Source organism: Mus caroli, unplaced genomic scaffold (assembly GCF_978045245.1).
Source record: "Mus caroli unplaced genomic scaffold, Mus_caroli_1 scaffold_17, whole genome shotgun sequence".
Taxonomy (NCBI): domain Eukaryota; kingdom Metazoa; phylum Chordata; class Mammalia; order Rodentia; family Muridae; genus Mus; species Mus caroli.
The window spans coordinates 26,170,845-26,399,799 of record NW_028227272.1 but is presented as its reverse complement, the minus strand read 5'-3'; the positions used below and the strand labels follow the sequence as shown (position 1 = coordinate 26,399,799).

Genomic DNA, 228,955 nt, shown 5'->3' with positions numbered 1-228,955 from the left:
CCCTGTTACAATAAACGGGAAAACCTAATGGACTAATGTGAGTAGGGGTGAATATCCTGGCCCAGAAGGTCTTCACTGCTTACCAACAGCAGCTAAAAGCATTCCTCCTTCACAGCTCTTGTGAGACTTTGAGATGCTATGACTGCAGCTGTTTTGCATACCTCCTAGCCAGAGGACACCTTGTCGTGTCTACTTTTTGAACAGGACAAGTAGAAAAGTCCCTGTTCCTGGGATGTGGTCTTATTATGCTCCTTAATACAGGAGGAAGTATGTTCTTTTGCTTCTCCACTGGTATGGCAGCTCTGACAGTCTTTCTAAAGTTGAAAGTTTTTCCTCATGTTCCACAAAGAGAAGGTTTTGGGTGAGTGCCTCTGGAGGAGGTCTACATTGAAATCATGAAGAAGAACACAGACAACTCAGGCTCGGATGATTTCACTGCCAAGGGCTTTCCCTCCCACTAACTGACTAAGTTTGTAGAGTTCTGGGACTCCACAAGGAAGGGCTTACCATCCCCACCACACAGGTGATAAGAGAAGACCCAGGTCTCAAACAGATCTCCTGTTAAGCCATACACTGTCACTACGTGACTCCCAATTGCAAGTAGGCAGGGTGTTCAGCATGACCTCACGGACAGGCAGAAAATGGGTTTCTTATTTGCTGGTTGAAGTCATAACAGACCTCAGTTCAAATGAATGCCAGGCATCCTGCCAGACTCAAGCTAGATGTCTATGTAAACTAAAAGCAAAGAACAAGCATCTGCTTATCTTTCTGGACTTTGAGTTGCCCACTCTTGCCTTGGTCCTCAAACGTTCCATTGAAAGGAATTTACAAATGGCCAGTATGGAGCTGTGTGAGAGGCTGGTTATGTTCCAGCTATTAAAAACTGTTGTCAAGGGGACTCAATTTGAAGACTATTTTGGGGCATCTTAGAAGCACTGAATAAAAGAAGAAGGAAAGGTCATCTCGGAGAGAGTAGAGCAGCAAAAGGAGGAGAGCTGAACTCAAGTGTTTTGAAGAGTTATCATTCAGGGGAAGAACACGGAGGCCCTGAGCAGGCAGATGAAAAGGAGAGGGATGAAGGACACAGGGGGACAACTTCAGGCTAATAACAACCACTGTCCTCAGGGCCAGCACACAGCCTTTCCTCCATGACATCAAAGATGTGAGGGTCTTTTTCCAAAAGTGAAAAGAGAAGGAAGTGTAGTACCAGCTAGCTACAAAAACTCTCAGGCTTAGCACCCTTGTTGCCTCTTCTTTATGCTGTGATGTGCATCTAGCAGGCACAATAAGATCTGTGTTGGGGGTGGGGCGGTAAAAATGCCGGTAAGTGGCCTGACTATGAATGTTGTTCTTCCTGCCACTGATACACTTGGTCAGGACCAAGACTTTGAGGAAAAGAGGATTTGGTCACATGATACAAATTCTTTGTTTTCCTTGACTCTCAGAGGAGCGTGTAGACTGAGTTCTCCTGCCTACACACACAAGTCTAAGATGACCTTGGACCCTACATTGTCCTTGTGTACACATAGAAGTGTTCATGCACATGCTTGTTCATGTGGTGATGGGAAAGTGGTAATTAGCTCAGCGCTTTGCATTTAGTGTGTGCTGTCATAAGTTGTCTGTAAGGAAGATGCAAGTTAAACCTATAATGTATTGCTAAAATCTGTCTCTCTGTCTCTTGTCTTTCACTCTTCCTAACAAATAGATATGGTCCATTCCAATAGTGTCAAATCAAACACCCTTCACAAAACTCTAGGTAGTCCTCTAAAGCCACAGATGTGATTGCTTCCTGCTTTATATAGAGGATGTGATATTTACAATATTTATTCTTTTGTTTAAACCTCATAACCATCTTTGGAGAAAAGCCGGGGAGTGAAGTCTTCTATCTTCCTCCTTTCAGGGAGGTGTCAGATACTCTCATAGTCTCAGGAATATGGTCAAGGACACACAGCCAGGGGTAGAGGGCTGGACTCAGACCCAATTCCTCTATCAGTAGGTTCCCCTACTGTGCGTTTCTTTAATGTTGTTTTCTTCAAGATGAAGAGTTTGCAGTACTGAAAAGCACCATGGCAACTATCCAATAAAGTTGCTGCCACAAGTATAATTTCCTCTTGGAAGAGTTTTTAGTTTCTCACAGAAGTTCTCCTGAACTTTACCATCAATCAGAGAAAAGGTCAACTCCCACAGTGGAGAGTAAAGTCAACCACTGCCCTGTGAGCACGTTTCATGTGGTCAGATGAAGTTGTGGTTGCTGACTTTAGCCTCCACCAGAGAAACTGACATTTCTACTAGCGTTTGTTCAACCTCTCCTTTGCAGAGCTTTTCAGGGTCGTATAGATTCTCTTCTGGCTTTGAACCACGTTCACTCTGTGTGCATTAAAAAATGCCCGAAAGTTGCTGCCGTACCACAGTCTCTCTACCCCTTGGTTTCCAGTACACTGTACAAATGACTTTCTAAATGTGATCAATAGAAATATTTTCTTTAAAATTAAACAAATGTGCAAAGAACAAGAAGAGAACACAACTCTGCTAGAGCTGCAGTCATAGCCTTTGATGTGAGCCTCCTGACCTTCCCCATCACACCCATCCTGGTGCTCACTGTGGTGTTCTAAATGATACATGTCCCTCAGAGGATCAGGAATTTAAGTACATGGTTCCTAGTTGATGGTGCTCTTTGGGTAGGTTTAGGATAGGTGACCTTTCTGGGTTTTAAGAATATAAAGGCTTGTATCATTTCTAGTTTGTTTTCTGGGCTTCCTCAGGCTGTGAGCTCAGCATCCAGTTCTAGCTGTTGATCCTGCTGTGTGCTGCCACACTCTCCTCACCCCTGCCATGATGGACCTACCCCTCTGAACCTCAAGCCCAAATAAATCCTTTCTTCTATAAGTTGCCTTAGTCATGGTGTTTTTACCACAGCAACAGCAAAGTAACAAATGCTTTGCCCCAGGAAGAATGTGCTTGCTCTTCTCTCTGTCTCAAATGCTCTTGTCCAACATCCCCAGGCCCCAAGTTGTTCCTATTGGATGTTTCAGTCACATACCACGTCTTCCGAGAAGCCTTACTTGGACATTTGATATGATGTCCCACACCTTTGGATTGTTTTCTGCACCATACTTGTACAGCCCTTAGGTGACTAAGATTGACAGAGATCCTTGTTTCAGGAACAATTCATTAGGAAATCAATGAGCTGAGTCTAAAATCCAGGTCTTATGGCTTCTAAATCAAGATTATTTACAGTATTCAGCACAAGTTATATTCTTCTGATCAAATTAGCTGATCCACTGGCAAAAAGAATGCAAATCATTGCTGGTCTTTGTCCATACTTGAATACAAAGCTCTCCCGAAGCCATCTACATTTTCAGCTCTGTTTCTGTACTGTGTCTCCCTCCCTCCCTGTCCCCCTTCTCTTCTTCCATCCGTCCCTCCCTCCCTCCCTCCCTCCCTCCCTCCCTCCCTCCCTCCCTCCCTCCCTCCCTCCCTCCCTCCCTCCCTTCCTTCCTCTTCCCCTTCTTCCTACCTCCCTCCTTCTCTTTTTTCCTCCCTCCCTCCCTTTCTCCCTCTCTCCTTCTCTCTGCTTGTAGTGTTGGCTCCATTGAATGTCTGATGACTGCTCTGTGATAAAGGATACACACATACTGATTAGAGACAGTGTTCTGCTTGAAGTTGTGGGTAAGGGTGGCCATATGGCAGAGAGCCTTACTCCTGTGGTGTGTTGGATGCACTAAATAACTGTGAAGACACCATTCATACTGTACTGCAACCCCAAACTGGCATCAAGGAGTTGTTTGGATGCACACAGAAATGGGTGAGTTCTGAAGAGTGCCACCTGTCCCTTCTCCACTGAGTCCCTATGTTAGAGGGCCCCTCTTGACAGTGCCCTTTGTGTAGAACTTCTTTTCTACCAGGGCTAGACTACAAGAGGACCTTAACTGATTTTTCTGACTGAGAGTGCTCTTCTATCTCTTTCAGATTTGTCTGAATTCTACTGTCTAAATCTGATGGTGTCATGTCCATGGTAAGAAAAAGTGCTCTACATTATTTACCATATAAAGTGCACATTGCTCATTACAGAATTCAAGGTCCTTTACTGTACTCAGCTATGGTCTCATCTCAGATCCCCCTGATGAACTTTCTGTTTCAGAAAATCTAACCTCTTTTCAGAAGCAGTATTCATGGCTCATCCTTAACATCCTGGCTCATACTCTATCCAGGGCATCAACAAATCTTACTTTCATCCAGATCTTCATATCTGATTAAAATGATGCCTGGTTTGCTAAGCCTGGAGTAGGGTACCATTCTGTCTTTACAGTCTGGAGTGGGGTGCCCTTGTGCTTGCACACCCATCACATTTTACACCCACAGCCTTCCCATCTTGTACAGCTTTACATTTCAACCTAGTATGTGTGATCTTATGGTGTCTCAACTTCTGACCCTCCCACCCAAACCCAACTTTGAGTATAGAGTGAATTCTTTGAGGATAGGGACCACACCTGTGTGATGTCTTCTTCTTTCCCTGACCCTAGCACAGGGTCACGTTCAGCAAGCAGCTGTGACATGATTGAATGAAAACTACAATCTGGGACATTCTGACAACTTACTTTTCCTCCATTGTCTGTGGACATCTGTTTTCCATTCAGTACAAAGAAGCTTAAATCAGACAATAGCACCATGAATAAAATCAACCATAAAGGCAATGTACAGAGATTATACTGTTGTGCCTAATACCCTTGGCTTTCCATTTTTGTAATGAGGGTATGGATGTGTGGCACAGAACTGGAAAAGTTAGGCAACTACTACAGAGATTATCTCAATATGTGTAAGACAGGTGGCTTTTAATAAGGATACAAGGACTTTCAGAGGAAAAGATTCAACCCAAAGAAATAGTTGCAGCAAACAAGCTTATTTACAAGCCAGGTATTGCCTATAAAGGGGTGGGGGCAAAGTTCAAGGGCAGAGGAGCAGCCATTTTCATCTGATTTCACCTCACTTTGAGGAAATTCCAGATGTCTAAGGGAGAGAGAGAGAGCCATAATTAAACACACCACCACCCCCCACACGCACACAGGAGATATATACAGAGAGAGGATGATTGTAGAATTTCTTCTACGATCTGTGGTCTGTATATCAGAATGTATTATAAAAGCAGAGCAGAGGAAACCTACTGCCCTCTGTCACCTGTTGCAGAAAGGTGAAAAGAGGACAATATAATCAGACATATCACAGAGTCTCAGGATCCCTGTCAATCAATTCCAGGGTCAGGCAAAAACTCACAAATACCTGACTGTAGGAGTGGGAGGTGATCGCCTCAGAGTGATAGCAATGACCTACCACCTTCAATAGAAGTTGGGGCAGGGAAAAGCATCTCTCCAAGAGCACTGCATTCTGCAACCATTTCAGGGCCTTCTGTGACCTTCTCAATGACTCAGAAAGAGCTACAGAGCAGAGGTTTCTGTGGTCTTTTATTTTGGATCAACATGCCAGGTTCTTGGGGCCACAGGATTGTAAAATACAATGCTAAGAAGGAAACGTCCACACAGGGCGCATGTCAACAAAGAGATCGTGTGCAGAGGAGGACACAGGGAGTAAACTCTTTGAGTAAGGGCCACTGAGTAGCAAGGCCACACTCAGCCTGGAGTTCAGGGAGGGACAATGCAAGCAGAGGTGCTTCTGCAGCTGACTGAAACTTAAAGCTGAGCCAGCTTCCTCGTGACCTAGCCAAGCCTAGCCCTGAGAATTGCTTAAAAATAAACAGCACAAAGAATGCAGGCAAATGGCATGACTAATTAGAAACCAGTTTGATCTGAAGGCAGTTTTGCAGGCTTGAGTCTCCCACAGTATCCTAAGTATCCCAAGAGGCATACTTAGGAACATCAGATCTTGGTGTTGACCCCTGCAACCTCATCTACTCACATGAGCTGGGAAATTCACGAGTTGTTGGGTTACAGTGGATGGACTAGGGCAGCAGGATTCTAGGGGTGTGGCTGGGGCGCTGGCACCTAATATATCATGGATAGTCAACCTCAAAAATATCCCTTTGGAACAATGACATACTTTAAAGCATATCAAAAATTTCAGATAGACCTGATGTTAAATTTAGTTTGTTTGTTTTTCTGATTTGTAATTTTGATCAAATTGGTCATTGTCTGTTGTAGTTTTCTTGGCTATTGGCCATGGAGCATTCAGTGTCACCTCATGTATAATTACAAAAACAAAACAAAACAAAACAACAACAACAAACAAACAAACAAACACCCCAAATGTAGCACAATTTATTTTCTTTCATCTTTCCGGCTAGAAGGAGCCTTCTCAAGTCTTGCTCTGGTCTGTGGAATAGCCATTTAATCTGCTGTGTGAATCAATAGAAGAGTAAATGCCAGGCTTTGTAAGTGAGGAATGAATGAATTGATTAACACATTACAAATGTATATGGCTGAATGCACAGAACTCTCCATCACTGAAAATGTAATCCTCCAAGTTTTTCTAGCTGTTTAAAGTTATTAGCTTTAAACATTAGTCTGATCATTCTTATTTAAAATACAATATAATGTCTTGCCAGACTTTGTTTCCAGAATCAACTTACATTTCAAAGTAGTTGTTTTATTTCCTAGACTTCATTTTCAGCCTCTGTCCTCCTCACGCCTCAAGAACTATTTCTAAACAGGTCCTTCCTGGATCTCCCTGAGGGCACAGATGCTCTGGGAAGTGTAGAGACCTAGGCAAGGCATCCAGATGTACTTGGCATATTTTTAGGTACAATTACATTGCCTCTTTGCTCGTAGACCATGGGCCAGCTCCTTGACTCCAGGGAAGCATTTACAGCAACTTGTAAGCATCTTTTTGGAGCATGGTTCTCAAACATGAAAATCCCCAAGGAGTTTGCTAGAAATAAATTCCTGGCTCAGCCTCAAACACAGTTGCATCCTCTGCACCGGATCCTGCAGAGCTGTGTCTTCATCAGGCTCACCATATGAATCTGAAAACTCAAATTCAGGGACCTACCTAAAAGGTTTCTTTAAATGTGAATTAGTCCCCATAAAGACTCTTGATTTTTTTTCCTGCCAATTTATCTTGATTTGAGAGAACATTGTGGGTATATTTCCTTAGGAAATGCTATTTGTCATTATTCACTCTGTATATTTTAAGGCAGCCCCAAGTGAGGAACCCCACTGACAAATCTCTCTCCCGTAGGTAAGTCTGTTTATCCCTACCCTTTGGTAGAGCTCAGAGAATTGCCTATTTCCTAGGATACTCACTAGTATCTCCTAGTGAGTTCTGTGGGGAAAGCATTGATTGCCACGGGTCAACAGCAGAAGCATGGAGAGGTCCAGAACTTGACACCTGCTCTTCAGGAGAGGAGAGAAATACTGCCCAAACTCTGTTCCTGAGGCTATGCAAACTAGAGCGCCCTTCAGGGAAGGGAGAGAGAATATTTCTTCCTAGACCATAGTTAGGCATGACTATGTAAAAGAAGTATTCATCACTCCAAGCATATTAGGCTGTTCCCAACTGATTAGCAAGAAATCAGTTTGTGTTGGGACAGCAACATTGAGATTTCTAGTTTCAGGACCGGTCTGAATCCTCATAATGTCCATTTAGCCTTTGTAGGCACATATTTCAAACCCAGCTGTTTTCTTCCTTGGGGTTTTGGCACTGAAAAGTGCACTTGAACCCTTGCTGTTTCTGTAGGGGCAACATCAACTTCACCTTTTTGTTCTTTGACCTTCGCTCATCTCTAACTGGTGTTTTGGGCAGCAACAGCATAAGCAGAGAGATGAGTTTAGAGCTTAATAAGGTGAAGGGCTGACAGCAACCAGGCAGCTTTTCGGGCCACATCAGACTCAGGTTGGTGACTTACATGACAAGCACAGTTAACACTTATCAGTTATACTTATGGGCACTTGTCATTCTCGTTAAACAAGTCACAGACACACAATTAACAGTTGGAGTAGATGTGTTCTTGTGGCTAGTCATAATGAAAGCCCTTCAGGATAAGTTAGAAAGAAAGACACACTGTTCCTGTGCAGCTGAATACACAGAGCAGGAGTGAATGTGGCAGTGCTTCCTGCAGTGTTGCTAGCACTCAATACATTTCTAGCAGCCTAAGAAGATATTGGATTCCTGTATAACTATTCCAACTCCTTCATCAGAAGGTATGGTGAAGTTTTATCCGTTGGGGATGCATAGGACATAGGAATGTTTAACCTAAGGAGAGAAGAAACTGGAGACTTTATAGTGAAGAGACTAAGTCAAGGAAGAGTGTAGAGAGATGGAAACTGCCTGTTTGATAGGTAGCTTTCTTCTCCCCAAGAGAGAGGAGATTAGTGATGTCTACCTAGACTTTGAAGTAGAAACATTAGACACATTCCATCCTTTTCTGGAGTCCGAAGAAGCATGTCAATTATCTATTAATTTATTATTTATTATTAATCTATTATTTATCAATGTCAATTTATTGTTCTTAGGAAAACCGGGTGAGACAGTGGGAGCTAATATAAGCAAGAAAGGCATTGTAAGTTTTGACTCTGTGTGATACTACAAGGGAGGTTTAAGATACAGGTCCCATTTCACTCCGTTCCAGCTCTCAGCGAAGGAGAGGCCTTGCGACATCTGCCACCACCCATCACTGGCATGAGGCTGCCTGGGAAGAATAAAGATAGAAAGTAAATTCCTGATACTTGTTGGCACAAAGGCGGGGGGCAAGGCAAAGGGTTCTAAGTCAATTATTTAATGATTATCTTAGAGATATGACACCTGAAGAAGATGTGTTAGTGTTAGACCACTAAGGCTTCTAAGGGAATCCAAGAAGGCAACAGACAGTATGTACCAGTTGGTTTTTCATTTTGCTTCTGACCAACCCAAAGGCCAGCAGATTACAGGTTGGAAAATGAGATCATCCATCCATATGGTATGAACTGAGTTCCCACCACATCCACCTTCCCCCTGTTAAGTTCTTAGGGTGATAAATGGATTGCTTATTGGATGTGATGGGTTGTTACTAACTTGTGTCAGGTGTCATTAGAATAATTCCCAAAGCAAAGCTGGGAGCCTGCTGGATAGTGAAAGTTTCCTAATTCCAAACGTATAAAGAACTTGGAAAGAAGAGCTGGCTCCATGAGAAGACAAATCAATTAATACTTATTTGGTGACTAAAGAGTCCAAGACTTTAAAATTCTAGACAGAAGAAATAAGATGAGAAGAGCCACGTCAATGATGCACAACAGATTAACAGTATCTGCAGAGCACACAGTCTCATTTTATATTGAAAACCAAGCATAACATCAAATTTAATCCAACTTCTGGGACTCGACTCTCTGGAGAGCCAGAAAGAGGTAAGTCAGCTACCCAAGCCATGTGTTAGCCCCTGTGGAAGAAGCAGGAAGAATAGCCATGCCTAGAATAGGTACAAAAATGAGAGTCCCAGAGAAAACATGGACAGAAGAGGGATGGAGCCTTCCCTCCTGGATCAGAAGTCAGTAATGAACAGGTAAGTGGAGTAGTGCTTCCCCTTCGTTCCTTCCTCTGTAATCAGCAGACCTTGGGCTTTCTTACTTTCTTTTAGAGGCTATAACTATTGCAATCATCTGCCACCTTCAAACACAAAACCTTTGGAAAGAAATTCCAAATCAGATTTTACAGAAGGAAGGAAGATAACTCAAAGGATATGCTAAGCAATGTATAGTGCACATACCAGCGTTTTGTACATATAATGTATTGTGTGTGTATGTGTTTGTGTGTGCGGTGTGTTTGTGTGTGTGCGTGTGTGCGTGTGTGTGAATTCAAGCCTGGCAATGGGAGATGATCTTATCAAAGCTCGTTTGCTAAAAGGTCACATGTGAGTTCAGTGGCACACGAAGAACACATAAGATTTGGAGTAAGGGTAGCATAGCACTAGTTTATAGTGTTGCCACTCCAAAGGAACTGAAGTCAGAATGTGGAAGAGGCTTTGAACTCCCATGTCCATTGGAGCTTTATTCACAGTAGTCAAGACATGGAATCAACCTGGGTGCTCAACAGGTGAGTTAATAAAAATGTATATTGCACAACAGAACATTATTCAGCCACATAAAGGAGGAGATTCTATCATTAGCTGCAGCATGGATAGATGGGATGTGGTTAGGTTAAGCAAAATAAGGCAAGCACGGAGAGGCCAACAGTCTCTGACATATGAAAGCTGATTTCAGAGATCTAGAATAGAAAATTATCAGAGAATGAGAAGGATGTAAGGGGGGAGGGGAGATGGGGACAGATGGACAGTTAGATGGAGGAATAACTTTTAAAGTTCTCTAGCACAACAGGAAAATGGGGGTTGACAAAAGCGAATTATGTATTTCAAAACATCTTGTAGAGATGATTATGTTCTTACCAGAGATAAATGATGGATAGATGCCTGAAGCAAAAGATAATGTCAATTACCCTGTCTGATTTCACACCTGTATTGAGATGCCTCCCTCTACTCCATAAATATGGATGATGCCGCATTAAGAACAAAAACACATTTCAAAACTGGTTTGGGTTCAGGAGGGCATCTCCAGGAAATTGAGTTCAAGGGCAAGTCTGTGCCTCGTTCTCTCTGGACCTCATTTTGAGATGGGGACAGGGCTTCACATGTGACAATTGTTCACATGTCGGTGAAACCAAGGGCAGTGGAAGAGTTTGTTACCTGCTGTCCTAGTGTTTCTATTGCTGCAAAGAGACACCATAACCATAGCAACTCTTACAAAGGAAAACATTTAATTGGGACTGGCTTAGAGTTTCAGAGGCTTACTCCATTACACTCATCGGAAGACCTGGCGGCATGCAGGAAGACATGATGCTGTAGAAGGAGCTGAGAATTCTACACCTGGATCTGCAGGCAGCAGAAAAATATCAAGACACAAGACCTAGCTTGAACTTCTGAGACTTCAAAGAGCATCACTAATAACCCACTTCCTTCAACAAGGCCACACCTACTCCAACAAGGCCACACCTACTCCATCAAAGCCACACCTATTCCAACAAGGCCACACCTACTCCAACAAAGCCACACCTCCTAATATTTCCCTTCCTTATGGGCTAGACAAGTGTTCAAACTCATGAGTCTATGATGTCCATACCTATTCAAACCACCACACCTGCTAAGGCCCCTCGAGCAGATGTTTTTGGTGCCCATACAAGAGTGAATTCTTAGTAAGACAATGCAGATGTCCATCCTCTGGATTCAATTTACTTGCCTAGATTTTTCCTCTTCAACAATAATAAAGAGACAAAGGGAGGCCACAGCACCACTTATGATACTTTTGTATGATTAGTGAAAATTTCAGTTCATAATTGAAATACATTACTAATCTTAAATATACCTTTGAAATTAAAGTTTTAAGTATGTGTTATTTTTTTTTAAATTCTGTCTCTCTGTCTCTCTGTCTCTGTCTCTGTCTCTGTCTCTGTCTCTCTCTCTCTCATGTGTGTGTGTGTGTGTGTGTACATGTGCATGCACATGTAAAGGTCAGAGAACAATGGTGGGAGTCTTCTCTCTCTTTTCACTATGTAGTACCCAGGCATTGAGCTCAGGTTGTCAAGCTTGGCAGCAAGTGCCTTTACAACCCAAACCATCCTGTTAGCCCACTTTTATTTTCTAAAACTAGACAACAGGTTATGAAAAAAAATGTTCCATCAATGTAATGATTTAATAACTGCCCAGGTTTTACCTTTGGTAGGAATTATATTTTCATTAAAATGTAGTTATCGGTTGCTTCAGTGTTATTGTTGATTACAACAGACTTTCTTCTCCTTTTGTAAAAACACCTTTAGCATAGTCAAAAAGAATCAATTACTTCTTGCATGCTGATGTTTATTTAAGAATTTCTATCAACTGTCATAATCATACATACAAAATCCAATGAAAGACAGCATTTATTTGTTTATTTTTTTCCTAGCCAATGATGTTACTCATTTTGTAACTTGGTTGACATATCTGTCATATAAAAGAGGGCAGTGGAAAGAATTACCTTCTCTTGGTGTCAGATAAGCTGTCTCCACACTGGGATCCCAGGATTTGTCCTGTGAACACAGCCTCAGCACACTATCTCCTTTTCCAGGTCCCAGCTTCCCCATGTTGATGATTGACAGGCATTTGACTTACAACCTTTTGCACATGGGCAGCAAGTAGGCACGTCATTAGGTCTCTGCAAATCACATGTACACATACACACACACACACACACACAATTTAAAAATCCCTTACATGTTTTTACACATGTATGGTTATGGTTACTTTGGCTGTATGTATATCTGCATATCACCTGTGTGCCTGATACCAGTTGAGGACAGAAGAGACATGGAATTATGGTTAGAAAACATTGTGACCTGCCATGTGGATGTTGGAAATTAGACCTGAGTCCTCTAGAAGAGTAGCCAGTGTTGTTAACTGCTGAACCATCTCCCCAGCCATTTAAAGACCACCTTTAGGAGTTATGGGTCTCTTTCCCATTTGTTCCTTGATAATACGATTTTGTTTCTCCTTGTGTATGGTTTTGGGCACAAAATTCCTAATGTATTGATTCCCCAATTTGATATTTAAGATACAGAATGGGAAAGATCACTCCCATGCTTGCAATGTGAGCAGCCACGTTTGTGTTTATTAAAGCCACCTCCATCCTATTGTATCTGGAGAGAATATGTGGATTGTTTTGGTTCAGTAGGATTGTTGGATTGGAAAATAAAGGGATGGTTGGCTCTACCTATGTACAGAGGGACTGGGCATTTACATGTTTTGGCCATGTACCGACATTCACATGCCTTCTTTACCCATGTAATTGTTGCAAGGTGATCGTAGGCCATTCAGTGAGATACTATAACCTCTCCACTTCCTGTTACATGCTTTATAGACTCTTGAATTCTCCTCCCCTCACTTTTGTAAGCCTTTGAGCCTTCCTCAGTACTACCTTGCACGTGAGTCCTTCGAGTGTGCTGTCATTTTGTACTTTTTTGTGCTGTGGGTCCCTAGAGATCTGGGCTGTCCTATCCCTTTGCTGTTCTCTGAGACTGACTGCCAGGTGGCCCCCAAATCCATATTATCTTCTTTCTGGCATTCAGATGGCTTATAATTGTAGTCTGCTTTTCAGGGAAGTGTGGTCTGAGATACAACCCATCTTTTGGCATAAGTACAGAATACTTCTTCCAAGACTGGTCTCTAGAAACCTTAACATACTGTCCTGCATGTACCCATCCCTCATAAGGGTGTAGCTCCAAGATTTTACAAATTGAAGATTGTGGTATCAAAGTAGGAAAGCCCTGAAATGCTAAAAACCATTTTCCCCATGTAGGTAACTCAATAGTATTGATGAAGTAGAATGTTCTAGTAAGGAATAATGATGAGTAGAGACAATAACAAAAGAGGATTGAGATCTAGATCAGGCATCCAAATCTGATTTCCCTTTAGACCCAGAAGTGGGTGATGCGAAACTTGTCTCTGCTAAGGAGAACATGAGGTGTGGTTCTAACCTGTTCCACCTTCCCCACCCTCTTCACTGAGTAAGACTCTTGCATGAGAGCTGGAGACACTCTCTTTCCTCCTGGTCATAAAATCTCTGTGCTTAGAGCACAGCATCCTCACATTCATTTTCAAAGGGGGGAGAACAAAAGTAAGAAGAAAGAGGGAGAGAGAGAGAGAGAGAGAGAGAGAGAGAGAGAGAGAGAGAGAGAGAGAGAGAGAGAGAGAGAGAGAGAGAGAAAAGAAGAAGAAGAAGAAGAAAAAAAAGAAAGAAAGAAAGAAAGAAAGAAAGAAAGAAAGAAAGAGAGAGAGAGAGAGAGAGAGAGAAAGAGAGAAAGGGAGAAAGGGAGAAAGGGAGAAAGGGAGAAAGGGAGAAAGGGAGAAAGGGAGAAAGGGAGAAAGGGAGAAAGGGAGAAAGGAAGGAAGGAAGGAGAATTCCAAGATAACCTTCCTGGATTAACCTGTCTCCTCAGTGGCCCTTATTATATTGTCATTGTTTAGAGTAGGGTCCTGGGTCCACATTAGACAAGCCGTGACTCATTGGTGCATTTAATTTAGTCATGTTGCTCAGACACAAAGTTGATACTACTTTAATGGGTTTGTAGGTAATAGGTAAAGAGTGGCCATGTATGCTTCTCATACTCAAGTCTGAGTTCAACTTGACACTGGACTGCAGCTCCTGGCACCCCATTAGTTTTCTGGTTAAAGAGCTCCTCAGCCACTTGACTAGACTGAAAAGCTGTACTCTGTATGTGTTCTCTGCAGTGAGTGACATCTTCCAGGGCTGGGAGTTACATTGATTTGTCCTGAATGTCAAGGGGGACACAATAGGCCACTCAAGAAACAGGAGATAATTTTAATGAATGGAAAGAACAGTGAAGTCTTTTAATGCTTTTTACCATAGTTAACTTCCTCCCATAGAGAGGGGGACAAGGTTTCCCTTCAGTAGACTAAATGCAAGAAACCACAAAGAAAATGGCAAAACGTTTGTGTGTGTGTGTGTGTGTGTGTCTGTCTGTCTGTACGTGTGTGCATGTACATCTCTGTGTGTCTGTGTATTTGTGTCTGTCTGTCTGTGTGTGTCTGTGTGTATCTCTCTCTCTCTCTCTCTCTCTCTGTGTATGAGTATGAGTATGTATGTGTGTGTGTGTAACTACTAATTAACCAATTAACCCAAGAATGGATCCATTTCCTCACCCCTTTCAAGAAAAATATCAAATTCAGAGGTGATTATTCAGAGGTGGGAAATTCAGGCTATATCCCTAATACTCATCTTTCTTGCTCCCCCTCCTTTCCAGTTTTGTAAACTGTAGAGTCAGGTTCTTCGGCAGTTCATTTTCCAAAGCATTTCGCCTTGATTAGTGCTGTGATTGCAATGAAGGTGATTACCTGCCTCTCACTGGAGGTGGCAGAAGTTGCACTTGGCCTTTGGCAAACATCATCACAAACCCTCGTCTCAGCCCTACAATTATCACTGACATTTTACATATCAGAAACCAGAAGTTCAAACTATAAGGGATTTATCCAGGGTCCTCAGTAGAGTGGGGATTAGAGCTCCATTCAACCCCCCTCCCCCCACTCCAGAAGGTGTCCTACAAATCTCTTCTTCCAGTTTCCATCAACACTCTCACCAAGCTAACAGCCCCTCCAAATTCCACAGGCTTCCACAGCACTCATAAGACAAACAGGACTTTATTGTCTTGTGATTTTAGTGCGCTGGCCATTTCCACTCCTTGGCAGGGACTACCATGGGCAGCATGTGAAATTACTTTCTAGTGCAACAGCTCCTCCCACCCCCCATCATTCCTTTGGTCTGGAGGCACTTCACATGTAGCTCAGTAAATAAACATTAGGAAGAAAAACACACATCAAGCAGATAAATGAACAGACCAATACTGTGGCCAAGGCGAGGCTCTCCTCAGTCTCCTTTATTGTTCTAACGGGCAAGGTGCCAGCAGGTTTTGTAAGCACCTGAGAACAGCGATGACAAGTAGTGCCTGAATCACAGAGGCACAGGTGGCTTTGACATTCCCTCTCACAGTGGTCAGAAAGAACCTACACACGCTGCTCTTAATGGAGAAGAGCAAGAAGGATGGCCACCAGGCTGTGCTCAATGAAGGGGAGGAGAACGAGCTGGTGAGTACCCCCTCTTTTCCTGTTTTCTCAAAGTGGGCAAGGGTTGTTTGCAGGTACAGGAAAGCCGAGACTGTGGCAGCAGCAGGGTTGGTTCTGGACCTGGAACAGTTTGGTTCTGGTGACATCAGCGGTGGTGGAGGTGGTGGTGGTGGTGGTGTGTGTGTGTGTGTGTGCAGAGACTGAGCAGGTTGTTTCTCTGGATGGCTGAGTGAGTCCTTGAGAAGTAACCATGTGCCCTTTCCTGGACACTTTGCAGAGTCCTAGGGATATGTCCTCCAATGATGTTCATTGAGCTTTCTCCCCTTGACCACCCCCTGACCACCTGAGCCACTATGGCATTGGACAAACTGGTGAAACTGGAAACTTTCTTCTTCTCTTTCATATTCTTCTTCTGCTTATTTGCGAGCATAGCACAGGCTATGGTGCTCTGGGATGAAGTCACCTATTTATTGAGATCAAGGGAGGCTTGACGCCTAGAGTGCTGAAGAAACCACACTAAGTCTCAGACTTTAGCACGTTAAAAATTTCTCCGTCTTTTCTGCCTCCTTTTTTTTTTCTATTACCCTTGCTTCTAAACTTATTTAAATCTTAAAGAAACAGCCACTAAATTTTTGAAAGCTCTGTAGTGTCCATTTGATGCTGAGCAGTTTATATTTGTGATTTCACTTAATCCTTACAACCCAGTACTGAAGGAACTAATCCTATTTCATAGGAAAGATATCTGAGACGAAGGAGGTTAGGTAACTCAACCAAGGTCATTATACAGGCTGGAAATCCAGCTCACTCCTTGACTCTTTATATCCCAGCTTGCCCACACTCAAGCAGTGACTCTGCTATAAAGAAGGACGAGAGTAGGAGATGAGAAAAGGAGAGACAACAGGGAAAGGAACAGCAGGGTGAGAAGGCCTAAATGGACCCGGAATCTTGGTTCATATATCAGACAGCATCAGGTTCCCATCTGCTCTCTTCACTCCTTAGGAAAGCCTTACCTGTAGCCCTGCTATCCTCATTCAGTAATCTAATGTCAGTAACTGACTACAGCTACAGCTACGGTGTGCACTAAGACAGCTACTTCGTGTATTTTTGAGTGCTAGGAAAGTAGCTGGTCCTAACTGAAAGGCCCCCTATGTGTAAGATACATGGTAAACTTAGAATTTAGCTAAAAATATCCCGTTAATACTTTCTGTATTGGATTGAAATGATATTTTAGGTAGGTTGAGTTGGATAGAATCTATTATACAAATTCATTCTAGGGTAGATTAAGTTTGATAGAATCTATTATATACATTAATTCTATGGGCTCCTTTTTACTTCTTATTTGGACTTCTGAGAAATTAAAAACTGCAAACGTAGCAGACTTGCATGCTTCGTCGTACCTCACTGGACTTAGTGATGTCATAGAGCTCTAGGATCTGCTCAGCCCTGTTCACTCTTCTTCATCTGCCTTTTTAGATTGAATGTTCATTCATTCATTCATTCATCCATTCATTCATTTATTCATTTTTTTGGCATGGAGATGGGCAGTCCTGAAAGCACCACATTGCTCTTATTGTTTCTAAGCTATGTGTTGCACTTGGTATTTTAGTTGTCGCATTTCCAAGGGCTATGAGAAGACTGAGTAATGGGCCTGTTGCCAGGGGTTTTCTTCATTTTCATGGTTGATCAAATATTTGTAGAGCTGTCACTGGAAACGTCTGTTTCGAATACTATTGGGAACGACAGTGTCCTGATAACCTTAAGTTGTTAGGATATTCTGGGAGGGAGGTTGGCAGTGGAGTCTTCTTCCCACATCTTATTCTGGGACAGATGGCACAGAGGCAAACCTTACTCCAGCTCATGGAGTAGCTGGGTAAAGTAACCGTGAATTTGTGACTCAGCTCCAGGCAATGGCTGCCCTGTAGTCAACCGCTCAGTGTTCTCAAACCTTCGGAATTCAGAGGAAAGACAAAAAAGTTAGAGCTTTTAGCCAAACAATTGACAAGCCTGATTATACACCGTGGAGATGAATTTTCTGAAAAACAAAAACAAGCAAAACTAAAAAACAAACAAACAACCCCCCACCCCAAACAAAAGACAAAAACCAATTATTAGATCAGAGTAAACCTGGGTCTGGCTTAGGGTTCCTATTGGGGCTACAAAACAGTGGCACCCACAGTGTCTCCCACCCGCAGTGTCTCCCCACGCGCTCTCCCTTTCCTGAAGGTTCTCCAGGGCCTAGCGTGACATCTGCTTACATTCATCACTGTAAGTAAGCAATCTGTGGTGATGCTGTGAGAGAACTTAAGGTGAAAAGTAGACACCGTTAGATCAAATAATAAATTCCTTCTGTCACACGGCCAGGACAACTCTTAAGCAGGTGGAGAAGGCGTGTGAGTTATTCAAGGGCACTCTGGCGTTGCTCTGCTGAGCTCAGCACAGGTAGAAGGCATGGTATAAGCTTGGAGAGTTCAGCTCTGCCCTCATTCTTTTTTTTTTTTTTTTTTTCCGAAACAGAGTTTCTCTGTATAGCCCTGGCTGTCCTGGAACTCACTTTGTAGACCATGCTGGCCTCGAACTCAGAAATCCGCCTGCCTCTGCCTCCCGAGTGCTGGGATTAAAGGCCTGCGCCACCACACACAGCTCTGCCCTCATTCTTGACTCCTGCTCTCAAGCCAGAATCCACCAAGACAGAGCCACTGAATGCTCACTGTCCAGTCCCAGTTCCGAGTAATTTGGATGCTCATGTTACTTGCACGGTGACTGAGAAGATAGACCCCAACTTTACAGGTTGTCATTGGCCTTCCCAACCTAGTGCCACCACTTATGGTCTTCCTCACTATAACCCCTGCTCTAAACACGTCTTTTCCCTTCCATTTCTTCTTCCTAAATCTGTGCCTTGCCCAGGTGCTTCTCTCAGACCCATCATTCACAGACAACTTTTTTTTTCTCTTGTCAGTTTCGTGGAAGCACCCCCAGCTTTGTTGACAGTCCTAAAATATCCCCATAACACAGACCCTCAGACTGGGTATCTGGGTATCAGACTGCCCAGGGAGACGAGTTTGCCCTTGGACTGACTTGGGTTTAAATTCTTGTCCTTAGATGGATTATCTAACCTGAGTGGCTTGTCACTACCACTTTAGATTGAGAGATACTAGATGGAAAAGGTAGGCAAGTGGCAGGCGACAGTGCCTTAGAGTCAGGATATAGTTCTCTCTGAACCTCTAGGAAGGCATCATTGTGTTTCTGTTCCTACACATAGGGATCCATGGAATCCTTCATGTGTGTACATGTATGTGTACATGTATGTGAATGTGTGCACAGATTGCCTCCCGAGCTTTCTTCTATTGAACCTCAATAAGCAAAGGGAGGATGGTCTCAATGAAATACACATAGTGTTTCATTTTTTAGGTATAAGAATATTAATTTATTAAATCTCTGTACACAAAGGTGAATATATTTGTAAGTGTATCTTAAGAACTAAGTGTTACTAAAATCGATGCAGGTAAATCTTGCAAAAACTACCCCCAATAGGATAAAGCCTCCCATCTCTGATTTCCTTTTCATGTGGCTGTTGAAGCTGAGCTGTGAATTTAAAATGGCTAGAATTTTCTTTTTAAAAGTGACATATTAAGCCTATATATAGAAAGATATAGGAAGGGAAAAGAATGTACAAAAGACATTAAAATCTCTCTCCTTTTTTTTAATGACACTCATAATCCCAAAATAATATAAGCCTTCACAACCCATCGCTAAACCAACTCCTACATCCACCTCCACCACTTCATCCCTGGGCTGTTGTCAGCGAGAGTGGCATACAGCAAACTGGCGGGCCCAGTCGTCTCAAAACAGGACTGAGTTGAAACCGCAGTTAATCTTGGGTTGATGTTGCACATGGGCAAGACAAATTGGAAAGAGGTTTCATCTATCGTCTTAGCCCAATTAACAGAAAAGGCCCAGCGCTGAGACACACATCCCTCAGAATCCTTTATATTTTTCTACTGGTTAGAAAGTGAGTTCTTCAACAATTTTTTTTTTTATCCCTGGGGACATGCCATTCAATTCTGTCATGTTCTAAAATTTGTAGTGTGTTATTCCAGTCACAAACTCCCTCATGACAGGCTTTGGACTACAGATTTCAGTGACTTTTCAGGACTGGGTGTTTGGATGACAGAGCTGCTGACTGCTTCCATTCCTCATGTCACAGTTGGACAAAATGCCATTACTGAGAAAATCACCCCCAGGGCCACCTCTGAAGTGAAGTGACATAGGCTCCATGACCAGGCCAGAGAGTTGTATGGTTTAGCTGTCCCTGCAGAAGTGTCTGGCACTTCAGGCTTAGCCAGCACTGGCCTTTTAGGCACCTTTCCCCCTGAGACAAGAAGGTCAAGGCGTTTGACTGTCAGGAGGAGGCAATAGAATTCCTAGCTAACGGTGTCTCTGTAGCAACATCATTATTCAGGGGATGCTCCAGACCTGCTCTTCTACTTCCACAGAAGCAGTGTATTCTCACTCAGCACTCAGTGACCACGGTGGTGGCTGTGATCAAGTCTGGGTGAGTCATTGGGAATCACTGGTGGCTGTCATAAAGGAATGGAGTGAAGAGGGCTGGATGTGTTGCTTGTGCTAGCAGAGGTGTACCAGGAGGCGATGGCAGTTGAAGTGAAGAGATTTGTAGATGCTGTTTTGTCATTGTTATCTTTCTGAGAAGAAAACTCACTTCATCTCTTGTGGTCCAGGCAGATATGGAGGCACACTATATGCACATTACCCTCTGCTTCAGGTCCTCTGTTTACAAAAATTCTCCATGAGGGTCACCAGGGCCACTTTTACTGCAGTGAATGACAAATGGGTCCCTGGTGCTCTCTGTTCATTGCTGGTACTGAGTGCTTGGGTGTCAAGACCCCAAATGGGACCAACTCAAAAGGAAAATGGCTGTTTGGTGTGGAAAACATAGAAGGGCAAGAACAGAATTTCCCATGGTGGTAATGATTGTCCCATAACCAGAAACTACTTTAAGGCAGGAGGTCCGGGCTGCAGTCAAGGAGCTGTAGTTAACCGAATGGTGTAGACATCTCTCTAGACTTTGCTGGTTGCCTGCAGCCCTTTCAACTCATAAGTTTTGTGAGGGTCACATCTAAAATATGAAAAATGCTATGGCAAGAAAGTGGCCCAATTGTGTTGTGTTTAGCATACGCACATGGAGGGATGCAGACAGATAGGTGAAACTGTGCTAAGAGTATTTCCCTTCCTTGGATGAAAACTTGGGGAATGGTGAGTGCTTGAGTGCCAAGATCATAAAAAGAAATAGTACATGAAGAGCTTGCTATTAAAAAGTCAGTTGTGAGTGGAGCAATCATTGTGCACGGCGTCATATGTATCTTACACCCCATTAAAGGACATCAATGCATTCTCTCAAAAGACTCTCAAAGGACCAACATTGAAAAGCCCATATTCAAATGCAAAAGGGTTCCTATTGGTCCCTGCCAGTATCTTTAAAAACTTTCATGTAAAGAAGTTTACCAACCTTAAAGTGACATCTGGCTTTGAGGAATAAATAATATCAGAGATAGAATCAAGATTTAAATGTTTCTTGAGGCTGGGTTGTGGACAAGATAGTGTAGATGCATGCTAACAGGTATCATTAGATTTAAATGTCTAGTAACGCCTCAGGTGAGGCATGGCAAAGATATGGGTTTGGTAGCTATGTGTGAAATAGTACTCAAAGTGTTTGACTTTATTATGTGGGAATTTTAGTTGCTAGTGTATATAGCCATAAAAAATTAATCATGGGAGGTCTTAAGAGCAGTCAGTTTGACAATAAAAAAATGGTCCTGGTTAATTTGTGTTTCTAAGGAAAAATTCCAGAAAGTTATTTTAGTGGTAAAACTATTTTTTTCCAGAAAAATTAAGAACTTCTAATTCTATACCTTGTCATATTTCAAGTGGTTAATTTCAGTATGTGGTACCAAAAATCTAAGTTATTCTCTTAGTTGGCATACAAGGGCATGCACAGCCTATGAAAGACTACCTGTAAAGCACACAGTAGACTCTGAGTTGTCAAACTTGAGTAGAATCATTGTCTTTCCTTAGCAGGGAATTGGAACCAAACAATATCCGTGGCTCCTCTCAGTCCCCAATTGGCTTGTCAGAGAGCCTCTCATGTTGTCCCCTGACCTTAATATAGGACAAACACTAATTCTCAAAATTGTCCACAATAGTTAGTTAGGCATCTCATTATCCTGTGGTCCACATTTGCTGCTCTCCTCTACTTGCTTCACCAACAAGGGTTCCTAGTTGTACCCTCCTTTGCATGAAAAGCACTCAAATACATTGTATTACTGGTTGGTTTGGGTGATATCCATAATGGAGTGACAGTATATTCATTTTTTTAGTACTTAGTTTTTACTGGTATTGCTATTGACCAAAGGGTCTCTCTTACTCTAGAAACAAACCACAAGGCAGAGTATAGTAGGATGAACAACTTAATAGCTGTTTAACACCACCCAAATTCAGTTTGATCTACAGATAGAATAATTTACAAATGTAAATAATATTTATTTTAAAGAACCAGAAAAAACAACTTCACAGATTATTATGAAAATTAAATAACAGCTTAAGTAAATAATGAAAAAACATTTGACACAAGGAAAGGTGATCCCAGAGCTCTTCTTCTAGGTATGGTGGCTCATGCCTGCATTTGCAGAACTCAGGAAGAGAAGCCAGAGGGTCACTGAAAGCTCAGAGCCCATATAGTAAGTGCCAGGCCAGATGGGGCGAAGCTCTGTCTCAAAACTGCAAAAATAAATAAATATCCAAACCTAAGTAAAACAAAGACTCGCTCTTCCTACACACAGTGCTGTCCACTGAATAGGTGTGATGTATGAGAAATGACTAGGCTGCTATTTAGTGACAATTAGTATAAATTACTACATGTAGCCAAATTGAGACAGAGGGTGTGTGAATAAAGACCATACCAATACAATATATTGAATAGGCATAATATTACCTTAATATTTAAGAGAACTTCGGTGTCCTGGCAAAGGAGAAGAGCAGATTTTTTGGAATGTCCCCCTTTGAACATGTAAAGGAATATGACGTGGCATGTCCAGACAGATGCAACAAATGTGCAATTGTTAATAAATAGAAAGGTGGTACTGGGTTGTTGCTTGGAAATAAAAGACAAAGTATAATGGATTCTGTCCTCATTGAAGAAAAACAGATATCTGCTCTCCTTGGCCTTAATTCAAGTGACAAAAGTTTACACAGAAAAAGGAGACAAGAACACTTTCGCCCATGAAGTAGCTAAACACGTCACAGTAAAGAAAGCCACAAACAACAAATCACAAATAGCAAGAAAAGCAAACTCAGCTGCCATTGCTCTTTTCAGAAGGTTACTATCACAGGGAGGATGCTTTTGCTGTCTTGGATGAGTAAGTAAGTTTCTACCATTATGTAAGACAGAGGTATGTGCTATAAACTATAAAAAGAAACATTCATTCCACCGCTGTGCCTATAGCTGTGGATACTCAAGGAAATATTTCAGATCGCCATATCCACGAACAGGAGTTAAAGGAGATGTGAAAACTAGCCAGTTAGTTTTCTAGACACAATGAAAATTCAGCAACTGGAATGTCCCAAGGCCTGGAGCCACAGGAGTGGAAGGATTCCAAGAGGTGATGCTCCGGTATTCATTTCCTCAGGCATTTCACCCATTATCAGTCTGCCTCTGTTGGCAAGTGCAGGAGCTACCTGGGTGAGAACAAAGAAGTGTTTCTGAGATGCTTTCCATGAGTCAGGACCTCATCAGACACCCATTTTATAACTGTGGAAAATGAGCATCAGTTAAGTAACATGGGATATATATCAGAGGCAGGACACTTTGTTATGCCACTCTGTGTCTCTGTCTCTTTCTCTTTGTCTCTATCTCTGTCTGTCTCTCTCTGTCTCTGTTTCTCTCTGTGTCTCTGTTTCTCTCTGTGTCTCTGTTTCTCTCTCTCTCTCTCTCTCTCTCTCTCTCTCTCTCTCTCTCTCTCTCTCTGTGTGTGTGTGTGTGTGTGTGTGTGTGCAGTTACTACATTCAGCTAATCTTTGAATTAATTTGGTCTTTCCTCAAGCCCTTTTCTTCAGCTTCATAGACTATAAAGGCGAGTGGTGTTATTTTGGGACCTCTATTTGACTTTAACTTTGACAACTTGTTCTCTTTGGGAAAAGTAAAAGATCTACTTAAGCCAGTAGATCAATCACCTTTAGAAATAACATTTTGTTCTGCATGTTGCCTGTGGCCAAATTATTCTACAGTGAGTTCAAAAGAACTAAGTCACTAATCTGCTGAAAATTTTGTTGAATTGTGGAAATAGCACCCATGACAATATTAACTCAACATGCACTGCGTGCTCAAAACACGGCAGGGAACATGGTGCTTGCTTCCTGGGCTGTCTTATTCCTAGCTCACAGCACCTGCAGAAGACAGTCATTGATTCTTCTCATTAGTGGAGGGGGAAAGGGGGACATCAGAACATGCACAGTGGGTTTAGCAAAGCCATACATCGGGTTAAGTGATGGAGCTGATTTGAGTTTGACTGTCTTGTGACATGGTCTCAGCCTTTAGCTGATATCAAACTCTTTCTGATGTGTTTTATAATCAGCTACACATTTCACATGAGAAGTCCAAGTTTCAGTAAATATAAGTCCTAGTTAGAAAGTGATGGAGGAGAGATGAATGGCAGTAAGAGCTTCCAGAGGCACTAGGGAATGTGTAAAGGACAGGGGCTATCATGACAGACCTGTGTAGACACTTGCCTCTGAACTGTATAGACACTATGCAGCAGCCTCTGTAGAAGCAGCATGTGTCTACCTCACTGTCCTTCTCAATGCTGGATCCTGTGTCCTGGATTTAGAGAATACAGTAAGGGCTGAGGTCTACTTCCTGGCATTTACAGTTCAGAATTCAAGAGAGAATCAAAGAAATGTAGGAAAAGCAGTGTTTATTGAGAAAACAAACGGACATCCAGTGGCAGATCTGGTTTCTGGCCTCTTGGAACATAGGTTGTTCCCCCCGCCAGTCCTGAAACTGAGCCACCTCTCTTATGCTGGAAACTCCTATCAAACTACCTGCTCACAGTGAGTATCTTTTGTATTCCACACACATGTACCCTCCTCCCAACCGCTCCTCCAGGTATGCACTACTGGCATCACCCAGAGTCGGGAGATGGAAAGAGGCTTGAGGAAGTCAGATCCTGAGATCCCATTGGTAAACAAAGCTCAGTTTCCGCAAGAATGGTGTCTTGGACATTCGCATCTTCCCATCCATTCCTGTATCTTCTCATTTTTGTCACACCTGGTTATTTTCCTCCTTCCCTTTTCTAAACCCCATCTCTTAGTGGATGTTACTGGTGCTGTATGATACAAATATTTAGGGGGGACAGTGTGACTCTGTCTGGAGAAATACTCTTTAAAATGAAATCTTACTCAAGATTATTTAGCATAGAGGAAATGCATTGTGATAAATTGTAATCTAAAAGCACTGGCGGGCCAAGTGTGAGTATTTGAACAAAGGACAGCCAGATAAATCAACAAGGCTTCCACGAAGAGCTCCGATCTCCCACCAGACCTCATTCCCTTGGGAAAGCTGAGAAGCAATTTACAAAGGAATCTTACTAAAGTTTACGAAGCTGATTGGTCAAGGAAGCAAAAGCATGGCCTCTCTAGAGTCCTCTTGGCTAGGGAAAGCACACATTTCAGAATATTCCTCTCTACGCTCCTTCCTTCCCTTTCTTTCTCTTTGTACTTTATCTCTTCCTCCCTCTACCTCTGTTTGCTTCTCTCTCTCCCAGCTCTGTACTAGTGATTGAGCTCAGGGCTTTACTCATGCTAGACAGGTATTCTGCTATTGAGTTCACTCTCTAGATTTTTTTGTGATTTTTATTTTGAAACCAGGGTCTCATTGAGTTCCCCAGGTAAGATTTGACTTTATCTTGTATCCCAGGCAGGCCTTGAGTTAGCAATCCTCCTGCCTCAGCCTCTCAAGTAGTGAGATGTCATTTTGCTAATATAATGTTTCCAGCTTTCTAAAAAAAAAAAAAATTCCTGTAAGTGTCATTTTTAGTTAGGGACTATGTCAACTCTTATAAAGCATTTAACTGAATCTGGCTTACAGTTCAGAGGTTTAAGCATTAGCATCGTGGCAGGCAGCATGGTGGCACGTAGGCATACTTGGAGAGGTAGCTTAGTGTTCTACATGTAGGCAGAGAGCAGGAAGAGACAGTGGATCTGGATTGAGCATTTGAAACATCAAAGTCCATCCCCTGTGATACATCTCCTCCAACAAGGCCACACCTACTCCAACCAGGCAATGCCACCTAATGCTGCTATTCCCCATGAGCCTAAGGATTTGATTTCCTTCAAATCACCACAATATCTTTACTTAACTTGGGAGTTTTTTTTTTTTAATTTTTACAAGGGATGTGCTTTTACCTCTATTTTCATAGATATCAGCTCCTTACCATCATATCAGGGAGCAGCTACAGATGGACCAGGTCACCAAACTTCCTACTTCCCATTTTATTTATTTACTTATCTATTTATTATTTTGGAGACAGGGCCTCAGTATGTAGCCCTTCTTGGCATGGACCCTGCTATATAGTCCAGTCTATCCTAAACCTCACAGACACCTGTCTACTTCTGCCTCCGAAGAGCTAGGATTAACTGCATGCACCACCAAGTCTAATCTTTCATTTATTATAGCTTTAAATTTGAGGTCAATTTTCCCTTTCTCAAATATTCTCACTAAAACCATTAAAGTTCCTTCCATTTGCTTGGAACACAGTATCTTGTAAACAGAGTCCACCATACTCTACTTCTCTTTCTTTCACACTTTTTATTGGCATGCACTAATAGTATGGTATCCATGCATACAGTCCAGCAGCTGCTGTCAATCACTCCTGCTTGTTCTTGAACTTTGTAGCAGAGTTGTATACTGCTTTCTCAGTATTCAATTTACTCACTCTGTTGTCTGAAATGTATCCACATTGATATAAGTAGTAGAAGTTATTTCTTAAAAGTTTTAAAAGTTCCACCTATAGGGTTGCAGATCCCCTCAGCTCCTTGCATACTTTCTCTAGCTCCTCCATTGGGGGCCCTGTGATCCATCCAATAGCTGACTGTGAGCATCCACTTCTGTGTTTGCTAGGCCCCGGCATAGTCTCACAAGAGACTGGGTCCTTTCAGCAAAATCTTGCTAGTGTATGCAATGGTGTCAGCGTTTGGAGGCTGATTATGGGATGGATCCCTGGATATGGCAGTCTCTAGATGGTCTATCCTTTCATCTCAGCTCCAAACTTTGTCTCTGTCACTCCTTCCATGAGTGTTTTGTTCCCAATTCTAAGAAGGGGCAAAGTATCCACACTTTGGTCTTCGTTCTTCTTGAGTTTTACGTATTTTGCAAATTGTATCTTATATCTTGGGTATTCTAAGTTTCTGGGCTAATATCCACTCATCACTGAGTTCATATCATGTGAGTTCTTTTGTGATTGGGTTACCTCACTCAGGATGATGCCCTCTCCAGGTCCATCCATTTGCCTAGGAATTTCATAAATTCATTCTTTTTAATAGCTGAGTAGTACTCCATTGTGTCCCCCGGAGCTCGTGTCTCTAGCTGCATATGTATCAGAAGATGGCCTAGTTGGCCATCACTGGAAAGAGAGGCCCATGGGTCGTGCAAACTTTATATGCCTCAGTACAGGGGAACACCAGGGCCAAGAAGTGGGAGTGGGTGGATGGGGGAGTGGATGGGGGAGGGTGTGGGGGACTTTTGGGATAGCATTGGAAATGAAAATGAAATAAATACCTAATAAAAATAATCTTAAAAGTGAAAAAAAGTTTTAAAAGTTGTGGTATACTATTGGATGACAGTAGAAAATTTATTATTTTTCTTCTGTTGATAGGGCCTTCCTTGGCTTTCATGAACACATCTGGTCTGAAAACTTCTGTTTAAAAAACCCTTCCCACCACCCCAATTTCTTTTTTCTTTTTTCTTGTTGTTGTTCTTTTGTTTGGTGGTTGGCTGGTTGTCTTGTGTTTTGTTTTGTTTTGTTTTGTTTTGTTTTGTTTTGTTTTGTTTTGTTTTGTATTTTGAGACAGTCTCACTGTGTAGCTCCGGCTGTCCTGGAACTTACTATGTAGATCAGGCTAGCCTTGAACTCACAGAGATCCTCTTGTCTCTCCTTCCCGAATGCTGAGATCAAAGGCATGCACCATCACACTTGTCTCAAAACATTTTATAAAGCTGAATATGCTTTCATCTCTCTTGTACAAAACTCCAAGAGTTGAGTAGAATATTCATGACTGTCGCAACACTGCTTTTAAAAGTGTTTATACCAATTCACACTTCTAGCGGCTTTTAGCTGAATGCTGGTTCGATTCTATCAGCTGTTCCCAGTCTTTACCACCTTGCTATAGTCAGTACTTTTAATTTTAGTTGATCTGTGATCTGCAGCATCAGTGCGACGTTGGAGTAAGTCCTCCACCATGGTTGTGTCAGTCCTCTGAACTGTTTCTCTTTAGGATGGTCATGGCTATATTGACCTGTGACATACATAATATTGTGGCTTTAGTTCACATTTCTTTAACAAAGCCCCAAGCTTCCTCTCAAAGGCTGTGGATCATTTTTAGACTTCTTGGAATCATCTATTTAAGTCCCCCTGGCCCTATTTTCTAGCTTAATTCTTTATTGTTTTGTAGTGATTTTTGGAATTCCAAATATAAATCCCTCTTTATATATAGGTTATATATAAATAGGCCTTATAAATGGCTAACCTATGCCAGAGACCCTTTGATAAAGAATTATTTGTCTACTGAAGTTCTCTTATTTGCTCTTTCAAGGGACTGGTTTGCTTTCACATTTAAATAAAAATGAACCTTTGCATAGGACACATAGATGAAGGGGAACCCTACTTCCCCCAGCATCCTTCCCTTACTCCAGCCCTGCTTAAGTACCTTAAGCCTCTGATGGTAGTGATCCCTTCTCTGGAAGAATGGTGATGGTATCTTAGGCCCTTTTCCATTCTGCTTTGTCCTTTGTCATTCTTTCCCCACCCCCTGTATCATGCATCTTGAGTTGTCTTAGGGTTTCCATTGCTGTGAAGAGACACCATGACCAAAGCAACTCTTATAAAGGACAACATTTAATTGGGGATAGTTTACACGTTCAGAAGTTCAGTCCATTATCATCATTGCAGGAAGCATGACAGCATGCAAGTAGATATGGTGCTGGAGGAGCTGAGGGTTCTACATATTCATCAAAAGGAAGCCAGGAGCAGACTGACTCCCAGGCAGCTAGGAGGAGGGTCTCAAAACCCCCAAATGACTCGCTACCTCCATCAAGAACACATGTACTTCAACAAGGCCACACCTCCTAATAGTGTCACTTCTTGGGTCAAATATATTCAAAGCACAGCCACGAGTCTTCCTAATTACTGTGGCTTTGTAGGAAGTCCCCATTTCTGCTGGTGCAAGTCCTCCGTGCTTCTGTTTGGTTTTGAATTATTTTCTTGACTACCCTAGGTTCTTGGTATTTCTCCAGAAATTTTAGAGTCATCCAATCAGTGAACGAAAAGCACTTGGTGAGCCGTTAGATGGGAGCAATGTGTTGATGTCCCAAATTTCTTGTATCTTCCCATTCATATAGCTCTCACTCTCTCAGCAGTGACACAGAATTCTCAGTTTCAAGGATTTGCATACCTTTTGTAGATTTAGTGCAAGGCAATTAAATTTTTCTTAGTTCTATTATTTGTACTTAATTGACTTTCAACTTTCTACTAATACATACTCTTGTAGAAAGTATTTAATCCCAACTTAGGATTTCTACCCCACCTTAGTTCCTGGATGAAACACACACACAACCTTTATATTTACAATAAGCCTTAAGCAGCACAGGAGCTGGGCAGCTGCCTACCCTCTATGCTATTAGAACCTACTTTCCTATCGATACCTTGAGTTATTACTTACTATGTTTCATCTGAACTGCTTTTAACTCCAATTGTCCAGTCCACAGGGCCATGTTCTCTTGTCTCCTAACTCATGGTGCTTTCTCCTCTTCTCTTGCACTGTCTTCTCCTTCATTGTTACTCTCCCACTCCAAGCCTGCGATTCCTAAACCCCACCTATTTCTCTTCTGTCCAGCTATTAGCTGTTGGCATCTTTTCTTACCAATCAGAAAGAACCTGGGGGTAGAGTCACTTAGTGTCTTACATGTGGACTTTCATCTCTGTAGAAACCAGGCTTGGGGACCAATATTAGCATTAAACACAAGTAGCATTAGCCCAACCCACTACAACATATAAATACAATTGAGTTTTCTATATTTACCTACTATCCTACAACTTTAATAGATTCACTTATTAAGTTTATTAATAGTTACAATCTGTCTAAAGTTAAACAAGTAGCTTGTTTGCAACCATATGCATCTGTCTTTCTTTCTCTCTGTCTATTGTACAGACCTATTCATAACCCCCGAACATTAACACTGAAAAACTCATTGGCTTTGTATTCCTTAGACAAATAGCATTGGGTAATAATATGTTACCTTTTCATTATGCCACTGCATTGGTTACATGACATATTTTATGATTTATTTTATATATAGTGACATAAATCATAACCTATAACTTTTCTTTCAACATGCTTATTCAAGCATCAGGCAATTCTGACCTTGTTATGACAAGTTAGGAACATTCTTCCATCCTCCATTTATGAAGAAGTTTATACAAAAGCAGTTTCACTTCAACCTTAAATATTTGAAAGGACTCATAAGTCATTTGGGCGCAAAGAATGTTATAACTACAATTTATAGTTATAAATTTGTTTTTTGTTTTAATTATAAATTAAATTTATACTTGTTTTGTTCCTGTTGAATTTATCATGAAGTGCCCTACTCCTCTCTCATAATGTTTCCTTTCTTAAATATCCATAAAGAAATATATTTTGTTTGACATTAATATAGTCACTCAACTTTTCTCCACTAACATTTGCATGGCATGTTTTTTTTTCTGTTCCTCTTTAAACTTTCTGGCTTATTTATATTTAAAGCATGTCTCTTAGAACTAGCATGAAGCATACCTTTTATTATCTAGCTTAACAGCTTGTCTTCATTCGTGGTATTATGGCCGTTTACATTTAATGTAATTTCTGATATAGTTGGGCTAAATTTTGTGCTGCTGCTATTTGGTTCCATTCATTCTGCCTGTCTTTTCTCCATTTAACCTTGCATTACAGATGGCCCCAGGTTTCTGCACTGACACTATACACTGTATTTTTAATGGCTTCATTATAGACCATTGTTCTGATATTTCAAAGCTCACTGAGCTACTGGCTAACATTTCAGGTCCCCAATAGTTTTGCTATTACAGACAATGCTGCTCTGAGCATCTTGCATCCATTATTTTTTCTTTTATGTGTTACTTCATTAGGGCATCCTTCCAACTGAAGAATTATTGATCACAGGTAGAAACATCTTTATAATTCTTGATAGAATTTGTAACTTTGCCTTCCCCAAAGAGTTGTCCGATTTAAGAGGTTGTCAGCAGTCTATGGCTTTAATAGCTTCTTTGAATTCTCCCTAGGCTTGTATTTCCCCTGTTTAATAAAAGGAAGTTATACAGAAAAAAATCTAAGGCAACAGAATTGTGATTATCAGTGTCAAAGCTGTGTGAAAATAAACACAGCAAAAATGTGTTTATGAGTGAATTCTCTGCAGCTATGAACTAAAATTCCAACCTGTTCTGCTTCTGGTTTTCATGCCCTTGGGCCTTGACACTGACTGTTTATAAGTAAATCGCTGTATATTCATCATATAATATGTAAGCTAGCATACTTATGTTATTTGGGTCTAATAAAACTATAATACACAGAGAGGACCAAGAGTTACAGAAGCAGAGGGAGCACAGGAAGAGGAAGAGACTTGGAATGTTCATACAATGATGGACATTCATGCTTCTGAATTAAATTAGAGCATCTTCACTAATATCAAACTAGGACTGCATTATCTAGCAATGGGCACCTTTTAGACATCTTCTAGAGCTTACTCTCACTGTACAGATCGTGCAAGCAGATACTGCCTTGGCTGATCGCAGCAGTCCTATACTGTGAGTCTTCCTCTTTGTTTCATAGAGGAATTTTTTGGCTGGGATTTCCCTATGGTGAATGAGTTACTTGTGGTCACACAACCCAAAATTATTAGAGTAGCGACTCAAATGTACATCTTATTTTTAAAAACGTGGGCCATTTCTACTCTGTTTAAGGATTGCTTTCAACAACTTGTAATCCACTACTACCTTATTAAGGAAAAACTAATAATTTTTAAAAAGGTCATACTGATGGTGAAGACTTTCCAAATAATTAAACAAAGGGATTGGTTATGTAATGCATGATCTAAGTTGGCCTCAAATTCGCATGGCTCTGTCATTAAAAACCACTACCAAATCAGAGTTTTGTCTATCATCTATCTATCTATCTATCTATCTATCTATCTATCTATCTATCTATCTAGTCCTAGTATCACAGCTCTGTGATCTGGATGTCAGAATTTAGAGTCACTGGAAAATAAAAACCAAGAAAAATTTCCAATTCAACTTGAAGCCATTGGATAGTACACTCGCCATACATTTGTCAGGGTTTTAGTTCCAATTTCTGTGACAAGGTGTCTGAGGGCTGCAGGAAGAAAGACAGACTCTGACTCCTGGTTTCAGATGTCTCATCCATGGTTGGATGGTTCCCTCACTTTGAAGCCTGTGACAAGGCAGGAACACAGTGCAAGGTCAGAGCCAAGCTTCTCACCTCGTGGTGTTCAGGAAAATCAGAGAATGACTGCTTCCTTTTTCTCCCTCCCTTCCTTCCCTCTTCCCTCCCCTCTCCCTCCACCTACCCCCATCTCTTAAAAGATACCCCGCTCATTAGCACAATCTCTACTGACCCACTTCATCCAACTGGGCTCCACTTCCTAATAGCCCATTCAGCTAAGAACCCACCAATGGATTAATCAGTTGATGAAGTTAATACACTCACGACCCAATCACCTCTCAATAGTGGTACTGAGAGCAAAGCCATCAATACATGAACTCTCCCTGTAGGGAGATACTTCATATCCTGAAGTAATAATCAGCATCCTTAAACATCCATAAACAGTTTAAAGTACTCTAAAAATTGTCTTGGTTTTGTTTTGTTTTGTTTTTGAATGTATGAAACAATGCTGTGGGCCCTCACTGAAGAGGGAGGAAACTCAAATTTGGTTTTACACAACCGAAGCTATTTCCCCTTAAAACAAATCTCAAATTCATTTGATTTATGAATCAAAACATTAGCTAATCTATTATTAAAAGTACAAATATCTCAGCATGTTGTTCTTTTTTCTGTTTTTAATTTATTCTTCTCTCGTGTGTTACATTTTGACCACAGTTTCCCCTTTTCCTCTCCTTCCCATCCCTCCCCCCATCTCCTCTCTCTCCCAGAACCACTGTTCCCAATTTTCCCTTTAGAAAAGTGCAGACCTCCAAGTATATCAACAAAATAATCACATATCCAGTTGCAATAAGACAAGGCACCTCCCCTCGTGATAAAGCTGGATAAGAGAACCCAGTAGGAGGAAAGGGTCCCAAAAGCAGGCAAAAGAGTCAGAGACAGCCCTTGCTTCCACTGTTAGGAGACCCACCAGAAGACCAAGTTACCTAACCATAACATCATAACATGTATGCAAAGGGCCTAGAACAAACCCATACAGGCTCCCTAATTGGCAATTCAGTCTCTGTGAGCTCCTATGAGCCCAGGTTAGTTGATTCTGTGGGTTTTCTTATGCTATCCTTGCCTGTGGCTCCTAAAATCCTCCCTCCCCATCTTCTGCAGGATTCCCAGAGCTCTGCTTAATGTTTGACTGTGAGTCTCTGCATCTGCTTCTATAGGATACTGGATGAGGTTTCTGTGATGACTCATACTAGGCTCTGGGCTGTGAGTTACAGCAGAGTATCATTAGGAATCATTTGATTGGCTTCTTCTTTTGTTTGTTTTTGGCTAGTTGTACTTAGTTCTATCCTAAATCTCTGGGCTATCCCATCTCTGCTTCTTGATCTTCGAGACCAGTGTCAGGGGTGGAATCCCTCTCGTGGCAGGGTATCAGGCTGAACTGGTCACTGAATGGCCACTCCCACAATTTCTGCTTCACATTGACCTCAGCATGTCTTACAGGCAGGACAAATTATAGGTAGAACTTTTGTGGCTGGTTTGGTGTTCCAATCCCTCCATTGGAAACCTTGGCTGGTTACAGAGTTGGCCAGTTCAGGCTCCATTTCCCCCCTTACTAGGAATCTTGGCTTACTAGGGTCACTTTTGTAGATTCCTGGGAGTTTCCATTGTACCCGTTTTTTTAGCTCACCCCCAAAATGTCCCCCAGTACAAGCTGTCTCTCCCAGGACACTCTCCCTCTGTCCTTCCCACACCTGATCCACCATGTTCTTTCCCCACCTGCCCCCAGTTCACCCACAGTATCTTTTCTAATAAGTAAGCGCTCAAGCATAGCTCGTAGATTTGTACAACAGTGGTGATAAAGGTTTGTGGTTGACTCGGTGTCTATGTTTCTCTTTTGAGAGCATGTGTTGTATTTTCCTGAACCAAAGATGCTGGGACATAAGCGTTATGGCTCTGTGTAGGCAACTGCTCCACACCTTCATTTTCAAAGCATTGTGTGGGTGTTGTCTTCAGTAACGGGGAGCTGCTGTGGGTTTGTGGAGAGCAACCTGTAGCCTTGGCAACAGCTTGTGTTGTTTAGGGATTCATGTGAGGCCCCTTTGGCCAGCAACTCGATTAGATGTTAACACAATTTCAGTATTGAAAGCTTCATTTGGTGCCAGGAGATGGCCAGTTGAGACTCTGTTTCCCCCATTATTTGGCTGTTTCATTTAGATTGTCTTCATATAAGTATACATTTTATGAAGTTTGTACTGCATTAGGTTTCCATACCACCCCTCAATATTCTACTTCCTTTTTCTAATGTGATCTATCTGTTCCTCCGAGGACAGTGGCTCTTAAGCCTTGTAATGCTGATACCCTGTAATATAGTTCTTCATGTTGTGATCCCCCCCAGCCATAAAATTATTTGTTGCTACTTCATAACTGCAATTTTGCTGTAAATGTAAATATCTGGTATGTAGCCCATGTGAAACTTGCTTTACCTTCAAAGGGGTTCAACCTACAGGTTGAGAACTGCTGCTCTATACCAATCTTCTACGGTCTCTGGATTGTAACTGGATCATCACTGACTTCATAGCTAACATCCATATATAAGCAAATATATACAATATTCATAAGTATTCTGAATCTGGGATGCCTCACTTAGGATGATTTTCTCTCCCCTAGTTTCATATATTTGCATGCAAATTTCATGATGTCATTTTTCCTTAATGGACAAACGTATCATTGTGCAAATTTTCTTTATCCATTCTTCTATTTAGGGACATTTAAGCTGTTTCTAATTTCTGGCAATTATGAATAGAGCAGTAATGACCATGATTGAGCAAATGCCTCTGTAATTAATAGGATGAAACATCCTTTGGGTACTGCCTAGGAGTGGTATAGCTGGATCTTAAGGCAGTATCATCTTCCTGAGGAAACACCACACTGATTTGCATAGTGGCCGTACAAGTTTGCATTCCCACCAGCCCTGGAGGGGTGTTGCTCTTACTCCACATTCCCTCCAAAAAGAGCTGTCACTTGTTTTGTTGATCTTAATGATTCCAACAGTTATAACATGAAATCTCTAAGTAGTTCTGATTTGCATATCCCCGTCGGCAAAGGATATTGAACATTTCTGTACGTCGTGTTTCTCAGTCATTTGAGTTTTCCCTACGGATAACTTTCTGTTTAAATCTTCACTCCATTTTTAACTGGGTTATTTGTTTCCTTGATATCTAGTTTCTTGAGTTCTTTATATATTTTGAATAGTATCCAACGGCCTTCTATTGGATGTATAGTTGGTAAAAATCTTTTCCCATTTTGTAGGTTGCTGCTTTGTCTGAGTGACAGTGCCATGTGTCATACAGAAGTGCTTTAGATTCATGAGTAACCAACCCATAACTGATTTGACTTAAGGCCTATTCCACAAGATTGAACCCAAACCCAAATTGCTTGAGCAACCAAGAACCGGGACTATGTAGCACATGGGCCTGGGGTAAAAACCCAAACGATACCGGTCAAAAAAGAAAAAAAAATCTAGTGATAAAATGTCTCCTAATGATATTACACTATACTCATAGATCAGAGCCTTGCTTGCCATCATTAGAGAAGCTTCCTCCTTGAAGCAGACAGGAACAAATATAGAGACCCCCAGATGGACATTAAGTAGAGAATGAGAGATCTTGGAACACTCAGCCCTAAATGGGATGTCTCCATCAAATCTTTCCCTTAGAGTTCAGGGAAGCAGAAAGCACATGAGAGCCAGAGTGGGTGAGGGACACCAAGGAAACAGGAGCCTCTAAACCAACCTTCCTAACACTGGAACACTTTAATACAGTTCCTCAGGCTGTGGTGACCCCCCTCTCCCAACCACAAATTATTTTCATTGATACTTCATAACTGTAATTTTACTACTGTTATAAAGTGTAATGTAAACTTCAGTGTTTTCTGATGATCATAGGTGACCCCTATGAAAGGGTCATTCGATTCCCAAAGGGGTCATGACCCACAGGGTAAGAACTGCTGTGCTAAGTCAACACGAATCAACATGAGCAGAGCTCATATGAACTCACAGAGACAAGAGGAGCATGCACAGGGCCTGCACAGGTCCGCATCCGGTCTTCTGAATGTGTATTATGGCTTTCAGTTTAGTGCTTTTATGGGATATGCATACAAGTTTGTGTCTGATTCTTGTGCCTTCTCTTGGGCTCTTTTCCTTCGTTGGTTTGTCTTGTTCAACTTTGATGTGATAGTTTTTGTTTTATTTTATTATATTTTGATATATATTAGAAAAATGAATGAATGAATGAATGGAAAACTAGCCACTAGGGTAAAAGTTAGCAACTGAACTATCACTTATAACTGCTGTGAGAGAGAAATCAATATTCTCTAGTAGAATGACAATGGGTACATCAACCACTCCAGAATAGGCCTCACGTTCAGGAGTAGTTGACAAATATATACGTATTTGTCACTACCTTAAGATTCAGCCAAAGTATATTTAAATTTAAAAATGTTTAAATAATAAAAAACTGCATTTTAAAACAAGTAAGCCAAATTGATCTTTTTGCGGGCCTTTCATGACTGTCGATTTTCCACTAAATTTATATGTGCTGGCTTAGAAAACAATATATCCGTTCATATGTTCAATCATATTCAGTTATTACTATAACCAAATATGAATACAGATGAAACTGGATGTCTGAATCATGACTGTCACAAGCCTATCACTGTCTTTAATAGAATATTTAAGCTTTGCTTCATTAATTTATTTATCCACTTTACATCCCAATTGAACCCCCTCGGAGAAGTTCACTACCACTCCCTGCCAACATATTAACCTGTCCTGGAACATTAAGTTGAATGAGGGTTGGGCTTCATTTTTATTCTCTTCTACTGAGGATAGATATGGCAGCCCAGGTAGGGCAAATACATCCAAAGGCAGGCAACCGAATCCTAGTCAGAGACAGCCCCTGATCCAGTTGTTAGGGGACCCCCATAAAGACCAAACTGCACATCTGCTTGACCCTCCAGTTACCTCAATCCTTCCCCAATCTCTTCCACAAGACTCCCTGAGCTCTGCCTAATATTTCACTGTGAGTCTCTGTTTCCGTAAGGTGCTGGATGAAGGTGACAGTTATGCCAAGCTCCTGTCTGTAAGCATACCAGTTTCATTAATAGCTCTCTCCCATGGGGTGGTCTCATGTGGGGCCAATCATTAGTTGGCCATTCACTCAATTTTTGCTTCATCTTTATCTCTGCACATCTTCTAGGCAGGGCAAATTTTGGGTCAAAGGTTTGTGGGTCGGTAGGTGTCCCCCTTCCTTCTCTGGAAGTCCTACAGGAGGTGGCCTCTTCAAACTCCATATCCTCTGCTGTTGGGAGATCAGCTAGGGTTACCCCATACCCTCCCAGGGACCCAGAATTCCAGATGTCCAGCTTCTCCCAGAGATGTCTGCCAACCGATTCCCCTTATCTTTTCCAGCCCTCTCAACCCCACCTCTGCTCTCCTTATTCATGATCCCTAGCCCCTCTCCCAGTCAGTTCCCTCTCTCCATCCACTTTGGTGTCTAATTTATTTCCCCTTCTGAGAGTGATTCAAGTATCTTCCCTGGAGCCCTCCTTCTTTCTTAGTTTTTGTGAGGTCTGTGGATTGTAGCATGGTCATCCTGTACTTTATGGCTAATATCCACTTATAAGTAAGTGCATACCATGAGTGTCTTTCTGGGTCTGGGTTACCTCACTCAGGGTGATATTTTCTAGTTCCATCCATTTTCCTGCAAATGTTATGAATCCTTGTTTTTAGTAGCTAAGGAGTATTCCATTGTGTAAATGTACCATATTTTCTTTATCTATTCTTTGGTTAAGGGACATCTGGTTTGTTTCCAGTTTCTGGCTATTAAGAGTCTTCTATAAACATAATTGAGCAATTTTCCTTGTAGTGTGGTGGATCATCTTTTTGTGTATAAGCCCAGGAAACATATAGCTTGATGTAGAACTATTCCAAGTTTTCTGAGAAACTGCCAGATTGATTTGCAGTGTGGTTGTAAAGGTTTGCACTCTTCTAGCAATGGAGTAGTGTTCCACTTGCTCCACGTCTGCATCAGCATGTGCTGTCAAGTTTCTTGATCTTAGTTATTCTGATTGGTGTAAGGTGGAATCTCAGAGTTGTTTTGATTTGTATTTCTATGATGACTAAAGATGTTGAACATTTCTTTAAGTGCTTCTTGACCATTAGAGATTTCTTTGCTGAGAATTCTGTTCAGCTCTGTGATCCATTGTTTAATTGGGTTATTTGGTTTGGTAGTGTTTAATTTCTTGAGTTCTTTATATATTTTGCATATTAGCCTTCTGTCAAATGTAAGGCTGGTAAAGATCCCTCCCAGTCTGTAGATTGCTGCTTTTTCCTACTGACAGTGCCCTCTGCCTTACAGAAACTTTTCAGTTTTTGAGGTTCTATTCATTAATTGTTGGTATTAGTGCCTGAGCTATTGGTGTTCTGTTAAGCAAGTTAGCTCCTGTACCAATGCATTCAAGGCTATTCCCCACTTTATCTTCCATTAAATTTAATGTATCAGGTTTTGTGTGAGGTCTTTGATCCACTTGGACTTGAGTTTTGTGTGGGGTAATAGATATGGATGTATTTGCAGTGTTCTATATGCAGATATCTAGTTACACCAGCACCATTTGTTAAGGATGCTTTCTTTTTTCCACTGCATGGTTTTGGCATCTTTGTCAAAAAAAAAAAAAAAAAAAAAAGAAAGAAAAGAAAAGAAAAGAAATCAAGTGTCTGTAGGTATATGAGCTTATTTCTGGGTCTTCTACTTCATTCCATTGATCAACCTGTCTGTTTTTATGCCAACACCATGGCATTTAAAGAATTGTGGTGCCATTTTGATGGGAATTGTATTGAATCTGTAGATTGCTTTTGGTAAAATGGCCAGTTTTACTATGTTGATCCTACCAAGCCATGAGCATGGGAAATCTTTCCATCTTTTGATAGCTTCTTCAATTTCTTTCTTCAGAGACTTGAAGTTCTTGTTATACAGATCTTTCACTTACCTGGATACTTACAGCAAAAAATATTTTATATTATTTGTGGCTATTGTGAAGGGTGGTGTTTCTCTTATTTCTTTCACTGTCAGTTTGTCATTTGTATATAGGAGGGCCACTGAAATGTGCTTTGTTTGTTTGTTTAGTTATTTTTTACCTAGCCACTTTGCTGAAGGTGTTTATCAGTTGTAGGAGCTCCCTGGTAGAGTTTTTGGGGTGATTTATGTATACTAACATATCATCTGAAAATATTGATAGTTTGACTTCTTCCTTTCTAGTTTGTATCCCCTGATCTCCTTTAGGTCTAAAAGCTCTAGTTAAAAACTTCTAGTACTATTTTGAATAGATATAGAGTGGGCATCCTTGTCCCTGATTTTAGTGGAATTGTTTTAATTTTATGTTGGCTATCAGCTTGCTCTATAGTGCCTTTACTATGATTAGGTATGTGCCTTGTATCCCAGATCTATCCAAGAGTTTTATCATGAATGGGCATTGAGTTTTGTTAAAAGATTTTCCAGTGTCTAATGAGATGATGCTGTGCTTTTGTTTCTTTTAGTTTGTTTGTATGGTGGATTACATTGATGTATTGTCATGTGTTGAAACATCCTCTCATCCCTGGGATGAAGCCTACTTGATCATAGTGGATGATGTTTTTGATGTATTTTTGGATTCAATTTGTGAGTATTTTGCTGAGTGTTTTTACATCCATGTTCATGAGGAAAATTGGTCTGAAATTCTCTTTCCTTGTTGAGTCGTTGTGTGGTTTAGGTATCTGAGTGACTATGGCCTCATAGGATGAATTTGGCAATATTTCTTCTATTTCTATTTGTCATTTGTATATAGGAGGGCCACTGAAATGTGCTTTGTTTGTTTGTTTAGTTATTTTTTACCTAGCCACTTTGCTGAAAGTGTTTATCAGTTGTAGGAGTTCCCTGGTAGAGTTTTTGGGGTGATTTATGTATAATAACATATCATCTGCAAATATTTGTTTAAGGAGTATTGGTATTAGCTCTTCTTTGAAAGTCTGGTAGAATTTTACATTCAAATTATTTGGTCCTGGATATTTTTGGTTGGGAGACTTTTGATGACTACTTCTACTTTCATAAGGAATATGGGACTATTTAGATTATTTATCTGATCGTGACTTAACTTTGGTCAGTGAAATTTGTCAAGTTAACCATCTATTTTATTTATATTTTCCAATTTTATGGAGTACAGACTTTCAAAGTAAGACCTAATGATTCTTTGAATTTCCCTCAGTGTCTGTTGTTGTTATATCTCCCTTTTCATTTCTGATGTTGTTAATTTGGATATGGTCTCTCTGTCTTTTAGTTAGTTTGGCTAAAGGTTTTTCTATCTGGCCAATTTTCTCAAAGAACCATCACTTGGTTTTGTTGATTCTTTGTATTGCTGTCTTTGTTTCTAATTGATTGATTTCAGCCCTGATTTTGATTATTTCTTGCCTTCTACTCTTCTTTGGTGTGCTTGCTTCTTTTTGTTCTAGAGCTTTCAGTTGTGCTTTTAAATTAATAATATGTAATCTAGCCAACATCATTATAAAGTCACTTAGTGCTATGAACTTTCCTTCTTAGCACTGCTTTCATGTGTCCCATAAGTTTGGGTATGTGTGACTTCAGTTTCATTGAATTCTTGAAAGTCTTTCATTTCTTTCTTTATTTCTTTCCTGATCCAGAGATCATTGATTGGAGAGTTGCTCAAGTTCCATGAGTATGTAGGCTTCCTGGTGTTTCTATTGTTGTTGAAGGTACAGCTTTAATCCTTGGTGGTTTGATAAGATACAAGGCATTATTTCAATTTTCTGACATCTGCTGAGGCTTGCTTTGTGACCAAGTATATGGTCAATTTTGGAGAAGGATCCATGAAGTGCTGAGAAAAATGTATATTGTTTTGTGTCTGGGTGATATCTATTAGGTCTATTTAATTCATAACATGTTAGTTTCATTATTTCTCTGTTTAGTTTCTGTTTTAGTGATCTGCCTGTTGGTGAGGGTGGGGTGTTGTAGTTTCCTACTTATCAATGTGTAGGTTTTGATCTGTGATTTAGGCCTTATTAATGTTTCTTTTACGAATATGGTTGCCCTTGCCTTTGGAGCATAGATATTTAGAACTAAGATGTTATTTTGGTAGATTTTTCCTTTGATGAGTTAAAGTGTCCTTTCCCATCTCTTTTGATTAATTTTGGTTGAAAGTCTACTTTATTAGATATTAGCATGGCTACACCAACTTGCTTCCTGGATTTTCTTTTTCTTTTTTGGCTTGGAAAATCTTTTTCCAGCCCTTTACTTTAAGGTTATGTCTATCTTTGTTCCTGAGGTATGTTTCTTGTATGCAGCAGAATGATGGATTCTGTTTTCCTATCCATTCTGTTAGCTTGTGTCTTTTTTGTTGGAGAATTGAGTACATTGATGTTGAGATATATTAGTGACTATGTTAATGTTATATTATTTTGATATTGGTGGTGGTTGTGCGTGTGTGTTCCTTTCTTTTGGTTTTGATGGTGAGGATTTTTTTTTTTCGTGTGTGTGTGTGTGTGTGTATTTGAATGTAGTTAACCTCCTCAGGTTGAAGTTTTTCTTCTAAAATTTTTTGTGTGGCTGGATTTGTGGATAGATATTGATTAGACTTAGTTTGTATTGGAAGATCTTGTTTTCTCCATCTATGGTGATTGAAAGTTTTGCTGGGAGAAATCCAGCCTGAGTAGGGCCACAAGCCTCTTCCGGTCAGACGAGCACCAGAGTAGCTAGGGCGCAGGGTCGGCTGACACTCGCCAGCTACCCACAACACCCGCCACAGGATCTTAAGACTTCTGGTGAGTGGAACACAGCTTCTGCTCCAATCCAATTGCTTGCGGGACCTGAGACTGCATTAGTTAGGGAAGCAGAAAACCGGCCTGAGTAGGGCCACAAGCCTCTTCGGGTCTGACCAGCACCTGGGTAGCTAGAGCGCAGGGTCTGCTGACACCTGCCAGGTACCCAGGACACCCACCACAGGATTTTGAGACTTCTGGTGAGAGGAACATAGCTTCTGCTCCAGTCCAATCTCGCGGGACCTGAGACTGCTTTGGTTGGGGAGGCAGAAATCCAGCCTGAGTAGGGCCACAAGCCTCTTCCGGTCTGAACAGCACCGGGGTAGCTAGAGCGCAGGGTCTGCTGACACCCGCCAGCTACCCACGACACCCGCCACAGGATTTTGAGACTTCTGGTGAGTGGAACACAGAGTCTGCTCCAATCTTTAAACAGTGACAACAATAACAACTAATCCCAGAGATTACCAGATGGCGAAAGGTAAACGTAAGAATCTTACTAACAGAAACCAAGACCACTCACCATCATCAGAACCCAGCACTCCAACTTCGCCCAGTCCAGGGCACCCCAACACACCGGAAAAGCAGGACCCGGTTCTAAAAGCATATCTCATGATGATGGTAGAGGACATCAAGAAGGACTTTAATAACACACTTAAAGAAATACAAAAGAACACTGGTAAACAGGTAGAAGACATTAAAGAGGAAGCACAAAAATCCCTTAAAGAATTGCAGGAGAACACTGCTAAACAGGTAGAAGACATTAAAGAGGAAGTACAAAAATCCCTTAAAGAATTGCAGGAGAACACTGCTAAACAGGTAGAAGACATTAAAGAGGAAGCACAAAAATCCCTTAAAGAATTGCAGGAGAACACTGCTAAACAGGTAGAAAACATTAAAGAGGAAGCACAAAAATCCCTTAAAGAATTGCAGGAGAACACTGCTAAACAGGTAGAAGACATTAAAGAGGAAGCACAAAAATCCATTAAAGAATTGCAGGAAAACCAGACCAAACAGGTGATGGAATTGAATCAAACCATCCAAGACCTAAAAAGGGAAGTAGAAACAATGAAGAAAACCCAAATTGAGGCAACACTGGAGATAGAAACACTAGGAAAGAAATATGGAACCATAGATACGAGCATCAGCAACAGAATACAAGAGATGGAAGAGAGAATCTCAGGTGCAGAAGACTCCATAGAGAACATCGGCACGACAATCAAAGAAAATACAAAATCCAAAAAGATCCTAACTCAAAATATCCAGGAAATCCAGGACAAAATGAGAAGACCAAACCTACTGATAATAGGAGTAGATGAGAATGAAGATTTTCAACTCAAAGGACCAGCAAATATATTCAACAAAATTATAGAAGAAAACTTCCCAAACCTAAAGAAAGAGATGCCCATGAACATACAAGAAGCTTACAGAACTCCAAATAGACTGGACCAGAAAAGAAATTCCTTCCGACACATAATAATCAGAACAACAAATGCACTAAATAAAGACAGAATACTAAAAGCAGTAAGGGAAAAAGGTCAAGTAACATATAAAGGCAAGCCTATCAGAATTGCACCGGATTTTTCACCAGAGACTATGAAAGCCAGAAGGGCCTGGAGAGATGTTATACAGAAACTAAGAGAACACAATTTCCAGCCCAGGCTACTATACCCAGCCAAACTCTCGATTACCATAGATGGAGAAACCAAAGTATTCCACGACAAAACCAAATTCACACATTATCTTTCCACGAATCCAGCACTTCAAAGGATAATAACAGAAAAAAACCAATACAAGGACGGAAACCACGTCATAGAAAAAGCAAGAAGGTAATCCCTCAACAAACCTAAAAGAAGACAGCCACAAAAACAGAACACCAACTCTAACAACAAAAATAAAAGGAAGCAACAATTACTTCTCCCTAATATCTCTTAATATCAATGGACTCAACTCCCCAATAAAAAGACATAGACTAACAGGCTGGCTACAGAAACAGGACCCAACATTTTGCTGCTTACAGGAAACTCATCTCAGAGAAAAAGATAGACACTACCTCAGAATGAAAGGCTGGAAAACAATTTTCCAAGCAAATGGTAGGAAGAAACAAGCTGGAGTAGCCATTATAATATCTGATAAGATTGACTTCCAACCCAAAGTCATCAAAAAAGACAAGGAAGGGCACTTCATTCTCATCAAATGTAAAATCCTCCAAGAGGAACTATCAATTCTGAATATCGATGCTCCAAATACAAGGGCAGCCACATTCATTAAAGATACTTTAGTAAAGCTCAAAGCACACATTGCACCTCATGCAATAATAGTGGGAGACTTCAACACACCACTTTCACCAATGGACAGATCATGGAAACAGAAACTAAACAGGGACACAGTGAAACTAACAGAGGTTATGAAACAAATGGATCTGACAGATATCTACAGAACATTTTATCCTAAAATGAAAGGATATACCTTCTTCTCAGCACCTCACGGTACCTTCTCCAAAATTGACCACATAATTGGTCACAAAACAAGCCTCAATATATACAAAAATATTGAAATTGTCCCATGCACCCTATCAGATCACCATGGACTAAGATTGATCTTCAATAACAAAATAAATAATAGAAAGCCAACACACACGTGGAAACTAAACAACACTCTTCTCAATGATACCTTGGTCAAGGAAGGAATAAAGAAAGAAATTAAGGACTTTCTGGAGTTTAATGAAAATGAAGCCACAACATACCCAAACTTATGGGACACACTGAAAGCATTTCTAAGAGGAAAACTCATAGCTCTGAGTGCCTCCAAAAAGAAACTAGAGAGAGCACACATTAGCAGCTTGACAACACACCTAAAAGCTCTAGAACGAAAGGAAGCAAATTCACCCAAGAGGAGTAGACGGCAAGAAATAATCAAACTCAGGGGTGAATTCAACCAAGTGGAAACAAGAAGAACAATTCAAAGAATCAACCAATCGAGGAGCTGGTTCTTTGAGAAAATCAACAAGATAGATAAACCCTTAGCCAGACTCACTAGAGGGCATAGGGAAAATACTCTAATTAACAAAATCAGAAATGAAAAGGGAGACATAACAACAGATCCTGAAGAAATCCAAAACACCATCAGATCATTCTACAAAAGGCTATACTCAACAAAACTGGAGATCCTGGATGAAATGGTCAAGTTTCTAGACAGATACCAGGTACCAAAGTTAAATCAAGATCAGGTTAATGATCTAAACAGTTCCATATCCCCTAAAGAAATAGAAGCAGTCATTAATAGTCTCCCAACCAAGAAAAGCCCAGGACCAGATGGGTTTAGTGCAGAGTTCTATCAAACCTTCAAAGAAGAACTAATCCCAGTTCTTCACAAATTATTCCACAAAATAGAATCAGAAGGTACTCTACCCAACTCATTCTATGAAGCCACAATTACTCTGATACCTAAACCACATAAAGACCCAAAAAAATAGAGAACTTCAGACCAATTTCCCTTATGAATATTGATGCAAAAATCCTCAATAAAGTTCTCACTAACCGAATTCAAGAACACATCAAAACAATCATCCATCCTGACCAAGTAGGTTTCATCCCAGTGATGCAGGGATGGTTCAATATACAGAAATCCATCAATGTAATCCATTATATAAACAAACTCAAAGACAAAAACCACATGATCATCTTGTTAGATGCTGAAAAAGCATTTGACAAAATCCAACACCCATTCATGATAAAAGTCTTGGAAAAAATCAGGAATTCAAGGCCCATACCTAACCATAATAAAAGCAATATACAGCAAACCAGTAGCCAACATCAAAGTAAATGGTGAGAAGCTGGAAGCAATCCCACTAAAATCAGGGACTACACAAGGCTGCCCACTCTCTCCCTACCTATTCAACATTGTACTTGAAGTCCTAGCCAGAACAATTAGACAACAAAAGGAGATCAAGGGGATGCAAATCGGAAAAGAAGAAGTCAAGATATCGCTTTTTGCAGATGATATGATACTATACATAAGTGACCCTAAAAATTCCACCAGAGAACTCCTAAGCCTGATAAATAGCTTCGGTGAAGTAGCTGGATATAAAATTAACTCAAGAAGTCAATGGCCTTTCTGTACACAAAGGATAAACAAGCAGAGAAGGAAATTAGAGAAACAACACCCTTCTCAATAGTCACAAACAATATAAAATACCTTGGTGTGACTCTAACTAAGGAAGTGAATCTGTATGACAAGAACTTCAAGTCCCTGAAGAAAGAAATTAAAGAAGATCTCAGAAGATGGAAAAACCTCCCATGCTCATGGATTGGCAGGATCAACATTATAAAAATGGCTATCTTGCCAAAAGCAATCTACAGATTCAATGCAATCCCCATCAAAATTCCAACTCAATTCTTCAACGAATTGGAAAGGGCAATCTGCAAATTCATCTGGAACAACAAAAAACCTAGGATAGCAAAAACTCTTCTCAAGGATAAAAGAACCTCTGGTGGAATCACCATGCCTGACCTAAAACTGTACTACAGAGCAATTGTGATAAAAACTGCATGGTACTGGTATAACGACAGACAAGTAGACCAATGGAACAGAATTGAAGACCCTGAGATCAACCCACATACCTATGGTCACTTGATCTTTGACAAGGGAGCAAAAACCATCCAGTGGAAAAAAGACAGCATTTTCAACAAATGGTGCTGGCACAACTGGCGGTTATCATGTAGAAGAATGCGAATTGATCCATTCCTATCTCCTTGTACCATGGTCAAATCTAAGTGGATTAAGGAACTCCACATAAAACCAGAGACACTGAAACTTATAGAGGAGAAAGTAGGGAAAGCCTCGAAGATATGGGTACAGGGGAAAAATTCCTAAATAGAACAGCAAAGGCTTGCGCTGTAAGATCGAGAATTGATAAATGGGACCTCATAAAGTTGCAAAGCTTCTGCAAGGCAAAAGTCACTGTCAATAAGACAAAAAGACCATCAACAGATTGGGAAAGGATCTTTACCTATCCTAAATCAGATAGGGGACTAATATCCAATCTATATATAAGGAACTCAAGAAGGTGGACTCCAGAAAATCAAATAACCCCGTTAAAAAATGGGGCTCAGAACTGAACAAAGAATTCTCACCTGAGGAATACCGAATGGCAGAGAAGCACCTGAAAAATGTTCAACATCCTTAATCATCAGGGAAATGCAAATCAAAACAACCCTGAGATTCCACCTCACACCAGTCAGAATGGCTAAGATCAAAAATTCAGGTGACAGCAGATGCTGGCGAGGATGTGGAGAAAGAGGAACACTCCTCCATTGTTGGTGGGATTGCAAGCTGGTTCAACCACTCTGGAAATCAGTTTGGCGGTTCCTCAGAAAATTGGACATAAGACTACCAGAGGATCCAGCAATACCTCTCCTGGGCATATATCCTGAAGATGTTCCAACCGGTAAGAAGGACATATGCTCCACTATGTTCATAGCAGCCTTATTTATAATAGCCAGAAGCTGGAAAGAACCCAGATGCCCCTCAACAGAGGAATGGATACAGAAAATGTGGTACATTTACACAATGGAGTACTACTCAGCTATTAAAAGGAATGAATTTATGAAATTCCTAGGCAAATGGATGGATCTGGAGGGCATCATTCTGAGTGAGGTAACATATTCACAAAGGAACTCACACAATATGTACTCTCTGATAAGTGGATATTAGCCCAAAAACTTAGGATACCCAAGATATAAGATACAATTTGTTAACCGCATGAAACTCAAGAAGAACGAAGACCAAAGTGTGGATACTGTGCCCCTTCTTGGAATTGGGAACAAAACACCCATGGAAAGAGTTACAGAGATAAAGTTTGGAGCTGTGAAGAAAGGATGGACCATCTAAAGACTGCCATATCCAGGGATCCATCCCATAATCAGCTTCCAAATGCTGACACCATTGCATACACTAGCAAGATTTTGCTGAAAGGACCCAGATATAGCTGTCTCTTGTGAGACAATGCCGGGGCCTAGCAAACACAGAAGTGGATGCTCACAGTCAGCTATTGGATGGTTCACAGGGCCCCTGATGGAGGAGCTAGAGAAAGTACCCAAGGAGCTAAAGGGAACTGCAACCCCATAGGTGGATCATTATTATGAACTAACCAGTACCCCAGAGCTCTTGTCTCTAGCTGCATTTGTATCAAAAGATGGCCTAGTAGGCCATCACTGGAAAGAGAGGCCATTGGACTTGCCAACTTTATATGCCCCAGTACAGGGGAATGCCAGGGCCAAGGGGTGGGGGTGGGTGGGTGGGGGACTGGGGGGGAGTGTATTGGGGACTTTTTGGATAGCATTGGAAATGTAATTGAGGAAATTACCTAAAAAAAAAAAAAAGAAAGTTTTGCTGGGTATAGTAATCTGGGATGGCATTGGTGTTCACTTAAAGACTGCAAGACATCTGCCCAATCTCTTCTGGTTTTTAGAGTCTCTGTTGAGAAGTTAGGTGCAATTTTACTTGACCTCTTTCATTTGCAGCTTTTAATACTTTTTCTTTGTTCTGTATATTTAGTATTTTGCTTATTATACAGCAGCAGGTTTTTTATTCAGTCTATTTGGTGGGACATATCACTTTCTTCTATTCCAATTATTCTTAGTTCAGGTCTTTTCAGAGTGTACAGGTTTCCTGGGTGTTATGTGTCAGGACCTTTTTAGATTTACCATTTGCCTGAGCTTCTCTCTTCCATCTCTTGCATTCTGTTGGTAATGCTTGTGTCTGTTCTTCCCTAGGTTTTCCATCTCCAGTATTTCCTCAGTTTATGGTTTTTTTCTTTATTACTTCTATTTTCATTTTTAGGTCTTGAGCAGTTTTATTCATTTCCTTAACCTGTTAATGTTTTCCTGTATTTCTTTAAGGTATTTATTAATTTCTTCTTTAAAGACCTCTATCATCTTTTTTAGATTGTATTTAATGTAATTTTCTTGTGCTTTGGTTGTGTTAGAATATCCAGATCTTGCAATAGTAGGATAGCTTTTCTCTGGAAGTGTCATATTGCCCTGCTGCTTGTTGATTCTGTTCTTACGCTGAGAAAGTCATATGGTTGTTCCTGTATTTTCCTGGTGTAAGGTCTTGGGAAGGCAACACAAGCCTGAATGTTCCTGTTGCAACTGGCCTTGGGTAGGCAGCCTCAAGCTGGACAGTGGAACTCAGGGTAGGCAGTGCACATTGCTGGAGATATGGGCATGCCCCAGGGCACTGGATCAGGGCAGGAAGGTGTCTAACCTAATGTTACTGGTGCTGCCTGCCGGGTGAAGTTGGATGGAGTCATGATCAGACAATGGCACTTAGGGAACAGCTTGCAGCTCAGAGTATCTAGGTATGCCTCCAATATTTTTTTAATACCTTAAGAAAATAAAGCTGCTTTAAAACATGAGGCATGCTACACACACTTGGGGTACCTCTTGGGATGGCATAGAAGCAGGTAGAACTTCCTTTTTCATCTCATCTAATGTGTGAATTTACATGACAGAGAGGTAGGAAGTGCTGTGCTTCTCTGTTCTTTTATATATTAGATGTCAGCTGCAGTCAACTCAATTCTATCAACTGATGTTCTCAACCAATAGCCCTGAATCTAAAGCATATATTCTGTGAAGCAAAATGATACTTTTTAAAATACTGAAACATAAAATGTTCTATTTATTATGCAGGAGGTGTTTGGCTACCATACCCAGAATTTACGGAGAGCACTATGCCTTGTCACAGCCATCCTGACTCTTGGGGCAGTTCAGCTGATGTTCTACTGGAGGCCTGAGTGGTGGGTGTGGACCAGTTGCATCCCATGCCCCTTGCAAGAAGCAGACACAATTTTGCTGAGGACAACGGTGCGTAACTTTCTCATGTCCATTTTAAATGCCATGGTCATTATCGAAAGCCAGATACTGTATATTCTCACTTACACAAGGAAGATATGGAGTTGACATATAGAATAGTGATTACTAATCCTCAAAGCCTGAGAAGGGGAAGGAGAGATAGAGGGAAAACGATTAGTAGATACAAGGCTGCAGTTGAATAGGGGAGTACCTGTCAATATTCTATTGCATGATAGGATAGCATGGCTGACAGAAAAATTTAAAAATAGCTAGTGGACAGGGTTTTGAGTGTTTCCAACACAAATGTTAAATTTCTAAAGTGGTTAAGAGACCTATTACATTGACCTGATTATTCAGAACATACCCTATTGCTGTGTGAATGTTTGTGGAAAGACATGAACAATTGTCTATCCACTGACAACAGGCCAAAGAAATAATTTCACCCATCTCTAGAACGTATATGCGTATAGAAACATATATTATAGTATATGCATAAGATATATACATACATATATATTGCTCTCAAGATTGTGGGTGAATCACAGGCAGTTGCAGCACTGAAGAGCACACCCCATTCCTAGAACTCCTTGCTTTATCAGCAAGTGATTAAAAAGGTTAGAGAACCTTTTCTTTCAGGAACTTGTTACTGCCTGTAGAGCCAGTGGGAGAGCTCTTAGGATTCTTCTTTTAGGAACTTGTTCAGACTTGTGAGTTTTGTTTATTTTCTGAGCCTTCAAGGAGGGAATATTTCAGTTCAGAGGAAATAATTACACAAGACTCATAAATATATGCAAGTACTATATCTCAAATAAAAAAATGAAATATAACTTTTAAAGAAAACAAACATTTTTTATTCTGCATTTGTGACCCAGCAATGACTGATTAGTATTCTAGAGGGAAGATCTCATCCATTCAAGTAGTTTACCTAGACCAGAAGGAGAGGAGGAAAAACCATCTCTTCAAGCCACACATGATCTCTGGGCTAGCCCCGGAATGCTGACACTTCCTTCACTTCAGCCTGCAGAAATGTCTGGTATTTCAAGATGAGGGACATTGCTTTCTGCCATTACATGGGGCAGTAGCTATCATTGTTACAAGTCTCAGAGACCATATGATGTGAGAAGACTCAGTTTTCAAAACTGTCAGCCTAGGAATATTCTAGAGAATTTAAGCTTGTAGAGATTATTTAAAAATAGCTAGAGCCCATCCTGATGATGCACACTTATGATCCCAAGCCTTGGGAAGAAAAGGCAGGCTAACCAAGAGGGTGAGGTCAGTACAGAACACACAAAGAGTCCCTGTCTCAAACATTTAAATAATAAAAAGGAAATAGAGTCATCTAAGAAAGTTTCTAGACATAATGTTTAACTTTAAAATATGCCCAATGTTTCTCAAATATTTGAACATATCAGAAGCCTCTGGAAGGCTCACTGAAACACAGACTGCTGACTCCAGTTCCTAAGTTTCTGACACTGTAGAGTCTAGAATGAGGCTAAGAATTTGCATTCTGAGTGAGGTCTGAGATTTTCCTCTTGTTTGTTGACATCTCAAGGATGAATTTCGAAGATATATGAGGAAAAAGGTCTTCTGCCTCCACTTATCCACACTGAAGTTTCCTATAAGCAAGAACCCAGAGGAACCTCTGGTAGCTGACCGCCATTCAGTTATAAACCAAGCTGTGATGAAGCCAGAACTAAAAGTAAGAGGTCTTATGTGTGGGATGTTTTGGCATCATTTGTGGAGACAAAGTTGAGTGTGTGTTTATTGGTTCAAGTTTTGAATGCAACATTTTCAGGCTGGAATGATACCGGGGTGTAATACCCACATGGGAACCTACACTGAAGAATTTCCCTTTGCTTAGCTTTCCTCTGTGTATGATCCCTGTTCCTTCTTATTTGTGGTTGCAGCTACGATGCATCCAAGTGCAGAAAATAAGGTACGTGTGGGATTTCTTGAAGAAGCGATTTCAGAAAGTTGGGTAAGTATAACTTTTTCTCACTGCTACCTCAGGACTCAGACGAAGAACCCTGACTCATTGGGAGCTGTAAATTGAAGTATCTTTCCTATCCCAACTACATCCTAGGTTGCTGGAAGACAGTAACTCCTGCTTTGACATCCACCATACGTTTGGATTGGGTCTGACCAATGAAGAGCAAGAGGTCAGGTAGGCTTAATAACGCTTACTATGCCTAACCCTGCTGCCCTAAGTAACAAATGGCCCCTCATTGGTGTGTTGCTGGCAAAATGTTTCGCCAACTTGATTCCTTTTGCTGGCATCAGAAAGATATTCTAAATTCTCTTCTTAGGCAGACTTACTAAAAAGACACCCAAAGAGCAAAGCAATAGAATAAAATGTGACCTTTTGCCTAAGTTTGAAGAATAGGCATTATGATAAGCTAGAGTCAATTTATAAATACTGGATTCTTAATCCTCCCAAATTGATTGAGAACCAAAAAGACAATATTCATATCCTGCTTTATTGTGAATAAATAGCTATGGAGATGAACATTTTCTGTTTACTTGTCTGTGTCATTCAATGTTGCATGTGCAGGACCCAGAATGGCCTCAGACTCATGACAGGAGTTCAATAGAGATTTGCAGAAGAAACACATAAATGACAGTATCCATTCATTTATTATATGGGTGTCTCAGATATGCCTGGAACTCTTCAAGGGACTAGTGATTTAAAGAGAAAGTCGTAGTCATTCACATGGGGGAAGGGAAGGAGGGAGGAACAAAGGAAAAAACGGAAGGGGAGGAGTGGAAACCACAGGGCTGGTGTCTGTAACCAGTAACCCTCCACCCCCCACCCCCACCCCCCCAGCTCGTGTCTCTAGCTGCATATGTATCAGAAGATAGCCTAGTTGGCCATCAGTGGAAAGAGAGGCCCATTGGTCTTGCAAACTTTATATGCCTCAGTACAGGGGAATGCCAGGGCCAAGAAGTCGGAGTGGGTAGGTAGGGGAGTGGTGGGGGAGCGTGTGGGGGACTTTTGGGATAGCATTGGAAATGTAAATGAAGAAAATACCTAATAAAAATAATAATAAAAAAAGAAGTTGCTCGTTCAGTTTACTAACTAGAGGGGAAATATCTCTGCTTCCTCCAGCTCTTGTTTGGAATGGGTCATTATGGTGAGCCCCAAAGGAAACAGCTGAGTCCTTCTCATAATCTTAACAATCCCTTTAGTTTCTCAGACACATGTAGGGACATTATTTACCTGACATCAGCCAGAAATGTCAATTGTCAAACCAATAAGAATTGTGATGAATTTCTGTTCTAGGACTCTGCCCCCCATAGCTCAGAGAGTTCTGTAGGAATAAGACAGCCCATATGAGACAAAGAACTATGGAATTCTAGCAAGTTCCTCACACTATTTTCTTCATTGCATTTTAAATGTTCACTTGTTTTACATGCATTAAGTGCTACAAAGCATGTGTAGAGTTCAGATGACAACTTACAAGAGGTAGTTCTGTCCTTCCACCACATAGCTGGGCTCAGGTGAGCAGCCGGTGTCTTCATTTACTGGACCATCTTGCTGGTTTGCCTCCCACCATAATTCATATATAGAGTCTAAGAAGCCTGAAGTGTTGGTTTAGTTCTTCCCCAGTGGAAATACTTTGAGAAATGAAGCAGACATCTATTCCAGAACAGTACTGCAAAAAAGTCTTAGAAATGGTATCATTACATGAGATTTCAGCTGAATGTTTGATACATTAAGATACAGAAACTTTTCAAAGTCATTAAAATAAACTCATTTAATAATACTTAATGCAAGATGTTTGGAGGATTGATCTAGAATGTTTAAGAGCTCTCAGTGATAGATGTAGAGATATTCTGCACAAGAAACCATTTCCACAGCAAAGATTACCATCGGTGTAGCTAGCACACATTTGTCCTTATTTATCAAGTGCCAAGCTTTAATAAACATCATCCATAATTAAATTTAAATCTGGTCTACACAATAAAGCACTTGACAATCTAATAAGCAAGACAGAGTACAGTATCCCAAATATGAAGAATAGAGAAATAATCTCATAAGCAGAGGCATATTTTATGTTGTAGGCATTCCAGAGTGAAGGACAGAAAGAGCTGGTGGATGTCACACAGTTCCCCTTCATTTCTTAAAGTGAGTTGGGGGCCTTTGCAGGGCAATCAGAAATGACTGATTGACTGGAGGGTGTGCGAATTCAGTAACTGGTGCTGAGCTTTCCTTCATTAAAAAAACAAGAGCTCGCTATTATAAATAGGGCTGCTATGAACATAGTGGAGCATGTGTCCTTCTTACCGGTTGGGACATCTTCTAGATATATGCCCAGGAGAGGTATTGCTGGATCCTCCGGTAGTACTATGTCCAATTTTCTGAGGAACCGCCAGACTGATTTCCAGAGTGGTTGTACAAGCTTGCAATCCCACCAACAATGGAGGAGTGTTCCTCTTTCTCCACATCCTCGCCAGCATCTGCTGTCACCTGAATTTTTGATCTTAGCCATTCTGACTGGTGTGAGGTGGAATCTCAGGGTTGTTTTGATTTGCATTTCCCTGATGATTAAGGATGTTGAACATTTTTTCAGGTGCTTCTCTGCCATTCGGTATTCCTCAGGTGAGAATTCTTTGTTCAGTTCTGAGCCCCAGTTTTTAATGGGGTTATTTGACTTTCTGGAGGCCACCTTCTTGAGTTCTTTATATATATTGGATATTAGTCCCTTATCTGATTTAGGATAGGTGAAGATCCTTTCCCAATCTGTTGGTGGTTTTTTTGTCTTATTGATGGTGTCTTTAGCCTTGCAGAAGCTTTGCAGTTTCATGAGGTTCCACTTGTCAAATCTCGATCTTACAGCACAAGCCATTACTGTTCTATTCAAGAATTTTTCCCCTGTGCCCATATCTTCAAGGCTTTTCCCCACTTTCTCCTCTATAAGTTTCAGTGTCTCTGGTTTTATGTGAAGTTCCTTGATCCACTTAGACTTGACCTTAGTACAAGGAGATAGGAATGGATCGATTCGCATTCTTCTACATGTTAACAACCAGTTGTGCCAGCACCATTTGTTGAAAATGCTGTCTTTCTTCCACTGGATGTTTTTAGCTCCCTTGTCGAAGATCAAGTGACCATAGGTGTGTGGGTTCATTTCTGGGTCTTCAATTCTATTCCATTGGTCTATTTGTCTGTCACTATACCAGTACCATGCAGTTTATTTATAATAGCCAGAAGCTGGAAAGAACCCAGATGTCCCTTAACAGAGGAATTGATACAGAAATTATGGTACATTTACACAATGGAGTACTACTCAGCTATTAAAAAGAATGAATTTATGAAATTCCTAGACAAATGGATGGACCTGGAGGGCATCATCTTGAGTGAAGTAACACAATCACAAAAGAACTCACACAATATGTACTCACTGATAAGTGGATATTAGCCCAAAACTTAGGATACCCAAGATATAAGATACAATTTACTAAACGCATGAAACTCAAGAAAAATGAAGACCAAAATGTGGACACTGTGCCCCTTCTTAGAATTGGGAACAAAACACCCAGGGAAGGAGTTACAGAGACAAAGTTCGTAGCTGTGATGAAAGGATGGACCATATAGAGACTGCCGTATCCAGGGATCCATCCCATAAGCAGCTTCTAAACGCTGACACCATTGCATACACTAGCAAGATTTTGCTGAAAGGACCCAAATATAGCTGTCTCTTGTGAGACGATGCCGGGGCCTAGCAAACACAGGAGTAGATGTTCACAGTCAGCTATTGGATGTATCACAGGGCTCCCAATGGAGAAGCTAGAGAAAGTACCCAAGGAGCTAAAGGGATCTGCAACCCTATTGTCGGAACAACATGATGTACTAACCAGAACCCCGGAGCTCTTGTCTCTAGCTGCATATGTATCGAAAGATGGCCTAGTTGGACATCACTGGAAAGAGAGGCCCATTGGACTTGCAAACTTTATATGCCCCAATATAGGGGAATGCCAGGGCCAAAAGAATGGGAATGGGTGGGTAGGGAAGTGGGGGGCGCTATGGGGGACTTTTGGGATAGCATTGGAAATGTAACTGAGGAAAATATGTAATAAAAATATTAAAAATTAAAAAAAAAAACCAAGAGCTCACTGCAAGAGAAGGGAGGAGGACTTGCGAAAGTCTGACAAGATGTCATGATATAGGACCTAAATGCACACTTCTCCATGGGATTCCTGGCAGTCAGGCAGAGAGAAGACCTAGGATGTCCATAGGTCTCACTTGTCAGCAGCAAAAGCTTATCAGGCCACCAGGAGGGTAATTCATTGATGCTAGAAAGGCATCATAAAATGAATAGGTAAACTGTCTTAGGAGCTGGCTTGCTTTGATCTTAACCTCTCTGGGGTAAACTCAGATTTGCATCATCACAGTCATTCTGGACAGGTTCCCTGACAGCTCTTGTCACAAGAATGGGGTCCTGTAAAAACAGCACACCTAGCCGACAGCCACTAGTCTTTCTAGTGGACAGGATTAGGACACCCATTTACCTTTTTCATTCAGCCTGTCCTGTTCCTGGCCCTTTGTTTAGGCTCCCCCAAACAGAAAAGAAACTGCCTGGTGGTATGCCTGAAATAATTCTAGACATTCACCTAACTGGTGACTGCAGAGGGACCAAAACTTTGACAGCCAGAGTTTTCCAGTCTCTATGGTGGAAATATTCATTCCACAGCATATCGTCAATATGGCGACACCAAAGGAGAAGCTGGGAAGTGCCTCTCACTGTTGGTTCTGTGTCTCTTCCGGGCCAAGTTCAATTCTCAATTTTGTCCTTTCTTTTGAGGAGAAGCAGGCATGCTTGTTAGGGATCCAGAAAAGGAATGTGGGTGTTGGGCAGTCAAAAATCCAGTGAACGCTACACTGATAGAAAGTTGTTTTATGAAAAGATCAGCCATAAACTGGAAGGGAAGATGGAAGTCAGATGGAGGAAGGAAGGAAAGAGAAGTTGGTACTACCATAGGACTTTGCTGTGGTACAGCTCTGGTCTTTCTGTGAGCAAAACCTGAAAGAGAAATAATGGTTACCCTTACTCCTTTTGAAATTCACACACTGAGAAAATGATCCAAATGCACACACACATGCATGCACACACTCAGCCTCTCATATCATCTTCCTAGAAAGGAGTAAGTGATGGCCGATCAGAGAATAGGAGAAAAGCCTTATCCACCCCCTTGAAGCTGAAAATATGCTCTCAACACCTAACACTCAACTAGGAATTAGTTATCTTAAGATACTGCCTATATTTCATTTAAAACATAATTTGATAAAACCAAACAATTAGAGATTAATGTTGTCTTTTTAATAAATTGGAATTTCCAAGCCCACAGCTTTGTGGGTCTGGGTCTGATGGAAGTATAAAGTCATCTAACTCCAGTGTGTGTCTCAGAGCCAAGCCCTGTGGAGACAGCAGTGAGTATAAGCAGTGAGTCTTGCAGGCAAAATGGAGGAGAGGATGCCAAGATCGTTCTGTGCCTTTCCCGCAATTCCTCATGCCCTTTCTTTTATTTCTTCCTCCCCTGGTCTTTCATTTATGGAATGCCTGGCATTCTTCATCAGCAGAGACTCCTGAGAGCACCTCACCAGCTCATATTGAGAACTGAAGTTCTGTAAGAGCTATCCCGGCTAGCTGGAAGTTTGTGGTTTCAGCAATGAAGCAAACCGACAGAGTACAGATGAGGACCAGGGTGAAAAGCTAAATGACTGTTGATCCATGCCATTTAGAGACATGGAGTTTGGGTACATCACCGTTTCAATTACATACATGTAGATTTCTTCTGGGAAAGAACCTCTGGAAGTACTCCCAAAGTGTTTTGTAATGGGGGATTTCTAAGACCAACACATTTACTGGACTGAGTAATTATATCCAAATTACCAGCACTGGGTGAGCCTGTGCATTCTAGACCTCCTTCCTTTTGTAAAGCAGGAATTTCAAGGGAGTGAGTGACTGGCCAGCAACATCACTCAGGAGGTTTCTCAATTTGCTTTCCTACAGAAGTGACTCATTCTGGAATCTCCTGCTTGGCCTTCTAAGTTTCTGGAAAACTGTAGGAATCTCTCCTGCCAGAGATGCTCTCTCGGAGTGGAAAGAATAGGCAAAAGTAGAGTGCAGGGCTGAAGTTGGAGTAGTGCAGTAGTGATTGTAGCATCCTCCTGCTTCCTCATTAAGGATCCTGACTCTAGTCTAAGAGGGCTCCAGAGCCCCACACCAAGCTCTCTGGCAATTCTTTGAGGAATATATTGATGTATTCATTTGAGTCCATAAAGGAAAATGAAAGCAAACTGAAAAGATGAGTGAATAATCCCTCAAAGGAAAATACTAACAACCATTCATGTTTGGTATTTCAGAATTCATACATTCCATGTGATCTGAATATTTCAGAATTGGAGGAAACCCCTTGTGAACCTAAAAGTGCCAGCTGCATCCAGTATGAAATTCCTTTCCTGAGGTCTCAGTTGTGGACTTGGTCAAGATCCATCCTCTGAGATGGGGCTGTCTGCCATCTTAGCAGTCTATCCCCTAAAGGATAGTGACAGATGTTAGGCAATCCTACTTAACTGTGTTTGGCCTACACTGTCTGGTGAGGCCACACAGAATGACCTCTGCCTCGCTCCTCTGCCACCTCATCAGACCTTTTGTGGTGGAATATAATCCTTGACCTTTCCTTATGTGTCTTGGCTTCAAGCCTAATACTTCTGGTTGCCTCACCACTGCCAACATTCATGAGAATTTTCTGAGGCTGGCTCTGAGATTGAAATGGGTACACAATCTCTAAACAAACCAGAATTTTTCTTGGTGAAGGTCAGTAGGAATGACAAGGCAGAAATGAGTAGGCTGGCTGTGACTTCCTCCTGGCCCAGATGAACCCAAGACCTCATTCACTGGCAATGCATGACACACACTATCCCATGCTTCACTTCTCCAGGCCCTGAGCTCTTTCCCCAATGGCAATTTCAGGCACCATCTCACCAGACAAGGCTATGCACCAGGGCTTTCAACTTTGACAGAGGAGAATGTCCTCTAGATGTGGGCCTCCATGACTGCCATTAATCCCAGCATTTTGGGGGGTTATTTTTGACACCATACTCTACGTCTAGCCCCAGGTCCTAGAAAAGCAATTCTGGGAACACTCTCCTCTTGCCTTCAAAACAGTTCATGGGGCTTAAGGAGAAAACCATGTAAATATATATGTTTTAATTCAATGAGGTAAGTGGTGTTACCAAAATATAAAGTGTTGCTGAAGGAGAGAAAAATATTTAATTGTGTCTGACAGAGTCACACTTCAAAGACAGCTCCCACTTACCTGGGATTTGTCATGTTCTTGGCACACTCCTGACAACAGCTTTGCATATTTATCTCACTAAGACACTGATCACAATTTTATTAGGTATATTTTATCAAATTCATTTTTTTAGATGAGGGAACCCAGGTTCTTTCCCACCTCCTATTTGGATATCCATTAATTTAAACAAATAATTTTTGATTATGAAGTATGTGTTTGGTTCTATCTGAGCTCTTGGGGAATCTATTAATGTCCCGTAAAAGGTTATGTTATTATAATGGCAGAAACATTAATTAAAACATTGGAAAAATGAGGTATGGGCTTAGTTGATAAAGTGCTTGCCTGGTAGGCGTGAAGATGTGGGTGTGATCTCTAGAAGCCATGTAAAAAGAGCTAACCATGGTGGTGCTTCTTTGTAATCTCTGTACTTGGAGATTCTAGAGACATGAACTGAGTTTTACTAACCAGTCAGCTTAGCCTACATGGCATGTTTCATGAGAGACCTTGTCTAAAAATAAAGGTGAGCAGCCTCTAAGGAAAGGCTTCTGCATACACATGGGAATGTGCACCTGTACTTGCCCACACATGTACACACACATACCTAGGAAGAAGTTATATGTTCAGGTAGTCATATATGCTATAGAGAAAAATAAGGTAGATTAAAGAAGTTAAGGAAAGTGAAGATAATCCCCTCTGGCCATCATAAGGAGCACACCCAGGGTGTTGTGAATACTAGGTAAATGTTCTACCATGTGCTACACAAATGCTCTACCATGGCCCAGGAGAGAGGCCATTTTGAATAGGATTGCTAGGGAGGGTCTCCAGAAGAAGGTCCTTTTTTTGAGGCTCAAGTGGAGCAAGGCATGCCAAGTCATGCAAAGATGCAAGGAAACTGGCCTAGAAGAGCAAGGGCAGAGGCTTGGTTCTGCTCACTCTCACAGTTCTAAGCTGTTCAGACTTCAGTTTCCTTTATAAGTAGTGATAATATGAAGTATTTGTTAACATGACACTTAAAAGTCCCTTGCTTATAATTAGTATTAGCTGTTAATTAATATTAATATTAGCTAAAGACCCACAGTCAACAACTTTCCCTATTGGCAAGATAAACCCTTTAGAACTCTGTAGAATATTGTAAGGATCAAATGCATGTTTTGCAAGAACTTAAAAATTGTAAGACACATCCAAACACAAGGGGCCATTCTTTGCAGTGTCCTGACAGTTACATGTGAGCACCATACAGCACCTTCCTGGGTACTTGTTCTTTCTCTGGTGGATTGAATAGGTTCATCCTACAAGGACCTCTTGTGAGAAATCCCAGGGTAAGACAGACACCATCACTGATATCTAGGATGAACTGAATGCCTGATAAGTCTAGAAATATCTTCAGAATTTTTTCTTTTCAACTGCTGTTAGGATGTAGTAAAGTTATTTTTCTAAAAGCCCTTTCTAATTTCATTTTGACGACCTCAGTTGTATCAAAGACATTTTAAAGCAGAAAAATAAATCAAACTTCTTAATCATGCATCGACTTCACCTTAAAATGATACTCATGGTTCAGTATGATGTAAGCCTATAGTGGTTACCAAGGCACCAGATGCCTAAAGAACAGAGAGGTGGGTAGCTTGTGGTCAGCTTGCCTGTGCTCCCTTGTCCCTGGGCTCATGGGCTGAGACTAACAGATGGTCAATCTCTCACAGAAGGTTAGTGTGTGGGCCCAATGCTATCGAGGTGGAGATCCAGCCCATATGGAAGCTGCTTGTTAAACAGGTAACTAGAGAATTCTCTTCTTTTTGAAAAAGAGGGTCTGTTTCTTAATGTCTTGGCCTCGGTGGGATTGTAAATAACACTTGTACCCTCAGTGGGAATGCTGTGTGTGCTTCATGTGACTGCTTCTTGATACTAACCCATAATTTTTCTGTTTATTAATCCTTTCTGTTTTATTTTATATCAGCAAATACACATGATATCAACATGTTACTTATCCTTTTCAATTGCCTCTTTATTTATTACATCTATCTATCTATCTATCTATCTATCTATCTATCTATCTATCTATCTATGTGTTTGAGAACAGTTTTGTGTGTGTGTCTGTATATGTACATGTGCTTGTACATTGTTGTTGGCATGTACACTTGTGAGTGTGTGTGTATACATGTGTGTTTGTGCATGTGTGTGTATATGCACGTGTGTGTGTGTGTGCGCGTGTGCATGTGCGTGCGCGTGTGTGCTTGTGTGTGTGTGTGTGTGTGTGTGTGTGTGTGTTTAGGTCAGAGGACAACTGACAGGAGCCTGTTCTCCCTTTCCACCAAGTTGGTCTCAGGGATCAAGCCCTAGTTCTTAGAGGTGATAGCAAGAGCCTTTACCTACTCAACTGTCTTACCAATAATCCCTTATTTAATGTTTAAATACACTTCTCAGTGAAAGTCAGATTTCTGTTTTGTAATATCCTGTTTCTTTGGTCATCTTAAGTTTTCATAACGGGGTAGTATGTTATCTTAATCTGCTCAGGATACTACAACACAATCCCATAGACTGGGTAGAAGTCCACAGTCAAGGGGCTGAATACTCAGACCATGCTGAGAGGTCTTGCCATTCCTGTGGACCACCATCTCCGTGTCTCTTTTCATGAAAGAGGTCAAGTCCTTGCTTCTCAGGACACAGGCAACCCTAGTTATCTCTCAAAGCCTCTCTTCCAACCATCACCACACTGGGGGTCAGAGCTTCAACAAGTGAGTTTTTCTGGAGAGGCGAAAAGTATTCAGTCTAACCACAAAGCCACATCATTTCATTTATGATCCCTAAGATTTTGAGATGTATTGTTTTGGTCCTTTACAAGTTATTTTTACTATTTCTCTCTCTTTGAGTGAGACATCTTGTTAGTTTTTAAAAAAGATATCATGTGTTTTGAAATTTTTACTCGTTCTTTTGTGTAACTCAACTAAGTGAGTTACACATTTCCACTTCTACTTTCTGTTCTTGCAGTTCCTCTCTGATGGTTTTGTGCCTGTCTCATCCTGGTCCCCAGTGTATTACTGGGTCAAAGCCAAGCCTATATAGGAGGCAACAATGTTCTCCCCTTAGTGACTAGTCTCCAGGTCCTCTGCTCTGTGTGGGGCTTGGAATAGGTCATGGTTATACCGTAGACTCTATTCTCCCCCACTCTACCCTCCCTGTTTTCAGCCTTTACACTGGGGCCGCAAGCATAATGCTTCCTCTGCTTCTTACTGTAGCCCTAGTTTCAGCTTCCTGCCCAAGATTTTTTTGTCCTCAGTCCCCTTAGCACTGAGATACTACCTGGTTCTGTTTATCTCTGATCCAGGCTGCTGCTTTTGGGGTATGCACAATGCTCTGTAATTCCTATTTATAAAAACATCATTATATGTATCTGCATTTAGGCATGGTATATGAGATAGAAAAATGCAGATGGCACACATGGGTTCATGTATCAAGGCTGGTGTGTGTGTAGGTCAGAGGACAACTTTGACTTCCTTCTGTCCTTCCACCTTTACGTGCATTTCAGGAATTGAATCAGGCTCCCCAGGCTTGCATTGACAAGTGCCTTTACCCACTGAGCCATCCTACCAGCTGAGCATATTTTTAGCCCCTTTCTAACTCATAAAATGGTCTTTCTTTTTCTTTTTTTTCTTTTTAGAATGGCTGCATCTGTCTAATATGAAATATTATCCACCATTGTTCTATTTCTGGAGCACACACCAGGCTATTCTCATTTCAGCATTAGTTCTTAGAGTAATGTTATATTCCCAGAGCTTTCCCTCACACTTATTCTGCCACCCCACCCCTACGTGTGCACAACCTCCCCAGCTAGGGGAAGGCAGGCTGCTTCCCGAACCTCTCACCAAAATGCATTGGAAAACTGCGAATGATTTTCCAAAGTATCAGTGATCCTTTTTGAAAGGAGTCTGGTATGTTTTAGCACACAGGAGCCAGAACCTTAGTAAAATTAAAAAAAAAAAAAAAAACAGGGGGAGGGAGTAAATTACTTCACATTTAGTTGGAATGGATATTGAATAAGGGGGTTAAATTAATTATGCTGCTGCTGTTTCTTCTGAAGAAATATTTAAGCAATTTTCCACTGTATTTCTACAAACTCAGAATCATGTTATCATTAGTACATAATCTATAATTAGAGCATTTTATGCCAAGTGAACTCAAGAGCTATAATTTGTAAGTAAAGCAGTCGAGATGGGAATAATAAAAACACCAAGAAACAAAAGCTTTTTAAATTTATAAATAATATCCAAAGACTTGAGGAACCCTTAGTATGTAGCCTTATTAACTTATTAAGTAGCTATCAGTTCATTGTTAGGAGCAAAGTAGAATTTTATTCAGTGTGTGAGAGGATTACAGGAAGCAGTGTTTGGAAAGGGTTCCCCTGTTTTAGCAAGTATTTCATCTAATTTATTAACAGGATAAAAAGGGTGCTTCCTCGAGAACAGGATTCATGCTTTATCCTAGTGTGCTCTTTCGTTATTGTTGTCTCTGTGTTGTGGAAACTTCTGTCAGTTCCTGGGATTTGTTCTTTCTGTTGTGATTGTTCTTTTTTTTTTTTTTTAATTAATTGATTGACCTCCAAACTTCTTTTTCCCCTGCCTCCTCTCCTCACAGTCATTTCTCCTCCCCCCATCTACTCGTCTTCCATTTTAGTTCAGAAAAGGCAAAGTGTCCCATGAATTCCAACCAGCCTTGGCATATGGAGTTGCATTAAGACTACAACATCAGCTGCATGGGGCACCCCAGTAGGGGGAAAAGTCTTGAAGGCAGGCAACAGAGTCAGAGACATTCCTGCTTAGTTAGTTAGTTGGCACTAAAGTTGGACCAGGGTCTGAACAGGTACTGCACAGCTGAGCTTCACTCCAGCCCTCTGCTGTAATCATTCAAAGGAACCAGGAAGATCAGAGTGGGAATTAGGGTGACTAAAATTGCTGACAGTGTTATGGAGACATCTGAGTATGCTGTGGTCGATCAGCTTCAGAGTTACTGACATCATCACCCAATGATGTTCCATAAATCCTTGCAAAATGCACTGCTGCCCAGGGTCCTTCTGGGCTCAAGGGAAGGAACCACATTGCTTTTGTTGCCTCTAAAAATATCTTACTATGACCTGTGGCAGAAATAGTATTATTTTAAAATAGCCCGGATAAAAGAATGATAAAAGAAAGAAAATGACTCTTCATTTTCATAGCAGAGTCAGCCTAAATCTGCAGCATGTGAGAACATGAAAGATGTGCCCATGATTTTTGAATAAGGCTGAATTATGTTTTTCCTCTGCTATGGTGTTTCATGGCCCCATTGCTGGGTAGACATGAGTCAAAAATCTACTCACCTCAGATAGGAAACTGACCAAACCACTCATACCACCAAAGTCTAATTTGGTGAACCAATGAGTTTTATTGGAGTTATTGACAGTAATATGTGTGAGCAGTTACTTATAAGTGCATAAATGGTTCAAAGGAAGCTGTAGCTCCCTCCCCCAGCATGTGAGACAGCTCAGAAAATCTAGAAACCTGGAATGCACTGCAGGGGGTTAAAATTGCCTTTTCCTAGTAGCTCAGGAGGTTTGAACCTTTTCCAGGTTCCACAGTTGACTGGTCTTGTTTCATCTAAGCAGTTTGGCTAATCTCAGTTTCTTCCAGGATCCTTAGTCAGAGTATCTTCTAAGAAACTCAATTTACTCTTAGCAGTCTTCCTTGCTTATAAATTCCTAGGGAGAGGTCTGGTGAGTCCAGTCAGTTTCAGGAACTTCCTGAAGCTATCCTAGTTGTTTACTTCTGGTCTTAATGACACTTCCTTGTCATTAAGGATGACTGTTTCACCTCCTCCTGAAACATCCTGTTGTTTCACTTCCTTGTTAAGCATCCTGTCCTAAAATATGCTGCGTTTCTACTTTCCCTTTATATTCTGTCTCAGGAAGTTTTCCCCTAAGATGGAGGGTTTTAACCTGGAAACTGCCTCACAGCATATGACTAAATGGCATATTGCTAGATTTTGTAAATGGCAAAGTATTTTGGGGGGCGGGGCATAAGAATAGGGAATTTTTCAGTATGGCTCTGAGCACTTAGAGAAACTTTATTCCTAACATATTACATTCTAAGCTCTTGGCATTTCTCAAGTTAACTGAGTTCTAAGTGAATTCATAAAAAGCAGAGGTCATCTTATGTTGTTAAAAATGGAAAGACATTCTATAATGTAATGATATAATTCTTATTGCCACCACATAAATGCTATTTTTTGTACCTGCAGGTTTTAAATCCATTCTATGTGTTCCAAGCCTTTACCCTCACTCTGTGGCTGTCTCAGGGTTACATAGAATACTCTGTGGCTATCATCATCTTGACTGTTATCTCCATTGTTTTGAGTGTGTATGATTTGAGACAGGTAAGAATTGAAATTGTGGTTAGATTCCATTTATATTTTACTTCTGGGTGAACAAGCAAAGCCCATAGAATTTCTACCTGGGGCATGGAGTAACTGTGTCACATACAATTCATAAGGCAGCAGCAGGCAATCTTATTATAGGGACACTTTTGGGATAGGGTTTTAGGAATACCAAATAGATTTAAACATCTTTTCAAAGTTTGATCATCAACTGGAGGCTTCACTGGATGTGTTTTGGACTCTGATGTGTGTGAGTTAGATGTGAGGAATGCTACGTGGATTGATAATAGTCTTATTCTTAAGACTGGGGAGGGGCAGTGGCTCAAGTCACATATTAACCAAGACACAAGGACACTACTTTTAATTTCTTTCTTTTTTAGCATAGCAACCAAAAGCTAGGCTGCTAGATCCAAGCATGGGTAATATTTGAATGTTAATAGATGCTGCTATGTAATTTTCTCCAACTGAAATAATTCTTTTAATCAGAAACACACGAGATCATCGATTTTTCCAAATCCACACCCAGACAGGGATCCCACAACAATCCAAATTATGGGTACCACCAAAGGCCAACTGGGTGAACTAGTGTGTTTTCAGATCACTTACAGGAATATGGGTGAAGGGTTACTTATAGGAACAGATGTTATTCAAAGACAGCTGCATCACCAAGTATCACCCAAGCATGGGTGACAGCTCACAAAGTTGGGAACTTGGAACACACTGTACAACCTGCAGGCACCTCAAGAGGATGGAGAAATGTCCTTTCCAAGGGACTCAGTTGTTCTAAACCTCTTTCAGGCAGATCAGCTGGCTTCTGCTTCTCCAGACAGCCCAGAGTCTCCTTTGTAGCTTAGCTTCTCTCTGCTTGAAGAGAAACTCTCAGATTTTGTTGCTTATTGTAACAGGGAGGGGCCTAGTGAATCTGGGGTCAGTTTCAGGGACTTCCTAAAGCTATTTTGAGATATTTACCTTCCTGCTAAGGAGCTTCATTGCAAATTAGAATTTTAAAATCTTGGATGGAAGTATTGCATAGCAATATTTAAAGTTAGATAATTTTAAACTCATTATCCAAATTAAACGTTTGTGGCTGGGCAGATGGCTTAGTAGTTGAGAGTGTTGGCTGATCTTGTAGAGGACCTAGGACCAACAGTTCTCAGCACTTACGTAATGGGTTACACCCAACTATGACCCCAGTTCTAAGAAATCTGGTGCCCTCTTCTGACCCCCAGGAGCACCAGACACCCACGTGTATACACGTGGGCAAAACAGCTGTACATGTACAATTTAATAAATCTAAAAAAATGTAATTAAAATGTCTCTTCTTCTTTACAGATTCCCTAAATTACTTTGCCCAAAATAGGGGGTAACATGAGAGCAGGAGCTTAAATAGCAGTACTACAGAGGAGCCAAGAAGAATAGGAATTAGAAAACAGACACTAATCTCATTAGCAGCTGATATTAGTTTACAAAGCCTAACTGACCTATCTAGTAAGGCATCCTGCAAAGCCACACCAAGTGAGCATACTTCCTTTAATAACTTCTGTCCCCGCACCCTCAACCATTAACATTGCTTATGATTTTATAGGTCACAATAGGTTCCCATAGCCATACTATACAGGCATTGGGCACAACCTATGTAGAATGGGACACATGCAATGGTATAACCTCCCTCCAGCTGACACATCCACATAAGAAATGGTGAGCAGGATTTCCTGACCCCCAGTCAAGTATGCTCACTAGTGCATTGAGCACACTCCTCAAAACTGACCTGTGGACTTTGACGAAATAGTAAGATATGATGGTGGGGGGAGACTAGCAGGAATAAAGGAAGGAACAGTTAAATCTTTATGATGAGTTCATTGTTTCTTTAAATGAAAGCTAAGAGTGTAATCTACCTGCCTGATTGCCCTATCCCAAGCTATGCTGCTTGGTAAAAGCTTACCTTAGTGAGGCTAAGAAACACTTGAGCTGTAGTCCCTTGCTAAGAAGTTAGGAGAGTGCAAGCCAGGTAGAAGTGCAAACCTTTGAAGTGTATTTGTGTGCAGTCTAGCTAGGCTCCACCAGTGAGTGCATCTGCTACCATGATACTGAGAGCACCCCTCGACACCCTCACCTCTGGCTTTGTCTTCAGTCAGGATCTAGCAAGGCTTTGGGGCATATGAGTTAATGCCCTACTTCCACTTTCTCTGGAGAAAATCCAGCCACAGCTAAAACAGATATCCAGCAGCAGATGTGGAATAACAACAGCATGCAAATGAGCTGTGAAAACTGATCCTGGTCCCACTGAAGAGGGACTGTAGAAACCAGAGGGGGCCTGATGAAATTCAGGCAATGAGCTTTGCAGCCATGGCAAGCATCACAGCACTTGCCTACTCCTGGCTGGCTGGTTGTCATAGAAACCCATGCTTATAGTTTCTGAGTACATTAGCTCAAAGAGAATGCTTACATTAGCCTATCCCTGAGTTATTAGGAGATGTAGAATAGTCTAGGTCTATGAGATACACTTTTGCTGAGGGCTTACTGTGTGACAGAGTCTGGGGACAAAGAGGAATGCATGGCCCCTTTTCTACCCTGGGAATTGCCTGCCTCACAGGGAAGAATGGACAAGAAGCTGTCATGGAAGTTATCAGTGCTCCAGCACAGGTGTGAAGCCAGGAGCAGAGCACTGGATTCCTCCTGGATCTGGTCCTTGTTGAAGGAGGTCATATTTACACAGCATTTCATGTGAATGATTAGAAAGAGCCTGCTAGGAGCAAACTGGGCTGAACATTCTAGGGAGTAGCCCGAGCAAAGGCATGGAAGCATGGCAGCCTCCCCAGAATGCTAAGTCTGATAAACAAATTTGGCTTCCTAGCATAATGAGGTTTGAGAATTACAGTCAAGCGCTGTTAACTCAGGCTCCCCCACTTCCAAATGTGTTGATTAGTGTCCCCGTCAGCTGAAGTTATCATGCCATTGACTCAATGAGTTTGCTGAACAGAAAGTGAAAGACGTTGAGAAGGAAAAACAGCGCTGAAAGGGAAGTGGGGCTATTTTAAGCATGAAGAGAACGATAGCACTGAATGTGTGTGGAGTCAGGTGGATGTGGGGTTGATCGACACCCTCAATGCCTAATAAGTGCATGATTGTGGCAAAGTATTCCAGCATTTTCTACCCCAGTCTTTTTGCCTTCTGTGTTTCTATGTATGTTAGAGATAGGATTTTTGTGGTATCTATCTATCTATCTATCTATCTATCTATCTATCTATCTATCTATCTATCTATCTATCTATCTATCTATCTTTTCCTTAGTGTGTACCACAGTGGTTAGTCTGTAGTAGCTGTTTGATATTATGAGTGGTTATAAATGTAATCATTTGAGTCTTTTATAATATCTTATGAAATATCTCAGTGAAACCTTGCAGGCTTGGGATAAGTCCCTAGCAAGTTAAACAAATCAGCAGAATGACACTTTAAATCTTGAGGGTAACTTCAGATGCATCTAGATTCTTAACTAGTTATCAAGAATTAGTTATTATTCTATTTACCAAAGGAGCTATAGCTTCTGTGGTAGCATTTCACACACACTGTCCATGGCTGGCTACTGGAGCAAGTCAGACCTCCTTGATTGAAATCAGGGTCCTTTACACAGAACCTTGGCCGACTCACTCAGTTGCCGGTGGTATAAATGCCTGCTCCAATGGTCAGGACCCAAAGAGTCATCTTACAGTGATGAATATGTAGCTAACAGTCCCTTCATTTCTTCCACATTATTGACTCAAACTGGGAAGTTTAGTTTTGCACATAGAACTAAAGCGAATTCCATTCTTTTCTTTGCATAAATATTAATATTGAACTCATCATGCACTCTCTGGGTAAAGTCACACAGTTGTGCACAATGTCTATCAGTCTGGCAAAATTTGTACCATTCAAAGTTACTCAAAGAATAGATCAAAGTAATTTAACCTGGAAAAGGAAAAAAAAAAGTGTTCTATGTGGCTTAGTTTAACACTGAATTTGAAGAGCAACAGCAGGGTTTTGACTTGCATCTACTTAGAGACATCCAGTTCTCTGATACCCACTAGAAAGGAGCAGGTACCTCTCCCAGCTGACCACCTGGTCCACAGTTGCTGATGTGGCTCGGTCCTTACATCTCCCTCCTCACCATGTCGATATGGGGAGTGTGTGGACCGAATCCCTTCTTATCTCTGCCTTCCTGGCCCCGTGTTGTCCTAGGAGTGACTGCTTCCTCTCCAGAGTCTTTCCCACCTCCTCCACCTTTCACAGATGTACCTCAGTAAGTCCCACCTCAGTGAGGCTTTCTGGTTGCTGTGTCACCCTACTTTCCCCGGCAGCTTCTCCCTGAGTGATTGCTAACATGCATGTGCTCTCAGGACCTCGCTCTTGCATAGAGGGCTTTGTAAGACTTAGCTGAAAACTTACAATAGCTCCTCCAAAGCCATATACTACCATCTCCTCTTTTGGATGAGCAAAAGGGGCATAGACTGACTGTCTCATTTATACTCGCACTGGGATTCCAAATCTAGAGCATGACTCCAGCCTGATTACAGGGGTTGCTCTTCCCAGGGGACAGTCATTACAGAACAAACTCAGACAGGTCATAACCTGTCTGGTTTGCTTTTCTACCTTGGTTCCTCTACCTGTGTCCTGGACTCTGTAGTTATGTCTTGTGTGTGTGTGTTTGTGTGTGTGTGTGTGTATAGTAAAGCTATATCAAATAAACAGGGAAAGTTACTCCAAAAACCATGTCAGGAGGATAGGGGTATTAGCAGGAGAGTTGGTATGTCAAAAGCCAAAGTAGAAGCTGAATGTAGTGGAACACATCTTGTAATCCCATCAGTTGGAGGCTGAGGAAGACAGATTGTTTGAGTTCGAAACCAGCCCGGGTTACGTAGTGAGTACTAGGCCAGCCTGGGCTACATAACAAGACTCTGTCTCAAAGACCAAAGACAGAAGATCAACTGGCAGCTGAGTCATCTATTTGCCCAGGATGCCTGAGTATGGCAGCAGGCACAAGGTTTACTGTGCTCCAGTCGGGTGATTGGTAGGATATGGGCTAGCTGTCGGTAAAGCCTTGCCTTTCTCTTGGCAGCAATCAGTTAAGCTACACAAGCTTGTGGAGGAGCACAACAAAGTCCAGGTCACGATCACCGTAAGAGACAAAGGTAGGTGGCTCGTTCCAGTGTCTCCCTACCCACTGTTTCCTAGCAGACTACTATTATCACAGACAAAGCTACTCTCTGACAGAACCCAGGACTAGCCAGAGAATGAGACCAATTGAGGCCATGTAACTCATAAAACTGAAGAAAGCTAAGACTCCAGATACCTTCCCCACCCCACGTCTGGCTGGCCTCACCCTCTTCCAATCTTTGGTTACATTATCATCTTAGAGTTCAGCTTCAAATTCTCTCGGTTCCTACATATTTCATGTAGTTGGATGTTAATGTGCAAACTGATGACTCCTTTATCTTTTTTTTTTCAATTGGTTATATCTCAAAGACCTTGCACCAAACATTCTAAGCTACCATCTGGAACTGAGGCTTGAATGGAGATTTTTAATGCTGACTGGACTCTTGGGATTTGCTCTGAGTTTGTTCAGGGTCGGGTGGCCACAGTTCTGTGTAAGGAACCAAGAGCTGCCACGAGAGCAGCAGACGATCTCCAGACAGTTTCCATGTAGTCTTAAAGTGCTCACAGGGTTTCAGTGCCCAGAGAGAACACATAGAAGCCAGAGGGAGCCTCCCTCTTGACTAATGCTATAAAATTTTACTTTGCACAGAGCCTGTCTGGGTATCAGATTCCAAGCAGGAACTTGTTGATCCTCATCCTTTGCTAGGCCCCAGGAAACCATTCCCTAATTCTAATTCCCTTGTAATTTTTCAGTTGAGTGGAAAGGGGCCCTGGGTTTAGGAACAGGTAGGGTAGGTCTTACCCAACTGGAAAACAAGCAGATAAGAATTCTTAGTTGTTTTCATTCTTAAGGGAAAGCAAGGAAAGGCCAAGATAGTCACAGAACTTCTTGCTGTCACATAGGTCTACAGGAGCTGGAGTCCCGTCTCCTGGTTCCAGGAGATATTCTCATTCTTCCAGGGAAAATTTCACTGCCCTGTGATGCTATCTTGATTGATGGGAATTGTGTGGTGAATGAAGGAATGCTCACAGGTAGGCCGTTTTAACCCAGCCTCCTCTTCCTTACCCAGCAGGCCAAGCAAATCAGATCAACTATCCCTATCTGGCTAGGACCACACCCTTCACTAGGAAAAGAAGAAGATAAGGGAGAGCCACTCTGCCTTTTAGTCAAACAAAGACACAGGACACACAAGCAGACAGCACTGGTTAACAATAGGTTTAAGACACAAAAATAGAAGCCAGAAGAAACATGTCCTATTCCATGGGGTTTCTGGCTGACTGGTGGTGGCAGGAAGGAGCGAGCGGAAGACAGCTTGGGCAGGTGAACAGGTGGAAATCCAGTGTCCCCATGAATCTCAGATGGATTCCATCTGGATGCAAAGATAGCACAACCTAAAAAACCATCAGGTATCCAACAGAAGTGAGGAGAATTCAACCTAGCTGTGTGGTCCATAGGTGGGGAAACTACACACTGGAAAATTCCAGAGAGCCTTAGCACAGATGACAGCGTGCTGCTCTGTTCTTCGGAGTTCCACCCTCTGTTGATCTCACATCGCAGTTCAGGTGGCTCCCGCATTCACCTATAGCTTTTAAAGTCTTCTTGTAATTGTATAACCAGGAAGGTGTTATTTATACAATTGCCCTTTAGTTAAGGGAGAAACTGTGTAGAGCAGTACATTTGAATGGGAGAGGCTAATCAGAAGCATGAGCCTGAAAGGTGTTTGTCCTTTGTGCTGACCAATTATTAAACTTGCCTCTTTCCATATGGTACAAAAGACATGAAGAAAGAAGTGCACACAAACCTTGAACATGAGCTGAGTGAAGCAGAAATCCATTGACTGCTCCTAAATTCTTCAACCCAAGTCCATCTTACATTTACAATGCAACATTGAGACAAAATGTACTGCTGGGCGGTGGTGGTGCAAGTCTTTAATCCAGCACTTGGGAGGCAGAGACAGGCAGATTTCTGAGTTCAAGGCCAGACTGGTCTACAAAGTGAGTTCCAGGACAGCCAGGGCTATACAGAGAGACCCTGTCTCAAAAAAAAATGTACTAAGCCTAAATATGTTTGGTATAATTACAAACTGTCTCCTTTAATGTGTTGACGACTACCTGCCTAGTGATGGTGGTGATGAGGGTTTGCACACGGAGTGTTGCTGTAGGACCCAATGTGTAAACCTCAATCTATAAAAGCCATTGGCTGGCCTCTGCCCCATGTGTCCCCACAGCTTGAGTGTGCTGCTTCTCTCACTGGGCAACAGAGAGCATGACACAGGGACATCAGAGGCAGGGAAGGCAGGGAGGCTTGGGCCTCCCATCTGTCTCTTCCCTTTCATGATATACAAGATTTGCCTTGAGTCTCAGGCCAAGCTAGAATGTTCCAGAGAATTAAAAGTAATGTTAATTGTCCCTGGATGTCAGTGGACCTTTCTTATTTACTAGCAGCAACATCCACATATCCTGAGTGCAAAACATAAAGTAAATGATCCATTTTAGAGTCAGACCCAGTGAAACAGAAATATATATATGAAAATAACTTTTTGTTTCTTATTAGTTTCTTCAAAAGCACATAAATCCCAACATGCACTAAAACATTTTATTTCATAATAGAAATGAACCCCACTAGCACACATACTGTGAAAAGGACCCAGACAGAACCACTATAATATTAGAGTCTGATTCCTGGCTGAAATAGGTCAGTGTTAGGGTATAAGTTAACAGATGTAACTCAGATGCGTCTACTATCCATTTGCAAACTAACTCTTTGCAAATATAACCATTTTGTTTATGTAAAATCAGTATGTAAACACTCCCAGTATCTCTACAGTAACATATTTCATAAACAGCATTCATATCTCACTTCATCATCAAGCATCAAACAACATAGGCAAGGAGCTGTTAAAACGCTGACTTAGAAACGAAGAGCTGAACATAGACCAGGGAGGCTCAGTGATCAGCAATATGAGAGGTGGCTTTGCTCCCAAACACAAAGTGTCACTTGAGTGAAGAAGATGAATCTAATGAAAGCTGCTGTCACCATTTTGTCCCTATCACCTTTCACTCTGTGCAGCTGTCCCTTCCCTCAGTACCCGCTCGCTGGCACAACTGTTTCTTCCACTGTCACTGCTATGTGAAAAGCTGACTTATTTTCTAATTCCTTTTGGTGTTTGTTTGGATTCAACTCAGTGAAGTCATCAGTTATTCTTGACTCCATTCAGGTTTCAAGCCCTACAGGACATCAGGATGGGGTAGGGTAGACCCAAGTCTTCTTGTGGTTGTAGTCTCCCCTTGTTTCCGAGGCTGTCTGGGGCCTGTCACCTAGTTTCCGTGGCATTGAGTATTTTCATAGCCCTTTAAGGTGCAGGTCCCTTTTCTTAGGGACATGTGGTATATAAGTCTCCTTTGGGTCCTCCTTCCCCCTTTTCAGGACTGATAACTTGGATGGAAATGCAAGACAGAGATGGCATGGAGAAGAGAAGGGTTTTGTTTTGTTTTGTTTAAACTGTCCAGAAGTGTGTAGAATCATGATTACAAATGATTATTCAGAGGTCATTTTCCAACTTCCCTGTCTTTTGTGCCTCCTTTTCTGAGGCAATGGCCTCCTTTAAGGACCTTGCTTCCCCCTAGAGGGAGAAGGTGAAACACAAAGGGCCACATGATAGAGGGGAGAGGGGCGGAATCCATGAATGCTTACCATTTTCTTGGTTCTAGTGTGTGCTGTTTTATCGTGACATTTTGCTCACACTGCTCTATTTACTCTGCAGTCCTTTTGAGGTGGGTGAATGTGAGGCCAAGAGAGGAGAAATAATTTGGCAAGAATCAGAGTAGTGACCCTGAGATCTGGATGCATTTGTTCGGCTGTTCATGCCCTGATTTCACCAGTTTATTAGCAGAAAAATCTACTAAGGACACAGCAGTGAGAGAGGCCAAGAAGGTTTCTGGAGCTAATGGAATACACCAAAGTTATAAATGACACAGATTGGGAACCTCTGCTTCATAAGGAAAGCACCCAAGCCCAGGCATCGCTTCCCTGGGATCTATGCTACTAGCCAGGGCCTTTTCCTTCTCCTAGGGATGCTCATGGGAGAGATGACGGTGTTCTTCCTCCTCCCTCTGCTCATGAGAGAACTGATTGATTAGAACTCCAGGGAGGATGCAGAAATATGAGATGGGTGCACAGGCTTTTTCCTCCACAGTCTTTCCGAACTGATATTCGGCCACCCAACCTTGTAAGCGATGGGTAGACCAGAACTCTGTCTCCCCTCTCTTTATTTTTCCCTCTCCTCAGCCCCTTTCTCTTCCTTGTTTAGCTGTTTACTTGGTACACGTTCTGAAATGCCTGTTGTGTGCCAGGCACTGTGTTGGGATCAGACAGACAGAGGAAAACTGTGCTTCTCTGGCAGATCTGGCAGATCTGTCAATTGGTCCCAGCGATGCAATAAACAAGAACATGGCATTTCAAGCACTGTCAGCCTGAAGTGGCATCCAGCTCCGTGGGGACATGGGAGAATCTCTATTTGACAGATGCCAAGGTCTTGAGGTCCCTGGCACCCACTCTGTAGTAGAGAGTGCACAATCAAGCTACTTCCTCCTGACACATACTCCCACCTCCTCCCTCACTTAGTTTTTTCAGGTGAATCCATCTCTTTTTGGACTCTCCAGAAAGGCCCATGCTGTGATTTTTAAGAATATATGAATAGTATTAATTCTGTGTAAATTTATCTGCCTGAACAGTATCTTGACGTGACTTTATCTGATCAGCACTTCTCTGACTCCAATGTCACTGGAGTATATAAAAGGAATCTAGGTACAATTGTCATATTAACCAAAGCCATATTCTGGATTAATTTGTTTTGTCAAGAAGTAATTTGTAAGTTTCTACCTATTATAGGGGCTGGCCTCGAAGATAATGTGGCAGAATTATTTGGAGACTTGCCAAAACGTCCTATCTCTTCTAGAGAGTCATTTAGGATGCAATTGGTAAATCTACACAGTAAATGGACATCATGACTATTTTAAATGGAAAATGGAGTAAGGACAGTTCCCATCTTAAGGGATTTAGTGAAGAATATTTAGGGCTGCAATAAACAATGTTATAGAGCTTCTTAAACCTTTCTTTGTAAATGTAATCCATGCTAGGAAACTGGCTTTGAAAGAACTGTAATAGAATAAACTAAGTATTTGCTTTTATTTAGCTCAGACATACATTTAGCAGAGAACACATATTTGGACTGATTATGTGTCATAGAGTAAAGTGAGGAGTATAAAAATTTCTATATTGCAACATTCTTGCCCTCAGTTACTACCTAGAGACATAATAAAGAAATGTAACTATAATCAATATAATGCTATTTCTAAATTAGAAAGATGGCATATTATTTTGCTAATTAGACACAACAAAAGACTGGTGGGATTTTAACTTTGTTCTAGGATTTTTAAATCTGGGAACTAGGAAGCATTATGGACCATATTAATTAATTAATTAATTAATTAATTAATTAAGGTCTGTGAAATATTTCCTTTTGAACTTCTATCTTGTTTTCTTTGGGCCTTCAATATTCTGTCTTGGAGAATATCAACCTCCCTTGAGAAGGGGACAGAGATTGCAGCAGCCAAGACCATAAGGCACTGAGGGGTTGAGTGAGGGGTTGGTAAGGGGTTTGCTCAGCTGAAGTTTATATAGGGATTAGCCTGGGAAGCCATTGGAACTCTTGTGGGTTTGGGGAATCTAGCAACATAGGCTGGGGTTTGTTTTATAATGTCAAGGGGAAGAAATATTTTTTATAGAACATGGGATAATGGTGTGCTTTATAGTTTTACATCAACTTGACACATGCTAAAGTCAATAGAGAGGAGGGACCTCCTATTAAGAAAATGTTTCCATAATTTTGGCTTAAAGGCAAGCCTATAGGTCATTTTCTTAATTTGTGATTGATGTGGGAAGGTCCAGCCCATTTAGGGTGGGTCCATCCCTGGACTGGTGGTCCTGTGTTCTATAAGAAATCAGGTTGAGGGCTTGAGAGATGACTCAGTGGTTAAGAGCACTGATTGCTCTTCCAGAGGTCCTGAGTCCCAACAACCACATGTTGTTTCACAATCATCTGTAATGGGACCTGATGTCCTCTTCTGGTGTGTCTGCAGAGAGCTACAGTATACTCTTATATATAAAATAATAAATAAATATTTAAGAGAGCAGGTTGAGCAAGGTATAAAGACCAAGCCAGTAAGTAACACCCCTCCGTAGCCTCTGTATCAGCTCCTGCCTCTATTTTCCCACTCTGCTTGAGTTCCTGTCCTGACTTCCGTCACTGATGAACTATGACATGAAAGTATAAGCCAAATAAACACTGTCCTTCCCAACTTGCTTTTTGGTCATGGTATTTTGTCATAGCAAGTGAAACGCTAATTAGGACACATGGAATAGTGGCTTAGTTAAGAGTCACCAGGAAAATGTGTACAAGAGCTGTGATTGAGGACAGAGCTTTGTCTCTGAATTATCATTATATTTCCAGCACCTAGCACTTTCTGATTCAGAATAAGCACTTTAAGGTATTTTTGTAATGAACAGGAATATGTGTGCATTCATAGATAAAGGATCAAATAAATGGGAAATCAAAATAAGCAAGTACATGTTTACAGTCTCTGAAACAGAGCTAGGTGATAGAACATGGTTAGGTGATAATCTAACAAAGCACACATTGTGCATATAGGAGTGATAAGTAGAGTTTAAGCCAATACTTAAGCTAGAATCATTCTCTGAGCCACAGGCATCCCTGTCCAGTCATTCGACTCATGGGATGGGTGCTGGGTTCTATAGTTTCTTGAAACTGGCCCCTCAGCCATTCTGAATAACTACCTGAGTTTACACAGAATCAATAAAATGCAACCTTCTTTAGGAGAAAGTATACCTGTTACAAAGACACCATTGCCCCAAACGGAGAACACCATGCCCTGGAAATCGCACAGTTTGGAGGACTACCGGAAACACGTGCTCTTCTGTGGAACAGAAGTTATTCAGGTCAAGCCATCTGGTCAGGGGCTTGTGAGAGCTGTTGTTCTGCAGACAGGTGAGTGGATCCAACTTTTGTAAACTTAAGCTGTTCTGGAGATGGGCAGAATTGGAGGTGGGCAATTTTGGTTAGGATTTTGCCATGCTCTGGAAATAGCAGCCATACTTTTTCCTAACGTAAGTGATTCTAAGTTGCCATCTCTTAAAACTGAACACTCATTGTTATGTGATGAGTGACATGTAGAGATGCTAGGGATTCCCCTAAGGACTCGTGGCTGTAGGCTTCTCTTTTCCTCTCAATGTTTCCTTGCAACATCAGCTGCAACTACCAGGGCACCAACCAGGAAAGATCTCTTTTTTTTTTTCATCTCCAAAGGTTGCTTGCTGAATGCCGCCGCTGGCCGCTCTGCAGACACTTTAGGGCCAAAGGTCTAGACATGAACTCATTGTGTGGCACTGCCTCTCTGTGAACAGCACCTCCATCTAGCCCAGCTGTTAGTATCCTCTTTAACACTTCTCTTTCTCTTAGAACAGACATTGACAGTCAAGGACTCTGCTATCACCTGCTGGGTCATGCTCCCTTGCCTTCACTGTCATGGTTGTCATTTATGCAGGCTTCTTCATTTCCCATCTACACTATCATACCAGAAACATGCTTTTGACTTTTTCCTTTCAGTTTTTGCTTTAATCTCTCTCTAAACTGTTACTCAGTCTGTCACCACAGACACATTTTCTTAGCCCAGTTTGCAGTAGTACATTCATACCATGCTCAGAATGTTTTCATAACTACACTCATTTTCATTTTTCATGACATCGCATGGTCTAGACTGTGTGTGTTCGTGCTGCTACACAAATCCATAGACAAAAAAAAAAAAAAAACCACACATTGCTTTCTGAAACTAAATGGTTCAGTTTTTTTAGTTTAGTGATTTCAGTTATGAAAGCCAAATACTGTTTTAATTTTTTAAAGTAAAATGGTTTCTATGTTGAAACAAGTCAGTGGACTTGAGAGTCTAATGTTTAAAGTCCTATAAAGCAATTGTGGTGGTTAGAATAGTTTTGGCCTCCATATATTCATATGTTTGAATGCTTTGCCCAGGAGAAGTGGCACTATTAGGAGGTGTGGCCTTCTTAGAGGAAGTGTGTCACTCTGAGGGTAGGGCTTTGAGGTCTCCTAGTGCTCAAGTTCTGTGCAACATAGAACAGTCTCCTCCTGGCTGCCTTCAGATCAAGATGTAGAACTCTCAGCTACTCTAGCACTGTGTCTGCCTGCATGTTGCCTTGCTAACCACCTTGATAATAATGGGCTAAATACCAGAAACTGTAAGCCAGCCCCAATTAAATGTTTGCATTTATAAAAGTTGCCTAGGTCATGGTATATCTTCACAGCAATGAAAACCTAAGACAGAAGTTGGTTACCAGGGACTGTAGTATTGTTGTAATAGGCATAACCATGTTTTTGCTTAGAGGAGTGGGAGTTTGGGGACTTTGGATTTGAAAAGCAGTAGAATGCTTTAAGTGGGGCTTATTATCCTAGTAGGAATATGGAAGACTTTTGGGGGGGCTGTTTCAAGAGCTTTTAGAGGAGAAGAGTTTTAGTATGGGGCCTAGAGTTAATTCTTGTGATATTTGGGTAGAGAATGTGGCTGCTTTTTACCCTTGTCTGAAGTGTTTGCCTGAGGCTAAGGAGAAGAGATTTAGATTAATTACATTAACAACGGAAATCTAAAAGCTGCCTAGCATAGACTCTATGGTGTGGGTCACTCTTATGAAGAGTGTCTTGTTCAAGCTTGCTAGCTTAGAAAGGAATAATACAAAAATGTATGGTTTGGGGATTAAAAGGGCACCAGGAAGTGGAATGGAGTTAAATCCTGTGTTTAAGGATATTAAGTAGAATTAAGGGAGTGGTGACCTGGGGCAAGATCCCACCCAGCTAAGCTTATTGTCTATATGTTTGCAGTTGAACAAGGAATAGTTATGTTAGGCATTATTATGACATGGTTATTATTTTACTCAGAAATAAAGAGATATCATTATGTGTTAAATTGACAAGAGATGGATTGTGATGGCCCTTCTTAGTTAACAACTTGACTGTATCGAGAATGAATTACAATCCAGAACTTATAAAGATCCTGTGAAAAGAAATTAAAGAAAAGCTTAGGTACAGGCATGGTGGTACATGCTTTTAACCACAGGAGACAGAGGAAAGCAGATCTCTGAGTTTGAGCCCAACCTGGTATAGAGCAAGTTCTGAGTAAAGGCAAGTGTAAATCCAGACTTGGTGGTACATGCCTTTGATCCTAGCACTCAGGAGACAGAGACATGCAGATCTTTGAGTTTTAGGTGAGTCTTTAGAGTCAGTTCTATAACAGCTAAGTTTAGGTAGTGAAGGAAACCATTTAAGGCAGAAATCTGGTGAGGATGTAATTGGACAAGAGGACATGTTCCAGCCCCAGAAAGCACCAGAACTTGGCAGCTTTGGCCACTTGGTTCTGGCTTTAGAATCAAGGATGGAATTTCCCTCTGAGGCTAAGGAAAACTGCTGAGGCCAGGTGTCTAGCAGAAGTGTCCCTACATGGAGGTCCAGAAAGGCCATTGTGTAAAACAACCAAAGTTGTACCTTGTGATAGCAGTCGGATTTGGTAATGAGAGTCATTCAGGTGGTACTGGTTTTGAAGGTATGAAGGGATCATGGGACACAGCTGAAACTTGGCACTGTGAGAAGCCAGGAGATGTCATTGGGGAAGGTACAAACTCACTGTCAGTTGAAGGCCCCGGGAATGAAAGGGGTCATATAACAAATTTGAAGCTGGGCACCATGAAGAGAGCTTATGAGAGGCTGTTGGTGAAAGTACAGCCCAGGTGCCACAAAAGACCCCATCATTTTGGAGGTGCCAGTATCATACAATGATCACCAAGAATAGCAGCAACAGAAGCTGTGTTCCAGAAGCAGTGAAAGTGAAGCCTGGATTGCACTGGAGACCTCAAGAGGTTAGAGATGCCAGAGCTGTGGGATACCTGCTGAAGAAAGCAGTTAACAGGGAATGGAAACAGCCCAAGAGAAAAAAAAAACATGTTTGTAGTCAATAAAGCTGAGAGGAGTTGGAAATCAGACATGGAGATACAAAGTTTGGAGTTTGCACAGCTGGTGTTTGGTCTTGCTTTAGGCCAGTATTTCCTCACCATGATGTTTCAGAATGGTAATGTATTTCCTGTGATGTTGGAAGTATGTCATCTGCTTTTTTATTTTGATTTTTTATAGGTGATTACAGTTAAGAGATAGCATGAATCTTTGAGCTGTGTATTTTTAAACATTGTTTAGACTGTTATAGATTATGGGGAGCTTTGAAGTTGGACTAAATGTGTTGTGTATTATGTTATGACTATAAGCCTATGTGGGGCAGGGAGTGGGATGTGGTGGTTTGAATATGCTTAGCCCAAGGGAAGAGTGACACTATCAGGAGGTGTGGCCTTGCTGAAGTACATGTGGTCTTGTTGGAGGAAGTGTGTCACTGTTGGGGTGGGCTTTGAGGTCTCCTAGCACTCAAGTTCTGCCTTGTGTGGAACAGTCTCATCCTGGCTGCCTTCAGACCAAGATGTAGAACTCTTGGCTCCTCCAGTACTATGTCTATCTGCATGCTGCCTTACTTCCAGCAATGATGATAATGGAGTAAACCTCTGAAACTGTAAGCCAGCAGCAATGAAATATTTTCTTTTATAAAAGCTGCCTTAGTCTTTTCACAGCAATAAAACCCTAACTAAGACAGTATTTTTACTTTATCAAGAAGCTGAATTAAGAGATCTTGCCTTCCAATGAGTACTTCCAAGGTGCTTACATGGCAACTTAGAGAAAAGTATGTTCCTAATTCTCTAAAGGCCAGAAAATTATGTTTTGGAAAACCATGTATCCAGCAAGAAATAGGGCTAAGGCACACTTTATACTTAAAAACAAAACAAAACAAAACAAAAAAAGTGACTCATATTCAAAGTGTAGAACTGCCAATCATTTTAGTCAGTAAGTCAAACAGAAATGAGAATATGCTAAATGTGAAGTAAGTTAATGAATTAATGTTTTTTTCTTAAGAAAAGTTATGATATGATATAAGAGACACATGTATGTACTTACAGTAATGTATAGTTGACTAAATAAAAAGGTGATAAAGGATAAATGACCAAGAATCGCAGGGTATAAATCACTTTTGGTTCCAATGTGGATGTGCAATTGAGAAAACACTTTTTGATGAGGTGGAAATTGAAAGCAAGGCTGATAGAGTGGGGGGGAGTTTATCCAAGCATATGAGAGCTAGAGAGATAATCACAAAATATAAAGTGCAAGGGTCTTCTGGCACCAGTGAATAGTGAAGACAGTCTGTCAAGATAGAAGCACATGATGTTGAAAGGGACTTTCAATATTATGCCTAGAATTTTCACCTGGAAGGCCTTGGAGTTTGAGGAAGGCATGAAAAGCCTGTGCACATATATTTGAAATAAATCATTTGCCTATTGCCTTCTGTTTCTTTAAATTTTCAGTTCTTTTATAACTTGTACCTGTTTTCAACACATACTTGCTTTCCCAGAGGTTTCTCTTGGCATCTCATTTTCTCTGGTCACAGTTTGCAGCAGGCAAGTCCACTTTTTAAACTCTGTAGATGAATGAATGGTTGTACAGTGGGGATCACTGAAGCATTGTCTCCAAGGACACGAGGAATTAAATGGTGTTGAGTGAATGCCACTGATTGCTCTCCCTGAGTTTTGAGAAGGAAGGCAAGTAGACTATTGGGTCAGAGTAACGCTATTTCCATCTCAGACACTAGTGGCACAGCCACTGTAGCATTCCAGTGGCTCTGGAAAGAAGCTGAGACTCTCTCCTTCTGTACTTATCTTCTTAGGTTATAATACAGCCAAAGGAGACTTAGTGAGATCCATCCTCTACCCTCGACCTCTGAACTTCAAACTGTATAATGATGCCTTCAAGTTCATGGTGTTCCTGGCCTGCGTCGGTGTTGTGGGATTTTTCTATGCCCTAGGTGTCTATATGTACCATGAAGTAAGTACTATGAGTAAGTCTTGCCAATCGTAGTTTTTCAAGAGCTTGACCTAACTCCAGAAGGTTAGATAACACTGACTCTATATTTAATAATTCTGTGAATCAATGCTGTCCAAAAGAATTTTCTTAGATTGGAGAAATGTTTCCAGCCTGAAAAGACTTGGCTAGAAATAGAGCTATATTGCCAGTACAGTGGTTGCCTAGCATGTACAAGGCTCTGGATTTCATTCCCATAAATATACACTCACAAACACACACAAAGCATATATATATATTCATATATTCACACATATAACTATAGCACCTAGACAGATGTGACAAATGAACTTTCAATTTACATTCATGTTAAATAGCAGAGCTATGAAAGTTTTCCAGGGTGCTGGGGAGATGGGTTAATAGTTAAGAGTTTTTGTTGTTCTTGCAGGGGATCCCTGCTCCCACACTGAGTGACTTACAACTACTGTAGGTTCAGCTCCAGGATATCTGGTGCCCTCTATAGGGAATTTGCTCTCTGTTTGCTGTCTGAAGCAGAATCAACCATTTACCAAGTTGATATGGTAGCAAGGGAGGGAGAGGCTGCCATTTGTAACCTCTGAGGGTCTTTCTGGCCTTGAGAGTCTGTTCTGCTGTGTATTTCTGTGTCCTCCAAGACCTGCTGGGATCCTACCTATGGACTGGTCAAGAAGAAGAGGAGGTTATAAGTAAAGCATGAATATGAACCCAGGCATTGTTCAGACTGGTAGTACCATGTGAATGTGCAAGGGACCAGGATATTGGTGGATGATGGCATAATTCCAAGAATTTCTAGTCAATGCTCATGATAGAATCTAATCTCTGAACAATCATTTCAAACTGGCCTGAGGCTGCAGGGAGGTAGCCCTAAGGAGTTCAGTGCATTTGTCACTAGTAGAATGGAATTAGGAAAAAACTAGGCAGAATGTCAAGGCTATTGGGTCCAGAATGTTATGCAGTATGACAGTCTGACCTGGAGAGCAGAAGTACCTATCAGATAAGCCAAGTAAGCTTTAGCACAGCCTGGGTGTGAAGGTTTCCTGGACCGAGCTCAACCTGCCATCCACACCACAGCTGAAAGTTGGATCTCAGACCTTGTGGGTCAGAAACTTTGACCCTGTGGCAGCAACTGTCTGCACTGATCCAGGATTAGACAAGCTTGAGTCTGCAGGATCAAAACTCAGCCGTGTGAGTAGCTGGAGAAAGTAGAGAAAGCAGAGGTTGTAGGAAGCAGGTATTTACTCTCCTGCACCTGGTGGAGACATATGTCTGCCACAGGAAAAGAATGCAATCTCAGTACTGGCTTCCCCAGAGCTAAGAACACACTGGGATGCTGTGATCTTGGAAACCTTGCTTCCAGTGTTTGTCAGATCATTATTCCATCCATCTATGTACTAAGTATGGCTCTGCCCCAGACAGTGAGTTGGACTTTGGACTTTGAGACAAACAGGATTCAAAACTCTTACAGAGCTCATGTGCCCTAGGCATTTGCTGGTTTGTGAGGCAGAGAGATTTAAAAACTAATGTCAAGTTTTGGAGTGAACTATTATGACCTGAGACCTGCCTATGTGAGACCCTAGGAGGTCACACAATGTGTGGAGACAGGATGAACAGAGGAGAGATGGGTATTCACAAGGTAAATTGAGGTAGAGAAGGTCAGGGAGACTTGGAACAGGGTTGAAAAGGTCTCCTTTGATGTACAATAGGGACATTGTATGTATGCTTTAGGGTTAGCCCAGGGACCACCTGACCCCACCAAGAAAGTCAACTCACCAGGAATACTATAAGTCAAGGTCTAGGGTTGCCAAGTGTTATAGGAGGCAGCTGGGAGGAAGCAGGCAGCCGGAGGAAGGACATCTTGCTCCGCTGGGCTAACCGGTGTGCATCCTTTCCCCTCTCCAGGTACCTCCGAGAGAAACTGCAACCATGGCCCTGATCCTTCTCAGTGCCACCGTCCCTCCTGTGCTCCCGGCTGCACTGACCATAGGCAATGTGTATGCCCAGAAGAGGTTGAAGAAGAAGAAGATTTTCTGTATCTCCCCACAGAGAATCAACATGTGTGGTCAGATCAACCTCGTGTGCTTCGACAAAGTGGGTTCCAAACTTACCAGGTTGGGGGTTGATGGCTTTGATGCGTGGCACAGCTAGGAAGGACCTCAGAGAACAGCTTTCCTAACATTCCCACTATACAGCTGAGAAACTGAGGCCAGAGGCAGTTACAGAGGAAGGTGGTTTGAGGTCACGGTCAAGAAAACAAACTTGTTGGCTCAGAGGATGTCAGGGTGGTAATCTTATCATGATTTCCTTTGCCTGCTACAATTTAATACTTTCTGTGCCCGTGTAGTCTCTTGCACCAATAATCTCCTTTGCAGGCAAAAATGTGTGGGAAGTTCCATGTCTTAGAAGTGCCTTATGTGGGAACTTACATGAGCAATCTCATTCACATCCACCTACTGCTTCTTGAAATGACAAAGGCGGGGTGGACAATGGCCAGTGGTGACATTGCTGCCACTACTATTTCTCCTCTTCTTCCAGGGGTCAAGAGTCCAGGCTATGGAAGTATTATACCTGTACTCAGGATTCTGGAGAGGTGGCAGAGGGGAGTATGTACTGGAGGGGGATGGCTGCCGTTGTCAGAGAGTCCAAGATTCCCACCACTCTCCTATAGGAACCAGGAATGAATCCTGCATCAAGCCCTCCTCCCATACCTAGATTCTGGCCTCAGTTTGGACAGGCTGTAGATCAGTGGGCTTAGCTGATTTTTCCCTGTTTCAGTTCATTTTGTTTGAATAATTAATCAACACTTTGGTCATTTTTTTCCCCAGCAAACTCCCTCCGAGTGCCAGTGTTGTACATAGTGCTTGTAGAGCATCAGGAGTGGCTATCCCTAGCTCTAGAGAGCTTTAGCATCTAGCCAAAGATGTAAGGAATATGGGAGTAAGACAGCTGTGCTACTGGGAGATGTGTGCTTGGTGGGGATGTGAGCACGCATCAGCAGGTGCACACCTGTCACAGGTTGGAGGCCACCTCTGAGCTTAGAGATGGCCAGGTCAAAGCACAAGAGTGAAAAAGGCACCCTAACATGTCACAGACAGAAGACAGCATAGGAAGGCTAGAAGCTGGAACATCCAGTGAAATGAAGCTGGAGGGATGTTGTGGCAAGCTAAGCAAGAGGCTATGTCTTGAAGAAGAGCATGAGGTCTTAAAACACATACTATGAGTAAAATTTTTGTAGCATTCTTCTGTTGTTCTTTTTATGGGAACTTTATGATGAGGCTGTGGGTTTCTTGTCATTATGGCCAAACACTTAAAAGCAGCAAGTGAAGGGAGAAGAGGTTGGCTTTACCTCAAGGACGTGGCAAGGAGTCCAGGGGCTGTTCCCACACAGCTGGAGCACAACAGGAAGCAGGAAGCTAGACTGAGAGTGGAGGCAGACTGTAACCTTCAAGATCTGTGCCCAAAGGTTCAACAACCTTCTGAAACAGTGCCCCCCAAGCCATTCAAACATGCAGCCCTTTAGGGAGGGTTAACATTCAAACAATAACAGAAAGGGTTAGGAAGAGATATAGAGGGACCGGGAGAGCTGAGCGGAAGCTGCACGAGACCCAGTCCTGCTGCCCCAGGGGAAGGCAGGCAGCCTGTCTCTTAGATTCATTTAGATTCATTCTCTCTCTCTCTCTCTCTCTCTCTCTCTCTCTCTCTCTCTCTCTCTCTCTCTCTCTCTCTCTCTCTCTCTCTATCTATCTATCTTGGCAAAAAAAAAAAGGTGCCCATTTTCCATTAGAAAGGAACTGGAGTGTTAGCTGAGCAACATTCTGACTTTAGCCTCACGGTCAGATTTTAGCACCTTGCCCATTTTCTGATAGAATCTTTTCTTATACACCCAACAGCCTCAAAAGCATCTCTACTACAGGAGGGTGATTTACAAACCGTGTCCGGTCCACCCCCCCTCCCCCAGAGGCTGTTATTTTACTCCCAATGTAACTGTTTTCTCTGCATCCTCACGCCATCCTCTGCTAGATAGCCAGAGGGGCTGCCAGTCCACCCACTCAGCCGAATCCCATAAAGTGTGGCAGCATGTAGCTAGAACACCTGATGAGGCATGGCAAAATGGGGTCACTAACCCTGAGTTCAGAACTAAGTGTCCATCACTATTTCAGTAAAAAGCTTGGACTACAATTATCTTTAAGTTCCTTTTCTAGCTTTACATTATAGAACTCTTATAAACACGATGTCACTCTAGAACACCCCACAGTTAATTTCAAACCAGTGTTATATCACCGGGCTTCTGAGTGTATGCACACTTCGCCCCCTCCTCCCTTCTCATCTGTAAAACAGATTCTCTATTCAATTCAGCCTGAGCTTGGGCTTGAACATTATGATAAAGGTTTTCCCTTTGCTATTCTATTCTCTTTAGATTAGAACTTTAATTAAAATTTCATTTTCTTTCTATCTGAGGTTATTTTTGTCATGAGAGGTAATTTTTAAATAGAGAGGTAACACACGGTCTCCTTGCTTTTACCCTGTTGCCAATTCTCTCTATGTTCATGCTCAAAACATGGATGCTTAAAAGCGCAACCTCCCAACAAAAACATTTCAGCTGGAATTAAGCTGCTAATTCTTTCTGAAATGGAACAACCCAAGGGGATTTGGGCAGTTGAACATGCAGGCAGGTTGGTACTTTAGAGAAAGCAAGATAGAAAATGTAACAAGTTGCTCCTTTACAAAAGTCACCCTTGAGGAATGGGTCCTCTGAGCCTGCTGCCTCTCTTTGGGAACTGAGTGAACTCAAGAAAGAAGGATTCTTTAGTTCTTCTTATTTGGAGAGCCAGAGTGGGCTTTTTCTTCCCACATGCCTAGCAGAACTCACCAACATGATGGCTGGTGGATGAAGGTTGTCTGGACTTTGATTCAGTCTTCCAGCCTGTGGACCACTGTCTCCTGATAGGATATAATTGTCTGATTCTCTACCGTTTGCTCAGTTGTCAGGAGGAGAGTCTTGGAAGCCTGTAAACAGCCATGCTGATATGCTGGGATAACAGATGATGCCGTCCAATAGGAAGCTAGGAAACCCAGTGTTTTATATGTTAGTGGCTTTAAATAGTGCATGCGAGAGCTGCTGCTAGTATCTGTACTTAGGAGTGTCCTGTCTGCCTGACGTGTTCTGGAACAGCAGCAGCCGCTATACTCACTCTGGGCAGGTGCAGAGTGGTTAGCCTAAGGCTGTCAGACCACACAAACATGCAGCTAATGAATAACCGGGACATGAACATAGTATACCAGACTTGGTTCTTTGCTTTCTGGTTACATTAACTGACAAATGTTTTCCTATAATACAGAGGATCAAATGACCAATTTCCTCTTGATCTGACAATAAAACTTACTCACAGGCATTCACTAATATTTATTATTAGCATTTCATTTCTGTCTGTGGGCTGAAAATTCTTTACATTATGACCTGAATTGTTATTATAGTGGCCATATTTTAGGAAATTATGATGAGCCAAAAGGAAAAGGGTAGACTAGCTGGTCTTGGAAAGAGGGGGAAAAAAACAACAAATTCTATTTTGAAAAGAGAGAAGGAATCCACTGTAGAGTCAGCTGTGAGGTGGCTCGTGCTGAATTTCCACTTATGGGGCCTCTCAGTGATAACAACAGCAGACAGGACAACAAGCGAGCAGATTCAAACAAAGCCCATGCACAGTGTCATGTAGAAGCTGGAACCTCCTGGGGATGCTGCACTAACTGCAGATGCTCAGAAACAAGGTTTTGGATGACTGGATATGCTGTAGTTTCTTGGAAGCTTAAATTTTGTTTAAATCATGACAGCAAAGCTTTAACTATTCTGCTTAAAAAATCAATTACAACTTTTTATTCAGACAGGAACTCTGACAGAAGATGGGCTGGACCTCTGGGGGACTGTCCCCACTGCTGGCAACTGGTAGGACCCTAAGATGGGAGGTGTGGTGGTAGGTTCCTGTGGTGACATTCAAATCCACCCTTGCCAAGCTTGGGGAATAAGATTCACACTGGCTCCCAATTATTTTAATTCACTTAATTAGATGTGCCCCCAAGTCAGACAAAGAAAGTCGATCTGCAAATTCAATGTGAAAATAAATGGGAGAGAATGAAGGAGATGGGTAAGAGTCAAATGAATAAGATAGAGGATCAAGGAATGGAATCAGGACCATGCTTGATTACAGATCACAAGGCTTCCCGGGTGCCTGGGCAGACAGTTGTGTTCAGAGACCCAGAAAAGGGCTCCGTTGACTCCATTAGTTCCCAGGCTAATGGGATGAAGATGTTTGAGTGCACCCACCTTCAATGGCTAACACAGGCCAGGGAAATTATGACTGTAAAGACAGGAAAATCCGAATGGAGACAGAACAATAAAATTGCTTGATGTAACATACAGCTCTGATTTTTTATGACACATGATGATTGAAGATAGAAAGTCATTTTGAATTTTAATGCATCAAGGATGACTTTCTGAAAATGATGGCATATGAGGGAGATTTTAAAGCACACCTGGTTGCAAATTTTACAGACCTGGGCTAAAGGCTGTCATGGTAAAACAAAGAAGCTAACCATATAGATAGATACCTCAGAGCAGAGCAGGAGAGGGGAGGGAGAATGGTCTTAGCTTTTTCCTGCAGGGCTGAGGTGTGCCTTAATGCCTGCTAAATGGTGATGGTCTCCAGTCTTCAGCTGTGATTGCCCTACTTTGGCTCCAAAGAGTGGCTGAGGCAGCTGAAGATTAGAACAAATAGTCAGGCAGGGTTCACCAAGCTAGTGATAGGGTTAGCTACACCCTGAGCACAGGGCACTGTCACAGAAGATGGCCCAGGCTGAGCACAGGGAACAGCTTGATTTCTAGCTCTATTCATGGTCCTGGCTGTTCAGATGTACTGATTAGGCCTTTGTCTCAAGGATCAGGGTGCCTATGACCCAGGGCAATGAAGGAAGAAGACAGTCCTCACACTTCCCACTCCCATCTTCCTCCCTTGCCCCTAGTATGCTGATGCTTTCAAGGAGTAGAATAAACTAAACATAATCACTGTTCAGCTCAAAACTAGGAGGGGATGAAGGTTAATAATTCCAGGGTATATTGCTAATGAGGAGAAGCTTCAGCCGCAGGATGTGTAGATTAGAAAGAAGTTTCTAGAAACAGTGATAGACTCCAAGGAACCGAGTAATGAAAATCAGTTCAAAGCCTCTGCTTGCTTTTTTGGATCACCAAGCAAGCTTCTTCCTTCTCCAGTTCCCTCAGGAATCCAGAGATTTCTTATTTAGGATATGTGACTGTTCAGAGAGCTCTGTGAGTTTACATACAACATCACAAAAGCCCATGTGATTAGATTCAAGCCTCCTGAAATTTGGTTTTTGATTGACCAGTGGTCGTCTATATCAAAGGGAAGATCCATATCCAACTCAAAGAAGGGTTATGCAAACATCACTATGCAGGTAGAATGCTGTAGCTGAAAATTAAAAATCCCAAGTGAGCAGAGGACCATGAGTAGAAAAATCCCTGAACAAGTAGAGTCAAAGCAAGAACCTTAGTCTGCCTCTGGAATCAGGACACAAGGGATACTGGTAAGATCAGCAGCTATAAGGTGAGATAGCGCTAGGTTAGGTGTGATGCCTTTCACCCAAGAAATCTGTATGCAGCTCCAGGTACATAGGTACAGAAAATAAGTATACAGACCAAACACTTATTGATAATGAATGATCAATTTATTTTAAACCCATGTTTTATATGACAGTAGGAACATAGTAAAAGTCTTTGTTTTCCATGACCAAACCATCATGCTCTGTAGCTGAAAGCTTTCTGTGTATAGTACAAGCCCTGCAGTTTATAACGTGACAGTAGTCTATGTTCTGAGCCAGGGTTTTCTGGGCATTATTCTTTGATTCTGCCAGCTGTACTGGTGTGCACTGAACAGGCTGAGCATGTTTGTATTCAGAACCAAGGCTAGAGTGAAGACATGGGAGGCAGCATGGGTTAGCACTGTGTAAAACATTTTAGATTCATCACACATTTGATTTTGAATTATTCTGTGGTGGTTGACATCCAGAAACGTTTACTGTAGCTATAATTTTTGCAGCCCCCATTTTCATTCATTCAGTCCCATATGGGCTGTGCCCTGAGTTTAAGAAACAGTGGTATAGGCTAAAGAAAAGTCACTGAAGAGGTTAAAGGCTAGAGGTTAGAGATTAGTGGTTAGAAGTTAGAGGTTAGAGTCAGTCAGCCAGGGTGCTGCCTTGGCGAAATTTAAGAGGCAGGGCATGAAAATGACTTTATTGAAAATTTTAACATTATCTTTTTAACCAGTTTCCAGGCAGTCCACAGCTTTGCCTCAGGTGAGGCTGTGCCCTGGAGCCCACTGTGTGCAGCCATGACTAGCTGCCATTCTCTGATCCTTCTTGATGGGACCATCCAAGGAGACCCTTTGGACCTCAAAATGTTTGAAGGCACTGGTTGGGTAAGGTGATGGTTATATTCATTAATCAAGTGAAGAAACCTTTATTGGCCGAACTAGATTCCTTTTAATTCAGTTACAAATCTAGAAAATGGTTACACTTTATCATTAATCATTGTTATAAATGAATAATCATTATAAAGATATATGTTTTTCCAAATTCTATCAGCATATATTCATCATACAACATGATGCGATTTATAATGACATTTTTTTCAACACAATGTACTTTGATGAACTGACCTTTATTATCCTTCTGCTTCATAAATAGTCTTTTTAGTATGTATAAATCATATATATGATGTATATATGTGTATGCAATCTAAGTCCCACGTATGGTAGAAAACATGCGATACTTAGCTTTCTGAGCTTGACTTATTTCATTTAACGTGGTCTCCTGTTTCATTCAATTTTCATTCCAAATGACATAATTTTATTTTTATGAATGAATAAAGCCCCACTGTGTAAGTATGCCACAGTTTCCATATCCACTTATTTACTAGTGGACAGTTGGGCTGAGTTTCTCTCTTTGCTGTTGTAGGCTGTGCCATGGTAAACAGGTCATGATTTTCATAGTAGCGATGGTTTGCATTGCTACCGACACTATGTAAAGGCTCCTTTTGCTCTGAGTGCATGTCAGCATTTGGTGAGCTTGCTATCCCAATTGCAGGCTCTGTTCACTCTCTTAGCTCCCGTGGGTGTGCAGAAGCTTGGGAATGTCCTATAGTTCCATTTGTCAGTTCGTGCTATTTCCTGAGCCGTGGGAATCCCTTTTTCGAAAATCCACACCTGAGTCTTTGTCTCAATGTGTTTTTCCCTAGTAATTCTAAAATTTCACATCTTTCATTAAAGTCTTTGATGCATTTTGAATGAATATTTTCACCAGATAGGCGATAAGAATCTAGTTTATTTGACGTGCAAATCCAGGTTTCCAGCACTATTAGTTGGAAAGGCTGTTTTTTCTGGTGTGTGTATATATATATATATATATATACATATATATACACAAATATATATGCAAATATATGTAAACACACATACATGTGTATCATATATGAATACACACACATACATATATGCATATACTCAAAATTCAGTTGGATGTGACTGGTTTATCACTATATCTTATCTATTTCCTTGGTCTACATTCTGTGTTTGTGTTAGTTTTGTTAATTCATGTGGGTTTGGTTGCCATGTCTGTATTATAATTTGAAATCAGCTACGGTAACACCTCTAACATTACTTTTCTTGCTTTGGATTGTTTTGGTTCTCTGGTCTTATGTGCTTTCATATGAATTTTAATATTGTACTTTTTCTAGTTATGTGAAGGACATCTTTGGAATTTTTATGGGAATCAAATTAAATCTTCAGTCTTCTCTTTTGGTAACATGGCAATTTCTATAATATGGATTCTGCCAATCAATGAATGTAGGAGACCTATCCATCTTCTAGTGTCATTTTCAATTGTGTTCAATGATGCTACAAGTTTTTATTATAAAGGGTTTTCACATCCTTGGTTAAACTTATTCCTAGCTATTTTTATTATTTTGAGCAATACATCAGTTTATCTAAGTGTATTTTATTTAGCGAGGAAAAAATAATCTTTCACATTTGCAAGTGATATAGACTATTTAAAAAACAAGTCTAGATTCAGAAGACAGCTATACTTACCCTCATCAACTCTAATTTTCAGCTATTAGTGGAAAGTGATTCTTAAAGAACAAAGCATTATTCTTTAATATTTTCATTAACCCGCAGTATCTTGAGTCATATTTATTACAAACATACAACATTTGAAATTATGTAGTTTGCTTGTTAACATATAAAGTTAATTCATAACTCTATAGAGTCAGAGTATAATTTTTTAAAGATCTATACTAATTATTCTGCACAATAAAATTTGTAGACTGTTATCTACTAAATAACACTGAACTGGACAGCAGGGTTAGCCTCTATACATAGCAATAAAGTGCCAAGAAGATCTGAGATAATTTTGGAGAGGCACCTCCACTGTTTTCTATATGCTAGAGAGCTCTGAGGTAGGGAGGACAGCCTGGCAGCACCCTAAGACTCCAGACACAGAGTGCGGAAGAGCGAGCTTATGGTCGCTCATCACCAGCAGTTACACTTCTGGGTAGAAAAGTCAGAAAAAGCTTCACTGTGTCGTCGTGACAAGTTGTTACAAAGTTTAATACTCTTTTCATAAAGCTTATTTTTAACTATGATATTTATTTTCTATGGATATTGCCATTAGTACTTCAGAATTTTGTACTAAGTATCCTTGGTATGCTTTGAAGCTGTTATGGTTGAGACCACTTTCCGATTTCCTTCTTGCTGTTGACATACAGATGAGCCGCTGCAATTTGTTTGTTGATTTTATGTCCTGCTGCTTTGCTGAAATCCTTCCTTACATTCAAGAGTCTTATTTATGGCAGAGGCATTTAGATACTTTTAAGTTTAGGGACATGTCATCTGCAAACAGGGGTAATTGGGCTTCTTTCTATTTGATATCCTTTCATTTTTCATTTTCATTACTATTCTGGCTCAGACTTCAAGCACTGCGTTGAGAAGAGTTGAAAGAACAGACACTGCTTTCTCCGTTTTACTTTGCTAGGAAATTCAGTTTCCCCCATTTGGTCTCTTGCTAGCTGTATGTTTGACTTTGTGGGGGTCTCTGCAAATCTACAGCCAGCAGAGTGTTGAGCCAGGGGAAGTAAGAAGGCAATTCACTTCAACATGATCCAGTAGCCAGTGAAGTAACAAACTTCAACATTCTGACGCCAGGTCGATTATTTTAGGGATATTTAAGCATAGCATAATTTGATAAAAAGCTTCTTGGTGATAATTAACTCAATCTGTAGTGCACAACAGAGCTTGAGGCATGATTACATCAAAATTCTTGTAAATTACAAGTAACCTCTTCCATAAGGATGGGCTTTATACATTAAGTAAGAAAGCAGGCTCAAGGTAAACCTGGTCATGATAAAGGTCTGGGGGAGGAGAGCGCTATAGATTGATTGAGATAAACAGTCACTAGTCTCCAGGAGAGCTATGGGAGGTGGGGAAGCTAGTGGAGCACGCAGGGGACGTCAGGCTATTAACCTCACTCATTTCCAGGTTTCCCTAGTGCTTATCTGTGAGCACAAGGGCCCACACAGCTCCTACAGTCATAATAGCCATTATTTTGCTTAAGTGTATTTGCTCTGTTCCTAGTTGCTTCAGAGATATCATCACATGCTAACCTCTGTCAAAGGTCTTTTCTGCATCTATTGAAATGATAAGTGATTTCTGCCTCCAGGCCCTCTATGTCTTTGACGTTTAATGATCTGTATATGCCTAACTGCCCTTGCATCTCGGAATGAAACAGCTTCATTATGGTTATATAATCTTTCCAATGTCTCAATTGGTTTGGTTTACAAATATTTTATTGATAATTTTTGAAAGCATATTATCAGAGAAATGGGCCTGTAGCTGGGTAAATGCTTTATTGGCTCCTCATACACTGTCAGGCTAATTCTGCCTTCATAGACTTAGTTTGCTTGGGTTCCCTTTCTTTCTCTTGTATGGGATAATTGGAGGCATACAGGAGTCAGAGCTTTAAAGGTCTGGGGAAATGTGCCAGTGAATTAGTCTGCTCTCAGCTTCCCTTTGCTGGGAGGCTTCTTTGTCACTGTTAAATTGTATTGATTGTCATGGGTAGGCTTGTATGTTTGCATTCTCTTGATTTAACATTGCTAGGTCATATGTGTCTAAACATTGACCTACGTCTTCTAGATTTTCCAGACTTTTGGAATGTATGGTTTGAAAATATTTACTAGTGATCAAATTTCAGTAGAATCTGTTGTAATCTCTCCCTTTGCATTTCTGCTTTTCTTCATTTCTATCTTCTCTTTCTGTCAGTGGATTTGACTAAGATTTTATTCAACTTGGTTTTTTTTTTCTTCAAAAAACCAATACTTTGATTTATTTTAACTGTCCTTTGATCTTCATTTTATTGACTTCAGCCCTAACTTTATAATTTATTTCTATCTACTGCTTTTGATTTTGACTTATTCTTGCCTTTCCTTCTTTCTTCCTTCCTTCTTTTCTTTCTTTCTTCCTTCCTTTCCTTCATTTTCTCTTTCTTTCTTTCTTTCTTTCTTTCTTTCTTTCTTTCTTTCTTTCTTTCTTTCTTTCTCCCTTTCTTTCTTTCTCCCTTTCTTTCTTTCTTTCTTTCTTTCTTTCTTTCTTTCTTTCTTTCTTTCTTTCTTTCTTTCTTTCTCTTTCTCCTTTTCATTCTTGTTTTTCTAATAGGTAAACTACTCAATTATGTATTTGAGTGTTCCCTGATTTTTTAATTGATTATATTATTTATTCACTTTACATCCTGATTACAGCCCCATAGTTCCTCCTTTCCTCCTAATCCCACTCTTATAAATACCTCCTGCCATTACCCCTCTCTCCTCAGAGAAGGGGGAGACCCCCTTGGGTATCACCCCTGGGAAATTCAGTTGCTGTAGGCTGAAGCACATTCTCTCCAGCTGAGGCCCAACTAGGTAGTCTAGGTATGGGAAGGGAAGCCACTGGCAGGCAACTGAGTCAGAGGCAGCCTCCACCTGCACTTGTTGGGGGCTCCACATGACCATGCTGCACATCTGCCACAAATGTGTAGGGGGTCTAGGTCCAGCCCCTGAATGCTCTTCAGTTGGTGATTTAGTCTCTGTGAGACCACATGGGTCCAGGCTAGTTAACTCTGTAGGTCTTCATGTAGTGTTTTTGACCCATCCAGCTTGTTCAATCCTATCCCTGACTCTTCCAAAGACTCCCAGATGTTTGGGACATCCTCCTGATGTTTGGCTGTGGGTCTCTGCATCTGGTTCCATCCACTGCTGGATGAAGCCTCTCAGGTGACAGTTTTGCTAGGCTCCTAGCTACAAGCACAGCAGAGTGTTTTCCCTGATTTTTTAAGTGTTGAACCTACACTAACTCATGTCTCGAAGAACTAATTCTGCAATGTTCTAAAAGTTTCAATAAATCATGTTTTAATTTTTATTGACTCTAGGAAGTTTTGGTTTCTCCCTAACTTTTTCAGTGACACATTGGTCCTTCAAAATAGTCTTATTTATTCCCCATGCATATGTGTAGCATTTCTTGCTATTGATTTTTGGTTTTATCCTACTGTAAGCTGATAAGATTTAAGAAAATGTATTTTTCAAGACTTGGTTTATGGCACAAAATATAATCTGTTTTTTGAGAAAGTTCTATGGGCTGCTGACAGCAACGTATATTCACATCTGAGAGGTAGAGATTTATGGTGCTGTTGAACAGTGAGCTTTCTTTGTAGATTTTTCTGACCATGGTGTTTTATTTATTGATGAGAGTAGGAAGTTGAATCGACACAGTTTATAATATATGGAACTGTCTTTTTAAGTGTGTTTTATGAAATTAGGTACTCCAACATTGAACCTTTGTTTTTAAAAATTTCACCTTATTAATTGGTATCTTTTAGTAACATCCTCTATCTCTTCTTATTAATTTTGGTTTGAAATCTACTTTGTCAGATATGGCTAATCCTGCTTCTCTTCTGCATCTACTTGATGTAGGATGTATACTTTCCCATTCCTTGATTTTTTTTCCAGTTTTCCTGTGAGGTTACCAATGAAATATGTTTCTTGCAACCAGAAAATAGTTGGATCTTATGTTCTGATTCAATCAGCTGGTCTGTGTCTTTTAGTTATAAAGTTGTGACCATTAATATTCAGGATTATTATGGAGATATATTTGCTATTTCCTGTAGTTTTGTTTATTCTTCTTCTGGATTCAAGTCTTGGCAACAAGTTCTCTACCTGTTGAGCTATCTCCACAGCCTCTAAATTAATCTCTTGCTCCATTCATCTGCTTGTTTAATTCTTCATGAAGTCACTGAACATTTTTAAAAGTAGGGCTTTGATGCATTTGTTTGGCATTTCAGTGACTTGTTAGGGTTTTTATTTTTTGTTCTTGTTTTTTTGTTGCTTTTGTTTTGTTTTCAATATTTAGGAATGGTAAGCCTTTAGAGGTGCCTTTGCTTTGTTTTGCCTGTGATCTGCCTGGCTATTTGGGTAGATGTGTCTTTCATGCTTCTCCCATCTTTTGTGCATGTTGTTTCCTGTGGGTCTTCCTCCTGAATAGTTTTCTCTTGAGCTTATGATCTCTACTATTTATACAAAAGAAACAAAGGACAGCAAATGATTTGTCAACAGGAAGATACTAGAGAGAAAAGAATTAGGTACATCATTTACACTCGCGATCAAGTTAGAAATAACAGAGCTATTGAGAGCACAAGGTCATTGTTTAAATGTTATTAAGAGTAGAGATAGTGACAAATAAGAAATAAAAATGCGAAGATATTAAGTAAGAGCAGGAGGCAAAGCACAGAGGGTTAAGCTTTGAGAAATAAGAAAGAACGGGAAGGAATAGTTGCAGACAAAGAATAATCACAAAGCCCAATCACGTGACATCAAAACTGAAGAGAAAAATAGCAAAGCAAAAAAATAAAAACAGGAAAATAGCAGTCAGATATTTCTCATTGCTGGGATAAATGTAGACTCTCCTACCTCTCGTTTATACTTGAAGCATGGCTCTGCTGGTGGGAAAGCAGCTGTTAGCTGTCTAGTGCTCCGATAGGGTGGAGCAGAATGGCTCTTTGCAGTTCGCTTTTTGTGTATCTTCTCGATCTGCTGAGTTCCTGTGTGGGCATGGCTGGAGAGTGGTTCCCTGCTGTCAGAGTGTCCCTGGCTCTCAGCGTGAAGCATCCTTTCATCTCTGCTGTGCTGTTTGGTTACACTTTCCTCTGTATATTTCAATCTCTAAAACGGATGCAGACATATGCTTGTACTTACTTGCTTTTGCAATTGGACATCCTTGGGTTTCCAGAGTTCAGGATGCTTTTCTGCCAGTGTCTGCAGTCTATGCAAGTTTGTGTTCAAGTCAACTGTGTTTTTCTTGTTCATGGAACTTGTAGACGCAGTCAGACATTTAGTAGAGGGAGTAGGCGTGGAGGTGTGGAGATGTAATAGTGCTGAGTAGTCTGATCTCTCTGATTTTATGGTTGGCGCTCACCACGCCATGAGGATCTGCATTAAAGGGTGGTATGTGAATACTCTTTAGATGAATTCTGGTCTTATCCTAACAGAATCTGTCCATTCTTTTTCAAGCATATACAACATGTACAGCAATAACATGTACATGTTATTGCTGCACATGCTAAAGAGTACAACATGGTATAGGAATCCATAAATTTGTAATTTAGGCAAGTGCTTTTTAAACAAAATTAAATTTAGTGTTTGAATAGGTATCTTCTTTAATATACTGTGGTTCATTTTGAGTATTCAGGAGAGGATATGACATGCAGTATTCACCTAACATATTTGACCCAAAATCCTTCTAGATAGATCATAACATGAGACCAATGTGCCCAGACAGCCTTGAAGAAACACTAGCCTAAATCAGTCTCCCAAATATGGCTAACAAACACTTCCATTGTGAATATGCATGTAAGAAACTGAGTTATTAATTTCAGTTGTTCTTAGTTGATTTAAATTTGAGTAGTCAGAGTGGGCTGGTAGCTACTGTGTTACAGAGTAGAGGTTCATACATCAACATGCACGACCCTTGTTCAAACTAGTTTTATTTTCTGAGCTAAGTATGAATAACAGTTGAGGGGCAGAAATCATAAACTTGTTCTGGATCTGCTGTGACAGTGAAAATTGCTTCCCACCTTTCCCTGGCCATGTGGATCTAGAACCAAGACTGGAAGACTCTTATCCCATCTGTGCATTTGTGATAATTATGCCTCCTTTGCAGATTTGCCCGAGTACTAAGATTGTGAAGGACTTTGGGCAGTGTAAAGTGCCAGACAAATAGTGAGTCTTCATTAATAAGCCTGTTGGTTAGCAACACTCTGCTGATCTCTAAAAAGAGGCTACAAAGACACTTTGGTAATGTGTAAAAAGGCAGAAAAGGGCAGGAGAAATCTCAGTTAGAAAACTGCTTGCCTTGCAAACACAAGGATGTGAATTTTTCTCCATTAATTAAATTATTTATTCATTTTACATGCCAAGAGTTTCCCCGACTCCCTCACAGAGTCTGTCCTGTTCTGTTAGTGTGGTGGCTTCCCACCCTGGCACATCAAGTCTCTGCAGGGTTAGGTGCATTCTCTCGTACCAAGGCCATTCAAGGCAGCCCAGGTTGGGAACAGATTCCACAGACAGGCAAATTATCTTAATTTAATTCCCAGAACCCAGGTAAAACGATGAATATGGTGTCATGCACTTTTAATCCTTGCTTGGGGGAGGCAGAGACAAATGGAACTTTGGGGCTTGTTGGCCAAATAGCCTACTGAATCAAAGTCTTGGGTTCCAATGGGAGACCCTGTCTAAAACACATGGTGGATACTGCATGTGCCTGCCTGCAAACTTGAGTACACATGAGAGTGTACACACACACACACACACACACACACACACACACACACCCCACAGGGAAACACAAATCTAGTTGTAAATTATTGGGAACAAGTGGTTGCCAGAGCATGGGACACACTTCACAAAAAGCTAATGCAAAGATGAATAATGGGAACTTGTGGCTTTCTAGAAATCTAGTGCTTAAAATGGGGAAACCTGGCATAAGGAGAAATTCCTAAAATCAGTAATTTGAGATGAGAATGCTGGCGCTGAGGAAGGCATAAGGACAAAATAATGTCCAGTTTCATGAATCTTAATGAAGGAAAATCAATGAACTACCTAATGATCAGAGGTCTCCCAAACACCAGCAGGACTGAAGCTGAGATGACCAGCAGACATTGTTTCTTTTCTTTTTTTATTACGTATTATCCTCATTTACATTTCCAATGCTATCCCAAAAGTCCCCCATACCCTCCCCGCCACTCCCCTACCCACCCACTCCCACTTTTTGGCCCTAGTGTTCCCTTATACTGGAGCATATAAAGTTTGCAAGTCCAATGGGCCTCTCTTTCCAGTGATGGCCGACTAGGCCATCTTTTGATACATATGCAGCTAGAGTCAAGAGCTCCAGGGTACTGGTTAGTTCATAATGTTGTTCCACCTATAGGGTTGCAGATCTCTTTAGCTCCTTGGGTATTTTCTCTAGCTCCTCCATTGGGGGCCCTGTGATCCATCCAATAGCTGACTGTGAGCATCCACTTCTGTGTTTGCTAGGCCCCGGCGTAGTCTAACAAGAGACACTGTTTCTACATGTGACTTGGATTCTGATTCTAGTAATGCCTCCTCCTACCCGCACAGAAGACAGACATATAGGGATCTTGTTTGTGAACATGAATCTTTAGTACCACCTCTGTAAGAACTGCCAAGGTGGTCATATCTACCTCTAAATAAAGCAGTTTTCACTAAGATTTAGTCTAGGTCTGGTGGAGCCTTGAGTTAAGTATACTTTGTTAGCTGGGAACCTTTTAAGCCTAAAAGGGGAGGGACAATTCCCTGGTTAGATTATTAAGACAAATACAGTAAATTCCTTTCCAATATTGGTTAATATTGATTTCTCAATGCTATTGATGTCTATATTTGGATGTTTTACCCAATGAATAAAATCCATTTTCAAATGTGCTTTCTAATTTGGTTGTAGTCAACTTGCTAGCCTTCTAGCTAACTAAACTAGACTAGTAACACAGGTGTACCATAAAAATGTGCTTTTGTGTTTATCTCAAGACACAGCTGTTAACAAGGCTGAGAGCTGCTGTGCTCAAGACTAGAGAATATAGCTATAAGGAAGACGAGTTGTCTATGGCCTGCACATTCCCATCCACTTTAATGTATTGAGTGTATTTCTGGCTTTTTGACATATTTTCTGACAAAGTCCTTATTGTCAATAAAAACAACACAAATTTGAAAATGATGGCATTTAAGTAAATATCTGGGATGAGAAGCCACATGAAAAGCCTTTTGAAAAATATCAGCACAGTGTGCAAAGAAAAATATTTCTTCTTATTTGTCTCCAAGGAATCTTATAAATGTTTCATTTTGTAACAGAATATGGAAGATAGCCAAGTGGCCTCCTGCAAATTTGGCATGGCAGATTCAAGCACAGTAATAAAACCAGGACCTAAAGCCAGCCAGGTATGATTTTCTTCCATAGGTCATGTGTTTCTTTCCCCTAAACACTGGAGAAACATCTCTGGTTTTGCACATAGTGCACATTTCTCCCATTTAGCTTTATCCTAATAAATTCCATAGCTAGCCTGGCCATGCCTTCAGCCCTGACTACGCTCATTAGTGTTTTCAGCAAATAACTCAGTGAGTGTCCGTGAGCGCCGGAGCACTAGGCTAGACTTCACAATGAGCCTGCTGGGTTCTGCATGGGAAGAGCACACACAGTGGTCAGGAATCAATACAAGTGCAGGTCAGTGCAGCACGCCCTGCCAAGTGCTGTAATAAAGGCTGACAAACAAGCTGTGGGAGCCCAGAGCTGGGAATGAGTAGTGTTTCTGGGAATAAGAAACATTGCGTGGCAGAGGATGGCCTGGAAGGAGATTCAGATTTCTCCAGGCAGCCACGGGTGAGCGCTTTTGAGGCCAGATAAACATATCAAGGGAGTCACCCTTGAGTAGGCCAGAAAAAGGTAAGCATCGTGGTGAATATAATTTGCCATGATGTGGCTGGGCACTTTGGAGGGTATGAGCCCTTTGTCTAGTGTGCATGCATCTGTACTGCTTGTAGGCTTTTCAGTCTCCTGCCTTTGATGTCCTTGCAGAGTCCTGTGGACAGCATCACCATCTTGCGCCAGTTTCCATTTTCCTCAGGCCTGCAAAGGATGTCTGTGATTGCTCGGCTGGCTGGTGACCTTCACCTCCACGTCTACATGAAGGGAGCCCCAGAAATGGTGGCCAGATTCTGCCACTCTGAAACGGGTACTGACATTTTCTTGTTTGTTTGTTTGTTTGTTTTTTCCTCTTTCAAGAGGTAAAACCCTTTTAAAGGCCAAGCACAGAAAGCAAACTTCTGCATCACCATAACAAAGCACATGAAGACATAAACTACCACAGCTAGTGAAGAGAACAGGTCGATTTGTGTGAGTGACAGTGGCATGGGAGATCCTGTGAGGCAGATGGGGAGACTGGAATGTATAGACATAGACATAGTAAACATCTAGATGTCATATAGACAGAAGGTACAGCCACAGTGGGGCATCAGGGCAGAATATGTAGAGCAAAACTGCAGGGGTGCATGGACTAGATGGGGAAGGTAAGAATAAGGAACTCTGAGAGAAAACCTAGGGTGAGGTAGAACAGGGTTTCCTATCAGCTTGAGGCAAGACTGACTCTGCTCTTAGGAACTGAGACAAAGCAATGGAAAGGAAATTGTGTGTGTGTGTATGTGTGTGTGTGTTTCTGTGTGTATGTGTGTGACTGTAGGGACCACAAAAAACGTGTGGGACTCATATCTCTCCTTTTACCATGTAGGTTCCAGACCTGACACTCAGGTCTTCAAGCTTGGAATCTTGTATCCACTGAGTAATCTCCCCGTCCCAGGGGAAGTTTTTAAATTAAAGTCTTTCTTTTATTGAAAATTGATGACTTTAAAGCACTATCTCTAATTATGGTTTCCTCTCTTTGAACAACTTCCAGCTCCTCACCGCCTCACTCCTGTCTGGATCCACACACTTTCTGTCTCTTGTTAGAAACAAACGGACATCTCAGAAAGAAGAGAAAACCGAACAAGCCAGAATAGGAGGAAACAAAGAAACAAATAAGAAAACAGAGCCAAAGAAAAAGCACGTGAAACCCGTATAGATGCAGACACACGTGTTTGCATATACAGGAATCTCAAAAAAACATAAAACTGGAAGCCACAATAGATAGACAAAGGACCTGTAATGTAGTTTTTGACACATTATGAGACAGAGAACCTTCAGGGATGCTGTTGAATTCATTTTCTGTTTTCCATCTATATCTTGGCATTTGACCTATCCTTCCAAGTAGTTTATTTGCCTAGTGACACTTCTTTAGAGAAAATTAAATTTTAATTTGCAAGTGGTTATCAGTTGGACATAGTTTGTAAGCTAGGGTTGGGGGTCTATGTCCACTTCTTCTCCCTGCTCTAGGACCTCATCTGGGACAGACCTGTGCAAGCCCTGAGCATGCTGCCTCAGTCTCTGTAGATTCAGATGTATGTTTGTCTAGCTATGTTTAAAAGGCCTTGTTTCTTTGATGTCATCCATCCTCTCTGGCTCTTACACTCTTACCACCTAGTTTTTTTTGCAGGGCTCTCTGAGTTCCGGGCGGGGGGGGGGGATTTGATGGAGACAGCCCATTTAGTGTTCTGAGATCTCTAATTCTCTGCACAGTGCCTGGCTGTGGGTCTCCGTCTTTGTCTGCATCGACTGCAGTAGAAAGCTTCTGTGGTGATGGCTGAGCCAGGCAATGATCTATGGGAATAGCAGAATGTACTAGGAGTCATTTTATTGATAGGTTCATTGCCTGTTTAGTCTCAAGCATTGTTGGGTATAGATTCCATTTCATGGAGTAGTCTGATTTTGGTTAGAAATATTTTAAAAAGAGAAATAAGTTAAGAAAAAAAAGTGATTACATTAAATTCAATGATATTAGATGGTTTTCCCACTCATTTTTGTCTTTCTGGTCCAGAGTCTGAGATGAGCTGTGTTATTTAATATTTTCATAAACATATGTACATCTAAGCAACGGCCATGTTTATAAGAAAATTGGTGCACTCAAATTCATATGAACTAAACTGGCATTTTTCTCCTGGCTTTCATTTACTTGTTATGATTGCAGATAGCCACCAACTGTGCGTAGAATTCTGGATTTCATGAATGTTTATTCTAATGTCTACATTTGGAGTCTGTTTAGTTAAACCTTAGAAGTGTCCCTTCTATAGGCCAAGGATGAAGGACTTACCTAGCATACACAGGATGTGTCTGATTCCAGGAATGGACAAAACAGACCTCACTTTCAGATTTTGATCTTCCTTATAAATCTCATTGATCGTGTCTCTAACAAGTTTATAGACTATGTTTGCTTCTGTTCTCTCTTGTTTGTAACTATGCAGCCCTTAATGAGACTCTTCCTATTGCCCTGGCGTGTCAGGAAAGGTCCAGCCTCTACTCTGCCATTCATGACGGTGCCTCCAAACCTTTCTGTTATCTTGACCTTTGATGGTTGACCTCCATCTCCTATAAATAAATGTAGGCTAGGAGATGAGTGGGAATGTATGGGTCAGCTATTGCTCAGGTTGTGAATGGAAACTGAGGTGCAAAAGAGAGACTTAGCAGGTTGAAGTCAGAACGTGAGTTGGTAATGGAGATAGAATGTAGTTGCTTCACCACCTCCACTACCACAGCCAGTGATGTGCTGACCTTCAGCTCTCATCTGATGCTCTCACACAGGCACATTAGACGACAAAAAGATTTTGTAAATACAAAACCATAGTCACGTCAAAACCTGTAAGTGCTGCATTGGGTCACCAACCTTGTAAAGCAGGATGTGAACAAGGGATGTGGCTCAGTGGGTAAAACACTGGCTGCATCAGCCTGACAACCCGAGTTTGGATCTCCAGAACTGACTTTTTAAAGCTAGATGTGTTCTCTATGCCTCTGTAACTTCAGTGGACACTTACCTGGAGATGGGAGGCAGGGACAGGTGGATCACCAGTAGCTTGCAGGATGGCCAGACTGGCCTATGCAGCAGTAAACCAAAGGAGAGATGATGTCTCAAAGCAATGAGGAAAGAGGACATCCATACATATTCAGTGGTACACACATTCCTGTATACACACATGCACACACATATCTGTACATACATGTGTGCACACATATGCACATGCACAAATGTAAACACAAGGAACCGGCAAATATTTCTGCAAAGAGTCACTCAATGCATGTTTCAGGCCTCTCTGGCCACACAGTATCTATACCAGCTAACTGACTCTACCACTGTGTCCACAAAGCAATTATGGATAATAAACAAATGAGTGAATGCAGCTTAAAACTTTATTGACAATAAAACTTTATTGATGAAAGCAAGCAGTGCACTGCATGGAGCCTGAGCATTATCAACCCTAATCTGCAAGATTGGCTATTTGTCCGAGTTCATTTGAGAAGACACAGTCCTGAGGTCTGTCCTTAGTGAATCCAATCATTGTATTAGACAGTGGTCAAATTCATCTTAAGGGAGCTGCCGTATCAAAATGGCTGAGGGCGGAAGCTTGAATGACAGGACTCCATCTCTCATAGTTTTGGAAGCTGAACTGTCCAAGTTTATGATGCTAAATAATTTGGCTCCTGGTCGGGACTAGCTTCCTGGCTTATAGCTGCCTGCTTTGCTGCTGTATCCTGGTGAGGACAGACCATCTCTTATACCTTCCTTTGTCTTAATCCTACTCATGGGAGTCTCACCTTCATGAATTAATTACTTCCCAAAGGCCTATGTTCAAAATACAGTCACATTAGAGATTAGGTTTTAACATAGAATCGGTGTGTAGCACAGCTGATGAACAGGGCAGATTTAGCATCTTTCCTTCCTCATCAGAGTAACATGAAGCTGTCTGGGACCTGTGTCTGTCTTGTGGTAACGAGTTTTATGAAGTGAATGATGAGGCACAGTGAAGACATCTTATAGTTGCATAGGTGCCGGGTAGATTCCTGTGTGATCTTACACTTACCTCCCCTGTCTCTTCTCACAGTGCCTAAGAACTTCTCGCAGGAGCTGAGGAATTACACAGTGCAAGGCTTCCGAGTCATTGCTCTTGCCCACAAAACCCTAAAGATGGAGAGGCTTTCAGATATAGACCATCTAGCAAGGTAAGGAATTAAAAATCAGCACTAAGGGAAGGTCTTTGTACATGAAGGGAGAAAGCGCTGGGGATGGACTGACAGACAGCTCACATCACCAGGGAGTTCTTGGAGGCAGAGAACTGATCTCATCCTGTCCTCTGATTTGGAGATGGGCAGCTGTGGGCAGGACTTGCTCAGATCACATGGTTGTTTGTGACAGAGCAAATATAGCAGCCGAGACTTCCCAGACCCCACATCTAACCAATGCCCTGGTCTATAGAGTGCTCATCTTAGTCTTAGGTTTTGTCCCTTCCTAACTGAATTCTCATCTCACCTCTGAACAGCATGAGGCAGACTTGCTTGGAGGCACCATATCTGGAAGGTCTCCAGAATCCCCTTTTATTTCTGGAATTTTTCGGGTCTGGGTATTTCATTTCCCTCAAATCTGAGAGGTAGTGAGTGCAAATTGAATTCCATATAAGAAGTAAAACTCAATATTTTTAATTACATTAAAGGGATAAATTGCCCTCCTTAGAGAATAATCTATTCACAGCTTTCTTCCAGCTTTTAGGATTTCCTTTTAAGTGATAGATGTTAAAAGAACAGAAAAACCAAATAAGTGATAGCCCATATAGTCCTTATATTTGATATATTAAATTTGTATTTCTAATTCAGAGATTTCCATTTCTTTTTTCTTTTACTTTTTCAGAGTCTGTTTTATTTATTTTTATTTGTTTATTTGTTAACATCCAAAATGCTATTCCCTCTAGATCCCCCCTCACAAAGCCCCTCCTCCAATTTCCTCCCCTTCTCTTTTGAGAGGGTGTGTCCCCCGATATCTCCCCATTCTGGCACATCAGATCTCTGCAGGATTAGGTGCATCCTCTCTCATAGAGGGCAGACAAGGCAGCTTTGTTGGGAAATTCTGGCTACAGCTTTAGGGAGAGCCCCTGGTCCAGTTGTTGGAGGGCCCACATGGTGACAGAGCTGCACATCTGCTACATATGCTCTGGGAGCCTCAGTCCAACCCATGTATGCTCTTTGGTTGGTAGCTCATTCTCTGAGAGCTCCCAGGGATCCAGATTAGTTGACTCTGTTTGTCTTTCTGTGGAGTTCCTATCCCCTTCAGGGCCTTCAGTTCTTCATCCAACTCTTCTGTAAGAGTCCCTGACTTCCATCTAATATTTGACTGTAGGTATCTGAATCTGATTTTGTCAGCTGCTAGGTAGAGCCTCTCAGAGGACAGTTATGCTAGGCTCCTGTCTGCAAGCACAACAGAGTATCATTAATAGTGTCAGGGATTAGTGCTTGCCCATGGGATTGGTCTCAAGTTGGGCCAGTTATTGGTTGGCCATTCTTTCAGTCTCTGCTCAATTTTTGTCCCTGCATTTCTTTTAGACAGAACAAATTTTGGGACTAAAGTTTTGTGAGTGGGTTGGTAACCCTATCACTCCACTGGGGGGTCATGCCTAGCTATAGGAGGTGGCCTCTTCAGTTTCCATTCTTAAGCACTCGAGCTAAGGTTACCCATATTAACTCCTGGGAGCCTCCTATAGATTCCCCCCACTCACTTGCACCTCCAGCAGCTGCAGGTTTCCATTCATTCTCCTGGCCCTCTGGCCATCTCTCCTGTCTTTCCCCCCACACATCCTGATCTGTGCCCCATTCCCCTCCCCATCCCCTCTCCTACCCACTTCCCTCCTTCTGTCTCTTAATACTATTTTATTCCCCCTTCTAAGTGAGATTCAAGTTTCCTCACATGGGCCTTCCTTCCTGTTTAGCTTCTTTTGGGTCATGGGTGTCTTGTACTTTTTAGCTAACATCCACTTATCAGTGAGTACATACCATGCATGACCTTTTGGGTCTGAGTTACCTCACTCAGGATGATGTTTTCTAGTTCCATTCATTTGCCTGTAAAGTTCATTCATGATGTTCTTGTTTTGATTAACAGCTGAATAATATTGCATTATGTAAATGAACCTGACTTTCTGTATCCATTCTTTGGTTGTGGGACATCTGGGTTGCTTCCAGTTTCTGGCTTTTATGAATAAAGAGCTGCTATGCTAGGAACATAATGGAACACGTGCCCTTGTATGGTGGAACATCTTTTGGGTATATGCCCAGAAATGGTATAGCTGAGTCTTCAGGTAGAAGTATTTCCAACTTTCTAAGGAATTGTGAGATTGATTTCCAGAGTGGTTGTACCAGTTTGCAATCCCACCAGCAATGGAGGAGTGTTTCCCTGTCTCCATATCCTTGCCAGCATGTGCTGTCGCTTGAGTTTTTGATCTTAGCTATTCTGATTGGTATAAGGTGGAATCTTAGGGTTGTTCTGATTTGCATTTTTCTGATGACTAAGGATGTTGAACTTTTTTTTAAGTGCTTCTTAGACATTTGAGATTCCTCTTTTGAGAATTCTTTGTTTAGTTCTGCATCCAGTTTTTTAATTGGGCTATTTAGGTTGATAGAGTCTCACTTCTTAAGTTCTTTATATATTTTGAATATTGGCCTTTGTCAGGTGTAGGGTTAGTGGATATCTTTTCCCAATCTGTAGGCTGCCATTTTATCCTATTGGCAGTGTCTTTTGCCTTACAGAAACTTTTCACTTTCATGAAGTCCCATTTATCAATTGTTGATCTTAGAGCCCGAGTCACTGGCCTTCTGTTCAGGAAACTGAGAGATGTTTAGTTATATAGCTGGCTCTTACCAGTTGTATTTGAGTACCAATGTATTTGGTCTCATATTACTATCTGCAGCCTATGTCTTACAAAGATAATTGGTACCTTACATGGTACCTGTTTTCCCATCTATAAATTGTAGGAGTGGGTCAACTCCAAGGAGCTTTTCTGACATGTCATTTTTGTCTTTGAAATAGAATCATAAAGCTCATTCAAACATATAATAACATCCTCAGATTTAACACACAAGGCATTGGCTATTCCTGAGCAAGCAGAAGATTCATTACACATAGGATGTTATAATTTTTCAGACATGAATTTGAATACAAGTGTTAAGGTCATGAGTGAACCAAAAATTCACAAAGCTAGTGATAGAACATGGAGAGCCTCAGCTGCCACATACAAGCACAGCTGTATTCTCACTGAAGAGCCAGTGGGGAAATAAACATTAATAGAAGTACCCAAAATTCACAAACTCTGCTGTCTTCCCATCCATTATAAGTTTCTCCCAAGAGATATCAGGAATCCAAAATGCTTCTTATTGTGTAGCTGTTATTCTTCAACAGGGTAAGGTAATATTGTTTTGATTTTTATCAGAATAAAATTTAGCAATTTTTTTCAGTCAGGAAAATAAGTTTCTTGAAAATTGGAGTCACCAGAGGAAATTCCAAGTTTCTTGAAATATCTTAGAAAATCACCCAAAATTAAATGACTGAAGAAAAACTTCCTTAAGCCCTAATCCATTCTTAGTGTATCAAATGTCTACTAATTTTCAGGCTGGGTTAGATGTTCAGAAGCTATAGAAATGAATAAAATCCATTCCTTGATCCCAAGATTTCCTATCTTATCTGGGAAAAATAGAAAATAAAATAAATCTATAATATATTGTCTCATCGGTGGTTCTTAAATATCTTAGAGGGGAGGAATGAATTAGATGGGAAGAACTTTTCAAGCTACACATTGATGTTCTACATAAAAAGGCCAAAGATGTCCTCAGAGGAGAAGCATTTGAAGAAAGATGTGAGTAGCTAAGAGGCAGGAAGACCTCATCAGAGTCTGAGAACTGAAGGGTGAGGCAGTGGGTACCATCGATGATGGTGTAGTGTCAGCAAGAGACCCACCCACATGCCTGATACCCTGACTGAGGGGATGAGCTGTAGTAGAGACAAACACACTCCTTTATTTTTGGACATTGTGCTCATTGCTTGGTGTCACATCCATAAATTGTTGTCAAGATCAATCTCAAGAGAATGTCCCCTTGCAATTTCATCTTAGAGTTTCCGTTTTCAGTCTTATGTTGACATTTCCGATCCATTTCCAGTTGATCTTTGTATATGTTGTATTGATACCATTACATTGCTCTGAGCCCATACCTATAGAAACAATGATGGAGCAGAAGACTTTATTCTGGTTCCCAGTTTCAGAGGGATTTTAGATACCTGGTAGCAGGCAAAGAAGAGGAGAGAACTTCTATCTGCTATGCTGGCATGGGAGGCAGAGAGGTTAATATGGCAACCACCAGTAAGCAAAGAGCACAGGAATGAGCGATGTCTGTCTCTAGCAACCTACTTTAGTAAAAAAATTAATATATTTAACTTCATAAGGAGAACAATTTTACAATAAAAACAGTAAATCTGATTTTTAAATGGTCAAAGGAAACACTTGTCTAAGACACTTGATACACATATAGCATTAAGTGCATAAAAGGGCATTGAAATTTAACCAATCAATGGTGAAATGAAATGAAAATCAAAACCACAATGAGATCATTGTCTGCCTAGTGAGATGGCTGAGAAGAGACTGAAGAGATGGCTCAATGGCTAAGAGCTCTTGATGCCCTTGCAGAATCAGTTCCTAGCACACCAGCTCATAGCCAACTATAACTACAGTTCCTGCCAGGGTGATCTGACCCCATCTCACCATCTTCTGGGTTCCCTGGAATCACGCACACATGTTGTGCACATATGTACATGCAGCTAAAACACTCACACCTTAGTGAATCTAAAGGTGGGGGAGGAGGAAGAGGATGGCTGACTAAAGTGTTGATGAAGGTGTAGAGAAATCGAAATTTATCCCATTATTAATGGGAATGGGAAATTATTTAACTGCTGTGGAAAACAGAGTGAAGGTTCTAAAATGTGTTACAAAGACAACATACTTAGGATCCAGCAATCTCCCAATCCTATTTTTGGACATAAAGGAATTGAAGCCAGCACTTCAGGAGGACACCACAAATCCCACATGCTTCCCAGAATTGTTGATGATAACCACAATTTAGAAAAAGCCTAACTCCCAGTCAATGAATTAATAAAGAAAAAAAAATATATATATATGCTATAGGATACAATTTAACCTTTAAAGACAAAGGAATCCAGGGAGCCACAGGTTACTGTGCAGAGATGGCCAAGTCCAAGAACCACATCATACACAACCTATCCAAAAAAACAGAAATGGCATTAAGAAGCCTCAGTCACAAAGATATGAATGACTCAATGGGGTCAACCCCAAGTTCCTCAGCAACATGTATATTGCCAACAAGCACAACAGGAAAAGCCTGAAGAAGATGCATACAAATGATGCAAAGGTGATGAGTGTGCATGCAGAGGCCATCAAGGCCCTTGTGATGCCTAAGGTGGTTAAGCCCAAGATGCCAAAGGGCCCCAGCCACAAAATCCTGCTGTCATTGCTTGCTGCTATGCTTGGGAAGTGGATTCGAGACTACGTGGCCAAGGGTCACAGGCTCTGTCAAACAAAGCCCAAGGTTCAAACTAAGGGAGAGGCCAAAGTTCCAGCCTGGGCTCTGTACTGGCTAGTTTGGTATCAATTTGACACAGGCTGGAGTTATCACAGAGAAAGGAGCTTCAGTTGGGGAAATGCCTCCACGAGAACCAGCTGCAAGGCATTTTCTCAATTAGTGATCAGGTGGGGGAGTAAGGTCCCCTTGTGGGTGGTGCCATCTCTGGGCTGGTAGTCTTGGTTCTTTAAGAGAGCAGGCTGAGCAAGCCAGGGGAAGCAAGCTAGTAAGAAACATGCCTCCATGGCCTCTGCATCAGCTCCTGCTTTCTGACCTGCTTGAGTTCCGGTCCTGACTTCCTTGGTGACGAACAGCAGTGTGGAAGTGTAAGCCTAATAAACCCTTTCCTCCCTAACTTGCTTCTTGGTCATGATGTTTTTTTCAGGAATAGAAACCCTGACTAAGACAGGCTCCTAATGGTACCCTGGCCTCTATAAAGGTCCCATAGAAAAGGCTTCTATCTGCCAATGTAAAGATCATTGACTAAGGAAACACACATACTTGTAGATTGCCAATGCCCAGTGCTAATTTTATAAATAAACTTGAGGCAAGATTTGGAAAGAGGAGTAGGTGATGGAATCCTGCCCTCTGAGGCAATGTGTCCTAATGTGGAAGATGGGATGCTAATGGAAATAAACCCAGCAGAGGAAGAGGGAGAGAAATACCACCTGATCCTGCTTACACCAAGGATTTGAAACAGACTCCTAGATTGAGTAAAGTGGCAGTTATCCTAGGTTGGAAGGAGAGGAAGGGTCAAGGGGTGAAGGTTTTAGATCTGTAAGGTGGATAAGTTCTGGAGGTCTGCTCTGCTGCACACTGCCTCTCACTCACTGCAGTGTGTTGCCCAGTTATCACTGTGTTAGAAGAGTGGATCTCAAATGTTCTCATCACAAAGAAAAGAACGAAACAGGAGCAGGGGAACCTTCCGGGTGATTGATGTGGTTCTTTTGGTGATGGTGTGGTTATACAGTTGTGTTTGAACCTATATAATTGTGTACTTTAAATATGTCCAGGTTTTGTGTAACAGTTTTACTACAATAAAGCACTTAAAACACTTTATGGATCTAACAAAAACAAGCAAAGAGGCTAGAAAGACAGTGGATAAAATGCTTGTCATACAAGCATGAGGGCTTGAGTTCAATCCTTAGCAACCACAATAAAAGGTCATATTGGTTTGTTATCTCAACACTGAAGAGCAAAGCCAGACAGATCTCTGAGTATTACTGGCTTAGACTTATGGACAAGTCCCAAGTTCCAGTGAGGGATCTTCAAAGAAAATATATGGTGGACAGAGCCTACACATGTGTGTCTACTTGCACATATGGTCGGTCACCCACACACATGTGAACACAGGTACTGTCCACACATTCATGTACATACACAGTAAGCAGAATTAACCAGTGAGTTTTCAGTTCTAATTGGCAAGAAAATGTTTATTCATTTCATATGTAGAAATCAAATACAGTTTGTTTAGTATTTAATAATAGGAATCGTCTGAACATAATGACGGCATCATGCAGAATGCACCCAGTGATTGTCAAACAGATTTGCATTTTAAATATAAAGTCAAGGAAAAAATTCTGAAAGACTTTGGAGATTAAAAAATTACATAGTTAACAATTAAAAAATAAGACCAGGAAGATAAAAATGGAATTTTTAAATGTAGCTGATAATGGCAAGTGACTATTTTAGGGGAACAAAGGATGCTATGGACACCAGACAACTGGTTTTCATTATAATATCCTGAGTTCCTTTCTTTTTAAGGTGTGCACTATTCCATTAGTAAAACATAGACAGAGGTTCTAAGGGAAAGAAATCAATCAGCCATGGACATGCCACAGTGCTACACCTTAAAATGTCAATTTTCTCCCGACCCCAAAGGGAGAAAGTAGAGTCTGAGTTGGCCTTTCTGGGACTTCTCATAATGGAGAATCGCTTGAAAAAGGAAACAAGGCCAGTGCTGAAGGAGCTGAGCGAGGCCCGCATCAGGACCGTGATGGTTACAGGTATGTGTGCTTCCAGAGTCCGGCAATTAACAAAAAGAAGAGAAGTGTGAAGTGAGCAAGGCCATGCGACTGATGCAGACAGCAAGTGCTTTGTGTGGCCTGGTCGCCTTGCAGCACCCCAAGCAGGAATGGCCTTTTCTGAGGCAGCAACTGTATCTTCTCTTCCCAGTAACAATTGTCCTATCCAGCATCATGCAAGGAGAACTCTTTGTACATAGGCTGGGGAGATAATGCAGTCAGTAACAGGCTTGTTGCTTGTTAAGAGCTGAGTACAGATAGATAGCCAGCTTCCAGGTTAAAAGCAGACTGACTGAGGTGGCACACTCCTGTAATCTCTACACTGGGAGGTGGAGACTGAAAGATCCTGGGGGGTTGCTGTCTAGACAGCCTGGCTAGATCAAGGAGCTCTGATACACACACACACACACACACACACACACACACACACACACACACACACACACACACACACTTGCACGTGCGCATGCATGGTGCACGGTAAGCAAACCTAAGTGTGACCTTGTCAGTGTTCTGTCTTGTGTTACGTGCCAATCCCAAGGCTTTTGTGTTTAGTACTGATCCCAAGGACGGACTGTGCCTTCAGCCTGGTGTCATTTGTTCACCACTGAGCACTATGTGTTATCTCAACATTAGTCATGAAGAGCTCGTATACTTCTTCATTCATTTATGCGTGGTTATTCATTCACACAGTGGGAGAGATGTTGGCTTGGTGTTTGCTCACTAGAGGCATACACTTGGGTAGGAGGAAAAATAAATAGTTATAAAACAACACAAAAATCACAAAACACATTCAATGGCTAGCAACAAACAGATGGAGAGACATCTTAGTTTCAGTGACTGTCTCTTTGTCATCTAGGTGACAATCTTCAAACTGCCATCACTGTTGCTAAAAATTCTGAAATGATTCCTGTGGGCAGCCAGGTCATCATTGTCGAGGCTAATGAGCCAGGAGACCTTGTTCCTGCTTCTGTGACCTGGCAGCTGGTGGGGACCCAAGAGCCAGGCTCAGGAAAGAAGGTGAGCAGATGTTCAAAGACCTCCGGCTGGGTCTGGGTTGGTGGAACACAGCCCCGGTATGGAGCAACCATCTGCATCCTGGAAGCCATCGTAGTAACAATCCCTCAGCTGTGTCTTTGAGCGTGGCACCCTGCAGAGGGTTTTCAGTGGCATCTTGCAGATCCAGTCACAAATTATCATCACCTAGGGGCCTTTACAAGTGCCCGACTGCAGGCCACAGCAACTGAGTCAGAGTCCCTGGATAGGAGGGAAATGAGAAGCTGTGCAGCAGGTACCAGAGCACCGTCTCTGATTCCACCCAAATTCATGGGCATCCACACTACCCAGTGCCTTGCTGGAAAGCTGGCAAGGGTAGGGCTTTCCAGAAAGCAAGCTTCCTCTTTGCTTGTCTGAGAAAGCTTCCCCATACAAGACTAGGAATGAGATCTCCTGAAACTTCATTTCGTGTCACTCCAGAGCATGTAAAGGCCTATAGAAGTGCTTCTTGGTTTCAGGCTGAACAGCCTTTCACATTGTTACACAGACACCGGACTTTGGTGTACCCTAGAGACTGGCAAGTATACAGAGTGGCCCCGGGTCATCTATATGAGTTAATTGTGTACAACCTCTAGTTACATACATTAAAAAAGACATCAGATAGCTGGGCATGGTGGTACATGCCTTTAATCCCAGCACTCAGGAGGCAGAGGCAGGCAGATCTCTGAGTTCGAGGCCAGCCTGGTCTACAGAGTGAGTTCCAGGACAGCCAGGGCTACACAGAGAAACCCTGTCTTGTAAAAAAGGAAAAAAAAAAAAAGACATCAGTTCTTTCTTTGCCTTCTGCAGCTCCATAGTGGTCATTTCACTGTGAACCTGCTTGCTTCAGACAGTACTGAAGTATACAGACAGTATTACAGAACACTGGGCCTTCACTGATTTAACAAGCAGGCTATCTGTGCTCAAATTCATTCAAATTCAGTACTGTTTAAATTCAGTCCTATGGAAATGTAAAGCCTGCTGATAAATCTCACTCATCATAGGTGACTGACGGGAAGAACCACTGGACACCATCAAATGTGTTCCCTTGAGCCCTTGAGCTGGCAGCCAGGAAGAGGGAGAGCTCAGCAGAGGGGGATGCCTACAAGAGGCAGGCAGGGAGGGTTCTGGGAATGCTTGATAATGGTGCAGGGAACATAGATGAGAAAGAGGCTCTGGTCTCCATGATGGATGGGGACCCCTGTTTTAGTAGGGTCACAACAGAAGTCAAAGCCTTCTTTTGGAGGAAAAGAGCTAGCTAGGTGCTGAGAACAAGCTATGCCTTCTTGAAGTGAAGAAATAGTCAATGAATGGTACAGGATCCTAGGAAACACAGTGCGCATGAGGAGGAAGGAGAGAGATATTCCTGCCCTTCCCACTGGCTCCTAGTTGGCACACTGCTATGAAGAGACAATCACAGGAAAGGATGTGAGCTGTCAGAGCATCATAGAGTTCTGTAATATCAGAGGGCATTTTGCTTGTCTTCTTCCTGTTAAGGTTGAGGTTCCATGGGCAAACAACTCTTTCCACCCTTGCTGATGCTCATTTCTTTGTGCCACGCACATTCACTCCCTTCCATGTGTCACCGGGAAGCCAGCACTGCTTTACGAGCCCGTGCAGGAACAGTGCCTTTTAATTTCAGGACACCTACATTGACATCGGAAACAGCTCTGTACCTGCTGGGAAAGGTTACCATTTTGCAATGAGTGGGAAGTCATACCAAGTGTTATTTCACCATTTCTACAGCATGCTGCCACAAGTAAGTGTTGACTGAATGTGGTGCTTTGTCTGGGTCATCAAGAGAGTGGAACGCAGAGCTAGGAAGGGTATGGGCCACTGAGGAGGGTTTGGGTTTGAGAATGTTGTCAGGCAGTAGTAGCATACACCTTTAATCCCTGCACTTGGGAGGCAGAGGCAGGCAAATTTCTGAGTTCGAGGCCATCCTGGTGTACAGAGTGAGTTCCAGGACAGCCAGGGCTACACAGAGAAACCTTGTCTCGAAAAACCAAAGAGAGAGGAGAGAGGAGAGAGAGAGAGAGAGAGAGAGAGAGAGAGAGAGAGAGAGAGAGAGAGAGAGAGAGAGAGAGAGAGAGAATGTGCATCACTGAAGACACCTGGAATTTGCAGGAAGTTCCTGGTCCTATCTAAATCCACCAGACGCTACACATAACATACTGTGGCCCTTCAGACTTCAGTGCTGATAGATTCTCTCAACCCTGTGGCTAGTCCAAGCTCAGCCTCCCTCCCTTCCTCCTTTTCTCTATTCCTTCTTCCCTCCCTCCTTCCATTCTTTTCTTCCCTGACAGAAACTCAGAGTAGATCCACACATCAGCCCTACCTGCATGTTAGTGTCTCTGAAAGCCACTAGCCTGCATCAGGCAGAGCTCCATTCCTCTGCTGTTTGGAGCCTTAAATCACATCAGAAGGGCAACAAAATGTACCACAGTTCATTCTCAAAATCATTTGTTATCTTGTCCTCTGTGTGTCCTGCTTTAAAATAGTGCTGAACAGGGTTGCGCTGTCAGTGTGGTGGAGACACATGGTGTACACACTGAGGGTCGCAATGATCTGTTAGCAGAGTCTAAAATATTGTGCCACCTCACCTCCCTTGGTAAGTCAGGGACTGAAGAGTTTGAGGCCTAAAGGCTTTGAGGCAGCTTTCCTTCCAGTCCGTATTGTGAAGGTGGGAATCTGAGCCTCAGAGAGGTTAAGCCACTCAAGTAAGGTTTGCACAGCAAGTTCTGGGAGCAGACCCTTACTTCTCACATCTGATTTGTTGCACTCTGTCTGTGGCAACAGATAGTAAAATGAACTGCATTTCTCAAAGGATTGTCCTCTGAGTCTACCTCCCCTCCTTCCTCCTCGCTGCTCTGCTAATGAAAAGTTACACCTTCTTGGGGAAAGGAAGCAAAGTAATTGGGTCTATAAAAGAGTAATGGAGTCATGATGGAGGACTTAAAGTTCAATATTAAAGTATTACATCCCTCATCCCTGTTCCTGGCATTGGGTCTAATGCCACGCACTGTGTTAAATCAGTGACCAGGAGTGATTTTTCAGGACTTTCATTTTTAAAACATTCTCCTTCCTCATCTTGTTTTTTTTCTCCCCTCTTTAGATTCTGGTTAATGGAACCATCTTTGCAAGAATGTCTCCTGGGCAGAAGTCAAGCCTGGTGGAAGAGTTTCAGAAATTAAAGTAAGTGACGGGCAGGGAAGGAGCACGTGTTGGTTCTCCATGGTAGTACAGCTGCCAGCCCCATGGCATCTGAGGGTAGCCCTGTTAGTTGTTTCAGGTTTCTATGGATCAAGTATCCAGAAGTGCCTCAGGTAAGCCTTAGATCCTGAACTGAGGATGCAATTATGAAAGGAGGTGAAGTGGTGTGAGCCAGGACTAGAGCATGGTTGTTAGCAGGGTGGCTCTGCTACCACCTCCCTCACATGCTTAAGCTCCTTGCATGTGCTCGAATAGAGACACGGATAGTAGGAGGAAGACAGTCTCGGCTCCCTGAGAAATGGGTCCCTTCATAGGGAGGAGGCTAACGTTGCAACTGACTTCTATATGTAAGGCGGGAAATCAAGAGTAATACTGGGGTAGAGGGATGGAGGGAAGAGGAGGGGGAGGAAAGGATGGTGTTACTATCTTTCATTTCCTAATCTTAGAACAGTTTGGTGCCTTCTCATCATTAGAAGCAAGTTACTATGTCCTGCCCATACTCAAGGGAGTGGGACTTCACAGCAACATGACATGCAGGAGGTGGGAAGAGTTGAGGCACATTTTAGACACCGGCTACACCGCCGAACATTCATTTTGTGGCCTATAAAGCCCATCTTACAGGAATATTACCTGCTTAGATGCGGAGAGAAGAAATAATGTGGGCACGTGTAGCTCAGGATGGAAATGGCAGGAGAGTGTGTGACCTTTCTCCCAAAGTCATCAGCTTGATCCATTAGAGGATGCATGGTATTTTTAGACCCTCTAAGCATCTACTGAAATGGCAGCTTACAGGAACCAGAGATGGGGGGGGGGGCGCAGGAGGGCAGGGGTTGGGTGATTCCGAAGCCTCTCAAAGCACTGATGACCAAGTTCCATCTGAATGGAGGAGTTCTTGCTGACACCAGACCCACCTATTTATTCCTTGCCGAGTTAGTTTCTAGCCTGAAGGTTTCAGATAGCAAGAAGACACAGAGTGGCAAAGCCATCGGATCAGGAGACTGCCTCTTCCTATCAGATTTTACCAGCTAAGCTCCTTAGCAAAGTCTCAAATGCCTTCCATTAGCCCCTGTACTCTCAGACTAGGTAAGTGGCCAGGGGTAAGTGACTGGCTCATTTACAGGGTCATTACATGACATTGGCTGAAGAGAGTAATCTTCCTGTCTCAATGCCTGAGCAACATTGGCTGACACTCTGAGAGCCACATTCCCCTAAAACACAATTAGCTTAGGAAGACACATACTGTGACAGAATGAGCTGTCTTCTCAGTCACTTGTCATCCTCTTTGTGGTCTTACCCTTGGCAATACATATAAAACTACTCTGGATGAAGGAAGCCAATTAGATGATTACAGGTAGCGGTGACACTGTTGCACAGTATGCAAATGTTCGTGATCTCACTAGCCCAGCATTAGGCTGAATTTGTCTACATTGGACCATGCTTGGACTGTAGAAACAGTCAAAGAGGCAGCTTCTTATGGGTCAACTAATAATAGGGATATCCTAACAGAACTTGACTTTTATCGCTTATGATCCAATTTTGGGAAAATGCCACTGAATCATTTAAAACATTGCCATGAGTCACTGTCGACAAGTGTCATTCAGTTGTAATAGAAGGCTCAATGGACTCTGCATAAGAAATCCCTTTTTCCTGGCAGCAACTTTAAATTTTATCCTTCCACTTAGATTCTGATTGCATAGCAAGCATATCACTGTTACTCTGAGACACATCAAGAACACATGTATGCTCTAATTGTATCTGCTAAGCCCTTCTAATGGTGAAACTGAACTCTTGGCTGCAGTGAGAGCAGCTTGGCCAGGTTAGGCTGTGCTCTGCCCACTAGGTTGAATGAGAAGTGTGTAATCATGACCTTTTTGTAATCATGACTCCTCAATCTTGAGCTTGATAGGGTGGACACAATCAACATGGCATTATTTTCAAGTGTGTGATTCCTGTCATTGCTGATGCTCCTGGTGTGTGTCATCACTGTCATTTCAGTGGTTGAGATAAATTATGTCAGGGGTCTTTTCCCTCTCAGACAAAGATTCTCAGAGTCATTTTTTGATTCCACATCTGTTCAGGACACACACACACACACACACACACACACACACACACACACAGGAGTTAGTTATGGAATAATGGAAGTGATTCAAGAGACCTTCTGACCTGTTGAGTTTTATATCTTTTTATCTGTAGTTATTATGTGGGCATGTGTGGAGATGGAGCCAATGACTGTGGGGTGAGTACACCTAACTTTTGGACTTTTGTGAATACAAGCAGCACTTTGGAACCTCTCTTGAGTTCTCCAAGGCCCCCTAGGACCTCTTTATCCTTCCTTCAACAGTCACTTGGTCATGCTTATCTCTCCCTGAGTGTGGGTTAGAAACAGAAAGAGCTAAGACCACTTCTGCTGTCTTCTTGCAAGTCCCAGAATAATAAAGCAATGCTGCTGACGCTCCAAAAGTTTAGACCCATTGGGGATTTTCCAACATTATCTGGTATTAAGCCTTAAGGTTAACGCATTAAGCCTTCAATGTTACTTATAAGGAGTGGAAGCCTCTGGGAGATGATATACTTTTGTACAAGGTGCATAGCTGGTAAAGCCTTAGAGAAGAAAAAAGGTTGGAATTCATAAAGTTTTTAATTATGTGTAAATTGCATTTATTCCCTCCAAACCCACTCTGAGGGTAATTTTTAAAAATTAGGTTTCTCCCATATTGTTATGAAATCCCAAATGGTATGGTTTTTACACTCTGTAAAAAAAAAAACTAAAATTAAGTGAGTCTTGGGTTATTCTTCATTCCCAGAAGAAGGTGAGTATATATTTTATATTCTGACTTTTGAAGACGTGGGTGAAATAACAGTTGACTGTCAAGACTATTCCTGTACTTTAATAGCTAACTGTGGTGCATGGCGTGAAGAACAGGGCTGGGGGTATAGCTGTGTAGTAGAGCCCTTGCCTAGCATGTGTGATGCTCAATCCATCAAACAGTGCACAGCAGAAGAGGAGGGTGAAAAGAAGGAGCGGGGGGGGGGGGGGGTTGGGGGAACCGAAAGAAAAGGGAAAGTGCTTTAATTTCCAAAGCTTATTAGAAATGTCAAATCTGTTTATTCATTTTGCTCCCCACTTAAATATTTTTCCAATGTCTGTAAAAAATATGTTCATACTTAAAGACTTAGTGTATAGTTTTTTTGCCTGTGTTTCATAATCAACACAACTCATTCATCCAACCTAGGGTGAGTTGTCATTGCTATTAATTATGTGACATTTATAGCAAAACAAAAATACCAAAAAGTTATCTCTGTTCCCCCAAAATGCAATCATCTGATGGAGGGATCAGGCATGAATTAACCCTGCCATATGGCAGACAATCTTAAACCACATAATAGAGGCATAAATACTGAGGGAGAAAGGAGGGAGGCGGTGTTCTAAGATGAACTGAACTGGAATCTTTTAATCTATTGCAAAGCAAATGATGCTATCAAGCCCTACAGAGCAACCTGAATACAAAATCTCATTTGGGCTTTCTGGCTTGCCTATGGGCTTGTCTATTGTATGTTCTCTGGACAGTCTTTAGCCTTCATCAGAAGAAATAAATGAGCCCTCCGTGAAGCAACACATGCACCACCATGTGCCCGTGGGTGTGTGTGTGGCTTGATTTGGACATCTAATGGTGATGCTGTGTGGATCAATAAACAAGGAACATTATCATTAGACATCTTTCCTGTTATTTTTTTCTATGAAGACGGCCCTACTAAGATAGTGTAAGTCTCCTATCGAAGGCCATCCAGATTCTGCCACTGTTTTCTCAACTTGTGAGTCCTGACCCCTTCACTGTGTTTGCATGTCAGATATCCTGTGTATCAGATATTTACCTTACAATTCACTACAGTTGTTAAATTACAGTTATAAAGTAGCAATGAAAGTCATTTTATGGTTGGTGCTCACCGCAACATGAGGAACTGTATTAAAGGGTAGCAGCATTAGGAAGGTTAAGAACTATAATGCTAAGAAATCTCTCCAATCCTTTCACCATGCTTTTATAGAAGTTTTGAATGAGGGCTTCCATTTGCTGATGTTGTTGTGCATGTGCCACAAACATAGTATAGTATACGTGCATGTGTGGAAACTTGCACATGTGCATGCACACACGTCTGTGGATCACAATGCAATCTGTTCCTCTTCCATGATAACTTTATGGATCATGAGAGTCAGGCTATATGGATGAAAGAACATATAAATAGAGACCTGAATATGGACAGATACAGTATTATAACTGACGTGCAACAAACAGCCTAGTATTTGAGTAGAAGAGCCATGGTTTGACATGGTTGAATCATTCCAGGCTTTGAAGATGGCTCATGCTGGCATCTCACTATCAGAACAGGAAGCATCCGTGGCCTCTCCCTTCACCTCGAAAACAGCCAATATCGAGTGTGTGCCTCATCTCATCAGGTAAGCTTCCCCCGTACCTCACCACTGTGGCTCATTGTCTGGCTCTGGAAGCAGACAGAATTGGACACTTGGTCATAACAATGAGGCAAGGTGTGCATCCAGGGGCAGGCCTAGTGCTCTTGGGTTCCTAGTCAAGGGACGAGTCCTGTTGCTTTTTCAAGTACTAACAAACCCACACAAAAAAGTGACTTTCATCCGCTTTTAAGAAATACATGGAGCCGGGTGGTGGTGGTGCAGGCCTTTAATGCCAGCTCTTTGGAGACAGAGGCAGGTGGATTTCGGAGTTCGAGACCAGCCTGGTCTACAGAGTGAGTTCCAGTTCCAGGACAGCCAGGGCTACACAGAGAAACCTGTCTCAAGAAAAAAAAAAAAAAAAAAGAAAAGAAAAGAAATAGATGGGTGTGACAGGTAGACCATTGAAAACTTCCTTTGATATTTAAAACCTTATTGACTTTCTTCTCTTTCCCTTAATTTCATATTCTGGGAACCTTCTGTGATATTTGACCAGGAGTTTGGGATAGGTTGGAGGGCAGGATAAGGATGCATCATTAGATAGCTTCTATCCATACTATTGTATACTTCTAAATTAAACATTTGCAATCATCAGGGTGTTGTCATAGGAGGCATTAAACTTCACTGGAGATTAGGAAGGAGGGACGTGTGTTTGCTTTCTTTTACTGAATGCATTTCGAATTTGTTTCTACTTACATTTTAGGTGTAATGAAGAATAAAGCATCCGTTTTATATTTTCTTCATAAATCTTTCCCCCTACTGTTCCTAAAATACCTGAGGGTAACTGGGTATCTCCAGGGCTAGAGGGCTGGAAGTCACCATGCAGCTTCCTCTGGAAAGAACAATCAGATGACTCTTTATCATGGTCTTGGTGCCTCAGAGCACAGGGTGACTGGTGGGATGGGGTCAGGCCTGAAATACCATGCCCTTCCCGCACATCCACCAGGCAGCTGGATCACACGTCCTTTGTCCTTGGGCATCTACATCTGTGTTCTTCTGTACTCTTTAGCACAATCACCCCCTGTGCCTCCCAAGCATAACTGTGACCGATGTATTATGCATCAGGAATGTATTTATAATGCAGTATGTTGGTTTAGAATACGTCATGATATAAGATTTCTGGTAGTGGTAGATAATTTATTATTAAGAGTTCAGGGTAGATTCTCTTTGCTTCTGTATTTGATAGCTTCAAAAATTAGATATGGTTCAGTGTTCAGCTCTTTAAGACTCATTTTGTCCTTTGGTATTCTTTACATATGCTTATTCCTGGGAAAGATCCCTAGAAGGGCAATGTGGTACAAGTCTTCCATGCATAGGTCTAGGTCCATTGGTTTCTTTGTCATTCTTCAGAGCAGGAGCTTGTCACAGTTCATGTCCTTGTGGGAAAAGCTATATCTTTTCATTTTGATTATTATTACTCCTGTATCTCTGTCTAGCTCTAAGCAGAGAATCTGATGGACTGCTGCAAGTGATGCAGATAAATGTATGCGCTACCAAAATTCATAATCATTAGGAATAGCAGTGATCTTGGAATCTCACGAAGACAGCTTTTATCCTGCCTTTAGAACCGTGTTTTGTACATTGTTTTGAATCTAGCTGTCTTAATTTTCCTGAAATTATATACAACTGCAGGGGAAAAGGAGATGAAATCATAATGTTTATGTCAGACTCGGGAAAACAATCCAGGCTTTGCTGCTTTCCTTGGCTTGTTTTTTTTTTTTTCTTCTTCTTCTTCCATCCTTTGTTGAAAACAAATGCTAGCTGTTCACAGCCTGGTGGGAAACATCTGTCTGAAGTAGCCTGGCCATCTCCCAACCTAACATCCACTGTGCCTGAGGCAAGAAGTTAGTCATTTGGCTTCCAGGTCGGCCATTTTATGTTTCAATATAGTTCTAACATCTTTGAACTAAGCAGGTGCCTACGTCACTGGGGACTAGAAACAAACTGAAGCCGTGTGGGCTCATGCCCGTCTTGGCAAGGGGAAGCTGCAGAGTCAACGTGCTACATTCTCACATCCTCCAGTCCAAAAGAGAATAATAATAATAACCTCAGCTAAAAGCCATTTTTTTCCTCCAAAGGATGAATATGCAGTTTCCAAGCTGTAGTTTCTGCAGTAGTCTTGATCTTTTGCTCTTTTTACCAACTCAGAATTACCTTGGTTTCTTCCAGCAATATCACGGATGGCAAAAACCATCAGGACTCCATTTTATAGTTGCATTCATACTTTATAAAATTCGAGAGCACTGACCTTAGCTCTGTGTGTCTGAGAGCCACTAAAACTCAATTCTAGGAAGTATGTTGAGATAGAAGAAATTAAGACCGAGTCAATGCTCGACACTGCAGGTCATTATAATGATGCAGTATGCTTAGACTACACACAATAATATCCTCACTTCATGAAGGGAACAGGGCCTAACTCTGTTTCTATCCTTTTGTAATGATTCTTGGTGTAATATTGGTACTTTATAAGACCTAAGTAAAAGTGGGTCAAGAGTCAAGGAGCGAATTAAGGATTGAGGAAGAGACTGCCCAAATGAATGAAAGGTTGAATAGGTCATGGGATTTAGTTAATTATTTGGTGTTTGTCTATCACAGACAAGATGCTGAGTTCAATTCCCAGCACTGCATAAACCAGTGGATGCCAGCTATACAACATTCAGGAGGGGGAGGTAGAAGCATCAGCAGCTCGATGGATAAAACAAGAGACTTAAGATGGCTCAGCAGTACACAAGGATAAGGACCCAAGTTCAAACCCCAGGCACTGACATAAAAAGTTTGGTACAGTTTTGTTTGCCTGGAATGTTGGTATTTGGGATAAGAGACAAGTGGACACTGATAGCTCACAACATGGTCTATGCCATGAGCAAGAGATGCCACACATGAACTCATAACAGTTGCAGTTCACTGCACAGCACATGCACAAGACCTAATCCCTAAACATTCAGTCACGAGCTCTACTGAGCAGCCTCACAGGGCTTTTCCCTGCTCAAGGGGGCGGCTCTCAGTCAAGCTATGTCTTCAGAGATGCCACTGCTGGTGAGTTACTCATGCCTCAATGGTTAGCTTCACACCAGTGCTCACATGGGTGACTCTGGCTAAACCTAGTGGGTTAAACCAATGCACAGAAACAAAATTATAACCAAAGGACACAAAAGTGGGAGGAGGACTTGGTGCAAGAGTTAAGGGGATAAGGGAGATGAGTTCTTAAATGTATTATACATATTATATACATATGTGAAATAGGTAATATAATGTATTATAGTAATTAAATTATGATATTATGCATTATACATGTTGACAAAGAATGGACTATTCTTTTTTAAATGAGCTTCTTTTAAAATATAAAGGGGCTGTGTGGCATATGTAAGCCATTTTTGTGTTTGTTCTCAACAGGGAGGGCCGGGCTGCTCTGGTCTCATCCTTCGGTGTATTTAAATACTTGACTATGTACGGCATCATCCAGTTTATTGGAACATCACTTCTGTACTGGGTAAGAACTAAATTCATTTCTTCCCAGTTCTAATTGTATTCATAGTGTTGGGATGTGGACCCTACACCCCGTTTAATGTTTATAGATGTACAACATTTCCCAGAAACAGGTGCCTACAAACTTGGGAACCTGATGTGCTTCGTGTAACCTGAGGTTAGAAGTCAGTAATACTGGATATGTTGTCTAGGGTGTTGGTTTTCTCTGGATAACCTGAAACTCTTGACCTCTGTAATCCCGTCTCTTCCTTGGGGGAATAAACAGAGCTTGAGAGAAGCCTAAATATAACTTGGCAGAAAATGGATCTGCCTCCAACTGTGGAATATTTTTGGCAAAAAGACTGAAAAGAGATAAAAAGGAAGAGAAGTTTTTGGATTTTATTTTGAAGGACAGCAACACTGAAAAGCTCCCACGCTGGGGCTGTGCTCCTGAACCTACCCAGAATTTAATAGGGTTAGATGCATTATCAGTAAAGAATAGCAATTCCTTAAAAATGACAAAGGAATTTTTAAAAACAAATGGTAATAGCCATTTAGCACACAGGAGCTATGCATAGATTAAAAATAATCTTCATTACTTCAAGCATAGTTTGCTCTATAATAAAATGATCCAACACACTTAAAGGACACTTGGGGAATTAAGCTATTTTATTGCTTTGGGAGGATAATTAAGAGGTAAACGGAGAGACCAGGGATTGATTTGGCAAGGACATATGTGGGAGGCTAAATGGCCACCAGGTGGGAAGGGATAAGGAGACCCCATTTAAGCCTTACCTTCATCCAAAATGCAAAGTGGGGTCTTATCCTTGGCCTATCCCCACCTCTGGAAAGTTAATGACTTACTTTTAAGCTCTCCAAAGTTCTACAATAGCTGTTCATATTGAAAAATCTAAGGCTGCTGTTGGATAATTTTCCTTGTGTTTCTGTTTATGTGTGATTTTACCACTCAAATGGGGGAAGGGTAAGAGGAAGTAAGCAGAGGCCACAGAGTTGCATTGGTCAGCAAAGTGTTTGCTGAGTTCAGATCCCTAGCACCCGCATAAAAGCTTGGGTTTGGTGACACACACCTATACTTCCAGTGATGCCAGGCAGAGACAGGAAGATTCTGTACTTGACAGACATCCAGTCTAGCCAATTAATGAGCTCCAGGTTCAATGAGAGGCTGTCTCAAAGAAAATAAAGTGGGGACCCATAGAGGGAGATGCCTAATACTGACCTGTGGCCTCCACACATAAGTACATGAACACATACCCCTTCACATACAAGTGCACACAGTATATGTTTAATTACCAAGTGCTTGTGTATACACACACACACACACACGCACGCACACACACAGGGTTAGGTCGGGAGGGCGCTTGTTGGTAGATGAGGAAGAGTTGGGAATCAGAGTGTACAATGTATCTACCTTTTCATAAAACTGAGTGCAGAGCTGAGGGGTCTGTGGTGGAGTTGCAATCATTGCACTCAGCAGTTATCCAGCTGTTCAGAGCTGCATAAGCACACCCTCCAAGTACTTCAACTTAGAAGCTGCTACAGAGTCTTTGCAAAGGCCAGCGTACGTTCACATGCAGACATTGTCTGCACACTCATAATCACGTCACAGTATGGAAGTCGGTGACTAGCTGGGAAGGTTGTTGGAAGGCCTGGCCTTGGGACATTCCCAAGGAGTAATGGTTTGACTTGTCAGCCTTATGAATTCAGCTCCAAATGAGAACTGAAAAGCTAAGTTCTGTGTGTACCCAGACCTCATGGAGGCAAATGTGGTGGACTAAAGACTGCAGTGGCTTTATTTAGAGCAGTGGTTCTCAACCTGTGGGATCCCACCCCTTCCACAGAGGTCACCTAAGGCCATTGGAAATCACAGATATATACATTACAATGCATGACAGTAGCAAAATTACAGTTATGAAGTGGCAATGATAATAATTTTATAGTTGGGGGGATCACCACAACATGAGGAACTGTATTAAGAGGTCCAAGCATTTGCAAGATGGAAAAGCACCGACTTAGGAAGAGGCCATGTTCAGTTTGCGAACCTGAGTGAGCTCCAGAATCACGGTATTATCACTCAGTCCGTCCTCAAGGTGGAAGCTTTGACTTGAAATTTTGCCTAAATCCCGTTAGAAATGTTGAGACTTGTGCTGAGAATTCAGCTGTCCAGGCTGAGATGACACCAGCCAAGGGTAATGTGGCCAGTAGGAGGCTGGTAGGGTTTTGACTGAGACACTGGTTATAAAGAAATGATTTAAATACTGGGAAAATAGCTACTGGGGTCATTTAGTCTAATGAGCTACTGAAGGTTTTAGGTTCATATTTTCTTTTTGAAAAGAAGAAACAGCAACCGCCTGTTGTGTGCTCTTTAAAGAGCACCATGAATGAGAGCCACTGTAATAGACATGATACTTACACTGTTTTTTCCCCCCAGCAACTACAGCTCTTTGGTAACTACCAGTACCTCCTGCAAGATGTGGCCATCACGCTGATGGTCAGTTTAACAAGTAAGTGTGTATCTATTTGTGAAGTCCCAGAAACACTTGGTAAGGACATGGTGGGAAAGTTACATTTGTGAATTTATTTAAAGTAACATTGGGGTGAGTGGAGGCTTGGAGCCTCTAGACCTGCAGCAAAATAGCCTAATAACAATTGGGTCTAACCTAATAATATATATAATATAACCTACATAATATAAATATAACCTATTATAAATAATAAATAATCTAATAATAAATAGGTCTAATCTAATGATATATAAATAATATAAGCTACACAATACAAATATAACCTAATATAAATAATAACTAACCCAATAATAAATAGATTTAGCCTAATAATATATAAATGATATAACCTATAGAATATAAATATAACCTATTATAAATAATAGATAATCTAATAATAAAAATAGGTCTTTCCTCTAAGAACCTTTCAACATAGTCTTAGTTCTTTGCAGTTTTGTATCCTGTCCATAGAAAAATGGGTAAGAAATCTAGGAAGGACTTTTCTCTCTCTCTTTTAAGCCCAAAGGTCACTTTCCATTATTCACCTACATTTCACACTGACACAAAACTCAGATTCCTGCTATGTCTTTGACTTGGGAGAACAAATGCTAATGTGTGATTCCGGTGCAGTTCCCTGGGAAGTGAGGCGTGGGTCACGGCAGCCAGTGCTTGCTTCCTTCCTGGGAGATGACACTGATAAAGTGCTTTTGATCAAGGAACTCGGGGCTTGATACTAACTCTTAATAAGCAAGAAAGGTGACTGCCTCAACAGAAGCAGGAAGAACAATGGCCCTGTCACTTTCCCTTTGTTCAACAGCGAGATGTTGTGAAAAACAACAGATAAAATACCCAACGTCGGCAGGACATTAATAACCTTGACACATCATGTCACATCTTAAAACACAAAACTGACATTGAGCTCATCTCTCATGTCTAACCAATGATAAAATCTACCAGTCTCTACGATATAAGTAATATCAATTTTGATTATTAGGTTGGAGTGTCTATACCAAGCCTATTATGTATTTTCCACTATGCGTTATTACTATTCATCTAAGTGAATAATTTTAAATCAGCGATAGTGATTTTATGATGCTGGGTATTTTTAAGCAATCTGGATGATTTATTTATGCATGATGCTGGAAAGGGGAGGAACCCCAGGAGGTTCCAGAGCCTGTGCTGTGGGCTGAAGGCCACGGCTGTCTTCTAGCACTCAAAGATCTCCTAGGAACAAGGCAGGCATGAGTAGACACATAAGAAAATAACTAACCTGTGACAATAGTGCCTTTTTCCAATATGAACCTTAATCTTAGCACTAGGAAACATAAGGAGCCTTGATAATGGTCATTATATAGAGGTTGCATGCAAGAGTCCTTGACTTTAAGGGAGGCAGATAAACACCCAGCATTTTTCAACCTAGTCTGATCTGATTTTTCACTCCAGTCTGATCTGGCCTAACTTGCTTTTCAGACTGTTTATTTAGCTGTTTTATTTCACTTACCCTACAGTGTGGCCAAACTGAAAACCTTGAATCCATGTGCTACTACCTTCTGCTGGAAATGTCTTTCTTTTAGTAAAAGGCTCTTTAAGAAATATTAAATTGTGTGTATGTTTTGGGGGGTGTGTGTGTTTGTGTGTGTGTGTGTGTGCATATGCACATGGTAGTGCAGTACCATGGACTATAAGAGCAGTGTCTAGTCTTAATCACTGAGACATCTCTGTAGTTCCATGCATTTTTGAAATTTGCCTATCTTTCTTGTGTTAGAGTCAGTCCTATTTCTTTCACAAAGCTGCTTTTAGTGTTCCCTCCTGTCTCTCCTCTGATGACAGATTATCATTAAAAAATAAAATAACCCTCCTTTCTCTAAATCCCAGAGCATCTGCTGCCATCAGTCCACACTCTACTTTGAATTTGTGCTTCTTCCGTTCATGACTCTAACATCCCCAGTTAAACTCTACTCTGGATCCATGAGCCTTTGTAAGCCTCTAGGGGGTGTATGTTTCTAACACAGAGAAGGAGAAAAATGCTAATGGGATTTCCCTACTGGGTGGAAGTTTGCTGACCTGAATACTTGTGAATAGTGAATAAGTGCCAGTTGAGCACGAAGAAAGAGGATGGCAACATCTCTATCACATCTTCTAAAGAGATGCTTGGCAACATCTCTATCATATCTTCTAAAGAGATGCTTACTGGTCCTTCTGTCATAAACATATTCCCCTCTCTACCCATTACCTGAGTATTGATTCCATTAAAAGCTGTAGCAGTGATTATTGAGGTATGCTTTAAGGAAAGCCGAACGGACATGTATGAAGTCTTGTTGTCCTCCCAGGATTGCAACAGACAATAAAAGAGAGTCATAGGAAGTATCCTAGGACAGTCTGTTTGATTTTTGAGGGGGCATTGTGTTTTCACACACCCCTTCATAGTAGCAATGAGGAGAGAGAGGAAAGCCATGAAGGAAAGCTATATATTATTTATCTTGTTGGTAAAGTAGTAGCCATGGAACGTATTCAGGTTGGAAGTACCCTAGCAAGAGGCTGCCCAATGGGACAGTCTGCACAGTTGGTTTTTCTTTTATAGTATATACTCCAAGAGGCATTTGAAGAAAACACTCCTGAAGAATTGGAAGGAGAGAGTCCCATTCATACTGGTCCAGACCATGTCACAGGGAAACTGTACAGCCCACTAATGAGCCCTGTACAAACTGTCAAGTTTAGATAACTGTCTGTTGGAGCGCAGCTGCCAATCGAGAAGTGAAGCAGCATTTTGGATGAAATGATAGCTTTTCCATGATTACCTTATTCCCCTCTCACCTTTAGCCTTCCTGTCACAGTTTTCCTCAGAGTTCCACCCATACACTGAGTCAGCCACATGGTTGTTGATCATTGGATAAAGTGCCCATTGTCTTGATGGTACAGCTTTTGACCTGAAACCCTTCTGAGACCCTCTTCTGCTAGAGGTAGCTATGCTTCTGAATAGAGGTGTGTCAGTCTTCTACAGATAGGCTGATTCTCACGGCGTGAACAACTGAGGTGAGAGTCAGCCGGGTAGTATCACTCACAGGAGCACAGTGGCCGCACCTCCATGTCAGTCAACCTATAACTAATACCATGCAAAGGAGTGTAGGAAAGCCCAGAATAACTCTGTCACGGCCATGCGCCAATTCTGAATTAAAATTAGAACTGTTGTTTGAACACTTTTTGATTCTTCTCAAATGCTCACCAACATGGGCGGTCTTCCCAAAGGAAAAGCCCATTGTGAGACCGCTCTGCATATTGTGAGTCTACTGTTCCCTGTACTGTATTTTAGCCCTTCTGCAGAACCTGACAAGGCCATTTCACTCAAGGAAATTGCTGTCTCTTAAAGAACTTATCAAAGATCACAGAGTTTGAGACACATGCAGCTAATAATATAAGATATGATATATTAAAGAAAAAGTTTTTTAACACGATGTCAGGACAGAAGTCATTTGAGAAAATGTACACTGTGAAGCACAACTGACCCTCATCTGTGTGGGTGTTTGTGCTAGTAACACACTTGGCCTCTTCAACCACAAAAGTCAAACTATCAAGAAAAGAGAGAAAGGAGATGCCTAAAAAATACAATTCTCAATAATGCAGAGTTTCTCAATTAGAAACTCTGAGGCACCTTGTCCTAAAGGTGGTTTGCACACTAAAGGATTAAATATTGGGTCTCTTTATTCCCAAGCAGCCATTCTCTCTCTCCTTCAGTCCAGCTGAAGGTTTTAATCTGTTGTCCTCTACGAGTTATCATGGAAATGTCCTAAAAGGTGTCACTTGTCTCTCCGTGGCTAATGACGTCCAACTTTCACTGTTCCTTCTGCAAGTCTTTGAAGAGAAGATACATCGGTGTAGCATGGCCTTAGGACAGTCATTGCAGTGGATGAAAGTAGGTTCCAGCCAGCTTCATTTAGACTTAATATTTCAGTATATAGAAGAAGGCCATATGAGGATAATTAGGTATGACAATGCATCTTTCCATTTCACACATGGATTTTTTTTTTACATAAACCTCATCAAATGGCAGTGACCTTTTCTGAGTGTGAACCTTCGGAAACCTTCAGATACACCTTGGAAACCCTATGAGACACACTCAGAGCTTTGCTTGTAGGTATGGTGAATTTATGGGCCACTTGAAATTTGGCTCACATAATTTATGATATATAATTTCTAATATAAATGCATCAAATGATTTTGAGCAATTAAAGACCATAATTTGAAATGGTACATTCTCCCCTGTAGCAGGCTTGGTGTGAGATTTAGTTAGAGATAAAAGGTGGAACAAGGCAGGATTTCTCTCTCAGGGAGCTCAGAGTCTGCTGGGTTGTATGTGTGAACAATAATGACTTAATGTACAATACCCTGCAGTAGGCCACCAATATGAGCAATGCACTCTGGGAACTCAGATAAGTGAATGATTAATTTTAGATAAAATATATCATCTAATAAGTTAGTGTTCCTCTGCATGCAATCTGGTAAAGAATGTTATCATCCTTATTTTAAGGAAATCTGGACAATTCAGAGTTTTCCTGCCTGGTTATAAACAGTACTGCTCTCCATGCTGGTTCGGGGAATCTCACTGTGCTCTTTTAGACTTAGGAACTCCATCCTGCCAAGCAGAGCAGAGATCACAGGCTTTAGGGTCAGACCCTCTTGTGTGCATATCATTGTCCTGCTACTCACTGTGTCTTTATGAGAATCTACTTTAACATGTTTATTCATCTACAGAATTTACAGTTTGCATTGATTTTAAAGGAAACACAGATAACACATATAAGAACATTTGGCACAATCTCTGGAATGTAATGGGTGTCCCAAACTAGTAATTATTTTCTATTATACCAGGAATAGATATTTCTTGTTAGAAATATTAGGAGTCTCTGGTATAAAAATACCCGGTGTAAAACTATCAACCAGTTGGTGCCACAATACCCCTGCCTCACAACTCACCACCCAAATCAGTGGCTTATGTCAGTAATTTCTCCCAGTTTCTGGGCCTGGATGGTGAGTGCCATTCAGCTGATCTAGGCTTCTCAGCCACTAAGCTATACACTGTAAATAGTTTATTTTGATTAAGCTGAACTCAAGTCAACCCCACCTTTCTCATCCTAGGGCCACAGTAACAGAATATTTTCACCAAGGTTCACAGAAAGCAGAGCCTGACAGCATGGTGAGCCATGCATGATTGTTTGAAACTGATGCTGTCATCACTGTGGCCAATATCATGCCAGGAAGCTCCAAACAAATACCATCTCTATCAAGTCAATTACTCAGTCTCCCATGGTTTTTGTGTTGAAGAAGAAGACAAAAACTGTAGTGAGCATGTGCAGGAATGCATACTAATAAGGTAGAGGCTCATGGTGACACTCATGTGGGGTGCACACAGTCTCCTTATAAGGTTCACAGCAGCATCTTGGATGGTGGCATGTAGAAGGCACTGTAAGCACCACAGCCTCTGCCTTCTGTGGCTTAGATCGAAGTTTATTGCACACTCTTCAGCCCTGACCATAGTCCATTTTGTATGCCCCTTCTGAATGTACTGAGATGGTGACTTCTGACACCAACTACCCACAGCTAGACCAAATATCATACATTGATGCCACAACCACAGAATAGCTTCCCTTCAGACACCAGAGACAAGTGCTGGGGTTCCCAAACCACCTGCACTTTGACTAGCTATCTACAACTTAGGGGCTCCACTACCATCTATCTTTTATTTAATAATTTGCTGATCCACAGAACCAGTGAAAGGATATTTATTACCACAATTTTATTAATAGAAAAATGATACAAGCTAAAATTAGTCAAGGGGAGAGAAGTGGGACAAATTCTGGGAAGGGTCATAAATTAGTTCTACAGTCCTTCCCATGTGGAATCAGGGTGCTTTGTCACTCTGACTTACACATGTGTGATTATGTACATAATCCTACCAACCAGAGTTCAAGTAGGTTCCCAAGTCCCGAGTTTGCACTGAGGCTTCATTATCTAAACACAACTGATTGAGTTGTTTACTACAAGGGTGAACTCAACCTCTAGCTCCTCCCCACTTCCAGGTTGTGGCCTGAAGCCCACTTTTACAGATGCTCTGTAGGTTGTAGCCAGCTCCATTTCTGCATGACACTGGTAGCAACAATTCTCTTCAAGACCGCCATCATCTTTTAAAAACTGCTTTTGGATTTATTTATCTTGTGGGTATGAGTGCTTGTCTGCAGGTTGGAATGTGCACCACGTGTGTAACTACAACCCACAGATGTCTGAAGAGGATCAGATCCTCTGTAACTGAAGTTATAGACAGTTGGGAAGCACTGTGTGTGTTCTGGGAATTGAACCTAGGTCCTCAGCAAGAACAAGTACTCTTAACCACTGAGCCATCTCTCCAGCCCCTACCATCAGTCATCTTAGCATAAACTGGTGGGGCCCTTTATGAAAAAGAAAGATGTACTTCTTACTTAGAAAATAGCAGGGATTGTATCTGAAAAACTAGGAGCAAAAAAAAAGCCTATTAAATTATTTTTTAAAAAATTATTTATGCAATTCCCTTTTATTTCATGCAATGTCTTTTTATTATATTCTCCGCCCCCCCCCACACACACACACACTCCTGACATCTTCCAGATCCATGTCAAGCCCAAAAGACATTGTTTCAGTCTGGTTCTACCAGACTTCTGGTTCTTAACAATCTTCCTACCACCCTCTTCTGTGGTAGCAACTGAACCCTGGGTGTGGGGTGGGGCAGAATATAGGTGTCCCATTGGTGGCTGGACATGCCACTTATTCTCTGCCTCTTGTGCAGTTGTGAGTCTCTGAGTTAACCACCATCCACTGTACAAATAAATTTGCACAATGAGGACTGAGAGATACATTAATGGAAAGGGAAGATATAGGGTGGATGGGAGGGTAAGGCAGAGGAAGCTATGGGAGAAGGTGTCATTAACACTAAAGATGCTCTAAAAAGCCATATGTAAACCCACTATTTTATAAGCTTCTAACACACACATGCACACACAAACACAAATATGCACACACACAGACACAGGTATGCAAACACATACACACATATGTACACACACACACACACACAGAAGTGGTACGAGGTACTTCTCAATCTGTTGGTTAGAAATGCCCAAACAGCTGGGTGGTGGTGGCACACGCCTTTAATCCCAGAACTTGGGAGGCAGAGGCAGGTGGATTTCTGAGTTTGAGGCCAGCCTGGTCTACAGAGTAAGTTCCAGGACAGCTAGGGCTATACAGAGAAACCCTGTCTCAAAAAACAAAACAAAACAAAACAAAACAAAACAAAACAAAACAAAACAAAACAAAACAACCCAAACAATAGAGCTATTGCCATTGCTATAGATGCCAACAACAACCTGATGGTAAGAACTCATTGCTGAAGGTACAAGACATTTTATTCATAGGACATAGGGAAATCAAAATGATACAGACATATGATCTTCCTCCTTTATAGCTAGCTTTTCTAGTACTGGAAAGTGCTATGTAATCTGCTGAGAGAAAAGTCATCAATAACTATTAGACAGCTGTAAATTTTGTGAACTACAATAATGATTGGTGTGGCAGGATTTGTCCATGAGTGCAGTAGTGGCACAGATGTTATAGAGGTAACCAACCACTTTCTGCTTGTGATTAAGGACCATTCCACAGGAAGAAATGCATGCCTGGTACTGTAAATATGGCCAGAAACTCATGGTTGAGAAACTCACATGCCCCAGGATAACCGTCCTACCATTATTTTGCTAATTGGATATAGACTTAAACTGCACTCTAAATTAGTATCTTTGTGCCCATTGTATTCTTTAATAATAAATGCAGTCTGTGTGGCCACTGGACTCAGAACTTGGAGGGCAGAGTTAACCTTACATACTCGACAATGTCTAACACTCTGCTGGGAAAATACATATTGGAATGTAACTGTGATGCCTTAGGAAGTCATAGAGGTTTAGAATAAATTAATTGGAAGGTCCTTTGAGATGCATTTAAACATTACATCATACTTTTACTTTTTATGAAAATCTGAAGCACCAGAAAGTTTTCATTATTATCCCCAGGTCAGATAGAGAACAGAAATCTTCGTTCAGCTTTATTATCACAAACCTTACATCAATACCTTACCACCCCACCTTTATATGCATGAACATAAGCAGAAGTCAGTGTGCTCTAATTTTTTTTTAAATTAAAAAGAAACAAGCCAAGGAAGGAAATTAGGTGACAAACTGAAAGTCAAGAATTAAAACATGACTTATGTGAGTCTTTAAATGGGATGTTATGAATTGTTAGCTCTTCATGCCTCTTCCCTGAAACATCTTAAAATGTCTAGAATGGTAGAGAAGAGTCCATGCTCATTGGTTTGTTAGAGCATGAAGCATCTAAGAAGGATGGAGATTTTTTTTAATTCCCAACCACTACACATGACAAACTGTAAGATTGAAAATGCAGTATATTCTAACACTGTTATCTGAAAAACAAATTTTGATGACCCTGTCTCCTTCACCAAACCAAGTGGAATGTGCAGTAGCAATACCCCCAACGTGTGCATCCAGAAAGGAACTGAGCATGCCTGTCACTGTGCCTGGCACCCTGAAGTGCTTGAATACTGTTGATTGAGTAGCATATAGATTAATTCACATATAAAGATTAGTCAGGAATGATAACTATTTAACCCCTCATCCCAACTGTCCACTATCTCATCTTTCATGAGAGATATTGATTCTGCTCATCTTATTTTATATACCTTTTGAGTCCATGGGGGTTGGGGAGGGAAAGGATAACATGTGATATGATAAGTCTATCAATTACAGGACCTTTCAGCCCAATATTTTTTTACTTGAAAGTTAAACCAAAGCAAAGAGGAGATGAAGGTTGGTAGAAATGAATATGCAACTGTATAATGGGTTTGAGTGGGTGTAAACCTTCAGTTAGTGTTTCCTCAAGCTGAATCTCCCTCAGAGACTCAAGATGGTATGAATCTCATGTTTTATCCTCAAACGTGAAGTTGTAAAGGAAAAACATGTTCATGTCTTTCAGTGAGCATAAACCATGCCTACCCGAAGTTGGCTCCCTACAGACCAGCAGGACAACTACTTTCTCCTCAGTTGCTGCTCTCAGTCTTCATGAATTCCTGTTTTACCTGCATTGTGCAAGTGTGTACATTTCTCACCGTGAAACAGCAGCCTTGGTACTGTGAGGTCTACAAATACAGGTGAGTTGATTTCCTTAGGTTTCCTTTCTGAGAGTGATATAAGCAGTGCCAAATCACATTGTCTGACTTGATACCAACAGGAACTCTAAATTTTAACTGACAAAATGCTTTCATATAAAAATCATAAATGATAGAACAGAACACACATAATTCATATCAAAAATCATAAATGATAGAATAGAACACACGTAATGGGTGACATGCGATGTGAGCATGTGAGATGACCAGGAAAGTTTTGTCACCTCGCTTGATAATGAGATGATCTTACAGCTGATTGTAAATCTGTTCATTCCTTGGGGCATGGATTTTATTTTGACCAGGGCTTGGGAAACACTCCCTGTCCCAAGTGAGAAAATAACATCTCTGAATTTCTGAAGATAGTCTCTGTTACAACTAGTTAATGATGTTACTGTGGTACATAAACAGCCACAGTCACTACATAAATTCAAGCTTTCCTGAGGAAATAATATTCTCCTTTTGTGAACTCAGGCATGTACACGCTACTATGAGTCTAATGGCATCAGATCCCCAGAACACAGAAACATAAGCTGTGAGCCAGTGTGTGCTATGTAAGAGCTTCATTTAGACTCTAAAGTCATCAATTCAAGTACGACTTGGAATAGATGGTCCTGTAGAGTTTCAGAACCAAATGCTCCCCTAATTTGGAGCAAATACACACAGCGAAGAACAACTGTGGTTAAAATTAGGAAAAAGCAGAAAAATAGGAGAGTCATAGAGACATAGCTAGCAAATCAAGGTGGCCCTGATTCTATCATGATGTGCACCACACTAGCTCTCCCCTTCCTTATCTACAATGTGACAGGGCAGAGTTATGTACTTTGTAGTGTTAATCTCTGGAATCCAGGCCATCTAGCCTATCCATCCACTTCAAGAATCTAGGCTGGCTCTTTGCAGACATTATTTAACAAACTTACCATCCACAGATTATACAAAGCACATTTATAGATCTTGTAGACTGCAAGATATTCATAATTAAACCTAGCTGGTATGGAGATGCTCACCCATAATCTCAGCACTAGTGAGTCCAAGGCAGGAAGATCGTGAGCTCAATGCTAACTTTGGCTGTGTAGCAAGATACTTTCTGCCTTTATTTGGGTTTCTATTGCTGTTATATAGTACAACAACCTAAGAAAACTTGGGGTGAAAGGGGCTTATATTTGCTTATAACTCTAATAAAACACTCTATTGCTGAGAGAAGTTATGGCAGGAACTTGAGGCAGGAACTGAAGCAGAAACTATGGAGCTTACTGGCCTGCTCCTATGTCTGTCTTAGCCTGCTATCTTACATTATCCAGGACCACATACCCTTGGATGATACTACCTGTAATGGACTAGACCCTCCCATATTAACCACCAATCATGAAAATGATTTGCCTACAGGCCAATTTGATAGAGGCATGTTCTCAATAGGAGTTCCCTTTTTCCCAAAGGACTTTAGCTTAGGTCAAGATGATATAAAACTAACCAGCACACTATTTAAAAAAGAAAAGGAAAAAGAAGACTTGCATTTGATTTCACATTTAGAAAAGAAAATTTCTGTATAAGATGTTGAAAATTAACTTAAAAGTTTCAAGCTAAACAAGAAAGCCAAGTAAAACTAATTTTCAGCTTTCATCATCATAAAAAAGAACATTGCAGATAGGTCAATCAGAACTGACAAAGCCTAGATCTTAAAGACAGTTTATGCTGAGTAAATATTGTATGATCCCACTGTGCTAGATGTTAAAAATGTAAATTAACTAATAAAAAACACATAAAATCATAAAACATGGATAAAAATAAAAATATCTCAACAAAAAAATCTAAAATAGTGAGCTAAATACAGCAAGAGGAAAGAACAGGGAGGGGCGAGCACTAATTCTCATCCAGAGTTAGAAATAATGAAGAGGAAATAACAGTGCAATTACTAGGAAGTGCACATCCAACTCAGAAAGTCTGCAGTGTTTCGGGAAAGGTAGATATTGCATTAGGAGAACAGGGAGAATAGGTAGGGAGCTTGACAAAAGATAAGACTAGAAAGGTAGGTTGAGGTCAGAATGTCTTCTACATCAGGCTGAGAAGTCAGAGCTTACCTTGTTAGTACGCTAGAGCCACAGATACCTCCCAATCAGAATGGCTATGCTGGGTCTTTACTACAATTCCTTAACTACTTGCAAAGACAGTGCAATAGGGATACAACTCAGGGCACAAGTCAGGAGGCTTACGTCAATACATGAAAGAGAACACAGAGAGAGAGAGAGAGAGAGAGAGAGAGAGAGAGATACACATACTTACACATGTTCACACATATATCTACAAACCTATACACATACCCCTAAACACACACAGAGACATATATATATATATGTATATATATATATATATATATATACACACACACACATATACATATGCACATACATATATACATTTACATCCATACCCGTAAACATACTCACATGCACCTAAACACACACACAAATTATATATATATATATATATATATATATTTTTTTTTTTTTTTTACACACACATACATAAACATACACACATACACAGACATACATACATACGCATAAACATAGACACACATAGATACCTAATCACACACATGCACTACAACACAGCTACATAAATACATATTCTGTTCACACAATACATTCACTATTTGATTTGACAGGAATTCCATAGAAATTGTCACCCAAGGCCTCTCAAGACAGATTATCTGCTCTTCACAGGGGACAGACAGGGAATGGTCTTGATTTATTCTCATTTTTTTGTTTCTGCTTTGTCACTGTAAGAAGTAAGCAAGATATGTCTTGTCAGCCACCAGCTGGAACAGGTTGAAAGCTGAAGTCACCTGGTAGTAATTACATTATCTTGTCACTTACTAAATAAAAAATTTCTTTAAAAAAATAGCATAGACAATTTTCATAATGCTGGAAATTCTTTCATAGTGAATGCTTTCTGGTCAACCAAAGTAATCTCTCAACCAACATGAGTTTGGACCGAAACTGGACGGGAAATGCAACCCTAGTTCCTGCTTCTGTGCTAAGTTTTGAGGGCACTACATTGTGGCCCATCGTCACCTTCAACTGCATCTCTGCAGCATTTATTTTTTCTAAGGGAAAGCCGTTTCGGAAACCCATCTACACGAACTGTAAGTGTGCATAGCCTAAGGTTCTGTTCTGAATCTTTTTCTGTTCCCACTCCTTTTCCAGAGTCACAGTTTACGAGTAAGTGAAAATTTGCATCTCTTTGGCATGATAACTGAATAAAGTGGTCTTAGATGGGAAAACCAGAGGGCAGAAAACTGCTCATTTGAGGATACACAGTCATTATTAAAAAGTTAAATGAATCAACACTCATTGAGAACCCTTCCACACACAAGCTTATATGTCAAGAGATTTTTTAAATTATTATTGTTTTACATACCAAATGTTGCCCCCTCCCTGCCGCCCTCCCAGAATTCTTCCTCCAATGCCCCTCCTCTTCACCTATGAGAAGGTGCCCTCCTGGGGCACCCCCTTTCCCTGGGGCATAAAGTCTCTACAGAATTAGGCTTATCCTCTCCCACTGAGGCCAGACAAGGCAGTCCTCTGCTAAATATGTGCCAGAAGTCTCTGACAAGAGCCTGTATGCTCCTTGGTTGGTGGCTTAGTCTCTAGGAGCTCCCAGGAGTCCAGGTTAGTTGACACTGTTGGTCTTCCTGTGGGGTTGCCATCACCTTTAGCTCCTTCAATCCTTCTCCTTAACTCTTCCATAAAGGTCCCTGACCCCAGGCCAATGGTTGGTTGTAAGTATCTGTATCTGTCTCAGTCAGATGTTGGTAGAGACTCTCAGAGGACAGCCATGCTAGGCTCCTATCTGTAAGCACATCAGAGCATCAATAATAGTATCAGCGCTTAGTACCCACCCATTCCTTCAGCCTCTGCTCCATTTTTTGTCATGGCATATCTTTCAGACAGGAACAATTCTGGGTAAATTTTTGAAGGTGGGTTATGTCATCATCCTTTCACTGAGGGCCCTCCCTGTCTAACTACTGGAGGTAGCCTCTTCAGTTTCCATCTCCCCCCTGTTGGGCATTTTGAGTAAGGTCACCCACAGTGAGTCCTGACAGCCTCTCGCATCCAAGTCTCTAGGACTTTTTATGGGTCCTCCCAACCCCGACCTTCCACTCTCAAGTCCTGGTAGCAACACATCTTCATTCATTTTCCTAGCCTTCTGGGCTTCTCTGTTTGCCCACCTTACCTGGTCATACCCCTTTCCCCCTCCTCTTCCCCTCTCCTATCCTTGCCCCTCCCTCCTTCTGCCTCCCGTAATGATTTGGTTCCCCATTTTAAGTGGGATTGAAGCATCCTCACTTGGGTCTTCTTTCTTGTTTAACTTCTTAGGGTCTGTGGAGTGTATCATAGGTATTCTGTATTTTTGGCTAAAATCTACTGTCAGTGTGTACACACCATTCATGTCCTTTAAGGTCTGGATTACCGCACTCAGGATGATATTTTCTAGTTCCATCCATTTGCTTACAAAATTCCAATGTCCTTGTTTTAAATAGCTGAATAGTATTCCATTGTGTAAATGAACTGCATTTTCTGTATCCATTCTTTGGTTGAGGGACATTTGGGTTGCTTCCAGTATAAAGCTGCTATGAACTTAATGGAGCACATTTCCTGTGGTATGGTTGAGCATCTTTTGGGTATATGCCCAAAAGCAGTATAGCTGGGTCTTTAGGTAGAACTCTTCCCAATTTTCTGAGGAACCTCCAGATTGACTTCCAGAGTGGTTGTACCAGTTTACAATCCCACCAACAAAGGAGTATTCCTCTTTCTCCACATCCTCACCAGCATGTGCAGTCCCTTCAGGTTTTGATCTTAGCCATTTTGATTGGTATAAAGGGGAATCTCAGGATGGTTTTGATTTGCATTTCCCTGATGACTAAGGATCTTGAACATTTCTTTAAATGCTTCTCTGCTGTTCAATATTCCTCTGTTGAGAATTCTCTGTTTAGCTCTGTAGCCCATTTTTTCCTCCAATTTTTTATTAGGTATTTACTTCATTTACATTTCAAAAGCTATCCCAAAAGTCCCCTATACCCTCCCACCCCCACTCCTCTACCCACCCACTCCCACTTCTTGGCCCTGGTGTTTCCCCTGTACTGGGGCATATAAAGTTTGCAAGACCAAGGGGTCTCTCTTCCCAATGATGGCTGACTAGGCCATTTTCTGCTAAAAATGCAGCTAGAGACACAAGCTCTGGGGGTACTGGTTAGTTCATATTGTTGTTCCACATATAGGGTTGCAGACCCCTTCAGCTCCTTGGGTACTTTTTCTAGCTCCTCCATTGGGGGCCCTGTGTTGCATCCAATAGATGACTGTGAGCATCCAATTCTGTGTTTGCCAGGCACTGGCTTAGCCTCACAAGAGACAGCTATAAGAGACAGCTATATCAGGGTCCCTTCAGCAAAATCTTGCTGGCGTGTGCAATAGTGTCTGCATTTGATGGCTGATTATGGGATGGACCCCCGGGTGGGGCAGTGTCTGGATGGTCCATCCTTTCATCTCAGCTCCAAACTTTGTCTCTGTAACTTCTTCCATGGGTGTTTTGTTCCCAATTCTAAGAAGAGGAGAATTGTCCACACTTTGCTCTTCCTTCTTCTTGAGTTTCATGTGTTTTGCAAGTTGTATCTTGGGTATTCTAAGTTTCTGGGCTAAAATCCACTTATCAGTGAGTGCATATCATGTGAGTTCTTTTGTGATTGGGTTACCTCACTCAGGATGATACCCTCCAGATCCATCCATTTGCCTAGGAATTTCATAAATTCATTGTTTTTAATAGCTGAGTAGTACTCCATTGTGTAAATGAGAAATGGTGTTTTGTTTTGTTTTGTTTTGTTTTGTTTTGTTTTGTTTTGTTTTGTTTTGTTTTGTTTTTTGAGACAGGGTTTCTCTGTAGCCCTGGCTGTCCTGGAACTCATTTTGTAGACTAGGCTGGCCTGGAACTCAGAAATCCACCTCCCTCTGCCCCCCAAGTGCTGGGATTAAAGGCGTGCACCACCACCGCCGGGCTCTGTACCCCATTTTTAATTGGGTTATATGGGTTGTTAGAGTCTAACTTCTTGAGTTCCTTATATACTTTGGATATTAGCCCTCTACTGGATGTAAGGTTAATGAAGATCCTTTCCCAGTCTGTAGGCTGCAGTCTGTCCTTTGCCTTACAGAAGCTTTTCAGCTTCATGAGGTCCCATTTGTCAATGGTTGATCTTAGAGCCTGAACCATGGGTGTTCTATTCATGATGTTTCCCCTTTTCCAATGTGTTCAAGGCTCTTTCCCACCTTCTCTTCTATTAAATTCAGTGTGTCTGGTATTACGTTGAGGTGGCTTTTAAGGAACTCACAAGTTTACCTCTTATCATCTTCATATTTCTGGAAAATTTATGTCAGCATTATAAATAATTCCATATCAAAGCTACGCATGCTGCATGGGGGTGCAGCTGAGCTACTAGAATGCTTGCCTCACATGAACATAAAACCATACCACATAAAACCACGAGTGGTATCACATGCCTCTAGTCCTGGCACTCAAGAGGTGGCGGCAGGAGCATGGGAGTTCTGGGTTGTTCTGGGCTACATGGGGAATTTGAAGCAAAAGAATAATACCAAGGCAAAGCAAAACTGGCTTCCCATTTCCTTAAGACAACAGGCTCAATTATTTGGTAAAAATGTTTCAGTTTTTGAGATATGATTTAAACTGATTCCAGGGTATTTATAGTAATTTTCATTGGTGTCAGTTGCTTTTTAGAAGGTTATTTCATAATAATAGAGCCAGTAAGTGATATGTAAGAGCTGTACTAAAAACAAAATTTTGCTGATCTGCCCAGAGTTTCTAAAAGAGGTTATTTCATTTCATTTTAATTTGCATTTTTATCTGCAGTAAAGAGAAATATAGATCTGTATTATTAACCATGTCATCTATGACTTGTCTGCGTATATTTTAATCTATTCTCATATTGGATTTCTGCTCCTCTCCTTATTTATCTTTGTGAGCTGTTTATTCCTTTGTAGTCATTTTTTTCTCATTGTCTTTATGCACAGAAGCATTTTTCTAATTACAAAACAGAAGAAATTACCCTTATATTTTAAAGCTTTTAAAATTTTAATACAACATGGTATGTTTACTGTGTGGGTCGATAGTTTACCCGATTAATCAATGTTGCTAGCATATTTTTGCACTACTGAATATCTAATATTCCTTTCATTCATTCACTCCCCCACTGAAAATAACACTAGCTTCATCATATCTATGTTCATGTAAGTTATTGTTTCATTATAGATAATTTGTAGTAGACCCTCTAAGTCTGTGTTGCCTTCATGTATTATATATCTGAGTCAAGCTAATCTGCTGCCACAGTCTCTTCTATTCCACTGACGCTACATACAATGACACTTTAGCAGTTATAGTCTCCTGGTTTATTTAACACGCAGCATGTGGGTGATATACTCCCTCTTCATATTTTACACTATCTCATTTTATGGTTTTTCTTCCAGATGAATTGTAGAATTGTCTAGCTTCAAAACGTCTCACCTGGGATCTGACACCTTGGGAAGAATTTACGGGTTGACATAGTTCAATCTTTCTAGGTCCACAGTCATTTGTTGTTTTCTTGTTCTTGTGATCAAGGATGGGACTAGAGGCAGCCTAATAGAGGAAGCCTTTATTTGTCTCACAGTGTGCGGTGACACAGTTCATCATGGCAAAGAAGGCTCATTAACAGGAGCATGAGATGGCTGGCCATGCTGGGATTGCAGTCAGGTTTACAAGAAGTGGGCCAGCACTATAGCTGTATCCCAAGGCCTGTCCTACTGACCCACTTCATCTCATAGTGCTCCACCTTCCAAAGGTTCTGCAACCTTCTACAGTGGTGCCCACAAGCTGCACTAAGAGTTCATATGCGTGAACCAATGATGGTATTTCATCAGCAAAGTGTCCCACACCCTGCCTTTTGTCACATTTATTTTACTTATCCATTAATATCTGTAGTTTTTCTCTACTGTATGTTCTGTACATTTAAGAACCTAATCCTATTTGCTTTTTTGTCTGTCTTATAAATGCCTTTTTCCTCTTGTATTTATAACTGAATGTCATTGTGACACAAGAAAGGTATAGGGTCCCTTTCACTTTCTACCCAGAATCCTTCCTGACCTTTGTCATTAATCCTTGAGAATCAAGTGCTTTAGAAAAATAGTGATTCATTTCATCATAATTAGTTGCAAACAAAAATATTCCTTCTCCTTTTTAAACAACTAAATATCTACCTACGTTTTCTAATGAATGAAACCCAGAATTCAGGACAATGTTAGATAATATCACCCAAAAGTATATTTATAAACAACACTTGTAGAAGCTTTCACTTGAATTGTCTTTAAATAGACTTTTGTCTGTTGGTGAAATGGTCTTGAAAAGCTTCTATTATATGAAGAAAATACCCCTTTGTTTGCATTAATCAGGAGAGATTGTAACATCCAATGTAGGAGACAGATTTCAACAAATGCCTTCATACTATCTACTAAATACTCTTTTTGTGTCTTCTTATCTAATACTGCAGATGTGTTATATTAATATTTTTGTCATTAAATCATATACTTGAGAATATCCTACTTACTTGGAGTAGTAAAGATGTTTACTAAATTGAATTTTGTAGCTCTTTGAAGATCTACATTTCATGCTGGATTTCTCAGCTTTATTGGGGGTTTATATTTTTGTTAGGTTTCAGTTTTAGACTTAAAACCTGACTTTTTCTTTCCTCTATAAAGATTTTAATAGATAGGAGTGATTTGTTCCTTGACAACTCACAAAAAGATTGCAGTAAATTACTTGGCTCTAAATCCTTCTTTTGAAATGTGGGTTTTTTTTTTAAGGTTTGATTCAGGTTATACTGTTTTAAATAGCTTATTTTTGCCCATACAATACCATTTCATTTATATTACCAAACTGTATCATAGAGCTCGGGGTACTTAAAGTTTTAAGTACTTCTTGTGACTTTAACTACTGTATTATCATTATCTTGATTATACTTAAATCTGTTTTAAGCAGCTTTCATTCACTGTGACAAAATGCCTGGGGTATGGGGACAATTTCCAGACAGGAAAATCTCATGCTGTTTCATAATCTCAAATGTTTCAGTCCATGGTTAAGTGGCTGGATTGTGTCTGGGACTTGAGTGTGAGAGAGATAACAGCAGGGAACACATGGTGAAGCAAAATTGCTCATCTTCTGTAGGCCAGGATGTAGGAAAGAGAGCAAGAGTAGACAAGCTGGGGGTTGGGGCTGGGAGTAGAGGTGGGCTGTGCTTGAGGAAGGGAATGAATGGGGGAGAGAGAACCCAGGGCAAAATGTACCCTTCAAGTATATGGCCCTAGCTATGATGAGTTTTCATCAGTTTTCTACCACCTCACAATAGCTCATTAAGCTGGGAGCCTATCAGTGGGATAATTTATTGATTAGGTTAGAGCCCTGGTTGAAGGGTACTACCTCTGTGCTGCACTGAGACCATGCCCTCTACAGCTGAGTTTTTGCTGGAAGTTACAGATCCAAATTGTAAGACTTGCCTTTTCTTGTTCATGCCTCAAATGCATTGTTTTGTTTTGTTTTGTTTTGCTGGTTAATAACAAAATAGCTCATGAATTTTTAATTCTGTATTTTTTTTATTGTCTCATTTATTAAGGTTTGTTTTTTCCTTCTTTCCTTGGATCTGTTTTGAGTTGACTTTGCAGTTCATGTACATTTCATCACCTTTATTTTTTCTTCCTTCCTTCCTTCCTTCCTTCCTTCCTTCCTTCCTTCCTTCCTTCTTTCTTTCTTTCTTTCTTTATTTCTTTTTTGTTTTTTTGGGTTTTTGTTTTTGTTTTTGTTTTGTTTCTTTTGTTTTTCGAGACAGGGTTTCTCTGTGTAGCCCTGGCAGTCCTGGAACTCACTCTGTAGACCAGGCTGGCCTCAAACTCAAAAATCCACCTGCCTCTGCCTCCCAAGTGCTGGGATTAAAGGAGTGTGCCACCACGCCTAGCTTCATCACCTTTATAAGACCAGAAATGCATTCAAGGCTATTCGTGGCCGTTTAGATTCCATTCTTTATATTTTTAGCTACCAGCAACTTTGCCCTAGTTTCTTCTTTGACCTAATAATGTTCAGAACAGTGAGTTTTACTTATTGGGACAGTGGGTCATATTTTGCTTTCATTTTCTTTCCCATGTTTTTTTTAGTGGTTCATAAACATATATTTGGTTTCCCTTTTGATCCAGTAGACTTTAATAAGTTTCTTTTTTATATACAGGGAGGGGTTCAGTTAAACTCTGTCACAAATGTCTATTTTGATAGTTGTGATTAAACAGCCTAGCCTCTGACACCCGCTTTGGAGAAATTGCTTCAGTGTTATATATGTTAAACTCCTGTTTCTGTTATAAATGCGCAATTATTGCTAAAGCAGTCTCATTCAATTATGTTACTCAAATTCTCTTTGTTCTTGAGTCTTCTTGGCATAGCTTTCTTCTCAAAGGATCTGAGCTTGTGTTTCCTCTGATCTTATATTTCCTGTCAATGTCTGCGTTCCTCCTTTTTTCTCAGTTTTGAAGCAGTATTTGCAAGTACCCTTGACTATTGTCGAAATGAATTAAAATCCTGCTCTATAGTTTAAAGCTATTTCTTAGAGTCCTTATTTCCAAATTAAATGTATTTCATAAGGAGGATCTTCTCAGTACCTGGTACTTCAGTAGTAAATACAGGGGACTTGCACACACGCGACTGAATTAGAATTAGATGAGTTACAACATGAGGACTTGAAGCTTAAAGGAAAACTGACATTGCATGACAGACACATCTAGCAATTATCTCCAGTGTGGGGGGGTGTCCCATGTGTGCCACAGTGCACAGGTGCAAGCGGAGGACTGCAGCAGTGAAAAGGAACCAATGGATTCCAGGGAATCAAACTCAAGTCACTGGGTTTGGTAGCTGTTCTAGTCAGGGGTTCTATCCCTGGGATGACACGCCATGAACAAAAGCAAGCTGGGGAGAAAGGGGTCTATTTGACTCACACTTCCACATTGAAAGAAAGTCCATCATTGAAAGAAAGCAGGACAGAAACTCAGACAGGACAGGACAGGATCCTGGAGGCAGGAGCTGAAACAGAGCATATGGAGAGATGCTGCTAACTAGCTTGGTTCCCAATGCTTGCTCAGTCTGCTTTCTTATAGAACTCAGGACCACCAGGCCAGGATTGCCACTACCCACAATGGTCTGGGCTCTCCCTCATCAATCACTAAGAAAATAATCCCCAGATGAATCACATGGCTGCATTTTCTCAACTGAGGTGCCTTCCTTTCAGAAGACTCTAGCTTGTGTCAAGATGGCATAAAACTAGCCAGGACCTTTCCCTAGCAAACACCTTTCCCTGCTGAGCCAGTCCACTGATGTAACTAATCATTCCAAATGGGGAACGTTTTATAGACAAATATTCTAATACACACAATCTTTCATTTATTTAATTTTAACTCATGTGTATAGGTGTGTGGCAAAGTGTGCGTACTTGTGGATGAAGGTTCTCATGGAGTCCAGAAGAGGCCTTGGGTCACCAGGAGCTGATGTTACAGGCGGTAGTGAGCCACCCTATGTTGGTTTTAGGAACCAACTTAGGTCCTTTGTAAGAGTGGTACACGCTGTCAAACCCTGAACCATCTCTCCTGCTCCAATGCACATACTATTACAGAGTACAGACTTAGTTATGTCAGAAACCTTTGACAGTACTAAGATACATGATATAACCAGTTTCATCTTAACATAGCAAAAAAATCTTGCTTTTCTTATCAGAGTTTGGGAGAAGTTTAACTTTATGATGACAAGATACAAAAAACGGTACACATTTTCCCCCTATAAACTAGTAAGAGTATTACCAACCATTCTCTTATTTGAAAACAAGCTACAGTGGTTTGTGTGATATTTGCTTCCTAAAGTACTTGCATCCAAAGGGTACCATTCTTTGAGGTTTATCAATAACAACTAACCAAGGAGGATAGACCCATTTCTTCATTGATTGTTTTTTTACCAAAAGCTGAAGTAAGGGAGAGGGCTTACTTTGCACATCATTAACCCGAGGACGCATTGAATGCACAAGACTCAGCCGGATGCAGCCAGATGCTAACAAGAATCACGCTTTTAAAGAACTAACAGCCTATATTGACTTTCTTTACCAGCTTCTGAGTCCCAGTGATTCTACACCAGGAGCAATGCAAAAACCACATTGCTGTCTCCTGGGATCTTCGTATTACCATTATGGGCACACTGCTCTATTTGGGAGCTCTTCTCTCTTCTATTCTCCTTTCCCCCTCTTCTTCTTCTCTCTCTCCCTCTCCCATTTGTCCCATTTCTGCCTCACCCTTTCTAAGCAAGTGCAGTCATTCTTTTGAGATTGGGTAGGGAAATGCTAAGGGTTGGTACTGGTGCTTAAAGGAGACAGCAGTTCTGGTGTCTTCAGAAAGAGTTTCTCTATCATGGTCACATTGAGTGAAGTCTTGAGGTGATTGGGGCCTGAGGTGATATCCCATTCAAAAACATTGTTAGAGGCATCATCTGCTGATGGTTGGATAGACACAGAGGCAGGTGGGCTTTCGGTGGCTAAGATCAGGAATTTTGACATAATTCATCCTGGGATGTTTATGTTCTAAAAGTCAAGCAGCTGGAGATATGGGAAGGGAGGAGTCCAGCAGCTTTGTGTATTTATTGTTTTATTGTTTGTAACTTACTTTCCCAAGTCAGAGTCCCAAAGCCCCAGAAGTAGTCACTCCTGAGCTGCCAACGTCTGGTTGATAGAGCAATTAAGATTGTATGTATCAGAATAGGCTTTGTAAGGGAGGATTTGGGAGTTTGAAGAAAAGTGGTTCTTGAGTTGGGCTCATTAAGTTGGGGAAGATATGGACTGTATCATGACAGAAGGAATATTGCCTACACAGGGCACTTAATGACCAAGAGCACAGAAGCCAGGATAGGGGACAGAATGTAAGCAGAGAGTTCAGAAAAGCTGATGGGCCTAACACTGGAAAGCTTCGAGTGTCAGTGTCAGGTTATTGTAATTCATTCTCCTGGACCTGAAGACTAAGATGCTGTCAAGACTGGGTGCTCCCTCTCACTTATATGGTGATGATCATGTATAGGATGCCTCTGGTAACCATTCAGACGGGCTAGTCATGGCAGTATTCCTCCACCCAAGATATGCTCAGTAAAGATAATTCCCTTATAAGTTTCTATAACATACTTGATTCCATCCTTATGAGGAGAGGTTTTTTTTAAATATAATAACACCTTTATCGTACAAACATTAGGACATATTTTAAAACATATGATGATCTATCAAAACATCTGAAGATTCGTCTAGCGTTTGCCCAACATGAACTAATTGCTAATGTGTGCCAAGTGTATGAAGTATTCTCGTAGCACCTGAAAATAATGTTTGGTGTTTCTTCAGATTTATTCTCACTTCTGCTGACATCTGCTGCGGGCCTCACTATTTTCATTCTGTTTTGTGATTTTCAAGACCTGTACCATAAAATGGAGGTAAGTGTTGTACAGTACACATCTGCCAGGACTCAGATGTGCCAAAGCATTCCTTGCATAGCAGTTTGTAAGTGAATCTTGACTCTATACTTTCTAACCCACTAAACCCACTACACACTTTTAAAAAATATTTTATTAGGTATTTTCCTCATTTACATTTCCAGTGCTATCCCAAAAGTCCCCCATATCCTCCCCCCCCCAAACTCCCCTACCCACCCACTTCCCGGCCAGAGAACAGGTGCCTTCCCGGCCTGGGAGGGCTTTCCCCCACTACACACTTTTAGTTTTTAGAAAATATTTCTCCATCCCACATATACTTCCATATTAATGGTGACATCTCTTTAGCATGTGTATACTGTTCATGCCTAAAATTTTGTTTGGGACCAGGGAACATGTTTACAATGGGTAAATGTGCCTGTTACCAAGTCTGATGACCAGAGTTCAGTTCCTGGGACCTACATTGTAGAAGAAGAGGACAGACTTCCATACATTGTCCTGTGACATCTGAATGTGTTTTATGGAATGTATGACCCCCTACAACACACACACACACACACACACACACACACACACACACACACACACACACACAGAGAGAGAGAGAGAGAGAGAGAGAGAGAGAGAGAGAGAGAGAGTAAAAATCCTTTTAAATATAATTGCAAAAGTAAAGGGTTGGTCAAGTTTTATTAATATCAGGAATTGACTATAGAGAGATCTGAGTGGCAATCATTTGGTCATACTAGTGTGAAAATAAGTTCATTAGGAAGTTATTAAAACTATTCTTGGACAAGTCTTGTGAGAGAAGTCTAGAAAGGAAAGTAGTGTGTTAAGTAGTGTGTTGCTGTCAGCCTCTAGTTCTGTTTTGAAGACTAGCCATTCTTCAATGAGTTGTAATGTGACTGTCTGATTCAACCCATGTTTGAAGTGAATTTAAAAATATAGCTATAAAGACACAGGGAGGAATTCTTATTGTTACTGAGGCTTCCATGAGGACCTTATGGAAGGAACATGGGTTGGTAAGGGTCTAGATCTTGCCAGTAGAGATCTAGCCAGGTCAGCCTGTTTCTGATGGGCAGAACTTCCTCAGCATCAGGAGAAAGGGTGGAGGACCTTTTGAATTTCAGAGAATGACTTTGGTCCTGGCAATGCAGAGAACATGGGGTGTCAGGGATGAAAAATCAAAGGAAGGCTTGAAGTACCAAGCAGGTAGAAGAGTCTTTAAACCAGAGGCAGGTGCTGTTCAGTGGAGCATGAAGAACAGAGAAGACTGGAAGAGACAGGCACTGTCCAAGGCAGCCAACGAGCTTTGTGCTTTCTGCCAAAATAACAGGGAGACACTGAAGGTTCTTTGGAAGGACACTTCAATCAGATTAATTTAACGAGGGCAGGAAAGCAATGGAGAGACAGTTAGGAAGTGAAATCTCAGGCGATCCATTCATAGCCTGTGTGCTACAAAGCTTCATAATGTGCTTGGCTCAGTAACAGAAGCTAAGCATGATGCTGTGCTGAGCTGTTAAGAAGTGAAGAAAGTTTCCTACTGTACAAGTGAATAATTCCAAACTGAGAGTGTTCCCAAGCCTGTGATAGAGAAGAGCCTTTCTCACTAAGGTGGCAGTGGCATTGAGGTCTAAGTGGACCAGAGTATGCCCCAATTTCTCCAAAGCCAATGTGCTGCCTCTCAAATCCCAGGTAGAGACTGTCTCTGCTCGGAGGAAACAGATGAATAAGTAGTGCCTTGAAAGAGCTTATGGCAGGATATGGATGGAAATAGAAGTGAATGGCTGGAGCAGTGCGTCTCAATCTAACTAATGCTGTGACCCTTTAATACAGTTCCTCATATCATGGTGACCTACAACCATAAAATTATTTCCTTGCTACTTCATACCTGTAATTTTGCTACTGTTATTTGATATTCAGGATATCTGAGATGCATCCCCAAAGGGGTGTGACCCACAGGCTGAGAACCACTGAGCCAGACACTATGGGTTAGAGGAGGCTGTGCTTATAGACCTTAGAGTCCTACATGTTCGATCAAATTTTCTGTAGGGTAGAAATGGAGCTGAATAGCTCCCATTCACTGTGAGTGTGTGTAATTCTTACATCTAATAAACAGACAAGTTTAGTGGTACATTTGTGACCCTGTAATCTTTGTACAGGTTGTTAGATTTGCATGACGATATTTGAGGCTAAAAACATTTGTTCAAAATGTCATATGTAGTCAAAACAACCTTAATATGTTGTCGTGACTTCTGATTTTTACCCAGAAGTTAATTTTGCTGGAAGGGAAAAAAAAGCAGTGAATTCCAAGTAAGCTCTGTTTTAGGGGAACAGAAATCAGTAAGAATTGCAGAAGAATGGTTCTATTTTACGTCCTCTTCCCTGCGTTTCCAAGCATAAATGAAGAGGGTCACATGAGCTCCAAAGTGTCCTCTGCTGCACTGCTCACGGTATTCTACTGATGCCCCTGACAATTGCTGTCAGCCCATCTGGCTACCAGAGGGAGCACAGGCCAGGAAGGGTCCATTTGAATTTCCATTCTTTCTTTGAGTCAGTCCTCGGACAAAGCATGGCAACCTTCAGCTTTCCTATCTGCAAAGTAGAGAAGCCAATGCCTACCCTCCAACCTCTGGGTTATTGCAAATACAGAAACTCTAAAATAAATAAATAAATAAAAAGTGGGAACCCTTTTTCAAAATATAAAGTGTGCAACCTATAATGGTGTTAGGCTTTTTTTTTTTTTTTTCAACAGTTCATCCCAACTCCCACATCATGGAGAGTTTCAATTCTGGTAGCAGCCTTTGTCCAGTTCTGCGTGGCCTACTTTGTAGAGGTAATGTATATGGCTCCTATACTTTTTAAAGTAGGTATGTAAATTCAGGGTCTCATTCTCAATATCCAATCACTGTGTACAGCAACTACTTTGATCCCCCAAAAGGATTAGTCAGACTTTCTTGAAAAGTGTGCATGATCTGGTTGAGAGAAGTTCTTCGGAGAATGCCTTGAGATTCTTTGAAGGGTGCTGAGGAATATTCCTGGCACCTTTCTCCATAGAAAGCAGAGCAGCAACTGAGCTCCAGGACTTGTCATGAGACACACTGCATTTGTTTCCTACTGTTTTCAATATTCTAGAAGTGAGGCCAGATGACCCTGCAGCTCAGAAGCATAAGGAGACCTTTAGACAGACTGAAACAGTATCTTCAGGAGGCCTCCTCTAATTGGGAGAGAATGGAAGCCACTTTGACTGTCAACTGTGCGCCCTCTTATGAGTGTGTTGCTCTTCTACTGAGTGCCATTGATTGACACACCACACAGGAAAAGGTTCAGATGGTGGTTTCTTAAAAGGACTTAAAAAAAAAGATGACACTTGAAGTATAAACAAGTCCTTTGAGAGAATGAACCAACCAAATTAAGTAGGTGTGTATGTGTGTGTGTGAATTTCTTATATTCTTTAATTCAGGAATTCCACCTTTACATCAAATTTTATAAATACCACAAAGTAAGACAGAAAAGAAAAGTAATCCTACTTGTGTCAAGAGATTCATGATAGTGTCATCTACAGCAGCAAAATATGATTCAAACATCGTCCTTCAGTGCGTATGCTGCAAACTGAAGAAATGTCGTAATCTTTAAAGATAATAAGATGACTATAGCTTTATGTCAGCTACCATCAGCTATCCTACAAGATGTAATTACACAAACATTGTAACGTGACAGAAAATCTAGCTTAAACAAAGGAGAGTACAAAGCAGGGACAGATCGATTCTATTGTTGCTCTGAAAACGTGCGTAAGGAAAGAACCAAAGGCAACTCAAAAGCATGGGGAAGGAAACAATTTTGAGGAACTAGAGAGACTTGTCGAGGATGAGTGCTGCTCTTTCAGAGGGCCTGATGTTGGTATTCAGCACCCAAATCAGATAGCTTAACCTTGGGTAATTCCATATCCAGCTCACCTGATATCTTCCGGCCTTTGCAGATGCTTGCATATACACATACCCCCATCCCCACACACATATGCATAAATCAAAATAAAATTTAAAAATGTATTTGATTGCTTCAGACTAATTCATTCAAGCAACAATCTTTGGCACTTTGTATGTGATGTGATGGGGTTCAGATTATAGTTTCTGTTTTCCCTCCCCTTCCCTTCGCAATCCCATCTCTCCCCCCATTCCTTCTTCCTTTTATTTATTTGATATGTGGTGTGTTACAGATAGTTTGAGTCCCTAGTGAAAGAATTGGAAGTGAATCCGTAGCCAGGATTTGACCATTCCTGAAGAAGTGAAACGGCTTGAGTTTTTTTTTTTTTTTTTTAGCAGGTTTCTGTGTCTAGAAACATTTTAGCTTCCAGGAAAGATAGCAGCAGAGGCAGCAACCTTGAGCTTAGTAGACAGGAAGCTTGGGGTCCTGGGCTTCCTGCGCTAGGTGGCTTGCCTAAGTACAACAGTTTCACTCTCATCTCCCTTGATTTTTCAGGATGCCGTCCTTCAAAACAGAGAGCTCTGGCTGTTTATCAAGAAAGAATTTGGATTCTATTCCAAAAGTCAGTATAGGATCTTGCAGAGAAAGCTGGCAGAGGACGCTACATGGCCTCCCGTGAACAGAACAGATTATGCAGTCAATGGCAAAAATGGATTCTATGTCAACAGAGCCTATGAGAGCCCCGAAGAGGTCCCCAAAGGGAAGCTCAAGCTGGGAGGGCAGGCTTCAGAACAGCACTTTTGGACTAGGCTGTAACCGGGATTGCTGTCACACCTGTCTTGTAACCTCACCCTTTGTCCCCCAAGCTAAACCTTGTGGGAAGGTGGAAACTGCCAACCCTTCTCTCTCTATCAAAGCATCCAATCAATGCACTTCAACATACCGAGCCTTGCAGCAAAGAACCTAACATTCATTCTATCCTTCACTAGCTCCAGAGATAAATGCATGTCTCTGATCACCTTTGAAATAACCCGTATTCATACTGTATTTTTCTAAATGGACAGCTCTCAGGCAATGAAATTAGATGTGTGGACACCAGGTGAGAACAAAAGCTGAGGTAGCATTTGGCATTGGAAAATTTGAGTAATATATTAATTGATGCAAGTTTCCTTAATCTTACACAGTTTGTGAAGCATATTTATGTACATACGTTGGCCAGGATCATGAAATGCCTCCTGGTTTGCATCTTTGGTGTGGCTTCAATAGAGAAATAAAATGACTAATTCCACCCTAGCTACACAGGAAGCCACAGTGGTGTGGAAGTTGAGAACAGTAGAGACTGGTGCTAATCTTTTATAATCATGGCATGAGCATTGTTAAAACGTAAGCCAACTATACCAACTTTGTACGTTCCAAAAATATACTGTATGGGGCCAGAGAACCTAACAGTGCAGAGTAGACTACAATAGTAAAATAAACTGTTCAAATGTATTTTTCACTGTATAAAGTATGTTACCTTCATTTTTATTATTATCAATACACAAAAAAACACAAATTCTAACTCTAAGGGCTTGCCTGAACTCATCATCCATTGGTCATCTTACAAACCAAATTCTATAGAAAGGACCTATGGTGATTTTACCCACACTGTGAGAATCCCCAGGCTACTAGGCAACTGATCCCAGCGTTTTAGTTACTCAAGTCATCAAACATGTATATTAAAGACAACAACAGGATGCATCCTTCACATTGCGTTTTGTACATGAGCTAGTGCCTTTAAAGTGTGCCACCCCCGCTGCAAGCTCTCGGAGAGGAGATACGCCTGGTGAACACTTGAAATTAACTCCTAGGTTTTCTTTTGCTGATTCAACAGGCTTTCCACGATCACAGGCAACTTATCAACTAAACGCCATGAATAGCAACCATGTGACTAATAGCACAATGTGTAGAATCGCAATCAATTAGCTCTTGGTTCACCATGCTGAAGTCTTTAGTTTTCAACATGTTAGCAAACTGTAACTGTAAATGACATTATAAACACTGTCACTCAAACCAACAGCACCAATGTGTATACCTATGAAAACAAATGTTTGCCTTTAAGCTTTTTTTTGGGGGGGGGTGCATAGCTGCTTGGAGAGTGATAGTTTTAAAACTGTCCAATTTACTTGCTGTAATGCTTAATTTTCATTGTCAATGCGATTGAACTCAGAATCACTTAAGAGAGACATCCCTGGTATGTCTGTGAAGATGCTTCTAGAAAGCTTTTCCTGAGATGGGAAGACTTGCCCAAAATGCTGATGGTACCATTCATAGACCTGGTCCCCGATGGAATAAAAATGAGAAAGGATGCTGAGACCCAGCATCCCTGTCTCTTGCATCATGACTATGGATGCAGTGTGACCTGATGTCCCACACTCCCAGGTGATGGGTTCCAATTCCTTTAATACTGTAAGCAAAGGGCACCCCTTTTCTCTTACGTTGCTTCTGCCAGGTATTTAATAACAGCAACAAGAGGAGAAACTGACACAGCAGTCAGGCCAGCAAAATCATCAGAATTGAAAGTCTTTTTAAAAAGATTTTAGTGCTGGAGCAGTTGACCACTGCTGAGGAGTAGTTTAGATGCCAGTACCCACATTAAGCAGCTAACAGATTCTTGTAGCTCCAGGTCTGGGGTATCTGGCTGACACCTCTTCCTGCCATGCCTGTGCGTGTGTGTGTGTGTGTGTGTGTGTGTGTGTGTGTGTGTATGTGTGTGTGTAAATAAAAGAAAACAAATCTGCTTTTTAAGCAATGTTAGCTTATCATTAAAAGAAAAAAAAATTAGAGCAGTCTTGAAGTTGTCAAGCCAAAGGTTTCCTTTACATGACAGCCCTGTTCAGTAATTTGACTCCTAGAATGAACAGATTCACTTGACACAGTGTGACATTTAGATAGCATATTTTATTTGCTATATGTACATATTGAATAAAAATACAGACATTTCTTTCCTAGTATTACAGAAACCTATCACCTGATGCAGATGATCTTTACATTCCATTTTTTGAAACATGATAGACGTGGATTCCCTTCCTAACCACCGAAAATATGCCCAGACGATATTTCATAGTGTTGGGAAAATAGCTGATCCAAGTACAAGTTGCATTGAACGTGTGGGTATTGAGTACCTGCAGGAAAACAACTGCAGCTATTTAGGGCTGCCCATCCTATGGTTGGCCATGTTTATAGCAAACCAAGGCTGCCAAAGCCTCACATAACTGATAAGGAAATAAACCCATGGATTAAAAAGTGCATTTCTGATGTTTCCCTTTTAATATTTTGCTTTTCTTCTTGAGTGGAGATTTCAGAGTTCTCTAGAAAGGTTTGACTTGAATCCCTAAGAGGCATTTGGTTCTCAGTCCTAGTACCTTTCCTGACAGGCAGTGTAATTCTGCCAGAGACAAATGCCCTGCAAATATAGTTTATTGAGAAGGTGGCACACTAGGGGAAAGTAGCCCAGAGGCTGCAGCTGCCCTTACTGTAATAGGAAACTTCTAGAAAACTGAATATTCTTTACTATTTGGGAACAGAGACCTGCATTCAGGATAAAAGTAACCTCGTGCCTTCTGAGAAAACTAAATAATGAGTCTGGGGGTTCGAACAAGAAGGGCCTGTTAGAAAAGTAAAGAAGGGACAGAGGGGGCTCTGTCTGGGTGGGAGTGGCAGCACATAGTTCTCTTCACATTACTGTTACCCTCATCAGTGTGAGTGTTTCCAGTACCAAGGTCAAATCAGTTTACTAGGTGTGAGGTTTCCACTGAGTCTTGTGCACTTGACTTTACCATACTCTCACTTTCTATCCCTATGGTCACTGGCACTTTTTCCTTATTGATTGACATGCTTTTGATAATGGTACAAAAGGATGCCAGGCTAGCTGTGTGGTTTATGAGGTAATGCTATGATGCCCTTATACTACCTTCATGTAGAAAGAATTGCATCCCACCTCGCCTGACCTGCTATCAAGAATTCTGCAGAAATGGCATTAAGAAGGAGTTTAATTCAATGCATAATCAGTAAAATAAAAGAATAAAATAGGGGGATTCCTTGATTTACAGTTCACATCTTTAAAGGGATGAGGAATTTTTTGTTATAAATATAGCTCTTTGCATTAATATTAACGATTGTTTGCCAAGCCCCAAAGGTCAAACCACTGAGCTACTACACAATGTGGAGGGATCCATTTAAATCAATAAAACTACAGCCCATTGTTCATTACTGAGTCTTGAACACTGGGTCTGAACGGACAAGAGAGAGAGAGATCAGAGAGGGGCTCAGTGGGGAAAGCATCTTAGACATAAGCATGATGTTTTGAGCTCAGATCCCCAGAGTCCACAGGAAGCTTGGGTTGTTAGTTCACTTCGGTAACTCCAGAACTCCTACCGTGAAATGGAGGCAGAGACAGGAGACTCTCTGGATGCCCACAGGCTAGCTAGTTCGCCATAAGCTGTAAAGGACAACATACCCTGTCTCCTTTTATAAATTATAAAATAAAATAAAATAAAAAAGATGGAGACCAAGACTGTCCCTCCACATGCACACCATTCATAAGAATTCCATACATATGCACACACAAAAGTCCCCCACTCCTTACATGCTCCACCCACACAGGTGCAGCAATATGGGGGTACTACCTCAAACGCTTTGTCATGCAGAGATCCTTAAGTACGTGGATATATCATGGATATATATCCAGGTATCCAAACTACTGGATATGTTCACGCTCCTTTTTCTGACAAGGAAAGGAAAAGGAATTTAGATGTTGGCCCTAACAACTGTCTCTCAGCAGTGGATGCAAATGGTTCTCCACACCTCTGGCAAAACAGCTGTCCTCAGGGAAAAGGAAAACAATATTTACAGCAGAAGATAAAACGTGGTCTTGGTTCTGTTAAGATCCTCAGCTGGCTCGATCAAAAGGCAATTGCATTTTGTTCAAGCTGCCACGGCAAATCTCTGCTAGTCGGGAGAAACTTTTCTTGGCTCAATGATAAGATTAAAATCAGCAAGCAATTTATTACAGAGTCTGCCATCCATCATGGGGACCACGAGCAATAATGATGCATTCAAAATAAGTATTCACCCTAGGATTTTTTTTTTCTCCTCACAAATTTCTTCATTCCAATCTCTTCAATAAACTGCTAATATTTCGTTCTTTGTCTTTTGGGAAACAAGCCGAGGAATGTGAAGATATCAATACCAGCTGCCACCAATCCGATGGTGCCGATTGCTCGGTTGGCCTAGAAGGAAACAAGAGAGAAAGAAACAAATAAATGCATCTTATTCTAAAGATGGCAGTTTTGACTTGCAGCTTTGGTTTGCTCCATTAACCAAAGACCTATTTTAATGCACAATGAATGTATTTAAAACTCCAAGGTCAAATACGATATGAATACAATTGTAATTTGTATAATTGTGCAGAAGATACAAACACACATAGTCTTCTGTTCCTGAAGATTAAAGCTCTTGGCAGTGCCTAAGCTCGTGATGGACATGGGTCCTGGTGGCTCATCATAGTCTTCTGGTGAGAGAGAGAATGCTGTGCTCTTCTGCAGAACTTGGAGGCTGAAAGTAAATGGTCCAATTGCCCATGATCATCATTCCACAAGATGTTTAGATGTAAGTCAAAGCTTCATAGATGCTTGTTCTCCCTCCAGAAGTTTGATATGTACTAAAGCTGTGTGTGTGTGTGTGTGTGTGTGTGTGTGTGTGTGTGTGCATTTCTCTAACTGAAGGCTGCCTATTACTCAAAGAGTCTGAGGGAATGATATGTGATCTGAGCTAAGGGGCTCTAAGTTCTTATTTGCTGGATACAGTAAGCACCTGGGCTGGATCATTTGTGTCAACTTGAAAGTTGAGTCACCAGGGAAAGGGGGACATCAATTGCGGAATTGCCTCTATCAGCTTGCCCTATGGGCATGTGGGGGAAGGGGATCTTGGTTAATGATTGATGTGAGGGGGGGGCTCAGCCAAATGTGGGGAGTGCCACTTATGGACAGGAAGTCCTGTGTTGTAAAGGAAAGCAAGGTAGGTGAACCATGGACAGCAAAGCCATCAAGCAGTGCTCCTCTGTGGTTTCTGACTCAGAATCTGTGTGACTTTGTACCCTAGCTTCTTTCAATGATGAAATGTCTCCTGTAAGATGAAATAAACATTCTATTTACCCTAACATTAACCATAACTCTAACCCTTAAGTTGCTTGTAGACTGTGTTTTGTCACAGGAAACCAAGTCAGTACGGTTTAAGAAGAGTCAATATTAGTCAACTATCATGTCAAACTGGTTTTCATATAGACAGAGTAAGCTATTCTCAAACTCAATTGTCCATAAAAGAGTTCAGGCGTTCATAGCCATTAGATTATTAATCATCATCATGATGAGGGTAGCTAATGAAATTCATGGTTTTCATGGCACTCAGCTAATATTTGCCTTGCGTTCTCAGGGTTTGAGAGCAGTGTTATGACTGAAAAGTCATATTCGGATATTGGAGTCATCACAGACGCAGAAGACAACGTTAAGTCTCTGGGATTCAAGAGTCATGGCTTTCAAATAAAGCAAACATTTTTTTTTTTTTGATTTAACCTAGCTGAGGTCACAGTTGCTAGCTCCCTCTGTATAACTCATAAGCTTGTACTATGGAGCCTCTACCTACATATTTCTGAAATGTTGTACTGTCTCCCTCCCTGCTGCTTCCTTGCTGCAAACTGACAGGACAGAGGCATGTTGAAGGAGAATTTGCTCCCTACATTTACAGCGTGTGTTCAGTTGGTTATGAGAGCCTGCAGTCAGAAGGGCCTACACCTGTGACTCCTTTCTTCTCCTAGTCAGCTTTAACCACCAACCTGGCACAGCTTAGCATCACCAGAGAAGGGTGTATCCGTTGAACGATCTCCCTGTAGGCATGTGGTATTGATAGAGGAGGGCCTAGCCCACTGTGAATAGTTCCATTCCCTGAGCAGCTGTTCCAGGGATGCATAAGAAAGCTAGCTAAGTATAAACCAGCCCAGGAGCCAGAAATCAAGTAGTTTGCCCTTGCTGTATTTCTTGGATGTGAAGGGTGTGGTGGTTTGAATATGCCTAACTCTTTGGAGGTGTGGCCTCATTGGAGTAGGTATCCCCTTGTGAGCTTGGGCTTTAAAACCCTCACCCTAGCTGCCTGGAAACCAATCTTTTCCTAGCAGCCTTCCAGTGAAGATGTAGAACTCTCAGCTCTGCCTGTACCATGCCTGCCTGGATGCTGCCATGCTCCCACCTTGATGATAATGGACTGAGTCTGTGAACCTGTAAGCCAGCCTCAACTAAATGTTGTTTTTTATAAGACTTGCTATGGTCATGGTGTCTGTTCACAGCAGTAAAACCCTAACTAAGACAAAGGGAGTTCCTTGATTAGAGATAATGTATACAATAGCAGGCAGAACTGTCTCCAGGTAGTTCCTCTTGGCCTGCTCTGATGTCCATTGATGGACTGCAACCTGTAAGGTAACTCTTTCTTCCTCAAGATGTTTCAAGATGATTACAACAGAATGACCCTAGAAATTCATCCCTTTCTAATCCCTCAAAAATATTTCAAGTGGAAAGAATGATCATGCATACAGCCTGGCCTTACCCTGTAAATCCTATTTTCTTCTATAATTTTACTTTTACTTATTTGGTAATTTTATGCTTATGTTACCTATAATGTTTAGTGACCACTACCTAAATTATTCACTAAGAATATCAAAAGGTGAGAGGTGTGCCAAAGACACCCCAAGACACACTTGATGTCACTATAATGAACAAGTATGTAGCAAGTCTGAGAGAAAGAGAAGTGGAAGAGTTTGTAAAGAATGAAGAGAGAAGGAACAGCCTGATGTGAGTAGCCTGAACTGCCCCCCTGAGGCCAGGGTGAGGTCTTAGATTATGCATATCAAAAACAAACCAACCAACAAACAAAGAAAAGTGCTGTGTACATAAAATTCCCAAGAATAATAAAGAGCAAGGCCTGAAGCCAAGAAGGTCTAACCCAAGGACGTGGGGTAGGAACTGAAAACATAAAGCTTAATAAGGCAGCAAATAGAGTTAAATGACTTCGGGTTCCAACTCCAGAAAAATTATAGAAGCTTGGACTTAGGGTGGCCCTAGCAAGATGCAAGCACAATTGACTAGATATCCTTCAGCTTCTAGAAAGCTGAGACATTGGAGAAATCTCATTAACTGGAGGCTTAGAGAAGGGATATATAATTTGATCAAAGGGCAGATACTATTCTAATAAAGTCTCCTCCCCATGATGTGTAAGTATTTTCTCAAACACCAAATGCTCTTTCAGGCCATCCCATTCCAGGTAGCAAAACCCCATCTAAACTGTACAGTCTCTTGGAGTTATGTGTATTGGGAACTGACCTACAGGCTTTGAACATCTCACAATGGTCTTGGCAGAACTATTACCTCATGGCTTATTCAGGATTATAAGGTCACCTGTCTGACCCTGGACACTTTTCCTTTTCAAGATCTTATGTTTGAAGGCCTTAGCAAAGGCCTCATTCTGAGGCTCCGAGAAGCCAGTGAAACAGGCTGAATCTGAGGCTATGAATGCCATCAATATAGCAGGTCTTATATGACTATCAATGTCTATTTTCTGAGACTCAACAACTTTAGCAACGAACTGAAGAGCAGGCATGGTGAGTTTACATGCTGGCTTCTGCAGGCTCATTAAAGGGTGTGGCCATCTTATATAAAGATAGATAATTTTAGTAGCTTATTTGAACTATAACAATAAAAATGTTACTTATGGAACTTGGAATAGTATTGAAAAATTAAGCCACAGGCTGGATAAAATATTTGCAAACGAAAAGTTTGTTTAAAGACTCATTTAAAATATACAAAAGAGTCTTAAAATCAATAGAAAAATAAACAAACCAAATTTGGATATAGGCAAAATGATTGATATGCCACCAAAAGGCAACATATGACCTGATTCCAACTATGTGACATTCAACAAAGATAAGGACATGCATATACTTAAAGAATATCCAATAAGGTTGCCCAGGTCTAGAGTGAAAGGGTAAGGTTAGGTAGTATACAGAAGAATTTCAGTGTAGGGAAGTTATCAATAATATAATGATAGATATGTCATACGTTTGTCTACATTCATAAAACATTCAACACAAAAGAAGAAATTCTGATGTGAACCATGGTCTTTGGTTGACATGAGTTTTCAGTGTTGGCTCACCAATGATTTAGAAATGTAGTACTTCTATAGGAGACACGGATGGAGGAGGATTTATATGTGTAAGGAGCTGAGAGACTGCTCTACAGTCAGGACAATGTTGTAATTCTAAAAACTGCTCTAAAGATTGCTTGTTGGTTTTATGCAACTACAAACAAACAAACAAACAAAAAACAAAAAAACAAAACCAACAACAACAACAAAACAGTGGAAAACATAAACAAGATCATAATCCTTCTACCCTTTTAATCACTTCTATATTTTTTTAAAAAGAGAATTCATTGTTATTTCCCAAGGAAACATCTCTAAGTTCAAAGTTACTAAAGAGTAAGGTTAGGTTGTGGTGGAAGAAAGCAGCTTCCCTCAGGCCTGATGGGAATGAGAGAGATGCCTCAGAAGAGGGTGGACACAAGACACCTACTTCAGAGGCATCCTCCACCTGTTTCTTCCAATTCTGTCCATCTAGTTCACGGCACCTTGCAATAATGTCATCAGATTAGGAACCGATCAGTAGATGAACCCATTGATTAGGTGTTAGACTTCATGATCTGATTATTTCTCAACACAATAGCTGGTATCTGTAGAACATGGCATATGTGCCTTCAGCTAGATGCTGTAGATCCAAAGCATAGCACATGTTTGTTAGGACAAAATCTGTAATATAGCTAATTAAAAGACTTCAAATACTTCTAAATCTTTAATTATAAAATAACTCGAGGGTACAGTAAAGAGCATATATGGTATATCCAAAGTCATCCAGCCAGTGAATAAAGAAAGGACATTAATTCATGCCAACAGAGCGCTAGCACTCTGTAGGGCTGATGTTTTTGTGCTTTGTGCATTATCCTTGTATTATTCAAATGCTGATTTCTTTATTCCGTTATCGGGTTTCAATCCAGTCATGGCATTGTAATGCTTATCTCTTGTGAGACTATGCCTGTGCCTGGAAAATACAGAAGAGGATGCTCACAGTCATCTATTGGATGGAACACAGGGCCCCTAATGAAGGAGCTAGAGAAAGTACCCAAGGAGCTAAAGGGGTTTGCAACCCTATAGGAGGAACAACAATATGAACTAACTAGTAACCCCTAGAGCTGTGTCTCTAGTTGCATATGTAACAGAGGATGGCCTAGTCGGCCATCAAAGGGAGGAGAGGCCCTTGGTCTTGCAAAGATCATATGCCCCAGTACAGGGGAATGCCAGGGCCAGGAAGTGGGAGTGGGTGGGTTCGGGAGCAGGCAGAGCCGGCGGGGGGGGGGGGGGTTGGGAAGGGTATAGGGAACCTTCGGGATAGCATTTGAAATGCAAATGAAGAAATATCTAATAAAAAAGAATCTCCTGTCTTCAGTTTGTATAAACAATGCTCACCACTTATTCTCTGCCTTGTCAATAAAAGCTGCAAAAGGCCAATAACTAGGCAATAGAGAGAATACGGTATAACCTCTGGGAAGAGAGAGAATTCTGGGAGAGACCAAGGTAGGGAAGATTCACCATGAGGAAGGGGACCTGAAGACATCATGGGAGAGCATAACTGAAGCCCAGAGGGTCAGAATCCAAATGCAAGTATCTCAGGTATTTGGGCTAGGAGGTAACCACATTAGTTTAGAGGACTAGAATAGAACAATGAATGCTCAGGAATTGTGTGGTATAGCTATATTAAATAAACCATAGTCTCGCTCTCATTCATTTGTAAGCTGGCTGGAAATAAAGAAAAATAGCCACTTTCAAAAATGCATTTACAAGTTTACGAAGCAGGTTCATGTACCATTCTCACCAGTATCTGTTAGAGACTGGTTCCACTATTGGTTGAGGAAATGATCCCCCTATGGGTTTTGAGTCTTCCTATGAAAAGCAAAATAGAGTAAGTCTCAGATGAAATTCAAAGGGAGAGGGTTGTAATCTGTTCTTATTCAACCAAACTACCACATTACTGAAGTATTATTAGCAAGCAAAAGGCTGTAAGTATTTAATATGGGCAAGTTGATCTATTTGGAGGTGGGCTTAAATCCATAAAATGCCATCCTAACCAATACCACACATGTATCTACCACCTCCTCAGGTTTCTTCTAACAACCTTCATTTATTCTGCTGTTGTTTGGGTTCTGATTTTTAGTTGGTTAGTTGATTGATTGATCGGTTGATTGATCTCTTTTGGCTTCGTTGTCGCTATAAGAGTATCTAACCCAAAGAGCTGCCTTCTTGATAAAAATAGAAATGAGCAATACATTTATAATAAAAGCACAGGCTTGTAAGTCGTAGATACTATGTTATAGAATAGATATGCAAAGTGATTTATTGGATATAACAGAAATTTATATTTCTCTGACCACTGTCCACCCATTTGCAGAAATTAAATGCATAAATAGTATTTGCTAATGCAGTGAACAACCTAATCATTACGTAAGATCCCATAATCCAGTTATATCTGAAAAACAGCCACCAGCTGAGGAACATGCCATGCATGACTTTGGTGGGATACTATATATCCAAAGCACAACAGATGCTTTTTTTATTAGGCTGTAAATAACGTGCTACTTAGCTGGATAATTACCAGTTATGCAGATAGAGCACATTTCTTACCAATGCACCAGCTTTCAACATAAAGTAAAAGAACAATTTGTGTGTGGCCTCTGTGTTGTGGCAGTGTGTGTGTGTGTGCGTGTGTGTGTGTGAATGAACATCCACTGTTAATGTACTTCCTGGTGGGAGCACATTGCCAATGAGTTCTTTTCTAAAAAACAAACAAACAATAAACTATCTAGGATTTTTAAGTTTAAATAGTAACACTTTTATACAAACAGGGCCTCTCCTTCTAACATTTTTTTCTCTTACATTGCCTTAATAATCTTTGGGTTAAGTCCATAGAGATGGAGCTACCCGGGCCTAAAGACAGGCAAGGTAAAGGCAAGTCAGGTAAATATTCACTTTGTTGGGAATCCACTATAACACTACAAAATAGTACTGGAGATCTACAAGATTGCACTATTACAAGAATCAGATACACCGAAGTCAGCCCACACATGAAAAGTCATTTAGAAGCCCATTGAATTAAACATCACAACATTTCATTAAAAAGTCACATTGTAAAGAAATAGGAAACATTTACCAATCCTTCAAGGCATGTCATTGGTTGGCCGCTATTCCCTACCAGGAAAGAATCTACTAATTAACCCATTTGTCTTCCTTTTTTGCTCCATTATTTTCTGTACATGGCGTGGTTGTTTTGAGGTTGCTGAATGGGGGAGTAATGAAAACTGTGACTGGTGGGGTCAGTAAGGCTGACAGGAAGCTATGGATTTGATGCTACCTCACGTCCCCTTCCAGTCCAGATTTCAAGATGTCCAAGTCTTAGTCTGTTTGATCTCTAACTTACTATATTTTTAATAGCCTCCTTCTCTGCCCTTTGGTGTTTCCAACTTCTCTTGTTCTTTGCATTTTGGTTGAAGTGTAGGACCTTTCTCATGGCAGATAGGATTTTCTCAATGTGAGAAACTTATTGGACCTTTAAAAGAAAACTCACCTGCTCTGACACTCCTTCTCCATAGCGCAGCAAGGTTACAAAATGCTCACAGTTGTTGACCAGCAAGTCATAGGCTACTTCCTGCCCAATAGCGAACTCTGACCGTTGTATCACTTCCTCCACAGGAAGAGGAGGGTATGTTGTGTCGTACTTGTTATTTATTCTGTATGTGTCATTTCCCACAACATCCTTCAAAAGCTGCATTTTCACCAAGGCCTTTGTGCTGAACACAGACTTGGCACTTGTAAATGATGAGCGAATGCCATCTGTAATGAGAACGTTGGTTGGTGGGGCTTAGTGATCTGGTCCACAGAGTACCAATGTCATCTAGGAATGAATGCTAGAAATGCTGGGGGAACTTCGATTGCTCTCTTCTCCTTAGGCAGTAAACTAAAAGTGCTTGATCTCATCCACACACTGTTCTCAATTACATATGAGGGAGAATACAAGTTGCATGAAATTCTCTGCCTGCTCTTGGGAAGTAAGGCCTTTAATGATTGGTATTATGAGAGATTTTTTTGCATACATTTCTAACAAGGTAGGATTAAGATTATTGACCAATTAGTCTATTGTGCCTGTTCCTTCATAGCATCTGAACTCTTCCAAATGGATATCTGAGGGGTTAGGAGTGGTGTGTTCTAATTCTACCACCTCTCTGTACTTCATACACTTGCTCTTCATACACTTGCTCTTCCCTGGGCTTTAACGTAAGTCCACATTTCCTGCTGGAAGATCCTGTCTTCTTTCTGTCATTTCCTCTGGCCAGCAAACTAATGTCACAAACCTGAAGCTAACTTCAGTAGGCAGAACACAGATAGTGCCCCATTCTATGTTTTCCCTGCCTGAAGAATCCTTCAGTCTCTTCTCTTCGCCTGAGATACCTCTACTGATAATCATAGCCTAGATGGCCAGGACCCTTTGTATCTGGGCCCGTTATGCCAGTACCATGACTCCTTGTGACTTGGCATATTCTGGGACCTGCTCTCTCTCCACATGTGCCTACCTTTTATGAATATCATATTCCTGTAACTACTAGGAGGAAGGAACTCTACATAAACTGCCATGTAAGTTTCTCTTTCAGTTTTGACTTAAATCGAAATCGTTTTCCATTCCTCTTCTATCTCAGTCTCTTCAACAGAGCAGCAACATTCATCAGTTTATATTATAGACACTGGAAGTACACAGGAACAGATGTTGTATACATTGATATATGTCACACTTCTTTTAAGTGAAGTTTTATGTCACATATTGCACTTTAGACATTTTAAAATATTATATTAAGACCATCTCCCAAATAGTTAAACATGTCTAAAAGTATGCTTTTAAAATTGCTATTATAGTTGCTTTATCTTATTATAGTTCCACCATTGCCTATTTCTTCCTCTAACTGCCTGCCAGAGCCAATCACTGTATTACATCTTATTCTTCAGAAATGGAGTTGTGGCTCACAACGGGCCAATTTAGAGTCATTCTCCATGATTTCTAAACTCCAACACAGAGAGAGCAGATTAGCTCTTTCCTGTTGAGTCATTGAACTGGAAGAATGGAGCCTCAGCTTGTGAGCTGTCTCTGTTTCTTTCCACAGTCAAGGAATGACAACAACAGGCAGGAGAGAGAAGACACATGTGAGTCTGAAGGTCCTGATGTGATGACATTCCTAACCCTGGAGCTGTCCAAGGCCAGCTCAACCCTTTCTAATGTAAGCCATGGACTTGTCTTTTTGATTGTTTGCTTAAGCTAGTGTTAGCTTTATTTCTGTGATATACAACTCAAGGATTCTAACAGACACAGATACCTCATACCTACTTGCTAAGTCATAATGTGCTTAACCAGCCCCCTGTTGAAAATTAAGCCATTGTCTCGTTTTCTTAAATTCCATTAGACATGAAATTTGTCTACATTTTTAAATGTTTCCCCAGACTCCTGGAAGTAAAATTAGATGCAGAGTATAAGAAATCTTTGAAAACACTTAATGCATACTGTGAAACTGGTTTTGTGAATGGCATTATCAGTTTCTATTTCCACCGACCATATCCTTGTACCAAGTTCCCCTGTCTCTGCCCACACTGCACACTATCATTCTATCCTTTGCTAAAGAGATGGGTGAGAAATCAGTCAGTGTCTCACTCTATAACGGTGGGTATAGAGTTGAAATGTTTGTTCTCTTCTTTTGTCAACTGTTTTTAGCTTCCCACTTCGAGGCTTGTGTTCTTGGCTTTTGCTGCCTCTCCTCGGAGGCACGAGTTTCCCAGGGACAATGGAACTAGTTTTCTCTCATCTTTGGATGCTGCTTCCTTGCAGAACTCTCCTAACTGTAGTGCACCCCTCAACCCCTTTCCCCACTCTTTTCTTCCTAGATCCAGGGCTTCACCAGCCACCTTCCTCAGTTGGATTTTCTACATCCTTCCTAGCAGTCTAATAATTTGTTCTTCTTCTCTCCCGCTGTCTGTGAAAGTACAAGTACCATTGTGTAGATATCTATATAGCTGGGCAGCCACAACACCCAGAGAGGCATTCATCACATACTACACAACCTATGAGTAGCGGCTGAATTAAGTAAAGTCACCCACATGTGTGAGACATAAGGACACAGAGTCTAGTCATGTTTGGGGCCAATGCCTCCCTCAAGTCATCATTCACTTGTGGTTAGGAACTTTTTAGAGATTTTAATTTTAATGTCTGTGGAATCTTTTAAACGATGCTTTGGTCTTTGAATATCATTTTCTAAATTAGTAGGATTTAGTTTCTGCATTTTATCTACTTTATGATCTTATCTGTGATTGCTTCTAAATACAATACAACTTAAAAGCTCCCAGGGGGCCCCTGGAAACAAATCTTACCTATAGGTGCAATGTTGATCACGTAGCCATCACCCAAGTACAGTGCCCAGTGCTGATAGCAAGGACGGAACACTTCAATCAAGTCTCCTGGGTGTGGGTTGTGAGGATAGGTCAGACTGAAGCAATCATTCACTGCCATCTGTAAGGACAGGCATAAAGATGAGCTTGCTGTTTCAACTCACAGGATGAGAAGCCGAGCAAGGGTTGGTTCCACATTATCAGAGGGACAAAGAAATTACTGAGATGACCTCTGGTAACGACTCAGACTCACAGTGCTCTCTTTGTGTGTGTGTGTGTGTGTGTGTGTGTGTGTGTGTGTGTTAGCAGCAAGGGGAGGAGGGGAAGCTCCTGAAAATTCCTCTACAGTGGTGCTTACAAAGCCTGTTCTTTACATCTAGAATTTGTTTGTAGAACTTCCTTCTGTACAAAATTTCAGTAATAATTAAGTTTCAAAATATCCCTTGTTTGGAACGGGGAGGAGAAATACAGGGAAAGCAAATGTATGTTTGTCTTACTATGCAAATGTTCTAAAACAAAATAACAATAAGTGTCAGTCCACACTTGCTTCCCTAGTGGGAAGTAGTCAGGGGTCCAGAGTCTAAGATCAGAATTCTTTGAGACTGTGTGATGTGCAGTACAAGCAAGAAGCATAAGTGTGGGTGGATGCTGAACACTGTGAACAGTAAAAACATGTAAGAAATATCTTGTACCACAAAACTCACTCTGCCACTTTATTTTAAGGAAAGACAGGCTACAAGCCAGATGGATATCAAGCCAGACATTCAGGTGCAATGCGGGCTCTGGAACATTTCTTCCAAGTTCAGAATGTGCTCTGTACTACAGCAGTGTTTAAGACTCTGGCTTCCACCTGCTACATCTCTGATGTCTTTTGTCCCCGTAACCATGACAACCAGCCCCACCCCATCCCTTACTGTGATTCCAGAAACAGTGAAGCAGACAAGGTGCAGGATGGGGAAGCTCACTGCATTGGTGAATGTGACCTGGAATTTCCAAGGTGGCAACATTTTTCTCCTTCTCAATCAACACCCTTTAGAAAGCACACATGCTTCTGACAGCTGGTCTTGCAGAGGTTACACTTTCTATGTAGTCACAGAAATAGAATAAGTCAGCAAGAGGGAGTCACATGCATCTCCTCAATCAGAGGAAGAATAAGGACTGTACACATGCTGAGTCTTTAGCTGACAATGATGTTCCTCACCATCGTGCTGTCTTGCAACACTATAGACTCCCCATCAATGAAATACAAATGCTAGAAACTTCCATCTCATTCACATAATAGCATAGGCTAAGGACATGGGGATACAGTTTTCCTTACTTCCTTGGCACTGTAGAAGTCTTTCTTAAAAACCAATTATTAATACTGGAAGGGTGTTTCCCTGAATATTTGCATGCTCTCTGTCAGAAATCTTCATTCATCACACTGTCACAGAAACACAGCCAAATGTAAGCTGTCCATCTGTTGAAAAGTAACTACAAACCAATTATATAAACACATTAAGTCTACCCGTCTTCCCAAATATGTTAGTCTTTCTTAATATGGATGTTCACATTTTGTTCACTAACAGAAAACCAAGCAACAACAGTTAAGACAGGCATAATAATGTAGGCTGAGTTGTTTATCTCAGAAAGCTATTGAAAGCATTCTTTGTAAATTACAAGCTGTTATGAATATCTTGAAAAATAATCTCTGAATACCTTGAAAAAAACTATTCAAGTGGATAATAAGACAGTATTGTTTTCTATAAATCTTTAGATTGGACCATGTTATATGTGTGATTTGGTCCCTGCTATGCCATTGAGACAAGATGTATGACTTTATGGAATGGGTGGTCTCACTGTAAAATTTAATAAGTAACACACTTCAGTCTCTGGCATGTAGTCTGAAACATAACCCACAAAGTGTAGGTGAATTAGCCGCACAAAGCCTATTATGGTTTATTTTAACAAATGGTAGGATGATAAGCATGCCTGGTAAATAACTCCCAGAGTCTAAGCGAGACCTCCATGTTAACATGTAAGGGGAAGTGTGGCTTCTCACTCTAACCTTTTATATATCCTAGCAAATTTCTCCAAAAGGGAACCTCAGAAACTCTCTGCTTCACCCTTTCCTAACTGTGGCTTCTGGAATCCCAGAGCTTCTAGAAGTATAGCTTAAATAACAGCCATCAGGTCCTAGTGTAAAGCCCTTGTTTCTTAAGATAAAGAAAAGTGAACTCCAAAAATCATTTCAGCAAATGAGAGTCATATGTCATCTCACAACAGATTTTCAACAATTGGAGCTACAGTAATTGAGTATCTCCAGTGGGAAAATATCCAAATATCACCAGTAGACATGAGAGGGAGAGAGAGAGAGAGAGAGAGAGAGAGAGAGAGAGAGAGAGAGAGAGAGAGAGAGAGAAATACAGAGAGAGAGAGAGAAATACAGAGAGAGAGAGAGACAGACAGACAGACAGAGATACACACATATATACACACACATACATACACAATACCTTCACACATCTGCATACATACACCCAAAGAAACACACACATACATATACACACACAAATACACATGAATATGGGTAAAATAGGGCAAAAGCCTTAGTATTAAGTTAGCAGAGTACATATATTTACTCTCAAAAATATGACTTTATTCCTAATAGTTTCAAATAATTCAGCCAACCTTCAGTGGGAGAACGGCAACAAGTACCAGCACTCTCTCAATGTTCAAGATAGCTGAATAGATGTGCTCAACACACACAAGGAGGGTGAAATAGCTCGGTGGCTAAGAGCACTTAGTGCTCTTGCAAAGGACCTGGGTTTGGTTCTCTGAACATACATCAGGCAGGTTTCTGTAAATCCAGTTCCAGAGCAATCTTTGCCTCTTTGGTCTCTACAGGCACACAAACTCACATAGGTGCACGCACAGAGGCACACTTTTTTAACAAGTAAATTAGTAACTCTTTCTAAAAGTAGGAGTTTTTTATTTAAAAAAAAAACTAAGGGGGCTGCACAGAGTTGCATCAGCGGTTAAGAGTCCACTTCCTGAGGACCAGGGTTCAATTCCCAGTACCCCATGGCAGTCACAACTGTCTGCAACTCCAGTACCAAGGGACCCAACACCATCACACAGACAAAATACTAATGAACATAAAATAAATGAATCTTTAAAAATAAATAGAATAAAAGGAAGTGCCCAGTATTCACTTCCCTTCTACAAAGAACAAGCAGAGCGATCTATGCCGAGCTGCATTGGAGGCCAATGGAGAAGAGAAAACACTGGGGATCCACCCAACAGAGACTGCAGTCCAGTAAAATTCAGAGACCTGGGACCATAGCAAGAGAAGCAAAATGCCCCAGCATCTGCCACCCCAGCTCTACAATAGAAAAGAAGTGGTCTTCCTTTGGGAGGAGTGAGCTGAAAGGGAGAGTTCCAGCAAGCGCCATCCATGTGGATGGTGACAGTCCTAGCTACTGGATAGTCAGCTCACAGCCCATTTAGATTAGTAACCTGAACTCTGCACAGTAGAGTAGAATTCTGCAAAGCCTGGCTTTGGGAAAGGGTTCCTTCCTAGGGAAGGTTCAGGATATGGTGACAAGCACCCATCTTGAAATAAAAAATCCCTGCATACTCAATCTTTTGTATTACACAAACACACCCTAGCATTGGCTCGGCAGATAGCTGACTCTTGAATCGACCAAGGCACAGCAGGGTAACTGTGCCTAATTTGCGGGATGTCCTGCTCTGTAGGGGTTTGGTGCTAGCAGATTGGAAGTATTGGCTCTCTGAGACCCCGAATATAGTTAACCACATGTGGACTAGGGCCAGTGTCAGGACTGACACATGGTTCCCACAGCCCTTTCCCCAAGACCTATATTCAGGAGCCTGTTAGGAATAAGGTGGGGAGTAGGCCTCCATGATTCTCAGGCATATAGGGGACTTTTTAGGAGGGTCCTGGGCACCTCCATGAGATCAGGTCCTACCTCAGCCATACACTGCCAAACAGAACCTGCTGAGGGAAGTGTACTCATCTCTGCCCCCTGACCCACTCGTTGGCAGGAACAGTCACTGAAGCAGTAAAGAGAAAAACTGGAGTTCTTACTGCTGTCTGGCTGCCGCATGGTCCATTCTGAATTTAATGAAACTAGGACTGGGCAAAATTACCCCCATAGGAGTGCAGTGGGTCCCACTACAAGAGTCCTGGCCGCCATAAGTGGTATAGTAGGTCCCAGTCCTAGCCACCACAAGTAGAGGCCTTTGCCAGTAGCAGGATAGTTGGATAGAAACATGGAACAAATAGGACTAACCCTACACTGAGGACCTCATGCCCTCTGCTGTAAAACACCACACCCATCTGAACTGCCAGAGTATCTCCATTCTCACGGCACATGGAGAGGGTCTGAGACTCTGCCAAACATATAAACAATAACCATAAAAGTTATAGGAAAACTATACTGCAGAACTCACCTAGAATCAAAGTCATTATCACAGGACAAACATCCCACTCCAAGAGATATCTTCGGAAGAAAGAGACTTACTAAGGGCACCCCTTAAAAGTGGTAGAGACACTGACCTAGCAAATGCACAAATCTCAAAGTAGAAGTACAAGCAATATGAAGAAAGGGTAATAGGCTACTTCCCTAAAAGAACATAATCATTCTTTAGCAACAGGTTTCTAATAAATTAAAATGGATAAAAAAACTCAAAAATGGTTATTAAAAAAAATCTCAATGTGATCCTCAAGAATACAGATTAACAGCTAAATGAAGTCAGGCAGACACTGCAGGATAGAAATGAGAATTCAGCAGAGAGACGCAGGCTGAAATCTTGGACATGAGGAGGTCACCGAATCCATTAGATTATCACCCCTGAAAGCCTCAACAACTGGCTAGACTTGGTGGAAGAAACAGTATGTGAATTTGAAGACTGTGTGTGTGTGTGTGGCAGAATAACAGAAAAGATTAATATTAAAGGCACAGGAAACTCCATTCAATGAGATAACTGCTGAGAATGTCCCTCAGATCTTGAGGAACCACCATCTCCAAACACTTATCTAAAACTCAATGCAAAGCAGGCCAAGGACCTGAATATCACACTAGAAGTCATAGAAGAAAACACGGGAGGTATTTCAAGGCATAGACAGAAATAATGATTTTCTGGATGGGATTCCCCAAAGCATAGGAAACAACAAAAATAACCAAGTGCAATTACACAGAACTAAAACCTTCCAAACAGTAAAGTAAACACCGAACAGCATGAAAAGACAGCCCACAGGATGGAGAAAATATTTGCAAACTATGTTTGGCAAGGAGGGGCTGCCATCCCGGCTATATAAAGAATTTAAAAACTTCGTCTCCAACAAAACAAATAAATGAAGTAAGCCAGACATAGAAAGGCAAGGGCTGCATATTCTTCCTCATGTAGAAACTTAAAAAGTAAGTTTGAAAGTTGAATAATGTTCTGTACTGATTGGGAATGGCACATGAGGGAGGGTTGAATTGAATTTAACCAATGTATACCCTTCTCATATGTAGAATTATCACACTTTTGATGTGTACAGCTCATACTTGTCAACAAAACCTGAAACAGGGAATTATGCTGAGTGAAAAAAAAAACAGCAACAACAAAACCAACCAACCAAACAAACAAAAGCAATGTCAGAAGGTTACGTTCTTTGTGACTCTACCCCATGGTCTTCTTGAAATGACAAAAGAATGAACGTAGTGGGTAAATGGTGTTCTCGGGGTTTAAGACAGTGACAGGAGGGAAGGTGGTGTGGCCACAGGATGGACACATCAAGGATTAGAGTGGTGACTTTGTAAGCTGATTGTAGAGACCAATTGAGTTCATGCCAGGTCTAAAGTCACACAGGCAGTGTGTGACACATCTGAGATTCAATTTCAAGTCTATCTTCCTACGCCAATTTCATGCTCCATTATGCCACTGAATGTAATTAATAATTAATCAAAGGAGATGTGGCTAAAAGTCATGGCATCTTTCCCTCTTCTCAGATCCGTTAGAGGGAGAAGATTCAAAAACGCAGAAATATATGCTTCATATAAACGCTCATATAAGGAACAAATGAAGCCTTGCTTAGGAGTCTGTATTTCTCTTCTACCCAGGAGGCCTTTCCAGGTGATGCTAGACCTATCTACGTGCTTTCCAGAACCACACATTCGGCAAAGAGCTACGAAGATTTACCCAACAGCTCACATGCACAGAATCATATAGTGCTCAAGGAAGGCCAGCATGAACATAGGCACTCAATATTGTACAAGGATTTCATTTTCCAATTACAAAAACGGACTTCTCTGTTTATTGCACTACCTCAGATGCATCTGGGGAGGCATCAAAAGAAATAAGTGTACTGCACAGAGACGGTTATAGGGACATTTCATGAATGCTATTCACGTCTACGAGACCGCCGGTCTTGTAGGATACCCAGGAGAGTGTTTCCCTGGCTCCCTCCAAAAATACTCGTGGAAGTGTGAAACATAGTCACTACTGATCACCGGCTCCCCAGCCTCCAAGAGCCTCTCCATCCGATTTAGATAGGTTCCCATTTCCATCCACAGCCATGCTCCGCTGAGAGGAGAGGCTCCTGTGACGCTGTGTGTCTAGAGTGTCTTGCACTCAGATCCCGGAGCATGATGAATCCTATCCCAGAATTTACCCTGCACCTGAGAGCTTTCACTCTGGGACAAATTCAGCATAAACCATCGCATCAAAACCATGCTTTGTTTCTTCCTAGGCTCCCTGGTACTGACTCCATCTTAATCTTGCCAAGATCTTGGCTCACTCTCTCACCCCACCAACTCTCTGTCTGCCATAATGAAACCTCTTGAATTCCCTGAAGCTCTATTTCCCTGAACCTGCGTCAGTAACTGGTGTCTGGGGACCTTCTCTGCTTTCCCAGATAGAGGGCTGTTTCTTGTTTATTTCTAGGCATCCCGTTCCTAGCAGAGAGAGTGACACAAATACCTGCCTAGTAAATGTTAAATGAATACAGGAGCCAAGAACTAGAGACCTGTTCACGGCTTTCAGAACACGAGTCATAATCATAGTACTAAAGGCCAAGATAATATCACCGTCCCCCGTTCCAGGATCTAAGACAAATTTGGTCACTCTGGTAGTCACGTCAGTGAGCTGAGAAGTCTGCTCTGCCCAGCAGATTGAGTTTCCAGTATCTGTTCGGCCACTCAACAGTTTCCAAGCAGGTCTCTTGTTCCCCTGCTCCCATTTATAAAAAAAAAAAGAGGAGGCTGGGTTTTAGTCAGCAGCTGTTTCACCTCTGAACTTTGCGACAGAGAGAAACAAGGTTGCCTAGCGCCTAGAGCGCATCCATTCCCTCCCCCAACGCACCTCCCTGCTCAAGCTGAGTTGTCTTAGTGCCCTGGAGGCAGTGACGGGCTTCCCGGGTTCTCCACGGGCTCGCTGCGGTGCCGCTAGCAGACCCTGGGTGACTCCATCCGCATCGCCCTGAGGCCAAGGCCACAGCCAAGGCCACCACAGCCTCCCTCCGCTGCGTCAACGCCAGCGTCCGCGCGCCGCGCCACCTCTGCTCCCTCCGCGGGTTCCTGGCGCGCGCCTGCCAGACTGCATCGTGGGGTCCCTGGCGCCTACCCCGGGTCTTTGGAGCTCGGCCCAGACCCTCGCCCTCCCCGCCACCCAGATCCTCCACGCACGCCCCAGGCATGGGATCCCCGGATTCTCCTTGCACACAACAGGCTCCATCGCCACCCCCACCCCCAGAACCTCTGTGCCCACGGCACACTTGGATCGCCAAAATCCTAGGCACCCTCCAGAGGTCGAGCCTCCCCATCTCCTCTGCTAGTCCCCAGCCTGCTTGGGGAGTCCCTACCTTGGAGACTGGTCACCTGACACTGAAGCCCTCAAGCTGGCTGTAACCGACACAAATCTGCCTGCTCACAGCTCAGCCCCAGGCCAGTGCCTGCTTGGTTTCTTTCTCCCAGCAACCGGGACCTTCCTGAGACAAATTTTTGTGATAACAGGCTCTGCCATGCTAGATGCTACAGTTTTAAGGATGGCTTGTCTTGTGCAGAGCCCAGAAATGTTTATGAATAGTCCTCATGGATACACAATACACCATGTCCAAACTGGACACGGATTCCTTATGGGACAAACATTTTTCCCTCTGGTCTGCACCCCAAAGAAACTTCTCCCTCTTTGACTCAACGAAGAGTGGGAGATGTATTGCTTTAGAAAAGCCCATGACTTATACAGTCCTATTTGAGTGCCCACAAAATAGCCCTTCTTAGAACCCAGAACCCAGGGGTCAAAGAAGAAGCACAGACTAGCTACTTGGACAAAAATCAACAAGTATGGGGAGAGAGGAGGAGGAAGAGATAGGGCAAATGGGGATCCTCCATCCCTAGACCTCAGGGTGCTTCCTTCCCAAGTGGGAAATTACCTAGCTTGGGATGGGATGGAGCTGGCCTTCATTAAGAACCAGAGGCAGCGTTCCCTCCCTTGCCCTGCCCTAAAAAGCCCTGGATCTAGACAGAATAGGTTCCTTTCTCTGCTTCACTCCTGACTCATGACACAGCGACCCTGCCTTTTTAGGCCAGCCAGACCAGCCAGGCCAAGACTTCAGAACCACAGCCATCGAGGTTAAAAATAGAGTTGGAAATGGTGAGGATCCTCTTTCTCCTGGCTTAACAGAGTGCCCAGGAACTCCAGCCAGCTAAGCAGGGAAGGATGGGCAGACTGCTCCGTGAGCTTTTCTGGGAGCGACACAGGACTTTGCTAAAACTAGTCATGGTCTAGATTTGTGCCCTGGTAGACATGGGATTTCAACCAAAAGACACCATACAAAAGCTTTGTAGCTGCTAGGTTTGAAGTGTTGGTCACATGAGGGAAATCTCTGCTAGGCAGCTGCTTGCATAAGGGTTGTGGATGTGGGTTAGTTGCGGGATCTGCAGCTCATGGTTGCACGTGACACCTAGACAGAGCACATCAGGAGTCATCAGAAGCATCTGGATCCTTCAAATGGCATTGTGGGGAAAGGGACACTTGAGAGGTGGTGGGTGTGTTCTTGAGGAGTTAGTATTTTTTCCAAATCTTCCATTACATGCATATTTAGGTATAAACTGAATCCATTATGCCCTTGAGAACCTTTCCCTGGGGAAACACATAAGCATGGAGTTGCTTGCATCCCTCAGCCATTCCAATTGAGCCATCACAGAAGGAGGTGGCATATGATTTTATACAGGAGAGTTAGCGTGTGCGTTTATAAAGCCATCCTGCTTATGAGCTAAATTTATTACGTTTGCCAGGTTAATCTGTTTTCTCTAATCGGACACTTAATCATCCCGTCTCCTTCCAGCATTATGGATTCATGAATGTCAACTGAGGAGAGTTGCTCAGTCAGGGCAAGATGATAAATTATCGCTTCATTTTGGGGGTATTTGTGACTAAATGCCTCATAATAGAATTAAGGTGAGATAAATCTCATAATTTTAGTTCTAGATCCATGCCAGGTGTGGGGGAAAAATGCATCTGGCCGAAAGCAAGAGCAATCCCACCACTGAATGGAATTCCAGGTGAGAAAAGCTTTGTGTACAGGACAGAGAGTTTTTTTCTTCACCTCTATATGGTGGGAGACAGGAGAGGGGTGGGCACTACCTGGTACTATCTGGGTGAGCTGCACAGAATTACCATTTCCATAAAGCAAGGGTGAGCTGCAGAGACTGAATGGCAGTGTCTGTCTGCATCTAGAGTTGTCAACCTGGAATCTCAAAAGCTGTAGCTATGCTCAGTACAGAGTGAGCCAGATGTTATATTCCGCCCAAATAACCAGCTACTGGGTTTTCTTGTTTGGTTTGGTTTGGTTTTCGATTTGCTATTAGAGTCAGAGTTTAGTTGGTTTGGGAAGGTTGAAACATTGAAATAACCCTAAGGGATACTATTTCATCACATCTTTTATTAAATAAATGCTAAGTCCATATGTAAGCAACAACTCTGGGAGAGAATAAGATTCACTCTTTGTCTTTTTTGACATATAACAACCAAACCAATCGACAAGTGTGGCATTCTATGGAGACCTCCAACCAACCATATACATGCCACACACAGGTACTGTGTGTGTGTGTACTTCTTATTCTTAGCAAAAATGTTCTCATTGTTTTGTGTCTCTTGGTTCTCCTAACACACCTCTAGCTCCTTGGGTTCTGGCTATTGCTGAGAGACATGAATCTCTGAGCGTAGACTCTCCTGGGGTATAATACAGGTCAGACTTCTTAGTTGTGAGTCTCCCTATATCCAGAGTCCCTCTTCCATTGTAGAGCAAAATCAAAATCTCACACTGACTTATTTATAATGGTTCTGGGATTTAAGCCAAGCCTCACCCAGGACAAAACACATGTATCACCACTGAGCTACAAAAGGATTCTACAACCTTGCTTTTGTATTAAAGCTAATACTAATAATAGTAATAATAATAATAATAACAATAAACAGGTTAGCAATGCTATCTTGGATGTTTTTAAATAGAAGAGAAGACTTTAAATGCTTTTCCTACAAAGAAATAAATGAATGGTATCGCCGTAGATATTTAATATTAATCAGGGGTTTCTACCCTACTCTGTGTAGCCCTAGCTGTCCTGGAACTCACTCTGTAGATCAGGCTGGCCTCGAATTCAGAAATCCACCTGCCTCTCCCTCCCAAGTGCTGGGATTAAAGTCATGTGCCACCACTGCCTGGCCAAAACCTTTATATTTATGATAAGCCTTTGAAGCACTAGAACTGTGCATAATCTACCCTCTATGCTATTATGTCTACTTCCATGACAATAACCATGAGATATGACTTTGCCTTGTTCTACCTGGGCCACTCTCATGCCCATTAGCTAGCCCTTGTGATCAATTCTCAGAATCCCTTACCCCGTGGTGTCTTTTCCTCTCTCCACCTTCACCCTCTTCTTGTGTGGTGCTACCTCAGACCCCAAGCCGGAGAGCTGAAACTCTGCCTGATTCTCTTCTGCCCAGCTACAGGCTGTAGACATCTTTATTCAACCAATGGCTTTAAATTAAGGAGCAAGGTTACATAGCATCACTTGGTGTACATGAGGGTTCCCTCATCCCTGAGGGTTCCCTCATCCCTCAGATCTTGGGGGCCAGTATTTAACATTACAATATACATAGCAACAGACCAAACCTCAACAGAATGATTGATTATTATACAATACAACCCATTTGATCATTATACAATGTATGATAACCTTATTGTGCACTCCACAAATATGTTTAAGTATCTGTCCATTAAAAAAAAAACTGATACAAAAAAAGCTAGAACCTGGGGTAAACTAAAATATCTCAATAATTAAGTTAAAATGAATAAACACTATGTACTGAAAAAAAAACTTCTCAAAATAAAAAGGCTTGCACAAATATAAGGTAAATAAGAGCTGGCATGATACATGGTCTTTGTGATGACCTCACGCCTTACACAGACCGTTTCTGGGAGTAGGTAGTGACTGTGGTTACAAGAACACATGAGTTAAGGCAGTCATTTAAACAGTTCAAATCCCGCCCCTCTCCCTTCAAAAGATCCTGTGAAAGTCGAAGCTTTTTCTTTGGCTTCAAATGTCAAGGGAAGGACTGCTCAGCATGCAAATCGCTCTCCTCCTCAGTCTACAATGTAAGCTCTGGGTCCTGATGACCTAGACATCTGTGCCCTTACTTATTCCCGGGTCTGATGTCTTTGAAACTGCTGCTTTCCTATGCTAGGCTGGTGGGAAATAGCTAAGTTAATCATTTGTTAAATTGGCAAACTGAGCCAATTCTCAGGGGCAGTCAAGGGTTGGCTACCAAGCAGGGCAATGTCATGAAATCTAACGTGGAGATACAGAGACTGTCAGCATATGGCCAAGAAGGGTATGGATGCACTGTCTACAGAAGTAGCATGCGTTCTGCTTGGGGAAAAGCCCTGGACAGTACAATGGAAGGCTCAATTTCTAATCCCAGATCCGTCCCTCGCTGACAATAGGACAGGAGCACATTCCTCAGTCTACTGAACACCTTTGGGTAGCCTTGAAAACAATGCTTACCTTTCATCGTTTATTGAAAGGAAAACATCTAACATATATCCATGATGTTCCTGCTACTGCTCTTCCTTTGCCTCCTTCCAGCTTAAAACATAGAATAAGCCTTCTTCCTTATCAAGTGTACCATCTATATACTATAAATATGTCACTTAAAAGGTATATTGGCAATGCAGTTAACCTTTTTTGTCTTTTATTGGCCTTATAAATAAAAGCACACCATTGAAAGAATGCCACAGATGTGGATGTAGACTTGAGCCTAGGGGAAAATCATTCCAGGCTAGAGGAAAAAGGTAATTTTGACTGGTCCTCTATAAAATCCAAATTTCTGCACAAAAATCTTAAGGCATGAGTGTTTACAGGACTCTTGGTGACAAGAAAAGCAATAGTAAATGTGCGTTGGCACTAAAATTCATGTATCCATGGAAACCTGTGAAGTTCCTGAGCGCATGCGCTCACAGCCTCCAGTATTAATCTTTGGGCTGAGGGGATCAGGGTGTTACTGCACTATGGAGAGCTGACAGATTGCTGAGAGCTACTTACACAGGCATGTATCAGCTTGTTTTCTTCGGCTAGATGTAATTATGGGGAAATATGGAGATCTCAGCCATCAACGAGAAAAAAACATGTTTGTTTACATATACTTACATCCTAGAATACACTGTATTCAACTGAGTTTTAATCAGAAAACCTTTGATAAGCCAGCAGCAGTCCCTCTCCCCCCATCTTTGGCTACATCAGAGCACCTCAGAAGTTTCCTGTGTGAACAGATGTGTATGTTTCTTGCATGATAGAAGAAAATATCAAAAAATTTATCATGCTGATTATTCTTGGTGATTTAAATGTGATCCTAGCCAGTGATTCCTGTATATAGCTTTCAAAACAAACTGCATAGAAATAAAAAATACCAGAGAGTGGGGTGGTCAGAGCATCACGTGCAACAACTAAAGCAGTTATAACAAAAATAAGGACCAAGCTTCTTCTAATGAGGTAAAGAGATTTTATTCACAAAAGCCTAGTTGCATGGTAACATATTTTTTCCATTGCCAAGTCTTGGATGCTTTTTTTCCAGTAACTTGGAGATAGATGACTGACACACGGAAACAGATGTAAAATTGTTAGTGGACCTTTAGAATACTATGTTGTATCCTTCTGAAACTTGTTTCCATATTCTGTCTTCTAATAGAACATTATCCAGAGTGGTGGCCACTGGTCACACACAGAACCTCAGATGTGCCTGGCGCATGTGTGAAATAATATTGACTGGACTGAATTAACCAGAGCATACTACTTGCTATGGTTTGGGTAGGGATTACAGCTATTGGCTCATATGTTGAAGGCTTGATATCCAGATGTGCCTCCATTTGAAGGTTTGGGACTGGCTTCAGGAAAGTAGGCTTCTGGGAATGGGCTTAGAGGTGGGTCCTTGTGTCTACCCTTTCCTGTCTCATTTCTAACCACCACGAGGGAATAGATGCTCTACCTGCCCTTTGGCCATGCGTGCTCCTTCATCAAAGGGCCAGAGATAACAGAGTTGGCAATGGTAGTAGACTAAAACCTCTCAAACTTGAGGTAAAAATGTATCTTTCTTCCTTTTAAATAGTCTTGTTTATGTGTTGGCTAGTTTTATGTCAACTTGACACCAGCTAGAGTCATTTTGGAAGAGGGACTCTCAACTGAGAAAATACCTCCGTAAGCTTTGACTGTAGGCAAGTCTTTAGTGCACTTTATTGATTAATGATTGATGTTATGGGACCAGCTCACTGGGGGTGGTGTCATCTCTGGACCGGTAGATGGTCCTGAGGGCTATAAGAAAGCAGATGGAGTAAGTCATGAGGAGCAAGCCAGTAAACAGTACACCTCCATGGCCCCTGCATCAGCTCCTGCCTCCAGGTATCTTCTCTGCTTGAGTTCCTACCCTAAATTCCTTCAGTGATGGACTGCGATGTGGAACTATAAGCTTTAAAAAAAAGCCTTTTTCTACCCAAGTTGTTTTTGCTTATTTATCACAGAAATAATAACCCAATAATGATGATGAATTAATAATGATAATAATAATATAATAGTAGTAAAATAACAATAAAAGACAGGCATTTATCACAGCAATCAAAACTCTAACAAAGACAGCAATTGGTACCAAGACATGGGATATTGCTGTGACAGACCTGACCGTATGTTTTTGGAAGGATTATGGAAGAACTTTGAAACATTGAACTAGAAAAGATATTAAGTGCTCAGAGCCATTGTGTTGTGAGCTGTTGTGTGGACTTAGAAGATACTGCTGGGAGTAATTCAGACAATGGAGGCCTGGCTTGTGTAGTTTCAGGTGAAGAATCTCTTAAAACCTTTATCAAGACCATTGATATTTTGAATTAAGAACCACTAAAACGAAAGCTTTGCTTTATTCGGACAATTGAGGGTGGTTATCCAGAATCAAGAAATAGGTTGTGATTAAGAGTAAACTAGCATTTTTGAAGTAAAATTTTCTGGGAGTGTTTCCTCGGGGCCAGCACACAGAAGCTGTGGTCCAGAGGGGAATGGGCTCCTATAAAATAAAAACTGAGTTAAACCTTTTCTTACGCCAGGAGTAAAGAGCCAGGACACGGTTAAGTCCTGAAAAAGCAAAATCTCATGTGGACAGCCAAACTTGGTAACGTATAACAGTTTCTCATGTGGTGCTGGTTTTGAAGTCCTGAAGAGGTCATGGAGAGCCCCTGGGGCTTGGCACCATGAGAGTCCAGGAGAGGCCAATGATGAATGAGCTGTGTTGAAGGAGAAGCTGAAGAGTTGACGGTGTCATGGAGAGAAGCCAAGGGTTGCCCTCATATGGCAGGGTCAGAGTCTGCCTAGTTCCAATGGAGACACCAGCATTTTGAGGATACTAGAAGGGATGGCCACTAAGAACAGCAGCAACTGTGGACTAGGGCTGCCCTGTGTTGCAGGATTTTCCCTGTCCAGCCACATTAGGACAGTGGGAGGCCTGTGACTGAACAGGGAAAATGGAGGCAGAGCTAAAAGTTGCAGAGGAGGGAGCATGGCAGAGTAGAAGGAAAAGAACCAAGATGACTTCTGATGTGTACCTGCCTGACATTTATCAGCAACAAGTAGCTATGATTTCACAAAGTTAGAAATATTGGGATAATGTTTTAGTCATTATCAATTGGCTCTGAAATTATTGTATTGGCATCTTGTAAATTATGATATTATTGACACATAAATCTGATTGGTTAATTAAGCTTTAGGAGTCATGATTCCATTGGGGTACTGAGTATTGTGTTATCAAACCATGAGCGTGGCAGATCTATTTGGTTACTGGAGTGTGGAACTGCTGGTTACAGGGGATTATAGCAGAGAGGGAACTAATGGCTCTGGGGACAAGGGAGCCAGATGCTGTCAGGGCTAGCAGGAGCGTGGTCTGGTCACACAGAGAGTTGGCAGGTTCCATTTTTTTTAATATTTCCTGCAACAGCCCTGGGCCTCAAACACAAGCTATATATGTGGCAAATGGCAGAGGCAGAGAGATGGAGCCCTTTGGCACCCAGAGGATCCTGAGTGGTTCCCAGAAGTCAAGTCATGAACTTCTTATACTGTTAAATTTGGGTTTTGCTTTGTTCAGAATATTACTGTGCCCTGGCTTTTCCTTCTTGGAGTAAGAAAGTGTTTAACTTATTTTTTATTTCACAAGAACCTAGAGTTAGAGGCCTTTAAATTTTTAGAGAGACATTGGACATTTTAGAGAACCTGCAAACTTCTAAAACGAGACTGTATGCATTAAACCAAGTGAATGAACTTTTAAAGCATTTGAAAATTTAAGGTCTGATACTTTTAAAGTTATTTGTGTCTTATATTATGGTATGAATATTAATATGAGTTCTTGGGGATGAACAAGGAATGAAAAGTTACAGTCTTAGAGTGACATTTTCGTGTGTCAAATTGACAAGGTCTCCATTGCATTGGTTAATTTTATGTCACCTTAACACAGCTTAGAACTTGGGAAGAAGAACTCTCAATTGGAAAAATGTCTTCATGAAATTTGCCTGTGGATGACTCTGTAGTGCATTTTATCAGTTAATGATTGATGGGGGAGTGTTGCCTGACTCCCGAAGGTCAAAGTCTGACATTACCAGAAAGCCTTGAGCTTGGTGCAAAATGGCAGGCTCTCTTTACCAGCAGGGCTTCTTTTCCTTTGACCTTGTCTGGGGAGTCTGAAACCCCTACCCCCTCTACCTGTGGACTGTCATGAAGCCTTGGTTAGATTTCAGTTTCAGCTTCCTTTCTCCTGAGAAGAACCCATTCAGCAAGCACCTGAGATTCCTAGAGTGACTCCCCATGCTAACCAGACATCTCAGTACCTTAGCCTTCAGCCAGTGACCTTTGCCCCCATGGATACACTATCCCCATCCCCAAAACTATATAATCCTTGATTCACCCAGAGTCAAATCGATCTCTCTCCTCACAACTGATTCCAGAATGTGTTGCCATTTCCATTCATACTCTCGGGACATGCCAACCCTGTTTGTAGACGCTGCTCTCTTCATGCTCTAGGGTCGGTGACCAATGAACCCTAGAAGAAGAAGGACCCACAGGGGAGAGCCCAGCATAATGAGGGTGGTGCCACCTCTGGGCTGGTGTTCCTGGATGATATTAAGACAGCAGGCTAAAAAAAGCCACGAGGAGCTAACTATTAAGCAGCACTCCTCTATGAGCTCTGTCTCAGCCTCTCCAGGTTCCTGCCCTGTTTGACTTCCTGCTTTGACTTTCTTGCAGGCTGGGACATGGAACTGTATGCTAAACTAGGTCTTTCTTTCCCACACTGCTTTTCTTGTCATGGTGTTTATCACAATAGTGCAAACACTTGTAGGACCTTGAAAGGCAGCCTGGTTCCTGGTTGAGCAAAGGCTAGAAACTCCAGTGACTATGAAGGGATGGCAGACAGTTCACCTATTCCCAGGCACCAGGCTCCTGACACTAACTGTAGCCCTCTATAGATTTGTGGCCATCAGTCAAGTAAGGGCAATGCCCCAAGCCCCTCCACAAGTAGAGATCATGACCACAGGTCATGTAGGCTCAGGACAGACCTCCATTTTAATGATGTACCTAAAGACCTGGAGGCTTAGCCAATAAACTCTCCTTCACAAACACCCCTCCCTGCAAAAGGTATTTAACCTCAGGGCCACCCTGAGGAGTTGGGTATGGTTTTACTCCACTTTCTGCCATGACAATATAAACCAGTTCTTAAAACCATGAACTGTCTTTTTTTATTGGGATTCATCATAGGGAGTCATGGAGAAGGCCTTCGCTTTATAGAGACAACATCTAATCTCCCGTAGAAGGCCTCTTTGCACTCCCAGCTACAAGCTCAAGCTGATTCTATTCCTGCAGGACCAGCCAGAACACCACCCTTTCCCCCCTTGGCCCCAGAGCTAGATCCAGCCTTCAGGCTTCCACTCTGTTCTCAGCTCTTCTGAGGCTCCCAGCTACACATGAGTGTCTGGGAGCTTGAGAAAGAGAAAGAGAGGGCCCAGCCTCGAGATGGCCCGGAACCCCAAACCAGCTCCAGCTATCTTACCCCCTCAGACTTACAACCCGAGCAGTGTCTCATGGCTTCCCTACAGTCTGACACCCACCTGGCAACAGTGTGGGGTAAGCGGGGTCAAACTTCCTGCGTCCCGCCTCCCTGAGTGGCCAAGTTCTGTGGCAGAGCAGACATGGGACCCATAACCCTACAAACACTGACAAAGTTAGTGTCATTGACACCGCAATTACACTAGCACAGCACTTGCACCTGTTTAAAACGTCTTAATAGCTCTGCAAATTATTTAAGTGTTTATGGAACCGTCATTGTGTAGCTGTTGCATCGTGCATAGCTCTGCTGTGGCTGCGCAGAGCTTTCAAAAAACGGCTTTATTTGTGCTTATCGCCATCTTTAATGTGGAGTGCACACAGTGTGCAGTCTTGCGCTAGACTCATTGTATTTTCCCACCACTACTAGGTCACGCTGGTGACTCTCAAATGCATTACGTGGCCCTTTTTGCTGTGTGCCTCGTTTCTCTTTGCTCCGACACAATTAACTCTTCATGATAAAGTCCAATCAACAAATCTTTTTTCTGTCATCCTTGCTGTCTGAGAGCCGCTGAGGCAGGGCATGCACCCTGACCCAGTCCACTGAAGGCCTGCCTGCACAAGGAAAGCAGAGCGGGTTGGGGGAAGACTTAGCAAGTGCCTGGGAAGGTCTTGTTGTCTGGGAAGCTTCTTGTCGGGACACTGGTTTGGCCACTTCCCATGGAAGACTGGTGGTAAAGTAGCTCAGGGTGTTCTGCATTCTAATCTGGATTCAGGTGAATGGCTTTCATGACTTTTATCCAACGAGATCTTCAGGATTTGAAATTCATTTTAACCCTGATTAATATTTTAATGAAGCTCAATAATCAAGTGGGTGTTGTAGCTAAAGCTTTTGTCCAAATGTTTAGTGCAATCTACAGTTCCAGTTGTTCTGTTCGAGCCAAAAGTCTTGGGGGTCAGAGTAGAACATGAGAACCAACACTAGTTTTGCTCGGGCTGAATTAATACATTAAGCTGAATCAGAAGGAGCATGGAGGGAGGAGAGGCTTTCTTTTCATCTGTTAAGGAAACTGAAGCCCCGCCTTGTAGGCCTGGTGTGTGAGCAGATCCTCAGCAGTCCTCAAGGAATGCAGCCAGTTCTCTTTCTCCCACCTCTCCTCCCTCTCGCCTCTCTAGCCAGGCACTGTTAATCCTTGCCTTATTTTCCAAATGTTTCTGTCTATTCCCTCACTCTGTGAAGCACTCATACCCAGTAGTCAGAAGGCTTCTGTTAAATGTCAAAAACAACATTGCTCCCCTCCCCCAACCTTCCAATGACTGCATTCCAGTCTCCAATCTCCATCAGTTTTCAAGCCTCTAAGGTCTGTTATCTCCTTTACTTTCCTGTTGCTCAAGCTTGGCCCATCTGCTTCTGGAATCGTCAGTGCTTGCCTCCCCTCCAGACTTGAGACTTGCGTCTGCCGTTCCCTTTTTTCTGGAGCACTTTCTAACTTCCTGTCCCCAAAGAGCTACCTGCCTGATCTTCCAAGTCTCTCAGATGACAGGCCTTAGTTTCTTTAACCAGTCTATGCAAACTATCACACTACTCTCACACTGGCTTACGTTAACAGTTTTACCGTAACTCTGAACCATGCTTGATACACATTGGTTATCAGTCACTCTTTCCACTATTGGAAGGGAGCTCCTCACACACAGGGACATGATTTCTATCTTGTAGAAAGAACATGATGTCTGATACATAATGAGCAGATGTTAAGTAAGTGAGCGATACAAAATCCTCTGTCTCTCAGCCTTTCCTGGACTGTCTCCTCTTTGAGGCAAAAAGGCTGCTGCAGCTCCCACTGACTTGTGCTCACATGCTGCTTTCAGTAGGCACGAGTCTTTCCCCACAAGTATTTCTCACTTAATCGGAAGGTAAATACCTTTCCTAGCATGAGCTCCCCAGAAGGCTTCCTTTTACAATAGAACTAGAGCAAGGGCTGTCCCCTACCATCAAGGGATCTGGGTAGGCATTTGATTTCCTAGTCTGTGGAGAGGGAGACATGAAGATGAGAAAAGTAAGATTAATAAAATGAGAATGTCAATAAAATGCCAGGACTACTGCATCCCGCTGCAGCTCTCCCAAGGCGGAGTAGAGGTTCGGTAACCCAGGAGATCTCAGGACATCGTCATCCGTCAATGCTCTGCTTTTTCCTGCCCTTCACATCTTGAAAACACAGCCATTTATATGACTTACCTTTCCAATTTAATAACTTTTATGAAATGAAAACCTTTTCAGGTCATTATGTGGGGAAATCGCTTATACATTTCCATGATTGAGGAAGGTTGGTAGAAGGGTAAGGCAAAGGGGAGAATGAAGAAAAATGGCCAGAGTCATGTTCTCTCTGACCAGCCAAAAGAAGGAAGGATGCGAGAGGTCTCCAAAGCCAGGCTGCTGTGCTGGCAGCAGGCACTGGGGCGAGACAAGGGCAGAAGTGAGAGGCCAACATTGCCCATTTATTTCAGATCCTTATTCAAGTTTGATGAGAGAGCAAAGACCAATCTTGGGGGGGGGGCTTGTATGTGGGACGCCTGACTCGCCAGCAAGAAAGACACCACAATAGGATCCTTCTGCACACGTTTATTGGGCTGCGCATTGACTGTGTAGGCGAAAGACCCCGAGCCCTGGGCCTCTCACTCTTATATACTATCAGTTCCCATCCACTCACAGCAGGCCACATCACCTCACCAGGTATGCAGTTTCAGCTAATCAGGGCAGCAGGGGCATATCTCCACCAAAATGGCTTCACCAGTAACCTGGTACACCTGCGCAGCTCTCACGATGTTTGTGGTTTATATGAGGAAGTCAGGTGCAAGTCATACGACTTAGCTGCAGTCCCTGGCGCCTTTGGGACTGCCGCCATACCCGCTCCCCACACGCGTATATGAGGGAATATGTGTATCTGTCATATGTGTGTGTGTGTGATTCGTGTATATATGAGGGGGATATGCATGTGTGTGTATCTGTGTATGCATGTGTGCACGTGTACTTGTGCTGTGAACAGATGCTTGTGGAAGCCTGGGGCTTCTTTCTCAATCACAAAAGCGTTATATACTGAGACCAGCTCTCTCACTGAATTCACAGTTCAGGAGTTCAGCTAGTCTAGCTAGCAGCTTCCTCTGGGGATCCTTCATCTCAGCTTCCTGACTGCTAGCATGATAGGCAGCCGCTGTCCCTGCTTGGTGCTTAGCTTCTGAGGATTCAAACTCAGATCCCCACACTTGGCAGGCAAGCACTTTAGCTCAGCCTTCTCCCCAGCCCCAGGGACTAGGCTCTTATATAACATTTCTAAACCAAACCATAAGGCAGTTACACAGTACTTAAAAAAGTTTTCAAAGGTGTTTCTTCGGCAGGTTGACATTGTGGCTAGTGGCAGTGGCCTCCAGGCTCTAAGACAATCTAAAAATCACAGTAGCATGTCTGTGCCCTAGAAGAAATGTGCCTTTGTGGGTTCCGTGAGCTATTTATGTCGTCCTGCTGATCAGAGTGAAGATGTGTTCTGCAGTCCTGACGAGTCAGAGAACAGACAAGAGAGTAGAGGAAACCAGGAGACCCTCTTCCCTCTTATCTAAGGGTTGTGTCCCACTGTGTTCCACAATGCCAGAGTCCTGGAATCAGAGAGTGAGATGGCATGGAACTCAAGATGACACCAGGTCCCACACACCACTAGTGCTTTCTTCTGCGGGTTTTCATTTGTACATCCGTGGCACAGATAGCTTTTGTTAAAAAGCACAATGGGAAGCATGTGGATTGGAGCTAATTAAAATCATCAGGGACTGTAAAAGTCCTTCAGTAAATGTGGCCTGGGGGGTGAGCATGCAGGTCGCTGTCTGATTCACATATACATCTCAATAGCAGATCAGCAGGCTTGCTGATCTATTAGAAGGGGCTCTCTGTTCTTCCTGCTCATTATTAAAGATAAAATTAAGAAGAGATTGATCACGAGAAGTGAATGCTTGACTGGGGAGATAATTGGATTCTCAACTTAATTCTCATACTTGTCACAGATGACCCTGTGACCATGCTGTGTCATGAGAGGTAGGAAAACAGGTTCTGGCTCTGCTCTGCAGAGTGGGTGACAGGCAACTGTGACAGAGGTTGAGTTCGTTGCTCTCCTGTGGTTTTTTATCTCCCACCAAGAGGACTGCTTCAGGTTAATGTGAGCAATGTGAAAATTTAACAAATGGTAAATTTCTAGAATATCACTTGGTAAATTGGATATAGGTATTAACAACTATTACAACGTTACTAACTGGACTACATACATGGCTAGTGAATAGAAATGTGAAAGAACAAGCTGAAATGGATATTTGACAAAACCAATTTAAGACAGTACATGAAACATATTTTATTCCCATATAAACATAATCCTAAATTCTGTTACTAAGGAATTATCGCACGATGTTTGTTTCAAAAATTATTGAAGATACTTGCCTGTGTAAATGTTGACATAAAAAGCTCTCTCTCTCTCTCTAAATTGAACTGGTTGGAAATGTTAGCCAGGAACAAATCATCCCATCCAGGAAACTGAATCAATGAGCCCAAAGGCTTTGCTCAAGTGACCTCTTTCTCAAAATAATAAATAAATAAATAAACAAACAAATAAATAAATACAATGATTGATACTATTAGGACCAAAGAGCTAGCTAAAAAGGTGTTTTCCAAGGCTGCCAAGAGCAGGGTGCTGCCTTCATTTTAAAGCAAGTCTTTGTTCTTCTCAGGGCTGACTGGAGCTCATTTTCTTAATATTCAATCTTGAAAACTGACTCTCTGTGGCCTCTTGCCATAGCAAATGTCAGGGATCCTTGGCCTACTGATTTTCATTATACCCAGGGAATGTTGGCACACCCAACATACTCAGCTCAGATTGGCAGCTTTGGGGCTATAGCCTGAGCATAAAAGCACTATGTATGAATGTCATTTGGGCAGAGTGGTTTCTGTTGAGTAGTGTGGCATATGCGTGGTTAGGGCTGACAGTATTGCAGTTCCCTGGCAGGGTACTGCACAATTCATCACTTCTCTGTCTCAGGTGCACAGACATGCATGTGAGACACTGCAGTCAAAGTCCAGATGTGCATGTGAGACACTGCAGTCAAAGTCCAGATGTGCATGTGAGATACTGCAGTCAGAGCCCAGTGTGCATTTGAGATATTGCAGTCAGAGTTCCATACTCTGAATCCATTCATCATGGCCTTCTATGTGTTATTGTGATCTTAGCCTATGAAGCTGGTCATGTGCACTACGTATATTATTCTCTACACTGTTGTTACCTAATACATGACAAGAAGCAAATTAAGGCCAGGTTTATGTTTGCTCCCAGGCTGAGGATACAGCCCATCATGGTGAGGAAGGCATGGCCGAGCTACAGAGAGCCTGTTACATCATCAGCTGATTGTGAAGCAGAGACTATGACTGCAACCATGGCTAAGATAACAACCTTTTATTTCCCCACCCAACCATCCTCCATCTTTCATCCAAGCCTCAATGTTAGAAAGATCCGATAACCTCCAAAAACAGTGCTACCAACTAGCAAGTATTCAAGTATTCAAGTATGAGCTTGTCGGGACATTATCCATTCAAACTGTAACATCACATCACATATGATACACCCAGGTTGAATGTAAAAAAAAAATACCAATACCTCCAGCCTGGAAAGACTGAAGCAAATACAAGAAAGAACAGCAGAAACATACGAGAAGAGGAAGTGGCCAGCAAAGTGCACATATTTTAGCATTTTTGGCTTGATTTGGTTTGGTTTGGCTTTTTGTTTTTGTTTTTTCAGGTCATCCTCTACCACTCTCCCTGAGTATGCACCATAGGGCCATCAGAAGTTTCTACAGTGGGTATGAGCATGTCACTGCTGTTATTACTCATTTCAGCCACCAGCTGAGAGTATCATGACATCACTCCACCTTTCAGGTCTCATCCCTACTTCTCCCTGGCTCCCTGACACAGCCACCCCAGATCTCTACACCATATGTTCCAGCAGCACTGAGCTACTTACAGTTTCCTGGCCCTGACAGATGGCATCTTGATCCCTTGCCCATCATGCCCTCATGTCACCTGTTTCAAAAGTGAGGGCTTCTTATATGTCAAGGGTGACTCTAAACTGCTTCAACATGTGGCGGTTGTTCCCTTCATTGTGGGAATTTAATTTAAATTGCTGTGTGTGTGTGTGTGTGAAAGAGAGAGAGAGAGAGAGAGAGAGAGAGAACAAGAGAGACAGAGACAGAGAGACAGAGAGACAGAGGCAGAGAGACAGAGAGACAGAGAGACAGAGAGACAGAGAGACAGAGGCAGAGACAGAGAGAGGGACACGATTTGCCTGTATGTGTGAGTACAGGTACTCAGAACCCACAGCACTTCGGTGGAGATGGGATAACACTTAGGGCATCAGTCCCTGCCTTCCACTTGGTTTGAGACCGAGTCTTTTGTTGCTTATCGCTGCATAAGACAGGCTAGCCAGCTGCCCTCCACCCAATCAGAAGCTTCTCAGATTCTCCTACCTCCTCCTTCCATGTCAGTGATGGAGCACAGGGATGACAGATGTGTGTCCAGCTTTTATGTGGGTTCTGAACTGAGGTCCTCACATTTGCACAGCAAGTGCTCTTAATCCATTGAGCCATCTCCCAGCCCGGTTCATAACTTTCTACCGTGTGTACCTGGGCTTTTCCTTCTGTCTTTGGTCAACCCTCAGCATCAAGCCTCTTTGTGACTCTTACTTAGGGACTGCTGGTGTAGGGCTGTTCCATAAACAGCAAAGGAGTGGAGAAAATGGATGAGCTGGCCTTTCTTATCTCTTCTGTCTCCCTTTACTCATGTGCCCACCAGGAAATCGGTTTCCTAATCACAAGCTCCCAGGTCTTCCTGATCTGATGCCTGGTCCCCGTGAGCCCTCAGATGTGAGGGACAGACAGAAAGGTAAAGTGGCTGACTATGTCTTCGGGGGCATATAAAGGATGATCTATGGGAGAGCTGAGCTCCAAATCATATGCTGATAAAAGCAGCTGCCCTGCCTCACCTGCTGTCATTGGGCCTGTTGCAGGAGATTTTTGAGCTGTTTTGAAGGCAGCTTTGTGACCTGCCAGAGGCTGCTCAACAGCTTCCCTGCTGATTTGCTGGCAGAACTGAAAGGGCAATGGGCTGGTAGTCAGAAGCTGAATTCCAGGCTGGGCTGTAAAGCTGGAAATCTATGCAGCCCAATTCAGAGACTTTTCCCCTGCTGTTTGGCTGACCTTAGTGAATTCAGTGACTGTGAAGAACGCAAAAAACTTTACAAAGTAGCAGGTTTATCAGGACTGGTAGAGGGCAGCTTTGTTCACACCTTAGCCTGAGAGAGCTGCAGTTTTAGACAAGTGTATTCTTCAAGAAGTTCAAGTGAAGAATACAGCATGAGACATATTTCAATACTCAGATGAAAGGCCAACTGGGACCCAGGAATCTGGACCCTTTCTGGGTAGTCCTCTCTCAAAGGATACTGAGCCGTAGTAGTCACTGGTAGCCCTTGGATATGTGTCTATCCATATCCTGAACTGAATGGTGACCCAAGGCCAAATAAAAGATCTATTATAAGAATCATTGTGTACCTATCTGCTGACTGACTTTGGGTTTCCTCATTGTAACCCCTGAGAACTGGGGAAATTCTCCATCATTAGATTATGCAGTAGGGCCAATAGTCTGTACATGATGATAAGTTTATGTGGGCCAAAGGCATTAAAAAACCTGGTGGTATAATGGCAAGGAAAATTACAATGGAGAATAAGCATAATTTCAGCTAATTATTATTATTAAGAATTATTACTGCAGTCACTGTGTATGAGGCACAGTGTTTGAGGATTTTCTTACAGGCTTTTAACCAATGGCACTGTGGATAGAATGGAATCCAGTCCAAAGGTTGTAGATTGACTTTAAAAAAAAAACATATTTCAACTACATATCATCTAAAAGCTGGCATATTTTTGATGTAAAAACACAAAGAGATTGACGAGAGAGAGAGAGAGAGAGAAGAAAAACAGCAAAGCTGGAGGAGAGGAACCAATGCTAGAACACAGACTTAAAACAAATAAAGATGTAAAACTATAAATGTACACACACCTAAAAACAGACACCAAAACACACCATGAAGAAAACCAATAAAAACAAGGAAATCTAACAAAACATATCTGAGAGTTTAAAGGCCCAGTTTGAATGATTGATAAAATTAGACAGAAACACACACACACACACACACAGAGAGAGAGAGAGAGAGAGAGAGAGAGAAGGAGAGAGAGAGAGAGAGAGAGTTAAATTAACAGATGACACAGTCTCCTCAATTACAAATGTGTTTGTCTTCAAGACCAATTGCATGCTAAATCCAAGAAACAAAGCCTCAGTAAACTTAGTTTAAATACTGAGATTTAAATAGTGAGAAAGTGTGTTCTCTTACCATAGAACAATAGAATATGAAGGTTCAGTCATAGGAAATTTTGGGGATATCCCAAGTTTATGAAAATTAAAGAACACATACCTAAATAACCGATGACTTAAATAAATGGAAAGAAGAGATGACATTTTGAGATGATGAAAATGAAGATCTGCCAGAGCTTATAGAATGCAGCTGAAAGTTAAAGAAGAGATAACATAAATGACTATATATTAAGGAGGAGGAGATCTCTCAAGTTATTAAACTCAACATCCCATCAGAAGACACTAAAAAATGAAGCCCAAACTAAACTTAGAACAAATAGAAAGAAAGATTAGGGTGGAAATTAATGTCATGTCCCACTAACATGACATTCAATATGCAAATAAAAACCATAATGAGATGCCTCCTACATTCTATGACGGTCTAAAATAGAAATTTCTGGTTTCTTTGGAGACTCAGTTGTGTCATATGATGCTGTCTTATGAGAGGATGTTTTTGCTGAAGCAGACACATGGGAGGATGTTTTGTTGAGAATTGACTTGTGGTGGTTTGTTGGGAGGCTGTCTGGAAAAAGGGCATGTGATGTTTTCCTAGAGTAGATGCTTGAAAGAACACGTGATGTTTGGAAAGGGTATAAATAAAACCCAACAGTCCGTGGACGCCACTGTGTAGTATTGGCTTGCCTTGCCATTCTTTGCTGGTCTTTGTTGGGCTTTGCTGACAATGGTCTTCGCTGAGGATGCTGTGTGGTATCGGTTTGCCTTGTCACCCTTTGCTTATTATCCTTGTTTGTATGACTTTGTAGAGATAAATGTAACTAAGAACTTTTGGTGGTATTTCAGTGGCTTCTGTCCACTTCCACGGACTCAGGCATATTGACAGAGCCTTGTGGTTTCTTATGGATCAAACTGCCCTTGCTGGTTTGTGAATGGTGTTTGTAAGTGGATCGAGCTTCGAGTGCTCAATTGTGTGAACTGAACAGCTGATATCCTGACAACATAGATCAGATTTGCCCCAAAGAACTATTTTTAAATAGGTCCACATCCTCCTTTGTCTATTAACCTCCTCTCCACTACTTCTGATGGATGCTGGGCTAGAAGGGAGAGGTTAAAATGTTTAAGTATCCTTATTAAACTAGGTTTTTGAAAATATAAGTCTACAATGGTTAGAATAAGTGTGGGCAAGTGTGCAGAAAATTCAGAAATATACACACCCCACTTATAAGAAAGTAAATGATACTGCCATTTAGGAGAAAAATTAGGCAGATTTTCAAATGATGAAACCTGGAGTTTCCACACAGCCCAACAATTTTATTCATAGGTATATTCTCAAGAAAAACAACGCCATGCAGTTATACAAAAATGTGTATGAACAAAAATGTCCAGAATAGTAACATTCATATACACCATTCATCAGAGTCTAAATGGAGAACAACCCAAATTTCATTTGTCAAGAAACTAAATTACAGTGTTGGTACATCTGTAGAAGAGAATGTGATTTGTACAGTAAACAGGTACTGAGTGCATGATACAGCACAGAGAAGTCTTGGGAATTTTGTGCACACTGAAAGAAGCTGGTTACAAAAGACCACAAATTATAAAAATCTGTTCATCTGAAAGCCTAGAAAAAGCATGTAGTAGGTAAAACTAGGTTTGATTGTTGCACAGGGCCAAAGAGATAGGGGAATTGGAAGTGGCTTCTGAGCATTTGAGCGTTTTAATTGTGCTAACAAATCTCAGAACTGTATATTTTAAATGAGTGCATCATGTACTTATCATTATGTGTTAGTAAGGCTACTTAAAAGTTATTAGAATGAAGAGGACAGTGACCAGCAGGTGGAATGGGGAGAAGGGAAGATAATGGAAGTCTGAGCAGGATCAAAGTAGACTGTAAAGGCAGGGAATGTGATATGAAGTTCATTATTTTGTACAATTAATATATTCTAATAAAAATTGAAGTTCGAATCAATTCTCTAGTTTTCTGGTATTGTTCGGGATGGTTCAGCACTATGAATGTCTGGCTCTTGGCTTTATTCCATTCCCTGCCTCCCAACCCTGGCTAGTCTGGTAGGTGTCTCTGTCAGTCCTTGCAGCAGATGAAAACTACCTGTCAGAGAGAAGGCTGGAAAGATGAATTTCTTCCTATTAGATCTGTAGTTTAGTGAGTTAGGCTTTTTCCTCTTGTAATTTGGTACCATAGAGATAGTCTTTTTAAATACCAAAGAACTGAAAATAATCCCAGTTAAAGATGGCTAAGAACTCAGAAAAAAAGGAAGAAGCTTAAAGTGGCTTTGTTCTTTCTCACCTGCCCACCTTCCTACTCATCCTTCTGATTGTCCAAAACAAACAAACAAACAAACCAGGGACAGCTTCCTTGAAAGCTCTTACCTGGCCAGTGTTCTGTACTTGACTAATGCATACCCCTCACACAGGGATCTGATGAGCCATTTTCTATTTTTGTAACTCAATTAAGTGCTGGCTAATTTCACATCAAATTAGTCCTTAAAGCAAACTCATTAAATGTCGATATAAAATATGTAGTATTTTGATGGCTTCTGAGTAATGAGAAAGCTTCAATTTCATTCAACTTTTAAAATGAAAACACTAAAAATAAGAAAGGCAAGCAACTGCCATTACCTGTTTCCTGCACACAGTCTCACAAAGAGCAAAGGAAAAGGAAAGGGAGCTACATACCATTCCTACAGCTCCCCGTGCCTTGGCTTGGGTTGCAAATGAATCCTGGGGGAAATGTAATAATAACAGACTTGTAATTCTGCAAATAGCAAAGGAATGCTTCACAATAGTCATTTTTGTTTCTTAAAATCCTTTCTCAATCGTTAGAAGTTTTGCCTTTGATTGCACTATGAAAAGATCTTGGCGCAGAAGATGCTGGTGCGGCATTGTTTCAGCACGCGTGGATTTCTTACTGAAGTGTCAACCTAAAACTCATGTACGTTAGTGTAACCTAAATTGTTAACATGACAAATTATAGAGCACCCAGGTATAACCCAGTTATATGGCTATGAATTTGTTGCTTTTTCTTGAAGAAAAATCAATTAAGTGTTCTGTGTGTATTCTGGCTTATCCCTAAAAGGCTGATAATAAAAGTGTTAAACAATTTTCCAGGTTATTTTAAAAATCACTAGCATTTCCTAGACATTTCTTTTGGAAGTAGAAGAAAACAATCAATACCCAATTTTTCCCCCTGTAAATCTATCTGACTTCAACCACGGCTATGTTCTAGGGAAATTGTAGAGTTTATCTTCAAGAAAAATGTTCTTTCACTTATGAAAACTCTATTAATGGGTCTTTAGTTATAATAAAGGAGGTTCTGGGCTAGTTTGGGGAAAACTAGCAGCATTATTAAACTACTCTGCAAAACAGAAGATAACAGGGCTTTCATGATTCTGAGGATAGAGGTGGATCTTGAAGGAACTGGAGGATCCTTTCTATAGAACACAGCTGAAACCATGTCGATACTTCCCCAAGTTTCAGCCAAACCTTCAAAGGAAATTGGCCACCTAGAAGACTATTCTATTTACTGTTCTTTGGAGATTAAGGATGGAACTGTGGTCCCATTGGGGGAGGGCATAAAAGAGAGGCCAGAGAGCTGAAATCTGCACGGAGCACAACAATGATTGTGGTTGTTTGCTGCTCCAGTAATTCCACTCCTGGGTATGTACTGAACTCATACACAAATCCTTTGAAGGTTTGGCTGAAATTTGAGAAGGGGCTCTCATAGTTTCAACTATGTTCTATACAAAGGAACCTCTTGCCCCCAACACCTCCAAGAATCAGGAAAGCCCTGTCTGTTATCTTTGTTTTTCCAGCATGGCAGAGATATGGTGGCCAGGACTGGAGGAAGAGTGGAGTTGTTTAATAGACACGGAATTTCAGCTTTGCAAGTTCTGTGATTAAGTAATGGTGGTAGCCACATATTCCCACCAGTATATAGAATACACCAATGTCAAAAATTCACCATGATGGACACAATAAAATGTATGTCATTATCTTAGGATTTTACTGCTGTGAGCAGACACCAAGGCATCTCTTATAAGGACAACAATTATTTGGTGCTGGCTTACAGATTGAGAGGTTCAGTTCATTATCAATGTGAGAAAATTGAAGCATCCAGGCAGGCATGGTGTGGGAGGAGCTGAGAGTTTTATATCTTCCTCTGAAGATCGCTATAGAAGACTTGCTTCCAGGCAGCTAGAATGAGGGTCTTAAAGTCCATACCCACAGTGACACACTTCCTCCAACAAGGCCACACCTCCTAATAGTGACACTTTCTGGGCCAAGCATATTCAAACCACCACAGCCATGAATAGTTTAAAGTTTTTATTAAAGTACTGGAACAGGATTAATTGAATGCTTTAAATGTGACAGGTACTTTTCTGAAATTTTTTCCAAATATTATCCCATTGTGGGGCTGGGGAGACAACTTAGCTGGTAAATAAAGTGTGTGCTGCGGAAGCATGAAGACCTGAGTTCAGATCCTCACGTAAGAAGCAGGATACAAACAGCACAAACCTGTAATCCTAATGATGGGGAAGAGGTCCTGTGGAGGCTTGAATGACAGCAGTCCCCATAGGCTCATACTTGACTGCTGAATCACCGGGGCATGGGACTGTTTGAAAGATTTCAAGGGTTAGAAGGCGTAGCCCTGTTGGAAGAAGTGTGTTACTGAGGTGGACTTTGAGGTTTCAAAAAGCTATGGCAGGCCCCATCTTTCTCTCTCTGCCTGAGGGACAGGATATAAAGCTCTCAGCTACTGCTCTAATACCTGCCTACATCCCACCATGCTCCCTACCATGATCGTAAAGGACTGAATCTCTGAAACTCTAAGCAAGCCCCAAGTTAAATGCTTCCTTGTATAAGAGTTGCCTTGGTTGCAGTGTCTGTTCACAGCAACAGAACAGTAACTAAAACAGAAGTTGATGCTGGGACTCGGGTATTTCTGTGTCAGCCCTCACCATGCTGCTTGCTGGTGCAATGTTGACTTTGCGACTTTGGATTAGGAAGCAGTTGGATGCTTTAAGTAGGGCTTAATGGACCATGTTGGTAGAAAAGTGGAAGACAGTGCTGCTGAGAACAGTTTAAATTATGACTCCGTAGCTCAAGAAGTCTCAGAGGGAAAGAATATTAGTAAGTGGCCTAAATACCATCCTTGTGACTTTTTGGCAAAGCGTTCAGCTGCTTTTTGCTCTGATCCTAAAAATCTGCCTGAGGCTAAATTGAAGAGTTTTGAATTAATGGCATTGGCAGAGGTTTCAAGATAGCCTAGTATTGACAGATTGCTGTGGTTGTTAGTAATCATTCTTAGGCAGTTCTATAATGAAAAAAAAAAGAGCGAGCTGAACAAAAAGAAATAAAGGATGTACAATTTGAGGAGAAAAAGAACACCAAGAAATGTAATGTTGGAGCTAAGTCCTGAGTTCAGGGAAATAAAATATTTAAAGGAAAGCCTGATGCTAAGTGGAATAAAGGGAGTGATGACCTCAGCGCAAGACCCCACCTAACTCAGCTTCCAACTTGTGAAAAGAAATTAGAAAGAAACCTCAACTGTGAAGGAAACCATCAACAGAAAGCCGATACAAATGTAATTGAAATGCAATTGATCCGGCTTCATCAAGAAGCAGGACCTGTCAGCTTTGCCACATGCTTTTGGCTGTAGAGTCAAGGCTACAAGAGAGGGGTTGCCTGCATTGGCTTCCAGAGACACGACAAGGAGACAGGGCTCAGCCCACCATTGTGTCTCAGAGTGTTTTGTCAGAAGAAGGTCCAGTTAATGCAAGCTTTTATGTGGGGGAACAGTGTTAAAGAAGGGAGGCTGAGCACACATGGAATAGGCTGGTTTCCAGTGGCCTCTCTCTAGCCTGACCATCAATTTATTGAGTGTATTTCTGCCCTTTTCTTGCCTTTCTAATTGTAAGCTGTCAGGCTAATGCAGACTGCCCTCCCAAGCTTCTTTCAGCTTTCATGGGACCAAGTATAGAAAACAACATGGACTTATTTTCTGTTATTTTCAAACCATCTTATTTGGCAGAAAAATATGTCGACACTCCTGGCCAAAAAGATGCAGTGTCTGATCTGATGTAGAATCAAAACTGTTCCTTGTTCAGATTTACTCATTCTGTGGCAGTAAAATAACCTTGAAAGATATTGCTGTGGCCCATGTAGGGGCTGGACTGGTGCTGCTACGGATTCGAACACCATATACTGGTCCCCAAGATCTGGTTGCCCTGATGTACACCAGCTTTTGTTGTGAGAACCTTGATCCCAAGTTGACTGGTCAGTTAAAGCCTAAAGCCTATGATTGGGCAATAGATAAAGATAGGTGTGTTTTCAGTTACCTGACTGGGGATCACAGGCAGAGAGAATGCAGAGAAGAAGAAAGGAGACCAAAGGAGAAAGAAGCCCCCATGAGAAGAGATGGGCCATGAGCACATGGCCAGGAGAAACAGCAAGTAACAAGGGACATATGGCTGGGATATAAGTTAGAATAGCTCCAAAGCCTGCCCACTCTAGGCTTACAGCTTGTAAATAAAATACCCGGATTGTGTGTGTTTTATGCAGGCTAGCTAAAATCTATAATTCCTTCTTCAGGACAGCTGTGGAATTTCCCTCCATGACAAGGAAAAGCCTCGAGGCCAGGCCTGTGTCAGAGTATTCCCAATGGAGGCCCAAAGAGGCCATTGTGTGAAGCCATGAAGGTTAAGCCAGAGGCATGGTACACCTGCCAAGGAAAGCATCAGAGTGGGTATGGAACCAGTGTTAATCGCTTGGGCAAAAATAAGACCACTACCACAATTTTAGGCCAAATTTGAAGCAAGCTTGATTTTATTAAGGGTGCACCAAAGAGCCAACCAGCAACTGACTCCTACGTTAGGTTAAAGAGAACAGCCCTGACTCCATCTCTTGGACCCCCTGTAAGAAATAAAATCACATGTAGTTGCAAAGCAGGTTCATAGAAGAGAGTCAATGAACCAATAAGGGAATACAGAGAAATCTCAAACAAACACCACCCAGTCATGGCCATGTTAATCACATGGCACAATCCGGGTAGTTAGGAAGGGTGAGAGATGGTCAGGGTATTCTCAAAAAACAAGTCAAGGTCAAGGGTTGAGGCAGATTAGGCTCCAGGAAACAAACTAAAACCAGCAGTGCATCTCTCATACAGTAAATGGAAACTGGTTTTTAACAATGGAGTCAGGTAGGTTCCTCAACAGCACAGGAGAGAGGGAAAGGGAGGGAGAGAGGGAGGAGGAGAGGGAGGGGAGGGGAAGAGAGAAAACCAGAGAGAGAGAGAGAGAGAGAGAGAGAGAGAGAGAGAGAGAGAGAGAGAGAGAGAGATGTTGTAATCAACAAAGCTGGAAGGAGTAACATGTAGATGAAGAATTTGGAGTTTGCCCTTAGTTTTTGGTCTTGCTTTGGTCCAATGTTTTCTCACTGTGCCCCTTTCATCTCTTCTGGAATGGTACTGTATATTTTGTGCCATTGTATGTTGGAATTATGTGATTGGCTTTTTTATTTTTATAAGGGAATACAATTAAGAGAATGCCACAAAGTCTTTGATCTTTGGACTTTTAAACAGTGTTGAGATTATGATAGACTATGGAGACTTTTAAGGTTGGACTGAATGCATTTTTGCATTAAGATATGGCTGCAAGCCTATGGAAGTCAGGGAGTAGAATATAGTGGTTTGAATAAGAATAGCCCTACAGGCTCATATATTTGAATGCATGGTCATTAGAGAGTGTGCTACTTAATAGGGATTAGGAAGTGTGGCCTTATTGGAGTAGGTGTGCACTTGTTTGAGGAAGTGTGTCGCTGGGGTGGGCTTTGGGATTTCAAATGTTTAAGCCAGTTCCTGAGTGAAAGGAGCAGAGTTGGCACAGGGCAGAAGACCAAGTTCTCAGCACAAAGGAGATTCATTTGTCCCAAGGGGACAAAGAGCTGGGAATAAGAGACAAAGACAGGAGACAGAGGACAAGGGAGAAAGGGAAGGGAACAAGGGAGATGAGGAAAGGATATTTGCCCCAGAGGTATGGGGAGGAGACAGATATGGCGCATAGGCAGATGGCAGTTTAGAAAAGGAAAAGGGGAAACCCTGTGTTAGGATGAGTTGGTTTGTTTTGATTGGGCATGTTAATTAGGTGAGCCAAGGGGGCTTTTTGATTGCTGGATTTTAATACTTCTATAACCAGATGTTGGTAGTCAACCTCAAGAGAAAGAAGTGGCCAAATAATGAAATAGACCTTTGTGGCAATCTATGGTTTGGCAAGGGAGAGGGAAAGGGGGATGACAAGACCTGGTGAGCCATGTTTGTCATGTTCCAGCCTACTAGAGCCCTTCACAGTGTCTGTCTTTTCTTCCTGCCACCTTGGGATCTAGATGTAGAACTCTCAACTACCATGTATGCCTGCATGCTGTCATGCTTCCTACCACAAAGATAATAGACTAAAGCCCTGAAGCTGTAAATAATACTCAATTAAAAGCTATGCTTTATAAGAGTTGCCATGGTCATGGTATCTCTTCACAGCAATAGCACACTGGTTAAGGCAGTTTGTCACACGGGACTGGCTTTAAGGTTTCATTAGTCACACACCATGTCCTTTGTGTGACTCTGATTCCTGCTTGCCATTTGAGATGTGAGACCTCAGCTGCTGCAGCCCCATGCATTCCTGCCTACTGCCCTAGTCCCCTCCATGATGGTGCTGATCTATTGTCCCTTTGGAGTCATAAACCCCTAAATAAATTATTTCTTCTACAAGTTGCCTTGGTCATGGTATTTTATCACAGCAATGTAAGTACCTGATACTCTCACACACAGGCTGTCTGGTTTTCGATGGATTTTTCAAACATCTAAAACATGGAATTAACATTCAAATATATGTTTGTGACAGTTTGACTCTAAATTATCCCCACAAGTTCATGTTCTGAACACTTAGCCTAAATCTAATAGAGAGAGCTATTTTGGCAAACATTAGAACCTTTAAGAGATGGGGCCAAGCTCAGAGATGTAGATCATTATAGGCAGGCCTTTTATGGTTATTTTACCTGGTATTGTTTCCTCTTTTGTTTTTTTTGGCCCACTATGATATGACCAGCCTCCATCACACACTCATACTGCCATGAATTGAACTGCTCCACTTTGCCCTCCCCCACTGTGGTAGGCTGAAAAATCTCTGAAACCATGAATCTAAATAAATCCTTCATCCACTAAGTTGGTTTTCATCAGGTATTGTCTTCTTGGCTAATGCAGAAGTAACTAACACAATATTACACTATATAAATGTCAGTCACACACATGTGTATTCTTCAATGCCAGTTCATCTATATAAGATATAAACCACCTTTATTGAAATTATGGTCAAATTTTGGGGGAATAATAATACATCCAAAACTCTGGTAATGTACTAGAAAGAAATATGCCTAGCAAAGCATGCAATGCTCTGTTCTCACAATACTGTAAAGATACCACTTAAACTATTGCTTCTTAATGAAGCCCTTGCTGATCCATTAAAAGAGGTAGCGAGTCTGCTCTCCAAATTTGAGAGTGTTAATATTTCGCTTTAGAGTCAACACTACAAACAACTAAGAACACGGTCCTAGAAGCAAGCACCTTGATTTTGATCTTGGCTTCTCCAGCTCTTCTTCATAAGACCTTGGGATTCACTCCAGAGCATTGGAACCTGTTTCCTTACCACAAAATGAAGAACTTCAATTATGCTGTAGATCATAGGTATAGCAAGTGTGCCTATGCACTGTCATATCCCCCATAATTGAAGAAGCAAAACACTCATGGTGAAGGTAGTATTTCTGTGGCTTTGTAACTCATGACGTAACATGTTCTATGGTAGGAGACAAAATGAAATGAAATCATTCATTTGAATGAATACTGCCTGCCACATCGTTAAGTTTTCAATAAATGTCTGCTATCATTAACCATCCCTATGGGCCCTTTAAATTATACCTGGCTGTGTGGTGAAATATTTATCTTACCTGAATACCTCGGCCTTCAGCTGACAGTAGGGACAGATGTAATCTCGTCTATCCTGCCAGATACCAATGACTGTGACCCTCCCTGATTGTTTTAGAAATACAGAAGGGAAGTCCCAGTCCCTTCTCAATTAAACACAAGACTGTTTTCGTAATAAAGTCCTGATTAAAACTTATCCCCCTCAGTCAGCCTGAGCCTCAACAGTTCCTCAGGTTTAGTGCTTAGTGTTGAAACTCTTGTCTTATCTTCACCAACATCTCTGCCATCACCTGAAACCAGACAGCGCTATCGGGGGAAACAGCCATACTCAATCGGATGGGCTGGGAGTAACTCAGGCAGTTATCCCTAGTGTGGTCAAGCTGATAATGTGCCTTTTTGTGGGAGACCCTCTGTGATGTTTCTATCCCCAAGTTCACCCGGCTTCAGGGATATAATAACAGTATTATCCACACACAAAGCCAGAACAAGTGAGCCTTCTTTTCTCTACCACATGGCTACCAGGACTGTAGTTGTCTTCTGTTTTAAATTTTGTGAGTGTGTACTTGCTTACTTATATGTGTTTGCTCATGTGTGTGTGCGCGTGCGTGCGTGCGTGCGTGCGTGCGCGCGTGTGCGTGCGTGTGTCTGAACACTTGTATGCACAGGCACATGTGTGGAGGCCAAGGGCAATGTTGAACGTCTTCTTATATTGGGCTCCACCTTACTTCCTGAGACAAGCCTCTCAATGAACTTGTAGCTCACAAATTTGGCTAGCCTGGGTAGCTGGCAAACCCCAGAGATTATCCTGTCTCTGTCACCTCATTGCTGGGATTATAGGTTCATACTACAGTGCCTAGATTTTTGTATGGGTTGTTAATGATTGTATTTAAGTCCTTGTGCTTACATGGCAAGCCCTTTGGCCACCTAGCCATCTCCTCAGCCTTGCCATTTGCTATTGAGTCTGTTGCTAAGCATACCCTGGGGGCAGGTTCTCTTTGTCTTTATGGAAAATCTTTGCCAGGAGTCTGTGTTGTGTCTCAGCAAAGAGGATCCGGGCATGTATGTCTGAACACAAATGGTAGATGATGGTCTAGGTGGGCTTTTTGTTTTTGTTTTTGTTTTTGTTTTTGTTTTTGTTTTGTCCAAAGAGGCTTCCAGCTATTCTGTAGAACAGGTTCACTTATGTTGGCATAAGTGACTACATGCATACAATTTCAAAATGCTAAAATTGAGAAAGCCAAGCTCAACCAAGTGTCAGGAAAGGTATAAAATAGCACATGGTCTCTCCTACAACTGGATTTGAAAAATACTTTGGCGTACTTACATACTTAACCAGAACACCCTGCATAACATCCAGCCATCCCAGCCCCTAATATCTATCCAAGCTGGAGGAAAGCACAGGTCCCTGAAAGGAAAAACGCTACATCAGTGTTCATAACTTCTTGTAATACTGCCAAGTGAGAAATTAGCATAATTCTCAGAAAAGATGAATAGATAAGTAAATTGTATTATATATGCATTTAGAGGAACATCATTTAGTAAATATACATGCATATATACAGATATGTATACACTATGCAAATGTTAAAAACACACATTCATACATGCAGGTGAAAACTGCTGATACACAAAGCAATGTTAGTTGGCCTTAAAGTGACTATGCTGAGTGAAACATATCCAACTAAAACTGTCCATGCAATACAACTCATTTACATAGGCACATAAGGCTGCAACCTAATCTATGACAGGATGAAGGCCAGCATTTTCTTGGAGCTTTGGGAGCGGGTGACACAGAAAGATTATTAAGTGTATGAGCCAGTTTTGTGGGTTGGTGAATACATTCATCATCTGGATGGTACTGATGGCTTCATGGATATTTATAGATGTCAAAATGTATCACACCACTCCCTATAAAGTCTAAGGTTTATTGTATGTCAGTCAAGCCACACTAAAGCTGCTTTATAAAATAGACAAGAAGAAAAAATGTACCATCTAAGCCTTTTCTTCAAAATTATGTGTGTGTCCCCTTCCTATTGAATCAAATGCCCTCTCTACTACCCATGATTTAGTTCCTAGGTGAGTGGTAGCTTGCTTCTTGAGGGAAAGTATGTCCTTACTTGTGGAAATGTGTACCAGAGCAGGTGGCCCAGCCAGGTTCCAAAATTCTGGCAGAGGAAAGAGTGGGGAGAAAGAGAGTCACTTCCACCATCGCAGCTGGTTCCACTTCCATCTTCGCCGTGCCACCATCTTGGTTACCTGCTTTGCCCTGCGCTGAGTTGGGTCTGGCTGGACCACAGAAAGGCCGCCTAGCCAGTGAAGAGTTTCATGAGAGCAGACCTCTTCCCAAGTGTTACAGCTCTTATGAAAGAAGTTCTCAGATGATGGAGTAGTTCTCACCCACCTTTAATCCTTCCCGGTAGGATTCTTATATACAGTTTTAAGGTAGGTTAGGAATTGACAACAGGTACTTCTCATTGGCTTGGTCTGAGAGTTGTGGGGAAACCTTATTTGCATATGGTGGAGCTTGGTGCTGCTCCAATGTGACTGATGGCCACACACCTCTCTCTCTGCAGGGTTTGGGGGGCTGTGGGAGGCAGTATCTCTGACAGAAGCCAGGGACCCAGGAGGTTTGGCTGAACTCCTACCATCCCATGAAGGCAAAAGTCACTGCCCACCAGGTCTCCGGGGGTTCCAGGCCTGTGCTCGACTGGGACCAGGCTGTTTGTGCACAGTTCACCTCCCCACAATGAGCTCTAGTCTCCACTAAGCATCGCATGATGCCATGCAGCCAACAGAGGCACCAAATAAGCACATGTGAAGCTAGTGAAAGTTAACAAACTGAACAACGATCCATGGTTACAGCACATTGTGGCCTATGTGTAGCTCCACAATTGCTGACTTCTCTCTATGAGGAAACTCGTGAAAGCCAGCGCATCTCAGTCCAGAGTATCCAGCACGGAACCTTTGTATGAAGGATGCAGTTCGAAAGAGAGGGAGGACATTTATCTCTCCAGATAGAGCAATGGGGCATCCTCTTCACCTACAACTTGGACTTGTAGCTCAATATCTAAAATTCAGTTCAGATCTGTAAATGAGGCCCAGGACAGGAAATAGTAGCCGATGTTCAAATCCTGAATCTGTGGCTTACTAACGGAACCTGGAAAACAAAAACAAGGCAAACAAGCAAGACAACCACCACAACCACAGTAACAGCAAGAACAATGACACTCCATTGCTCTTGGGCTCCTTTTCCAATCCTTAAAATACAGGATAAGGGAAAACTGCTCTCAGAATTTCTCTGCGCCAACATCCTATGACTTTGTGCTGCCAAGATGGAGCTATTTAAAATGAACCAGGATTTTAGTGAATTCTAGGGGAGGGGACAAAGGAGGTGGAAGCTGGGATTTAAGTGGGGGGAAGAGATTTCATTTGCAGAATAATTCTCCTCTTCTAAAATCACAATATCCTGGGATGCCTATCAGGGACCAACCCTTTACATTCAGCCGCATGCTTTGGGTTCATACCTTTCTCAATTGTGGCTTTATTCTGAATGGATCATCAGCCACCAACTCTGCAACTTTTCTGTGCATCTTTCTTATCCAGGGGTGCCAGGCAAAGAATTGGCATGATCTATACACAATCACTATCAGAAACTGAAATTGCATTCTCTGCCCCTGTTTCTAGCTGGCAAGAGTCTGTCTTGTGCTGATGCCTGATGTGAGACGGTCCCTAGAAGAGTGATTGATTGCCAGGTGCAGGCATGATTAAGCCAGTGTGACTGGGGGCCACCCAAGGCCCATCATGTAAGACGCAAAGCACGCTTTCTCTGTGGGGACACTGTAGCTTTCTTCAGCCTTACAGCTCATGATAGAAACACCCTGGAGTTAAGAATAAATAATCAGATCCTATTTGTGCCCAGAGTAGACTAGAATCCTTCATGGAAGCAGAAAGGAAAAAAAAAATTACTGTCAGGACTCAGGGCCAAAAACGTAATTGTAAGGGCTGAAAGCAGAATGGTCATTTAAAAGACGGCATGATTAGTGCTGTCTTTCCACGCGGTGCTTATGGGGCTAAAGAAATGCAGTCAGTATGTGGGTCGCCCTGTTATAGCTCTGACTTCTGTTCCTGCTTTGGAAATCTGGGTCGAGGGGAGATGGGGAAGAGTTTATTTCTGAAATTCACAAAAATAAAAATCATTCTGAGTATTTTCTGAAGATTCAAAAGCAGGAAAAAAAAATAAAAAGACCGATCAGAGTGCAGTGTAATATGGACAGCAACATCCTAATGTCACAGTATCCACCTCTTCACCAATGTTCCACCCCCTTTCCTTTCTGAGGAATCTACTTAAATCCCTGTTTAGTTTCTGTACCAGCATCCCAAGACCTTTGGCAATGTGGTCCTTTCTGTCACTCTGGGTGTGGCAACCTGTTCTTTAGCTGGACAGTTATCCTTAATATCCATGAGCAAGTTGGTTCTATGACGCCACTTCTACCCCAGAACTTGAATATTCATACATACACTAGCATGGTGTTTTCATTTAATCTATGCCCACCCTCTGACAGATCTCAGAGCCTCTTTTGACCTAAGGAAGATAATGAACTATAAATAACTGCTAATACTGTGTGCTCTTGGAGAAGTAACAGGAAAATACATGAACATGTTCAGTTCAGGTAAGAAGAAATACATATTTTAAAGTGACTCATTACTGGTTGAATCTGCAGATGTGGAACATGGTGATAAAAGAAAAGACTTGTCCACCCCAGCCTCAATCCCACTGTACTGAGATGGATCAGGACAGATAAACCAATAAAACATCCTCTTTAGGAAATCTAAGCACCACAGACTATGTTAGGGATGTCACACCAGAGGGAGGACAGTTTGAAGAATCACGATTCTAAAATGGAGGAAATTTTAATAGATCTTGAACTTGGCTTTTGGAAATCTAGAGACTCAAAGGTTTCCAGTCAGGATGTTTCAAGGCCAGGTGTGTCATTTCCCCAACAATGCATTTCCCTTCAAAGGATAGTAGACGTTTGCTGCATAGTCTGTAGCTGTCTGCAGAGCTCCGTAGTCATTAGCTTATTTCCATGCAGAGAGCTCAGGACTCTTAGCCTAGCAGTCTGAAGCATGCCTAAAGGAATGGGGAATGGGCACACATAGGAAGACAAGATCTTATCTGTTCCATGCAGACAGACTGGGTTTCTTCACCAAGGGCAGTGCTCTCAGACCTTGGGTTTGGGTTTGGCTTGTGTTTTGTATTTTTCCTTGGTTTGTGTTGAGTTTGGCTTAGGACCAGTGGGGCTTGGCTTTTTATTTTGTTTGCTTCTCATAGCCTCCGGAGCTCTTGTTCGTCAGGTCCAGACATTGTTGACTTTTCTGATCCACTCTCTGCTTCCTATCAACTTTCACAGCTGCTTTTCAGCCAGCTAACCCTTGCAGATATGTGCTCCTTTGTCATAACTCCTTACTAAAGCGCCTCTGCATACATTGTGCACAGAGACCCATGAAAATATGAGTGTTTTCATTTTGCTTGTTCCCCTATTCTCTGGAACAGAACCACTAGGTGAATGAATACATACAATGAAAACATACAGTGAGCTTAGGTTAGGTTAAAGTAACATCTGAATCCCACTGGGAGGCTGAAATGATGTCCTTGAGGCTTGGGTGCCTCGGCACTCAGAGTAACCCCACAGTAGCTTCTCTTACTGGGGAGGCCTGTTACCCTGTAGTGGCTCAGTCCCTAAGACTGGATGTCTAAGCACTTCCAATTTAGCACTGAAAATCAGGAAGGTTCTTGGAGAGCTACTGGTCCTTAGTCAATGAAGGAAGCCTGGAAACTCCAGCTCAGATATTTTAGTTAAGGAATCTGTAGTAGCTGGCAATGCTTAGTCAATCATTGATGGTGATCAAGGGGGAAGGCCATGCAAGCAAACAGTGAGAAATGTCCCTTCTGTATCACCCCTCCCTGTCTTCTGCACTGCTCCCAGAAAGGGCCTCCCACCACAGGCTCAGGTCCTCCTGCCTGAAGGAAGGAAGTCAGTTCCTCAGTCGTCCTAACCACTCAGGTGATTCCAATTTGTGGCAATTAAAACCATCCCGAATACCCTATGATGCAAGGTGGAGAAGATACATTTTATACGTTCCACCTTACCCATGGTGATGCCACTGCACTGTTTTCCTCTGTATTATAACCTGTGCTGCTTTGTTCCCAGCCTCTTTGCTTCTGATTCTTCTTCCCCAGTGAATGCTTGACCACTAAGCCAAATCCACAACTTGGAAGTTTGCATTGCAGCAAAGCCCTGTGCTACACTCAATTTCTGGTTAATTGGGAGAAATGAAATAGTTAATTGCAACAAAGAGTCCTCTCCTTACCAACACACACACACACACACACACACACACACACACACACACACACATACACAGAGAGAGAGAGAGAGAGAGAGAGAGAGAGAGAGAGAGAGAGAGAAATTATTAAAATGTATATGCATGTATGACCAGAATCTTACACAAATTTCGATTATAAAATGATACAAAGAGCAGGTAAAACTTGCCTTAGGCCCTCAGTGGACTAATGGCCTGAAGTTTGGGACTTTCTCCATTACTCTGAGTTAATATCAAGCATACATTTTTTATATAGAAAAGGTTATTTGTCCCATGACCTCAGAGTTATCTTCATATTGTGAAATAAAAAGCCAGAGACTTAATCCCTAGAGAGAACCATCCAAAACCGAAATGCAAGCTCAGATTTACCATGGCTTTAAGCAAACACACACACACACACAAATTGAGAAAAATCTGTTTATTTTACCCTTACCCTTATAGTAGTTAGAATCACAAAAAGCAATAAGAATAATGTAAATGATGGCTCAGCAACCATCAAGTTCTATTCCGGTTCAGATCACAGTGTGAAGTTGGTGTTCCTGGTCTGTAAGTCCACTCTTGTCCTTGTCATCTGTGCATGTGTATTTAACAGTGCATCAGGCATCTCACTGTGACTGACAGGATCAGGCAGGGGGTTGCCAACCCACTGACTCATAAAGGGAAGCAAGGAGGAGGGCCTTCTCTTTGTCAAGAGCCTTAGTTGGCAGCAGCACCAGTCTTACTGAGTTGCTCTTGAGGCTGTATGTATTGCCACAAAGGTCTGGAGAACAGGTCCTAACTTCCCACCTAAGAAATCAATTGCCAGAGGAAATTAATTTGGTAAATGGACATATTGATCTTAGAAAACAGACAAAATACTATGAAAGCCAGATCATAGGACCTATAGACAAGTTAATTTAAAGGCATTATATTAAAAAATACATAATATTTTTTAATTCATTGAGAATTTCACACAGTGCATTTGATTCTATTCATCTCACACCCTTTCCTCCCATTCCTCCCAAGGCCATCCTCTCTCTCCTCCTGTTTTTCTAAACTTATATTAATCTATTTCTGTAATCTCTATATTTTGATTCATTGGCATCACTGAAGGGACTGTAGCACTCGGAAATCAGCCAATTCCTAGAGGTTGTAAGTATCTTACCCAGGGGCATGGTTTCTGGTAGCCAATACAGAACCCAAGCACTCCAACCACCTCTTCTCTGAATGGTCACTGACTCTCCACCTGTCTTAATGACTCTTGGGGTCTCCAGAAACAGAACTAACAAGATGAGTGTGTAGAAAGACAAAGTTTACCTTTCTTGTTCATCCTATTCCTCCATCTTCTGTCTCTTAGGTGAGGAAATACTTGGACTTTTGTGTCTCTTACTGAGCCCAGTCCTCTGACTGATTGCTATTTCTCCTCTCCTCTGGCCTTTCCTTCTCAGAGACGGGCTTGCTCAGTGTAAAGGTCCTGACAGACTTTACTTGGCCTTGACCCTGGGAGGGACTGGCAGTTCGATACTTTGCTAGCTCCTGCTTAATGACTGAGGATTTTCTATTTTCTGTTCTTACCATCCACCCAGCCACCCAATTCCTCATTCAAAACTGTGATGTATTTACCATGTGTCAAAGGCTATGTTGGACCCTTGGAATAGAACAGGTCCTTACTGTCATTAAATGTACACCGTAATGAATGATAGAAGCAACTTTAAAAAAGAAATTTCACAGAAAATGGTCCAGGCCAAGCTATAATAAGTAGAGCGAACAGCATGTTGTGGGAGTGTGGTGGTGTCCAGCTCACTTCCTTTCCACCTCCTTCATCTGTAACTCCTCCTATCATTTGTCTGTCCCTCTGCCTCACTTGCACACCCGAGCCGATGCCTCCACCACCATTCAAGGGTCTCCTCCTGGCTTCCTAGTTTTTTTTTTTCACATGGAATGAAGTCCCTGGAGATCGGTCAGGGATTCAGTGAAAGAGGTTTAAGCAGGATTTTGAGCAGCTGAGCTTCATGTGTAAAATCTGTGTTGGGATAATGAGCTATCTGCACACACATACGATCTATTATAGAAGAGGAGAGAAAAGCCTGCTGTAACTGCTCTCTTTGGGAATAACTGGGGAGATAGGACAAAGTAATAACAACACACTCTTGGCCCAGCACCATGAAATTAAAAATGTTTGTGTGAAAATATGAACAAGGGACACATGTTACACTCCCACACACACACATATAAAAGAGATGTGAGCCAATGTGCTAGAAATTCGAATAAAAAACAAACACTTTTGCCTGAATAACCAGAGCCATGAGAAATAGCGGTGTGAGCCAGAGTCCCCAGGAAAATCAGACAGGGTAAGGGCCTTAGGTGCTTCCTGTTTTGGTTGTTGTACAACAGCCCCTCATAGGAACCCAGGGTAGCCATCTTGGTGTGCTGGACATCTCTTTCTCTTGTTTCTGCAACAGATATTTATGCAGTACCTGGATATGCCAGACTCTGCTGGGATGAGGGATGACTGTTGAGTCTAAAGGACATGATCAGTAGCACCATAGAGTTTGTACGCCAGTAGCTACTAAGACTGATGCTAGAGGTAGGCAAAGGGGATCAGTGGATAGTCATGGTACTTGTAACACTGACATGCAGGCACAAAGGACATTATCTTTATTTTTTTGCATATGTGTGTAGTATACATGTATTTTTGTGTATTCAAATGTATATGGGCATATGTATTCATGTGTGTGTGTAGTGTATATGCATATGTGTGTATTTACATGTGTATGGGCATATGTGTAGAAGTGTGTGTGTAGTATGTATGTTATATGCGTATGTGTGTGTTCACATGCTTATAGGTATGTGTGCAAGAGTATTTGTGCATACACGCATAAATGTGTGCGTGTGTGTGTGTGTGTGTGTGTGTGTGTGTGTGTGTGTGTGTAGGCCAGAGGTTGGCATTGGCTATCTTCTATCATTCGGAGTTTCTTTACTAAGGTACGGGTTTTCATTGAACTCAGAGCTCACTGATTTGACTGGTTTAGCTAGTCTGCTTTGTGCCCAAGGATTTCATCTTAGCCTCCTAAGCACTGATTACAAGCAGGCTGTGTCACTGCCTAACCATTTATATCCAGCTGAGCATCTTAATGCACCCTCATGCTCTCATGGCCAGAACTTTATCCAGTGAACCATCCCACATCCTTACCTGTTTTGGTTTTATTAAATGTATTTTCTTCACTCTACAGAAGAAAGTGATGTTTTCAGGACTTAAGCCTCTTGCCCCAGACAGCATAAATGGCAGTCTTTGCTGGTGTTCATAGGTATAACAAGGGTGCTCTTGAAACTTCCAAAACAAGAAAGTGGAAGCCAATAGCCCTGCAAGGGAAAAACACAATAGTCCCTGCTTCTAAATCAGAACAGTAAGTGGCTATAAACTGGAGGCAACAGTAGATGGGTCCTACCTAAGCTCTGTGGCTAGTGAGGCATGGAACATCAAAAGAGAGAAAATGAAATTTACGAACAGGCATTAGCCCCACCCCAGCATCTTCTGCCCCAGCTTCTCCTTCTTCTCCTTCTCTCCCACTGCATCTCTTTTCCTTGTGCTTTCCTTTGCCCATTCCCAGACCTATTGATGGCCCAGCTTCCAAGCTGTTCTTCACCTTTCTTGCTTTAGACTTTAAGGCTTCTTCCCCCTCAGGTTTTACCTTCTTGCCTAGTCCCTTTCTAGGCAAGCTTCTGGTCTGGCCCTCCCTCAGGGCCAGAGTGCATAGCTGCCTGCATAGCTCTAGGCAAATGTGTTTTCTAAGACTGCACAGCCCCAAGAGTAACGCCTAATAACACTCCAGATTCATCTGCTCCAGGGCAGGTCAAGGATACACATCATCTCTTAGGGTGTTCAAGTAAGATGGATTCAGTAGGGGTGCGTTTGAGGCTCTTGGAAATACAGCAACTTGAATTTTGGATTCTTCCCCTCTGACATACTCTGAACCAAGAATGCAACTGATGGTAATAGCAAGCTGTATCAGGAAATCTTTTTCACTTTGTCCTGAGTTTGCTTGTGGACAAGTAACGTAGCAACTGGATTTTCTTCCTCTGATTTTGTTAGCAACTAGAATCAGAGGACTTATCTTTCCTCCTCGGTTCATTTAGAGATTTAGAAACTTTTTGTTCTGGTTCTCAGCAGAATCCCCATTGTATATTTAAAGACAAAAGTCTCTTCCTTGCCTTATAACCATCTGCTATCATCAGGAAGCTAAGTCAAAATGAAGTTGCAGGAGGTGGTAGGGCTTCACCTTTGTCACATGGCAAGAACTGAGTTGTAGGGTATTGACGAGGACAAAATGGTTGTGATTAGGGAAATAATTTCACTCTTGGAGTCACACAATAATTTAATTCACACTCCATGAGTCGAAGCTTTTCTGTTTGTGGATACAAAGCTAAAAAACAAAACTATCAATTGTTTGCAGCCATATCTCCCATGAGTTTTAGGTCATGCTCCCCTACATCCAGCCAGCGAGGCAATGCTTCATGGGAACAGCATGCCTGCCACCTCTTTGTCAGTGGATGTAACTCTGTAAGACGTGTGTGACACAAGAGCTGGAAGAAAACCCTAAAACCATCCAGACCAATGAACTCCTTCTCCTGTTTGAAAAACAGAAGACTAGAGAGAGCTGCTGCTTGATACAGGTTAGCTAAGAAGCCAAATTGTAGCTAGGACTTGAACTTCAGTCAAATGCCCTGTCTGTTATACTCCTGCTGTTTCTAGAGAATTCTTAAGCATTTGACTCAATCAGCATTGCATTGTAGAAAACACTTAAATTACTTATTGATGGTAAAGAAGAGACTCAGCTGCTGCTATAGCTGCCTCTGCTCCTATTGCTGCTGCTGTTGCTACTCCTATTGCTGCTGCTGCTCCTGTTGCTGCTGCATCTGCTACTGTTGCTATAGCTACTGCTGCTGCTGTTGCTGCTGTTCCTGCTGTTGCTGCTGTTGTTGTTGCTGTTGCTGCTGTTGCTCCTATTTCTGTTGTTGCTGCTGCTGCTGCTGCTGCTGCTATGGCTGTTGCTGCTGGACACTCATCATTCTCACATCCTTATTGATATGTCTTTTATCAAACAGCATGCTGAGATGATTGCTACACAGAAGAGAAAAAACTAACTTTATTTTGTTGTGTCTGAAAATGCCCTTTCCATTTGGAAAACAATGTCAGAATGAAATATTCATTTTCATAATGTACTGTAGCACATCTCCTTTTTAAACCTTTTTTTTCCTACAACACATAAAATGTTTAATGGGCCCAACAGCAAACTTCCCCTTAGAGTAGAGGTGCATTAGAGAGATGAGGGAGAGTCAGGCTTACTTTCCATCTGAAAATTAATTTAAAAGATAGTTGTAACCATGATTGCTTTTTAATTAGGCACATAAATTTTTAATACAATTAATATACAACAACCACCAAATACCACTTCCCAGAGTCCCCAACCACTCCTCCCACAAGACCAGCTGCTAAAAGTGGATATTGTGGTCAAATGAATATGAAAGAAGCAGATAATGTAGTCTCTCACCATGCTGCACATGTCCTCATCCTCTGAGGTAGCTTACTGTCAATGAAAATGCAAGGTTATTTTATCACAGATCTATTTTACGTCTTCCAAACCAATGGAGGGCATACTACAATTTTTAAAAGACCAATAAATATTTTTAATTTTTTATTAAGCTGGGGGCTGTTGAGACAACTCTGCCAATTAAATGCTTGTCACACGGGCGTGAGGACCGGGGTTTGGATCTCCAGTTCCCATGTAAAAGAAGGGCACAGCAGTGACAGGTACATCCCTGGAAATCCCTGCCCTGCTCATCTAGATAAGTCAATAACCTCAGATTCAATGAGAGACCTTGTCTCAAAAAATGAAGTAAATAATGACTGAGAAAATGTCTGGTATCAATCTCTGGCTTCCATAAACAGATGGATGCACATGTACAAGCACCGGCATAGGAGTGTATACACTCCCACAAAACACATATATTGGTCTGCATATGGGTATTATCAATTGAAAAGAATAGAGTTAAAAACAAGGAACTGGATCTTTGGATCCTAGTGAAGAAAAATGCCTAATAACTTATGCAAACACAAATACGGTCATAAATTATGAAATAACCACTGTCCAACTTCAAGAATGTAAGGAGAAGAAAAAAAAAGCATTACATCCAGGATAAATGGCCCTTAGCATGAGGCCCTGTCTAATGGGCCAGAGGGTACAAGTTCAATGAGAGCAGACTACACGGAGGAGCAAAAGGCTCCAAAGTTCATGCAGCCTGAAGCTGGGGGCCAGAGGTTCAGCAAGGTGGTTTTGCACAGAAAACGAGCTTTGGAATATAGGAGAAACTCAGTGAAATCTACTAGAAACAAACTGCCTCTGACCATGCCTGGGGAGAAGACCTTCCTGAACACCGAAGGCTTTCTACTTAGAGCCCAGGAAGATGCCAGCTCTGAACCAAAGTCTGTATCTGGTTCTGCCTAACGAAGCTGAAAATCAATCCCCAAAGGGACCCAGTAGGAAATTTGCTGTGGCAAATTTAACATGCCTTTCAGCAAGGGACACATCTGGTTCTTTAAAAAAAAAAAAAAACAAAAACAAAAAACAAAAAAAACAAAAAACAGAGCTAGCTGAATGCCAGGATATGAGGGTTTTTTTTTATTGTATGATATTTAAATATGATATCATAATAGAAAGTGGTAGCTAAAGGTGCGAGTCAATAGAGGCAGACCCTGAGATGATCAAGGTACAAGAATTAGCACACAGGAGTTTCAAACAGTCTTATCTCTATGCTTTTAGATCTACAGTGGAAGATAGACAGAATGAGAGAAGCTCTCAAGCTGAAAAGTACTGTACCTAAGTGGAAAAAAATCAAGAAGTGCCAATAAGCTTATAAGTACATATTTTTATCTTTCACCAAATACTTCCAAGACATCCAGTGATTAATTCCTTTCCAGGACAGAGCTTCAAGTTTCACGTATTAATTTTGTACTTTGATTTTTCAGGTAAGAAGGATTTAAGAGAAACTCTAGAACAGTGAAGGTATTTTTTTTAAAGAGTTGTTGATTTATTATATGTAAGTACACTGTAGCTGTCTTCACACACTCTAGAAGAGGGAGGCAGATCTCATTATGGTTGGTTGTGAGCCACCATGTGGTTGCTAGGATTTGAACTCAGGACCTTCGGAAGAGCAGTCAGTGCTCTTAATCGCTCCAGCCCCAACAGTGAAAGTTCTTATAAATAAATGGTAACAGAAAAGACACCGGGGCTATGTCTAGACATGAACATTAGAACCGGGCAGTTATTGTTGACAAGTTACCAAGGAGCCATTAACTGGCTTAAAGGCAGGGAGTCAGATGGGAGACGCAGTGGAAGAAAGTGTTTCAAAATCAAAGTGTGAGGCCCAAGTAAGCTCTCAGTGTACGTGGTCACCCTCGGACAAGGACCCTTAGGGTTCCAAACTCACTTCCCCTTCACAGGCGTCATTTTCCTCGCCTGATTTTATCTTCTACATTGGACTACACGTCAGCAAGGAGGAATGCCAACCAACCTCTGAACAGACTCCTCCCTTGGAAATCTTGTAGGACTTTCCAGATGCTGGGTCAGGAAACACAGATTGGCAATTGCTTAAAGGGGTGTGTGCTATAAAGAGGATTTAGGTCCTGTAGCCTGTGGAATGCCCTTGCAGAAACGTCTAGTCTCTGGTACAAGATACAGGAACAGATAACATTGGGCAGGGTGGTAGGGTGCTGGGTTGAGGCTCCTCTGAATTGGGCGTGGTGGGGGGGCATCTTGTCACTGACACAGTTTAAAATCACTGAGCATTTACAAAATTAGAACAGCTTCTGGTTGTTTTCAATCTTATTCCCCCTTTGGGGAATTTATTTTGTTTTGTTGAAACAGGATCTCAGCTATCCCAGGCTGACCTTGAACTTGTATAACTAAAGATGACCTTGAACTCCCCGTGTTTCCTGCTTCTACCTCCCAAAGACTGGAAATGCAGACCTGAGGCCCCCCACAGGGATTTTTAATATTGTTTTATGATCCTTATGTTATGAGCAGTTAAGAGTGTTGGCTGTTCTTCCAAAGAACCTGAGTTCAGTTCCTAGCACCTATGTTGTGTGACTTACAGCATGTAAGCCTCTAAGTCTAGTTACAGGAAATCCTGGTTCCTGCAGGCACTCACACAGGTGGCACACATATAGGCATGCATGCTCACAAACACATGAACACACACACACATACACACATGTGCACACACATACATTTTTTTTTTTTAGAAAAGATTCTTACATTGCCCTCTGGTCCTAAGATGCACTGCGGCCTGGATCTCCTCATACTTATAATCTGAAGTCATCCTTTCTTGAGTGGTCAGATAGTAAATTGGCAATGAGAAAGACACTTTTACACTTGGCTGTGCAGCAGATTCCATTCCAGAACAAGGTTTATCCTGGGGCTTTAGTCATTGCTATGACTATATTTAAATTTTTTACTATCATTATTGTGTGCATGTGAACATTTATGGTGTCAGAGGATGCCATTTGGAAGTCAATTCCTCTTTTACTCAGATCATCAGGTTTGCATTGAAAGGTCCTTTTATTTTGTTTAATTCATTGAACCATCCCCCTAGGCCCAGTGAATCTACTTTTATTTGTCATCTACAGAGAAAATGGCCCTGTGTATAAACTCTAAGGTCGATTTTATAGAAGACTCTGATGAATCTATTAAAATTAAATTTATATGGTTATTATTTTTCAGATTTATTTTCTATTTTTATTTGCATTGATGTTTTGCCTGCATATATCGGTATGGGGTACCAGGTCTTCTGGAACTGGAGTTACAGACAGTTGTAAGCTGTCATGTGGGTGCTGGCAATTGAACCAGGTCCTCTGGAAGAGCAGCCACTGTTCTTAACCTCTGAGCCATCTTTCCAGCCCTCCTACTAAATAGTCTTTAAAGATAAGCTTCACTTAGACTGTGTTGTGCTTTACTCTTGACATTGGATACAGCTCGGGCTCAGAGAGAATACTGGCTATCGTCACAAAGTTCCTTAGAGAAAATGGAGAGACTGTGCTCGTCTCTTCTATTGGCCCATTTTGTTTCCTCTGTGTGTGTGTGTGTGTGTGTGTGTGTGTGCATGCTTGTCCGTCCATGTCCACTCACTGCTGGGCATGGTCTCTTGGGGAGTCAGAACAAGGAGAGTTTGATTGAGCTTATCCCATGCTGTCGCGGGGAAAGGGGGGTGTCAGGCTTCAGGGCAGCTCTGGGACCCTGCTCCGGGGTTAGGAAAGTGCAGTTTGAGACGTGGGGAAGCTGAACTGGTTCAAGAGTCCCTGAGCCTATGACGAGGCTGGGGTCATCTGGTTTTCAGAGTCTTGGACATCAAGTCATTACTGGGAGTCGCAGAATTGCAGAGAACAAAATCGGGAGCTCACAGGCTGGGAACAGTGTCTACCATGGTAGCTGAGGGAAAGTGGAGCTCCCAGCTTTTCCCAGCAGTGTCCTTAGCTTGGTGGAGGCAGGTTGCAGCTAGGAGCACAGAAAGGCCTTCTATGGGAGAATTAAGCTATGGATCTGTAGAATGCCTTCTCCATGTCCCCCATCCCCCACCCCCCGGCAGATCTTGGTATCTTGGTGAAGGAGACAGTCCATAGTTCTAAACAGTTTATTGGTTGTTCATGGTGGAAAATGGATATATAAAAATGTCCATATCCACTTCTCAATGTGGGCCTGAAATTAAATACCTTCTGCCGGTTGGAATGTCTAAGAAGGGAAGTTTATTGGCTAAGTCGTCTGGGCCTCTAGGTACCTCATTAGCATGGAGAACTCTGCTTTGGACCCATGTGACCATAGGTTTCTTTATGTGAGAAGTATGGCATGTATTCCAGGTCAGGAGTCTGTCAGGGAGCTGGGAGTTGCCTAAGCTTCAGGTATATGCCCACTGCATCTCCAGGTCTCAGCCTGGAGACTCTACCAAACATTCTGGCATGTTTTTCTGTCCCACACATGCTGTCTGATTATGTATAGTGTATGTGCACATTTCTGTATGTGAGCATATGTGTACATGAGCCATGGTGCATGTGTGGGTAGGAGAGTGGACTCAAGTGGGGTTCCTCACCCGTCTTGGTTGAGACAGGGTCTCTGGTGTTTAGGGCTGCACGTGTCAGCATTGCAGGCTTCTGAGCTTCCAGAACTTTCCTTCCTCTGCCCTTGCTCTTTCCACAGGAGCACTGGGGCTCCAGATACTTACAACCACCACCAGCTTTATTCTTCGCATGGGTTCTAGGGATTCAAACTGGTGTCCATAGGTGCAGGGCAAACATTTTACCCACTGAGCCATCTCTCCAGTCTTTTTTTTTTCTTTACTGAATTAAGCTGTAGCACCGATAAGCATACGCAAGTTATGACTTTTAGTCAAAGACTGCCAAGAAAAATACTTTGTAGATTTTGACTTTGATCATTTTAAGCCCTGGAACATCCAACCCTGGCAACATCCAGTATCTTGCAGAAGGAGTTGTTCAATGACTGTGGAGAGCACAACAGCAATCCTTACTTCATCCCCTGGGCAGCCTAGGCCTGTCCTTCAAGCAGATGACTCTAAGTTTGACCAATAAACAACCATATCCAGCAACAAGAAAGTCATACAATGGCCGTGCTAACAGGTGAGTGGGGCCATGTGGTCTTCCACCTTTGAGAGAGAACACATTTGTTGTCACAGGACAGGAAGTTGAGGCCCAATTAAGGGCTTGGCAACCAAGTCTTGGAGACCTTGTGGCAGCAGTGGGAAAGGGGAGAGTATGGCCTTGCAGTCACATGGCCGAGCAGAATTTTATTGACTCCACTAGTTTAGTAGTTGACAACTCCTCAGATGAGTGGGCTGCCAACAGTGCTATGTGATTTCATAGGCCCTTGAAGGCTGCTTTATGTTACATCCTGAGACTCTTGCCTTGGGCCTGGGCCACTATTTAGTGATTAACTTTTTTTTTTAATTTATTTTTTTATTAGGTATTTTCCTCGTTTACATTTTCAATGCTATCCCAAAAGTCCCCATCTATGGCTACAAACTTCACCCTCGCATCTTACCAACTCTGACAGTTTCTGAATTTGTCACAGGACACTGACTCCTTCACCCGCCCCAGGCACCTTGCACCTTGCTTCTTTACCCATAAATATCCCCAAACTATCTTTGGGGCTATGCATTTGAGATTTGGGTCGCCCACCTCCACTCTTGGATGCCTCGCAAACAAACCTTTTCTCTCTTGCAAACCTGGTTTCTGTGAGTGGTGCACTGTGCACCAGACAAAGCCGGCATCTGGTCTGTGGCACTGTGGTGGACAGTGTTGGGAAGCAAAGAGAACTAGCAATCTCCCTGCCTTCTTCAGAGGCGTGATATTACATAACCCAGTTGCCTTCCATACTCCCAAGTACACAGTCTCTCTTAAGAAGAGAAACATAAGGAAGGGAGAGTCAAGTAGAGCATTTTTTTTTGCCTGAAAGTAGAACATTAACTGGAAGACTATTTAAATCATTGCCTTAGAATGTGGTTCTAAAACTTTGAAATATTCTCAAGCACACAGAAGCACTTTGTGTGCAGAATAAAACCCATGTGCATTCAGGACTGTTGAGAATCTCTCGCTGAAATGGTACCTGTTTAACCCCAAATAATTCCATGTGTCATATTGCAAAAGAGAACAAGGAAAAGAAAATTAATAACTATAACTATTAAAATGGAGGGAATTATTGTTCGCAACTTGCTAACATTTTACTCTTGTGCTCCCCTGAAATGTCGCTAATTGTCACAATAGTGTCCTGCAGAGCGAAAGCACACCATTCAGAACCACACGATGTGTGTTGTTTTAATCATTTCCTTTGGAACACACTTGTGGTCTTAATTATTTTCAAGATTACAGTGTAGTCATTCTGTAGAATATGTCCCTGTTTAGATTCCTGTGTTGTTGGTTTTTTTTTTTTTCAATTAGACTTGAGTTATTCTTCTCTGGCAGAAAAACCTGCAGAGCTATGCTATAAGCCTCTCATCTGCCTCTGAGCTGACGTCACACTATTTTCAATCTGATGCATTACCTCTGATGTCCACATCCATCATTTGATTAAAATCTGCTGTGCTTATACATTGTAAGGTTACAGCTTCCCCTTAAAAATCATTTTATTATTTTATATGTATGGGTGTTCTGTCTTCCTGTCTGTGCACCATGCACCTGGTGCCCTTGGTAGCCAGAAGAAGGCTTCAGATCTTCTGGAACTGAAGTTACAGATGTCTGGGTGTTAGGAACCACACCCAGAACTTCGGGAAAGACAAGAGCTCTTGACCCCTGATCCATCTCTCCATTCCCCCACACTTTCCCTCTCTAGTAGAACGAATTTGTGGGCTGGGTTCTGAAACTATGAACACATGTTGGTTTTCCATATAATTCTGTTATATCAATTGATTCTCTTCTTTTCAGACATTTTTTCCACAAACCTGTATTTTTTTTTGTCATTACATATTTTGATCATTTCTACCTTTTTGATGGCTTGTGACCAGTCTTTAGACACTACCTCCATTTCCTACTAACATTAGTTGCCTCAAGGTTGTGACCTACCTTGTCCAGCTGATGCCACCCAGTAGTTTCAGAAGTAAATGGTTTGGAGAGGAAAAGGGGGAAGAAACAAAGCTGACAAAGTTCAAAGCTTTGACAACCATTTGCTCTCCTACCCACTGTGTCAGCCTTTACAGGAAAAAAAAATACTGACCCTCAGCTGATGTTAATGTACGCAGTAGCAAGAAGAAACTTAGAAGTTTGCTCCACCATTGCTGTCCAGAAGTTGCAGTAAATATGTCTCCAGCAACCAGAGGTTTTGTGGGTTCTCTGTGACGGTTATTCCTTTGTCCCCTTTTCTTTATCCCCTTGCCCTATGTAGTAACAAACCTATTAATTAGAGCAGTGACAAAAATCTGTGTCAAGACCTTTGAAGATGTAAAATGTAGTGGAATTTTAAGACTTTTCTACAGTTGGCTCTGGGAGTGGGTACAAGAGGAACCATAGACAAGTAGAGAGACTATGGAAAGGGTGACGAACCTCAATTTCTGACATCTGGGGAAAAGGGGAAGATAGAGGAATACCTGGGTGATCTCACAGCTTAAGAAGCAGTCACTTGGCATCTTCTCCACAGAGGTTCACACTGTTCCTGAAAGGTGACAATACTTGACACTTTCTCCTTTCAAAGATACAACTGTTTCTACATAAAAGCATAACTTGAGTATCATAAAAGCGTGGCTTTGTTTCATCTTTGGGACATGATTTTCCAGGTTTTACATTTCTGATTTGTTGTAATTTTTACTAACTATGTACTTTGCAGTAATAGAAAATTATAAATCTGAAAGAAATGTGTCAATAGTAAAATTATGGATAAAGAACCAGATATTTTATTTGGATATTGTGCCACCCTATTCCATACTGGGATGCAGTGCTGCTTTCTGTAAATGAGGAAATCTTGGATGAGTTACTAGGGAGATGTTTTATTTAGGCATGCAGTTCAGCATCTGCTGTTAGATGATGATGACATTTCTACCACATGGCACAGGTCCCTGTACCTCTTCCTAGCTTTTCTTACAGACACAGTCCTGATCTGACTCATGTGGCACAGGGTAGGGCAAGAGGGGTGGGTTTCAGCTCTTCCTTGAACATGAAAGTATAATGTTAACCCACACAAATCCTATTTTATCACTTTGTCTTGGGAAAGAGATGAAATGACCTGTAAATAGTAAAACTCCTCCAGTTTGTTATTCTAGGAGCTACACAACAAGTGAAATATTTCCCCGAAGGCCATTAGTAAATGAGCAGGAAGAGTTCCCTTCCAGCTTCCTTACCAAATTCCATCTACTAAGCCATGGCACTCTGTGTAAATGAGTTTCTAAAACTGACGTAATTGGGGTTTATTAAATTAGAAGGTAATATTTAATTAAGACATTCAGAGCCAGAACTGGCCATCTTTAGTAACCTGTCAAGGATCCCAGTGTGGAACCAGGACACCAACTGAGCTATAAAACCTTTGACCCCTACCTTCTCTGCCCGCAAGATGTACTGGGGCAATGTTGGTAGCCAGTCTTTGCTACTTTGTGGGTTCTTCTTTCTCTCACTCTTTTTCTACTCTTTCAAACCTAATACTAGATAGGAGAGAGAAAAGGATAGAGAGGAGAGAGGAGAGGAAAGAGATGCCTGTATAAAGTCAGGGGCAATGTTATTGTTAGATTACTTCCTGCTGATTGTGGGCGCTGAATTCCTTGGGGCAAGTTTGATGTTCACTATCAGGATATCTGATTTCTTCCTTTTGCTGTTTCTTCTTTGCTTACCAAAATACAACTAACTACAACCAATAGCAATCAAGAACAACCAAAAACAACCAACCAAACAACATCCAAGGAAAAACTCACCCTGCCTCTTGGTGAGAGGCGTTGTTACATTTATATACCCTCTAAAGGTCTCCAGAATTACAATTGTCACACAATCACAGAATCTACAGCTGGCAAAATCATACCCCTGCCATAGCACTAGGCAAAGCAGAGTTTGTTGCCATGAACAGTCTGAAGTAGCCTCATATCCCACATCTGGGATTAAAATAAAAACATACACTCATAACATTTCTGTGTTTTACAAAGAAACCAAAACTCCAAAACTGTCACTACAGATGGTTTCTCAGAGTTTGTGAGAGTGGCCATCCAATGACTGTTCTAACTTGAAGCCCAAGCCATGAGAGGGAGCCCAGGCCCAAATAATGCCTGGAGTCTAGAAACCAGAAGCTGGGTGACTCAGATGACTAGAGTAGAACCAAACACAACTGACCAAAATAAAAAGTCAATTAAATGATTCCTAGGAATATTCTGCTATACTCATATATAGGTGCCCAGCCCAATCAACATCAGAGAAATGTCCTCCAGCAGCTGATGGGGATAGATGCAGAGACTGACATCCAAATATTAGATGGCACTCAAGGAACCCTAGAAAACAAGGAGAGGAAAGGTTTTAGGATCCAGAGGGGTCTTGGACACTAGAATAACAAATCAACCCACAGAATCAAATAAGCAAGGCTCATAGAGGCTCGCAGAGACTGAAGCAGCAATCATCTGCATAGGTATGAGCTAGGTCCTCTGCATATATGCTGTAGTTGTTCAGCTTGGGGTGTTTGTAACACTTCTAAAAGCTGTAGAAGAGGTGTTTCTGACTTGATGCTTGTTCTTGGGACCCTTTTCCACCTATTGGATTGCCTTGTCTAGCCTTGATGTGAGGATTTGTGCCTAGTCTTTCTGCATCTTCTTTTGCCATGTTTGGTTGACAGCACTGAGAGCCTGTTCATTTCTGGAGTGGTACAGAGGAACAGTGGATCTGGGGAAGAGAGGAGATAGGAGGAAGACTGGGAGGAGTGGAGGGAGGTATTGTATGAGAGAAGAATAAATTTTTAAAAAGGAAGAAAATATATATTAATGCATCATTTATTCATTTGTTCTATCAACACTTTCTAGAAATGATTTCTTACTTGCTACACATTGTTTATCCAGTGAGAATGATAGTCTCAATAATGCTCTGCCCTAGAGGGAGAATGATAGCAAAAGCTCCAGTGAGTAAAGGGGACATTCCTAAGGTCACAAGGTCGCAAGAGAAAAACAGCTCTAAGAGGGCTGCCTTAGTTTGGGTTTTACTGCTGTGAACAGACACCATGACCAAAGCAACTCTAATAAGGACAACATTTAATTAGGGCTGGCTTACAGGTTCAGAGTTTCAGTC

General features: G+C 41.7%; 2 protein-coding genes across 3 annotated transcripts; one reads left to right on the top strand and one right to left on the bottom strand.

Annotated features, from left to right (window-relative positions):
• The first annotated feature begins 15,381 nt into the window (after positions 1-15,381).
• Positions 15,382-157,721, top strand: Atp13a5 (ATPase 13A5). Its single transcript, XM_021184915.2, has 30 exons — positions 15,382-15,604; positions 49,868-50,041; positions 51,582-51,728; positions 51,937-52,007; positions 52,113-52,193; positions 61,024-61,093; positions 65,588-65,722; positions 70,815-70,887; positions 71,756-71,884; positions 77,749-77,919; positions 82,751-82,908; positions 84,823-85,011; positions 88,800-88,861; positions 91,253-91,403; positions 101,426-101,512; positions 102,147-102,303; positions 106,094-106,211; positions 113,538-113,662; positions 114,540-114,700; positions 116,358-116,474; positions 117,831-117,910; positions 120,125-120,167; positions 122,275-122,384; positions 125,790-125,886; positions 128,311-128,383; positions 137,447-137,621; positions 140,579-140,781; positions 151,132-151,220; positions 153,970-154,050; positions 155,694-157,721. The coding sequence occupies exons 1-30, from the start codon at positions 15,542-15,544 to the stop codon at positions 155,952-155,954; spliced, it is 3,651 nt and encodes a 1,216-aa protein (XP_021040574.1). The 5' UTR covers positions 15,382-15,541; the 3' UTR covers positions 155,955-157,721.
• A 352-nt stretch (positions 157,722-158,073) lies between these two features.
• Positions 158,074-178,686, bottom strand: Plaat1 (phospholipase A and acyltransferase 1). 2 transcript variants are annotated; one of them, XM_021185277.3, is made up of 4 exons: positions 178,600-178,686; positions 170,733-170,871; positions 167,893-168,158; positions 158,074-160,408 (listed from the first exon to the last, which is right to left on the bottom strand). In XM_021185277.3, the coding sequence occupies exons 2-4, from the start codon at positions 170,869-170,871 to the stop codon at positions 160,310-160,312; spliced, it is 504 nt and encodes a 167-aa protein (XP_021040936.1). In that variant the 5' UTR covers positions 178,600-178,686; the 3' UTR covers positions 158,074-160,309. The 2 variants fall into 2 exon arrangements, with proteins under 2 accessions (XP_021040936.1, XP_021040934.1); XM_021185275.3 differs by lacking the exon at positions 178,600-178,686 and adding an exon at positions 178,101-178,296.
• Between the last annotated feature and the right edge of the window lie 50,269 nt (positions 178,687-228,955).

Bases quoted from the DNA above. Each gene is read 5' to 3' on its own strand.
- Plaat1 (XM_021185277.3), bottom strand. From the start codon at position 170,871: ATGGCAGTGAATGATTGCTTCAGTCTGACCTATCCTCACAACCCACAC. The intron at 168,159-170,732 runs GTAAGATTTGTT...TTCTCATTACAG, and splicing joins GATCAACATTGCACCTATAG to ATGGCATTCGCTCATCATTT. The intron at 160,409-167,892 runs GTGAGTTTTCTT...GTTTCCTTCTAG, and splicing joins GAGAAGGAGTGTCAGAGCAG to GCCAACCGAGCAATCGGCAC.
- Atp13a5 (XM_021184915.2), top strand. From the start codon at position 15,542: ATGGAGAAGAGCAAGAAGGATGGCCACCAGGCTGTGCTCAATGAAGGG. The intron at 77,920-82,750 runs GTGAGTGGATCC...TTATCTTCTTAG, and splicing joins AGCTGTTGTTCTGCAGACAG to GTTATAATACAGCCAAAGGA. The intron at 151,221-153,969 runs GTAAGTGTTGTA...TTTTTTCAACAG, and splicing joins ACCTGTACCATAAAATGGAG to TTCATCCCAACTCCCACATC.